The sequence below is a fragment of the Narcine bancroftii genome, chromosome 2 (assembly GCF_036971445.1).
Source record: "Narcine bancroftii isolate sNarBan1 chromosome 2, sNarBan1.hap1, whole genome shotgun sequence".
Lineage (NCBI taxonomy): Eukaryota > Metazoa > Chordata > Chondrichthyes > Torpediniformes > Narcinidae > Narcine > Narcine bancroftii.
In genome coordinates, this window is record NC_091470.1 from 312,427,780 (window position 1) to 312,716,137 (window position 288,358).

A 288,358-nucleotide genomic window follows, 5' to 3' on the forward strand; every position below is an offset into this window, starting at 1 on the left:
TTCAGCCACTCAGCCTCACTCCCCTGCTTTTTCCCCATGACCTATGATACCCTGACTATTCAGACACCTAGCAATCAAATACATCAATTAATTTTCCTCCACAGCCCCCTATGGTAGCAAGTTTCAGAGATTCACTACTCTCCAGCTAAAGAAATTCTTCCACACCTCTGTTTTAAATGAGTACCCTTCCATCCTGAAGATGTGCCCTCTTGTCCTAGGTTCCCCTACCATAGGAGACAAATTTGTCACATTGACTTTTTCCAGGCCTTTCAACATTCAAAATACTTCAAAAAGGTCTTCCCTCATTCTTCTGAACTCCAAGGAGTACAGCTCAATAGCATTAAAATGTTCCTCATATGCTAATCCCTTCATACCAGTAATCATTCTTTTGAATATTCTCTGAAACCCCTCCCATGCTAGCACATTCTTTCTTAAATAAAGAGCCCAAAACCATATTCCATACTTCAAGTTAGGCCTCGCTAGGGCCTTATAAAGCATCAACATCACATCCTTGCTCATATCCTATTCTTCTAGGTTGGAATACTGATGACTGAACTTTGAGGTTAACCTTTAGGGTATCCTGCACGAGATCTCCCAAGTCATAGAAACATAGAAACATAGAAGATAGGAGCAGGAGTAGGTCATTCGACCTTTAGAGCCTGCTCCGCCATTCAACGAGATCATGGCTGATCTTAAAGTTCAGTACCCCGTCCCCGCCTTCTCTCCGTAACCTTTAATACCCTTATACTGAAGAAATAGATCTAATTCCCTCTTAAATATATTTAATGAACCTGCCTCTACTGCCCTCTGTGGCAATGAATTCCACAGATTCACCACCCTCTGGGTCAAGAAATTCCTCCTCATCTCGGACCTAAATGGTTTGCCTATTATCCTCAAACCATGGCCCCGGGTTCTGGATTTTCCCATCATTGGAAACATCCCATCTGCATCCATTCTGTCCAGTCCTGCCAGAATTTTATAGGTCTCTATGAGATCCCCTCTCAATTTTCTAAACTCCAGCGAGTACAATCCCAATTTGCGCAATCTTTCCTCCTAAGTCATTCCTGCCATTCCAGGTATCAGCCTGGTGAATCGCCTCTGCACTCCCTCCATTGCAGGAACATCCTTCCTTAGATAAGGTGACCAAAACTGCACACAATACTCCAGGTGGGGTCTCACCAAGGCCCTGTACAGCTGCAGTAAGGTATCCTTGTTCCTATACTCAAACCCTCTTAATATGAAGGCCAACATACCATTTGCCTTTTTAACCGCCTGCTGTACCTGCATCCTCGCCTTCAGAGACTGGTGTACAAGTACCCCTAGGTCCCTCTGCACTTCCCTATCTCTTAATCTATTGCCATTCAAATAGTAATCTGCCCTCTGGTTTGTATTACCAAAGTGGATAACCTCACATTTATCCACATTGTAGTGCATTTGCCATGTATCTGCCCAGTCCCTCAATTTATCCAAATCACACTGGAGCTTCCTGACCCCCTCTTCCGTGCACACAACGCCTCCTAGCTTAGTGTCATCTGCAAATTTGGAGATATTACATCAAATCCCCTCATCCAGATCATTAATGTAAATTGTGAACAGCTGGGGTCCCAGTACAGATCCTTGTGGCACCACCACTGGTCACCGCCTGCCACTCAGAAAACGAGCCATTTATCCCAACTCTTTGTCTTCTACCTGCCAGCCAGTTCTCAATCCACATCAATACTTTGCCCCCAATCCCATGTGCCTTGATTTTGGAAGCCAGTCGTTTATGCGGGACCTTATCGAAGGCCTTTTGGAAGTCCAGGTACACCACATCCACTGGCTCTCCCCCATCTATTTTACCTGTCACCATCTCAAAGAATGCCAATAGATTTGTCAAGCACGATTTACCTTTTGTAAATCCATGTTGACTCCGTCCAATCCCTTCTCTGCTCCGCTATTACATCCTTAATAATGGATTCCTTCATTTTGCCCACTACTGATGTAAGGCTCTCTGGCCTATAATTCCCATTTTTTCTCTACTCCCCTTTTTAAATAGTGGGGTAACATTAGCTACCCTCCAATCCATGGGTACTGATCCTGAGTCTATCGAGTTCTGGAAAATAATTCTTAAAGCATCTGCTATCTGATTGGCCACTTCCTTAAGTACCCTAGTATGTAGATTATCAGGCCCTTGGGATTTTTCTGCCTTCAATCCCATCAATTTCCCCAAGACCATGTTCTTAGAGATACTGATTTCTTTCAGTTCCTCCCTTGCATTAGTCTCTATGTTTCCCAACATCCTTGGGAGGTTATTTGTATCCTCTCTTGTAAAAACAGAACTAAAGTAAGAATTTAATTGGTCTGCCATTTCCTTATTCCCCATTATATATTCCCCTGATTCCGACTGCAAGGGACCTACTCTGGATTTCACCAATCATTTCCTCTTGATATATTTATAAAAGCTTTTGCAGTCGGTTTTTATATTTGCCGCAAGCTTACTTTCGTAATTTATTTTTGCACCTCTGAATTTTGAATTTTCTGTCCATCCAAATAAGTTTGGCCCTTTATTGCTTCTACCAAAATGCAGGAACTTCCAGCATACACTGTCTCTCTGCAGCTTCTCCATTTCTTTCTCACTGCCTGCCCCTCCACCTATCTTGGTATCATCTGGAAACTTTGCCTCAAAATCATTTATTCCTCCATTCAAATCATTAATATACAATGTAAAAAGAAGTGGTCTGAACACTGACTCCCATGGAACACCACTGGTAACCCGTCACCAACCAGAACTGGATCCCTTTATTCCCACTCTCTGTTTCCTGCTGATCAGCCAATGTTCCACCAATGCTAGTATTCTTCCTGTTTTTACATGGGCTCCTATCTTGTTAAAGCAGCCTCATTTGTGGCACCTTTTTAAAAGCCTTTTGAAAATCCAAATATACAAGATCCACTTCATCTCCTTTGACTAGCCTGCTTATACTTTCCTCAAAAAATGATAGGAGGCCTTTCCATTAGAAAACCGTTGCCTTTGGCCTATCTGCCATGTTGCTCTAGGTAACCTTGTCCTTGAGAATCAAATCTAACAACTTCCCAAACATTCTAATAGATTTTGATTTATTTTCTGCTGCCTTCCTCCCTTTGTAAATAACAGAGTGATCTTTGCAATTTTCCAGCTTTCAGGAACCATGCCAGGATCTATTAAATATCATTATTAATGCCTCCAAAATCTCCATAGCTACTTCTTTTAGAGCCCAAGGATACATTCCATTTTGCCTGGGAGACTCATTTACCCTTCGACCATTTAGCTTTCCAAGCACCTTCCCTCCTGTGACCGTGACTGAACTCACCTCTCTTCCCTGATACTCTTGAAAGTCCAGTGTACTGTTAATGTTTTCCACAGTGAAGACTAATTAAAAATACTCATTCTGTTCCTCTGCCATATCCCATTACAATTTCTCCAGTATCATTTTTTATCAGACTTGCCTCTTTTACACAATATATTTTCAAAACTTTTAGTATCCTTTTTAATATTATTTGCTAGCTTTCTTTCAAAGTTCATCTTTTCCTTCCTAATGATCTTTTTAGTGGCCTTCTGTATGTTTGTAAAAGCTTCTCATTCCTCCATCTTCCCACTAATTTTTTCTTCCTTTTCTGCCCTCTCTTTTGCTTCTACTTTGGCTTTGAATTCTCTTGTCAGCCACAGTTGTCATTTTTCCATTCAAATATTACTTCTTTTTTGGATTATACCTATCCTGCACCTTCCTTATTTCCCACAGAAACTCCAGACATTGCTGCTCTGTCATCCTCCCTGCTAGTGTGCCTTTCCAATTAATTTTTGCCTCTCATACATCTGCAGTCCCCTTTACTCTACTGGTAGACTGACACTTCTGATTTTAGTTTCTCCCTCTCAAACTGCAGGGAAAATTCTATCATATTATGATTTACTGCCTCCTAAGAGTTCCCTTACCTTCAGCTCTCTTATCAACTCTGGTTCATTACACAATATCCAATCCAGAATTGCCATTTCCCTAGACAATTCAAAGAAGCAATCCTGAAGGCATTCAGTAAATTCCCACTCTTGGGATCCAGTACCAACCTGCTTTTTCTAATCAACCTACGTATCGAAATCCACCATGACTACTGTTACATTGCCCATTTTGCATGGCATCTCTATCTCCCTTTGTAGATTGATGTCACATCCTGGATACTGTTTAGATGCATATATACTACACCTATCAGGGTTTTTTTTTACCCTGAGTTTCTTAATACTACCCACAGGGATTCTACACCTTCGATCTCATGTCTTAGCAGAATCACTCCACCCACTCTGCCTTCTTTCCTGTCCTTCTAATACACTGTGTTTCCACAAATCTTTAATTCCCAGCTGTGGACTTCTTTCAGCCACGACTCAATGATGCCACAGTGTCATATCTGCCAAGTTCCAGCTACATTACAAGATTATCAGCCTTATTTCTTATACTCCAGGCATTTAAATATAAGACCTTTCGTACTGTATTCATCATCCTTTTCAATTTTGTTTCTGAAGTACCCCAACTTAAATCCTTGATCTTGCATTTGGAATTTTGCCCTATTGACTGCCTAACCTTCCTGATGCTCTTGATATAGTTTCTATCTAACAATGAAGCAGGCAAACATCCAGAGTGGATATCCTGATGTAGTCTCACAGCCTGAGAAATCTACATTAATGTGCTATGTAAACCAAAATCCAAAATTTCTGAAAGATGGCAGTTTACTTAGAAAATCAGAACCCACTACTGATGTAAACAACACTATTGCTGGAAACACTCAGCAGGTCAGGCAATATGTATGAAAAGAAAACAAAATAAATGCTTCAGGTCAGAGATCCTCAATAGTTACCTAGCACAATTAGATAAATATGTATTATGATATTAATATTCCTACAGATGGTCTTCATCATCCAGTGTAATGGTTATTGAAACCTCAGAAAAACTGCATCAACAAGATTCACCTCATTTATTTGGGATATCCCCTTATGAAAGAATCCACATGGATAGTTACTTCCAAATGGATGTGGATTTGGGCAAACCATTTTTGAGTACATATAATTATCCTGCAGCATTTGGGCAACATAGCAACAAATGACTTGTTCATTTACAACAAATTCATATTATTAACTTTAACCATATAACAGTTTATGGCATGGAAACAGGACATCTCAGCCCTTCAAGTCCATGCCGGTTCACTCAAACAACTCAGCTAGATCCTCCCACCTATTCTCCACCCATAACCCTCCAACCCTCTCCTATCCATGTATATGTCCAGCCTCCTCTTAAATTAAAGAATTGACTCTGCCTCAACTATTTCCTCCGGAAGATTATTCTCAGCCACCACTCTCTGAGTGAAGAAGCATCCTCTAATGTTTCTCCCAAAATTTTGCCCCCTTGCCCTCAACTTGTGTCCTCTTGTTTCAACCTCAGTATCAATATCAGTAAAACACCTATCTGTCAATATCTTGGATGAGAAGAATAACAAAAATGGAGATCTCACCAGTTCAGGTTGAACAAGTTGCACAGTACCCTGATGACCATGGTGGTAGTCATGACTTGGCAAAGAAAGGCAAAGGAGAAACGTGAATAACCATTGATGACGAAGAAGAAATGCACGTCGCAGTTAGTGGAGGGAAGGGGACCCTTGAAGTCCATACTCAGGCATTTGAAAATCCATGTGGCTTTTACCAGGTGTGCCCTATCTGGTTGGTAGAAGAGCAGTTTGCACTCCGTGCAGACCCAGCAGGCCCTAATCATGTCTCTGACATCTGCAATGGAGTACAGCAGATTACGAGATTTGATGAATTGGAAGAATCTCATGACACTGGGGTGGCAGAGGTCATTGTGAAGGGTTTTGAGTCAGGCTATCTGTGCACTGGCACATGTCCCTCAGGACAAGGCATCTGGGGGTTCGTTGAGCTTCACCAGCCAATGCAGAATATCATAGTTATAGTTGGAGAGTTTGATCCTCCACCTCAAAATTTTATCATTCTTTATCTTACCCTGCTGTTTATTGTTAAACATGAATGCCATGGCCCCTGGTCCATGAGCAGGGTAATGCATCTGCCAGCCAAGTAATGCTTCCAGTGATGCACTGCATCAACTATTGCCTGAGCCTCCTTCTCTGGCGGATGGGAAGCTGGTGGTAGGCGGATCTCAGGTTGATCATGGAGAACACATGATATTGGGCAATTTGTTTGACTATATCCACAATGTGAGGAAGGAGATACGCATCTAGATGTGTATATCAGTTAATGGTTTGGCTATAATCAATCACCATCCTGTGTTTACCCCCTCTCTTGACCACCACTACTTGAGCTCTCTTTGGGCTGGTACAAGGCTCGATGATCCCCTCATTGAAGAGTCGCCACACTTCCTTTATAATGAACACCCTGTCCCATTCACTGTATCGCCAGCTTTTTGAAATGACTGGTATACAGTTGGGGGTGAGGTTCACGAACAGCAGTGGGGGATCAATACAGAAAGTATAGAGACTGCGTGTCAGTTGGGCTGGCGGGAGGGTGGGGGTGGAGGGGGGAAGCTGTGCGGCTGACTGACAAACTGCAGGTTGCCGACCTTGGTGGGGGGTGGGGAAGAGAGGACCTTCATATTGCATCGTGACACTCTTGAAGTGGCACTAAAAGTCCAAGTCCAGCATCACTGGCATGCAAAACTGTGGCGTAATGAAGAGTTTAAAGTCCTTGTAGGTCGTGCCCCACAAGGTCAGCGTCACGGTGGTGTAGCTGCAGATCTCAGCCGAGTGGGACTTTGAGGCCAGGGTGACTTTATAGCTTTCTGGGTTTGCTTTAAGGGAGTAAAGCTGCACCATATTGGGATGGATTAAACTCTCAGTGGTCCCACTATCGAAAAGGGATCTTGTCATCTGATCGTTGATCGACATGCCCATCATAGACCAGGAGAGTTGATGCAGACTGTTTTGATCCAGTACCAAGGAGGCCAGTGTCAGTTCGTGGACTGATCCATGCTGACTCGTAGTCTGGGAGCATAATGGTGGTGCCCATGTGGCGGCATGGCTATCCCCGATGGAGGTCCCCATGCTGCACACATGGCGGTACTGGGACTGGAAGATGGCTGTGATCAACATACCTTTGCCTACTGTCCCTTCTTTCTCCACTTCCAGCATGTTGCATCTTTTATCGGGGGTGCTTTGGTTGGCCACAATAGTAGTAGTTCAGGTGCTCCTGGGAGATCATGGCTGTGGTGGGCTCATTCATCGTATGCAGTAGCGGACTGCTGTCTTATAATTCCGCGTCCCAAGATGGCGGGTCTTGTGTGAACCCCGCGCCATTCACTGAGTCAGCTTCCACGTTACGGAGGGCAATCTCCAGCGATTTCACAAGGTCAATTGCCCCTTTTTAAGTTCAACTTACTCTGCTGCATCTAGCGCATCTAGTCCGACTTGATGCCTGCGACATATCGTCCCAGATCATGTCCTCAATGTTTTGGGTGGTTGACATTGACTGGAAGTTGCATGCTTGTGCGATTCCTCACAGGGCCCAGAGGAGCTCATTGCTTGATTCACCCGGTCGCTGTCTCCCGGGTAGCCAGCATGTGCCTGGCATATACTTCATTGACTATCTCCCTGTACTCGTCCTTTAGTATGTTCTTTGCCTCCCTGTACATTGAGGCATCCCTAATATTCAGGAATACTTGATGTCTGACCCGGAAGAAGAGTAGATGCAGCTTGTTTGCTTCCATGGCCAAGATTCCAGAAGAATTTTGCAGAAAGACCTCAAAGCAGCGTAACCAGAGTTCAAAGCAGTCTGAGGCTTCTGGCGATTGTGGGTCGACCCCCAGCTTATCAGGTTTCAAGAGTTGTTCCATCATTGAAAAAAAAATTGTAAATAAAATTGATGCCTATCAATACTCAAAAGACTAGAGTTACAGAACTATAGGCTTTTATTTAGAATAAACTTGAAGGTCTTCCTGTGTTGTGACCCAGGCTTTCTGGGGAGGGATTATGATCTTAGAGGCTTTATAAAGGTGAAGAGGGAGGAGCCACAGACAGAGTCACAGAATGGGGCAGAGCCAGATTAATGAGGGTACAGCCGTTCATCACAGCATGATTGAATTTTTTTGAGATGACCCATTAGTCTTCCATGCTATTTTCTAAATGAATGCAAAAATTCTGTGAACCAGAAGTAGTCAATGTAAATGCAAAGTAATTGTAGGCAATCGCTTTTTGATTTCTTAATTGAATTATTAAACTGCCATTGATAGACATGAGAATGAACACCATAATAAAATTGGTTACCAGTCTGCTATAATATTAATTGTGAGGGAAGATATTTATTAATGGCTACATTAATTGTTTTTCCCTCAGTTAAGTAATTCACTTTTGTGAATTATTAAACACAAAATGGTGTTCCATCTTACAACCATTTGATTTTCTTCTGTCATTAAAGAATGCTTTACATAAGTGGCCCTGAAAATTTCTCTCATAGAATTTCTTAAGATAAATTAAACTTTAAAAAAAATGTGAAATTAAATACAAGGAGACAATAGATAAACTAAAACTAACATTACTTCCAAAATGAAACAATGGACAGCAGTTCACAATATCTGAATCTCACATTAGAAATTGAAAGGGTTTCATCCATGATTCGGAAACAAGTTTCAAATTTATCAAAATGTTTCACAACTTAGAGTCAAATGGAGTGGCAACCTTTATTTATGTGATTTTAAACAATGAATTTGAAAACAAGTGGAATGAAAATATGGAGAGCAAAAATAAATTGTCACTAAACCTGAAACATGACTAAAACTTTGATAACAAGAAGTAATAAAAAGGATTATTTTGAATGTAAATTCAGGTTGGGAGCCTCACTACCCAACAGCTTATGTTAGATAATTTGAGGCCTGGCTCATGATGCTCTGTCCATTAATTTTACTGGTTGACAAAGTGCAGGCAAAATGCCTTACTGACTGGCATTCTGTTTCTCTGAGAATTACATTTTTTTTAACATTTCTTTTAAGAAAGGTAGGAATGAAGTTAAAGTAATGATAAAGAGAATATAAAACATGCTGGAAATTGGATCTCATACCAGCACACTTTTGTGCACTGGGAATTTCAATTTCAATGGAAAATGCAATGTTAAGGAAAATAAAAGTGCAAAATTTCATGCAAAATGCATGAAATGCCTAATCCTAATATCGACAGCTCCATGCAATTTGAATGACCAATTAGATGAGCTGACTTTTTTTTAATTAAAATCCTACAACTGCAGAGTCTGTGCCCAAGATGGTGGCATCTGTGCTAGGCAGTGGCCACAAGGGGTTGCATGATCCCAGGGAGTGGCGAACCAGGACAGGGCAGCAGAAATGGAAAGAACACCTCACATTGAGAAGGAAGGAATAGGATTTGAAATAACACAAAAGGACGGTCACCTTGGCAGCAGTCAAAGGACCTACAAAGGCCGCGGGCTGCCGGAGACTGGCTCATGGGAACCAAGTATCGGAACTAGGATTCGAGAGTACGCTGAGGGCAAAAGGTCCCCTGAAGGGTTCCAGAGTTGAAGGCTTCCTGATTGTATCAGAGGTTTGGATCTGGAGCTCAGGTAGCCAATGGATTGTGTAGATGCAGTTGTGCTAGAGGTAAAACCATGAACACTCAGTTCACTTTAGTGTCTCTAAAGGGCCTTTTTTTGCTTTCCTTTCTCTTACTATAAGGGGATCTGAGCAATACTAATGACAAATCTTACGGCAGGCAAAAGAAGATTTTGTATATTTTCCATATTATTTTAAACATATTTTGAAATCTTGAAATTCCTGCTCCTGACACGCAATCACAGAATGGAGCTTCACATTTGCAGTGTCATCATTAATACTTTAAAGGTTGTTTTTCATTACTTCCAGGATTTACAGCCCACATGTGGGCTATGTGTCTTCATATAATGTAATAGAGGGATACCTCTGTGTTCAAACAGCAAGCATCTCATTGGGTCAGGGATAAAGGCCAAAGATCACCTATCTCTTGTCAATCAAAATCAGACCCACCCACACATTAAATCACCTTTTGATTGGTCGTCCTTCTCATTTGATGTCACATGCGCCTTCAGCTCAAGAAATATAAAATACAGAACATGATTCTGGAGTGAAACAAGAAAGTCTGCATATGTTGTGATTGTCGTAAATACACAAAAATGCTGGAGGAACTCAGCAGGACTTGCAGTGTCAACAGTCAGTAAAGGGATACTGTGTAACCAATGTTTTGGGCCTGAGGCCTTCTTCAAGGAATGAGCAAAAAGCAGATGGGCACCTGAATAAAAATGGTGTGGGAGGAATGGAGACCAGCAGCCAAAAGGCCATAAATAGATAGAGAGGAGAGGAAAGGTGAGAATTGATTGGGGGAGGGGTGGCCTTGTGAATGCAGAGCTGTTGGAAAGGAGACATGGAGATAGGGGAAGGGGTGAGATTGGGGGGCTAACAGAAAATGGAAAAGATGATGTTAATGACATCTAATTGGAAGGTGCATAGAAGGAATATGAGGTGTGGTTCTTCCAATATGCAAGTGGTCTCAATCTGGCAGTACTTGGATAGACATGTCTGCAAGGAAATGGGGTGGGGAATTGAAATAGGTTGCCACTGGAAGATCTGCATTATAGCAGTAGATGGGGTGAAGGTGCTTAATAAAGTGATCTCCCAGTCTGCATCCAGTCTCTCTGATGTAGAGGAAAGAATAATGGGAGCATTTGATGCAATAGATGACCCCTGAGGTTTTGCTTCATTTAGAAGGGCTGTTTGGGGCCACAAATGGTGATGAGGGAGGAGGAGTGGGTGCAGGCAAAGCATTTCTTGTACTCACAGGGCTACGTACCAAGGGAGCATTTGGTCAGAAGGGAGTCATGGATGAAGAAGTCATGGAGGGAGTGGTCCCTGTGGAAGGTGGAAAGTGGAGGGGCGAGGATGTGTCTGGTGGTGAGATCAGGTAGTATGGCAGAGGATGACATGTTGGATGCGAAGGCTGGTGGGGTGTTAGGTGAGAATGATCCTGTCCTTGTTATGCGTGAAGGTTGAGGGGTCCAGGGCTGATGTGCAGCAATGGAGGATGTGGGTGTGGGTCAAACATTCATGGTGGGTGACAGAAAGCAATGGTTTTTTTTTTAATAAATAGGAGGGTATCTCAGATGTTCTGGCATGGAAGACCTTGTCCTGGGACCAGATGCAAAAGAGACAGAGGAATCATGAGAAAGGAATGGAATCCTTATAGGGGACAGGGTGGGAAGAGGTGTAGTCGAAGTACCTGTGAGGGTTGGTAGAAAATGTCTGTCAATATGGGAACAGAGAGATCAATAAAGGGGAAAGTATTACTGGACCATGTGAATTTGAGTTCAGGGTGGAAGATGGGAGCAAAGTGGATAAAGTCATCAAGCTCACCATGGGTGGGGGAGTCACGTGATGGAGTAGTGGCCGGACGGTGAACTCCAGCCCTCTCCAGAAAAGTCGAAAAAAATAAAGGAAAACACAAAGGCACAAAAATAAAAATTAAAGTAAAGTGAGTATAAAGGTGGAAAGAAGATGGCGACGAAAAAAGAAAAATTGAAACCAACGGTAAGAAGAGAGGAAGAGAAGACAACGGAAGAAGAAGGAGAAGGCCTTACCTGTTCGAAGAGGCCCGCGGTGGAGAGAGAAACCCGCTCCCTCAGGTCAGTGGAAAGTGGACTACAAAAATGGCTCGCTGAGCCGAGTAAAAGTGCACAACTGCGCATGCAAAAAAACACACCGATGGGAGGGGTGACCAGCTGGGGAGTCAATCTCCACAGCCAGCAATGACAGCTGCAGAACAGCAGCAGCAAGAGGAGAACATAGAAGACAACGAAAACAAGAAAGAAGAGAAGAAAAGGACAACAAAGAAACAACAGATGGCCAACCCAGAGGAAGAAGAAGAGGAAGAGGAAGAGTACAGTGAAATGGAAGAAGAAGGGAAAGGCAAGACAAGGGATATACTTTCTCTTATTAAAGAATACATGGAGTCATTTAAAGAATGGCAAGCACAAGAATTTAGTGATTTAAGAAGAAGAATAAACAGTACAGAAGAGAAAGTTAATAAAATAGATATGACCTTATCAGAAATGGGAAAAAGAATGGACAAGGTGAAAGAACGAGAAGCAGCAGTAGAAATGGAGGTAGAGGACTTAAAAAAGAAATTAGAGGAATCTAATAAAAAAGTTAAAGAGACACAAGAGCTGTTAGCTCAGAAAATAGATATAATGGAAAACTATAACAGAAGAAACAACATAAAGATAGTGGGCATCAAGGAAGATGAAGAAGGCAAGAATATGAGAGAGTTTATAAAAGATTGGATCCCCAGGATCTTAGGATGTCCAGAACTACAGCAAGAAATGGAAATAGAAAGGGCACATAGAGCATTGGCCTTCAAACCACAACCACAACAAAAGCCAAGATCTATTTTAGTAAAATTCCTAAGATATACTACAAGAGAAAAGGTACTGGAGAAAACAATAGAGAAAGTAAGAGAGGACAACAAGCCACTGGAGTACAAAGGGTGAAAAATCTTTATTTATCCAGATATAAGTTTTGAACACCTGAAGAAGAGAAAGGAGTTCAATACAGTAAAGGCGATTTTATGGAAGAAAGGGTATCCTTCTTCTTCTTTGGCTTGGCTTCGCGGACGAAGATTTATGGAGGGGGTAAAAAGTCCACGTCAGCTGCAGACTCGTTTGTGGCTGACAAGTCCGATGCGGGACAGGCAGACACGATTGCAGCGGTTGCAGGGGAAAATTGGTTGGTTGGGGATGGGTGTTGGGTTTTTCCTCCTTTGCCTTTTGTCAGTGAGGTAGGCTCTGCGGTCTTCTTCAAAGGAGGTTGCTGCCCGCCAAACTGTGAGGCGCCAAGATGCACGGTTTGAGGCGATATCAGCCCACTGGCGGTGGTCAATGTGGCAGGCACCAAGAGATTTCTTTAGGCAGTCCTTGTACCTTTTCTTTGGTGCACCTCTGTCACGGTGGCCAGTGGAGAGCTCGCCATATAACACGATCTTGGGAAGGCGATGGTCCTCCATTCTGGAGACGTGACCCATCCAGCGCAGCTGGATCTTCAGCAGCGTGGACTCGATGCTGTCGACCTCTGCCATCTCGAGTACTTCGACGTTAGGGATGTAAGCGCTCCAATGGATGTTGAGGATGGAGCGGAGACAACGCTGGTGGAAGCGTTCTAGGAGCCGTAGGTGGTGCCGGTAGAGGACCCATGATTCGGAGCCGAACAGGAGTGTGGGTATGACAACGGCTCTGTATACGCTTATCTTTGTGAGGTTTTTCAGTTGGTTGTTTTTCCAGACTCTTTTGTGTAGTCTTCCAAAGGCGCTATTTGCCTTGGCGAGTCTGTTGTCTATCTCATTGTCGATCCTTGCATCTGATGAAATGGTGCAGCCGAGATAGGTAAACTGGTTGACCATTTTGAGTTTTGTGTGCCCGATGGAGATGTGGGGGGGCTGGTAATCATGGTGGGGAGCTGGCTGATGGAGGACCTCAGTTTTCTTCAGGCTGACTTCCAGGCCAAACATTTTGGCAGTTTCCGCAAAGCAGGACGTCAAGCGCTGAAGAGCTGGCTCTGAATGGGCAACTAAAGCGGCATCGTCTGCAAAGAGTAGTTCACGGACAAGTTTCTCTTGTGTCTTGGTGTGAGCTTGCAGGCGCCTCAGATTGAAGAGACTGCCATCCGTGCGGTACCGGATGTAAACAGCGTCTTCATTGTTGGGGTCTTTCATGGCTTGGTTCAGCATCATGCTGAAGAAGATTGAAAAGAGGGTTGGTGCCAGAACACAGCCTTGCTTCACGCCATTGTTAATGGAGAAGGGTTCAGAGAGCTCATTGCTGTATCTGACCCTACCTTGTTGGTTTTCGTGCAGTTGGATAATCATGTTGAGGAACTTTGGGGGACATCCGATGCGCTCTAGTATTTGCCAAAGCCCTTTCCTGCTCACGGTGTCGAAGGCTTTGGTGAGGTCAACAAAGGTGATGTAGAGTCCTTTGTTTTGTTCTCTGCATTTTTCTTGGAGCTGTCTGAGGGCAAGGACCATGTCAGTAGTTCCTCTGTTTGCGCGAAAGCCGCACTGTGATTCTGGGAGAATATTCTCGGCGACACTAGGTATTATTCTATTTAGTAGAATCCTAGCGAAGATTTTGCCTGCAATGGAGAGCAACGTGATTCCCCTGTAGTTTGAGCAGTCTGATTTCTCGCCTTTGTTTTTGTACAGGGTGATGATGGTGGCATCACGAAGATCCTGAGGCAGTTTACCTTGGTCCCAACAAAGCTTGAAAAACTCATGCAGTTTGGCATGCAGAGTTTTGCCGCCAGCCTTCCAGACTTCTGGGGGGGATTCCATCCATACCTGCTGCTTTGCCACTTTTCAGTTGTTCGATTGCCTTATATGTCTCATCCAGGGTGGGAACCTCATCCAGCTCTAGCCTTAGGGGCTGTTGAGGGAGCTGGAGCAGGGCGGAATCTTGGACTGAGCGGTTGGCACTGAAAAGAGATTGGAAGTGTTCTGACCATCGGTTGAGGATGGAGATCTTGTCGCTGAGGAGGACTTTGCCGTCTGAGCTGCGCAGCGGGCTTTGGACTTGGGGTGAGGGGCCGTACACAGCCTTTAGAGCCTCGTAGAAACCCCTGAAGTCACCAATGTCCGCGCTGAGCTGGGTTCGTTTGGCGAGGCTAGTCCACCACTCATTTTGGATCTCCCGGAGTTTGCGCTGAAGATGGCTGCATGCGCGACGGAAGGCTTGTTTCTTCTCTGGACAGGACGGCTTTGTAAGGTGAGCCTGGTGGGTAGCTCGCTTCTTTGCCAGCAGCTCCTGGATTTCCTGGCTGTTTCGTCAAACCAGTCCTTGTTTTTCCTGGAGGAGAAGCCCAGTACCTCTTCAGTGGATTGCAGTATGGTAGTCTTCAACTGATCCCAGAGGGTTTCAGGGGACGGGTCTGTGAGGCGTGTTGCCTCGTTGAGCTTTGCTTTGAGGTTTGCCTGGAAGTTTCCTCTCGCTTCGTCTGACTGCAGGTTTCCAACATTGAACCTCTTTCTGGGGGCTTTATTGTTCCTGGGCTTTGGTTTGAAGTGAAGGTTGAGCTTGCAGCGAACCAGCCGGTGGTCAGTGTGGCATTCCGCGCTAGGCATGACCCTGGTGTGGAGCACATCTCGTTTGTCACTTTCTCGCACCAGGATGTAGTCCAGGAGGTGCCAGTGCTTGGATCGGGGATGCATCCAGGTGGTCTTAAGGCTGTCCCTCTGCTGAAAAAGGGTGTTTGTAATGACAAGCCGCTGTTCTGCGCAGAGCTCCAACAGGAGGTGCCCATTGTCGTTGCACTTGCCGACGCCATGCTTGCCCAGGATTCTTGGCCAGGTTTCTGAGTCTTTGCCAACACGAGCGTTGAAGTCGCCCAGGATGACAACCTTGTCGGCTGTAGGGGTGCGTTGGATGAGGTTGCGCAGGTCGTTGTAGAACTTGTCCTTTTCTGCTGGTTCCGCCTGGAGGGTTGGAGCATAGACACTGATGAGGGTGATGTGACGCTTGTTCTGAAGGGGGAGTCGCATGGACATGATTCGGTCCGAGAGGCCTGTCGGAAGGTTTTCGAGTTTGGAGGCAATGAAGCTCTTGACCATGAAGCCTACACCAGATAGGCGTCGTTCATCCGAAGGCTTGCCAGACCAGTAGAGTGTGTAGCCCGCGCCGCGTTCTTGGAGGCTGCCTACATATGCCAGGCGGACTTCACTGAGAGCGGCTATGTCGATGTCAAGTCTGAGGAGTTCATGTGCAATGAGGGCAGACCGACGTTCAGGTCGGTGGCTGTCAGCCTTGTCTAGCATGGTTCTGATGTTCCAGCATGCTAGCTTGAGTTTGTGAGCATCTTTTGAGGGGGAAGGCGTGGAGGGAGAGGACGTGGAGGGGGAGGACGTGGAGGGGGAGGACGTGGAGGGGGAGGACGTGGACCTGTCCTCGGGCCTGCGCAAAGGAGCTTTTAGGTGGAGTGCAGTGCGCGCAGTACTGGCCCCACCCTTTACACCCATGGTTCGTGTGCCGTGGCCAAGCAAGCTGGGACGTGGCAGCGAGGTCCTTGGGTCGTAGGTTTTATATCGGAGTGGCCTTCTCCTATGCAGGTTTCTTACCCGGGCTGGAGGGGCCTGCCACCCCTCCTAGGTCGGTCCATACTGCCCGGACCGGGGCCGAGGCCGCCGCAGCTCACCCTGTGCCTGGACTGGGGCCGCCGCCTCCCACTCTCTGCCCAGATCGGGGCCTCCCCCTGCCCCACTCGACCGAGGCCGGGGCCGCCGTCTCCCCCTTGCTCCTGCCCGGATCGAGGCCGCCGCCGTCTACCCTTCGCCCGGACCGGGGCCGGGGCCGCTGCTGCTCTCCCTGTGCCTGGACTGGGACCGCCGCCTCCCACTCCCTGCCCCCGAAGAAAGGGTATAAATTTATACTAAAGCATCCAGCGGTATTGAAAATATTTATTCCAGGACAGCAAAACAGACTATTCTCGGATCCAGAGGAAGCACGAAAATTTGCAGAACAATTACAAAATAGACTGAGAGATGAAGACATGTAACGAGTGTACAAAAGACCGCGAACTAAAAAGACACATAAGTTTTGAACTCCTGAAGAAGAAGAAGGAGTTCAATACAGCGAAAGCGATCTTATGGAAAAAGACTATTCTCGGATCCAGAGGAAGCAAGGAAATTTGCAGAACAACTACAAAACAAGCAGAGAGATGAAGACATGTAATAAGAGTAAAAATGACCACGATCTATATGTATGTGGGTAAAAAGGTATATGTGTGTATAAATATATAGTGTGCATACATGAATGTATCCGTATTTAGAGGAAAATATATAGAGTATAGACAAGAATTAATAAGGAAAGGAAATGGAATAGAGAGAATAAGGAGGGAATTAAAAGAGTGACCTTTGTTACATATGAAAATTGAAATTTTTTCTAGGGGTGGGCAGGGTGGGGAGGAGTTACACTCACTGCAAAATCAGCTGACGCTTGCGAGTGGATTCGCAAATCCAAATGGAGAGGGGAGATGTGGTTGTCCGACAAGGGATAAAGGACAACTCAGGAGGGGAAGGGGAGATTGGGGCTAAAGAAGTTTTAAATAGGATAATAAGGAAAATGTTTGATGTTTTAGAAATGTTGTCTTATAAAGTGTTCAAAACAAGAAAGCAGAAATGGATAAGAAGGAAAGGTAAGGATGGAGAAACGGAAAGGCAAGATAAACAAAGCATAAAATGGCTACGCTGAACTATATGACTTTAAATATTAACGGAATACATAACCAAATTAAAAGGAAGAAACTGCTAAATTTATTGAAAAAAGAAAAAAATTGATATAGCATTTGTGCAAGAAACACATTTAACTGAATTGGAGCACAAGAAATTAAAGAGAAATTGGGTAGGACACGTAACAGCAGCATCGTATAATTCAAAAGCAAGAAGAGTAGCTATATTAATTAGTAAAAATGTGCCATTTAAAATAGAAGAGGAAATAATAGATCCAGCAGGGAGATATGTAATGGTAAAATGTCAGATATATTCGGAGTACTGGAATCTACTTAATATATATTCACCTAACGAAGAAGATCAAAGGTTTATGCAAGATATTTTTTTGAAGATAGCAGATACGCAAGGGAACATATTAATAGGAGGGGATTTCAACCTGAATTTGGATTCAAATATGGACAAAACTGGGATAAAAATTAACAGAAAGAACAAAGTAACCAAATTTATAATTAAATCGATGGAAGAAATGCAACTTTTGGATATATGGAGGAAACAACACCCAAAGGAAAAGGAATATTCATATTACTTGGCTAGACATAAAACATACTCAAGAATAGACCTATTTTTGTTTTCAGCTTGTATGCAAGATAGAGTAAGGAAAACAGAATATAAAGCTAGAATACTATCGGACCATTCACCCTTAATATTGACAGTAAAGTTAGAGGACATCCCTCCAAAAATGTATAGATGGAGATTAAACCCCATGTTACTTAAAAGACAGGATTTTAGAGAATTTATTGAAAGACAAATTAAAATGTATTTTGAAATAAATACGAAATCAGTGAAAGATAAGTTTATACTATGGGATGCAATGAAAGCATTCATTAGAGGACAAATAATAAGTTATGTAACCAAGATGAAAAAGGACTATAATCAGGAAACAGAGCAGTTGGAAAGGGAAATAGTAAAAATAGAAAAATAATTAGCAATTAAGGAAAATACAACTAAAAGAAGAGAATTGGCAGATAAAAAAATAAAATATGAAACACTACAAACATATAAGGTGGAGAAGAATATAATGAAGACAAAACAGAAATATTATGAACTAGGTGAAAAAACGCACAAAATTCTAGCATGGCATCTTAAGACAGTACAAGCTAAGAAAATGGTATTGGCATCAAAGAAAAAAGACAAACAAATTACATATAATCCAAAAGAGATCAAGGAAAACTTTAAAGAATTCTATGAACAATTATACCGAACTGAAAACGAAGGGAAAGAAGGGAAAATAGATGAATTTCTAACTAAAATTGAGCTACCAAAACTACAAATAGAGGAACAAAATAAATTAACAGAGCCATTTGGAATAGTAGAAATACAAGAGATAATAAAAAAATTGCCAAATAATAAGACACCAGGAGAGGATGGATTTCCAATAGAATTCTATAAAACATTTAAAGATTTATTAATTCTGCCACTCCTGGAAGTAATCAACCAGATTGATGAAACACAAAGCTTACCAGATTCATGTAAAACAGCAATAATTACAGTAATACTAAAGCAAGGGAAAGATCCACTCACACCAGCGTCATATAGACCAATATCTTTACTTAACACTGATTATAAGATAATAGCTAAACTATTAGCAAACAGACTAGCAGAGTATGTACCGAAAATGGTAAATCTAGACCAAACTGGATTTATCAAAAAAGGACGCACAACAGACAATATTTGTAAATTTATTAACTTAATTCATGCAGTAGAAGGGAATAAAGCGCCAACAGTAGCAGTTGCTTTAGACGCAGAGAAGGCCTTTGACAGAGTAGAATGGAATTATTTGTTCAAAGTATTGCAAAAATTCAGTTTACCGGAGAAGCATATTAATTGGATTAAAGCATTATATAAGGGACCATTGGCGAAAGTGACAGTAAATGGATATGTATCAAAGCAATTTAACTTAAGCAGGTCAACACGCCAGGGATGCCCACTATCACCTTTATTGTTTGCGTTAGCTATAGAACCACTAGCAGAATTGATAAGAACAGAAAATAATATAAAAGGGATAAAAATAAAAGACAAGGAATATAAAATCATTTTATTTGCGGATGATGTTATAGTATACTTAACAGAACCAGAACTATCAATAAAAGAATTATATAAGAAATTGAAGGAATATGGAGAAGTGTCGGGTTACAAGATCAACGTAAATAAAAGTGAAGCAATGCCTATGAATAATGCGGATTTCTCAAAATTTAAGAAGGAATCACCATTTAGATGGCAAATGCAAGCAATAAGATACCTAGGTGTACAAATAAATAAAAATCTCGGCCAACTATATAAACTCAATTATTATCCACTAATGAAAAAATTACAGGACGATTTAGAGCATTGGAAAGATTTACCACTAACACTAATAGGAAGGATAAATTGTATTAAAATGAACATTTTTCCAAGGATATTATACTTATTTCAGGCACTACCAATACAACTGACAGAGAAATTCTTCAAGGAGTTAAAGAAAATAATAAGGAAATTTTTATGGAAAGGGGGGAAACCGAGGATAGCACTAGATAAATTAACAGAATGGTATAAACAAGGAGGCTTAAAACTGCCAAACTTTAAAAATTATTATAGAGCCGCACAATTAAGATACCTATCAGATTTTTATCAAACAAGGGAAAAGCCAGATTGGACCAGATTAGAATTAGATAAAATAGGGGAAAAGATACCTGAACACATATTATATAAATGGGATGAAAAATTGGTACAACATAGAAGTTCTCCAGTAATACATCATCTACTCAATATTTGGAAGAAGATTCATGTAGAAAGAAATAAAACAAATTATCAATTACCAAAACTAATATTGACGCAAAACAAGTTACTCCCTTTTACAATAGATAACCTTTCCTTTAGAGAATGGGAGAAAAAAGGGATTAAAAGAATAGAAAATTGTTTTTCAGGAAATAGATTATTATCCTTTGAACAAATGAAAGATAAATACAATATAACTCAAGATACAGCGCTGGCATATCACCAATTGAGATCCTACTTGAAGGACAAATTAGGAAGCAGTCTGAGTTTGCCAGAGGGAAGTAACTTTGAATATGTGATTACAGATACAATGATAATCAAAAGATTTATAACAAATATGTATATTAAACTACAAGAAAAGGAGAATGAGGAAACAAATGGTAAAACTAAACAAAAATGGGAACAAGATTTAAATATAAAGATAAAAAAGGAAACATGGGAGAAGTTATGTTCTGGAACGATGAGAAATACAATAAATACGAGGTTACGTATGATACAATATAACTGGATACACAGGCTATACATTACACCTCAAAAGTTAAATAAATGGGACCGACAATATCTGATAGATGTTTTCGATGTAAAAAAGAAAGGGGAACAACAATTCATGCAATCTGGACATGTGAGAAAGTAGAAAAATTTTGGGAAGATCTAAATCAGATATTAAATAAAATTACAGAAAACAATATACCAAAGAATCCAGAGATCTTCCTCCTAAGTAACATAAAAAACAAAGAATTTGGAATTGATCTGGAGGATGCTCAAAAAAGATTTGTTAAGATAGCTCTAGCCATAGCAAAAAAATGTATTATGTCAACCTGGAAATTGGAAGATAATTTGAAAATACAACAATGGTATATAGAAATGAATAAATGTATTCCATTAGAAAAAATAACATATAGTTTAAGAAATAATATTGAAATATTTGAACAAATATGGGAGCCTTACATGAAACATAATAGCGAAAACCTACCAGGGACATGCACTACCTAAATTAACGAAAGGAGAAGGAAATGATAAGAATTGACTCAGTGGAATTTCTTGTTTATTTTTATTGAATGACAACATTGTTTGACTGGTTTGATGTATCTTAGATTTTGTACTTTGAATGGATGGGGGGGGGAGGTAGGGAGGGTGGGATGGGAGGGGGGGGGAAAAATGGCACTGTATATGTTTGGAAAGGAAAAAGTGTGTATCATGGTTAATGTGGTTTATGGTGTGAAAAAATTTTTTTTTTTAAAAAAAAGCTCACCATGGGTGCATGAGGCAGCACCAATGTAATCATCAGTGAAGCAAAGGAAGAGGTGAAGTGCCTTGCCTGTGCAGGCATTGATTATTCCACACAGTCAACAAAAAGGCAGGCATAGATGGGACCCATACAGGTACCCATGGCTGCCCTTTTGACTTGGAGAAAGTGGGATGTCAAAGAGGTTATCAGGGTGAGGACATGTTATGCTAGGTGGACGAGAGTGATTGTGGAGGGGAACTGGTTGTGTTTGTTGTTGAGGAAAACACAAAGGGATTGGAGGCTTTCAGTATGGGGAAGAAGGTGTACAGCAATTGGATGCCCATGGTGAAGATGACGTGTAAAGTTGAGAGAGGTTGTTGAAGTATCACTTCATGTGAAGTATCCCAGATGTAGGTGGGGATGGACTGGAGCAGCGGGGACAAAACAGAGCCAAGGTGAGCGGCTAGCAGTTCTGTGGGGCAGGGCCTTGTGGAGAAAAATGGCTCTACTGGGACAACTGGATCCGTGGATCTTAGGTAGGTAGTAGAACCGGGCAGAGCAGGTTGAGGAACAACTAGGTTGGAGGCAATGGAAAAGAGATGATTGGAGGTGATGAGGTCAGAGGTGGTTCATGAGATAGTGACTTAATATTTTTTGATGAGTCCTGATCAAGGATGATTCTTTCTATTTGATACCTCAAACCCAGTATTGGCTGTGATCCACAGGTAGTACTGAAGGAATAATTGTGAGATATGTGCTCTGGTGAATGGTGGTTCAATTGTGGTTTAACTTGTACATTTGAATCTGTCACATAGCTTCTTTAATCTGTGTGCCATTCCTATACATTGGATGGTGGCGACTACTGTTTGTTCTAAGCCTCAATAGTTCTAAATACCTTCCCTAGGTATTTGTAGTTCAGTGAATGAGATTGGTTTGTGTGCTGGTGTTCTGACTCTGGTTTTCTATCAATAAAATTTGTGTTTTCATACTAACATGCTCCCAGGTAACTCCTGGAACCCTTTGAATCTATTACCTCAACCCTCACTACCACACAGAAATGTTAGTGACACACCATCTTCTAAGGGTTATTGAGGATGGCCTTGCCACCAATTCCTTGATCCTATAAATGACAAATAAAAAAAAAATCATTCACATTTTAAAATTTTCTCTATGATCTGCTTCAACATTACTTAAAATGGCAAGGGAGTTACAGAAGAAGTTATCCCTCTTCTGCTGTGAAGTTTACACAGAAATGCTGGAGAAGCATGGCAAGCAACACAGCGCTCCTTATGCAGCAAAGATAAGGATATCTAACCAACATTTCAGGTCTGAACCCTTCATCAAGGAATGAGCAAAAAGCAGGCAGGCAAATGAAAATGATGGGGGAGGGGCAAGGGAAGGAGCACAGTCCTACAGGCAAGAGATCATGTGGATATAGTTGGGAGGATTAAATACATTTCAAATTGAGATTGGCCTTAGCTGTGGCTAGAAAATGTTTGGCAATTACTTGGAAGAATGAGACTAATTGTAGTCTTCAGCGATGGCATTTAGAAATGAGATCTTGTATTCTTTTGGAAAAGATAACATATAATTTATGTAATAATAATTATTTTTTGTTGAAACTTAGAGCCCATATTTGGAATATATGGGGTTGAATTATTAATTTTCTTCCCACGCATAGATGGTGTTGCTCCGAACCATGGCAAACAACTGATCAAGAGTTTTATGTTATGTGATCTCCTTTCTTTTCTTCTTTTCTTTTTGGGGTAGTTTAGAGGGGGGTGGGGAGGGGTAGGTCGATTAGGGTAGGGGTGGGGAGGGTTATAGAGGGTATATTTACAAAAACTTCATGTATGTATTATGCTTTTATTTATTTGTAATTTTTTTATTGTATGACTTATCATGATTAATAAATAAAATTTTTAAAAAAAGATATACTTGGCAGGGCACAAACAAAAAATAATCTGAGAAGTGATGGGGGAAGGGATATCTGATTGAGTGGAGAGGGAAGGGGATAGACAGATGGAGAACAGAGGAAGACAAAGCAGTGGCCTAGCAGAAACTGGAGAAATCAATGTTAATGCCATCCGGTTGGAGAACGCCCAGACGGAATATTAGGTGTGGCTCCTTCAATTTGTGGGTTGCCTCAGTTTGACAGTGCATGAGGCCATGGACAGACATGTCAGCGATGGAATGGAACATGTAATTAAAATGGTTGGCCATTGCTGCAGACAGAGCGAAGAGCCTCAACTAAATGATCTCCAAATCTGCGTCCAGTTTCTCCGATGTAGAGACGGCCACAAAGGGAGATGACTCCCGTAGATTCACAAGTGAAGTGTTGCCTCACTTGGAAGGACTGTTTGGGGCCCTAAATGGTGGTGAGAAAGGAAGTGTGGATGCAGCAATTCCTGTGGTGACATTGGTAAATACCAAGGGGGAAATTAGTGGGAAGGGATGAATGAATCACAGAGGGAGCGGTCCCTACAGGGAGCGAAGAGGGGAGGAGTGGGGAAGTCTGATGGTGGGATCATGTTATAGATGTCAGAGATATGTTGAATGCAGATGATTGTGGAATGGTTTGTGAGGATAAGAGGAATCGTGTCCATAAAAATATGAAATATAGGAGCAGAAGAGGGATAATCGGCCCGTCGAGTCTGCTTGGCCATTTCATCATAAGTTGATCCATTTTCCCACTCAGCCCCACTCCTCCCCTGCCTTCTCCCCATAATCTTTGATACCCTGACTATTCAGATACTATCAATTTCTCCCTTAAATGCACCAAATGGCATGACCCCCTATAGCGTGAATAAAAAGTGGAGGGAGAACATGCTTTTATTAGTTTATAACTGAAGGTAGGGTCTTACAGTGATCTTCAGAGGGGCTCAGGGTTTAGGAGAGAAATCAGGGTTATATATGGGTAGTTGGGGGTGGAGCTGGCCATAAATATTACAAATCACCAGTGAATCTCAGTTCACTGCATTCACCCCTTCGTGCAGAATTTAAGGTCCATGGATGAAAACAGAGAACATTGATTCAGAAAAAAAAATCAAAAAAGTATACATTTACAAATTTAAGCAATCCGGTGGTCTGGAGATCTGGTGGAGTGCCTAAGCATGGGAAGGCCTTGGTCTCCTTGGGTCTCCTGGTCCCCTTATGAGGGAGGAGAGGTGGGCTGGGTCTCCAGCTCAAAGGTGGAGGGGGGTGCACTTTCCTCCTGAACTGGATGGTTTCCCTGAGGCCCTGACTGGGTGCTGGCGAGAATGAGCTCCGTGGCTCACAGAGCACTTGAGGCAGGTCCCAGGTCCCTAATAGACATGGTGTCCTCCCTGCCATCCGGGTACTCCACGTAGGTGTACGAGGGATTGGCATGGAGCAGTTTCCCCCTTTCTACCAGTGATTGGCTTTGCTTCTTCTCATGTGCTTCCTGAGAAGGACTGGTCCAGGAGTGGTGAGCCAGGTTGGAAGTGTAGTTCCCGATGCTGACCTTCTTCTGAAATTGAATAGGAGCTTGTGAGGATTAGTTTTGGTCGTGGTACATAGTAGCAACCAGATGGAATGGAGTGCCATAGTGAGGACTTCCTACCAGCATGAGTCTGGATGGCCCGTTGACCAGGGCCAGTTTGATAGCCTTCCAGACTGTGGCATTTTCCTTTTCAACCTAACCTGCCCATTCCCACAGGGGTTGTAGCTAGAAGTCCTGCTGGATGCAATACCCCTTGCCAGCAGATGCTGGCATAGCTCGTCACTCATATTGGATAAGCTCCGGTCACTATGAACAAGGCAAATATGGTATCTAGGCCATTTATGACTGACAAAGTGGACGTATCTGGACATGGGATGGCGAACGTGAAGCGGGAGTACTCATCAATGATAGAGAGGAAGAAGGTGTTCCTGTTCGTAGAGGGGAGAGGCCCCTTGAAATCGACACTGATCCGTTCGAAGGGCCTGGATGACTTGATCAGATGCACCTTTGTGGGGTGGTAGAAGTGTGGCTTGCACTCCGTGCAGACCTGGCAAGACCTGGTCATTTCCCTGACATATTTCATGGAGTACCTTGAGAAAATGAGCCATGCAGGTGACCTCTGGATGGCAGAGCTCATTCTGCAGAGACCCCAGTTGGCCGCTGTGTGCAGAGGCACAGCTTCCTCTGGATAAGGCATCTAGAGGGTCATTAAGAGCTCCTGGCCAAAAGGCAATGTCATAATTGTAGATGTAGAGCTCGATCCTCCACCTACCAATTTTGTCATTTTTGATTTTTTTCCCTCTTGACATTATTGAACATGAATGCGACAGAGCACTGGTCAGTGAGGAGCATAAATTTCCTACCAGGTAGTGCCTCCAGTGCCTCACGGCTTCTACAATGGCTTGAGCCTTTTTTTCCACAGAGGAGCTTTGGAGCTCGTGGCCTTGTAATGTCCAAGAAAATAATGCAGTGGCCTGCCCGCCTGGTTGAGGGTAGTGGCCAGGGCTACATCCAAAGTGTTGCTTTCCACTTGGAAAGGTACATTCTCATCAACCACGTGCAAGGCAGCTTTCGCAATGTGGCTCAGGAGGTAGTTAAAAGCTGTTGGGCTTCAGCCGAGAAGGAGAAATTATTGGCTTTTAAGCGAGGGTGAACCTTATCAGCGTATTAAGGGATCCACTGGGCATAATATGAAAAAAAAAACAGGTATTTCCTCAAAGCCTTCATGGTCCTGGGAACGGGGAGCTCTAACAGGGGCACATCCTATCGAAATCTGGGCCAATTATGTCATTCTCCACCACATAGCCAAGGATAGCCAGATGTTTAGTCCTGAACACGCACTTGCTAGAGTTATAAATGATGCTCAGGGCTTTCGCCACATGGAGAAAGCTCTGGAGGTTGGCACCATGGTCTTCCAAGGTATGGCCATAGATGATGACATTTTCTAGGTAGGGGAAGGTAGCATTCAACCCATACTTATCCACCATTCTGAAAGATAGAAACCCCATTAATGATACCAAAATCCACTACCCTCTGGATTTGATAGAGATGACTGTTAGCCTCAAATGCCATATATGGACAGTTCTCAGAATGAATTGGCAGCTGGTGATAAGCAGCTTTCAGGTCAATGGTCAAATATACCCGATACTGCACAATATCATTTACCATGTCTGAAATTCGAGGGAGGGGGTATGCACCCAGGATTGTGTATCGATTAATAGTTTAGATACAGTCAGTTACTAGTCTGGACGTTTTCCCTTTTTACCACCACCACTTGTGCTCTCCACGGGCTGGTGCTTGGTTCGATGTTACCTTCATCGAGCAGACTTTGTGTCTCAAACTATATGAAATTTCGGACTTCTGTGCTGTACCTCCTGCTCTTGGTATCAACAACTCTGCAGTCCGAGGACAGATTCGAGAAGAGAGGTGGGGGGTTGATATTCAGTGTGGAGAGGCTGCATGTGGGTTCTGATTTTAGAGGCCTTCCATTCCGAACTGTTACAGAGGGGAGGGGACCAGAATATTCCAAGGACACGCTTTTAAGGTGACACAGGAAGTCCAGACCTAACAGCACCGGAGCACACAATTTATCAAGTACATACAGGTGTATCTTACAGAATTCCCCTCTTCAAATGACAAAATGTACTATACAATATTGTTGAATACGCATAGAGTGCGAACGAAATGCAAGGAATATTTGATCATTGGAAGGATGCATCTTTGGGTTGTATTTTTGCACAAATCATGAGTATTTGAAGCTTTCAGTAGAGACTGTGTCAATTAGGCATTTAGTGAAATGTTTGTTTACCTTCACAATCACTATGGAGTTGCTGAGCTGGTGAAGTCTGTCCTGATATAGAACCACCAAGGCTCGGACCCCGGAGAATCCATACTCCTCACTTGAGTGGACCCCACCATCCTGGGTTGCCCAGGATAAGATGGCGTCAACCATGTGGCGCAGCAAGATTCCTCCTTTGAAAATGATGGCGCTGAGTTTGAATTTGGGTCACGGCAAGATGGCCGTCGAGCTTTTTCATGCCGTTTCTTCACTGCCACTACCACCCTTCATCGGTATGTAGCACAGCAAGTGGGTTCGGGTGATTTTGGGGCAGATGGCTTGGTGCTGGAATCGGATCCAGGAGCGGTACAGGCTGCAGACTTCCACGGGTTCCCCTCACATGGCAAACCCTTGCCCAATGTCCTTTCTTGCCACAGTTGGAACACACTGAGTTTTATCCGTGCAATGTGATTGGGGGTGCTGGCTCTTGCTGCAGAAAAAGCACTCCCTAGCATGGGAAGCAGCAACCATTAGGGCTGAGGTAGTGGGAGCAGCTGGTCCTTGGAAGGTGAGTGAGCTCACTGGCCTCGAGGTCATCATTCTCAAACTTGGCCTGTTCCAGCGACTTGGCCAGTTCAACGTGGCTCGCCAGTTTCTTCTTACCCGACTTGAGCAATCGCTGCCTCATGTACCTTGAGCAGACCCCCACGACGAGAGTGTCCTGGATCTGTTCGTCCTCACAAACATGGCCCGTAGCCACTTCATACCTGAACTTCTTGGCAAGCATCCACAGATCCAGCAGGTAGTCATTGATGGTCTCTCCTGGCTGTTGGCAATGTAGAGTAAATCAGTGCCTTGCTAGGACCTTATTTTGCAACTTCAGGTACCAAGCTTTCATATGTAGTGCAATCCCTGATGACTTCATACCCTTCATTCCTACCCGCAAAACGAGTGCAGACCTCCTGAGTTCATCGGTGTGGAAGACATCTTTAGTCACGTTCAGGTAGGCCTGGAAGCAGACTAGCCAGTATATGAACTCTTCAGTTGCGTTAGGGAATATAAGGTCTATCAGTAGCATACATGGCTTGAGTAGTGCTTCCATCGTATAGGGAATAAGCTAATAAAATTATAGCATGATTAAAACCTCATAACTGGAGGGAGAACATATGCTTTAATAGCTTATAACTGAGGGTAGGGTCTTACAGTGGTCTTCAGAGGGGCTCAGGGTTTAGGCAGGAAACTAGCATTATATATGGGTGCATGGGTGCAAAGCCAGCCATCAATATAACACACCACCAGTGAACCTCAGTTCACTGCACCTCTACAGCCACCTGTGGCAGCAAATTCCAGAGATTCACCACTCTCTGGCTAAAGAAATTCCTCCTCTTCTCTGTTTTGAATGGGCGCCCTTCCAACCTGAAGTTGTACCCTCTTGCTCTGGACTCCCCTTCCACGGAAAACAACTTCTACCACACATCTACTCTTTTCAGGCCTTTCACCATTTTAATCTTGCATGCCTACTTTTCATCATGCCTTGATGAAGGCCTCAGGCCTGAATCATTGATTATATAACTGTATCTTTTGGTACATAAAAACGGAGTCTCTCCTACACTTTTGTGTAAATTAAAAAGACTCATCTTTTATTTATTCCCAATATCTATCATTTCAGAAAGAGCTCTCTGTATTGAAGGTTATTTTTTTCTCATTCTTCATGCTCTGTTTCACATTATCTTTCCTTTCCACTTCTGCCTGCTTTTGCTCTGCAGCTTTACACTTGATTGGTGGTGACAAAGCTATTCTCTTGTAATAGCCAGTTTGCGGAGCAAATCTAGATATCCATGCAGGTGAAGTCAGCAAGGAGAAGAGATGTGTGCTTTTATTAATGCGCTTCTCATGCTGAATTGTGTGAATTTGTTCAATGCTGCATATTAGTTCATATTTTCAGCAATAATTTGATAAATGTCATGAGGGTAGAGAGTCAAATGATTGTTCATAATGTGTGCAAAGTAAATGGAGAATGGTCTTTATCTACAAAGATAAAATGAGGATTGGGTCATTGTTTCCATAACAGGAGGACTTTGTCACCATGACCTGTGCTTAAGGAAATGAAACTGTAAGTGAGGAATCAAATTTGATATCCCTTATAATTTATGGGCAGACTGCAGCTCTGAAAGGAGAGGTGTATTTGATTAATCCTATCTACATTTCAGCATGAATGCCAAATTTGTGGTAAATTATAGCTTTTAGGGTACCGTAACTCTTATACAGTGCTGAGGGACTCTTGATCTAAGAGTTGGCCCAGGGAAGGAAAGCTTTACTTCACAGACAATGCCCCAAAGGTGTTTAGCTGTCTCAGTGCCTTTTCTCCTGAGAGTGAGGTTTTCCCTCCATGTACACAATATGTTATTCCACATGGATTCTGCGGCTTCTTTGTCTTTCATGCTAATTATTTCATAGCTACTCTATGCTGCAGATTGGCACAAATCATTTACAATTGCCTCTCTTCACCACAATGAACTGTGATTCATCTCCCTTCATTCCAGAAGTGTTGTGAATTCCTGGCCCAAATGAAGAGGAAAAAGGACACATCTGGAATAATGTGCACAATTCTCTTCAAGACTTCCATTGAGTATCTCTTGAGGAGACTGTTAGTGCACAGTAGAGAATGGCATACAGCAATTTCGTTTTTGTTCATCAAATATAGAAAATCATGAGACCAAGCAGTTCAGAGAGAAAGCTTGCATCGTATCTTGGCTACAAAGAATCCAGAAGAAGACTTAGCCCAGCCTTTAAAAGAATGATAGCAATGCACCAGCAAGATCACAATATAATGGTTTGCTGCCACATTTAATGCCATACTTGTCATCACACTTAGCTGCACATTCAATAGATGCAAGGTTCTTTCTGTCTAAGTAAGTGGTTCCAAACCAGTGGGTCATGGGCCACTGTTGATCACAGCATATTTCCAGGTGGACTACAGAGATTTCCCAACTCACTGAGCTCAGGGTGGGTCTGAATCATGCCTTGGTCCTCCCGGGTGACCTTGAGTGGAGTGGCAAGCAATCTGTCAATGAGGTCAGTGAGATCATCTGCCCATCTCTCTATATCAGCAGGTTGGTGCTCAGCACTCAGTCACAGTGGAAACTGGTGAAGAAACTTTAGGAACAGGGGTCACATTAAAGTAGTTTAAGTTTTGATTTTGATTGGGGGTTTTCATGTTCAGTGTATGCTTGTCATGCTTGTCATCTTGGCACCTCACAGTTCGGCGGGCAGCAACCTCCTTTGAAGAAGACCGCAGAGCCCACCTCACTGACAAAAGACAAAGGAGGAAAAACCCAACACCGAACCCCAACCAATTTTCCCTTGCAACCGCTGCAACCGTTCCTGCCTGTCCCGCATCGAACTTGTCAGTCACCAACGAGCCTGCAGCAGACGTGAACATACCCCTCCATAAATCTTCGTCCGCAAAGCCAAGCCAAAGAAAGAAAAGTATGCTTGTAGTGTTTTTTAAAAATGTTAAATAAAATACATTAAATAAAGATGTGTTGCTTACATAGCTGCCTTTGACTTGAAGATAATACTCAGTCATTACCGTTAGTGGGCCATGGCATGTTAGGCAGGAAGCCAGATGGGCCTTAGACTGAAAAAGGTTGAGAATTACTGGGATACGGGATCTTGTGCTAATGTTCTCAGTACCATGTCTATGTAGATATAATGATACTTACCATCTGATGGAAGTCTGCAAACCCATTGAGGTGTTAAGGCCTATCTTTTCTATATATGGCATGGGATCCTGGGTGAGCTGACCAGAGGGATACAAAAATTAGTTCATGGAAGAGTGTGGTAATGAAAGGTTGGAAGCCTGTGATCAGTGGAATGCTGTAGCAGTTAGTGCTTGGGTCCACCATTGTTCTTCATTTAAATTAATAATTTGGATGATAATATAGATGGTGTGGTTAGTAAGTTTGCAGATGACATGAAAATTGGTCATTCAAGAATAATATCTTAGATTACAACAGGATCTAGATCGTTTGGGAAACTGGACCATTGAATGGTGGATGAAATTTAATTTGGATGAGTGCAAAGCGCTGCATTTTGGGAAGACAAACTTGCACAGAACATACTCACTGAATAGTAGGGCCTGGAAAGTATTGTAGAACAGGTATATAGTCCCTGAAAGTGCAACACATGGTTGTGAAGAAGGATTTTGACATGTTTGCCTTCATCAACCAAGGCAGTGAGTACAAGAATTAGGACATCATATTACAAGTAAACAAGATGTCTATGAGACCAGACTTGGAGTATTGCATCCTCTTCTGGTTGCTTAGCTTTAGGAAGGATGACATGAAGATGAAAAGGGTACGAAAAAGTTGCGAGAATGTTTCCAGGACTTGAGGGTTTGAGTTATAAAGGATACACTTGAAAGGCTAGGACTGAGGGATGATCTTGTAGAGGAATATAAAATCTTGAGGGATATAACTGATGAGAATGGTCACAATCTTTTTCCAAGGGTAGGAGAATCCAAAACGAAAGGGTATAAATTTAAGGCAAGAGGGAAAAATACATTTAGACAGTCACATGGATAGGAAAGGTTTTAAAGAATGCGGACTCATTGCAGGAACATAGGGTTAGATTGGGCAAGCAGATTGGTTGGCATGGATGAGATGGTGAGTTGGGCTGAAGGGCCATTTCCATGCTGCTGCACAGGAGAGGGCAGAAAACAAACAGCTGGATGAGCTCAGCAGTTCAGGCAGCATTTGTGGAAGGATATCTGGCAGTGGTATCGAGTCTGAGTGAGAGCATGTTCTAAGACCAGAAGAGCAGTAGAAATCATGGGGGGGGGGGGGTAGTGAGAGAGGGCCTCACAGAACTCCCAAAGAGAAGAGGAAAACACCTTCAAAGTGGAGCAGTAAAATGGAGATACACAAGAGACAAGTTTTATCAAACTGGATAAAATCTTCTCCTCTGTATCCTGAATTCATTAATAAATATCTTGGAATCTCCACGAAAAGTTACCTCAAAGCTCCAATCTAAGATATGCAATGCATTTTTCCCAAGGTGCTAATTGTGTTCTACTTTATCTGCTGAGTAGTGTACTGAGTATCTTGCACAAAAATTTAATTGCTGTTCCTTTATTTACATGTGGTGAGAGGGTGAATTTGCTGATTCAGCAGCCTTCATTTGTTATCCTAGCCCTGCAACTTCGGTTCTTATCTGGGTCAACAGAGGATGTGATGCCAAAAAAAGGGGAGGGTGCTGATAAAGATGCAATGGAGCAGTGCAGAGAAGAGCCACAGATCAGACTAAGCTTGACTCCTTCTCTGATTTCTGGTCTCATCATAACTTGGAATATTTGCTACCTCCTGGGATAATAAGACAGGTCAAAGGCTGTGCTGTTCTTTGGAGAATGGAGCCAGGTCTGTACTCAAAATCACAATGGCCAGTGGGAGCCAAGGCAGTGACTGTCCTTCCATTATTATCTTATGCATGGTTCTGATAAAGCAAAATGGGTTCAGCAAAAACATTCTCTGCTTTATGCTGCACCAGAGATGTAACACACATTTTACATTAGAGCTCCTGGTATCCGACACCTCTGAGGATTGGTAGATGCCAGATATGTGTATTTTCCAGTTGCTTGAGACTACTCTTACAATGCCTTACCAATACACCTGCAAAAAGAATAAACAGTTAAAAAGACAAAAATATTACACTGTACTTGCACTGAACAAACTTAAACTTCACTTGCATAAATATATAAACCTTCATTGCATCTACAGGTTCCTCCCCTCCATGGAGCCACCCAAAAGACAAACAATACATTATACCCCATCTCTCCCAAAATTTACAGAAAATGTGCAAAGCACGACCAAGGCATTCTGTTGGCTGAATACTTGCTCTCATCTTCACAAAGGTTTATGTGTTACTTCACAGAATATTTACATTTACAATTTTAAAACAATATTTATTTACATATTATTTTATTATTTATTGTAAGTTTTTTAAAATTTATTTTCCTCAGTCTTTTTGCTAGTTGCTTAAGGCTTTTGGTTTCCTGAATTCCAGACACTAGGGGTTTTACTGTATTACACTTTGTGGCTGAACCTCTTGTAGAAACTTGTGAAGTTGAGAGAGCTTGTAAGGATACCTGTTTACCAAATCTTCAAAGCAATTTGGAGATTAGGCTGAATGGGGCACATTAAACAGAGAGGTACTGCATATTTTGCTAGTATATAGTTTGGATGGGGCATAGAGAGGAAATGAAGGAGATAGCAAGACAAACACCACCTCAGTCATTGTGTTTCATTTGGATACAAAATTCCTTAATCTCACAAACTCCAAAAAAATGTTTATTTTCTCTATTTGGCTCTGATTTCTCTCAGTTAGCATTCCAACTCATTTCCTTCAAGGTTATTGCTCCATTAGACTGGCAAGAATATATGCAAGAAAATGGTTTTCCTTGCTGGAATTGTTCATCAAATATTGGACTAATTTACATTATTTCTACAATCATTATATTTCTTCTTTATTTTCTCTTGACTTCATGTATTAAGTTTCTTCCTCTTCAGGGGTCCAATTTAGAATTTCTCCAGCAGTCAACAGGAGGGCAAAGTGAAGGGAGAGAATACGTATCCACATAATAACAGTCTGTGGCAGGTGCTCAGGTTAGATGCTGGAAATTACTCTGGGGACCAGGTTAATTGATATCGTCAACATTGCCTCCAACCAGGACAAATATGTTGGTGAAGAGCTTGTGGTGAAAGTCTGCCAAGCAGCCTGTCTCCCCTCTGGCGAGCCTTGCTGTACTAATATTGACTGTGCATTATCTCGACTGTTAGGACACTCCCCTTGGATATAACTGTATATGCAGCTCATTATTGTACCATGAGTTTCTGCTAATAAAAGCCATGATTATTGTTTGACCACATCGTCTTTGTCTACTTCATCAACTAGCACTTCAGAGCTATGCTGTTTTGATGAACTTTTACCTTTTGATGTTGCAGCAGGCTGAAAACTGAAAGGGTTTATCAAAATCTTTGGAACACAGAACTCTCTTCAGTCAGAGAGTTGTGAACTTGTACAATATCTTGCCACAACATGTTGTTGGGGCCAGTTCATTAGACATATTAAAAAGGGAGTTGAATGTGGTGCTTATGGTTGACAGGATCCAGGGGTATAGAGTGAAAGCAGGAATGGGATACGGAGATTGCATGATCAACCATGATCTCATTGAATGGTGGTGCAAACTTGTTGGGTTGAATAGTCTATCCCAAGCCTATTTTCTATTAATTTATTCTATGATCATAGAAAAGTATAGGACACCAACAGGTAATGTTTTTGTGCCTCAATGGAGAACTACAAGCTTATTGAGCCAGTAAATAGGTCCAAAAGACATAGATACATAACATAAAACTTTCTCTAAGCTTGTCAAGAAAAAAAATCATCACAACTATTATCACTAAGCTGAGTCGCCATGTTTCTATAAAAATGATGGTGAGATGATATTGTCAGTTGTTCAGTTCCCATCTGCTGCCTCATTGATTTTATCAGACTTTAACTAAGTGAGTTTCTGGTGAGCCCAGCAAATACCAACACCATGCAATGAATCACTTCAGGTTGTTTGTACTGAATAATTAACAAATTAAAGTTTATTAGCTGTAGTGCTTCCCCATCACTGATACGTGTAACAGAATATAGATATGTTTTTAGGAGATAAATTGTTAGTGTAGGTCACATATATTTTAAAACTGATCTTATTTAAAATACTGGAGCTCTGCTAATGCTAGACATGTCGGGCCCTCAGAGCCTTTGCAAAAGCTTTGGAGAGTGCCTACTGCTGGACTGTAGCTTACAAAAAGACAACTGATGAAAGAGCTTGTCGGAGCTGCATTTAGTCTGGAAGGGAATTTGCTGTTTTGCAAGCAGAGAGAGTAAAATAGGCTTTCTCTCTGAGAGAGAGATAGAGAGAGAGAGATCACTTCTACAGTGTTGCAGTCAGCAACAGTAGCTGGGTCTGGAACAGGACAAGCTGGCAAGCTTGTGAAAATGGGTTGTGAGTGCTTAGTTCAGCTTGGTCAAAGCTCCTGTAGTTCATGCAAGAGGAGAGGACTGGCTTTCCAATGTTTCACATGGAATAAGGGAAACAAAATGGAACTCTGTGGCAACCTGAAAGAAAGAGGTTGAAAGAAATAGGTTATCATCTAGAGAACCCTGAGGAGGCATGTTTCATCAGAAAGACACTGAAGTGGCTGATGGTAGTAAATCAGTTATGCATGTCATGGAACAACAAATCTCTCGCTGAAAACCAACAAGAACCTTCCTGCACAGTAACCATTTACCTTTCAAGCACCAAAGCCTGGTGAACTTTATAAACATTAAATTCTGTGCACAGTATAAGAATTGCCTCCAACCAGTGAACTTGGAGGAATGAGAAGTAAAATTGGACTGTGAATCAAAGAACATTTATGAACTTATACACATGTGCTTAGAATTAGGTTAGGTTAGTTAAGTCAATAGTGATAAGTTAAACTGTGATTCTGTTTTCATGTTTAAACATAATTAAAAGCAACTTTTGTTTAAGTAACTATTTGACTTGGTGAATATCTATTGCTGCTGGGTTTTGGGGTCCTCTGGGTTCATAGCATACATTTTAGCAGATTAATTCAATGCTCCCTGCAAACCCCAGACTCCCAAGAGTTAAGATTCACTACCTAAACATGTCTGTATTCCTTTAAGTTCTTTTGACCACGTGGATGAATAATCTTTCATCTTTAATGCACCATTTTAAATATTTTTTACATGCTGTGACCATGTTATGGAAACCTGAAGAATGTGCCACAGTTTTATTCCTCCTTGAATACTTGCATACCTTCCCATGTATACTTCCTCCCTTTATTTTCAAAGATCATCTTTTTAAATGTGAAAATCAAAACTAATCTATAGTTTTTGTAAATCTGAAGTAAAATATCCAAAACACTGGAAAAATTTAGTAGCATAGGCCACATCTTTGGAAGCCCAAGGCCTATTGCCAGGATCTTTGTCCTGATGAAAGATCTTGACCTGAAATATTTACCTCTATTTCTCTCTCCACAGGCACTACCTAACCTGCTTATTGTTCCATCATTTTCTGGGTTTTTTTTCTTTTCAAAACTGGGATACTCTTCATTGCAATTGTTCAAATGTCTTGTGTAATACTCAGTATACTGAGTTGAATAGAAATGAGGTATGAGAGATATTTAATTAATGGCTTGGTCATTGTTTCTCATTTTTCATCATTATCCAAAGTTAAAAATTCCCCCAAGGAGAGCAGAGAGCACTTTTAGATGTGAAAATTTGCTTGCAACTTTTATAGAAGTACAAAATTTACCTTTTCAAAGCTGTTACCTGATTTATTCTTTGAAAAGTTTGACATTCTGCATATTTATCGCTGAGCAGATAAATAGAAATAGGATCTCACTTCAAGAGAATCTTGTTGAAAATGGAAGAAGGGACACATAACATTCTAATTTACTGTGCTGAAACAAAATCTTCCTGGATTTAGCCGTGAGGGCCTTTTTAGTGTAAATACATTGTGCGACGTTTTGACTCCTGGAACAGTCTCAAACACGATGTGGACCTCGTAAAGACAACTGGTGATAGTCAGCAGCTTTAATACTTTGTTTCTGAAATTCAGTTTTTCAAAGTCCATGCCATCTATAATGGACAGCTGCTTCTATATTGCATGTTTTGCATTGGGAAATAGAGGCAAATTGCACATCACTCCTTCCCATCCCATCTTCTAAAATACATTTAAAGTTAAAACAGGAAACACTCAGAAGATCAAGCAGCATTCATGGAAAGAGAAACAGTTAATATTTTTGGTCAAGACCCTGCATTGGAATTGGAAAGGCACTACCAGTAACCATAGAAACTAGACTGAGGGAAAGATAGGCTTTAATATACAGAAGAACCTTGCTGGCCCGGATCCAGGTATAAGAATGGAGGGAGGGGAGAGATAGCTCGGCCTTTATGGCCCAGGACCACGGGGGAGGAGTCATAGGGTATGAGTCATCAGTGGGTGGTCCAGCTCCATACATACAGTAGTCAACAATAACTATATACAATGGAGGAATCATATTACCACAACCGGAAGACACATTGGATTAAAGTTATCAAGTGGGGTTAGAGAAGGTATGGATAGCACAAAGCCAATTTCTCTGGAAGGGTAAAGCCAGGGTGGACATGAAGAAAAGCTGCTGATAAAGTTATCGGGCATCAACCAGATAACTTCAATATCTTATCCCTCAACAAACCCTGTCCTTACCATATCAAAGGTATTCCCTTTGACCTGGTTTGTTGAAATATGGAATGATAGCTAAAAGTTTACAAGAACTTGAAATGAGAAGATCTGCTGACAGACCTGTGAAAAACTCTTTCACATCAATGTAGTAATAGGGAATTAGTGCAGAGCTCAAGCATCTGCTAAGACAATCGTACATTGAATAATTTATTACTATTTTAGATAGGTTCATTCTTTCTAATCTCTCTAGACATTTGTTTACATCAGTATAACACATTAGTACTTTATGATATCACAATAGGTACAAATATAAATGCAATTTTCTACTTAATAATGTATGTTCATTATATTGCAATAATTCAAGCTTTAAAAAAATTGTCACAGTATAGCTATTGCTGACAAGTAGAAAATAAATCATCCACAAAGAAAGAAAGAAAGCTTGACAAATTGATGTCTTATCAGAAAAGTTCTAATTTTATTCAAGGTGAGTGGGGGGGGGGGGGAAAGAAATTAGCAATGTCTGTAAATTTTGGACATTCAGTTTAGATTCCATCTGAACTTCTCTGCTTCTGCCAAAGTTGCAAGAGCAAAGTTTCCAAATGAGAGGTGCAAAGTAAATGACATTACATCAAGGTAAAATTCCCTTAGATTAGCACTAACAAGCCTCACTAACAAGGGAGAAAGCTCAAATCAGGCAAAAGGTACAAAAGTCTGAAGTATATTTTCTTTAGGTTCCCAGTTTTTCTTTTTCTGACAGTCATCAGGCTCTTGAACCTTCCTGCACGACCCTTCCCTTGACACTACTTCAAGACCAAGCTGCCTTCACTTCACTGCTGATACCTTACCAGCCAACTGAGAATATTTATCAATTATATTTTTTTCTCTTACTTTTATATTTATCTTTTATTTACTCTATTTTCATGTTAGTTAGACTCAAATTTTTCAGTAGCATGTCATGTATTGAGGAAGCTACAGCAAGTCAGATTTTTAATGCATCTCTATGTTATACTTGCATATATGACAATAAACCATTCATTCATCATACTTGAGATCCAGTAAAATGGCCACGAGTTGTCAATGCTCAAACATCAGAGGCCTAGAATAATGTTGAAGAACTCTCCAAGGCACCATCTTTGAAAAAGATAATCAAACCATACTCATGATCAGCTGTTGACTTGCTGTGAACATGCTTTGACCTACTGCCAAAGACCATTAATCTCTTTACTCAATCGGGGGTGTAGGCATCCAACAATTTTTTGATCTTGAGAAGATAGTAATAAGCCACAATCTTCAATTCCTATATTCTTCCTGGTGACGGTTCTTTCAGATGGGAGTTTCAGAATTTGGCTTTTGGCATTGGAAGATAGAGAACATCTTCCCAAATTAGGATGGTATATAATTTGAAGGAGAACAAGGAGAAAGTGGTTTTCCCATGCATCCACCTTTGTTTACTGGAGATTGTATAACTAGGAGGTGCCATGCAGGACAGTGGACACCACAGGAGGCACAGTTGTCTCCTAGTTCTACCAGTCCAACTTCAATTCTGACTTCCATGGTTGTCCATGCAGCATTAGGGCATTGTCCTTCTAATCACTTGGGTTTACCCCAGGTGCTCTGGTGCCCTCTCAAATCTCATAGGTGTGCTGGTAATTAGGTTAATTAGCTATTGTAAGTCCTACCAAAAGTGGGTGACATTGGGAGAATGAGGTGGGCATCAATAGGCTTGTGAGAGAAAATGTTATAGACAACAAATTGAGGAATTGGATTAATAGGATAGCTCTGACAGCTAGCATAAACAAAATAGGTTGCATGGCTTTCTCTTTAGTAAGGAAATATGAAAATATTCAGCAGAACTTCTTGTATACTTGGAGCCCTATCTACAGTCCAACCAAGCAGGGTTTGGTGAAATAAAGGATTGTTAAATTCTCCAATAGTTTTCAATTGAAAAAATATTTGCAGTTCTCCCGCAGTTCTCTAAAATGAATTGATAGTGCATCTGAAATTAAGTCATTTCACTTTCATTCCTTTATTGTGTGATCAGCAAATGCAATGAACCCAGTGTGTCAGTAACTAATAAAAAGCTAGACAAAACAAAATGAACGTCTTGGACTAATAGAGTTTTCTGCCATTTTGTAATCAGCACAACTCTTCACATTCAATTTACACCCATAAAAGTTCCTGCATCTGCAGAAATAGCTTCACCTTGGTGCTAATGTAAATGCTGGATGTGCAATCTAAAGGAAAGATTATTTTCTTTTGACCTAATACAAATTGTTGCTTTAGAGGATAGAAGAATTAAGGGGTATGGGGAGAAGGCAGGTAGGTGGAGTTAGGTCATAAATTAGATCAGCCATGATCATAGTGAATGGCGGAGCAGGCTCGATGGGCCATTTTCGACCTACTCCTGTTCCTACTTCCTATGTTCCTGTGCTCCTATGTAGAGATCATTTAAGATGGTATCCATTGGCCAGGTGTGTTCATTTGATTTTACGATCTCATCAACTTCTCGTATCTTTGCTACAATAAGCTGTGGTATTTTGTAAAATTTCAGTGTTAATAGTAGATTGTTTTATTAAGTTTAGGAAACTTTGTTCAAAGAAATCAATCTCTTAATTCTATCTGCAGTTAACTGGTGAAATGAGATTCTGTGTGAGAAATGAGATACTGATCCCTTTATAGGCATGATTTGCTTACATAATCAAATTGTGACCTTATTTTTTACTGGCTACTGTTGTAGAAATAATGCCATTTCATTCATTCATAATTTATTCAGTCCTTCTAATATTTTATTATCAGATGGGGAGAAAAAATGCTTAATTAAATCCATGGATTTTAGAGTTCATTTTACACATTACATCTTGTTTTAAGTGCACAAAATATTTAAATATTAAGACCATTCAACCTTAAGTATCATATTAATCCATATGCATTTAATAAAAAGTTCCAGACTTGGAGATGATGGTTACTATAGGTAAATCCTGTAAATCTGGATTTAGTTGTGTGAATTAAATTGTAATAATCCAGGACAGTTGAGTTAAATTTTAAACACTGTAGAACTGGAGACTAGTACTGAGTGTATCTATATTCAATTCATGCGTGGCTGCACTAAATAACAATTTTAATGTATCTGTATGTTGTACTTGCGTATATAACAATAAACTCTCAAAATCATATTTGCACTCATTTTGTCCAAGCTGAATCACCAAATCTGCTCATGCAGTTGGGTTAACTTTTGAAGAGAGCAATGATGTGTTCAATTAAAGTTTTGGTTAAATGATCATTCTAATCATTATTCTGGTCAGCTGCTGACATGGAGTTCAGTTGAATAATAAAGAGCTATTAATTGAAGAAATAACTCTTGCCCAAAAACATCCAATCCCTCACTCGCTGCATCTTCAAAGAGCACGAGAATTGAAAATTCGCAGTGGAGAACATTTTCAATGTAGCAGGTAGAGTCATAAAATACACTCGATCATTGTACTACATGAAGAAATTCCCAGTGCTAAGGTTGAGACATTGGCATATACAAGTTTGCACAAGTGTCCTGAATTTCTGCACCATTATAGAGTATTGCCCAGAATTGCCACCATAGTCTACTTTGGAAACTCGAGTACCCAAGAATGCTTAAGGCTGAAGAAATTAGCAAGCTCAGCCTGTTCACCACAAGCACTAACCATTCATCATTTGAAAGCCTGTATGTGACGAACAACCTCAAGAAGGCAGCCAACACTATAAAGAACCTCGACACCTTGGTCATAATCTTTTCTCACAGCTCTCTTCAGGCAGATGTACAGAAGCCTGAAGTCCATCACCTGCAGTTTTAAGAACAAAAGTTAACTTGAATTTCCCAGTATTACTCTAACCCAAAACTTCTATGAACCACCCAAGGACCACCAAAGGATTTGTCTGCACTGCTCAAATGTCACTTTTTTCTATCAGTAATTGCAATGGTATTTATTTATTTTTTTATGTGTTTGATATTTGCTACCTTTTTATCTGAATTTATGGTCAATTACATTTCAATTATAGTTGGTGTGTCCTGTTTGGCTGCAACAAGCAAGAATTTTGCTGCATCTATACATTGTAGTTAAATACTCTATAAGGCAATAAACTCATATTTAACATTGAAATTCATCAGGTAGTGTGGTGATACAACCACGACATTGGCCGCACTCCTACCAGCCTACTGCAGGGGGCAACCACTGTACCTGCAAGTAGGCAACTTGGGAGTCTAGCCCCACCCACCAGCTGTCAATCACCAGCCCATATAAAGACTTGAGCCAGCCCCTTCAGAGAGTCAGACATGTGGAGCCAGCAAAGATACTGAGACTAGTGCACAAGTTTAAACTAATTAAAGTGTGTTCTACAGTCTGTAGAGTTTGCATCAGAATTATTCTCACAACAGTGCTCACAGGTAGAGCGTGGCCACCACAAGTGGAAGAAACATGCTGAGTCAAGTAGAGTTTCAAACCAACTGATTTGCTGATTTACTGATTCACACTTGCACGCTTAAAAAGCCCACGTTGGTCCCTGTGCGGGGTGGAGTGACATCAACTTCATGCCTGTTGTTTTGCCTTGCACTGAGAGCTCCTGAATATGTCTCTGACTACGGACTCAACTGTGACTGCTGACGCTGGTTCACCTACCGCATGGGTGAGCCGCCACAACAGTACATTGAATGAAATTTGACAGAATGGCATATTATTTTGGCATTTTTGGCAAGAATACAGGAAACTCTGAACCACCTGTAAAATCATGGAAGTGGATCTGAAAAAAAGAGGTGCAATAACTGACAGGCTATTTCAGGAAGCTTTGCAGAAGATTTATGTCATTGTCTCCAATGTTGAAGTATCAACGTAGAATGTTGTGACTGGCAGGCTATTTGCTATATTCTGCCTCAGGTGTTTGATTCATTAGTGTTGCCAGTAAGTCTGTTTCCCACCAGTATTCAATTTGCAATTCCAGTATGAGAGCTCTTCAAAAACTGTTTTCTGTTCAGTACTTGCATAGTCAGGGATGAGAATAAACACAGGACCCTCAGAAGCCGATTCCAGAGGTAAAGTACTTTACAGTTCTGTGTCCTGGGAAGTGCTCTGCAATAATCAGCAATCTTTCACTCATTTGCACCTAAGTGAGAAGGTGGTTCCTTGAAAATAAAGGCTAAAGTTTGATTAAAAGTTGAAACTGAATAGGTGAATTTATTTATCTCATGATTTTAAAAAATACCAAAATTTTATTCACTTTGTTCAAGTCAAATTTCTTTAAAAGATAAATTAGCATTGGAACAGTGAATTTTGTTCTTCCAGTAAATGAGGCATGTAAATATAATTAGTGTACTTGAGTGAAATGCAAGAGTAGTTTCTGGATGATTGTACTGTTTTTCAAGGTGCAATCTGAAGATCTGTAGCATGCATCATTGCCTCAAATAGATACTTTTTGATACTGACGGATTCTGCTACATCCTCTTTGCCTCAGATCTATTCCACAGGCGCTTCAGTTTCTGTTTCTCTTCATCCTTAGAAGACTCTCTCGACAAGAGTACCAAATACTTTTTTTTCCTTTTTAAATATTTGTATTAATTTCAAATATAAGCATCCAGATGCAAAACATTTATAGAAATCATATTATTAATAACAAATGACAAATTTGATAACTCATCAAGCTGTAAAGCACATATAATCATAGTTCAAAATTATAACAAAAAGAGAAAAACAATGTTCACATACAGTGTGATTCTAAAATCTATTCCCTCACCCAAGGTATATGACTAAAGAAAATATGTCCTTCATTCATTGAATAAAGTGGTAAATAGAAAAAATACAATAATATTATGTCTATAGGTTTTGAAAGTCATTCAAAAATGGTCTCCACAACATCTGAAACTTTATATTTAAATTATTAATTGAATCATGTATCTTTTCTAAATTTAAACAGGACATGATGTCCCTCGGCCATTGAGCATGAGTAGGCGGGGAAGCATCCTTCCATCTAAACAATGTTGCACATCAAGGCAGGAGAGATGCCTTCCTGAAATTACAAATGACTTTGCCAATTATGGCAAAAAAAAATCAGAGGATTGGGCTGTAAATATAAATTTAAAATTAAGTATAGGGTTTGAAATACCTCCCTCCAGTATTTTTCAAAGTTAGGACATGTCCAAAACATATGAATTAAAGAAGCTTCTTCTTTCTTACATTTATCACAGTAAGGATTTTCATCTGAATAGATACGAGATAATTTAACTTTAGACAAATGAGCTCTATGTACAACTTTAAATTGTAATAAACATTGACAGGCACATAAGGATGCAATATTAACCATCTTAAAAATTAGATCCCAAACTTCATCTGATAATGTAAGGTTTAAATCCTGTTCTCAGGCATTTTTAATTTTAGCTAGAGGGGCACATCTCAAACCTACTAACTTACCATAAAGAATAGATAATGTTGTAGCCTAAACAATCTGAGATTTAAGAAAGTATCTAATTTTCAAGTATCTAAAAAAAATGAGTATTTAGTAAGTTGAACTTTTTAGAAAGCTGTTCAAATGACACAAAACTATTATCAATGAAAAGATCTTTGAAACATTCAATACCTAATCTAAACCAATCATGAAAAACAGAATCTTGTAAAGCAAGTTGAAAAAGATGATTGGATAAAACAAGGATTGAATGGGAAAAATCATAGAGTCCAACATGATTTCTAAACTCTAACAGCAAGCCTGACAATAGGATTACCAATTAATTTATTTAAAGAGAAGGGAAGTGAGGATCAAAGAAGTGGTGGAATGGAAATGTTTTTTGCAGAATTCAACTCCACTCAGTTATGAAAATGTAACCAAAACATAAAGTTATGTATGTTGACTGCCCAGTAATAAAATCTAAAATTAGGTAGAGCCATGCCTTTGATTCTTTTAGGTTTTTTAAGATGAATCTTGTTTCGATGAGGGCACTTACCCTTCCATATATAAGATGATATCATCAAATCAAATGAATCAACAAACAATTTAGGAATAAAAATTGGTATAGACTGAAAAAGGTATAAAATTTTAGGTAAGATATCCATTTTAATAGAATTAATATGACCGGCCAGGGATAGAGATAGGGGCGACCATTGTGTTAAAGACAGTTTCACTTGTTTTAATAATTTAAGAAAAAAAATCTATAAAAAGGTGTTTATGATTCTTTGTAACTGTAGTATCAAGAAATTTAAATTGGTTTTCCACAATCTTAAAGGGGAAATTGGTAGACACTAATGCAGGTGTGTTCTGAGGGAAAAGTTCATTTTTATGTAGATTTAATTTAGATCCTGAAAATTTATTAAATTTGGAAAATATTGACAATATGGATGATTAAAAAAAAGTGTCAGGGTTTGTTAAGTGGAGCAAAAGATCATCTACATAAAGGGAAACTTTGTGTTCAATTACTTTTCTACAAATTCCTGAAATGTCACCATACTCTCGAAATGCAATCGTTAATGGCTCTAAGACTAAATCAAATAATAATCACTTTGAGAATATCCTTGACAGGTTCCCCATTGAAGATTGAAAGGTTGTAGTTGTTGAAAAGTAGTAAGAATTGAAGCCATTGGAGATTAGTACAATAATTTAATCCATGAAATAAAGCCTCGTCTGAAATGGAATTTTTTTATAATCATGAATAAATATTTCCATTCAACTTGATTGAATGCTTTCTCTGCATCAAGGTAAAGAATACATTCAGGAACTGGACTCGAAGGTAAGTACAAAATATCTAGTAAGTGAGAATATATTAAAATGAGAATAACAGTTTTTAATAAAACTGGTCTGGTCTTCAGAGATGATAGATGGTAAAACATTCTCCAATCCTCAGGCCAAAATTTTACATTAACATTTAATAAATAAATTGGCCTGTAAGAGGAGCACTCTATTGGGGTTTTACATTTCTTTGCAATAAGCAATATACACGCTTCATTAAAGTTTGCACAAGATTACCCTGCCTAAATGAGTCTGATAACACCAAACTTAACTGAGGTGAAAGAAGATGAGAAAAAGATTTGAAAAACTCCACAGGAAATCCATCTAGTCCTGGAGCACTTCCCCAATGTAGTGAAGAAATAGCAGTAACTATTTCCTCATAGGATAATGGCTCATCTAATCTCATTTGTTCATCTAAAGAAAGCATAGGAATATTTAAACAATCCAAGAAATTTTCCATAGAATGACTATCATCTGTGAATTCAGAGATATAAAGTCATTTGTAAAATTTCAGGAATGTATAATTTATCTTAGAATGATCTGTTACCAACCTCCATTCAAATTTTTCTAATTTTCCGTTTGGCTGCAAAACCTCTCAGCTTTTTAGCTAAGAGCTTGCCTGATTTATCCCCATAAATATAAAACTGTCTCCTACTCATTAACAAATGGTTTTCAATCAGATATGTAGAAAGAAGATCAAATTTAGTTTGAAGTTCAATTCACTTTTTATATAACTCAGAATTTTTAGTTTGAGCACATTGTTGTTCAATTTGTTTAATTTGATTAACTAATTCCAATCATTCTTTATTGGTCTTCCTTTCTAAATTCACAGTGTAAGAAATAATTTTTCCCCCTCAGATAAGCTTTCATAGCATCCAAAACAATCAGAGTGGAATTTTATGATGAATTGTTTGTTTCAAAGAAAAAGGTTATCGTTTCTCCATAAATTTCACAAAGTCATTATCTGATAATAAACTCCAATTTGAGTGAAATGATAAAAGTCGTAGTTAACACAACAGGGCATGATCTGATATTATTATAATTTGATAACTACAAGATTGAGTCAGAGAGATCAATTGGTTATCAATAAGAAAGTAATCAATTTCACAAATAAATTTTATGAACATGTGAGAAGGAAATCTCTCTACTATTTGGAGACAAAAAAACTGCCAAACATCAGAAATCTGATGTAAAAGAAAAGAATGAATTAATGAGGCATACAACCCTGAGATTATTTTTCCTGTGAGCCAGGCTGAATTACCACTTACAGCTAGTGCAAATAAAACTGTATACAATGTACACATGTAAACAAATAAACAACTGTATATAATTGACTGGGCAATACAGAGAGGAGAAAAAAAACACGTAAGTGCAAAAGTAGGAGTCCCTAAATAAGTTGTTGATTGAGTTTGTTGTTGAGGAGTCTGATTGTGGAGGCAGCTGTTCATGAAGCTGATGGTGCAAGACTTGTGGCACTGATACCTCTTTCCCAATGGTAACAGCAAGAACAGAACGTGTGCTGAGTGGTGTGGATTCTTGACGACTGCTGCTGCTCTCCGACGGCAACATTCCCTGTAGATGTTCTCAATGATGGGAAGCAGTTTGCCTATGATGTCCTGAGCTGTGTCCGCTTGACGGCATTTGTGTGCCTACACCAGATCGTGATGCAGCCTGTCAGCACACTTTTCACCATATATCTGTAGAAATTTGCTAGGGTTTCTGATGTCATGCCAAACTTTCACAAATTCCTGAGGAAGTAGAGACGCTGATGTGCTTTCTTCATGATGCCATTGGTGTGCTGGCTTCAGGAAAGATCCTTTGAGATAGTGACTTCCAAGAACTTAAATTTCTACCCCCCCCACCCCTCACCTCTGATCCCCCAATGACCACTGGATTGCATATATTTGGTTTTCCTTTCCTGAAATCAACAATCAGCGTCTTGGTTTTGGGGACATTGAGTACGAGGTTATTGTCGGTGCACCATTCGGCCAAGTTTTCACTCTCCCTCCTGTACGCTGACTCATCACCCCTTTTTTATACAACCCACTACTGTGGCATCATCAGCACATTTGTAGATGGTGCTATTGTCTTACCGAGCCACACAGACATCAGTAGAAAGCAAATAGATGCAGCCCTGTGATGCTCAGGTACTGATGAAGATTGTAGAGGAGATATTCTTACCAATCCTCACTGATTCTGGTCTATTGGTGAGGAAAGTTAGGATCCAATTACACAGTGGGGTGTTGAGTCCCAGGTCTTGGAGTTTGCTGATCAATTTTGAAGGGATGATGGTGTTAAATTCTGACTGTAGTTGATAAAGAACATCCTGATGTATGCATCTTTGCTGCCGAGCTGTTCCAGGGCTATGTGTAGAGCCAGTGAGACATATGAGAGAAAAAGGCTGTAGGGAAATAAGAGAAGGGTGGATTTGGTCTGAGCAGTGATACAGACTCAATAGACTGAAAAGTGCTATGTTGTGGAAATAACAATAGCTGTTATAACATTTATTTTGGAAAAAAAATGTTAATATATCACAAGAACTTTCAACTTCAAAAGAGGCGTAATGGGCAATGTAGAACTCATTGGTACCTTCCACTTTGTCCTATTTCGCTTTCCATAATGCCCCTGCATGCTTTAAATAATGTAATTTCAATTGATCAAATCTGTTCGCAATATATATGCATCTCTTACATTTAGAGTTAAGGTTAGAGGAAAATTTAATTAGTGGGGACTAGATCTAAACTCTTTTATCTTTGACCATCAGTTTGTTGTCTCAGCTGAAATTTTTAATTTATTCTATTTCAACAAAGTTGATTGAATATTTTACTCAGCCAGTTCCAGTGGTTAGGATCATACTGATAAATTTACTTATCTGAATTGATAATTAGCCATTCAAACAAAAAATTACCATGTGTCATCTCAAGTAAGGTGTGTGATTGTGAAATCATTCTGTGATATTTGTAGTTCTAGGACTAAAATTGGATTTATTTTAAATTACTTAAATTACATATGTTGAGAAATCCAGACCAGAAACCCAAGAGAAAATCCATGCTGCATGTGATTATTGCAGGGCTTACACTTTTCATCAGAAAGGGGGTTCTTGTTCACATATCATAGTGTAGTCATTAACTCCACAGTATTAACTTTAATTGAGAGGTTAATGGGTAGTTCAAACTCCTATTCCCATGATGCAAGCTTAATTACTTTTTCTCACTCATAGAGTGGATAACATGTTCTCACAACAGTAGCAAGAAGATCTCTGTGCTTCTCCACCAGCTTAGAAAGAGAATGTTTGCTTAAGAACGCAGGTGCATGTTTATACATTGTCATTATCTTCTTGTAAATCCATATTAATGAGGAGGTTAAGAAAACTGATTGTTCTCCAAACTAAAAGTGTGCAGAAACTATAAATCATTATACTGTACAATTAAACTAGAAGCTGATTGAAACTCACCTTGGAAAATCCTTTTTATTTGCATTCCATAACTAGAGAATTAATGTGTTGGTATTTAATGCACTCTATTGCCATTTTGCACAATATGCATTACACAGAATTATGATTCCTGGGCCACTTATTTGTCAAAAAGTGGTAGACTCTGACAAATAATAAAACCACAGAAATACAAATTAATTGGATGAGAGGAGAAGCATTACTGGTGACCCTAAACCCGCAAAACATATATAGCATAAAATGAAACTGAATCCATAATATTAAGCTTGAGCAGAAGCAATTTTGCAATTTTTTTTGTCATTTTAACGATGGTTCATTATCTGAGCAATGTAATTAAAACAATAACACCAGATTCAGTATAATTATTTTGGAAAAAAAATGTTAATATATCAGTTCTGAAGCCATTTTTGATCAACATAACTGTTATTGTGCCTTTGTTTTCATTTTCAAGTTATTAATTAGCTAATTTTGAAATTTTCAGTGGATTGTACAAGAAAGAAGAGCAACAAAAGCAATGTCCTCACACAGTATATAAATCCAGTACATCAAAAAAATATCAGTGCAGAAATCAAGTCAAGTCATCTGATTGCACAAATGCATACCAATGAAGCTGATCTCCAGACCTTGGTGCAAAACATGCAGACGTACAACCAGATATAACACACATACACGCAAACAATATATATGCAGGACAAGTATTTCATTTATACAAATTAAATGATGGGAGCAGCTGAAAGATGCTGTGTGCAGGGTGGAAGGGGTCTACAATAATTTTGCTCGCCCTCTTCAAATAATGATCCCAATAGATCATGTTGATAGGGTGGGGGAGAGAGAGACTCCAGTGATCCTCTCTGCCACTCTCATGGTGCAGTAGATTGACCTCTGATGCATTTTGCTGCAGCAACCATGTCACACTGTGATACAGCCAGCCTGGATGCTCTTGCTGGAGCTGCTATAGAAGGTTGACATAATGGTGGCCATTAGCCTTGCCCATTTCAGTATTCTCAGGAAGTGCAGTCACTGTTGCACTTGGTTGTTGAGTGTCCACGATAAATCACTGTTTAAGTTAACTCTAAGGAACTTGGTGGTCTCCACTCTCTCTACTACAGAGTTGTTGATGTGTAGTGGAGGGTGGTCATTCCTGATCCTCCTGAAGCCCACGATTATCTCCTTCGTCTCATCCACATTGAGACTCAGGTTGTTACTCTCACTCCATTTCACAAGATTTTCCACCTCTTCACTGTAGTACAATTCATCGTTGTTGCAGATGAAGACCAACTACTGTTGTATCATCTGCAAACTTGATGACACTGTTGGAGCTGGATCTTACAATGCAGTCATGGGACAGTAGCATGAACAGGAACTGGTTGAACACACAGCCCTGAGGGGGCACCAGTGCTCAGCGTGGCAGTGCTTGACATTCTGCTACCAACCCAGACAAACTGTGTTCTTAAGTTAGGAAATCCAGGTTCCAATTACAGAGAGAGATGTTGAGTCCCAGCGAGGACAGATTCTCCACCAGCCTCTGGAGAATGATTGGATTAAATGCTGAGCTGAAGTCAATGAACAGCAGCCTAACATATGAGGTGTCATTCTCCAGGTGGACCAGGATGGAGTGAAGTGACAAGGTTTTATCATTGCCTATGTAACGGTTTTTTCTATAGGCAAATTAAAATGCATCCAGCATCTCTGGCAGGTGTGCTTTGATGCATTCCATCACCAGATGTTCAAAGCATTTTATAATAGTGGACATCAGTGCCCGTTATTGTTGTCCTCTGGTGGATGTCTTGAATCCTACAGGAACAATGGACTGCTGCAGTGAGGTATTGAAGATGTCTGTGAAGACCTCCGTCAATTGGTCTGCACAGTCCTTCAGTACCCAATCAATACCCAATTAGGCATGTTGCCTGGTCCTGCCACCTTCTGTGGGTTCACTTTGGATAGGGTTCTCCTCACCTCAGCCACACCTATACAGGAGGCTCATTCATCAGGGGGACACGGAACTTTCTTTGGCATAATCCTATACTTCTCATCAAACCATGCATAGAAGATGTTCAGTCTGTCCAGAAGGAAGGCATCATTCTCCTTAACTCACAAGATTTGCAAGGTTGGCTTGTGATCCATTGCAGTCTTGATCCTTTGTCACATGCATCTCGTGTTGTAGATGTCTGTGGACCTTCTATGCATATCCACACTTTGCCTTCCGGATTGCACAGGAGAGCTCAGCCCTGGTTGATCTGATTGCCATCCTACATCCTGTTTTGAAGGCAGCATCACGAGCTTTGAGAAGGGCCCAAAAATTTGCATCCAACCATGGTTTCTGGTTACCTCTGGTTGTGAATCATTTGATTTTGGTGACATCCTCAATGCACTTGCTGATGTAGCCAGTCATTGAGTTCATGTAGTTCTCTATGTTTACATGTTGTAGGTGGCTACCTCCCTGAAACAGCTCCAAATCGTGGTCTCAAAGCAGTCTTGCAGTACTGCTGTGCCCCCCCTCCCCGCCCCCTGGCCACATCCTGATCTCCCTGTTTGCTTTGCCAGCAGTCTGTACGCTGACATTAGCAGGATGGAGAAGTGATCCAATTAACCAAGGTGGGGGGCGAAGTCCAACCTTGTACACACTAAGGGCAGTAGTGTACACCTGATCCAGGATGTTCTCTTCTCTGGTGGCCAAGTTCTCATGCTGTTGAGACTGTGATAAGACCATTTTTAGGTTGGCATGATTGAAGTCGCCAGCAATCATGGCACCTTCAGAGTGGGAAGTCTGGGCTTTGCAGATGGCACTGTAAGGCTCCTTCATGACTTCACCCTCATTAGCCGAAGGTGGAATGTAAACTGCGGCAATCAGCCTGGCCGAGAATTCCTAAGAAGAAGAGAACACTACTGAGGTAGACTGTAAAATTGAGATTTTAAAGACCTGAAGATGTTGTAATCTCAGTGAAATTTGAACTGATTATGGCAACATATCCATCAATTTGTGAACATGAGAGAAGGGAATTACCTCTGGATGGAAGCTCTGGGATTGCTGTCTAACAAACAGGCATAAATAAGTGCAACACAGTTGAATTTCTAGATGATCCATAGTCTTATTTTGATTTTTGTCCTATCTCAAATTGTGACTTTCTGAAGAAATCTATTAAATTTACACGTGTGTGTGTGTGTGTTTGTGTGTGTGTGTGTGTGTGTGTGTGTGTGTGTGTGTGTGTGTGTGTGTGTTTGTTTTGGGGAGTTGTTGGGGGAGGGGGTCTTAATGCCAGGAATATTTGCCTGAGAGCATTGACAGATGAAGCATCAGGAAAAAGGGCACTGGAGACTATAAGGTCTGGGCATTGATGGATGGAGTATTCATGATCAGGCATCAGGGATCCATCAATCTGACTTGAGGAATGAATTGGACACAAAATTGAGTGGTGTGTGTGTCAGTCAAGTGAACAACTAGTGAATGAATTGAATCAGAGTCTGGAGTCTGCGGGCAAGGAGTTCAGGTGGGCTGAAAGTGGAATCCTAGGCTTATTTGTGCAAGCAAAGCCATGTGCACAGGTAACAAAGATAAAATATGCAAAAGTACACTAATCTGACATTTCATTTTGCAACCAGGTTTTGGATACAATTCAGTCAAGTAATGTTGGAAAAAAATTGCACTGCTCTAAAGAATATCTAGCCTGATGTCTACATTGCTGTTAAGAGAAAGAGAATCTTCCTGCGCCTTCACCATTAGAATTATCAATAGACACAAAGAGTAGCTTTGCAATCCATGTTCTATTGATAAAGGGACCTCTCTGTAGTCACATCATATTTAAAAGTGAATTGTACAGGAACTCTACTAAAACATGACACCAGATTAAATGCTCATGTTCCCCTGATCCTTGCCCTTTTTGAGTATTTTCTCTTTGACTTCAGTTTATCTTTCATTATTAATGCCATTTCTTGGAAACCAGTGCTTCTATAACATTTTAAATCTACACCTACATACTTCTGGCATCAAGTCAAAAGTAAAGAGGATCACTCATTTTGCAATATCATTTTTATATCAGCAGCACTTCTCGAAATACTGTAATCTATCATGGGATGACAGCGCCAGCCTTTCTGTCCATTCCAAGTTTTCCATTAATGTTAACATTTTTGAAAACACTTCTAAATTATTTTCTTAAAATTTGGATCATAATTTGATTTGATAAAACTACTTGCAGTGCTCTGGGCTCGATTAGTTTGGCTGCTTCATTAGTTTGACTCATTGAAAGCCTGTTTTGATTCATGCGAACATTAGTATTATTTCTCCTCATCATTCACTTTATCTGGCTCCCCATATTGTCTCTGGTACTTTCCTTGCTTGGTAGCCAAAAACTTCCTTTTCTGCCTTATGATGTTGCAGTGTCAGCTATTGTAGGTAACTTCTTAGCTCTTGGTCAAACAGTTGTTGGAATATGCCCAAAATTCTGGGCTGTCAATCCAATGAAGTAATGGTGCATTGTCAAATTCCTTCTTTCAAAAGAAGCATGAAATAACTAAGAGTTTCACTAAAGGTTCCTGACCTGAAACATAGCTCTCTGTGTGTCCTACCTCACCTGATGTGCTCTTCCAAATTCGTTTTGTCTGCTCAAAATTCCATCACCTGCAGTTCTTGTGTTTCTCTATGAAACTGGTGAAAACAATTCTCTCAAGTGGATGTAAAAGATTGCATAACAGTATTTAAAAAAAAGAACAGGGTTGGTGTCTCTGGCATCCTGGATGATATTTAACATTCAATTAACTTCAATAAAATAATTTGTTATATAATGATTGATCTGTTTGTATGAGAGTTTGATGTATGTAGGTTGTTGCCGAATTTCCTGCATTAAATTCTACGAGTATTTAACTGGATATAAATGCTTAGATATTAGATTATCGAGAGCTCGTATTTCACAACTGTGTGATTCAAAATCAATTCTTATCCCAACTGAATCACTTTAATGATCACTTCCAGGTGAAGTCATATGTTTCGTTGTTCTATATAAGGTACTTGCATGACTGATGCATCCATGGTATCAGAATTGCACACAAACATGTCCTATCATTGATACTGTGATGAAACCACTATTGTACATATTCGTTACAAACCTTTCCTGTTTGACCCTGCTCTCACTGGCTGGCTCGTGATTCCTCCCCTTTCTCCCCCATAAAGGCTGTCATGCCACAAGCCTTCCCCCAGTTCGAGTCCGGGTCAGTGTGAGTGAGCAACACAGGGATGTTGTCCACTTCTTGCAAATAAAAGCATTCCGTTTCCATGACTTCAGTCTTTGTGCAATTGATTGTGCATCAGACACTGCAACTTAAACCGGCCCAAATCCAACTGAAATGTCACCTTCCATGTCAAGAGAATGAGTGTCATTGGACAGTGTTTCAGAGGATATAGATATGTTTTTGGGAGATACATTGGGAAAGGTTTGTTAGTGTAGGTCACATACAAACACTTTAAAACATCTTATTTGAAACACTGGAGCTCTGCTCATGCTAGACAGGCTGGCTCCAAGGGCCTTTGCAAAAGCTTTGGAGGGTGCCCAAGACACTTCACTAATGGATTGTTGTTGACAAAAAGGCAACAGATGAACTCATCGGAGCCACAGACGGTCTGGAGTGGAACTTGCTGTTCTAAGAAGGTCATGTGGTTTTGCAAGCAGAGAGAGTCATACAGATTTTTTTCTCAGAGAGATAGAAAATTCAGCTCTGTAGTTTTACAGTCAGCAGCAGCAGCTGGGACTGGAAAAGGACACACTGGCAAGCTTGTAGAAAACTGTATTTGGAAGATGTGTTGTGAGTGGTTAGTTCAGCCTTGTCAAAGCCCTGTGGTTCATGCAAGAGGAGAGGTCTGGCTGCCTAATATTTCACTTGAAATAAGAGAAACTAAAAGGAACTCTGTGGTGACCTGAAAGAAAGAGATTATCATCTAGAGAACCCTAAGGGGGCAAGATTCTTCGGCAAGACACTGACGTGGCTGGTTACAAGAAATCATTTGTGGATGTCCAGCAAACAACAAATCTCTCTCTGAAAACCAATAAGAACCTTCCTGAGCATTAACCATTTACCTGTGAAGCACCAAAGCCTGGCGAACTTCATAAATGTTAAATTCTGTGCACAGTATAAGAATTACCTTCAACCAGTGAACTTGGAGGAATGAGAAGTGAGGTTGGATTGTGAACCAAATAACTTTTCTGAACGTATACGCACATTACATACACGCGCTTAGAATTAGAAGGGGGTTAAATTTGGTTAGTTAAGTTAATGTTTCATGTTTAAAGATAATTAAAAGCAACTTTTGTTTAAGTAACCATTTGTCTTGGTGAATATCTATTGCTGCTGGGTTTTGGGGTCATTTGGGCTCGTAACAGACAGTCACAGAGAAAAACAAAGAGTAGAAGGCATGCTCAGTTAGATGCCAATTAAAAGTACGTCATTTCAATGATCTGATCATGCCTGATAAACCTGTATTCCAATGCTCCAACTATCTTTTCTGCACCTCAGTATATTGTGCTGCAATATTTGCATCACTGATCATTTCACACCTCACAATGGTGTTTGGTCACAGCTGCCTTTCTGATGAGTGGGAAGATGGTCAGGCCTTGAACGTGACAGCCTTTTACCAGCTAAACTATAGTTGCCATGCAGAGGGGACATTAGGGCCTGGTGACCTTCCCTGTGATCAGCATGACAGTTATAAGCTTTGAATGCAGTTCCCATTAGGATATGCACAGCTTGAGACTTAACATTTTTTGAGACAGAAAATACAACCACTCTCTTTCAAAGATATTGCTGAAACTGAGATACAGGACACAGCAATAACTGGAAATCTGAACTAAAGGCAATGCTGGAAGCACTCAGCAGCTCAGGAGAGAGAGGAAAAACAGAGTTAATATTATAGGAGGATGACCATACATCAGAACTAGCCAGTTTTAGATCAAGAAAGCCAGAACTTTTAATAATAGTGAGTTTCTTCTGGTAACTCTCTCAGATTTCTACTCTTATATGTCTTCTGGGCTTCTCTTCCAGTTGCTTTCATTTATTTGAAACTATTCTAGACTTAACTGTCCTTGGAGTGCCCATCTCTGCTCTCTATTAGGGAAGAGTGATCCAGATTCACCTGCAGTGCATTCCTGAGCACAGATTCTGTGGGGCTCAAAGATGACATACCATAGAACCATAGAAGATTATATCACAGATACAGGCCTCTTCGGCCCATCTAGTCTGTGCTGAACCATTTTTTTTGCCTTGTCCCACTGACCTGCACCCAACCATAGCCCTCGAGAAGCATCTGGACAAATTTCCACAGGGATGAGAAATGACATGAATATGCTTCAATATGGATTACACTGATTTTCAATTATCTAATATCAGAGTAAAGCAAAGTAATGTGATTGATTTTCCATGGAAGTTTCCAGACTGATTCAAGTCTAATTTTGTTTTGACGGACTCAGATACCTTTAAATTTACCTCCATCTACTACAAGAATAGATGACCTTGAATATTTGAAATTAATTAACTAGCAAACAGTACATTTGATGTAGCAGTTAGCACAATGCCTTTTACAGCGTCAGTGACCAGGACCGGGGTTCAAATCCTGCCTGTAAGGAGTTTGTACATTCTCCCCATGTCTGCATGAGTTTTCCCCGGGGGCTCCGATTTCCTCCCACCATTTGAAATGTACCAGGGGTGTAGTTAATTGAGTGTAAATTTGGCGGCACAGAACTCGTGGGCCAAAATGGCCTGTTACTGTACTATATGTATGTCTAACTTAAAAACATACCATATAATTACCATATATACTCATTAAATCATTAAATTTTTGGACCATTTCCTCAGGCCAAAAAATGAAGGGGTCAACTTTTACATGGGTCAAACTTTTGACCTTGGTAAGTACCTGCGTCGCTCAAGGTATTGGGAGCTCAGATAGGCAGGACACAGTTGGGGCATCAGGAGCTCAGATGTGCAGGAGGCCAAGTCAAGGATCCATAATCAGGAGTTCAGATGGGTGGGCACCGGGTGAAAGGATCTGTAATCGGGAGTTCAGGTGAACAGGCAGCCAGGGGACAGGAACTCCAGTGGACAGTGGCCAAAGAAAGGGTCTTTTGTCAAGGTGTCGGGAGTTCCGGCGAGTGGGTGGCTAGGGTGAGTAGCCACTTTCAAGCCTTTGGGAGCTCAGATGGGTGGACAGTCAATTGGGGCGTCGGGAGCTCTGGTGGGCGGGTGACCTAGACAAGGGTCCACAGTCAGGAAATTGGGAATTCTGGAGAGTGGGTGGCCAGGTCAAGGGTTCATTGTCAGGGCATCGGGAGCTCAAATGGATGAGGCCAAAAATAGGGGTGGTCAACATTTACACAGGTCATACAAAAGCACCCAATTTTGGGGCCAAAGAGGAGGGGGGGGGGTGGGTGGGTGTTGACTATTACATGATATCGATGATTACACAGTATATATAAAAATAAGTATATTTATATAAAGATAAATATGCTCAAAACAATGCCTCAAGAACAACATCCTACAAAGAGCCTGAAGAGTTAAAGAAGGAAATATTGGCATAGGACGATAAAGAAAGAAAGCTAGTTTGTTCAAGTTTCAAAACATAATATAATTTCCTCACCAGCATTGCAGTGTTAAGCATTTTCCAGACTTCTATTTCAAGCACTGCATTAACATAATATAACAATAATAGCTTTGGTACACATATTAGATAAACCATTGATGTCTGAAAATGTAATTTGTATTGCTTCATTAAAGTATAGTCACATTCTACATTTCAATTCTATCAGGTATTAAAATAATTAATTAAACATATTCTTTACTTGAAACTCTCAATGTTAATAAAATCTAGTTAGAATTTCACCGGTGAATTTGCAGTATTACTTAGATCCACCGACAAGTTATTTTCTAAATTGATAGCTTTATGATGCTTTACACCTATTTTGAAATATGTGAAAGTGGCATTAATAATCCTCACACTCCAAAAATTAGCCCTGTGGTTTCTTTTTGTAGTTATTTCCCACAAATAAATGATCAACAGATTAAAACAAGCATAAAAAGAATTATAAAAATGAATTAAACCGACACAATTTTCAAAATGAAAAGCAAGCGCATTCTAAGATGCATTTACATTAACAAAACCCAGTCTATGATATGAATACACTTGCTTTACAGTTTTTTTTTTAAAGCCTTGTAAGGCTTAACATGTATTTATTACAAGCAGATTATGTTTATACTTTTCTAGAAGATTTTTTTCATGTTCTTTGAGTGTCTTTATAGTAACAGTCTTTGAGCCAAGGTTACAGCTAGGTTTTCAACCATTTTAGAGAGATCATTTAGTTTGGTATTTGCTTTTGTGCTGTTTTGAACTAGGGGACATGAAAACAGTCCAGGTAATTCTTTTGAGTGTTCTTTTGTATGTATTAATGTTTTATTGTCTGTTTTACGTATAGTTGAATATTTTATCAAAGTTCTTAATGCATAAAGTTCTAATAAACACTGAAAATGTCAATGACATTATAGAATGGAGATTTCATTGAATGAGTCAAATTAACAGCATCTTCAAGTTGTCCAAGTGATTATAAAAGAAAATAGTCACAATATTTACTCAAAAGAATTAATACGATTGCCTCATTAGTCAATAGAAGATGGAATTGAAGACATAGAAAGTTGGAATTTGGATTTGGAAGAGAAGACTGGATTGATTGGGCTCTGTTTAGAGCAGATCAATAAAGGAGGCACAAGCATCAACAACACCAAGAGCACTGAAGAAGTGGGAGGTGAAGAAAAAGGAAATTATAGATGAATTGCAAAGTCAGCAGTGAGAGAAAAATGGAAACAAAGTGACTCTTCAAGCAAGACTGTGGGAAGATATAGATAAGAAGAAGGTGACAGTTATTAGGGATACAAATCCCACAGAATTACTGCAAAAACCATTAATAGAAACTGAGATGAGCCACAAGGTAGTGGCTGAAGCGATACCAAAAGATAGTGGTGTGGAATATGAGCAATCCAAAATGGAGACAGGGTCAGATATTAAGGCAACATCTGACAACCAGGACCTAATAGGATCTAAGGATAGTGTGTTGAATGCTGGAAGCAAGAGAAGTAAGAGTTCTAGATTAAACACCAGTGTTTAAAGTACTGCATCTAAACGTGTAAAGATTTAGGCTGATGCGGCAACTTTTAAAGTGGAAGAAGCAATGCTTCCATGTAAATTGGACAGAAGATTAGGAGGAGTGGATAAGAATGACATGGGTGCAGCGACAACAGGAAGAGGAGCTAAAGGAGGTGCCGCTAAAAAAATGTGAAAGATTCAACTAGAAGTGGACAAAAAGAATAGCTGTTAATGAGGCCAAGTCACAGGCACTAGAGGGCTCAGTGGTATGTGGTGCTTGTAGTAGATGATCAAAAGCATCAAGTTTTGAGGAAGGACTTCAGAAAAAGAAAATATCAAATATTGTAGCATTCGCGCTACCGTAAAGTGTGGAAGTCCAAGAAGTCAAAGTCGAAGACTGATTTATTGCACTGGTAGCTCTGCTTATATTCTCTTCCCACAACAGGAGTGATGCCTCAGATTTGGTGGAATTCCAGCATTGCTTGCTCTTTCCCACCACGCAGGTAGTCACCTTGGACAAAAGTCATTGGCCCCCGTGGGGTCTGCGCAGTCGCCACATTCGTCGGCCATCTTGCAAACTGGGTTGCGTCCCAGTTGTCATGCTGTTATAATACCAAAGCTGAGTCCATGCTACAATCACAGGACATGCTTGGTCCTGAAATAATCAGGTCTAGGCATAGGGCTGAGCCATTGATGGAACCACAGGATGTGCTTGGTCATGAACCAGGCAAGTTAAGGCATAGGGCTGAGCCAGTGCTGCAGATGTGGGATGTGCAAGAGCCCGAATTATTCGGGTTGAAGCAAGAAGCCAGATTTCAAAGCTCAATGATGGCCGCATTGGACAAAGGGAGGAGCCAATACCATCTTATGGAGGGTTTTACCTGGGACTCTCGGCAAGTGTTAGAAATACAGGTGAACAAAGTAATGTACACTTAGGCATGACAAGGCAAGATGATTTGATAAATTAGTTATAGACATTTTAGGGATCAATCTTCCGTTTTTATTTTCAATTTGGAAAATGTCAAATGCTTCATTTCTGTCAAGTTGGTGTTTGGCTGCTCCAAAAGAATTTGATTACATAAATAGAAACATACACTTGGAGTGCTACAGTAATCAATTTCAGATAAGCGCACTCAACCCTCTCCCAGTCACAGCAGCCAAAAGCAGCAAATCATTCCCAAAAGTCTATGAAAGCTTATTTTTCCAGTTGTTATTTTTGCACTCAGATATAGTTTCCTTGTTTATGGAGAGACAAGAGTTTACAGTTGCAGCATTATGGAGCAAAAACAAAACACTGCTGGAGAAATTCAATAGGTTGAGCAGCATCTAAAGAGGAAAAAGAATTTTCAGCATTTTGGGTCATGACCCTGCATCAGATCTGAGAGAGAAGAGGGATGATAGCCAGTGTAATGAGGATTGGAGAGCCGAGGCCTTGAGGGTGACCAATGGAGGGAGTAGAGATGAGGAATGGTGGGCAAATGGAGACAACTGGAGGAGGGTATTTAAAGTATTAAAGAAGTGAATATTACCACTGGCCACCAGGATTCAGCAAATCCCGAGACTGGCACCACCAAAATGTTTAATGCTTTTCTAAAAGTCCACTTGTAAGTCACTTTGCTGTCTGTGACATGAGACAGACTGAGGCTGCTGGTTTGATCAAGGGTGCTACTAAGAAAGAAGAGCCACCTGGGCTGCCCACTAGAGTATTAATGAAGTGAATGTCAACAATAACCACCATGTTTCAGCAAACCTCAAGATTGACACTGCCAAAGGTGAAGTTGAAAGCAGGTGAGTGGAAGCAGGCAAGGGGAAAGATAAAGACAGTTCTTCTCTAGCAACTTGGCTTTTGTAACATTGCAGACACGGAGAGATAATACATTTCTGAGAACAGCCAAATCAGAGAAGGGTCCTCCATAATTCCTCATGGTTGGTATAGTAAAGGCATTTGCAGGGATGAAAATGGCCACATGCAGTGGTTGCTCCCTCCATTTACATTTGTCATAGATTTGTTGCATAATGAAGATCTGGACTCGCATACCGCTTGATGAATGTTTTTGGGAATGGCTTTTTGGCCATGAAGAGGACACAGTTAAGTAGGATCCTTGTAATGGTCTTTCCCATTGCAGATATAGTGGAAAGATATCTGTAATTACTGAAATCAGATTGGTCCCTTGAACAGACAACTGTACTGTGTCTTTGAAGTAATAAATTTAGGACCAAAGAACCTCTTCTAACACTACAGTTAGGAATCTGTCCACTCCAAAGGACTTACTTTTCAGTGGTAGGGTGGCTTTTTTCAACTAGTTGCTGGGATGAGGAAGACCTGAGATTAAAGCAAATACAAGTTGAACCTCTATATCCGGCGCTCTGTGCTCCAGCACTCCCATTAGTACAAACTCCTTACAGCGTTGGACTTGAACTCTGGTCCCGATCACTGGCGCTGTAAAGATTAAATCTGCCACAATCGGCACCGGGGTTTGAGTCCTGCGCTGTCTGTTAGGAGTTTATACTAACATCCTGATCACTGGTGCTGTAAAGACATTGTGCTAACTGCTACACTAACCATGATGCCCCACAATATTATTTCCTGTTTTAAGCTTTGTTCTACCTTTGATATGTTTACATAGGGGGTTCTCTTAGGGGTCAATTTCTGTTTTCCAGCATTTTCTGTGGGCTGCCAATGGCCAGCTTCAGACATCGTCAGATTAGAAAGGTTCAACCTGTACTTTTCAGGAATTTGGATAAGATAAAGATATTTATATTAAAAAACAGACAGTTAGTATCTTTAATATGATCCTTTGAGTTGGTGTCTCCCTGCCCTTGATAAGCAGTTCTCTGATCTTGGCTCTCAGCCTAATGCATGCTATCATGTCTGAGCTGTAAGTGATCTTGATAGTGCCAAAGGATCCACACATCATTATTATCGATTTGTTCTTGGAATGAAATTCTTTCCACGTATCCTCTGTTCTGTAGGGTACAAGGTTTTGTTTTGTTAGACTTTGGCCATCTTAGTGACAGGTGGAAGCATATGAGAGGGGACAATGGGGAATTGGATCCAAGAGGGGAGAATGGCAGAACGGAGGCTGGAAGATGATAGATGGATCCAGATGGGAGGAAGGGATTGATAGAGAAGAGAACAAGGAGAGAAGAAAACTAGGTAGACAAGTGAATGTATGTGGGAAGAGAGCACTGGGACATGGACTGCTTGAAATTGGCAAATTCATCATTCATTCCATTAGGCTCCAATTTATTCAAGCTGAATATAGGTCATTGTTCTAAAGATGTTTTCTCAACACCCCTTGTGTTCTCCTCCCACACACACACTCACCTATCCATCTAGTTTTTTTCTCCCATTCTCCATCTGCTTCCAACAAGTTCCATCTGTCTATCATACCCTTCCCATCTGGTTCCACCTAGCATCTACCAGCCTCTGTCCCATCCCCCTTCATACTGCTACGTAACAGCAAATTTTTGTCTTCCTTTTCGGTCCTGATTCCTGGTGTTGACCCAAATAATCAAGTTGTGCCATTTACCTCTGCAGTTGCTGCTTGGCCCATAAAGTGATTCTAGTGCTAGGTTTTTGTTTTACATGTTTTTAGCTGCAGTCGCTTTTGATTTTGTGATATTCTATATTAGGTGATGATGGCTCCAGCAGTATTGTCATGGAATGAGTGAAATGAATATCTTTGTTGTCCATTGTTCAGACTATGATTATCTCTTGCAGATGCCATTGCTAGAATTGGGTATATCATCCACAAGTCCTTGCTCTTCTGTGTTAGACAAACCAAATTGCTGGTTATGGCAAGACTGTGATACAAGCATTTAATCAAAGTTAGCTTTCCCTCCTTTTTGACAATCACAGATCTTAAAAGGTTTGTGTGCTATTCAACTCTAGTATCGATGTCACCAAGCAAGATCATTTTGTCTCCCATTAAGATTCAGGCCAGGGATTGCTCAAGGTCAGGCTGAACGCCAACTTGGCCTCATTCCCTAGTTTCCTTGGTTGAGACATATGCGCAGATGACTAACATGTTTGGTTCTACATTGAAGTAAGCTGGAAGTTTGTGAGACATTTGCTGATCCCATAGGGTGAAAACCTGGGATGTCAAACATCTTGTTCTTGACAAAACCATTTTCAAAAGGCACAAGCTTGAAAAATAATTCAAAATTATGCCATTCATAATTACCTCAAATGATTAATGCCACAATAAATATGTAAGTGACTGTTGGTATTGGCACAAGGCTCATACAGGTTCCAGCACAGCCTAGCATGCTAACTTAAAATTGCTCACTTTGTCCTGACACTGCACTTGTTGTGCTCTGAAAACTCTCATTGTTTAAACTGCTTTAAATCTTATAAGATTAAGATAAATAAAAATGAAAAATAAGGAAGAACTTAATATTATTCATAAGTATTATCCTCAAGGATGACCTTGCGCATATTTAGCCCTGCACACAGAGCTTGTCTCATTCCTCATTATTATCATTTTGGTATCTAGCCACCAGGGGTATAATATCACCAGTTGAAGCTGTGGTAGGTTAAAGCTATATTTGCACCTGCTGAACAAGAAGTGCTGATTTCCTACAAGTGTCAGTGGACATTATTCCAAAGGTTTCTGGAAGCCATAAGAGAACAGATAGATAGCCTCATTTTCAGACATGGCTCTGCAGAATTTAGGGAAAATGATTCTTGACCGGAAAGAGTTCAAGAAACCATCCAAATGTCAGAAAGGCCATGAGCAGGTTTTGTCCAGAAATTTTTGAAAATGATGATGTGGACATACCTAATCCACTTTTTAACATTTCATTTCCTCTGTCCAACTAATACATTTTTCTACCTGCTGCATGCATCCACTTTTTTTGTTACTTCTCCTTAGCATAATACTGTTGAGTGCCATCCTTCTTTCAAATTGTTGATCAGTAGGAGGGTGCAGAAGATTACCTCCCATTAATGAGTCTAAGAATCATGGATATCAATTCAGATACTCTATTTTATAAATTGTTGGAATTAATTCTAAGTGTGATCTGCAGCTGGCAACCCATAAGACATGAGTAGCTTGCATGAAATCACACATTTAGATAGGTACATGGATAAGAGAAGTTATTTTCTGACCACATCCACGGATGAAGCACACACTCATGGATTTCCCTTTCAGTTCTGGAATACTATTTGTTCTAGTATTGAGCCCCCAAAGTACAATCTGAGAACAGTCAATTATCCTTTGTCCTGTTGGGTGGTCAGTTATTTTATTTTGTCACATTAAAGTAGAAGATAGTCTAGGTAGAGTATTGTCATTGTTTTCTCAAACCTCCTGCCTTCCCCACCCTGGCTGTAGGATGTCTCCATCTCCTTCATGTCATTCCAAGATCCTGGAAGAACAGCTATTGATGCTCTAATTTCTCAATGAAACTGCTATAGGTAAGCGAAACCCTGCTTATGCATCCATCCTTTATTGTAAAACTCTGACAACCTCCTACAATGAAAACAAGTAACTCTGCAAAGTTCTTCAACCAATTTGCCAGGATTGAGGATTTTTTTAACTATCCAACATGGGAGGGGTAAGAGTATTTTCCTGTCCATGAATGATGCTTGGTATTATCCATAACCCTGTCATCAAAACAATGATGGGTAAAGACTGACATCAACTATTATTGTGAAATCATCTATAATTGTGACACTTGCCCAACCCACTATCCAAACTGCTGCTCATGCAACTTATCCTAAATGTGTACTTAATATCCCTGGTTAAAAATTGAGTAAAATTCTGAGATTAACATGTCTCGGTGTAGGACCAATTTCACAATCCAACAGTTTTAACCTGAGAAACAGATATATAGACCTGGACCCACTGCAATTCTCCTACTGCCACAATCGGTCCACAGCAGATGCAATCTTACTAGTTCTCCTCTCAGCCCTGGATCATCTAGTCAACAGCAAGACATGCGTCAGGCTGATTTACATCGAAAGACCACAGTCAGTGTGGATCGGCAACAATGTCTTCCCCTCACTGACAATCCACACAGGTGCACCTCGAGGATACGTGCTTAGTGTATTCTCTCTACACCCATGACTGTGTGGCAAGGCACAATTCAAATCCCATCAAAAAAATTGCTAAGGACACTGTGGTTGTCAACTGAATCACAGACAGCAATGAGGAAGCATACAGCAGTGAGATAGATCAGCTGGCTGAGTGTTGTCACAACAACATAACATCGTTAGAAAAACTAAAGAACTCATTGTGGACTACAGGAGGGGGAAATTAGGAGTATATAAACCAGTCTTCATCAAGGGGTCAGCCACAGAGAGGACAATAAACTTCAAATCCCTGCTTATTAGCATCTCTGAAGATCCATCCTGGAGGCTTTATGTCAATGCAATCTTGAAGAAGGTTCACTAACAGCTGTCTGGTATGGAGGTGCCAATGGACAGGACAGAAAAAGTCTACAGATAGTTGTGAACTTGGTCATTGCCATTGTGGGCATTAGTCTTCCCTCCATTAAAGACATCTTAAAGAGGTGATGTCTCAAGAAAGCAGCCTCTATCATCAAGGTCCCTCACCACTCAGGTCAAGTCCTCTTCTCACTGCTACCATCAGCACAGAGGAAAAGGAGCCTGAAGATGAATACCCAATGGTACAATATCGGTTTCTTCCCCTCTGCTGTCATATTTCTGAATGGGCAATGAATCACAGATATTACCTATTTTTTCTCTTCTTTTGAGCTAACTTATTTGGTTTTTTTTAAATAGTATATTTATGGAAATGAAATTTATAGCAATTTTGCACAATATGGGTAAAATACTATCGTGTGAAAACAAGTAAAAAATATTAAATGAATAAATAAAATAAATAAACCACCTATCTACACTTCTAGGTAATTTTTTGTCCAGCGTTTCTGACACAATCTAATGAATAAGGTCACTATTCTTAACCAAGTCAGAATGGATATTTCTGATTCTTCACTGTATCAAGTTATTATTCCAATGCTGTAATCAGTGGTGATGTGCTGGAATTTGGCCTCCTGTTCCTCTCAGGCTTTCACACTTGAATGTGTTTGCATGGAAAATTTGGTTGCAGGAGGGGAAGGACTGGCAGCTCAAAGTTCTGGGTTTCCATTGCTTTAGACACGATAGAACAGGGGGATGAAAGGGCGAGAAGTGGCATTGCTCATCAGGGAAAATATTACAGGCAGGACAGACCAGAGGGCTCGTCTACTGAGGCTATATGGGTGGCGCTAAGAAACACAAAAGGTATGACCACACTCATGGGTTGCATTATAGACCACCCAATAGTCAATGAGAATTCGAGGAGCAAATCTGTGGAGAGATAGCAGGCAGCTACAGGAAACACAAGGTTGTGATAGTAGGGAATTTTAATTATCCACATATTGACTGGGATTCCCATACTATAAAATGGCTGGATGGCTTGGAGTTTGTCAAATGTATTCAAGAAAGTTTTCTAAATCAATACATAGAGGTACCAACTAGAGAGAATGCAATACTGGATCTTTTAGGGAGTGAGAAGTATGTGTAGGGGAACATTTTGGGTCCAGAGCTCATAATGTCATTAGTTCCAAGTCATTTATGGAGAAGGATAGGGTCTGGGGCTCAGATTGAAATTCTAAATTGGAGAAAGGCCAATTTTGTGGAAATGAGAAAGGATCTAGAATGTGTGGATTAGGATAAGTTTTTTTTGGGGGCAAGGATGTGCAAGGTAAGTGGAGGACCTCACTTACCTTCATAGGTGAAATTTTAAGAGTGCAGAGTTTGTATGTTCCTTTCAGGATTAAAATCAAGGCATAGGGAACCTTGGTTTTCAAGGGATATTGGGGATCTAGTTTAGAAGAAGAGAGGTGTATAGCAGGTATAGGCAACATGGAACAAATAATGTACATGAGGAATATGAAAAATGCATGAAAAACCTCGAGGAAGGCTAAAAGAAGACATGAGGTTGCTTAGGCAGATAATGTGAAAGAAAATCCTAAGGATTTCTACAGGTATATTAAGTGCAAAAAGATAGTAATTGTCAAAATTGGTCCCCTTGAAGATCAGAGTCATCGGCTTTGTATGGAGCTAAAAGAGATGGAGAGGATCATAAATGAATTTTTTTCATCAGTATTCATCAGGAAAAGGGCACAGAGTCATGGGAAGTAGGGAAAACAAGCAGCAAGGTCATAGAACTCATTACAGATTAAAAAGAAGGAAGTCCTTGCTGTCTTAAAACAAACAAGGATCAATAAATCCTTAGGACCTGTCAAGATATTCCCTCAGACCTTGAGGGAGGCTAGTGTAGAAATTACAGGGGCGCTGGCAGAAATATTTAAAATGTCCTTAGCCACAGGTCCAAAGGTCAGACTCAGGGGTCGGAGGAGGCAGTGAGTCAGCGTCTGGTGTCGTGTGAGAGGAGGAGGAGCCAGGAGACAGCATCAGAGAGGTGAGTAGAATAAATAGCTGGACTTACCGGGGCTCGGACTTAGAAACGTCAGACTCGGGGTCGGAGGAGGCAGTGAGTCAGCGCCTGGTGTCGTGTGAGAGGAGGAGGAGCCAGGAGTTAATTTGGGTTAATTGGTAAGGGCTAATAAAAGGAGTAGAAAGAGAGGGAGTGGCCAGTGAGGAGTGGCACATTGAGTGATTGGCCCAGTGAAGGAGTGGGGACTTGAGAGTTTGGCTCGAGGGACTTCAGCGAGAAGGAGGAGGCATTAGGTATAAATAAGGAGGTAGTGAAATGGATTCAGCAATGGTTGGATGGGAAGTGTCAGAGATTAGTGGTAGAAGATTGTTTGTCCAATTAGAGGCCGGTGACTAGTGGAGTTCCTCAGGGATCGGTCCTGGGTCCACTATTGTTTGTTATATATATTAACGATCTGGAAGTAGGGGTGGAGAATTGGATAAGCAAGTTTGCGGATGATACAAAGATTGGTGGTGTTGTGGACAGTGAGGAAGATTACCGTAGATTAAAAAGTGATTTAGGAAGGCTGGAGGTGTGGGCTGAGAAATGGCTGATGGAATTTAATACAGATAAGTGTGAGGTGTTACATTTTGGAAAGGCAAATCTAAATAGGTCATAGGCATTAAATGGTAGTCTTTTGAGATGTGCAGAGCAAAAAAGGGATTTAGGAGTTATGGTAAATAGTACCCTCAAGGCTGATACTCAGGTAGATGGTGTGGTGAAGAAGGCATTTGGAATGTTGGCTTTCATAAATCGGAGTATTGAATTCAAGAGTAGGGAGGTTATGATGAAATTGTACAAGGCATTGGTGAGGCTAAATTTGGAATACTGTGTACAGTTTTGGTCACCAAATTATAGGAAAGATATAAACAAAATAGAGAGAGTTCAAAGAAGGTTCACGAGAATGTTGACAGGATTTCAAGGTTTGAGTTACAGGGAAACGTTGTGCAGACTAGGTATTTTTTTCTCTGGAGCGTAGAAGATTGAGGGGGGACTTGATACAGGTGTTTAAGATTTTAAAAGGGACAGACAGAGTAAATGTGGATAGGCTTTTTCAATTAAGAGTGGGGTAGATTCAAACTAGAGGACATGGTTTAAGATTGAAGGGGGAAAATTATAAGGGGAACATGAGGGGATATTTCTTTATGCAAAGGGTGGTAGGGATGTGGAATGAGCTTCCAGCAGACGTGGTCGAGGCGGGATCATTGGTTACATTTAAGGATAGACTGGATAGTTACATGGAGAGGAGAGAACTGAAGGGGTATGGACCAGGTGCTGGTCAGTGGGACTAGGAGGGTGGGAATTTGTTACGGCATGGGCTAGTAGGGCCGAACTGGCCTGTTCTGTGCTGTAAGTGGTTATATGGTTATATGGGTATAGGTGTGATACTGGAGGATTGGAGGGGATCTCATGATGTTCCATTGTTTAAAAAAAGACTCCAAAAGTAACCCAGGAAATTATAGACCGGTGAGCCAGATGTCAGTAATAGTTCCTTTTCAATATTTTTATTAACAATATTTCACATCCAAAAATTTAGAGTACATGTGGATATATGTTAAAATTCAAAAAGATACGTAACACTTAAATCATATCAATAAGGTCCTCTACATTCTAATCATACTGATTATATTTTATTGATATTACATATTATTTTAATATTAAAAAGGAAAACTAAACCCACTACCAAGAAAAAAGCTGTTTGGCCAAATAGAAAAGATTGAATTCTTATCAGTGATAAATTACCTCATTAGTCAACATTTCTACCTACATAACAACTCAGATTATAAAAGTAATTCATAAAGGGTCCTCACAGTGTATGAAAATTTACATTCAAATTGGAAATTGAGCATCTAATCTTCTCTAAGTTTAAACATAACATGACATCACGTAGTCATTGAGCATAATGAGGAGGGGTAACATCCCTCCATCTGAACAACACTGCCTGCTTGCCATAAAGGAAATAAAAGCTAATACATGTTGCTCAGATTTTCACTCTCTCCAAAAATACTAAATAAGGCACTTAAGGGATTTGGTTTAAATTAACTTTGAAAAGTGCAGAGTAAGATAGAAATATTTTGATTCAATATTTCTCAAGACTCTGGCTTGTCCAAAACATAGAAATTAATTAAGCATCTCCATTGTTGCATTTATCACAACGAGGAGATACATCCACATAAAAATGAAATAGTCCTATCTTAGTCCTATGGACTGTGCCCATAAAGAAGAGGTATTAACCAATTTGAAAATTGCATTCCTCGTTTCTTCAGGAATTTAAAGCTGTAGGTCTTGTTCCCAGGTTTTTTTTAAATTTTAATTGAAGGAGCTTCTCTTATTCCCAACAACACACACAATAAATGTTAGATATTGAACCATTATAGAAAGGTTGTAACTTAAAATTACATCAATTAAATTCTTGTCAGTCCTCTTTGGAAATGCTTGTAATTGAGATTGTAAAAAAAAATTCTAATCTGTGGATAATGAAAAAGATGAGTATTTGGTAGAGCATATCTAACAAAGTTGTTAAAAGGAAGCAAGACTCCCCTTGACAAATTATTCTTTAAAACATTTTATGCCCAATCTATGCCATTCTTTAAATAAATCAATCATGAAAGGTTTAAAGAAATAATTAGAAAAAATAGGACTAGAGAGAGAAAATCTCATTAAATCAAAATGTTTTCTAAATTGTATCCATATCCTCAAAGTATGTTTAACCACCGGATTATTAGTTAATTATTTAGAGATATGGGAAGAGAGGATCCAAGAAGAGAAATGAGAGAACATATTGTACCAGAATTAGATTCCAGAGATATCCATAATGGACAGTCTTCATGGTTATTATATAACCAGAACATAAGGTTTTGTATATTGACTGCCCAATAATAAAACCTAATGTTTGGTAAAGCTAAAAGTCCATTCTTTTTAAATTTTTGTAAATGGACTTTATTTAGGTGAGGATATTTATTCTTAATAAGATAAGATTAAGTCAAGGGAATCAAAAAAAGACAGGAATGGGGGTTGTGGCATGATGGCAGAGGGAGAAGATATGGAAAATGTCTCTCCTAGCAGAATTAATTAATACCTGACTTTTTAAATTTTTAAAAAAGTATTAAATAACTTTAACATTTTTCTAGAGGTCTCAAAAGATGGCTGCAAAAACATCCAGATCACACACTGTGATGGGGGGGGGGGGGGGGGGGGAACGGCTGTAACTCAAGTTATTTTGATGGAAGAAACTAGGCCTACCTTGAAGACTCAGTCTCCGATCCTAGTTCCTCTCCAGCCCCGATCCTCGAAGACTTCATGGTTAAGGATTCAGACTCTAGTGCCATCTTCTCAGAGACCTGGAGAAGATGGCACTGGAGCACGGAAGAAAACTACAGAGATAATTTTAGAAACAGCACGCATGTGCAGAACTTTGCACATGTGCACTATGGAAGCGATCGAGTCAGAGTGGGTGGACCCAACTCCTTCTGTGATTGCAGGTCAAACAAGGGCTAAGCAAAAAGCCTGCCTGCAATTTCAACCTTTGGCAACTTCAACAGAGAAGGAAGAAGAAGAGGCAAGAGTGGAAGAGGAAGCCTTCTGCCACAATCACAAGGAAAGGAATCAGAAGAGGAAGGAGACCAATATATTCAAGGTAAAATGAGCACATATTATATTACCCCAAAATCTCTTGGCCCACAGATTTTTTATAAGATTTTTGAAAAAATGGATTCAATTAGTCAAAAAAAAAATAGAGGTAAACTTTACTGACGTGAAAGCTAATTTTACTACTCAATTGGGAGCTATTAGAGAAGAAATGACTGTAATGACAAAGTGAAATAAAAATGTTGATAAAATCAAAATTAAAGTTCAAAAATTTGAGGAATATTTCTAGGAATGTCATACGGAGATAGACAAATGTAAAGCATCAGTTAATAAGATAGAAGATTCTTTTACGGCGTGGGATATTCAGAAGAAAGATTTATTGTAGAAAGTTGATATGTTGGAGAATCAGAGTTGAAGAAATAATATGAAAATTGTTGGTCTATCTGTGGACTTTGAAGGCAATAACCCAGTAAATTATTTTCAAAACTGGCTGCCTGAAATTTTGGGATCAGAGAATTTTCCAAATGGTTTGGAAATTGATAGAGCACATAGAGCTCTAAAGAAAAAAACATATCTGGGACAACCACCACGCTCTATTTTGATTAAATGTCTACGTTACCAAGATAGAGAAATTATTTAAAAAATGGAAGTTCAAAAAGCCAGGGAACAACGAAGCCCTTTAATGATCCAGAATAATAGAGTATTTTCTTATGCGGATCTGAGTAATGAAAGTGTCAAAAGAAGAAAAGAATTTAATCCTGCAAAGTCAGTTTTGTGGAAGAAGGGATATAAATTTGCTTTTGAATATCCAGCAGTTCTTAAACATTTTATGGGCAATATCGAGCTCAATTTTTTTGCTAATGAGTCTAAAACTTTCAAATTTTCCAATTCATTGCCTAATATTAAGCAGAATGGATGACAATCTTAAGCGTCTCAACAAATCGAAGGGATCAAGAAAAATTGAAAGGAGGGATTTCACCGGAAGACAGCTGACTGAGGCTCAAGTTGAAATTGATAATGATCAAGTTAATAGAGATCTTGAAGAAGCTTATCATACTTGACTGATTCAAATTAAATTTTGATTTTCTGTCTGGGAGAGGTGGGTTCTCTTTTTTTCTGCTTTCCTCTTCTGATAACTTGACCAACCCATTCCCTCTTTAACTTTTGATGTTCTTTCTCAGTTAAATGAGTTTCAATTGATTTTTTTTGAGATACATTGGAACTTGATTTAAATAGAAAGATAGATGAAAATGTTTGGAGAATACTTATGTAAGGATAATATGACTAAGGTTATAAATGTAAGATATAGATTAGTACAGTATAATTTTTTTTACATTAATTTTATTTAACCCCTCAAAAATTAAGAAATTTGAATTAATTTCATCTGATTTGTATTTTAAATGTGGACAAGAGATAGAACAAGTTCAAGTCAAATAACAAAAACTACCTAAGGTGTCACTAGAGGCGAGAGCCACTTCTCATTGTTAAGGAGTTAGCACTGACCTAATCGGCGCGTTTGGGTTTTTAAATTTTTTTAAATATTATTCCTTTACTTTTGGGGTTTCTTACTTTCTATTTTTGGAGATGGTATGTTTTGAAAGTTGGCTGTGGAGCTAGGATGATCCAGGGTGGAGGGGAGAGTTGAATATTTTTTAAGTTAATGTATGGTAACACAAGGTTTGTATCATGTAATGTTTAATGTGAATGGGCTCAATAATTCAATTAAAAGGAAGAGTGTTCTAGGTCATATTTAAGAAATTGAAAGTAGATATTGCTTTTTTTTACAGGAAACTCATTTAACTGAGAAAGAACATCAAAAGTTAAAGAGGGAATGGGTGGGTCAAGTTATAGCTTCATCTTTTAAATCTAAAGCGCGAGGGGTAGCCATTTTAATTAATAAAAATTTGCCATTTAAATTACAATCAACAGTCATGGGCTCTTTTGGTAGATTTCTGTTGGTAAATTGTCAAATTTATTCAGAGTCTTGGATTTTTATGAATGTGTTTGCTCCTAATAGATGATGAAAAAATTATTCAAGATGTTTTTCTTAATTTGGAACAAGTAAATGGAAATATCATAATTGGTGGAGACTTTAATTGCTGTTTGGATCCAATTTTAGATAAATCTACAAAATCTTTAATGAAAATGAAAATGGCTAAAAGAATATTGACATGAACGGAAGAGTTAAATATGGTAGATATTTGGAGGAAATTGAATCCTAAAAAGAGAGAGTTTTCATTTTATTCTTATCCATTTGATTCTTATTCTAGGATAGATTTTTTCTTAATTTCTGCTCATTTACAAGGAAGGATCGAGTATGTACAATATAAACCTAGAAATATATCACCATTATTGATGTCATGTTTAAATTCTGATAGAATTGAAACAGTTTAGTTGAAAATTCAATTCATTATTAAAAAATTTAGAATTTTGTGATTTTATGAAAAGTCAAATACAGATGTATTTAGATACAAATATTAATTCAATTGATTTTTTTTGAGATACATTGGAACTTGATTTAAATAGAAAGATAGATGAAAATGTTTGGAGAATACTTATGTAAGGATAATATGACTAAGGTTATAAATGTAAGATATAGATTAGTACAGTATAATTTTTTTTTACATTAATTGTATTTAACCCCTCAAAAATTAAGAAATTTGAATTAATTTCATCTGATTTGTATTTTAAATGTGGACAAGAGATAGAACAAGTTCAAGTCAAATAACAAAAACTACCTAAGGTTAAGAATTTTTGGATACAAGTTAAATCATTTTTAAGCAAGTATTAAAAGTGAGTTTACAGTTTGATCCAATGTTGTTTTTATTAGGAGACATTAAGTTGCTTGCTTTAGGATTGAGATTGACTATGCACCAAATTAAATTTTTAGGTCTGGCTTTGGCTGTTTCTAGAAATTGTTTGGCTATTACTTGGAAATCTGATTTAGTTTTAGGAATGTAAAGATGGCATATTGAAATTAAATCCTATATTTCTTTAGAAAAGATAACATTAATTTCATGGATAATTTTTTTTTGTAAAGGTATGGAGCCCATATTTAAAAATTCTTGTTATCAAGATTTAATCTCTGTCCGCTCTGGTGGATGTCTCAATTGCCACAGCTAAAAAGTTGATTATTGTTGTTTTTGATGATCTTCATTCTTTCTTTATTGGAGAAAGGGGGAGGAGGGAGGGTGTTAGTGAGGTGGATGAGGGAGGTGGGGGGGGTTATTCAATTATATAATGTTTGTATCAATATATTATAATTAATCTTGTATGATTTCAAATTATAAATAAAATATGTTTTTAAATAAAGAAAAAGACAGGAATTAAAAAGCCTGTAAAAGATATAAAAATTTAGATTATATATTCATTTTAATAGAGTTGATTTGGCCAACCACTGATAAAGGAAATTTTGTCCAATTTGATAGTGCCCCTTCTATATGTTTAATTACAGTGAGAAAAATTTCTCTGAATTAGTTTTTGTGGTTTTTATTCATTGTTACACCTAAATAGTTAAATTGATTTCTTACAATTTTTAAAGGAAGGCTAATATTTAACAGTGCCAAGTTATTCAAAGGAAAATTTTTATGAAGATTTAACTTATAAACTGAAAATAGACTGAAATGAGAAATTAAAGAAAGCATAGAAGGCAATGGTCTGAAGATTGGAAATATAAAACAATATATTATCAGCATATAACGATGTCAGTAGTACTTAAATTATTGGAAGTTGTTCTAAGAAATAGGATATACAATTATTTGGATAGCCATGGACTGATTAGGGATAGTCAACTTGGTTTCTGCATGGTATGTCATGTTTAACCAATCTTATAGAGTTTTTTGAGGAGGTCACCAGGAAAGTTGGTGAAGAGAAGGCTGTGGATGTTGTTTACATAGTCTTTAGTAAGGCCTTTGACAAAGTCCCACCTGGGAAGTTAGTCAGGAAGGTTCAGATGCGAGGTATTCATTGTGAAGTAGTGAACCGAATTTGACAAAGGCTGGATGGGAGATGCCACAGAGTAGCTTTAGCACAGACTAGAAAGGCCAAAGGGGTCTGTTTCTGTGCTGCAATGTTCTATGGATCTACTGCACCAACTACAAGGTTTGAATCCAGTCCTCAGTGAAAGGAGCTTGTCGGTTCTCCTGATGACCTGTGTGGATTTTTCCCAGGAGCTCTAGTTTCTTCTCACCCTTCAAAATATACAGGGTTGGTTAGGCAATTGCATGTAATTGACAGCATGGATTTCATGGGCCAGAAGGCTGCATCATTTTTAAAAAATCAAGGATCAAAATCCAGGTTTGAAGCCTATTTCACAGTACAAGCCTGCTCAGGACTGATGCAGAATCTCAACCTGGAGGATTGGAAATCCTTTCCTTCACAGATGCAACTCAACTCCATTTGTTTACTTTTTTTTCTCCAGAGCCTTTTACTGCCTGAAAGTAAGGATACACTCCTCCAGGTGATACGTCAAATCACTCAAAACTTATCACAAATGCTGCTTTGGCAAAATCCTACAAATCCATGGCAGGATTAGTAATTTGGTATCAGCAAATGCACCAAGGCTTCCAGTATAAGCATCTTTTAAGTGGTAAAGATCAAAATAATGCAAGATATAGATGGGAACAAGTCACAAATAACTTTTTTTTAATATTGAACATTTTCAGACAACTACATTCAAGTGGTATAAATCTCAAAAGTAGCAAGTACACAAATCATATAGAAAGAAATCATTTATTTTGGTCTAACAGTAGGTGAAAATAGAATGCAACTAGTCATGGAAAGGAAATCCAAAAATATTGCATAATTTTTGGTCATTCTGAACCATGTTCTAATACTATGCTAAATCTTTCCCAACTTTTACAACACTGATCCCATTATATCAGTTACTGAAAAAGGGGAAAAAAATGGATTTGGGATGAAGAACAATAAACAGCCATGATTTTTATAAGAAAAATTTGGGAAGTGAATGTTTGTTTGTTCACTGTGGTACAACATTAAACATTGAAATGTATTGCAGTGATTCAAATTATGGGTCTGGAGAAACAATCAGTCATGCAATGGGCAAAGACCAAAAACCTTTTGCATTCACAAAACATCCCACTGACAAAAAAAAAATTAGGGATTTTCTTTGCAGTGAAAAATGTTTATTCAATTCCTTAAGGGCAGACCTTTTATCTTGCTCACAAATCTTAAACTTTCATTTACAAAAGCTGTCCAAAGTTAGCAATACCAGAATAGTTGTGTCTAGAATTCAAGAATATGACATTCCTTCAAATTACACAATTGAATAAAGAAACTTGAAACCAAATCCTTTGAAGACAATGTCAAGATTACTACAAGAAGATATAGATTTGACAGTGAAAACATGATCTTCACTTAGAAAATAAAAATGTTGATTTTCTAGTTATTGTTTAGGACATATCTGAAAACAAACAAAAATACATCTCTAAATGAAGTATGTGAAAAGCTTTACAAGGACAATCAGTCAAATGCACAATGATATCTTGAGGAGCAACAAAGTTGTGTTGACAGGGATGATACGAGTTATTATACTAAGTTTATTGAAGACCTTGTCACTAGTCATTCTAGTATTGTGAAATTGAAAGCAAAAGTTTTGCTTATCGACTGGTATTAGACAAAAACCTCAAAGAGCTGACAAAGACAAGTTCTGTCTGTCAATATTAAAAGACCTATTATGTCATAGACCAACATCAATAGAAATTCAGCAAGACTGTATTCTTTTTAAAGCAATATTTTAATTAATAATTACTAATAATATATCTTACTTAAATCTAAACTTAACCCCAACTCTGTGTGTGTGTGTGTGTGTGTGTGTGTGTGTGTGTGTGTGTGTGTGTGTGTGTGTGTGTGTGTGTGTGTGTGTGTGTGTGTGTGTGTGTGTGTGTGTGTGTGTGTGTGCATGTGTGTGTGTTTTCTTACCCAAACCATTACAGTTTAGACACAATTCTGGAAAGTCAATTCCTGAAGTTCAGTCTTAGAAATCCTGTGTTGAAACTTAGAACTTTTAAACCAAAGTACAGAAATAATTATGAAGTAGATGAGACACAGTGATTAGACTGCTTAAAACTCATGAATCTTTGTCAAGTTGCTTCTAGAGAAATGTTCTTTAATGTGAATGGTTGTCACAACTCCCCTCTTCCTTGCATAGGGGAAGTGAAGTGTGTGACTTCCACAATACTTCCAAAACTGCAGGCAAGTTTCAGAGAAAATTAGCATCAGAATGCTCACAGTCCTATGAAGCAATTCTCCTGCTTCATTTATCCAGATATGGGTTAATCAAAATTACCATTACAATGGTCACAGTGGTTCACTGTTTACCCTAACAAAGAGAAACAGCAGAAATGTCTATTTCCCACAAAGACTTCACTTTAGTGTGTTTTTGACAAACTGATCAAAACTGCTTTCTGATTTTGTTTTAATATCCAAAAAAAATGTCTCATAATCATACGATTTCTCTCAACAGATGTCTTTTCCTTGGGTAAAAAATCCATTGTTCTGGTTCTTAATTGAGAGCATTAATTCTGTTTATGGTTTGGACTTGGGTGCTAAGCTGTCTGGAAATATTGCGCACTGTCATTGTTTCCACCCTGATTCAACCCACAAAGTAAGACTCACTAAAAAAAAAAGCTTGCAACAGAACATAGTAGCTAATGCACCTTTACATACTTAGCGGAGGTCAACAAGACCTTTGGAAACGGTACGTTCATCATTCTGAGGTAAGAATTGATACCTTCTTGGCAATTATAGATATTCACTCAAAATTGACCCAACTGAAACATGATGGGTTCAAAACTGCAAAAGAGAGGCCATTAAAAAAACTTAAATCCATTTTCTTATGTAATGGCTTTCCAGAAAATTAGATGAAGATAATGACCTTTAGTATTTTTTTTTCTCCGAGTCCTGCATGAAACAAAATTGCATTACCACAAAACAAAATTCTGGAGAAAACATACTCTGTTGTTGGTCATTTCGGTGTAATTGGGCGGCAAGGATCAGGGATCAAAAGGGCTTGTAACCGTGCTGTATGTCTAAAAAAGTCAGCCAGATCAAACAACATGAGTATTGTCATGATAATGAATATGTATGAGATGTACCGGAAGTCACGTGGTATGAGAGAGAGATAAGAACACAAGCAGGAGAACAAAGGAAACGGGAGAATAAAGACACTCAGAAGTTTACCTGATAAAACTTGTGTTTAATGTTTTATTAACTTCACATTTCGGGCCACAAATGTGACATTGGCGACGAGGATGAAAGAAGCTTGAAGAAAATTAAAGACTAAACAAGATTACAGAGGTTTACAGACAACTTCAAGGTGATAAGAATTTTCTCTGTGTCTCAGTACTTTTGGGGCTGGAATATTTCCTCATGGCTGGTGCAGATGGTGACTTTCTAACACATAGTGGAATTGCTCATTTTGACCCAACGGGTGATGCAAGTACTGTAAGTGTGAAGTGGAAGGCATGGCTGGAAGAATTTGAATCCTATGCCGACAGTCGTGGCCTATTTCTAGATACTGGTACAGTTGAACAAAAAGCGCAGAGAAGGGCGTTACTTCTTTTCACTGCTGGATCTGCAGTTCGGGCAACATTTAAAACACTTTTAAATACTGGAAGAAAGGATGAGTACCGGAAAGCGGTAGATGCATTAAATGCAGTGACACCGAATGCTACATTTCAACGCCATTTGTTTCGGAGAACGAGACAAAAAGATGGCCAGACAATTGCTCAGTACATGACGAGACTACGCCAGCTAGCTGTTGGATGCAATTACATGCCAGCTGATTTGGATAAGCAATTACTGGATCAAGTCGTACAGCACTGCAGATCAGATAAACTCAGAAGACGTCTACTGGAAAGAGGGAGTGAGTTGGAACTCACCGATGCTTTAGCCATTGCTGCTGCATTAGAGGCTGTTGAAGGGCAATTTCATACCATGACCCTGAAAGACAACTCAAGCCAGCAAATTAAGAGGCTCTCACATCGCCATAATCAGCCAAGATATATGTCGACACAGGATGTGGAGAGTTATCGATGTGGAAACCGAGGTCACTTTGGAAAAGACCCATATTGCCCAGCCAAAGGCAAAGTTTGCAGAAAGTGTGGAGGTAAGGACCACTTTGCAAAGAAGTGCAAAAGCAAGTCCAATGCAGACCAGAAGAGGAAGAGTACAACTTCCAAAGGCAAAGTCTGGGGGAAAGGAAAGTATCCTGGAAAGAAAGATACCATTCGCCAGATAGACGGTGACGATGATGATACCCAGGAGGAACAGAGTTGTTACCAATTTACGTTGAATGAAGTACGTCATGAGAAGGTCCCAGTGATCATTGGTGGAGTGCCAGTTCGGTGTGTCAGAAATGGACTTCATGGGACACAGACTTACACCGAAAGGACTAAACCCTGCAGAGGCCAAGGTGAAAGCTATTGCAGAGGCAAGTGCACCTCAGAACGCAACAGAGGTGAGGAGTTTCCTAGGATTGGTCAATTTTTGTGCAAAGTTCATTCCTAATTTTGCTACAGTGGCAGAACCACTAAGGAAACTAACCAGGAAAGGTGTACCATTTCATTTTGGATCTGAGCAGAAGAAAGCGTTCACAGCGCTGAAACAAAGCCTGACAGATGCAAAAACTCTTGGATATTACCATCCGGCGACATCAACCAAAGTCATAGCGGATGCCAGCCCAGTTGGTTTAGGAGCAGTGTTGGTCCAGATGCATGATGGAGGACCAAGAATCATTGCCTATGCCAGCAGATCGTTATCAGATGTGGAAAGAAGATACTCTCAGACAGAGAAAGAAGCACTCGGACTTGTATGGGCCTGTGAGAGGTTCCATGCATATTTATACGGCATTGAATTTGAACTCATCACAGATCATAAGCCATTAGAGGTGATCTATGCACCTAGATCCAAACAATGTGCCAGAATAGAGAGATGGGTACTCAGACTACAACCCTACAAATATAAAGTAATCCACATTGCAGGGAAAGCAAACATTGCTGATCCGCTGTCCAGATTGGTGAAGGATGGAGGTCCACAATCCAAGTCAGAATTGGGAACAGAAACAGAGAGCTTTGTACGCTTCGTAGCTATTCAGGCGACACCGAAAGCTGTGACTACGAAGGAGGTCGAGAGAGAATCTGAACGTGATCCAGAATGCTTCGTAGCTATTCAGGCGACACCGAAAGCTGTGACTACGAAGGACGTCGAGAGAGAATCTGAACGTGATCCAGAACTCATGGAAGTAAGAGAATGCATACAGAGTGGACAATGGGACAAGTGTACTCACAAGGCTTACATTCCCATTAGAGACGAACTTTGTTGCATCGGACAGTGTGTATTGAGAGGTTGCAGATTGGTGATACCGCAAAGATTGAGACCGAAGATCGTATCCTTAGCGCATGAAGGACACCTAGTTATTGTTGGTACCAAGCAAAACCTCAGGACCAAGGTATGGTGGCCAGGTTGTGATAAAGACGCCGAGAAATTTGTTAAAACTTGTCACGGATGTCAAATCACAAGTAGGAGTAATCCGCCAGAACCGATCTGGAGTACGCAACTTCCGACAGGACCATGGATCGACGTAGCTGTTGATTTTCTTGGACCTTTACCGACGGGTGAATCAATTATGGTAGTGATAGATTACTACAGCAGATACTATGAGTACGTGGTGTTGAAGTTCACAACCACTGAAAAAACAATACAAGCATTAGCAGAGATATTCGCAAGATATGGATTACCTGTTACATTATACTCTGACAATGGTCCACAATTCATTTCAGAGACATTTGCGGAATACATGAGGACCACAGGTATCCACTATCATAAAGTAACTCCGAAATGGCCACAAGCCAACAGAGAAGTAGAGAGACAAAATCAGTCCATTGAAAAATGATTGAGGATTGCACACGCAGAAGGACAAAATTGGCAAGAAGCATTGCTATCTTATGTGGCTGTCTATCGAGCAACGCCTCATGCAACCACTGGAAAAAGTCCTGCAGAAGCATTTTTTGGGAGAAAAATCCGCACAAAAATGCCCGCAATAAAGGAAATCCGAGACGATCAGGAGATGAGGGACCACGATGCTGAAAAGAAAGGTGCAGCAAAGCTGTACACAGATTCGAAACGTGGAGCCAAGTACTCAGACATCATGCCAGGAGATAATGTTCTAGTGAGGCATGAAACTGGTGGTAAGCTAGACACACCTTATTACCATCAACCCTATACTGTCGTATCCAGAAGTGGCAGTATGGTGACAGTCAAGTCTCCGACTGGAGTCCTGTGTAAGAGAAATGTATCAGGTGTAAAAAGGTACCAGTCCAGAGATACATTGAGCGAAGAGGTTGAAAGGCCAATACGAGATGCTGAAACTGAGAGACCTGATGATGTTCCAGAGGCAGTTACCAGCACTCCTGATGAAGTGACTAGAGCGCCAGAAACACTCGAAGCCGTGGCAAGCAGTATTGCCGACGCCGAGAGTGAACAACCGAGAAGCGACGACAATATCGCAGGCAGGCCGAAACGAAACCGGAAAGTGCCCAAACGATATGAAGACTTTGTGCCATAGTTTTAATAAGAACTTTGGGACAGTATTTAATCTTATATCATAAAGTGCATATATGAGTGCTGTAGGAAGTAAATTTTATGTAGTTGAGTTATAGTATTACCATTAGTTACGATGTTTGTATGTTTCCGAGGGATATTGGTAAGTGAAGGTAAAGTTTATTTCTGATTAAAGGAGGGATGTCATGATAATGAATATGTATGAGATGTACCGGAAGTCACGTGGTATGAGAGAGAGATAAGAACACAAGCAGGAGAACAAAGGAAACGGGAGAATAAAGACACTCAGAAGTTTACCTGATAAAACTTGTGTTTAATGTTTTATTAACTTCACATTTCAGGCCACAAATGTGACAAGTATGAGCTAAATTGACTGGTCACCATGCAAAACAATAGCTTTTCACAGTATTTCAGACCACGTGACAATAAATAATTCAATTCAAAGGGAGTACAGTAATTGAAAGGGAGTTTATAATTGATGATTATTTAGAATTGCAGTTAAAGTCTATCCTTTTGCTTGAAATACTATATTTTTTTGAAAATAAGAATTAGCCTTGCCATTGTAGAAAACTGATAGAGTACATACTGAGATTCCAACAAATTCTGAGCACTAAGTGACAACAGTCAGCTAGGTAATATTACTTCATCTCCACATCTCTTCAGCTGAGCCTCTTCAATGACTCTTTCTCCTCTAAGATTCTGCTTAACCTTTCCTTTACTCAAGTGCATTACATAAATCCAGTGACGTTATAGAAGTTCATTTAAACCCTGTGTCCCATTAATTTAAATTGTAAATTATATTACACCGTATGAATACATTCTGTTAGATGTAAAATAGTAATACTACACAAGGGATTGGAATGGATAAGCATTAAATATGGAACACATTTTCCAGGCATTCTTTGTGACAGGGTGATAAATAGAATGGATGAGCAGATTTAAATAGATGGCTCCCTAAAATATATCATCTCATTCCCTAAGACCAAGCATGGTGTGGGGTTGGCATTTGAGCACACAAAGGCATCCATCTAAAATATGCAAAGAAGAGATCTTTGTGACTGGTCATAATAATTTAAGACCATGACATTAGTTTCTTGAGGTTCCATTGCTCCTGCCAAAACATTACATTCTTTGCGAAAGTACAACTAAATGGAAATCGAGGCAGATATCCCTAATCTCATCACCAATACTTCACAAACATCTCAAGAACCAGCAAATCTTAAAGAGAGTGTCAAGTGTGTAGTGTAGGCTTTAATTGCATGAATGATATTTAGTGCTGATATATTTGTGAGTCTGTTAGTTCTTCTGGCTGACAAATAAGAAGATATGAGTAAGTGTTGGCCATTCGTCTTCTCAACAAGATATTGGCTGATTTTCTGCATCAAATCATACATTTCCCATAGCCTTTGATTCTCTTAACATCTGGAAGTCCATCAATCCCTGATTTTAAGGCAATAAATAACTGATTCTACACTTTCAGGGTGGATAATTCCAAAATTTAATCATCCTTTAAGGAAATAAACTTCTCACATCAGTTCCTAATGCTTTATCTCCAATTCTGAGAGGATAAAGTCTTGTTCCAGACTTCCCAGTCAGGGGAAGTTTCTTCTCTTTACATCTACATGTAAATGAGGTCATCTTTCATTCTTCTAAACTCTAAAGCAATATTTGTCAACTTGTGGCCTGCAGACCATGGTGGTCATTGTTATAGGTGGTCTAGCTTTATGTTCCTGTTAGGTTAAAAGGAGGGGCAAAAGGTTTGAGAGAGCCGTGGTTTTCAAGGAATATTGGAAACTTGGTTTGAAGTAAAAGGGAGGCGTACATTAAATATAAGAAGCATGGAGTTAAGGAGATGTTTGAAAGATACATTGAATGTAAGAGGAATCTTAAGAGAGGAATTAGGAAAGCTAAAAGAAGGTACGAGTAAACTATGGCAAGCAGGGTGAAAACTAATCCAAAAGAGTTCTACAAATATGTTAATGGTAAGAGGAAAGCTAGAGACAAAATTGGTCCCTTAGAAAATCAGAGCGGAAAACTGTGTGTGGAGCCTAGAGAAATGGGGGAGATATTGAACAGTTTCTTTTCTTCGGTATTCACTAAGGAGAAGGATATTGGGAGATGTGAGATAAAAAAAAGCAAATTGGGTAAATATGGGGAATATAGAGATTACAAAAGGTGTAGTTTTAAGGCTTTTGAAGAATATAAAGGTGGATAAGTCTCCGGGACCAGACGGGATCTTCCCCAGGACATTGAGAGAAGTAAAGGAGGAAATAGCAGAGGCTCTGGCGGTAATTTTCCAAATGTCATTAGATATGGGGATAGTGCCGGAGGATTGGCGCATTGCGCATGTGGTTCCGTTATTTAAAAAGGGTTCAAGGAGAAAGCCTGGCAACTATCGGCCTGTAAGTTTGACGTCTGTGGTAGGTAAATTAATGGAGAAAATTCTTAGAGATAGTACTTATAAACATCTGGATAGACAGGGTCTGATCAGGAGCACACAACATGGATTTGTGGGAGGAAAGTCATGTTTGACCAATCTGATTGAATTTTTTGAAGAGGTGACTAGGAATGTGGATGAGGGTAGCGCAGTGGATGTTGTCTATATGGACTTCAGTAAGGCCTTCGATAAGGTACCACATGGAAGGTTAGTTAGGAAGGTGCAGTCTTTAGGTATAAATTTTAAGATAGTCAAATGGATTGAACATTGGCTGAAAGGGAGAGGCCAAAGAGTGGTAGTGGATAATTGTCTGTCAGGTTGGAGGCCGGTGACCAGTGGTGTGCCTCAAGGATCTGTATTGGGCCCATTGTTGTTCGTTATATACATTAATGATCTAGATGATGGGCTAGTGAATTGGATTAGTAAATATGCAGACGATACTAAGATAGGTGGAATAGTGGATAATGAAGAAGGTTTTCAAGGATTGCAGAGGGATTTGGGCTGCTTAGAAAAGTGGGCTGAAAAATGGCAGATGGAATTTAATGCTGATAAGTGTGAGGTGCTTCATTTTGGTAAGAAGAATCAGAATAGGACATACGTGGTAAATGGGAGAGCATTGAGGAATACAGAAGAGCAGAAAGATTTAGGAGTGACGGTACATCGTTCCCTGAAGGTAGAAACTCACGTGAATAGGGTGGTGAAGAAGGCTTTTAGTATGCTGGCCTTTATCAATCATTGCATGGAATATAGGAGTTGGGAGGTGATGTTGAGATTGTATAAGACGTTGGTGCGGCCTAATTTGGAGTTCTGTGTGCAGTTCTGGTCGCCTAATTATAGGAAGGATATAAACAGAGTGGAGAGAGTGCAGAGAAGGTTTACCAGAATGTTACCTGGGTTTAAGCATCTAGAGTATAGGGAGAGATTGGACAGATTAGGTCTTTATTCTTTGGAGCGTAGAAGGTTGAGAGGGGATTTGATAGAAGTATTTAAGATTATGAAAGGGATAGACAGAGTGGATGTGGATAGACTATTTCCGTTAAGAGGAGGAAAGATTAAAACAAGAGGACATGAGTTAAGAATTAAGGGGCAGAGGTTTAGAGGTAACATGAGGGGGAACTTCTTTACTCAGAGAGTGGTAGCCGTGTGGAATGATCTTCCGGGAGAAATAGTGGCGGCGGAGTCAATTGTATTATTTAAGAAAAGGTTGGACAGGTATATGGATGAGAAGAAGATGGAGGGTTATGGGCATTGTGCAGGGAGGTGGGACTAGAAAGGGGTGTTTGGTTCGGTGCGGACTAGAAGGGCCTAATGGCCTGTTTCCGTGCTGTAATTGTTATGTTATGTTATGTTACAGTGCCACAATGAAGATAAGCATAACTCATATCATAAAAAATAGATACATGCAAAGTATATAAATTTTATAACATAAAATAGAGCAAATTCTCCAAATAATTTTCCACCAAAACAATATAATCGGTCGTTTGGGAAGGGGCTGAAACTCACCCAGCCCATCCCCTCCCTTCCCCTCAATGGTAGTTGGTGGGTTTGTTAGAAGATTGAAGGCAAACAAATGTGTAAGGTGCCTTGTGGGTGAAAGATAGAGGCCCAGACTACCCAATCTCTCCCCATTTGAAAAGCCTGCAATCTCAAGAACTAGTATAGTAAATGTTTACTGCTATTCTTCCACAGCTTTTATTTAAAATAAGGAGACCAAAATTCGACATCTTTGGAACATTATTTAGTTCCTGTTGAGTTAACTAGTTTTGGTGTGCATCCTAATGTGAATTGCAAGCTCAGTGGACTGTACAGCTTGAGCCAGTGCAGCATTCATCTAATTGGACAACCCCATTAAGCCATCTTTATATGAGGAAATCAGAATCCATTAATCATAACTATTATATAAAGATAAAATTAAGAAAGAAGTAAGGTCACTTTAAATAAAAATCCTTTTCATTTAAATTATTGGACACTGTCCTCAAGCAATGTCTGTTGAACTCACCCAGAACTGCCAGATATATACGTAGTTATAAGTTCTTTCTTTGAAATTCAGAACACATTGCTCTAAAAACCCAGATTTAAAAATAGCAAGCTATTACTTAAAATAGCCAAGGTATTGAAGGCAGTCACTGCTTCACCGCTGTGATGGATAGTGGTCTGTGTCACTTGATTTGCTGATCATGTCTGCCTACTACTAGAAATTCACTTGGGCAATGGGCTGGCTATCATTACACGTGGCTTTTGCTGTAAAAGCATCGGTTATGAAAAGCAATTAAATCTTTAATTACCAAAGTGAATACTAAACTTACAGTAAATGTGACTGTGAAAGAGAGATCATATCTCTGTAGAGTCAACCATTTGAAAATTATTAATTTTCACTATGCTCTGCAGTAAAATATCTGTAAAATTCTATTAGCATTCTATTGGCTTCTGTTGTTCCTCTAATGCCAGTAATCTATCGGTTTCGGGCTATTACAACTATAAAATTAATTTCATCCTGCTTTCTTGTGCCAAATTTTACATGGCTATTTCATAGATGCAGACAATCATTTGTGACAAATACAGATCACAACTTCAGCTTTGCAGCCTTTTGTTGGCTCACCTAACAGCGTGTCATAAAATTTGGCAAGCAGCAAACCGTATGTGAATTTGTACGCCCAATTTATAGTGCACCAAATGAGGAGAACTGCAATGTTCATAGTGCAAATCAGACTGCAGTTCAGGCAAGGAGAAAAATACTCTTGCATTGAATAATTATTCAATTAAGGTCAGACATTCAATTTCACAGCTTTCACTAAGACCTGCTCCTTCACAATCTAACTGATAAAAAAAATATCGGAACTGCTTTAATCCACTTACTCAAAGTTGCTGTCACAATCTAACTGATAAAAAAAAATCGGAACTACTTTAATCCACTTATTCAAAGTTGCTGTGATTTGAAGTGTGACAGGAGTTTTAGTTATGAATAGTATTTTCTCAATTGACAACAGTGAGTTTCTTCAGTGCCTTGGTGCATAACCATGATCAACCAGAAACAGATCAAAACCAAATTTTTGAAAAGCTGCTAATAACTGCTTACTTTCTGGCAATTTCTCAATCATTTGGGGACCAAGGGATTTGTCTGGGAGATGTGAAGATATTCCAGTTTAAAGATATTGATTATATTAACTGGCACAGTCCAAGTTTTGATGAACAGAACTAAGCAACAGCAAGCTCCCTGAAACAAGTCCCTCAACTAATTTCAATCTAATTACTTTTCAAATCACCAAATCCAGAAACAATAAATTTGTCTCAGTGCAGAGAACATTAATCAATATCTTGAAGAGAGTAAGTTGCGGAGTGTTTGAAAGGCACCCTACAGATAGCTCTGAAAATACTAATTACTCCATTGTATTCATCACTTGACAAATTCTTTATGCCTAATGTGAGAAATGCAGTGAACTACATTCTCCATCAGCAGCTACTTGCAGACAATGTTAAGTATAGATCACAGAAAAGTTGCTGTTTGACGCAGAACATTCCAGCCCACTGAATCTAACTCCACATTAGTAATTCAGCGAGTACGACTCCTTTGCTCCTGCATAGATCACAGAGCCTTTGGCCCAAATCAACCAAGATGCCATGTCTGACCTAGTCAAATTTGCCTGCGTTTGGCCCATATTCTTCTAAATCTTTCCTGTGCCTGTTCAAAAGTCTTTCAAGTATCCATAGTTTCCTTGGGCAGCCTGTTCAATATGTGCAGCAGGCCTTTTTTAAATCATTTCCCTCTCACTTTGAATCTAGGTCCTTAATTTGAGACCCCCATACCCTGCATAAAAGATTACATTTAAATTTAGACAAACAGCCCAGTAACAGGCCATTTCGGCCCATGAGCCCCTGCTGCCAAATTACACCCAATTAACCATTTTGAATGGTGGGAGTAAAATAGAGCCCCTGGTGCAAATTCACATAGACACAGGCAGAACATACAAACTCATTACAGACAGATCCAGTCCTGATCGTTGGTGCTCTAAGAGCATTGTGCTAACCGGTTCACTAACCATGCCTCCCCTCAATAATGTCATTCATCATCTTCCTATGCTTCAGGAAAAGATGTCTTATCTTATCTAATCTCTTCTTATAACTCAACACCTCCTGTCCAAATAAAATCTTTGTGAATCTTTATTGCAACTGTGACAGATTATAGATATGTTTTTGGGAGATGAATTGGGGCAGGTTTTTTTTAGTGTAGATCACATACAAACACTTTAAAACAGATCTTATTTAAAATATTGGAGCTGTGCTTATGCTAGACAGTCCAGCTCCAAGAGCCGTTGCAAAAGCTTTGGAAAGTTCCCAAGAGACTTCATTAATAGATAGTTGTTTACAAAAATGCAAGAGAGGAAAGAACTAGTCAGAGCCGCAGGCTGTCTGGAATGGAACTTGCTGTTCTAAGAGGGTCATGTGGTTTTGCAAGCAGAGAAAGTCAAAAAGGCTTTTTCTCACAGAAAGAGAATTCAGTTTTTCAGTTTTACAGTCAGCAGCAGCAGCTGGGACTGGAACAGGACAAGCTGGCAAGCTTGTAGAAAAGCCCCATTTGGAAGATGGGTTGTGAGTGCTTAGTTCAGCCTGGTCAAAGACCTTATGGCTCATACAAGAGGAGAGGCCTGGCTGCCTAATGTTTCACTTGAAATAAGAGAAACAAAAGGAACTCTGTGGTGACCTGAAAGAAAGAGGTTATCATCCGGAAAACACTGATGGGGCAAGTTTCTTCGGCAAGACACTGAAATGGCTGGTTACAAGGAATCAGTTGTGGGTGTCCAGTGAACAACAAACAACTCTCTAAATACCATAGAAGGCATAACTGAGGTACATGTATACATGGATGACATGATCCTGTGGGCATCCACACAAAAGCAACACAACGACAGGCTCATAAAAGTACTACAATATACCCAGAAATATGGATTAACGTTAAACAGAAAAAAATGTCCGTTTGGTGTGAAGGAAATCACTTTTCTAGCAGATAAACTGTCAGAAGCAGGTGTGGAGCTAGAAAAGAGCAAGGTGAAAGCAATTTTAGAGAAGCACAGACCCTCTGACAAAAAAAGGCCAAACTGGTCTTCCAAAACAATGTACCTAAGGAAGTTGTTACAGGACAAATGTGAATTCAAGTGGACAGACAATCACAAGGCTGAATGGGCATTAACTACAGTACTTTTGATGTTTTTTGATGCATCGAGAAAGTGAAAATATCTACAGATGCTCCAAAACATGGAATAGGTGCCATACTACTTCAGGCTATAGGAGATTGGAGGCCAGGAGCATGCACATCAAGAATGATGACAACATCTGAATGTCGATATGCACAGATTGAGAAAGTGTCCATATCTGGTCTATGGACTCGAGAAATTCCACAGTTAGGTGTATGGTCTACTAACATTTGTGGCAGAGACAGACTACAAGCCATCAATACCAATAATCAAGAAAAATCTCAGTGAAATGTTGCCAAGAATCCAAAGACTGATGATGAAGCTACAACATTATGACTTTGAAATGGTATACACACCAGGGAAACTTACTATGTTAGCTGATGCCTTATCCAGGGCAATGACACAGAATGAATCACACAATAAGAGTTCCAAAGAGACAGATGTGAATCTCCATGTAAATCTGATCACTGAATCTCTTCCCATATCTGACATGAAATGCAAGCAAATCACAGCTGAAACAGAACAGGTCACAGTTCTACAGAAGGTCATCAAGAATTTGAATGAAGAATGGACAGCCATACTACAACATCAGGGCTGAGCTGAGTGTTGCCAATGGGCTTCTATTCAGACAGAGCAGAAGTAATTCCTCAATCACTGAGACAATAGATGCTGAAAAGGAATGGAAAAGTGCAAGAGGAGGGCCAGAACTGCTGTTTATTGGCCCAGGATAAATGCTGACATTGACAAGGATGGTTTCAAGCTGAAAGATCCGTTTGAAACATCATGTAAAGCAGACAAAGGAACCCATGATAATAACTGACTTATCGGCAGAACCATGGCAGAAAGTTTGGACTGATCAGTTCTACGTGGATGGAAAGAATTACTTCCTGGTTATTGATTATCTATCGAACTATCCGGAGATTGCACTGCCTCATGGCATGTATGCTGTTTTATGTGATCCAATATATGAAATTGATCTTTGCAAGAACCAGAATTCCTGAAATTATCTACAGTGACAATGGACCATGCTACAGTTGTAGAGAATTCCAGAACTTTGCAGAAGAATATGATTTACGACATGACTTCAGGTCCTCTACATCCACAGTCAAATGACAAAGCAAAGAAAAGAGTTCACATAGTTATTCAGTGGCTAAAGAAACTGCTAGACACGGGCTCAGATCCATATCTAGCTCTATTCATTTACAGAGCTCCGCCACTTGAACATGGCATGTCACCCAATGAACTTTTGATGGGACATAGACTATGCACAACACTTCCCTACTCTTCAGACCCAAACAAGAACCGGGATGTCAAACAGAAACAAAAATATCTGCAAGGAAGACAAAAGGCAAACTATGACAAGTCACCGAGAAGCTAAGGGCCACTGCCACGACATGACACCATGAGATTCGGAGATTCCAACACTTGAGACAAAAAGGAAACTTTTTCTGTAAGAAGTAAATCCAAGATCCTACACTGTCAGAACAGAGGAAGGTCAAAAACTGTGGAGGAATTGAATGAGCTTGCTGAAAACACCAGAGATACTGCAGGAACAGATAAATGCAGAGGATTCAGCCTGCACAGAAACAGAGGAAACACCACCCATGCGAGACAGTAATGGGCCAGCAGAACTGACACATGCACCTGTGTTAAGAAAATCCATACAAGTGATCACCTGACAGGCTTAATCTCTGAAAGAAAAAAGAAATGAACACTTAAAATTTTGTGTTACTGATGTTCATGTTACATTTGTGTTGAACTTTAACTTGAAAGAATAATGTATTTATGTGTCACGTTTAATTAAACATCTCAAGGAAAGGGGATATAGTGATAGAGTGCAATGACCAGGAGGAGTCAGAGATGGAGTGTGTAGCATCTGGGGAATGCTATTGCATCTTGGGTAGATTCAAGATGGATGGCTCCACATGAGGTCTGGCATGTGTATGTTCTGTCCTTTGTACTGTTTGCTTCGATAATACATCTAGGTGTTTTAAGAAGAACCCACGTTTCTTTTTGTAACAGAAGAAACATCACAAAAGTCATCCACTTTCTGTAATCCATGGCTTCAGGTGACCCTGATTGAGAGGCTAAGCAGGTACTACACCTTGCCCAAGTGTGACCTGTTGGTTGTCGGATGGATGGAAAGTCTTACCCCTCCTTCTGCTGAGCAATTGCGCAGCACCAACATCTTATCTATGCCTTTCATAAGGCTATAGATTTCTACAAGTTTCCTTCTCATTCTTCTAAATTCTAGCAAGTACAGTCTCTGATGCCTCAATCTCTTCTCATAGGCTAATCCCCCATCTCTGGAATCAGATTCAGATTTAATTATTGTCAGAGTACATACATGACATCACATTCAACCCTAAGATTCTTTTTCCTACAGGCCAGGCAGAATTACCACTTATTGACAGTGTAAACAAAAACTGACTCAATATACAGATGTAGACAAATAATGAATTGTAAACAAACTGACTGTAATACAGAAAAATATCAATAAAGTGCAAAAGTAAGAGTTCTTAAATAAATCCCTGATTAAGTATTTTGTTGAGGTTTCTGATGGTGGTGGAGTAACAGCTGTTCTGAACCTGGTGATACAAGTCTTGTGGTAACTATACCTCCTTCCTGATGGTACCAGCGAAAACAAAGCCTGAGCTGGGTGGTGTGGATCCTTGATGATTATTGTTGCTCTCGAACAGCAGTGTCCCCTGTAGATGATCTCGATAGTAGAGAGGAACTGCCTTTGATTTTCTAGGCTGTGTTCACCACCTTTTGCAGGGCTTTTGCTCACGGGCATTGTGTCTCCATATGAGACCATGTTGCAGCTGGTCAGCACACTTTACACCTCATATCTGTAGGAATTTCCCCAAGAGAATATTTGTCCCCTCAAACTGAAGTGCAATTCTTCTCTTGTGCCAGTTCCTCCTGTCCTGTAATGGTCCATGTACCCAAAACCCTATCTCCTTAGACATTTGTTTAAATGTATGAATAAAGCAAGAAATCATCCTATTTCTTGCCTCAGTAACATGCAGTACAAATAGTAATCCTGAGATTATGACCTTGAAGATCCTGCTTTTTAACTTTCACCTTAACTTCCCAAATTCTCTCTTCCTGCCTGTTTGGTTGCTGCTAATATAGATCACGGTCTCTGGCTGCTTGCCCCTGCTCTCAGAATGTCATATGCTCACTCCAAGACATAATTGACCCTGCACCAGAGAGGCAACATGCCACCTTGAAGCCTTGCTCACAGCTGCAGAAATGCCAATCTATACCCCTGACTAGAGAGTCTCTCATCACTATTGCTCACTGTACAACAGGTCGAAAGAACCAAAGACTTGTTGATCCAAACCAAGGCTTTTATTAACTAAAAGACTGCAGTGTATCACAAGTAGGTCGACCAGTCCAGAATGACCTGGTCTGGCTAGGAGCAATCCTTTAAGACCTGCCAGTAGGTGTGGCTACACTCTCAGCCAATCACAGTCATCCTACACTACCATCTGTACATGTACACATTGGTGATAGAATCTGTACGATCACGCCCACCTAATCCTGATGTTCAACTAAGCCAGACATGGTGCCACTGATCTGCCCTGCTGCTGCCATTTTCTCATCCCAACAGCATTCAAACAGTATGGTTGTTTGAAAAGGGAACAGCCACACAAGTCTCCTACACTAACTAAATGAATCTCCTTTCAGTCACCCTGATTGAACCTATCATGTCATCACCTCCCTGAAATTCCTATCTATAACTTTCTCTGCCTCCTGAATGCTCCTTAGTGGTCCGACTGATCTATATAGCCTGAGAGGAGCTGTAGTTGAGCACACTTCCAGAATACATCATCATCGGGAACCCCAGACACCACCCCACCCACCCCCCTGCCCCCATCTTATGGTTGAAGTACAGCACTCCACTGACTGCAATCAAATGCTTTTTGAAGGTCCACATGCACCATATGAACAATATTTCCTTAATGACCGTCTATTACCTCAAAAAATCCCATCAATTTAGTTTATATGCATCGCCTTCAACAAATTCCTATAGACTTTCCCTAATCAATTCACACTTCTCCAAGTGACTAAGTCTGACCCTAATTATTGCTACTGAAATGTTCTCCTTCATTCTAAGTTGACTGATATGTAGTTTCTGAGTTTTCTTTTTGGACAAAGATGCAGTATTTTTAAATTCTTCAACCCTCAGGCACCATCTCATAAATACAAAGATTTGAATCGCAAGGGCCAAAGCCTCATCAATTTCCACCCACATTTTCATCAACGACCAAATACGAACCCATCTGCACAGTGAGTGAGCCATGTCATCAAATTTTAGCCCATCAAATACCTTTTCCTTTTCTGAGTCTCCAGCAATGTCTTCTTTGTTGATAAAGGTCCTTATAAAATAGTTATATCGTACCAGTGCCATGCGTGTCATCTCCATCTCTGGATGTGCTTTATTGTTGGCTTAATGACATCATTCAATCTGTTTAAAACTTATATCCCCATACAAGATGTCTGGATTTGCATTTATATACACAGCAGTCTTTTCTCATTTTTTACTTTATCTATTTTCTCTTTTGCTTCTCCCCTAAAAATTCTATAATCATTCCTCTAATCAATTTAAGATTTGCCCCATGCTCTTTTTTCTTTATTTTACTTTCCATAGATTGGCTGGCTTATCCAGAAATCTCAGATTCTAAATATCTGACCTTTCTCGTTTATGAGAAAATGCTAGATGATTCCCGAATCAATTCCTTTTGCACATCTCTGTCAATTCACGTCAAGTTTGCACCTCTATATATAATTTATAAAATACTTCCAGTACTACAATGGCACCTCAATTGTTTCATAATTCTAGCCAACATTAATTTCTGACTGAAGACAAACCCAATGGAGTTCCTGTCCTTCAACTACTCAGAAAGGGAATGCCAAAGGTCAGAACCTGCCCTAGCTGTTCTCCCTTTACCAAATTGGATCCACTTGAACCACCTCTGACTCTATCAATAACATCAATACAGGTGCTCTGTGGGATGACTGAAACTAACATTTTAAAGCATTTTCTGTACCATCTTGTTAGTATTAACTGGTGATGTGCCGAACTGCTACAATATTGATAACTTTTATTGAGGCATCTTCAGCATAATATTTCCAAAGAAATTGGATCTTAAGCCACTTTCTTTGTGTAATTCAGTGAGTGAGCCATTCCTTGCAGCAATAATGAATAAAGTAAATCATTCTAGAATAGGGCAATAATGAAATAAATACACTTTGATATTTGCACCACTTCTCAAGTTCACAAATGCCTCCCACATATTCACATTCAAATGGGAATTAATTATTGTTAGTTGTTTCAATATGGGTGGGCCCCACATGACCTGATCCTTTCTTTCTGTGTTTTGTCTTAACATAGAAGCAAATAATATTAATTAAAATACAAAAACAATAGCTTTGGGAAATCAAATGCCCTTATAGCAGCTTACATAGCGATTGTCATAACACTAGTCATCAAGGGAACAACTTCTAGTGGTTAGACCACACATGTCAAACTCAGGCCCGCGGGCCAAATTTGGCCCATGATATAATTATATTTGGCCCACAAGATCATATCAAATATGTATTAGAGCTGGCCCGCTGGCCGCAAGTACTACAAATCCCAGAATGCTTTGCAAATACGTTGGCGCCGCCTTGTCAGCCCACTAATCGCCCCCACCTCCTCTCTTTACTTTCATTAGAATCTGCGACCTGTCGCCCAACTCACATGTAATAAACCCCTGACGAAAAATGGCCAAACGAAAGACAGAAAACAGGACCTTTCAAGACAGGTGGGAGGCAAACTATATGTCTATATGTTCATCATTTTAAAAGACAAACCTGTTTGTCATTGAAGCAAGTTATTTTTTTGACTTGTTGGCTTGTGAAAAAAAATACATTTAAAAGGAGCTTAAAGGCTATAGAGAAATATTATTTATTGAATATTTTATTTCTCATTTGTTAATGCTTCTTCTGGAAAGAGTTTAACCAAAACTATTATTAAACATTTAGTTTAATAAGAAAAAGTTTAACATTACATATGTTGAAAGAAGAGAAAACATGCAGATGTTGTTGAAAATTTTCAATAAATATTTAGTTTGGCCCACGACTTAGTCCAAGTTTTTAATTTTGGCCCTCTGTGAATTTGAGTTTGACACCCCTAGTTAGACAAAGGATTTATTGTCATGAACAAGTCATGTAATTCGATGTTTCACAGCACCATCATGGTACAAACATTCATCTTACAACATTACTATAAAAAATAAAATAATATTATCAATAATATTGCATGAAAAGTAAGGCAGTGTCTTTGGTTCATTGATCATTCAGGGAAGAAGCTGTCCTTGTGCCAGTGAGCGCTCATTTTTAAGTTCCTGTACCTTTTCCCCCAATGGTAGCAGAGTGAAGAGGGCATGGCCTGGGTGGTGGGGGGGTCTTTGAGGATAGAGGCTGCTTTTGTAAGACACCACCTCATGTGAGTGAAGTCTGGTGCCTGTGATGTCGCAGGCCGCTACTCGGCCTTCTGGAGTTTATTCTTGTCCTGAGAGTTGGCGCCTCCTGTGGGGATATGCTGAATATAGTATTGTTGACTACTGCATATATGGAGCTGACCCACCCACTGATGACTCATACCATATTACTTCTCTCCCGTGATCTTGGGCCATAAAGGTCGTACTACCTCTCCCTTCCCTCCATTCATACCTGGATCCGGGCCAACAAGGATCTTCTGTAAAGTAAAGCCTATTGTTCCCTCAGTCTATACTCTGTGGTTACTGGTAGTGCCTATCAAGTTAATATACAGAAATCATCTCTCCGGTAATGGAGAAGCTGCTGCACCCCAATTGGTTAGAAGTGGACCCCCAATCTCCAGGAGTGTCTGAACAGTACGAGCAGTGGATCAGCTGCTTCAGCAACTTCATCAAGGCCTCTGCTGATCTGATGGACTCTGATGAAAAGAAACTCAAAGTTCTGCAAGAAAGAGTCGGTCAGAGAGCTTTCTAAGCAATGGAAGTGATGGCTGAGCTTTGGGCCATCTACAAACTGAAGGTCAATGACGCGTTACCTACTGGCTTCCTGAAAATAGCAGCCTGGTGAGTCAGAAGAAGATTTCATTCATGCCCTGCTTGTACTGGGGAGAGACTGTAGGGGTAGTTCCACAGCTCCCGTACCAGTGGCCCAGTGTATCAAAGATCTGGTCCGGGAATGCCTGTGTGTCGGGGTTGAGATCCAACTACATAAGGCAGCGCCTGCTCGAAGAAGACGAGTTGCCATTGAAGTGGGCCATACTGCTGGAAAGGACATTAGATTCAGCCCAGCACCATGCCGAATCGATCAGAGGCAAAAGTGGGCCCCGACATGTGTGCGCCAAAAGTGCCTCCATCTTGGGAGATGGCATTGGGAATAGCCGACCCGACCACGGCAGCTGTGGTGACCGAACATCCAAAGTGCTATTTCTGCGGGCAGATGAAGCAGCCCACTTCGCTGACGCCACTTCCGCCTTCTTCCTCAACCTTAGCAGCCATGAGCTCGTGTTCAAAATAGAGGCCGCCATCTTGTGGCTCGGGCCTCCCTGCTGATGATGAAGACAACGATCTGATCCTGGCATCGATTACATTGAACCAGGCCAGCCCTCAGCCAATTGACCACTTCTTGATTGCAGATTGAGATGAATGGTCAAAAGATAATCTGTCTCTTCGATAGTGGCAGTACGGAGAGCTTCATCCACCCTGACATGGTCTGCAAAATCTCTTTTCCAGTTTGGCCAATGAACATCTCCATGTCTTTGGCAGCTAAAGACCATCTGACTGATATTAGTGGGCACTGTGTGGCGTCTCTGATGGTGGGGGATGAACCTTATGATAACTTTTCCTTACTGGTCATGCCCCAGCTCTTTGCCCCAATCCTCCTGGTCTTCGATTTCCAGAGTCAGTTTAGGAGTGTGATGATGGCATTCAGAGGCCCTCAACCGCCCCTCACAGTGAGCAACCCACAACTTGTGGACCCCTCCCCTCACCCCCAGCACCAGCCTGCAGCCTCACTAATCTTTGGGTGTCCTGTCTGTCACTATTTGTGAACCTGGACCCGGAGTGCTGCCCCATAGCTACCAAGAGCAGACACGACAGTGCCGAGGATATTGCATTTATCCAGGCCGAGGTTTAGTGACTCCTTTTGGAGGGGATCATCGCTCCTAGCTCCAGTCCCTGGAGAGCCCAGGTCATGGTGGTCAGGGGTGGGAGCTAGCCCCGGATGGTAAATGACTATAGTCAAACCATCAACCGCTTCACCCAGCTGGATGCATACCCACTTCCCTGGATAGCCGACATGGTCAATAAGGTTGCTCAATACCGGGTATTTTTGACCATTGACATCAAGTCAGCCTATCACCAGCTTCCCCTCTGCCTGAGTGATCATATCTACACAGGCTTAGAGGCTGATGGCAAACTTTTTCACTTCCATCGGGTCCCCTTTGGCATCACCAATGGCGTCTCCGCATTCCAGAGGGTGATGGATCAGATGGTGGAGGGGCATAACCTGGCAGCGACATTTTGCTATTTAATTTCACCATCTGCGGCCACGATCAGCAGGACCACGACGCTAACCTTGCTAAATTTCTGCGGACGACAAAGTCCCTCAATCTCACATACAACAAAGACAAGTGTGTCTTTAATACCAATTGCCTGGCACTCCTAGGATGCATCATGGCACATGATGTCATTTCCTAGGACCCCAACCGCATGGGATCCCTTATGGAGATCCCAGTTCCAAACACCCTGAAAGAACTGAAGAGGTGCCTGGGGCTGTTCTCCTAATATGCACAATGGGTGTCCAACTATGCCGATAAGACCCATCCCCTCATTAGGTCCACAACTTTCCATTTATCAGCAGAAGCCCAGACTGCATTCCATCAAATCAAAGGAGACATCATAAAGGCCACGATGCATGCCCTTCTAGGTGGATAGTGATGCCTCCAACATTGCGCTGGCCACCACACTCAACCAGGCAGGCAGGCCAGTAGCATTTTTTTCCACGTACCCTCTGTCAAGGAGGCGGCGCAGGCAACTGTTGATGCGGTGTGCCATTGGTGCCAATACTTGGCCAGTAAAAGTTTTACCTTGCTGAAGGACCAGCATGTTGTCGCCCTCATGTTCAACATGAAGCACCGGGGTAAAATTCAAAATAATAAGATCCTCCACCTACAACTATAATATCTTGCACTGGCCAGGTAAACTCAATGATCTGCCTGATGCCTTATCCCGGGAACGTCCGCCGACGCGCGCCTTGACCATCTCCAGCCCTACACAACGCCCTTTGCCACCCCAGAGTTATGAGACTGTTCCACTTCATCAAGACTTGGAACTTCCCATAATCCATCAAGGATGTCAGGTCCATGACCAGACACTGTCAGGTGTGCTGTGAATGCAAGCCGCAGTTCTACAGACCCGACAAGGCACACTTCATAAAAGCCACTCGTCCGTTTGAGCGACTAAGTGTCAATTTCAAGGGCCCCCTTCCCTCATCCAACAGGAACATTTATTTCCTGAACATGATCGACAAGTACTCCCGGTTCCCCTTTGTCATTCCCTGACTGGTTAGGACCTCGGCCACTGTGATTAAGGCACTACGGAGTATCTTCACTCTGTTTGGGTATCCCAATTACAACTATAGCAGTCAGGGGTTCTCATTCATGAGTGAGGAGCTGCAGCAGTACTTTCTGGCCAGAGGCATAGCCATCAGTAGGACCACCAGCTATAACCTCCAGAGGTAATGACCAGGTGGAAAGGGAGAAAGCCACCATTTGGAAGGCTGTGTTCCTGGCCCTGAAGTCAGAGACCTGTCAGAGTCTCGCTGGCAGGACATCCTGCCAGAGGCATTACACACCATCCGATCACTCCTGTGCGCCGCTACAAACACCAACCTGCATGATCGTATGTTTGTCTTCCCCAGGAAGTTGGCAAATGGGTCCTCGATGCCCCCCCTGATAGGCGATGCCAGGCCTGGTCCTGCTCCGGAGACACGTGAGGGACCATAAGATTGACCTGTTGGTTGAAGAGGTGCACCTCATTCATGATAACCCTCAGAACGCCTTTGTGTAATTCAGTGATGCCCACCTCTAGACACCCAGGTGGCGGAACAGCAAAGCATCCCTCCTCCTGCTTCCCACAAGTCCCATAGACAGAGGAGGTCATCAGTGTGACTGAATCTATAGTCTTGGCAGCTTTTTTTTGTTCAAAGTCTGAGGGAGGTTCTGTTTTAAAAGGAGGGGTGAATTTGGTGATATGTTTCCTCCACTGTATATAGTTATTGTTGACCACTGTGTATATGGAGCTGGTCCGCCCATTGATGACTCATACCCTATGATTCCTTCCCCCGTGGTCCTGGGCCATAAAGGTCAAGCCACCTCTCCCATCTCTCCATTCTTATACCTGGATCCAGGCCAGGAAGGTTCTTCTGTATATTAAAGCCTATCATTCCCTTAGACCAGTCTCTGTGGTTACTGGTAGTTTCTATCAGCTCCATACCAGTCAGTGATGCAACCAGCCAGAATGCTTTCCATGGTACACCTGTAGAAGTTTATGAGAGTCTTTGGTGTTTAGTGTTTTTCCATTAAGAGCTGTGCCTTTTGCTTGCAAATGGCCAAAGGTCATCTCTTAGTTTTGCAAACAATGTCCAACAGTGAAACAGGACAGATGACAATTAACTCTTCTGTTAAATCCAGAGAGAATTTTTTTTTTAATTCACATTTATGCAGCACCTTCCACAAAGTAAATCATCCTAAATTACTTCATGAAAATATTTTCAGATGTAATTAAGTTGAATACAGTCAATGAATTTTGAAAGTATTTTTATACACGATCAATTTTAACATCTTGACAAAATATTTCTCGGACTAGTTGACTCTACATTGAATGTGCCCAGAAGTATTGAACTGCACGTTTCACAAACATTTCTACGACTGATTCCACCTGCACTGAATTCGCTCATCGTTATTGAATGAAGATCTACTGGGACCAATGCCTGAAGAGGGCGCACAAAATCAGTGAACCGGTGTGGACTCGAAAGGCCAACATGGCCTGTTTCCGCTCCGTAAATGGTTATATGCTTATGGTTATATGGAAACTTACTCTCTATCAGCTATATCCTGGATCTGTCAATTAACTGGGAATCAGACTTTTGGTCCTGAATTCCTTGCATTGCTCCACATCTTACAGCAGTACCACCAATGGGTCTGTCAAATGATTATTTCATTGCTTTCCTTACACAACAATATACAATGCACATCTCATACTACTGCTTAAGATTAAAAGCCATAGCCTGCTTACTCCCCTTTCACTGTGTTAAGAGAAAACATGAAGATACTTGGAGATTTTTCTTTGCTACAACAAGAATACAGAGCTAAAAAAAAAAGTAAAATAAATTTTCAGAGTTAAAGAGCATTTAGAAGTGAAAGGGAAAGTGTTTGGCTCACCATGTCTCTCATGCTATCATTCCTTCCTGCTACAAGCACCATCACAGGGAAGCTCAGGCTTAGTTTAATCGTTCTCATAAAATTGGGTGCATTAATATGGCTTTTTAAAACATCACACTTAATTCCAGTCACCTTCTATTCAAATCCATGGACAGTCAAAAGTAGATAATTTAATGTATTGGTAGATTAATTGGTATACACAGTAGATAGTGCTTTAAACAAAAGATCAAATTAAATGAAATCTGTATGACTGATCAGATAGATCTGAATTATAAAGAATTTTGATACAAACATACAAGCAGTATGAGGATAAATCTACAGTCCCTGAAAACATGCACAGAAATCACAACTTATGATAGACAGTCTGGGCAGCTTGCCAGATTTATACTTTCTGTTCAATGTAATGATGTCTGTGGGTCATCCACACTAACCACACTGAAAGAGGCCCAATATTGTTACTTGCTAGCTTTCCTTAGAGCTAGCTTGCACTTCTTATATTAAAAAAAGATGCATTTTATTCGCTGGGTATGCTAAAATAATTGGGAATAGTGCTGTACCACAATCAGTACTCATTGACATTTGTAGAGATCAAACATAGAGGCTTTCAAAAGATTGAAGTGGAAGTCTTGGAGGAGCAGATGGAAAGGCAGAGAATTATCCTGAAATACAGGATAATGACTCATTGACATACATCTCTATTTATTAGAAGAGAAGGTGGTGCCTATTCAAGTACAGCAAGAATATATAGGAAGCAGAGAGGAGAATCTGCAAGCTCTAAACACTGAAGTTAACCAATAACTATCATGGAAATGACCATTACTGAGCTTTTGCTATGGGAGGATATGAATCCATTGAATTGATGGTTTCCTAACACCTAACTCTTCTTCCAACAATGCATTTCCCTATCTTCTGCAGCTCCTTCAGTTTTCCAAATATATCATACACTTATTATTTTCTTCTCTTCCTGCACCACAGCCTTATCCTGGTCTTCTTTTCAGATATGATAGCCAAGGACTGAACAAACAACAGAGGAAATTGAATATGAAGACACATTGTCACTTGATTTCACACTTAACAGCTGAAATTGTATAATTCCTGGAGTCAAGCACAAAGATGGGATCTGCATTTGTCTGCATCATAAAATGTATTATAACCATGTAAAGGGGTTAAAGAAGAGTCGATGCCTACTTACAGTAACTGCTGTCACACATGTATTTGCTGCAGAGGCTCAGATGAGGATAGAAGATCCTCCACAGAAATAAACAAAATATGCCCCCAAAATAATGAAACCCAGCTTGTGCCTGTCTTACATGTTAAAATGTAACATGGTGTGCCTATCACAGCTTGTAGTAAGTGCAAGCTGTGAGAAGTGTGTGTGAAAGTTGGAGCAGCGATTGACATGTGAAATATAGAAAGTCTTGAAGCATAAAAATAATATTGGCAGGATATAGATGGTGGTATCCTGGATGGAGCAATGTACAAGGTTACTGTTGCAGGAGATTAGAATTAATAATATCTTCACTGACCCCAAAGCACATATTAGGACATTAAACTTTGGCAACACTGCAATAGCATCGATGGGACATCCTCTGTGTGGCCTACACAATTGCTGGCTCCATTTAGATACAAACTCCCCTTTCTTTCTGCCTTGTCCTCCAAAACTATGCTGTAAAATCAAAGTCCTCAGTCCCATCTGAGTTTGGTCACATCATCCAGTGTACTGCAAAAACTGTGGATTGGAATATTCACCAAATACCATGACAAAGGCCCTCTCCTTTAAAAGATGCTGCATTATTTTAGTAATCAATGTCTAACCATTTATAAAATTAAAGCATTTGGTTTTAAGTAAGGCAATAAACAGGATAGTTAGTATTTATTGGCTACTGGCATCATGTTAATGAAGTAATGGGAAGAATTTTGTGTGTTCTTTGACTAGGTTAATCAAGCAAGAATTAACACTTCTATTAATGCTTCTATTATCTCCAAACCAACCCCCACGATATCATCCCTGAGATCAAAGTTCCATTCATGAAAAATTAAAACTTTTTTTGTTGGAATAGGTCTTGTAATCAAATTGGTTATTTTTTTCAGCTGACAGATTGTTTAATTTCGGTCTTCATTGCTTTGGACTGAGTATTTCTAGTCCGCCAATGAATGTTCCAGATATTTAACAATCAACAGCCTTGATATTTACTGGCAGCTTGGAGTGGAGCATCATTCAGTAGACAGGAAACATGGAAATACAGGATAGGCATTACATTTGACAGGAGTAGGAATTAAATTTTTATTTACTATTCCCCATTTAGCCAGATTGACAAATTTTATCCTAATAATGGATTCCATTGCTTTATATGGAATGAAGCGAGAATAGTTCTTGGTGCCTATTTTGCTATTTGTTTCGAGTTTAGGCAATATATTTGTCTGTTTCTACTCTCCCATGTATCATTCACATTATGACTCTTCAGGTTTAACTACTACATATATATGCTTTAATTCTATTTTCCTCAACAATATTGGACAAATAGTTCAGAAATTAATTGCGTCTAACTGAAGGTTTTGCTTTATTATTCTTTTTAAATGACTTGATAAATTTGAGATTTTGTTTCCTCAAATGGATCAATATGGTGTGACAATGGGCTTTAAGGTGAGGAATATTTCAGGTTTAAGTTGCAGTTTATTGATTTTTATTTTACCCCAGCCAGAGCACCAGTAACCATTGCCTACAAATGTACTAGTTTCCTGCACCTGACTGCTGGTAATGAACCCTGGTGGGAAGTTCATATATGATTGTCAGGTGTAGAGCAAATCTGCTCTCGTACACTCTCTAACCTTACCTGCGAATTATGGCCATTAAGATATGGAAAAAAAAATCACCAGTATCTGTAAAAAAATATTCCCTTTCAGAAAAGGGAATATTAATATTGTAAATCAGTAAAAATTGCAACTAGCTAGAGGGTTATACAGCCTGGAAGCATGCTCTTCACCCCATCATGTCCACACCAACCCATTTACAACATCCTTCACAAATCTCATTCTACTCTCCCTACATTCCCATCAACATACTCATATTCTACCACTAACCCACATACTTTGGGGGCAACTTAATGGCTATCACCCTTCTAACCTGTATGTCTTTGGAATGTGGCTGGAAATCTGCAGGAAATCCACAAAGTCACAGGACAAAAATGAAAACTTCACATAGCACTGATGGATTGACCCCAAGTATATTATTGTTGCCGATGTCTCTTACATGCTGTCTGGCTGCACAAAGTTAGAATTTACTTGGTGTAGCCAATCAAGCTCCTTGTACTTATGTACATGACAATAAACTTCCATTATTCATTATATAACTGAAACTACCAGGTACTCCATCTTGCCAATCCTTATTCTTTTATAAAATCAATAATTCGTATTAACATGTGAACTCCCAAATATCTCTGTATTTGAAGACAGATTGTCACAGCTTGAAGCAACACTGTCATGGTTGATCTGGCACTGGACTTCTTCACAGATGGTAGTCCATTGGGAGAGGTGGCTGCCAAGATAGGAAAAGTGATCTGCATACTCTTCATTTATATGGTCATCATGCTGATTTCCCTTCTCAACTATAGCAAAACATAGGCTATCCACTAGAACTGTGTTAAGACTCTCAAGGTCTCGCATCAAATCCTGGGATGATATGAGAGGATTGCAGGAACTTGTGCCTGTCCTCCACAAAGCTCCCGTATATACAAAATCAGGCTCCTCTGTCACTGAGAAAACACCATGCTTAATGCCTTCAGTCTGAGGGACCATAAGTTCTGGTCCTTGGGTTCTTTATATGAATAAAATGACTCACAGGAAATACTTTTTTTTTAATTATAATTTAGTTCCAGCCATTGCTTCAGTTACAGTGGTCAAAAGTTTCAGATCCAATTTTACACAAAACCATAAAACAGCCATTTAATCCTGCATCACCCATTCAAGTCAGATTTAATGCAGACTTTAAGTATCTGTAAACAACACTAGAGAATTGTTCATATTGGTGACAATATCTTTGTCATTGTCATAGACCAGTTTTATGAACGTATATGCATTATGAAGTCCAATTGTTACACAACAGTGATTTAAAATAAGTGCATTGAGAAAAACAATTACACAAAATATCTTTACTAAGGGAGCATTAATCCAAAAATGATGTAAAAAGACTTCCTGGTTACCATAAAACCATCTGTTTTAAATAAATCAGCATTAAATCAATCAAAATATTCTAATATTATTTATTTTACTAATACTTAAGATAAAAAAAAATAATATTAGTTCAATATAGGCACCAAGCATAAAAATGTTTAGAAATGCACTCCCTAGGTCACAAGTACAGAGAAGTTAGACCACTTGTGCACTTTAATTATATTTTGTATGATTCATATTTATATTTCCTTCAGCTTTGGAGGCCGAGAGTTAATGGCAGCTCTCAAAGCTATTCTATTCCTTACTTATTTCCTTGTCTTGTTACGCCTAACCTGCAGCATTTGAGAGATGCAGAAACAGATGGGTTAAGTTTAACTCAAAATTAAAGAGAGGACAAAATGGCAGTGGTAGAAGAGTAGTGGGGTTGGAGAGCTCCCCATAAAGATCAGAAAGGATTTGTACAGAATCCCTCTGTACAAATTGATAGAAGAGGGTTAGGATAATTTAGAAAGCTGAGAAAAGGCAAGGAAATGGGAAAAAAAAGTCTAAATCAGTGAGAGGAGAGAAGAACAGGACTCACCTTGTGGCAGAGATCGAGGAGGAGCCTATCCAGGTGCTGAGAATAATGGTAACCACGGTGACAGCACCCAAACAAGTGTACCCCAGTCAGGAAGAGAACATGCTGGAGGTGGCAAGCAAGAGCAGCCGGGAGAGGCTAGCGCAGGACAATGCCTAGAGAGGACCATGATTGAGGCAGTGGGAGCGCTGTCAGGCGCATGAAGTTCGGGGACTCAAGATCGAGGGAGTCAGGCTGAGACTGAAAGGGCAGCAATATCAATAATGATGGGAAGCTCAGAGGCTCAAGGTAAAGGGAGCCAGGCCAAGAAGAGGAAGGCAGCGATATGGGTGGCAGCAGGAGGTGCAGAGGCTCAAGGTCGAGGGAACTGGGCCAAGGTGGTGACATCAGCAGTGGAGGGAAACCTGGAGACTCAAGGTCAAGGGAGTCGGGCCGAGACAGAGATGTTGGCGGTGGTGGAGGGATGGACCCCGAGGGCTAAGAGGAGAAATATTAAAGAGAACAAAGACTTACCCGGGCTTGAGGAGATCGGGTCCAAAGGTGTTCAAAGCATCAGGCCTAGTGGACTCCAGGGGCAATGCAGCCAGTGGGAAACCAGCAGGAAAGATGAGTGGTGGAACTTCCTGAAGTCAGAGACTGAGGTGGAAGTGGAGGAGGAAGAAGAGAAATATAAAGATTTATGCAACTTATACAAATTTAATTATCTCCCTTTGCTCTGGAAGATTGAGAAGGACCTCAGTAAATGGAGGACTCTTCCCATATTACTGGTGGGCAGAGTAATTGTGTCAGAATGAAGGTGATGCCAAGGCTCCAGTATCTTTTTCAATTGTTATCCATTTCATTGCCTGGGGTTTCTTTAAGGTGCACAGAAGGTTTCTGTGGAATAGTAAGGTGATTAGAATCTCCATGGAAAGGTTGACATGGGATTACAATTGGGGGGGGGGGGTAGGTTAAAATTAATATTATTGGGCAGCCCAGGCAAGGTTTTTTGCCTCACTCTTTGAGAGCCTCCCCCCTCTACTGGACTGCACATTGTAGGTGAAAAGATAGCAGGAGAATTTATATATAAATGGAACACTAAATTAATTTCAAAGAAAAGAGACAACCCCATTCTAAAGCATACACCAGATATAGCAAAGAATATATCAATGGATTTGATGGAAGATGGGGATATCTCCTAAAATGCCTTTGATCCAGAATAAGTTTATACCCTGGACTCTGGTTAATAAGATCCTGGACACCTAGTGCCAGAAAGGGATCAGGTGCATCGAGGACTGTTACAAATGAAGGCAGCTCATATAATTCGAACAGTTGAGGAATGAATAATTCTTCTGCTATCTGCAAATAAGATCTTTCCTAAGAGAAAAATTAGGGCCATCTATGACCCTACCTACATGTAGTAATGTGGAGATTCTAATTCAACAGGAATGTTGGTAAATTTATTTCTCAAATGTATTTCATATTCCAATGTAGGGCCCGAAGCGGGCTTACACAGGTCGAGGGAGAGATGGGAGTCGGAGTGGAGCATAACCATCAATGAAGAGCGGGGCCAAGACCAGTTTCTGGACAGTGAGACTGGGGCCATTACTGCCAGATACAGGTCAGTGCAATATAACTTCTTGAACCTGCTATACATCATTCCACAAAAATTACATAAATCAAAGCTTTAGGTGTAGTGTGGTGATTGAAACCTATGTCCACTCCGCCTGGCTACGTTCAAAGATGATATCCTTCCAGGAGAATCTGCTGGACGTTCTGAAAAAAATTACAAAAGTGGATTTTCCAGAAGATCCAGAGTTGTACCTTCTGGGAGATGCTGGAGTTGTGAGTTTTAGACTGTCCAAATATCAAATTCAGTTCGTGAAGGTCACCCTGTCAGTAGCCAAGAAGTATATAGTGGTTACGTGGAAGTCCAACTCCCAATTAAATACCACCCAGTGGAATATGGAAATACAGAATTGCATTCCCTTGGAGAAAATCACTTACAATCTAAGGAGAAAACATGACACATTCATTAGAATGTGGCAACCCTATTTGAAACACATAGGTGCAGATTGGCTACTTCCCCTCCCTGTGAAAATGGACACTATAAAAATCTGTCCCCCCCCAAGGTAAGGATTGGAGTTAAGGAATTGGGACCTGGTGCAGGCAATGTGCATTTTTTTTTCATTCTCTTTTTATTCCTTACCTGTGTTATTTAATGAGCTAAGTTGCTTTTTGTTAGGTTTTGGTGGGGGCTGTGAGCTCTGCTAGTATTTGTATAATTTGTATGATTATATGTTTGGGATCAAGGGAGGGGTGGGGGGGGGAATAAATACATTATCTGTACATTATAAAAAGGTTGGAAAAGATGTATTGGTTTTTTGAATTGATTTACGAGTCCATAAAAACCACAATAGAATATTTTTTTAAAGTTTAACTCAAAATTTATTAACAATTGTCAACAATAGAAATAACTCAATAAACTTAACAACAGAGCATAATCCTTCATGGTAACTATATACTAACAACAGATATTTATAACATGTTTGGAGACCAAAAAAAGCCAGACCATTACAGTCCAAGCCCAAAATGCCCTAAAATAAAACCTCAAGTCAGTCAAGTCAGTCAGACTACAGAATCTGTAGCATCTTTCATATGCTCATGAACTACAACAGACTCCAGGCATCGATTTCTTAGTTTAGTTGTGCCCAGATCTTTTAGTTGGATGTGGGGAGAGATCACTGTTATCACTGCAGACTTACAACCTTGGCAGAGGAGCACGAGAGACTTTGCCACATTTCTTATGTGATAATGACCACCTCTAATTTCTTCACAGGGGAATTTTCACACAGTCACCTCCTAGTCACTAATACAAGGTCCGGACCTCCAAAGCTCCTTTTTTTAAAAAAAAGTGTTTCCAAGTGACCTTCTGTCACACTTAACTTCTTCTCTGAAACCTGTTTTGGGTTGTCAAGTGACATGCCACACAAAGTCCTCCTCTTGAAAGAGGTCAGGAGAAGCACAGGCTGAACACACACACACACACTCTGGGAGTCAGAGTGTCACAAACTGGTATCAGGACAACAGTGCTGGCACCCATGGACAAAGCAATTCTGTCTCCCTTCTTCCAAATGAAGCTTCAGTGTGAGCACTCCTAGCAAACAGTTCCTCACAGGAGTGTTGGCTCCTGTAAACAAAGCAGCTCAGCCTCCTGCCTCCTAAGGCTACTGGGCACCCACACACAAACCAACCTTGTAACTTGCTGCTACCCAACTAAATGTAGTCTTTCTAAATGATGTCTGAACTGACTGTTTAAAACTCAGTGCACTGGGCTCTTCACCTGCCCCAGTGTGTGCCTTCATCTCTCCTGATTGGCAGAGAACAGTTGACAACAGTGGGTGTTCCCCACGAGCCCACCGGCTTCAGCGTGGGGCTCATGCACTCCTGACAGCTGTCAATTCTCCCAGTGCATGGTTTCAGCACTTCCCACAGCACACACTCCTCTTTCTCCTGCTGCATTTCAGTCCTGTCCCTGGTCCGAGAATAAATTATCCAGGGTCCATAACTGTCTTTAGTTTCTTTCATATGCTCATGAACTACAACTACTCACCAACCCTCAATTTTCCAATGGAGTCCCTACACAAGATCATTTACAGTAGGGTATTAACCTACTACCTAACTCATCTTTGTGATGTGAGAGGAACCATGTAAAAGCAGGGTGAACATAAAAATTCTACCTAGTCAGAACCAGATGTCAGAATTGAACCTAGATGCTGGAGCTATGAAGCAGCTGAACTACCTACAATATCTGCAGCTCAGGCTATCACACAAATCTGACCTCCATCGACTCCATCTATACCTCCTGTTACCTCAGAACAGCTGTCAACATTTTAAAGGATCCATCTCACCCCAGTTACACTCTTTTCTCACCTTCCATGAGGCAGAAGATATATGAATTTGAAAATACTAATCTCCAGGTTAAAAGATTAGAGAAGGAATAGACTCTGAATACTTTGTTTATTTTTTTTTAAAAACCACAAAAATAATTACATTACATTCAATTCTAGAAATTGTTCAAAATAGTTTTGAATAGACCAATGGTTCTCAACCTTTTTCTTTCCACTCACATACCACTTTAATTAATCCCTATGCCATGGGTGCTGTGTGATTAGTAAGGGATTGCTTAGGTGGCATGTGGGTGGAAAGAATAAGTTTGAAAACCACTGTTTTAATCATACCTAATTGACTCGTTATGTGCACGGTTTCATAACTCCAAAGGAAATGGGCCAATGACAATTTTTCTCAAGCAAAATATTTCAGTAACAATTGGGTGATTCTCAACCTTCCCTTCCCACCTACATATCACCTTAGCCAATCCCTTCCTAATCACAGAGCACTTATAGCAAAGGGATAACTTAAAGCAGTATGTGAGTGGGAAGAAAAAGGTTGAAAACGTCTGGAATAGACTTTCTTAAAAATCAACAAGGTAATCTACATGCGGAGCCATAGGAGGTGAGGTTCTAAATTAATATCTTTCATCTGTATTCACAATAGAGAAACATATGGAAGGTAGGCCTTGGAAAAGTAAATGGCAATGTCTTCAATGGACTCCATTACAGAGAGGAAGAGTTGGAGGCCTTTAAATGCATGAAGGTAGATATATCCCCATGCCTGATCAAGTGTATTCTAAGATGTTATGGAAAGCTAGGGAAGAAATTGCAGAAGCCCTTGAAGAGATATTTGCATCATCATTTTATTTTAAAAAAAGCTTTTAGGATAAGCTAGGGAACTATCATGTCATTGGTAAATTCAAGTTTGCTGTCTTCAAAAACCATCTATAATCCATTTATTCCTTGAGGATAGAGGGTAATGAGCATTTGTCCTCGAGTGCCGCATAATTGAAAGAATCAGAGCATTTTTCACAGAACACAACAAATTACAAGAATGTAGAGCAAACATGGAGAGGCTGAGAGACCATACAAGTCCAGAGAGTCCAGAGTAGCAATTTCATGGCAGACCTGACAGTAACCACTTGTCTGGATTCCCAACATCCCTCAATCTCCCCAAATCCTAACCTCTGGTTTAAAATGTTTAAAAAAATACATTTTCACCAATCTTTACTGAAAACAGTTCCAATCGCTTAGAGCCCTCTGGAGAAATATATTGCCTCATTTTTCTTTTAAATAGGCAATAACAAGGTTTTAAATAGAGACCCCTAAATTCAGATTCTTCCATTGAAGGAAATATCCTCTCCACGACCACCCCATCAAGATCTGATGAAATTCTCTTTATTTCTCATCACCACAGATTCAATATTTAAGTTTTGCAAAACTTATTAACGGAGCTAGTGGATGATAGTGGTATTTTCTGTCTTTATTGATGCTCCTGCATCTCACTTCCATATTTAGCCTGGTCAGATTAGAGCCTCCGAATGACTGCAATATAAATAGACGAGGGTAAAATTCCAATAGATACAAAATAAAATCAACGACAGGGAAGATTTAGTCTGCCATTCACAAAGCTTTCTAAAATCTTAGCTGTTCTGAATGATGTCCATATGTGATACAACTTTTCGTATAGCTTTGGGAAGAGGTCAAAATTCCCCATGAATAGACATAACATCTTGAAAGGAGAACCTGTGAAGAGAGAAACAGGGTTAGGTTTGCAGATCATGGCAGAGAAAGATGGAGAGAACAAAGAATGCCTGTAATGGGGTGGACTAAGGGAAAGTGGATGGCATGGATTGGTCACAGTTAAGAGAAGAGGATGAAGCCGTTAATCATGAATAGAGCAGAGAAAAGAAAAAAAGACAATTAAAAAACTGTTGGAAAAATTCAGGGACTTGAGCACTGCCAGTGGCAGAGAAAAAAAATAATTGACACTTTGGGCTGGAACACTTGGTCAAAATTCTTCCACTGAAGTTCCACCAACTAGATTACCTCTCCCTCCTCCTTTTGTTCCATCTGGTCCAACTTGTCCTTCACCTTTATCCGTAGTGAAACACGAGAGTCTACAAATGCTGTGATTGTTATAAAGACACAGAAATGCTGGGGGAACTTAGCATGTCTCAAAGCATCTATAGGAGCTAAAAATAAATATCCAATGATTCAGACATAAGCCCTTCAAGATATAAGTAAAAAGCAGGCTAGCACCAGAATTGAAAGGTTGGAGAGATAGAAAGTGCAGGAGAGATAGAAAGTGCAGGAGAGAAGCACAGACCAACAGAAGAAAAACAGTGATAATTGGACTTTGTTATGAGCCCAAAGGACCCCAAAACCCAGCAGCAATAGAAATTCACCAAGACAACGGTTACTTGGGAGGCATGGCAAGATGGCGTAGAGTCTCGACGTGCAATCTCGACCTCTCTGGCCAGACTTTTAAATACCTGTTTTTTAATCCTTTGTTTCCAAGTTTCAATTTTAGTTTAAAATATTAAGGAATTGTTATGGCCACTAATGGTAAAAAGACTACATCTCAAGTTCAAAAAAAATACATTTTCGAAGTGCTGAAGATTTGGGGCCTAGAACGACTTGAAGCAGCCCCTGGCTCAACTTCTTCATTGCCTAAATCCCAAGGATCGCCTGTGGAGGCTGAAAAGGAAATGCATCAGGCAGCATTACAATCTGAAGAAGTCGTTTTTCTTCACGAATGGATGAGAAGTCAACAAGATGCGGGAGGAGACCAGCGGCGACTCCCTGAAGAAATCGGGATGCCATCGCTGGGAGTCCAGACCCGCAGTAAATCTTTTAAAATGCCTTTTGTTGAATTGCAGCAGGAGCTGCAGTTACCTTGTTCTGTCACTATGTCAGAGAAAGCAGAGCTGAGCTTTACTGATTCACAATTGAAGGTAGCTATTCAAGCTGTTATAAAACCTGGAATGGATTTGTTGACATCTCAAATGAATGAAATGGTTCAAATGAATGCTGGTATGAAAGCACGTGTGGATGCATCTTATGAAGAATTTTAAAAATTTCAGACTGCTTTTTTGGACTGTAAACAACAAGTGTCTTCTAAAACAGAAAAAGTATTGAAGGTGGAAAAATCAGTCATAGAATTAGGAGAACGTGAGAAAGAGCTAGAAAGAAAAATAGATTATTTGGAAAATCAAAGCAGAAGGAATAATGTGAAAATTGTTGGTTTGCCAGAAGGTATAGAAGGACAAGATCCTCTTCGTTTTTTTAAAGACTGGATTCAGCAAATATTAGGGCAAGAATTTTTCTCTGGGGGATTGGCACTGGAAAGAGCCCATAGAGCTTTAAGAAGAACACCCTCAGCTGGTCAACCACCGAGACTGGTAATAATTCGATGTTTGAGTTATTTGGACAGAGAAGCAATACTTTGACAAAATGCGAGACAACGACAAACCCCATTATTGATTCAGAATAGCAGAGTGTTTTTTTATCCTGATCTGAGTCAAGAGGTCATTCAACGTCGACGTCAATTAAATCCAGTTAAAGAAGTTTTGTGGCGTAAAGATTATAAGTCTACTTTTCATTACCCTGCAGGGTTGAAGGTGTTTTATGGAGACGACCAATTTCAGTTTTTTGAAACTGATCATAAAGCAATGATTTTTGCTGATTCATTGCCAGATATAAGAGGACAAAGATGTAGTCCACCATTATCTCCTAAAGAAAAATTTAGTAGCTCTGGAAATGGAAGAAATGGCAGAAGTGGGAAAAACTGGAATGGAAAGAGTCTACCTCCTTCCGAAATGGGATCTTCGAGATTGGAATCTTCTGGATGAAAAGAAAAAATTTTTTATTCTATTTTTTCTTTTGTTATTATGATATTTTGATGTTACTGTTTGGCTGGAGAGGGAGAGATTTGCATTAAGTTCTTAACTAGTCATCAGCCACTGGTGGGTGACCCACACCCAATTTTTGTTTAGGGGATTACTACCTTTTGGTAGTTTTTTTTGGGGGGGGGGTGGGTTTCTTTTTTTCTTTTTTTTTTACTTTTTAATTTGTGATTTTTTTTATTGGAGGGCCTATATATGTTGATTTGAGTTTCTATATAAAGATATTATTGGTATTTAGTAATAATAGTCGATATGTCAAAGTTGAGGTTTGCTACTTTTAATGTTCGAGGATTAAATAGTCTGATTAAACTTAAGCGAGTCTTGGCATATATTAAGAAAATGAAAATTGATATTGCCTTTTTACAAGAAACACATTTCAATGTGAAGGAAAGCGTGAAATTAAAAAGGGACTGGGTTGGGCATGTATATTCTTCTTCATTTAATTCTAGAGCTAAAGGTGTAGCAATTTTGATACATAAAAATGTATCTTTTAAATTACAATCAATGGAGGAAAAGGCAGGATGTATTCTTAAATTGAATTGTAAGATTTTTAGTGAATTTTGGACTTTACTTAATATTTATGCCCCGAATGCAGATGATGAAGTATTAATTTCAGAATCAACTTATTAATTTTTCAATACATAATCAAAGTTTGTTGCATTAGACATTTAAAGGTGTGAAAAATTTGGGAGATTGTTTTAAAGAGGGTAAGTTTTTATCTTTTAATCAGATGAGGGAAGATTTTGGTATTAATAAGAATTCTTTATTTCTTTATTATCAAATTCGGTCTTTGGTAAAATGTATGTTTGGTAGCGATATGATTTTACCTAAAATGACTAAATTTGAGACTTTTTTTATGAAGGTACCAGAGAAGGGGTATATTTCATTTATGTATCAAATATTACAGTATGGTATGGATAAAAAGGGTTGGGATAGATCTAAAATTAAATTGGGAGTGGATGTTGGTTTTATTTTTTCTGAAGAGGATTGGTTAGATATCTGTTATGATAGTGTAACTACATTGAAAAATGCACGTTATGCAATGATTAATTACAACTTTTTACATCAATTATATTTGACACCTGAAAATTTTGAAAAGTATGGTTTTAATGAATCAGAAATGTGTTTTAGATGTGGCAATACGGTTGGAACTTTTCTTCATGCTGTGTGGTCATGTATATCTTTTTGGAAGAAAATTCAATCGTTTTTAGAATATCTATAAGATTAAAATAGTTTTAGATCCAACAGTATTTTTATTGGGTAGTTTGCAACCTTTGAAAGGTTTGGGATTAGATAAGTTCCAGCTTACTTTTGTACATTTAGCTTCATCTGTAGTGAAAAAAATATATTGCTAGTACATGGAAAGATACAAATATGATTGATATTAATAGATGGCATAATGAGATGAAATATTGTTTAATAAAGGAAAAAATATGTATGTTTCACGTAATAATTATATTTTTTATTAATAAGTGGCTGTTATACTCAGAATTTTTACATTTCAATTTATATTGATTAGATTTTAATATGTATATTTAATTTTTTTTAATATTCTTTCTTTTTTATTTTTTTATGGCTCTCCTTAGGAGAGTTGGCTGAAGGGGGGGTTCTTTTCTTTTTTTTTATATATATATATATATATATATATATATATATATATATTCATGTTTATATTTAATTGCTGTATACGTCATATATTATTTGTTTTTTGAATGAATAAATAAAGTTTTTTTTAAAAAGACAATGGTTACTTAAACAAAAGTTGTTTTTTAATTTTCTTTAAACATAAAAACAAGATCAAACTGTAACTTATTACCATTAACTTAGTCCCCTTTAATTCTAAGTACACATGTATGTAATGTGTACATGTTCAGGAAAGTTCCTTACTTTAATGGTCCAATCATCCACTTCTCATTTCTCCAAGTTCAACAGTATCAGGCAATTCTTATACTGGGCACAGAATTCAAATATATGATTTTTCTCCAGGCTCTGGTGTTTAGAGATAAATGGTTACTGCTCAGGAAGATTCTTGTTGGTTTCAGAGAGATGCTTGTTGGACACACATAAACTGATTTCCTCCGATCATAACACTTCAGTGTTTTGCTGAAGAAACTTGCCCCATCATGGGTTTTCCAAATGATAACTTCTTCCAGGTCACCACTGAGTTCTTCTTGATTCTCTTATTTCCGGAGAAACACTCTAGCCAGTCCTTTCCCCTTGTAAGGGATTTAAACAGGCTGAACTCAGAACTCACAACCCATCTTCAAAATGGGGTTTTTGACAAGCCTGCCAGCTTTCCATGTTGCAGCCTCAATAGCTACTGCTGAACTGACCTCTCTCTCTAAGAGAAAAATCCTGTTTGTTTTTTTCTCTCTCTCTGCTTGTAAAAACCAAATGACTATTTTCAGATCTCCAAACCCAATCTTTGAAAGATCTTATCAGCCTCTGAGTGTAGACATTATCCATTTGCCCCTCTTTTTGAAATTCTTTCCAAAGCAGTTCCATTGTCTCTGCAAAGTCATGGAGCCTGAATGTCTGGCTTCAGTAAAGGTCTTGCATTTTAAATGAGATGTGAAGTGTAAGTATCTGTTTGTGAAGTGACCTACACTGAACGCCCACAATCTATCTCTTTTAAAGACATATTTATATATTATATATAATATAAGCTGTAACAGACATAGATTGGAGGACAGGAGAGGAACGGTGGGAATTGATAGGTGGAGGAGATTTCTCTATTAATGCAGAACTAGGGGAAAGGAATCAAAGGGAAAAAGAGAGGGGAAATAGGGATGGAGGGGATGGTGCTAACAGAAACTGGAGGAGTTGATATTAATGTCATTTAGTTGGTGGGTGCCCAGATGGAATAGGAGGTGTTGTTCCTCCAGTTTGCAGTCTGGTGGTGCACGTGACCATGGACAGACATGTTGGCATGGGAGTGGGGTGGGGAATTGAAATAGGTTGTCACTGGGAAATCCCTCACTATTGCAGCAGTCAGAGCTAAAAGGTGCTAAAAGAAGCAATCTCAGTCTGGGTCCAGACTCTCTAATGTAGAGGAGACCATAATGGGAGCACCGGATGAAGTAGATGACCCCTGCAGATTCACAAGCAAAGTGTTGCTTCACTTAGAAGGACTGTTTTGAGGCCCTGAATGGAGGTGAGTGAGCCTTGTTTCCCACAATAGCAAAGATTACCCAGAATGGACACTTCAGGACCTGTTGAGTTCTTCCAGCATTTCTGTATTTTTATTTCACATCATTCCTAATATTTTGTGAATAATCACCATCTCCAACTTCACCCTGTAAGATCATCCTCCACCTGAACCCCTTTTTTCTCCTCTTCCTCTCTCTCACACCCACTGATCAACTGCCTTTAGCTCCCCTTCTGTGAATCTTCCAAAAAGACCAGTTTCACTATTTCCCTGCTGGCTCTTGTCTGATCCCTCTTACTTTCTCCTCTCTGCAATCTCAGTCTGGCTGAAATGTTCCGAACAAAAGATCGACTGTTCTTTTTCTTCCATTGTCACTGCTCAACGCAGCATTTTCAGTTTCCCATGTGTCTCAAGGGATAAAAAGAAATCTTGGAAATAAGTTATACAGAAAATAGCAGTCATTTGAAATCGGAAATAAAGGAGAATGTTGGAAAGCATCTGGGAATATAGATGATCTGAATTAATATTAGCAGTAGATGGCTTTGCATCAGTGTATGCCAGTTCCAACACATTACTTGTCATCAGACTCAACATTTCCTCTCAGTTTTCGGTACTTCATTGCATATAGACCCTTCCTAGAATTTTACGCAATGTTCTGGATGAAAACCAAAAAAATAATAGTAACATGAGCCAAAACATTTTTATGCAGTATACATTTGGAATCTAGAATGTATTGCCTGCAGATTTGATGGAGTGACATTCCATTCTGTTCATCAAGAGCAAATTGGATACATTTATAATGGTACAAAGAAAGGGGCAAGGAAGTGGTCTGGTGGAGTGCTAGGATAGATGGGCTTCCTTTTGTTCTGTAACCATTCTATGAGTTTTGCCAATGTAGCAATTATAAGCCTCTTTTGCTTTGGTGATAAGTCAGGCAAGTAACTGTATAGAATTATAAATATAAAGCCCTCAATTGAAAGCAGTCAATTTAAAACTGAAAGCAGTGATTCAGAAGTCATACTGTATGGTACTCAATTTATAAATGCACACTTCACACTAATATACCCTGCAATGTCATACCTGAATTCTTCTATCTGTTCATAAAAAATGGTTATGACTTTTGCCAAGATTACATAGAACATTACCTATAGGAAGAAGTTCTCGTGGTCATAATTATAGTCTGCTCTGATGGTATATTACATCGACCATTTATATTGTTGCCTGATGCAAATCAGTTCTAAAACATGCAAAAATGCCCTGTAGGCATTTTTGAGATTTAAAGGCATAAAATACTCTGACCAATTAAAAATTTTGTGAATGCTAAAAGAGAAAGGACTGCTAAGTGTCACATATAATAGACCAGGACATATCCATCATCTCTTGGACAACATGTCTACAAATAAAAGGCCTTTGATTTGGGATGTCCGAGGAAACTCACCCTCTTTCCCACTTTAGGAACACTTTCTCTCTCACTTCATGTCCAAATGGCCTGGACTCTAACTGGTCCAATTTCATTTGGTTTAGATTCATCTCCAAGAAAAAGTGCAACAAAAATGAATTAACTTTCAAATTCAAATGATTTCCAAAGGGCATTCGCAATATAAATTCATCTGAAATTTCACAAAGGATAAATAATCAAATATCCCAATTTAACACTTCCTGAATCAAACATTTAGATGATACATGGGTGTTAAAATTGCTAGAATGTAAATTAGCCAAATGATTTTCTATTATTTTAAATAGTCATGTGAACTACAGAAGGGAAGAGGAATGGATAACTCACTGCACATAAGAATCAAGAAATCAATGTCTTAGTGTAAGCCTATCTTGTACCTTTCTACATGATTTAGCAAGAGCCTGGGAATAAACCATCAGCTCCCACTTCTTGCCATTCGAGAATGGTGCATGGCCCAAGGAGACAATAATAGAAGAACCTTATGAATGTCAATCACACTGCTTTAAGTTGTTGGAACCTAAAAATTTAATTTGCTCAATTACATACTGGATTATATGCATATTTCAAGCAGTCCATTTATCATAAAGATTTGTAATGCATAATGAATAACATGAATTAAATTTGCAGCTATTAGTTTTTTCTGTATGAAATTTTCTAGGAATTTCTGCCACTGGTGCCCTCCACATATTGCAATAAAATTAAAATCATTATCTAATTCATCAAAGCTTCAGTTACTTTCATGCATTATTGCAGTCCCTTTGGCTTTTATTATGTTATCTTACATTTGAAAAAGATCTGGCAATTTTATTTTACACTCTTTCTAGTACTGGAATAACACTGGTAATTTTTCCAGTGAGGAAACTTGCAAGAAAGTCATTTTGACATTAGTTAATCTTTAGAAGGCTTCCCCTGTGTTTCTTTGGGTTTCTGGAACTGTTCATTAACCTACCTATTAATCACAACTTGTACGAGTTACACAAAAAACTGTCAATCAATGAGGAACACTTTAATGGGCATTTCTTCACATAGCAGCTGTTGGAATGAATTATTCGAGTTCCTCGAAGAGAAGAATTTAATTTTGTAGAGTTCAGAGCCTAGAAACAGTTTTTTAAAAATAAACACTGTTTACATACACCAAAATTTTTATGCAGCTTCACCCCACACCATCTCCAAGCATCACTACATGCCATGAATACACTGGAAAAAATATGATATTCCCTGCTGACATCTATTGTAGTGTTTTCTCTAGGTGCCACCAGAGGGGCAAAATTATAGGAAGCTGTTGGCTCCTTGTTCTACATAAATGAGCCAAGGAATGAAGTTGCATTGTGACAATCTCTTGATAAAGTGTCTGAAAGCCCTAGAAGTACTCTTGGAAACTGGTCCCATCTCTCACACATTTCCAATATGCCACAGGGAGTATACAACATAAAGGGAACAATGCTCTCTTGAAACTGAGTAAATGATTTTTGAGCATGCAGTGCTACACAGGGTTGGTGGGGCAACTATATGCCAACTCAATTCATGATTTGGGGTACAACAAACCTTTCCTAAATTACCTTCAATGACCAGTCTTTGATAGGCATTGCGTGACAATTTTTTTGTAATGGATTATTTAAGTGTAGGTCATATTAAGCATCATGAGTTTGGGGAAGAGCCACATGAAAATTGTGTCACTGGATCAGAGGAGTAAAAATTTTAAAGCAAAGATTTTAGATGTGAAAATCTGTTATGTTCTAAGAGGAGATTTAGTTAGCTATAGTTTAATACAGTAAGTTAGAATTGTCCTCAAACAGAAATTCAAGGGACAAATTGAATATATAATTATGATGTGATGCACACAGCAGGTTTGAGGACCGACCACCCTTCCTAATTTGATTCATCATAGAAACACATCTTTAGCTATATTCTAATGCAGAGTACAATGTGCTCATGCTGATCTCATGGACCACTTGAAGTCAACCTCCCTGCAGTGGTCGTAGGTTTCTTCCTTGGGGGCTTTCTTTTTCCTCCAGTGGTAAACATTGTAAACCAGGGTACCCTCTTTAATAGTCCTGAATATTTTATCTGTTTTTTTTTTCTTTCTTGATTCCAACCGTCAAAACCTCCAACTGTGAGCTTTGGATTGGCCGTTGGAGATTGGAAGTGTAATTATTTGGGTCCTCACTTCATGCACTGCCACACAATGCCAGAACTATCAATAAAGTGATTGAAATATCACAAACCGTTGTACTCTACTTTCTCATGGGCTTTCATGCATCATTTGAAACTAATAATTCCAAAGTATTTCAGAGTTAAAAACACTCTGACAAAGGAGCTCATCAGATCAAGTAACAGTGGGGGGAAAAAAGAAAGAATTGATGACATTTTGGATTGAAGGCTTTCGAGAGTTTGATGATATATTGCATCAGTTTAAGAAGGTGGACAAGGAAGACAGCAGAGAGGTCTTTGTAGTATGATGTCTTGCTTTGGTCTTTGAAGGAATATCTTGTGGGAATACTCTGCAATTTTGGGTCAGTAAAATTTCCACTCAACACTAATCCCATTTCCATCCAGTTGCTATGTGCAGTTGGGTGTTGGCAATCATATCACTAATTTTTTCATTCACTATCCAATTTCCCCAAGAGAAAACATTTTCATTTTTCACCTCTTGATAGTACCAAGCCTTTACTACTTTGACAGCAGATGGTGCTTGAATATTCATAACTCCATCCAAGTGTAATAGAAATATTAGTTGGACAGGAAATGAAGAGAGAAATTAAAGAGACAGCCATTATCCCTGTTTGATTGTGACTTAAGAGCTAGCACAAGAATTAAACAAAAAGGCTAATAGAATGTTGATATTTAGCTGAAAAAGATTGGAATACAACAGTAAGGAAATTATACAGCAATAGAATAGAGTTTTGGCCAGACACCATCTGGTACATTATGTTCTGATTTGTACTCCAAGGCTCAGAAAAATGCATTGGACTTGGAACAGATTTACCAGAATTATGCCAGGCTCAAAGGGTTAAATTATAAGGGCAAGCTGTACAAACATGGCATGCATATAATTTTGGATTTGGGCTCTCAATTGGTGGCTTTGACTCAAAAATCCACAAATTTTAAGGTGTCTGAATTATTGTTTTATTTAAATTTATGTATATATACTCTCATTGGTTCTTAGTCATGAATCAGCACATACAATTGGGTTGCATTTTAAATGTATTTTTGATTGTTTTATAAATATTATTTGATGTAACTGTATTTGGAAATGGTATCTTAGTTATGCTGTAATTCTAATTTCACTATTCACTGCTGGGTTGACTATCATCTTTTAATTGCTTGTTCATAGTTTTTCCAAAGCTATCAATTAATCTCGTTAGTCTCAAATTGAATATTTAAAATTTTGGATTCTCCTCAAGGCTGCAAATATGATTATTGTGAAGTCTCAATGTTTAATAACAAGGGGATCTTGCTAGTTTCATGGACATGGCCTTCAAAGATTCCAAAGGTTTCAAAGGTTCATGGATTGTCACATAATGACAACCTATGAAAGGCCATCTCCCAGGCAAAGTGGAGATTCCAGACAAGAATGGAAACAATAAAGAATATCCATCAGCTGTGGCAGGGCTTTAATTCCACAACCTGCTACAAAATCTATCAGTTCAGGAGACAAAAACTTCATTCCCAGATTAACTTAATGCCTTCTATGCCTGACTTGACCACCAGAACAAAGAATGACCCCCATGCCCCATGTTGATCCTCTACTGTTATTATCAGGGGATGATGTGCGGTCTGCCTTCAAAAGAGTGAATCCAAGGGAAACATCTGGTCCAGACTGAGTACTCAGACAAGTCATAAAAACCCGTGCTGACCAACTTGCCAATGTATTCATGGATATCTTCAAAATCTCATTCCAGCAGGGCATGGTACCCACCCGTTTCAAACAGACCCAAATTGTATTGGTTCTCAAGAAGAGTGTGATATCCTGCCTAAATGACTACCAACCAGTGGGACTCCCATCAACAGTGATGAAGTGTTTTGAAAGACTGGTGCTGCAGCATACCAGCTCTTGTCTGAGTGGTGACATGGATCTGTTCCTATTGGCTTATTGCAGCAACAGGTCTACAGTGGATGACATCTAACCAGCTCTGCACAAAGCCCTGAAACAAGCAATGATGCATACATCAGGATGCACTTTATCAGCTATAATTTGACATTCAACACCATCATATTCTTAAAACTGGCCAGCAAACTCCAAAACCTGGGCCTTAAGACACCACTATATAATTTGAACCTGGATTTCCAAAGCTATTAATCAATCTCATTAGTCCCAAATTGAATACTTAAAACTTTGGATTCTCCTCAAGACTGGAAATATAATTATTGTGAAGTCTCAATGTTTAATAACAAGGGGATCTTGCTAGTTTCATGGACGTGGCCTTCAAAGATTCCAAAGGTTTCAAAGGTTCGTGGATTGTCACATAATGACAACCTATGAAAGGCCATCTCCCGGGCAAAGTGGAGGGATTGGTAAGAACATCTCATTCACAATCTCCATCAGTATTGGAGCACCTCAGAGTTGGGTACTTAGCTTCTTGTTCTACTCTTCTACTGTGTGGCTCGGTACGATAATAGCACCATCTACAAATGTGCTGATGATACCACAGTAGTGGATTGTATAAAAAGGGGCAATGGGTCAGCATACAGGAGGGAGAGTGAAAACTTGGCTAAATAGTGCACTAACAACAACTTCACACTCAAAGTCACCAAAACCAAGGAGCTGATTGTAGACTTTAGGAAGGGAAAACCAGAGGTATACAGTCCAGTGATCACTGGGAGGGGGATCAGAGGTGACCCTATTGTGGTGATATGTAATTACACCACTAGGTCACCAGGGGTCATCCCAGTGACTTTGTATATAAAGCAGTCCAGAGTAAGGCAGTCTAGCCTTGCAGGTTTGTCTTGCAGAGAGACAAGACCTCTTTGTGTACATATTAGTTTATTAAAGCTGTCTTATACTCGCACTGCTGGTGAGGTTATTATCAGTATACCTATACACTAACATCATCATGAACAAAGCATGTCAGTGCTTCCACTTCCTCAGGAGTTTGCAGAGGTTTTTTGTGAAATCAGAATCCTTAGCAAACTTCTGCAGAAGTGTAGTGAAAAGTGTGCCAACTGGCTACATCACAGCCAGGTATGGGTGCACAGAAAGGCTTGCAAAAGATAATGGACAGAGCCCAGTACATCACAGCTGAAAACCCTCCCCACCAGAGAAAATCTACATGGTACACTATCGTCAGAGAGCAGCAGAAATCATCAAGGATCCACTTCACTCAGGACATGCTCTGTACTCACTGCTGCCATCTGCAAAGAGGTATAGATGCCACAAAACTCATTCCACCTGGTTCAGGAATAGTTGCTAGCCCTTCAGATTTCTAAACAACAAACTACATCGGAGATTAATTAAAGGACTTTTACTTTGCATGTTAATCATTAATGTTTTTTTTGTTATGCAGTTTACATTTCTTTGTTTACATTTCTCTCTTAAGTAAACACATCTTTTCTTGAATACAGTTTTTGCAAAACCAATAAGTAGAAATTCTGTCTGGTCCACAGGAAAAAGAATCTCAGGTTGTATGTACTCTTAACAATAAATCTGAACTTTAAACTTAATAACTCAATAAAAATGTAATATACATGATATACTTCAACTTGTACTAACAATAGGAGAAAAGGAAGCAAACAACAGTCTCTTCAGAGACAATGAGCGCCCGTGGATTTGTCTCACAGCTTCTACAGCTGCACAGACCCCATTTCAAACCATCAGCAACCAGAGCTGCAGATTCAATCCTCTGATAAGATCAGGAAGCTCTCATCACCCTCTCAAGCTCAAGTTAATTTGTCATCTGATTGTACCTGACAAAACAGCATTGTGCAGTCCTCCAAACACCCATGCACAATAACACATATACAGACAAATGATACCTATTCACAGAACATATTTACAAATATGAAAATAAATAAATAAATAGTTATTATTAAATTAAAAGTTGAGTCACGGAGGGTTTGTATGACCAGTTGCAGATCCCAGTTCTAATACCTAGTTCCAATGAGCCAGTCATCAACAGCCAGTGTGGGTCCTTTAACCTCAAGTCACCAACAGCCCACATGGGTCCTTCAGGCACTGAGCCTCTCACTGATTTGCTTTGCATGGTCATCATCCTGTAGGGTTGTCTACTATGCTTCTCCCTCTCAACAGGTGGTGTTCTCCCCATTACAGGTGTCCTGCTCCCCCAGTGTCTGCAATTTCTCATGGTGCACTGCCCAGTACAAACACCATGGTTTCAGGATTCAAAAAAAAAACATTTGTTGGCTTTTTTAACAAGCCATTTGAATCCTGTACAGAGTCGTCGGCATTTGGGCAGGGTGATAGGACCCTGCGGAGCAGCGTTGGGTCTTCACTCCCTGCTCTTCTGGGTCCAAACGTGTAGTAGTGTAACTGTACAGCTGCTCCAGCGTCACTGCTATATTTTTCTTCTGCTTTTAAAGTGAAAATTGTAAATGCACCACTTACAGTTCAAAGTCTCTTCCACTCGAGTGCATTTTGTACCTACATTTTTTTTAAATCTATTGTGCTGGGTATATAAATATTAAAGGAAACAAAAAAAAATCAAAAGGTCCAGGGCAGGTACGGTAAAATCATTTATTATTTTTATTTTATCTTGATAATTTTAAGTATCATTTGAATAAGATTCTATTATTATATTGTTCTGTATGCAAATCTATAAATAATTTTTTAATAAGTCCAGGGCAGGATATTTAAAATGCTAAAAATATAGATAACAGCATAGTAGTTACATATTGAATTAGAAATCCAGAGGCTTAGATTATTTATTTGGAGATGTAACACTCACTACAGCAGCTGGCATGTTTATATTTAGTTAATTAAATAAAATCCACAAATAAAAAATGAAAATGGTAAATTGTGGCTCGGAAACTACCAGATGGTTGCAAAAAATCCATCTGTTTCACCAATGTACTTGTTCCACAGGAAATCTGTCAAGAAAATCTTGTCTGGCCAATGCAGTTCCCAGCTATACAGTTGACATCCACCTGATGGTTTTCACCTTGCCATTCCGCTCTCATCCCCTTGCATTCACTAATCTCCCAACCCCATCAGCTTCCTGACTATCAATTGTAAATCTCATGCATAATCAAATCGACTGATTCATTACCAATTCCACTCCTTAACTCATAATACTTATCAATTAAATCTGTTAAACCCTCCCCCCCATTCATTTTTGTTACAACACATCCTAACCCCTAAGACTGCTCACAGATGACCATTCTTGTTCCTTCCATCTACTACAGCTGAGACCTCTGTACTAAAGCTGGAGACAAAATAGATTGCAGATATTGAGAAATGGAGCAGAGAACAAACTGCTGGAGGAACTCAGAATAACGCAGCATCTGGGGGAGGCAAAAGCATCATCAAGGGTATGAAGATGACTCTTCACAGCCAGCTTGACACCAGCCAACTAATGCAAGTCTCAACTAATGATCCCGACCTTCCATCTGCCAAGAGGACCTCTGTCAACTTCATCCCCCTTCTGACTTGCAAAGTGATGCCTGCACTCTTCCAATTGAAAATTCCACTTTTTTTTATTGATGATCTGGTTATCGATCCATCTCCGGATTAATCCTCAGGCAGCTGCTCCTTCATTCCATTCAAAACAATCAATGATTGGCATGTCCCATTATACCCATTCCCATCTCTCTCTACTCAGCATAGAATGTCAGAAAATGTAATTCGGCTCACTGTGTCAGTGCTGAGCAGTGTGTACCCAACCGCACTAGTCCCACCATTTAGCAGTTGGCCTATCCAAGTCTCTCTGTGAGCTTTCAACCTCTTCGACACTTCGTACTCTACCCACCACCTATCATCTTATTATGCAGCCTCTTATGCTGTACCTTATCGAAGGCCTTTTGAAAATCCAAATGCACAACATCCACAGCCTCTTCCTTGTCCAACCTACTTGAGATTTCCTCAAAAAAATTCCATTAGTTTGGTTAGGCAGGATCTTCCCTTCATGAACCCATGCTGGCTTGGACCCATCATGCCATGCTCCTCGAAGTATTCCATAACCTCATCCTTGAGGATCAATTCCAATATCTTTCCAAGTACCCAGGTCAGTCCAATAGGCCTATAATTCCCTTTTCTACCTCCCTCTTTTCTTAAAGAGCCAAACTACATTTGTGACCTTCCAATCCTTGGGAACTATGCCCAAGTCTATTGATTTCTGAAAAATCAATTCCAATGCCTCTACAATCTCTAAGGCAACCTCCTTTAGAACCCAAGCATGTACATCATCCGGTCCTGAAGACTTATCTACTTTTAGACCATTCAGCTTACTAAACACTATCTTTTTTTTGTAATCCAGACTGTACTTAATTCTATTCCCAGAGACCTTTGAATATCAGGTATATTGTCAATGTCCTCCAGTGAAGACTGATGCAAAATATCTATTTAGTTCTTCTGCCATCTCCTTGTCACCTATTATAATTTCTCCAGCTTCATTTTCAATCAGCCCTAGGTCTCTCACTTTTTATATATTTGAAGAAACCCTTAGTATCCTTTTGTATGTTATTTGACAATTTCCTTTCATGATTCATCTTTTCTTTCCTAATGACTTTTTGTCTCTCTAAGATTTTAAAAATTTCCCAGTACTCTACTTTTCCAGTAATTCTTGCTCCCCTGCATGCCTTCTCTTTTGCTTTTGTTTTAAGTTTAACCTCTCTTGTTAGCCACATCTGCCTCATTTTACCATTCATAATTTTCCTTTTCCTTGGAATACATCCATCCTGTGCTTTCTTTATTTCTCAGAAATATCAACCAATTCTGTCCTGCCGTTACACCATCTAGCTTGCATTTCCAGGAAACTTGGGCCAGTTTCCTCTCTCATACCACTGTAATTCCTTTTGTTCCACTGAAATTTTAACACACCTGATATCGTTTTTTTCCCTTTCAAACTGGAAGCTGAACTCTATCAGGTTGTGATCATTACTTCCTAAGGGCTCTACAACCTTTAAATCCCTAATCACCTCAGGTTCATTACATGTCACCTAATCCAAAACTGCCAATCCTCTGGTGGGCTGATCAACTAGCTGTTCCAAAAAGCCATCCTTTAGGCATTCGACAAACTCTTTCTCCAGAGATCGTGTACCTTTCTAACGTTCCCAATCCCCTTTCATATTAAAATCTCCCATAATTATCTTGATATTCTCCTCTGACATGCTTGTCCTATTTCTAGCTGCATCTCACAGTCCACTTCCCAGCTGGTGTTTGGGGGGAGGGGGCTGTATATTACAGCTAGTAAGATCTTTTTACCCTTGCCGTTTCTTATTTCAACCCACAAAGATTCCACAATTTCTATCCCTATGTCCCTTCTTTCAAGTGACTTAATGACTTGATACCATCAAGGCCATGCCACCCCCTCTACCTACCTTTCCTACACGAGGTTTAACACCCTGCATTCAGTTCCCAATCACATCCCTCATTCAGCCACTTCAAGAAAACCATCTTAGCAAATGAATCAAGGAGTCAAACACTTATTCATGCCGATGAACCAGTAAAGGGAGCAGGACCTCTGGATTTTCTCAGAGGATTGCTTGCTAGTTGAGTTGATGTTAAAGATTGGAGTGTGAAGAAGGTTATTTTGACTGGAATGAGGACTGTTGACTTCTGAGCTCTCTGTCATTTAAGGCCCGGTCAATGCCTTCCTTTCTTGCCCTGCTGTGAGAGGAGACTGGGGATGTTCTGTTGCCAATTCCCCTGGTAGGTCTTCTTCATCCTCATGCTCTTGTTGCTGCTGCTGTTCTTCAACCTATGCTTAATGTCCCTCAGCCTCTGGATTGGGATGCTGTTCTTTCTCTGCCATTGGCTACTGTCTTTGGAAAGCTAGGTGTGCACAATTCAGCATGCAATATTATGGTTCCCATTCCTGTGATGCATACACTTCCTGGAGCCCATGGACTTGTAGTTAAAAAAAAACATGGAGGAACTTGGTCAGTCTCGCAGCATCCATAGGAGGTAACCAATTTTTCCGGCCTGATCCCTTCTTTGAGGTGCAAGCAAAAATCAGGCAGGCCTCTGAATTAAAGACTGGAGAGAGAAAGGGGTAAGAATGGGGTGGGGAGGTGAAGGAGGGCAAAGCAACAGCCAAAAGGTGTTAATTAGATACAAGAAGAGATGTGAGAATTGATTTTTGGCTCTGAAAGGAGACACAGGGAAAAGGAAAGAGAAAGAGACAGATGGAACTAGAAGAAAAGAGGGCGAAGATGGGGCTGGTGGGTTTATTGGAAACTGGAGGTCAATGTTAATGCCATCTATTTAGAGGATGCCCAGACAGAAAATGAGGTGCTGCCCCTCCAATTTGCAGGTGGTCTCAATCTGGCAGTGCATGGGACAATGGACAAACATCTCAGCAGGGGAATGGGAGGGGGAATTAAAAAAGGTGGCCACTTGGAGATCCACGCTATTGCAGCAGACAGAGCAGAGGTGCTCAACAAAGTGATCTCCCAGTCTGACTGATGCAGAGGATTCATACAAGCACAAAAATCTCTTGGAGTGAATTAATGAGGTTTGTTGTCATACACGGGTATAACATACAAAGGCAATGAAATTTCACTTGCTGCAGCCTGCAAGAATACAAGATGCATCAGAAAGATTTAAGTATAATTAACAAATTAGAAGAGAGGAAAAAAATTAAAGGAAGAAAAACAAATAATTTGTCAAAAGACAAATGGAATTTTCTATAACAACCCTGGTACAGTTGTGGTTTTCATTGTTCTGGTGTTCAAAGGCTATAACAGGACTGTAAATTGGTGTCAAGAGCCTGGGTTGATGGATTAACAATTAATACTCTAATACATATTTCTTTTTAATTTTAGTCAACTTACTATTTGACCTGATGTTTTGATGTATCCAAAATAGTACAAATGTTATCTATTGAATTAAAATCAACTTTTTAAAAATAATTAAATTTGCTTTCTTGTCTATATAAACATAAATCACAAATCTACTCTTTTTAATAATACAATATTAAATCTCCATTATAGGGTATATTTTCTTCCCCTAAAGTTGAACAGATCAATAAAAGTCGAGAGTGATCAGAAAGTAGTCTTGCTTTATTCTCAACTTTAATAATCCTTCCTTGTAACTGTGCCGATAATTGTTTTTTAAATCTTTTCTCAATAAGTCATGTCTGTGCAAATAAAAAGAATAGTCTCTCTCGAGGATTCAACTTCCCGCCAAATATCAAGTAAATGTAATTGCTTCATAAAACTAAATACTTTAGCTCTTATTACCATTTAAGTTGATTTATACAATAATGGATCAAGACAACAATTGATATCTCCTCCTATTAAAACCTTTTACTTCCACCAAGAGTAAAGAAGTATTATTTATAAAATCTTCATCTACATTTGGTCAATAAATATTCATAAGTGTCCACATTTCAAAATAAGTCTGTCAATTAATCAAAACACAGCTCCCCACAGGATCTATTATAGTTTCAAAACATTTTACTGGTAATGTATTTTATAATTAATATAACCAATCCTCTTGCTTTAGAATTAAAAGATGAAACAATAATGTGGCCCACCCAATTCCTTTTTAGGTTGGAATATTCTTTGCTGTCAAATGAGGTTTTTGTAAAAATCTTTTTTTTAATATAAAAATATTCTTTTCCTTTTAATTTAACTATTTATTCCAGTAACAATAAAACAAATTTTTTTTTTATCATTATCCCAAATCAAAACCTCTTCCAATCCTGTTCTCCCAGGTCGGTCTATCAGCTCAAACAGTCTCCTGTGTACATCTGTCCATCTTTGTCCTTTAAAAAGAAAATAAAAAAGAATTAAAAAATAAAAATCCATGAATAACCAAACAAGAATATTAATAAGTAAAGAACTATTAAAAAAAACCCAAAAAGTGCTGAATAAAAATAACTGCACTATTTACCTCCACCATACAAGCTATGTCATCTGCAACTTAATGGAACATAATGGTTCAGGCAAGCAAGGAAGAACATCCAACCCCCACACCCTGCCCCCCCCCACCACCCAAGGGAAAGAATTAATTTCATATGAAGAAATAATAAGTCATCCGTTGCTTCAAGGACCACTCAAATGTTTCCATCTGAGATTCTGGCTCCATCTGAGACTCCTTTTGACAGTTTGCAATCTACTTTGGCACAACTTCTTTGGTGTTTTTTTGATCTGCAGGACCTCTCTTTGGAATTCTTGCTGAGAACTTAAACTCAACAATTCTTGCTGTTCTTCCTTAATAGTAGGAAGTGATTCTGCAAATCTTTGTGCTTCCTCATTCATAAAGAACTTGGGTCGTTCATTCACCAAAAACACCTTCAACGTAGCTGGATAATTTAACAGTAAACTTGTAGCCTTTCTTCCAAAGAATTCCCTCCACTGGATTGAATTGTTTTCTTCTATCCACCACTGCTTTATTTAACTCCACATAAAAGAATATGTTATTTCCATCAACAACCATAGGTCTCATGTTCTGCCATGCTTTCTGGACTGCCAATTTTAAAATGTTCTCTTTATTTTGATATCGCAGACATTTAATCAATATAGCTCCAGATGGTTGATTTGGCAGTGGTTTCTTCCATAAAGTTCTATGAGCCCTTTCCAGTTCAATACAATTTGGAAAATTTTCTTCTCTCAAGAATCTAGGAATCCATTTTTGAAAAAAATTCCACAGGATCACTACTTCCTTCAAAATATTCTTCAAGTCTAGTTATCTTAATATTCCATCTACTTTGATCTTCCAGCATGTCCATCTTATCCTTTTTCTTTCCTTTATTTCCCCCCCCACACCGAGTGTATCCAAACTTTCAACTCTCAATTCTATCATTATGAATATCCATATAGTTCTTAACTCCTTGCAAATCCAAATCAACTCTGAACTGTTTGCTTTAACTTCATTCACCTCTGAAGCATACCTCAACATTTCACTTTTAACTTCCTTCATATCAGATCTAACATCCTTAATATCAGCCCTTTTAACTTTATACTAACCCATTATTAGTAAATAAAGATATTTCATATTTGGTCCCTTTATTCCAAATCCAAAGCCCCCTGATCTTCTTGATCATCTTCATCCTGATCTGATTCTTCTTGATCTCCCTTCTCTTGATCACCAGCTGTCAAAATTGCAGGTACTCCTGACAGTTCAAGCATGTCTGCAGTGCCTTCACTCAACCAGCACTACTGGGAATGGCACTATGGAGCGACCATGCTAACGCATAATCTTCTTCTTCAGGCATGTGTGGAAATAAACCTTTGTGCATGTGCATAATGTTAGTGTATTCTTGAGGGGAGATCTGGATCTATCCGATACCATCTACTGTGGTGTCCTCGGGAGGTGGTACAGGTTTTGGTTGGAAGTAAGCCATCATCACAGGAGTATGTCACAGGGGCTTCAGATCTTGAGGCCCAGACACTAACTGTATGGTAGGCAGCTCTTCCTCTTTTTTTGTCTCAAGATTTTCTTCCCTCTTACTGACAAAGGAGGAAAAACCCAACACCCAACTCAAACCAACCAATTTTCCCTTGCAACCGCTGCAACTGTGCCTGCCTGTCCCGCATCAGACTTGTCAGTCACCAACAAGCCTGCAGCAGACGTGGACATACCCCTCCATAAATCTTCGTCCACGAAGCCAAGCCAAAGAAAATAAAGAAAGAAAGAAGAAAGAAACTGCTTTCTTTCCTCTAGCTGCCATGTCCAAGAGCTTCTAGGTAGACGCTAGAGGATTTTAATACATTTTAAATTTAAAATCATTTTTTAAATTTAAGCTTAATATTTTAATCCCCCAGGAGAGTTGTAATTAGATCCCTTTCCCCTACACCATTATGGTTTGTCCCTTGACAATTAACTCTCTACCAAGGGAAGGTTAAAACCAGAAATTGTAGGATCCCTGGGAGATGTATTGAAGAGGTCTTTATCCACGAATGAGTGCAGGAGGCTTGGATGGTTGCTCATGTTGTTCATTTGTTTAAAAATGACTCCAAAAGAAAAAAAAGGAATTTATTGGCCGTTGAACCTGACATCAGTAGTAGTAGTAAGTTAATGAAAGGTGTTCCAAGAGATTGACTATCCAAATAGTTATATAGTCAAGGAATGATTAGGGATAGTCCAATGTGGCTTTGTGCATGGTGGGTTATGTATAACCCATCTTAAGAGGTTTTTTTTAAGGAGATAACCAAGAAAGTTGAGGGAAAAGCCGTGGATGTTGACTACATGGATTTTAATAAGGCCTTTCACAAGGCCCCACATGGGAGGCTAGTCAGGAAGGTTCAGTCACTTGGTATTCATGCTAATGTAATTAACTGTATTCAGCTTGGCTTTGTGGGAGAAGCCAGAGAGTGGTAGTGGATGATTACCTCTCAGACTGCAGGCCTGTGACTAGTGGTGTGCCTTAGGGATGTATTGTTGTTTATTATCTTTATTAATATCACAAGGATAATGTGGTAAATTGGATCAGCAAGTTTGCAGATGAAGAAAAGATTGGAGGTGTAGAAAGCAAAGAAGAATTTCAAATCTTGCAGAGGGATCTGGACCAGCTGGAAAAATAAATTTCAAAATTGTAGATAGAATTTAATGCAGACAAGTGTGAGGCATTTCATTTTGGAAGGACAAACCAAGGTAGGACTTGCAGAGTAAATGGTAAGGCACTAAGGAGTGTGGTAGAACAGAGAGATCTAGGAATACAAATACACAAATCGCTGAAAATGGTACAATAAGTAGCTATGGTTATAAAAAGAGCTTTTTGGCACATTGGCCCCCATAAGTCAAAGAATTCAGTGTTGGGGATGGAATGTTATGGTAAAACTGTATAAGACTTTGGTGAGGCCAGATTTGGAGTATTATGTACAATTTTGGTCAAGTAAAGATACAGGAAAGATACTGGTATCAATAAGATTGAAAGAACACAAGATTTACCAGGATATTGGCAGGACTCAAGGAACTGAATTCACTTTAATTCAATTAGGACTTGATTCCCTGGAGTGTAGACGAAGGGAGATTTGATAGAGGTACACACAATTAAAATGGGCATGAATAAAGCAAATGCAAGTTGGCTTTTTTCACCAGAGGACATGGGTTAAAGATGAAAGGGAAGAGGTTGAGAGGGAACATTAAGGAGACACTTCTTCACACACAGACGAGGGATTAGGGATGCCTGCTGAAGAATGGAATACTGATTCAATTTTAACATTGAAAATAAATTGGACAGGTACGTGGATGGGAGGGATATGGAGAGATATAGTTCAGATGTAGGTTGGTGAGTCTATGCAGACTAATAGTTTGGCACAGATTAGAAGGGCTGATAGGCCTGTTTCTGAACTGTAATGTTCTATGGAAACTTGTTTTGATGTTAATGCCAGCTGGTTTGAGGGTGCTCTGATGGAATACGAGATGTTGTTCCTCTGATTTGTGAATGATCTCAGTTTGTCAGTGCATTAGTACATATACAGACATGTCAGCATGGGAATGAGGCAGGGAATCAAAATAAGTTGCCATTTGGAGTTCCAAGTTATTATGGCAGTCAGAGCTGAGGTGCTCGATGAATTAATCCCCCCAGTCTGTGTCCAGTTTCTCTGATGTAGAAGTGGCCACATTGGGAGCACCAGATGCAGTAGATAACCCCTGCAAATTCACATGAGGTTTTGCCTCCCTTGGAAGGGCTCCTTGGGGCCCTGAATGATGGTGAGGAAGAAGGTGGGGTCCCTGTCCTGTCCTTTCATCTGGAGCAAGATAGGGCCAGGGCAGATGTGCAGGAAATGGAGGATGTGCAGGTGAAGGCCAGATGATGGTAGTAGTGAAGTATTATGCATTTTGGGAGTAATAAAACTAGGACACAAAGTAGCAGGTCAAGATATCTGGTTGGGTGCTGAAGGTCTGTGTGGCCCAGCTGACAGATGTTGAAAGGACATCTGCATCTCATTGCAACTGTCCACTGTTCCTACAGGTTTCAGGCAGCTACCATCATTCCACTGCTCAAGAAAGCAATGGTAACCAAACAAAATGACTACCGCCAAGTGGCACTGATGTCTACAATCATGCAGTGCCTTGAGCGGCAGATGAACACAAAGCACACCTTCCAATGATAGGACCTGTTCCAGTTTGTCTACTGTCCAAACCAGTCCATAGATGTAATAACCCTGAACATAGAAAATTGGCTGCTTGGATTGGGTATTGGCCTGCCTGCAGAAGTCAGTGAATGGTAGTAGATGGAACATATTCTGCCTGGAGGTCAGTGACTTGTGGTGTCTGCTGGGATCTGTTCTGGGACCTCTGTTCTTTGATTTTTTTCAAGAACAACTTGGATGAAGAAGTGAAAGGGTGTGTCAGTAAGTTTGCAGGTGATACAAAGGTTGGAAGAGTTGTGGATAGTGTAGAAGGTTGTAATAGGTTATAATGGGATATTGACTGGATGCAGAGTTGGATGGAGAGATGGCAGATAGTGTTCAATCTAGACAAGTGTAAAGTTATGCATTTCGAAAGGTCAAACTTGAGATTGGAGTATGTGGTCAATGGCAGGCACAAAGTGATCTTAAATGTGATAGTCCATATATCCCTCAAGCTTTTAGCACAAGTTGATAGGGTGGTTAAGAAGACTATGGTATACTGGCTTTCATTAGTAAATGGATTGAGTTCAAGGGCCATGACGTAATGTTATGGCTATTTAAAAGTCTGGTTCAACCACACTTGGAGAATTAATTGTAGGTCACCTGATTACAGGAAGGACAAGGAAACTTTAGAAAGGGTGCAAAAAAAAAAATATATATATATACCAGGATTTTCCCTGGAATGGAGAACATGTTTTATGAAGGAAGGTTGATCAAGCTAGGGCTTTTCTCTTTGGAGTGACAAAGATTGAGAGGCCATTTAATAGAGATACAAAAGATTGAAAGAGGCATAGTTAGGATGGATAGGCAACATCTTTTCCCCAGGATGACAATAGCAAGTAACAGAGAATATCTATTTAAGATGAGTGGAGGAAATTTTAGGAGAAATGTCAGAGTTAAGTTTTTAACTGGAATGGATTGCTGCAGGTGGAGGTTGGTACAATGGGGACATTTAAAAGATGCTTAAATAAGCACATAGATGTAAGAAAAATAGAGGGTTTTAGATGTGAGATAAGGAAGAATTTAATTGTGGAATAGGTTTATATAGGTTGGTGCAAAACTGAAGGGTTCACAATGTGGCATAAAATTTTTGTGTTCCAGGTTCTAAAATTCCACTTTGATTTGTCTTCCTAATCTCAGGTGAATAATGAATAATGGAATTCACCCCAAGTCCAAACCCGCTGCGCAGCTCAGACTGCAAAGTCCTCCTCAGCGACAAGATCTCCAACCTCAACCGATGGTCAGAACACTTCCAATCTCTTTTCACTGCCAACCGCTCAGTCCAAGAATCCGCCCTGCTCCAGCTCCCTCAGCAGCCCCTAAGGCTAGAGCTGGATGAGGTCCTCACCCGGGAAGAGACATATAAGGCAATTGAACAACTGAAAAGTGGCAAAGCAGCAGGTATGGATGGAATCCCCCCAGAGGTCTGGAAGGCTGGCGGCTAAACTCTGCATGCCAAACTGCATGAGTTTTTCAAGCTCTGCTGGGACCAAGGAAAGCTGCCTCAGGACCTTCGTGATGCCATCATCATCACCCTGTACAAAAACAAAGGTGAGAAATCAAACTGCTCAAACTACAGGGGAATCACGCTGCTCTCCATTGCAGGCAAAATCTTCGCTAGGATTCTCCTAAATAGAATAATACCTAGTGTCGCCGAAAATGTTCTCCCAGAATCACAGTGCGGCTTTCGCACAAACAGAGGAACTACTGACATGGTCTTTGCCCTCAGACAGCTCCAAGACAAGTGCAGAGAACAAAACAAAGGACTCTACATCACCTTTGTTGACCTCACCAAAGCTTTCGACACCGTGAGTAGGAAAGGGCTTTGGCAAATACTAGAGCGCCCCGGATGCCCCCCCAAAGTTCCTCAACATGGTTATCCAACTGCACGAAAACCAACAAGGTCGGGTCAGATACAGCAATGAGCTCTCTGAACTCTTCTCCATTAACAATGGCATGAAGCAAGGCTGCGTACTCGCACCAACCCTCTTTTCAATCTTCTTCAGCATGATGCTGAAACTAGCAATGAAAGACCTCAACAATGAAGACGCTGTTTGCATCCGGTACCGCACGGATGGCAGTCTCTTCAATCTGAGGCACCTGCAAGCTCACACCAAAACACACGAGCAACTTGTCCGTGAACTACTCTTTGCAGACGATGCCGCTTTAGTTGCCCATTCAGAGCCAGCTCTTCAGCGCTTGATGTCCTGTTTTGCGGAAACTGCCAAAATGTTTGGCCTGGAAGTCAGCCTGAAGAAAACTGAGGTCCTCCATCAGCCAGCTCCCCACCATGACTACCAGCCCCCCAACATCTCCATCGAGCACACAAAACTCAAAATGGTCAACCAGTTTACCTATCTTGGCTGCACCAGTTCATCGGATGCAAGGATCGACAATGAGATAGACAACAGACGTGCCAAGGCAAATAGCGCCTTTGGAAGACTACACAAAAGAGTCTGGAAAAACAACCAACTGAAAAACCTCACAAAGATTAGCATATACAGAGCCGTTGTCATACCCACACTCCTGTTCGGCTCTGAATCATGGGTCCTCTACCGGCATCACCTACGGCTCCAAGAACGCTTCCACCAGCGTTGTCTCCGCTCCATCCTCAACATTCATTGGAGTGACTTCATCACCAACATCGAAGTACTCGAGATGGCAGAGACCGACAGCATCGAATCCACGCTGCTGAAGATCCAACTGCGCTGGGTAGGTCACGTCTCCAGAATGGAGGACGTTCGCCTTCCCAAGATCATGTTCTATGGCGAGCTCTCCACTGGCCACCGAGACAGAGGTGCACCAAAGAAGAGGTACAAGGACTGCCTAAAGAAATCTCTTGGTGCCTGCCACATTGACCACTGCCAGTGGGCTGCTATCGCCTCAAACCGCACATCTTGGCGCCTCACAGTTCGGCGGGCAGCAACCTCCTTTGAAGGAGACCGCAGAGCCCACCTCACTGACAAAAGACAAAGGAGGAAAAACCCAACACCCAACCCCAACCAACCAATTTTCCCTTGCAACCACTGCAACCGTGTCTGCCTGTCCCGCATCGGACTTGTCAGCCACAAACAAGCCTGCAACTGACGTGGACATTACCCCTCCATTAATCTTCATCTGCGAAGCCAAGCCAAAGAAAGAATGGAATGAATGAACTGTCCCAATCTCACAATAAGGCAATCAGCAAAGGGACAAGGATGTGCAGAAATTGAGATTTTGATATATCAGGAGAGGGTATCTATGTTTAATAAAGTAGTTTAGCTTTGTCCATGAATGAATGGCTATTTAAGAAAAACACATGACAAAGGTCATTTCCCTGTTAAATATTAGTTTTTTCAGTTTTTTTTTTAAACTGTAACTCCCTAAAAAGATCTCGACGACGTAAATAACACCTTTTTCAGAGACACAGATAAATCAGGAGGAACTGAAGCATGATTTCTCTCTTACTCCTCCTTCTCATTGCCACCTTGCTCAGGAACAAATGGAGAAAAGCAAGGAGTGCATTTAGCACTGGCACCTGCATGGTCATTTGTGGTGTGTCATTCAAACAGCCTGGATGAAAAAGATAGTGTTTTATTTCTTTCTTTCACTTCCCTGGGATAATTATCAGATTTCTGGCTTTTACCCTCCAGTTCAGTTTTGCTCTACTTTTCTGTGCTAATGCTAAAGATAAAGCCATGTTTAGGACTAGGGACAAAACATCATAGGGACAGGTGCCCCACATTCTGTTGGGAGAATGGAAGGAGAGGTTTATGGGAAAATAGGATCTACCAAATAGGATTTACCCAAAGTTATTAACAGTGCATACAGATATAATGAATATCTCAATAAATATCAAAAAACCTTTATTCACTCATTTTTGTAAATTAGTCCCTGCAATACAAAAAGCATGTTAAGGGGAGATGGGATTTCAGAATAGATTTAATTGAATAGACAAATATGTTTGGTGGACTAAAGGATCTATGTGTTCCTGTGTATTCAATCTGGTTCAAAACTCCTATTTTAGACATGTTTATTTTAGTACAGGTGTCAGTTAACTTATTGAAATATCCTTATAACATTTACAATTTCAATTTATTGGTCTTTCCAATTTATTAGGGAATTAACTACACAGTATCAACTTGCAGAAATACTATTTATGAATGAAAAGATAGAAACATAAAACACTACATCACAGAAACAGGCCCTTTGGCCCTTCTAGTCTGTGTTGAATATTATTCTGCCTAGTCCCACTGACCATATCTCTCCGTGACCCTCCCATTCATATACTTGTCCATTTTTTTCTTAACTGTCAATGGTACAACAATAACACCATCTACAAATTTGCCAACAATACCACGATAGTGGGTTGTATAAAGAAAGGTGATGAGTCAGCATACCGGGGTGGGGGAGATTGAAAACTTGGCCGAATGGTACACCACCGACAACCTTGTACTCAATGTCACCAAAACTAAGGAGCTGATTGTTGACTTCAGGAAGAGAAAGTCAGAAGTATACAATCCAGTGATTACTGAGGGAATCAGAGGGTGAGCAAATTTAAGTTCTTGGCAGTCACTCTCTGAGGATCTTTCCTGGATGCAACATACTAACGACATCATTAAGAAAGTACATCAGTACCTCTATTTCTTCAGGAGTTTGCAGAGGTTTGGTATGACACCAGAAACTCTGGCAAATTTCTACAGATGCGCTGACCGGCTGCATCATAGTCTGATATGGGAACACCAATACCTCTGAGCATTAAGCCCTCCAAAAGGTAGTGGCCACAGCCCATGACATCACAGGCAAAATTCTCCCCACTATCGAGATCATCTACAGGGAACACTGCCTTCAAAGAGCAGCAGCAATCATCAAGGATCCACACCATCCAACATGCTCTGTTTTCACTGCTGCCATCAGGAAAAAGATGGGTGCCACAAAACTCACATCACCAGGTTTAGGAACAGCAGCTACCCACCACCGTCAGACTCTTCAATGACAAACTCAATCAAGGACTCAAAGATTTCCTTGATTTTCTTTATTCTCTCTGTACTGCAGTTTATTTGCATTTGTTATCTGTTTGCAGTTCTTTATTTGTTTACATGTATAAGCTATGTACAGTTTTTTTTGTTCTACCTCACCTGCAGCAAAGGAATCTTAGAGGTTGTATATGATGTCATGAACTCTGATAATGAATCAGAAATCAGCCTACATTTACCAATTCATCTGGCAGTGCATTCCATACACCCAACACTCTTTGTATGAGGAATTTCCCTAAAGCTCCCTTTAAATTGTTCCCCTTTCGTCCTTCAAACATGTCCTCTGGTTTTCAACTCTCCTAGCCTCTTAATTAATATTGTACAATCTCTCTATAGCTTGGGCATTACCAATGCAGAGCCCATACAAGTTATTACAGGGCCCATAATCTTTAATGCATAATTTAGGAGACTATTTTACTCAGACAAACTAAATTAGTGACTTTTATGTTTCAGTATTACAAATCCATAAAACATAGACAAATGTGTGGAGGTCCTGGCAACAAAGGAGATGTACGAATGCATATTTATACGAATCTGAGACTAATTAGTTAATTAAAGCCTTTTATGCTTGATTAAAAAAATAAAAACATTATTAAATTGAAAATTGCATCATCTGAATTTCCTCTTAAATTCAAATTGTGACAGATTTTAATATTAATATGTAATTGTTCTGTCTCTTTCTGCCAGTTTTTCTTAAACTTGCTTCTTTTGAGCAATGACTAATGATATCACCATAAGACTATTGGTTTGAAGGAGGCATTGACTGTAATTTCAAGGAAGCTAAATTAACCTCAATACAAATTCAGCTCTAAACTCGGGATGATTCACCATCAACTGCGTACACACCAAATTAACAGCTAGATAATGTCAGTACATTTAACTGAAAATATTTTTTTTCCCCAACAATACAGAGGATAGAACAGCTCTAATTATTCACAAGTGATCTGCAAAATGACTTCTGGTAATAAGATTATTAGCAAGTTTTTCTTCATTCTTTAATTACTTTAAAAAATGCCATGCATCCATTTCCTTTCCTGTTATCTTTATAACATCGTAATTATGTTAGTAAAGAACACATTTTATAATTTAAACCACTCACCATTTAATTCACTTCTACACATATTATCCACAAATTATTCACTTGCTTGAAAGCATAGACCAAGTTTTTCAATCTATTGTTGAAGATATATATTTCTAAATGTTGCAGCAACTTTAGCAAAAAAGAAGCAGATGTGCATTTGAAAGTAAAAATCTGGGAATTGCTTGTTTTTGCAATTGCTGTGCTGCAGTTAGTTTCTTTAATGCCTGCCTTACTAATAACATGTATTAAATATCTGGGTTGCTATATTTGCTTGGCAGATACAAACAAAACCTGCCATAGACATTTACGGCTAGTAATTACAAGCACATACCCTTTTAACATTTTAGCAAGTGTTAATAACTGTCAATTATCCTCAGAAGTAAGGAAAATAAACTATTTTAATTATGAATTCTTATTGTTCAGCTTATTGAATTGGATATTCTGCATTCACATTTTCAAATTCTTAACAATTGACGCAATTACTTACATTCAGTACATGATAGGCTCATCTTTTTCGGTCATTCAGGATGGGGGAAGGGGTTTGCCCTTTTAACCTTTCTGTAACTGAAGAAATTAAGTTCTCTCCATTTTTTGATTAAATGGCATGAAATTCATTAAACAACATTACTTCCTCTCTAGTTCAAAAGGGCCTGAAACTTAATTGAATTATCCTAAAAGGCAGAACTGCATGCGCATGAAGTGAAAAAAAGTTTGTGAACTTGATCAATGATTTAAAGGCAGGGTGGTCAAAAATGATTCTGGTGAGAATTCTGTTGTGTCTCATTTAACAGCATTCTGATATGCTATCCTTCTTACAAAAGTGAATAACCTCACTTTTCCTCCTTTAGTATTCCAGCTGCCAGGGATCTTATGTTTGAAATTTAAGTTATTTGTCACAAAAAATGCAGTGAGGAGAGTTCTTCTGTGAACTGATTAAAGGGGTTATTGCTCACATTCATATAGTCATGTAAAGAGCACAATTTACAGACTATAGGATTACAAAAAACTTCTTCAGGAAAGTATATTGACTAGTTGCATCTGGTTTGCAAATTCGATGCTCAGGAATGCAGAAGGCTGCAAAATGTAACAAATATAGCCAGGTCTATCACAGGCTGCAGCCCATCGTCTATGCAATGGGCTGCAGCTGCAATGCCTCAAGAAGGCAGCCAACAACAAAGATGCGGACCACCTCATCTCAACCTGTTCTCACTCCTACTTTCAGGTGGAAGATACAGATAGAGAAATTCAGCACCTCTAGGTTTAAGAACAGTTGCTTTCCAACAGCTATCAGGTTCTTGAATCTCCCGTTACACTAATCAGGAACTGCTCCGACACCACAAAAGCAATGTCTGCACTATTCCTGTCACTTTTATTGCACAGGAGAGCTGTGAATATTGTCACATGAAACAAAGATGCAATGACAGTGGTTGCTTTGTTTGCAACCAGTAGACATCTCACATGTAGTACGACATGGGATAAGTGATGAGCTGGCCAATTGAATCTGAAACTGGCTTGATAATCAGAGAGAATGAGATGGGGAGGGTTCCTTTACAGAATTCTTTCTTTCTTCTTTGGCTTGGCTTCGCGGATGAAGATTTATGGAGGGGTAAATGTCCACATCAGCAGCAGGCTCGTTTGTGGCTGACAAGTCCGATGCGGGACAGGCAGACACGGTTGCAGCGGCTGAAGGGGAAAATTGGTTGGTTGGGGTTGGGTGTTGGGTTTTTCCTCCTTTGTCTTTTGTCAGTGAGGTGGGCTCTGCGGTCTTCTTCAAAGGAGGTTGCTGCCCGCCGAACTGTGAGGTGCCAAGATGCACGGTTTGAGGCGATATCAGCCCACTGGTGGTGGTCAATGTGGCAGGCACCAAGAGATTTCTTTAGGCAGTCCTTGTACCTCTTCTTTGGTGCACCTCTGACAAGATGGCCAGTGGAGAGCTCGCCATATAACACGATCTTGGGGAGGCGATGGTCCTCCATTCTGGAGACGTGACCTACCCAGTGCAGTTGGATCTTCAACAGCGTGGATTTGATGCTGTCGGCCTCCGCCATCTCGAGTACTTCGATGTTAGGGATGAAGTCGCTCCAATGAATGTTGAGGATGGAGCGGAGACAACGCTGGTGGAAGCGTTCTTGGAGCCGTAGGTGATGCCGGTAGAGGACCCACGATTCGGAGCCGAACAGGAGTGTGGGTATGACAACGGCTCTGTATACGCTTATCTTTGTGCGGTTTTTCAGTTAGTTGTTTTTCCAGACTCTTTTGTGTAGTCTTCCAAAGGCGCTATTTGCCTTGGTGAGTCTGTTGTCTATCTCATTGTCGATCCTTGCATCCGATGAACCGGTCCTTTACAGAATAGAAGCCTGTTAAAGTGGTGTTTTTCATTTATATTAAGAATTTGGATAGAATATAAATGTCATGATTAGCAAGTTTACAGATGATGCTAAATTTAATGGTATAATGGACAATGAGGAAGATTATCTGAGGTTACAAGGGGATTTTGATCAACTAAGTAATTGGCCAAGGAATGGCAGATGGAATATTAACAATGACAAGTGCAAGGTGCTGCATTTTGGTGAGTCAAACTAGAGTAGGACAGTGAATGGCAGGCACATGGGGAGTGTTTCAGAACAGAGAGACATGGAGCATGCATGCATATTTTCATGGAAGTGGTATTACAAGTAGGCAGGGTGGTGAAGAAGGTAGTTGGCATACTTACTTTCATCAGTCAGGGCACTGAGCACAAGAGTTGGGACATCATGTTGCAGCTATGAGAACATTTGCGAAGCTGCATTTGGAATGCTGTATTTAGTTTTGGTCATCATTCTAAAAATAAAATATCATTAAACTCGTAAGGATACAAAAAAAATTTCATGATGTTTCATGAGATTGAAGTTGATATATTCCACCACCACCACAGGACCTGATGAGATGTATCCCATCTTATTAAGAGATACTAAGAAGAGATTGTTAGGGCCTTGATGTGGATCCCAGATCCACAGGTGAGGGCCCCGAGAACAGGAGAATAGCCAATCCAATGTTAGTCCTTTTCTTCAGAAGGGCAATGGGGATAATGCAGCAAATTATATGCCAGTGTGGCCTTAGAGCAGTGGCAGGGAAATGACTGGGGTTTGTTGTTAGGGATTGTTTTTAGGGAGAGGGTCTACTCACATTTGAAGAACTATTAGCGGCAATCAGCACAGCTTTGTGAGAAGGAAATCATGTCTTTTATGAAGAGATGATGGAGATGATTATTGAGGGTAGTGAACGTTGTACACATGGACTTTAGTTAAGCATTCGGCAAGGTTCTTTAGTTGGCTGAGCCAAAATATTAAGGCAAATGGATCCACAGTGCCTTGGATTGGTTTCAAAATTAGCTTAAATAATGTAGTGGAGGGGTGATGTTCTCACATTAGGTCCTGTGACCAGTGGTATTCTGCAGGGATGGGTGTTGGGACTCCTGTTATTTAAAACAAAAAATGTAGGCTAATTGATTAGTACATTCGCAGATGACATGAAAATTGACAGAATTGTAGATTGTGAGGAAGATTTTCAAAGGTTACAGAAGGATATAGATCAGTTTGAAATACAAGCAGGGAAATGGTCATGCGAGTTCAATCCAGTCAAGTATAAAGTGTAGCAATTTGAATAGTTAGGCCCACTGGGATCCCCATAGGGATTTTTCTTTGCTCTTTTCTATTCCAAAATTGAGAATGCATCCTCTTTCTCTGAAGTTATTGGTTTATAGGGCTCAGAGAAGATACAGTTTCAAGGGCATACATTAGTCTTTAGTTTCATTAGTTTATCTAATACTTTTCTTCAGTGATTATTACTTATGCACTGCCCTCACTTTTCTTGGCATGCTTTTTGGGTCTTCTAATAAGGGGACTGATAAAATATTTTCATTCTAAACTTCTGCAACTCCTTATTTGCCTTGATCAATTCCCTTAAGGAATAACTATTAACTTTAGCTACCATCTCCAGTAATATACAAATGTAGAAAATTCATATTTCAGATTTATTGTCAGAGTACATAAATGCAATACTGAGATTCCTTTTTCCTGTGGGCACAGCAGAATTACCCCTAATTGGTAATGTACACACCGAAAACATGGAAACAAAAAATGTTACAAGTCCAGAGGACCCATAAACCCAGCAGCAATAGATATGCACCATAACAAAGGGTTACTTAAACAAAAGTTGGCTTTTAATCATCTTTGAACATGAAAAATAGAATAAAACTTTATCTTATCTCTATTACTCACTTAACCCCCTTCTAATGCTAAGCGCACGTGTGTCCAAGTTCAGCAAAGTTCTTTGGTTCACAGTCTAATCTCATTGGTTGCAGGCAATTCTTGTACTTCATCAACATTAATGAAGTTCACCAGGCTTTGGTGCTTAACAGGTAAATGGTTACCACTCAGAAGGGTTCTCATTGGTTTTCAGAGTGTTTTTCATGTTTCAGGTCACCAGAGTTACTTTCTGTTTCTCCTATTCCAAGGGAAACATCAACAGCCAGTCCTCTCCTTTCACTAGGCCATCTTCCAAAGCTTGCCAGCTTGTCCCACTGGAACTAATGTCCCCCCCTCCCCCTATTCCCCCTCCTCCCCCCTCCCCCCCTCTCCCCCCCTCTCCCCCCCTTCCCCTTCCCCTCCCCTCCCTCCCCCCTCCCCCATCCCCCTCCTCCCCCCCCCTCCCCCCTCCCCCATCCCCCTCCTCCCCCCCCTACCCCCTCCCCCCCTCTCCCTCTCCCTCTCCCTCTCCCCCTGGCCAGGGAAAAAATATGGTTCTTGTCTTAAAGTTTGTACATTCTCCCCATGTCTGCATGAGTTTTCCCCAGGGGCTTCAGTTTCCTCCCACTGTTGGAAACGTACTGGGCTGTAGGTTAATTGGGTGAAAAATTGGGTGGCATGGACTTGTGGGCTGAAATGGCCTGTTACTTTGCACTATGCCTAAATTAAAAATTTAGTTTAAAATTTAAATTTAAGATCATGATTTTGTCCGGTGCCTATTTCCATCTTCTTTAATTTTGTTCCCAAGCATGTTTTACTATCAATCATTTTTTTGTCCAATAATAATTGCACCCACTTCTCCAAAGGACCAGGAGTCAAAAAGAATGTAAAAGATTAGAACTTTTAGCAAGTCAACAGGTGAACATTTAAAAAAAAAGCCATCAGAATCAGATCATGAAATGTGAAATCAGCATGTTGCAGGGCCATTATTTCCTTCATCTTATGGAGCTACTCCCCCGATTGCAGTAGGAACTGCTGTGACTAATAGTTTAGTGACAGGTAGTGATTAGATCACTACTGAATCAATAGAAATACTTTGATTGGTTATCACATTGCAAATCTCCTGACAAATTCATTTAAATATACAGAAATACCTGAAAGTCAAAATTAATGCGCTGTTTTTAAGCTCTAATTTGATTACATTTTAAGAAGTTATTTTTATGTTTCTGTAAAAAAAAAAGCAGTATTATTTTGGAACCTTCATAAGGTCTTGACATTTTAAGACATGCATCTGAGAGCTGTAATGTAAGAGGTCATTTTACATTTTTTAGATAAGATTTGAAAGTAGATGAAGTAAGATTGATAAAATAATTCAATTTGAACTTTACAGATATGAAGGCTCACTATCAATATTTATTAAATTATCTATTAATCTTCTAATTAACAATTAAGAAAGGCATTTAATTACAATGTTCAATTAAATAATGAGGATGCCACATGCTGTCTGAGACCCTGGGAGCAATTTTGGTTTAAATAAGCACATGGGTGAGGAATTATAATTTGTAAAAATGTGACTCCATCCATTGGGAAGCCAGACCTTTGAGAGATAAGTTGCTACAAGGGTATACCAATTACACAAATGGAGAGATATTGCAAATACATTTTATATTTAGTGCATGGATTCTTGTGTTTCCTGAAACTCATCAATGAACACATGGTGAGAAAAGTACTATAAATATATATTAAATGTCCAATACTCAAAGGCTATTTCCAGCATGATGATGTTGGTTACAATTTTTAAGTTTATTTTTTCAGCGTTTAGACTTTCTAAAGCATAAGTGTTGTTTAGCAACCCTGGACTGGATTCTAAACAAGTGCATTTAATTTGACCCCAGTGACAGTTTAGTGTTGACTGAGTTGTAGTTGGACAGCAAAGGATTTGGGGAGAACCACAGAAGAAGGGAAGTATAAAGAGGTGCAGATCACAGAAAACAATGCCCACAATCTAAAGTTTATGGACCAATTATTACTTTCCTCAACTTGTCTGAATAGCAATGTTTCAACTTAAATTATCAATAGTTCCCTAGTAGAACATGGAGTAAATTCCTCTGTTTTCGTGGCTTTCAACTTTTTAAGGGTCCAGTTATTTCCTTGGGAAGCCCATCAAAGATCACCATTCGGTTCTGCTTAAATGATTTTGATTACCAGAACCAATAATGATGTCAACTACATTTAGGATGAAAGCAGTGAGAATGACTGGTCACTATGGAATGGCTGGCATCCTACCATCAGCACCTGTACAACAGCTGGAAATATTTACAAACCAAAATATTATCACATTGGACCTATATTCACTGGGATGTAGTAAAATGAAATGTGTAAGTTCTTATTAGTCATTCAGAGTTGAAAAGAAAAAATATCTTCACCCAGAGGATGAGCAATATTTGGAATTCTCTACAAAGGTGCTGTGGAGGCTCAGTTGCCAAATGCAGTATATTCAAGACAGAGAATAATAGATCATAGAAATTAAGGAAATCAAACAAAAAATAATGAATGGAAGAACTGATCAGACATGGACTTACAAAGTGAAGGAGCACATAAAGAGGGCTGAATACCCTGCTTTTGTTTCTAATGTGGACAGCCACAAAATAAAGTCATAGTTCAACATACTTGTGCACAATTCTCAGATTTTTAAATCGCATAGTAGCCCAAACTTTCCTACCTCTTTAGATCTACAAGCGAACTTAAGTTATAGTTGCCAGGAAGCATTTAGGATGCAAGTTCTTCAAATTACAACTCTACCCTCCTGACCTAATCCAATTAAGACATTGATGGTCTGCCTACAGAGAATTTAAACATGCTAATAAGCTTCCAATACCACGCACCTGGTTTACCTCCAGCTATGTCACCCCAGTGTCAGAAGCATATTTCTTCTTTAGTGAATTTCTCTCTTGATTTTTTTTTAAACCACTCCAGTAAGCCATCAAGGGTGGTGCTATTTTAATGCAATCCAATGTTATTTGTCTGCAATCCATTCTTACTTCTTTTTGTTCCAACACCAACACCCGGAAACTTCATTTGGCTTTATCCCTTTCTGATTGTGCCAAGAAGGTTCTCATCACGATCTCCACAATGCACTGGATGGCACAAAATAAAACCCTTTTTTGTAGGAAGAATGAGGAAAGGTAATATAAATAAGATGACACATCTTTCATGGCAGTATAGGAATGGAATCATCTGGGGATGTGCATGCGTGCGTAAAGTCAATTTCTAATGTTGGAATCTTAGGTTTCTATCTGGGAGAATAGAGTATAAAACTAGAAAGCAATTTCATTTTTTTGGGTAAAACACTGACTGGCTCAGTCTCAAATTTGCTTGCTTCAGGACAACAGTGAGATGTCATGGCCATCAAAGTGGTGTAGGAGCATGTTGCTGGGAAAGGATCTTCTTGATACAGAAAAAGGCAGAGTGAGTCAGAAAGAGGCAGAGTGTGTTGGATGGGTTGATAGAGAGTAGAGAAGGAATAAATGCTTGTAGATTTTTTGTATATTTTTAATATTTCATGCATGCAGTAACTATAATTATTATAGTTAAAAAAATGAACAAATTGATTACATGCATGATGGTTTTTCACCCCACCCAAAAATTTTCCCTCCCACCCAACCACCCCCTCAAAGAAACAATATACAAATTTTAAAAATATCAAACTTTATAGGTATATAAAAATAGAAGAAAAAAGAAAAGAAATAAATCTTTGGATTGCAGAGAGAGATATCGTCCAGTAAAACTCATCTATCCTAACCTAAACATACAGAGGAGAATTTTGAAGGGCTAGAGATATCACTACAAATTCAATTCCATTACTTGAGTATATGGGCACAAAATTTATAAAAATAGAGTATTTATTTTCTAAATTTTTTTTTCAAAACTAATACAACTTTGTATTTCAACCAGCCACCTTGGCATAGTTAAAGATAAATCCAATTTCCACTGTAATAAATAATTATTTATTTTAGTTTAATCTCCTAAAGATTCTGAAGTATATAATTTCATATAGAAATTTCTAAATGATTAATTTATTTCTTGAGGCTTATATGTAATAACATTAGTATCTTTTTAATTGCCTTAATTATTCTCAAAGCCGGTTCTGCTTTTAATTGCCAAGCTTATACTTTATCCAATCTCTAATTCATAGTTTATTTGCCTCATTCTAATAATAGCTTTCTCAGCCCAGTAAGTTTGTAATGTATTTTAATGAAACTTTTTATTAATCAATTGTCTACACTTATCTTTAGAAACACACTTTAAGGTCCTTTTCCAAATCTGTAATGTGTTTTTCTAATTGATCTACTTCTCTCATATATTTTATTTTAGATGTGAAGTTTATAATTTGACCTCATTGATATGCCTTAAAAGCATCCCATAGAATAAATTTATCATTTACCGAATTCAAAATTGTTCCACAAAATGTCCTAATGTGGGTTTGAACAAGTCACAAAAATCTTTCCTTTTCAACAATAAAGAATTTAGTCTCCATTTATATATCGACTTCTCCTTATCAGGCACTTCCAGAGTTATTAATAAAGGTGAATGGTCAGATAAAATCCTCAGTTTATAGCCAGCTTCAAAAGTCCTAGTTTGTATTTGAGCTGAAACCAAAAATAAATCTATTCTAGAATAAGAATCAAACCTATTAGAATAAATATAATCTTTCTCTCTAGGATGGATTCTTCTCTATACAGCAAGTAAATTCAAACCCATTGTAACTTTATTAGCTTTTGTTCCCATTGTTATTCGAGTGGACCTATCCACAATGGGTCAAAGCAAAAATTAAAATACCCTCCTATTAAAATATTATCATGTGCCTCTGCTAAATTTAAAAAAGGTATCTGAATAAATTTCTTATCATCAATATTTGGAGCATACAAAATCAGAAATGCCTACATTTCTGAAAAGATTTGACAACGTACTACCTTCAAAGTCTGTAACAATATTTTGAACTTTAATTAGAAGATTCTTTTTAATCAAAATTGCCACCCCTCTTGCTTTAGAATTAAACTAAGATGACGTTACGTGTCCTACCCAAACCCTTTTTAACTTCAAATGTTCTTTTTCAGTTAAATGTATTTTTTGAAGAAAAGCTACATCAACTCCCAATTTCTTAATATATGTTGCCACTTTTTTCTTTTATTTTTCTGTTTAGCCCATTAACATTTAAAATTACAATCTTAATCACCTTACTCAAATATTTATCAATCCCTCTCCCTCACCTTATCCTCTGTCTCCTCCAAATCCAACAAAACTCTATGTATCCAGGCACACCTCCTCGAGCATCCAAAGGAAGACAAAAGAAAAAGACAAAAGTACAAAAAAATGTTTGCAAAGTTCATACCTATGACAATATAGAAAAAAATTCCTCCCAACAAGTATCATCTAATGTAACATTAATTCCCTCCATTTTACAGTTTGTGACCAAGGTCACAAATACACACATAATCCCACAGAAATAAACACCTCCCATCTCCCTTGGTGCATTCAATATATAAAGCTTTAATCACTTAGTTAATATAAATTAATTAGTTAACCATAATTAAAATAGCAACTAGGAAATCAAAAGAAAAGGGCATAAAAGAAAGAATATATCATCAAATTCTTCCAACCCAATTATGAAGTTAAAGGGAGAAAGGATAGTTCATTGTAACAAGTCCATCATAGTTGCTAGAGGCTGAGTTTCAGGAAGACTCAGAGCGTAATCTTCCACTTGAGCAAACTGTGTAATAAAAAAAAATCTGTTCTGTTGTCCCGAAACTAAAATCTTCAATGTCACAGAGTATCAAAGGACTAATTTGTAACCTTTATCATATAGAATTTTTTTAGCTGAATTAAATTATTTCCTTCCTCTCAACAAATTTACCCTCAAATCAGGGTAGAATAAGATCCTATCCCCTTCCCATAACAAGGGACATTGTCATTTCTTCACTCCTTTCACAGCAAGACTTAAAACGTTCTTTCTGTCTTCATAACACAGAAACTTTATTAATAGGTTTTTGATGAGGGAGAGGCTTGGGTCTCAGAGCCCTATGGGCTCTTTCAATTTCAATCATATTCTCAAAATGATCTTCTCCCAATACTTTAGGAATCCAACCTTGAAAGAAGTGAATCGCAGCCGGACCTTCTTTTCCTTCTGCAAGGTCTACTATTTTAATGTTATTTCTTCTACTAAAATTCTCCAAAATATCCACTTTATCAGAAAGCTTGTCATTTACTGTAGTTAAACCAATAGTTGTATTTTCCATATTAGATACCCTGTCTTCAGCCTGCTGTACATCATCCTGCAGTCTAGTAATTGTTTCTTCCATTTTCTCTAATTTCTTCTTCATTTTATTTACAACATCCAACACCTCATTAGTTTCTTCTTTCGTTTCTTTAATTTCAGCCTTGAAACCCTTTAATCCTTCTCTCATTTCCCCTTTCATTGCTTTAATCTGCTGCATTATCTTTATAGATAAATCTTCTGTTTTGGTCTGAGGATTAAATTTAATTTCTTCCATTACCACCTCTTCTTGTATTCCCTTCTTCTTCCTCATCTTCAGCTGACAAACCTCCTCTTGAACCCGATTCTTCCTCCTCTGGTTCCGAGGTCAAGATGTCTGCCTTTTCTATAGTTTCTGCAATCCCAGTAACACCTGAGGCTTTGTTCAGCCATGCATGTGTGAGAAATCAATTCACTTCCAGGTTACTCACTGACACCACCTCTCTGCAGAAGCGGCTGAGAAGTGCTGATAGAGATCCTCTCCAAGGATTCACCAGGTCGAAAGACAGAATGGACTCTATCTCCATGTTTGATGATCAAAGTAGGCCTCAAATCTTTTTTCCTCTTGTCTTCCTGTCGGGTTCCAGAGGTTGTTGCAGCTACTTTTTTTTTGAGGCATCGTGGAAGTAAAGTAACAAGGATTAAATACACTTTTAAAATGTTTTTAAGATTGAACCAGTGCTTATTCAAAACTTTTTCAACTAATTTCCTAAAGGAGTCAAGAGCCTACGTGTCCATCCTACAGCACCACATGATGTGTCCCCCACCCCCAAATGGTTGCAGATTTATGATTATTGGCCAAAGAAGCAGGGGTAACTTGAAGAGAGATATTTTTACATAGCAAGTTGTTTTAATCCAGAAAATACTGATCTTTTTTGCAGCTGAAGTGGTGAATGCAGGCTCAGTTTTAACATTTAAGAAAAATTTGACAGGAATATGGATGGGAGGGGTTTGGAGGGCCATGGACTGGCTGCAGAATAATAGTTCAGCACTGACTAGAATGGCCGAAGAGCTTGTTTTTTGTGCTGTAAAGTTCTATGGTTCAATTTCAACATCACAAAGAGAGTTGATCAATACCAGATATAAAAATATTTGTGGGGATATGGGGAAGAGAAGACTGCAGGATTTCTCTGTCAAAGAGAAAATATTATGAACTTCTGTGCTGCATCTTCCATTGACTACGAAACACTAAAATAAATTGCTAATGGCCATTGGTGGACAAGCTGAAGTCTAGCTTTCCCCTGTTTAGTCAGATTCCTCCTGTACCCAGAAACTATGCCAATATCATGTCCCCTGTTTCTCAAATAAAGATGAGGAAAAAGTGAAAAAAAATAGTAAATCTCTTCTGTTGATTTACCCCCTAACCAACTATTATTATTTTTAAATAAGTTTAACTTGGATTACTGGCACTCTTGCCAGAGACGATGCAGAGCTTTGATAATCAATATAAATTGGAAATGTTGTTATACATCAGACCTTGAGATAATGTACTACTTCAATACATGACTCACCCAATTATGTATAATTGGGAGGAGCCTAATCAGTGGCTTTACTGTAATTTTGAGGTCTGGAAGAGGCCCACTGCATAGTTTCAGGAAAAAAAGCTGACTAGAAGCTCCTCCTATCCCTTCCACCTATGGCCTCCCTTATTGGCATGTGCCCTTCCCCCTCATCTCTTCTCTTCCCCCCTCCTCCAACCTTTTGCCTTCCTTCTCATCAAACAAAGAGCTCAGGCCCAAAATGTTGGTTACCTTTTATTTCCTATTGTTGCTGTGTGACCTGCTGAGTTTCTCCAGCACTTTTGTTTATCATCCTTAAGTTCAGCAAGTACTGCATTAATAAAGCAAAAGTACAAATTATATTGTTGCAGTGAGTCAAAAAGTGCAGGTTATAGTGTTCCTAGGACAAATTACAGAGTATAGGGAAAAGTACAGTTAGAAGTTCAAATGCAGGGGCACATGTAGGCAAATGGAACTAGTTCTGAAAGGCATTTTGGCTGGCGTGGAACATTTGAGCTCAATGTTGTGGTTTCCATGCTTATAACTCTTGAGTATATGTTCTCTTTAAACATAATGGAAATAAGTGTGTGACTACTGTGATAGTACAGATCTATCACCAATGTATATAGTGTATATAGTTACAGTATCTAGACTGTGCTTACAGCGATTGGCTGAGAGCTTAGCCACGCCTACTATCTGGGCCTTAAAGGGTTGTGTCCCTAGCCAGGTCGGATCATTCCGGACTGGTCGGCCACCTGTGAAGAGCTCCTGTCTTTTGCTAATAAAAGCCTTGGTTTGGATCAACAAGTCTTTGATTCTTTCGACGAGCTCTACAACTACTAATCCTTTGTGACTTTTTTCAGATTGCTGGCTCTTTGTGAACTGCAACTGCATGGAGAAGTTCTGGGACTTGCTGCCTGATGATCAGTGAGCATCCTGTCGGCACTTGAAACATATTGAAGGCTTCCTTCTCAGCTCAATCATGTAAATTCAAGTGAACTCAAATGACCAAGCCCAGTGTAGCATTGTGGAGCCCAAAGCATAGCAGCAAATAGCTCTGGGAATCTACGTTCCCTCTAATTTTTTAGTAGTCAGCATGCACAAAAATCTTATGTTGTGCAATTTTTTTTTCCTGTGACAAAAGTTTGTGCACACTGAATGCTTGTGCAAATGTAAACTTGAATTTGTTTCAAGATAATTTTGGCACAGCCTATAAAACTGTATTAGCATGTTTTAATATAATACAAGTATGATTGTATTCTGCAAAGTTACACAAGTTGTTAAGATTTTATTCTATAACTTGAACTACATTATTTTAGGTAACTAACCTTTTGTGCACACATTAATTTCCCTTGTGCACTGGTTGCAAAACATAGTTTAGAGGGAACAATGCTGGGATGGGTTTTTTTTCATAAGTTTGTAGTGATTGTGGGGGGATGCTGTAGTTAATTGGGAGTGTTTACATGCTCTCCTTGAATATAAATGTCTTTATACCCATTATATTGAGAAAGTTATCTGCATATTCAATCTGTCAATATGCAATTAAATTTTATTTAGAATTCACACACACAAATCTACAAATGTTATAATCACACGTAATTTTTATTAGCACATGGGAAACAAACAGAATAGAATGTTAAACAGTACACAATTACTAATTCACATAAGCGACAATACAGACATTCACCTCTGACACCAGTTAGACTCCGACAACAGTAAACCTATATTCGGCCCAGCTCACACACTACACACACTATTTCACTTAAGTAATGATATAGACGATGACCTCAGACATCAGTTGAACTCTCACAATAGTACCTATATTTGACCCCGCTCACTCACACTATACACATGCTCTCAGTTCCATGATCAATGGGATTGTGAATCTACTGCACTTATTAATCTATCACAATACTACAGCACATCTTACCTGTGACCCTTCCAGCAACATCCACAGTAGTGACCTGGCATGAGTGTTGTCTGGAGCTTGGACCATGAGGCAGAGAGAAAGAATGAGCTGTGCATTAGTATTATATATAGTGCTAATCTGTGCTTCTAGCCAATAATGACTCATGGTGATTTAAAGTAGCCAATGGCAAGGTGTGCATGAATGGATGGCTGGACTCCAACCTTCAGTGATAGGTGATGTGATTTCCAAACAAGTTCAAGACAAGGAGGACATGTGACCACCCACAATACCCACATTCCAGACAGGCAGGGAGGCCATGTTTTCTCCACATACAACATTCCTCCCCTCGGAAGCCACGTCACTCTGCATTCACTAAGATGACATTCAATAATTCTATGTATATGTTATAATTATAACAAAAGGGAAAGAGAAAAACAACAAGAAGATGTGTTTTTTATTAAAAAAAATACCAATCAAGCAGATCAATATATACACAAGTGCCTTCTGTATGCTGGACAAGGCACATAATCAAATTCAATGACAATGCCTGACCAGCTCCCCATCTCCACCCCCTCATCTCACTGACCAACCTCTGCAAGCAGGTAGTGCAAGATCATCCATCAGGTGCCAGGGCCCTCTCTCGGCTTGCTCATCCCGCACCTTAGCAGTACCTAAGCACAACACCCAGATGCCGTTGCACTGCTGTCCCATGGTTGAGGTAGGAGGCAGGCCACCAGACATACATACCTGGGGTGCTCAAATTTCCTGGCTGTTGTTGGACACTGGAATGCTGTACCTGCTCACATTCTTTTTAAACGGGTGACACAAGGGCCTATGTTGGATCCCTATAACGATAGCCAGGAGGAGTCAGGACTGAAAGCCAATTTGTGATTTTAAATTAAACTTCCTGAAGCACCCACCCCATGAAGTATAGTCATGTGTCACTTAATGTCCACAATACGTTCTGTGAAATTAGACAATGTGCAAACACCATATTATCCAGTCGGAGAACAGGACGTAATGATCGTAAATGGATAATTACTTTGCTGTGATTAAATCATTAACTCATGCTGATTTCAATTTGCAACCTAAAAATATGAACACCATAAATACAGAAATAGGCAATAGATAATTTATTATAACCTTGTGGGCCAACAGACTTGTATGCAGTTGGATGTTCCCCCAGCAGACATTATGCGGTGCATGACTATTTGCTTCTGTTCATGTGAGGGCTGGTGGGGACACTGTCATTGCCGAGTGGTAACAAAATATATACAATATTTCCTCCTCATGTATGATCTGTAACATTGTAATTAAAAGCTGAAACTACAATTTCCTGAGTGTGCTGAGCGACATTATGCAGAGCAGAGTCCACAGCTCAGGTGCAATAAAAAGAAAAAAAAGAAAAAAAAAGGTCCATTACAAAGGCTGTTCTTGGAAGGTGCATAACAATGGCTGTGCACCTGTTAAACTGGAAAGTCCAGTGATAACATTTCTATGGCAGCAACTGATGCCTGCCTTGATGAAGATTCTTTACATAAAAAGTGACAACAGTTTCTTGTTGGATGCTGTAACGGTGCTGAGTGAAATCAATGATGAGACCACAGCAATCTGTTTTGATGAGCATTTGTACACCCTCACATCGAGGAGTGGACAAGCTTGAAGGGTAGTCTTCTCCTGTGGGGGGGGGGGTGGTGGGAAAGGGTGTTGGAAGAGCTCAAACGACATATTAGTCGGGGACACCTCCGATTGGGGAGCACCAGAGGGGAAGCTGTTCCAGGTCAGACTGAGCAGCGCAGGGGAAGCTCCACATCTACAGGGCTTCGCACCACAATGCTCTCTCCAGAGAGCACACGTCTCCCCTCAGCCCTGAAAACTCGAGTTCTCTGCTCCATGTACTCCAGGAGGGAAATGGCTTCCTGAATCGCCTTCCAGGTTGCCAGACCCATGAGAGGCAAGACCACACCTCTATGGTTGGGGTGTGCAACAGTGATTAAATAGCCCAGCAAGGCATCAGTCACCTTCATACTCCTTAGGAGGTGGTGCTCATGGGCACCCCCATACATACCCAAAATCAGGTCCACTCCTTAACAATCCATGTCCCCACATCAAAGGTGTGTCCCTGCGGCTGGCCATGTTGGCCTCATTCTGGGAGGGCAAGGGACTTGGCCTGGACTGCAGTTGCCAACCATTCCTACAGTATGGTGCCATCATCGACCCCTTCTGGCAGCGACCGCAAGGTGTTGGCAATCATCTGCTAGTCAGACAGACATCCCAGGATGCTTGCTTCCTGATGAGAGAGAAAGGAATTGAGAGCCCTCTCATCTCCCAATTGTAGCTGTTTCATCTTGTATTCGTATGTGTGAGTTCTTAGGCAACACATGGATGAAGGAAAAGGTTTTTTAATTAAAGTTGATGTAAACAGCACATGAGGCATGCAATGAGGCTGCAAGCCTCCATTACAGGTAACATACTGTGTCTTGCTCTGTGCGTCTTGCTCTGGGTGAGACCCTGGTGACTGTCAAATACAATCAAACCGTAAGCCATTGCTAGTTGCATTGCACCATGATCACTATTATTTCAGTGGCAAGGCAAAGTGTTCAGCTGGCTGCTGGTGGAATTGGTCACCTCTCTCGCTTAGCCCCTTTGCAAAGTAGTCCTGTGACTCTATTATCTCACAATGATTACCTACATGCGCAACTGAGGACCCTCCGTTTTCAGTTACCTCCCATTTTGGACAGTCAATGGGGTGCCCTTATTGTAGACCTGGGATGGTATGGCTACTGGTTGGGCAGGTAAAGGCTCGGACACACAGGGAGAAGGAAGTGTATCATGGAATTCAGTTTGCTCAGGGTTATCATCATCCATCCACACATAACCACCCCCCAACGACATGTCAATCCCTTCCCCCTGCTTGACAATGGCTCAACTTTTCCTGAGTCAAGCTGCAAGCCAGACTTGCAGCTATTGTGTTACAATCAACTTGGAAGCTGCCTTCATGATTTTAAATTTTAAGTTGGTCACTTGCCCTTGGGCAATCTGCAGTGCCTCTTGCAGTTCCCAACACTCTTGTTGCAGGGATTCTATTTCCGTCTTTCTGGGCACCCTGACTTTTAACTCAGATGTGATATCCCACTGGTACTTAAGTAGGGATATAGGGCTGCCCCACGAATCCCCCCCCCCCCCACTTCCCGGCCTCAGCAAGTCACAGTAACTCCATGTAGGAGATCATATGGTGCCCTATTTTCTCTCTGCGGGAGACCAATGGATTCAATGGACTGGCATGGTGTGGCTTGCCAGCCATGCCACAAAACAGCCAAACCCTGATGGTCATCGATCCACCCAAGGATTTTATAATCTGACCCAGAATCCCTAAGGGTCACCTCCTGCTGCCCCCATTTCTGAAATCAGTGATGGGGACCCTGTCAGTAAACAAGTACACAATCACACAAGCACCCAGCAGAAGGTCTATATGCATAGTTATTAATACAATCTCCCACATGGTTAAGGCTCTATATGATTCCAGCTGTAACTCTTTGAACCCTGCTTGAGGCATCAATTGTTGTGTTGGGAAGAGTATCAGGTTTGGTGAGTTCATAGAGAAACAAGCCTGAACACAAGTGTTACAATCATACATAACTTTTATTAACACATGGGAATGAAACAGGGGGGATCATTAAATGGTAAACAATTACTAATACACATAAGCAATGAAACAGACATTCATCTTGGACATAAGTTACACTCTGACAACGATAAACCTATTTGACTCCGCTCACACACTACATACACTGTTTCACTTAAGCAACAATATAGATGTTGATCTTGGACATCATTTGGGCTCTGACAACGGTACCTATATTCGACCCTGCTCACACACTATAAACAAGGGCTCTTACACATGCTTCTGGTTCCTTGATCAACTCTACTGAAAGTATTGATCTATCTGCAGTGCAGAACACACCTTACCCGCAACCTTGGCATGAAGCAGTATCCGGGGCTTGGACTATGAGGCAGAGAGAAAGAAGGAGCTGTGCATTGGAACTATATACAGGGCTAATCTGTGCTTCTAGCCAATAATGACCCTAGGTGATTTAAAGTAGCCAACGACAAGGTGTGCACTAATGGATGGCTGAATTCCAACCTTGATTGACAGGAGATGTGACTTCCGAATAAGTTCTAGATGGGGAGGACACATGACTACCCACAATGCACACATTCCAGACAGGCAGGGAAGCCATGTTTCTTTCACATACAACATATGTGTATTGAGTTTGTTAAATGTTTCCGCTTGTAATTTTGGTTCAAATGAATAATATATACAATACACTTTACAAAATCTGGCAAAATCAGAGAAATCCTATAAAAAGTAATGATAGAAATGATATAAAGTTACGAATTCTTAGAATAATGAATATTGTTCAATATATCTATTTTGAAATGTTGTTCCTTGATGTGGATTGAATAGCTTGGTACTACTAATCATCAAATTCCTGTATCTCTAAGGAGAACTATTTTTTAAATTGCATGGATCTTATTATTTTCAATATTCGCAGTGTTCTCAATCATGGTCACAAAATGTGTGAAAACATAAGGTGGAATGGTTGTGTACTGGCCTTGATTAACTAACACTTTGTGAATGTCAGTGAAGAGCAGTGAAGACAGACAGACCATATGCATGACTGAATATTGCACTAGTAGGTGAAGACCAGAAGAGTACAGACCATATGTTTCAGAAAGTAAAATGACAGTTTTTTTAAAATCATACCCAATGGTCTGGTGCAGTCTTTATTGCTGATATTCCTATGACATCTTAAAGATTCAAAATACCATTCTGTAATTAGTTGACTTGAAAATCAAATGGGTATTCCAGGTAAGTGAAGAAATTAGTCATCTGGGTCTCCATTGTGAACTTCAGGATTAATCTGCTGCAGACTATTTCCTCTCCTACTTTCCCACAAGACCACCACAAAACCCCTTCCTTATCCACAGCTAGCTAACTGATATTTAACAGTCATGAACTGCTCCAAAACTTCTTTAGAGGTTAGAGGAAAACTCAACATAATTTAAACGAGGCTCAGTAGTCAAAATGCTCCAAGACTGGGTGAACATTCAACTTTAATTTTCTCGGTAGCTCCCACCTTGTGGCATTCTACTGGGGTTTAACTTGTCCCTGTGAACCAGCCTACCTGTGGTCAGCCAATCAAAAGCTCTACTGCAAAACAATGAGAGAAATTCTGAGACTCGAAATAGACTGTGATTTTTGAAGGGGCTAATTAGTTTACACACACACATGTCCATGTAGTGCTTTCTCAAAAAGTAAAGCTCTCTCGAAAACTGAGGGATTCTTTAGAATATACTCTTCTAGTCATTCCCTCACCCATTCATCAGCCTCAATGCCACTAACCTACAACTTTACTAATATTGAAGAGTGGACTAAGAAATTAGCCTTTGCAGCTTGATTCCTCTTGCTTGAGTGAACTTGTTAATACAGTAAGGTTTGAAATCAAATCAACAGCTAATTAGAATGAAAATTTCTTCTGTTACATTAACTGTAAAAATCCTACAATAAAGTACTGGCCAGACTTCATAGAGTGTCAAGGGACAATGCCCTCAATTTGACACTAATTTGGAAACATCATTCAGTCCAGTGGGTGTGGAAAAAGGAATGAAAAGATCTATCAATGATTTTCTTCTGAGGGTGGAAGAGAGGTACAAATATGTCTTGAACTTAATTTGGAAACAATTAAACTAAGCATTAGAAAACCTCAAGGTTAAAAATAAGGGGTTGGAAAGCTAATTTAGGTTATGATTTAAATAGTCCCTTTAGAGCCCTACAGTAATTATTAATTTACTGTAAACCCAATTTCACAAGAGTATGGTCCATTAACTTCAATGAAAGTTTAATCAATTTACTTCCTGATGATACCTTTTATTTGATATACATGCTTTCCCAAGAATCCAGTAAAGACATACCAATTTTTTTTTTAATGTTGGCATTATTCCCAAAATCATCTCATTAAAGAAAACTTTAGAATCTTGTACAGTATTCCTTTGTACACGTGAGAGGGATGAATCTCAATTAAATCAAACTCGAAAGAGAAAATTTATTTATTGAGGACATAGATTGTTCAGCATTTCCATGAAGTTCCAAGGAGTCTGTCTCCAAAGAAAATGCAACGGTTTTGTTTTCAAATCAAGATGAGCTGGAACAATATTTAAAGAAATTTCCAGAGAAATAAAAAAAACACAACTTGTTTTTAGCTCCTTCCATTTTTTGTGTATTTGCTTCCACGTTGCAAATGAGCATCATTGGATGAAAGCATCCCGAGAGGGTACATATCTGAGACTGATATCAAGGATGGAATAGTAATGAAATCATGGTCATTGAAAGTGATGAAGTCACCTGCGTCAGTGGGAAGAATTCAGGAAATTAACAATAGGTCATGCCAAGGCAAAGTGCTGAGCCCAGCATGAGGAAAAAAAGTCGACGCAAAATTATTTTTAGACATACAGCACAATAACAGGCCCTTCCGGTCCATGAGCCCGATTAAGCTATGACCCTCATGTGCTTTGAAGGGTGAGAGGAATCCGGAGCCAATTCAGACATGGGAAGAGCATACAAACTCCTTAAAGACTGCACCGGATTCAAACCCTGGTCACTGGCGCTACAATAGCGTTGCACTGACTGAAATGCTAACCATGCCACCCCCGTACAGAGGTACAGAACTAAACACTGGAATGCAAGACAATTGGACAATAAAAAATTACCAGCCAGTAACAGGTTCACTTTATTGGAATTTTTGAAGGCTATGATATTTCAAGTCGTCTGAGTTCATTATCATCTGATTGTACATACACAACCCAATGAAACAGCATATTTCCAGTCCATGGTACGCACACAAAGACACACAATACCCAGTGCACAAAAAAATCCCTTAAGCAATCAAAGCAAACATAATGCGAGATGGATGGCTGAATCCAGAGTGGATTCATGGAGCTAGGATTCCAGAATTACCATTTATACCAGAGTGCAGCTGCCCTTCATTTCTCTCTGGTTCAGAGGCAGCTGTGGGTAATCCAGTTTATTTTCCAGAGATTGCACATTTGCCACATAGGGGCTGGATGGATTTGCTTTGAGTCCTACATGAAGGCTGTAATGCTAAGCGCACTTCAGCTTCCTTGCACACACTTCAGCTTCCTTCCCCAATTTTCAGCAGTATGCTTCAGCTTGGTGTTAGTGTTCATTAAGTCATATTCACACAGTACCTTCATGATCTGATCCTCTAGCTTGGTAGACCTACAGGTTTTAGTGTTCCTTACATGAGCCATGGTTTTCCGATCATAGACAAGATGAACAGAACAAGAGATTGCACCTTTGTTTGGAGCTGGAATCGCCACCCTTTTCTTCAGTATAGAAACTGCAGAAATATTTTTCAGACAAGCGACTACATTGAACTAGAGGGCCAGAGTGAAGATGCTCATTATAAGGTTGGGCATGATGGCAAGAAGGCAATCTTATCAATCAAAGCAGAGTCAGATTCTTATGTAGCCCTGGAAAACCTATTTACAATCAACTTCCCATTGAACAAAGTCACAGGTTGCAAAACCACTTCAGTGCAGCACTAACAAAAATCAGGATGAATTACAAGACTGGAATCCATAATCCGACATCGGGGAGATGACTAGCAACTGACTACACAATTGTTCCGATAAACCTGCCATGGTTTTGGAATTTGGAATTTGGGATTTAAGGTGTTTCTGTTTCTTGAACTGTATTAATTGTTCAATGTCATGCACACACCAATGTACAATGAAATATTTTTCCATGTATTTGGGGCGTTAAGGTGTTTCTGTTTATTGAACTGAATTGAGTTGTTTATTGTCATGAACATCGAGATGCAGTGAAATGCTTTTTTTTTCATGCATTCAGGCAAGTCAACGTCTACATATTACAGCAGATTTAAAAAATCATTAAGATTAAAAAACATAGTGTTATAATAAAATAAAAGTGCAGATAAGAGTGTTGAATGAAAAAAATGCAGTTAAACAGTGCTAGGGATCACCTTTATTAATGGGAGGTTCATTCCAGAGTCTGAAAACAGAAGAAAAGAAACTGACCTTGCATGTTTCCAGGCATCTTCTGCCTGGAAGGGAGGGAGGAGAAGGGATTGTGACTGGGGTGTGAAGTCACTTTTATTATGTGCACTCCTTCCCTTTTTTTTAATTTTAGTTTTGAATTTTTCATGCAGGCAGTTACATTTGTCATATTCAAGTATATTAATTCTAACCACAAGAAGTTGATTTCATACCCCTTATCAATCCCACCCTAACCCCAACCCCCTAAAACAATAAAAAACATTGCTTACATATTCTCAAATTATATAGAAAATAAAAAGAAAAAGTTTATGAATTGTCCTTGGAGAGATTGCATGGTGCCAAGTATTCATTTGATATTTAATATCTTTATTCATTTATGGAGGGTTATCGCAGGTTTCAGCGAACAGAAAAAATAGTATTAAATGTTTACACCCATCTTTTGCAAGTACAGGCACAAAATTTGCAGAAATGTACTGTATTTATTTCTCAAATTATATGTAACATGCGGTAAATAACTCAAAAGGCTGAGACTGAGTCACTGATTTACAGACTTTTATTTATAATGGACAAAGACCTCATTCTGTGTCATGACTCGGGCTTTCTGGGGAAGGGTCAAGGTGTTAGAGGCTTTATTCAAGGTCAAAGAGGGAGGGTCCACAGGTACAGTGACAGAATGGGGCGGAACCAGGTAATCAGGAATGCAGCAGTTCAGCAGTACACTGCAATATGCAATTTTTTTTCTAATGGAATGCACTGTTTTTCTGAGGCAGTAGGAGGTGAAGATAGAATTGATGGCAGGGAGGCTAGTTTGCATGATGGCTTGAGCTACAATTTCTTGTGGTCTTGAGCAGAGCATTTCCCATATCAAACTGTGGTGTATCTGGACAGAAAACCTTCCTCACTGCATCTATAAAAATTGATAAGGGGCACTAGATGCCAAATTTCCTCATGCTTCTGAGGAAGTTGAACTATTGGAGCACCTTCTTGGCCATTGGGTCAATGAGAATAGACAAGGACAAATTATTGGTGATATTTACCCCGAAAGTCACAAAGCTCTATCTTCATTTCAATGCTGTTGATAGCGATGTGCTCAACTCCACTTCTCAAAGTCATTGATCAGTTCCTTCATTTTGCTGAGGGAGAGGTTGTTGTCCTGACACCATACCAGCAGATTCTTTCTCTCTTATCATTATTTGAGATCTGTCCTACAACAGCGGTGTCTTCTGAAAACTTATAGATGGAGCTGGAATGACATTTCTCCACGTAATATTGCATGTATCAGGAGTATAGGAAGTGTAGAGGTGGAAACAATTATGGCACTTAAATGACATTTAGACAGGTGCATGGATTGGAAATATTTAGAGTGTAATTGACCACCATTGGCAAATAGGAGTAGCTTAAATGGCAACTTGATTGGCCTGAACGAGTTGAGCGAGGGCCTGTTTCTCTATTGAATGCTGCACAGTAATAAGAACTTGCAGTCAACTGTTTAAGTGCAAACACACAAACCTAATCTTATTATTCAAAAAAAATATAGGTGCAATTAATATGAAATAAAATTAGTAAATTGCAGATGTTCCTGGAAGGTATTAATAATGAGATTTTATTCACAATTTCATAAGGTAGTTTTTGTTGAAGGTGACCTTAACTCTTCTTTTCAGAGATTCTATCTTCCTCGACTGAAAGATCCAATTGCTCTATAGTGAACCCAACATTTATACCTTTATTACTTTCCCTAATGTGTCTCTTCAAATATCAAACCTAGATGTAAGTTACACTAGCCTTCAATAGGCTACTGGATTCTATTTTTGTAGGGCAATGTGAGTTTTGACTATTTTTAATATAGAACTATAACACATCCTTTCCAGAGTGATGAGTCCAGAGGGTTATTTTAGTGAAAGGTTTTATGCAGGAATTATTGATGCTGAACAAAGTTGACATGTCTGTTTGAAAATCTGGGTTGTACCATCAATGTGGTGCTATTTGCTGATAGATATAATTTGAGGTGAACTGGGAATACAGAGCGCTGAATCCCTCTTTCATGTCCAACACTCTGTGTGTGACATTTACAGACAACAACTGGTTTCAAGGTGGATTTGGAGCGAATGAATTCTTCTCAGATATTGAGGTTCTCAGGTGTGACTTGAATGACTGATTCAAGATGAAGAAAATAGAGGGTGGACATCATTTACTTGCAGAGTAAAACCTTGTTCTTCTTTCACCTTTTCTTAAAGAGTAAATGGTGTCTCTTCTCCTTTATTCAGCAGCTGTGTTTTTGGGTAGAGGAGAACATGACGTAGTTGCTGAGGCATATTTCACTGCCATACTGTTTGAAGAGAGCATGGAATGTGTTCTCATTGGGGAGTGTTGTGCTGTTGCTTTGATGCCTCACCTTACCTTGTATTCTGAGATAGGCGCATATGTCTGCAATGCTTTCCCGGGACTTGAGCTTAGTGTGGTACCATGGCTGAGTTTCTTTCATGGCCTTGTGAAGATCATATTTTGATTTCTTAAGTAGATCTCCTGACTTGAATATCTCTCATCCCAGTCGTGAGTTTACTTCACAGTTCATCCATGGTTTCCATTTGGGAAATGCCCATAATTGTCCTTTTAGTTACATAGTCTTTAATTTTTTTAAATATTTAGAGATAAAGTACGATAGCAGGCCATTCCGATCCATGAGCCCATGCCACAAAAATGCACACGTGACCAATTAATCTACCAACCTCGTACGTCAACCTGAAGGAAACCCATGTGGAAATGAGAAGAACATAAAAACTCCTTACAGACAGCACCAGATTCAAACCTGTGTAGCTGACACAATAATAGCATTGCACTAACTGCTATGCTAACCTTGCCACACAATTAACCTAGGAGGCAGGAGGACAGTAGTTGGATGACAGTCGGGAGGCAAATGGGATAGGCAGGCAGTGCAGGGCAACCCTGTTGCCATTCCCCTCAGCAAAAAGAATACTCCTTTGGAAATTACTGAGGGGGGTGACTATCTGGGCCAGGGGACAGCCAAGCCAAGAGCACCATAGTCAGCTCTAACCCTCAGAAGAGAAGTATGAAGTCAGATAGAGCAATGGTCATAGGAGACCTGATAGTCATGGGAAACAGATAGGAGATCCTCTGGCCGCAAAAAAATGTCTCTAGGTTAGTAGTGTACTGCCTCCCAGTTGCTTGGGTCCAGGATGTCTCTGAATGGGTCCAACATATTCTTAAGGGGGAGGGTGAGCAGCCAGAGGTCATGGTATATATTGGTGCCAATGACAGACAGGAGTAGGGTAGAGGTTCTTCAAAAGGAAGTTTAGAGAGTTAGGAGGCTAAAGAGCAGAACCTTCAATGTGGTAATCTCTGTATTACTCCCGGTGCCACGAGTTAGGAAAGGTCAGAACAAGAAGATAGTGCAGACAAATATGTAGCTGAAGAGATGGTGCAGCAGGCAGGGTTTTAAGTTCTTGAATCACTGGAACATTTTCTTGGAAAAGGGTTACCTGTACAAGTCAGACAGGTTTCACCTAAATAGAAGGGTAACCAATATTCTGGGAGGGAGGTTTGCTAAAACTGTTTAAACTTTGGAAACCAAAGTGAAAAGGTAGAGGAAGAAGCAATTGGCACACAAGTAGGGACAACTGGTAGGATATTTCTGTGAAAGGATAGGCAGATAGGGCAACATTTCAGCCAATGGAATGAGTTGCAATGCATTAGGAACAGTCAAAAGTAACAAATACAGGGCTAATGGCTTTGTATTTAAATACACACAGCAAATGAAATAAAGTAGATGACATTGTAGTACAGCTGCACATTGGCAGGTGTGATGTTATGGCCATCATGGAGTTGTGGTTAATGGATGAATGTGTATCATTGGAGTTTAATCCCCAAGAATATAGTCTATTGGAAGAATAAGCAGGTAAGCAGAGAGGGTGGTGTGGCTCTGTTGGTAAGGAAAAACCTTAATTTATTAGAAAGAGATGACATTGCATCAGAAGATATAAAACCATTGTGGGTTGAGTTAAGAAATGGCAAGAGTAAAAAAACACTTGACAGTAATATAGAGATCTCCAAAGAGTAGCTGGAATGTGGACAATAAATTGCAACAGCAAATAGAAAAGGTGTGGAAAAGGGCAATGTTATTGGTAGATTGGGGGATTTTAGCATGCATGTAGATTGGAGAAAAACTAGGTTGGGACTGGATCTCAAGAGAGATCATTTGTGGAAATCCTACAAGATAACTTTTTAGAGCAGCTTGCTGGCCATACTATATTGGGTGTTGTGTAATACACCAGAGGTGATTGGAGAGCTTAAAGTAAAGGAACCATTAGGGGGCAGAGATCACAATATGATTGAGTTCAATTTGAGATTTAGCAAGGAGAAACTAAAGTCAGATGAGTCGGTATTTCAATAGAATAAAGGGAGGTACATAGACATGAGAGAGGAACTGGCCAAAGTAGATTGGAAGGGGCCTTTGGAAGGGATGATTGCAGAGCAGCAATGAATAGAGTTTCTACAAGAAATGAGGAAGGTGCCGGATAAATAGATAACAAAAAAGAGGAAATAATCCAATGGAAAAATGTCATAGCTGTGACTGACAAGGGAAGTCAAAGCCAATGCAAAAGCAAAAGAGAGGCCATTCAAGGAAGCAAAAATGAGTGAGAAGATAGAGGATTGGCAAGTTTTTAAAAGCTTGCAGAAGGAAACTAAAAACTCATAAGGGAAAAGATTAAGTATTAAAGTAGGCAAGCAAATAATATTAAAGAGGATGCAAAAAGCTTCTTCAAGTAGATAAAAAGTAAAAGAGAGGTGAGAGTAGATATGGGACCATTAGAAAATTATGCTGGAGAAATAATAATCAGAGACAAGGAGATGGCAGAGGAACTAGATGAGTATTTACCAACAGCCTTCCCTTTGGAAGACATTAGCAGTGTACCAGATGTTGAAGGGCATCACAGAAGGGGGTGAATGCAGTTACTATTTCAAGGGAGAGGGTGCTCAGAAAGCTGAATAGTCCAAGGGTGGATACGTCTCCCAGACTAGAGGGATTGTACCCTCTGGTTCTGAAAGTAGTAGCCATAGAGAATATGGAGGCATTGGTAATGAACTTTCAGGTATCAATACATTCTGGTGTGGTCCTGGAGGACTGGAAAATCACAAATGTCACCCCACTAATGAAGAAGAGATGGAGGAAGAAGAAAGAAAATTATTGATGTCAATGGTTGGGAAGATCCTGGAGTTGATTGTCAAGGATGAGGTTACAGAGTACTTGGAGCCACATGGCAAGATGGGTCAAAGCCAGCATGGTTTCCTTAAAGGAAAATCTTGCCTGACAAAACCTATTGGAATTCTTTGAGGAAGTTACAAGCAGGGTAGATAAATGAGATGCATTGGATGCTATGTATTTGGATTTTCAGAAGTCCTTTGACAAGGTGCCACACATGTGGCTACTTAACAAGATAAGAGTCATGTTGTCACAGGAAACATACTGGCATGAATAGAGCATTGGCTGATTGGCAGGTGGCAGAGTTGTAATACAGGAATTGTATTCTGGTTAGTTGCCAGTTGCTAGTGGTGTTCCACAGTGGTCGGTGTTGGGGCCACTTCTTTTTATGTTGTATATTAATAATTTGGATTATGAATTGAATGGCTTTATGGCCAAGTTTGTAGTTGATACGAAAGAAGGTGGACGATCATCTAGTGTTGAGGAAACAGAGAGGCTGCAGTGGGACAAATTAGGGGAATGGGAAGAGAAGTGGCAAATGAAATACAATGTTGGAAACTGTATAATCATGTATTTTGGTAGAAAAAATTAATGACCAGACCATTTTTTTTAATGAGGAGAAAATTGGAAATCCCCAGAAGTAAAGGGACCTGAGAGTCCTCTTGCAGGATAATCTGAATGTAAGCTTGCATATTGAGACACTGTTGAAAAAGGCAAATGCAATGCTGGCATTAATTTCGAGGAATAGTATATAAGAGCAGGGATGGATGTTGAGGCTCCATGAGACCCCTCCTGAACTATTGTGAGCAGTTTTGGGCTCCTCATTGAAGAAATGGTGTGCTGATGTTGTATATGGTTCAGAGGAATTCACAAGGACGATTCCAGGAATGAAAGGGTTATCTTATGAGGACTGTTTGACAGCTCTTGGCCTGTACTCATTGGAAATTAGGGGAATGAAGGGGAATCTCATTGAAATATGCCAAAAGTTGAAAGGCATGGGCAGAGTAGATATAGAAAGGCTGTTTCCCATGGTGCAAGAATCTAGGACAAGTGAGCACAACTTTAGGAATGAAGGCAAATGTAATATTGGCATTCATTTCTAGAGGAATTGGATATAAGAGCACGGATGTGATATTGAGGCATCACTGGGAATATGGGGTACAGTTTTGGGCTCCTTATTTCAGAAAGGATGTGCTGGCATTGGAGAGGGTTCAGAGAATGATTCCTGGAATGAAGAGATTAGCATATGAGGAATGCTTAACAGCTCCTTGGAGTTCAGAACAATGAGGGGGACTTCTTGGAAGCCTGGAGAGAGTAGATGTGGTAATGTTGTTTCCCATGGTAGGGGAGTCAAGGACAAGAGGGCAAAACTTCAAGATTGAAGGGTTCCCATTAAAAACAGAGATGCAAAGGAATTTCTTTAGCCACAGAGTGGTGAACCTCTGGAATTTGCTGCCAAGGATGGCTGCGGAAGCCAAGTCATTGGGTCTATTTAAGGCAGAGATTGATAGGTATCTGAATATTCAGTGTATCAAAGGTTATGGGGAGAAAACAGGTGAGTGAGGCTGAATTGGAGTGTTACGAGCCCAAAGGACCCCAAAACCCAGCAGCAATAGATATTCACCATGACAAGTAATTACTTAAACAAAAGTTGTTTTTAATTATCTTTAAACATGAAAGCAGCATCAAACTTTAACATCTCTATTAACTAACCTAACTTAACCCCCTTCTAATTCTAAGCACACATGTATGTAATGTGTGTGTAAATTTAAGAAAAGTTCTTTGGTTCAAAGTTCAATCCCACTTCTCATTCTTTCAAGTTCTCTGGTTGCAGGCAATTCTTATACTGTGCACAGAATTTAACATGTATAAAGTTCCCCAGGCTATGGTGGTTGAAAGGTAAATGTTTACAGCTCAGGAAGGTTCTCGTAGTTTTGCAGAGAGAGATATGTGTTGTTCCAGGATTTCCACAACTGAAGTACCACCATCAAGGTCTTGCTGATGAAACTTGCCCATCAGGGTTCTCCAAATGATAACTTTCTTTCAGGCTATCCCAGAGGTCCTTTCTGTTCCACTTATTCCAAGAGAAACATCAGACAGATAGCACTTCCAGCCATCTGCCACTCTGGAGCTTCTGTTTCAGTTCCAACAAGCTTCTCCTGCTGACACTGTTCAGTTTATGTGTCTCTCTCTCCATCTCAGAAATTCCAACTGCCAGCCACATGTCCTTCTCTCTCTCTCACTTGCAAAACCCTCTCCTTCTCCAGCAAACAAGAGGAGTCAGTCTTCTTGGACAATCTGTTGTTTTTAGGTAAACAAGAACCCAGAAGTGACCTTTCTGTGCACTTTGTCAAAACTCTTGCAAAGACATTTCAAAGCTAGTGTGTCTCCTGCTTGTTGCTTTAAAGATCTCACTCCATTCATTCATGATGTCATTTCAATTAGCACCTACTTGTGGAATGTGCATAGCATTCTCCATAGTTTCTGTAAAGTCCTGAATATGAATTCTTCAGTAAGGTCTGTTTTAAAGTGTGTGTATGTATGTAACCTACTCTAATTTTACCAATTTATCTCCCAAATATTCTATCACAGGGAAAATAAATCATCTTATGATGGAATAGTGGAGTGGGCTTGATGGCCAAATGGCCTTCTTCTGCTCCATTATCTTATGGTCATTTGGTCTAAATAATGTGTTAATATCTGTCTTTTCTCTTTACAAATGGTACATTTGGCCAATTTTCTCCAGATTAAATAACAAATTTGGCATTTGCAAATTTCCCATAAAACTGAGGGTCCTTTGCATGTCAAGGAGAACCATAAGCTGTATACAATGCTAAATTTGTACCACAAACCTGAGGAAAATATTAAAAGATAAGACTGCAGATCTGATAATAACAGGAAAGGATTGACCCTTTTCCAATGAGTTTCTGAATCAATGTCATTTATGTGAATTTAGTTTTAGCTGATGATATTGGTGGGCATGTGTGAGGGAAAATATGCAAAAGGGCAATAAGAGAGGGAATAGAATTGTTCTGTTTGGACCTGGCTTAGACTTGATGGGCCAAATAGCCCCTTTCTACATCATAATAAGTAGGTTTAAGTATGTTTGCTCGTCCAAGGGTTTAAATTCGATCACCACAGACAAAGTATCATTGACTATAGCCACTGATCTTATTATGGAGGGAAGGATATTCAATGTGGAAACCTCTGTATTGGTGTTTGTGGCTGTTGAAGTTGTTGATACAGGGGTTTTTAAATATTCAATTTAAATATTCAATTAAGCCTAAATATAAATTTAAAAATCAAAGTTATGATCTTGGAGTTCAAAATCACCACCTTCCATTCAACATATTGCAGGGTATGCTAATGGTTATATTTACTGGAAGCATGTAATAATTTTATATGCTCACACTTGAAATTTGTACGATAAAACTACTTCAGTCCTATTTCAGGAGTAACGTTCAACAGCAATGTTAAAATGTTTAAGGGTGCTCAGACTATAAGCATTCTAGCTGATCCCACTGCAGTAATAAGAGAAGTAAATATTGTGTTCTGCAAAAATAGACATGCTTCAGATACATTAGTATAAACCTTAAAGTTAAGGAAAACTTTCTCAATGTGTTAACTTTCTTGCTTCTTTTATTACTGAGGTAGGATCTGCTCAATAAAGCACATAAAAGCTTTCACTGCTCAAGCTTGTTGCCATTCAAACCTCTCTTGAACTATTAAACTGCTTGAATGATGTTTTATCAGGCATTCAAGTGAGTGGGAGGAAGTCTCACGATAATACTCAGCACACAGATAAACATCGATGAGTACCTTTTATTAACTTCTAATAGAAAACATGAAAAAATATATTTAACACAGAAAAAAGGAAACAGTTCTTCAAATCTTTTCTCAGTGGTGAATGGTGAATACAGTTGAAATATCTGACGCAAGGCTTCAGTTAAATGAATTAAACCCAGGGAAATTTTCCATGTATTTAAAGTTATTTATAATTGTAATATATGCACTTTGTGAGATGATATCTACTAGGATAATTTCTATTCCGTTCATGAAGTTGAGGTGCATTGTGTTGTAGACAAAAGTGCTGGAGAAACTCAGCAGGTTGTTCAGCGTTCAGAAAACGTAAAAGTAGTGCTAAAAATTAGGCAAAAAGCTAAATAAAAATGCATAGGAGGGAGATGGGAAGGGGAAAGGGGAGGAGCACAGGTTAACAGGTAAGTGGTAATACATGGATATGGGTGGGAGATTGTAAGAACAAGAAACTGAGAAGTGATAGGGGAGAGGGCAGAGGGGTGAAAAAAAGCAGCTCTCTGATAGGAGAGAAAAAAGAAAGGGGTGGGGAGCTGGAAGAAGGGAGGCAGAGAGATTATGGAAATGGAGATCTGGAGGAGGGATTAAACAGAAATTGGAGAAAATGATATTGATGCCATCAGTTTGCAGCCTGCCAAGATGGAATTTCAGGTGTAGTTTACTCCAGTTTGCAGGTATCCTTAATTGGGAAGTGCACGAGGCCATGACAAAAATGTCAGTGTGACACTGAGGTGTTAAATGAAGTAGTTGGCCGCTGGAAAGTCCTTGTTGTTGCAGTTAACAGAGCAGAGGTGCTCAACAAAACAATCTCTCATTCTGAGTCCAGACTCCTTGATGCAGAGAAGGCCTCCACTGAAGCATTGGATGCAGTAAATGACCCCTGTAGATTCACAGGTGAAGTGTTGCTTCACTTGGAAGGACGGTTTGGGGCCCAGAATAGTTGGGAGGGAGGAGTGTAAATACAGGTGTAGCAATTCTTGTGGTCACAGGGGTAGGTACCAGAGGGATGATTAGTGGGAAGGGATAAGTGGAGGGGTGAGGGAGTCATGGAGGGAACCATCTCTCCAGAAAGCAGGGAGAGGAGGGTAAGGTGTTTCTGGTGGTGGAAAAAATTGTGGAAAATGACATGTTGGATGCAGAGGCTTGTGGGGTGTAGGTAAGGTTGAGGGGGACCTGATGGATTGTGTTTCAACTTCCCTGGCAATGCATGTACAAAAATAATCACCTAGAAGACTGTTTGCGAACTGATTAACATTAGTTTTTTCAAAGTGATAATACATTGAATGATTTCCATGAAATACTGTAAATTATTATTAATAATGCTCCTTCAATCTTACTGTGTAGACCGGATCTTCCAAACCTGAGCCATAATTAGATCCATAACCATTCACATTATTAATGATTCTAGTCAGCAGCGAGGCATCAATCTTAAGTGGACGCCTATTCACTAGATGCCAGTGTTATTTAGCTGTGATTTTGAGACATAAACAAACGTCGCACTTTTGTCCTCTCCTTACTTCCTGCAAACACTAATTCTGTCTGCATTGGCCTGTGTGGCAAAGCCCAGAGAGCAAAGAGAATGCCTAGGGTTTTTTTTAATTTATACATATATATTGTATATATATAGAAAGGAGAAGGTTTTCCCTACCAGTTTCTTTTGAAAATTTATTTTATTAAAAGGAAAGTAAAGGAAATTCATACTAAGTGCCTTTGACATTGAGCAAGATTCTTGAGACATACCAGGTTTTTCACAGTTTTTCACCCACTACGTCATCGAGTTTTACAAGATGGGAACAGGGCCTTTGGACATATTGTGCATACTGACAAAACTCGTCCCATTTGTTACATTTGGCCTATATCCATCTAAATGTTTCCTATTCATGTATCTGTCCAAATGTCCTTTAAACATTATAATTGTCCCTGCCTCGACTGCTTCCTTTGACAGCTCATTCCATATACTCACCAAGGTGTGAAAAAGGTGCCTTGAGGCCCCTTTTAAATTATTAATCTCTTAAATCTATGGTCTCTAGTTTTAGGTTCTCAAAAAACAATGACTATATACCTTATGGATGCCACTCATAGTTTTATAAATTTCCATTAGGTTCCCCCTCAGTCTCATATGCTCCAGCAATAAAGTCAAGTCACACTTATTTGTTGTTCATACCGTAACCATTGCAGTGAACAATGAAAATGAGATAGCGCTTCTCTGTTCTGTGGAGCTGAAAAACCAAATAGAACACTCACAGGTCCGGAGTGGCCGCTGCAGCTGTGCTGCACTGCCAACATCCAGCCCAACTAGCCTCTCTTTAAAATTCAAGCCAACCAGTCTCAGTAATGTTTTCTTGAATCTTTTCTGCACACTTTCCAACTTCATGATATCTTTCCTGCAGCAGGGTGACCGGAACTATACATAATACTCCAAGGGCCAGTTTCATAGACAGGGGCCAGGAGTAGGTCTTAATATGTACTAGTTAAACTAGGATATTAAAGTAGCTTTAACGAATGTGGCTTAAATTTGACTTAGTTGGTCAGAGACTATGGAGTCCTGGAGAAAGGTAAGTAAGCCTAAATGAGAACACCCGGGTTAAGCCAGATCAGGTTAAGTACGAGCACATGCTGTTGGTTTAATGATGCTCATAAAAACCTGGAATGGAATGGAAAGCACCATTACTTGAAACAAAACAATGGCAGAGGCAACAAATACATTCAAAAAAAACCTCAGTGAGTATGAAAAAAATGAACATAAACCAAATTGTGTCAAACCATCCAGTTATTGAAAGCAAAAACTGTACTACTGCTACTGAGCAGAAGAAAAAGAGTGGTTGGGCCACAATTTGCAGCAAATTCAATGCAAATGAAAATATAACCACAAGACCAGTACAACAATTTCAGGTGAGATATCTTCTTTATTATCAGTACTTCACATTTCTCATATTCATATTTTTGTGACATCACTTTCATTGAATGATATCTGCCTTTAGAGACTCTGTGGAGGAACCTAACACTGGCCTCAAAAAAGAGAGAATGCAGAGATCAGAAGAGAGTGATTTGGTGGTGGACCACCATAAAAAGACAAGACTGATGAACTAACTGACTTGCTGTCTGGAATAATAGAGCACCAGCAACCTTTGGAAGATATATCAGACGATGACCATTTGGAGAGTTCAAATGAAGAACTGAGCACAAATGGTCAATAGACCAAAGAAAGTAAATTAGTTACTTCCTTTGCTAAATATATTCCACTGTCTGTGTTATTCTTTACTCTCCTTTCATTCTAAGGACCATATGAGTTTGCCAGCCTTGGTTTAGACACACACTTAATTTTGCTGCACACTATTTTAATTTTGTACAGAAAAATATGATCAAAGCAAAAGTAAAGCCATAATGAATATTTAAATACATCTCATCTAGTTGAGGTGCTACAACTCTGTGTGCAAGTCCTCGTTGGTCATTGCCTGCCTCAACCATGAGCACATCTGCTTGATCCTGATATTCCAATGCTGCTTCAAGTAGTTCTACAGCACAGCTGTAACAACGATCACCTTGCTGTATCTTAATGGCTTGAAACAAAGTGTATTGCGTAAACACTGGAATCGAGTTTTCCATACTCCAAACATGCACTCGTCTATCCCTCTCATACGGGATATCTTTGTATCTTTGCCTCTCAGCTGTTGTGGGATTTATATATGGAGGGAATAAAAATGTACTCTGACCATATCCACTGTCACCAAATAGTAGTCCACTATGTTGTTCTCTCTGAAAATGAACACACAATGAAGAGTTGAGAAAAATCCTTGAATCGTGAGTTGCACCTTTCCAACGGGCAACAATGTTTGAGAACTCTAGCAGTGCCTACAGGCTGAACATTGATGGAAAACCAGTTCTTACCAGTACTCTTCAGCATCAAGAGTTGATGGACATTTGATGGGAACATGACATCCATCTATACAGCTAATCACTCCTGAGAAGTACCCATATTCATAGAATTGCACTTTGCTTGGCCAAAGCATCAGGAAACTTGATGTAAAGACTCCTCAATTCAGAAATGGCACTGCAGACTCTGTGAACTATTCTACACACAGTTGCTTCACTGGCACCACACAAATCACCAGTTTCATGATGAAAGATTCCAAATGCCAAAAAACTCAAAGTGATCAGAACATGGAGAGAATTGAGTAAAGGCCTTCCTCTTTGAGTCAGAGAGGAAAGTCTACGCTCAATCAAAGGTATCATCTCCATTGTATTTTATTTGTACATATGAAAACAGTCTCGAAAAGTTATTTCATCAAAGTAATTTAATGGATCACTCCTATCCACAAGCACTCATATTGGTGGCAACTGTAGTGCATGCTGGTCTTCATTTAGATAGTCCAAATACTCTATGCTCCCTCACAAACAGTACTAAGCAGAATTAAACCTGCCTCTTTGAAGGATTAATTTAAGCTAAAATTTAGTCCTAGATTTGTTCTAGGCCTCCGTCTTGTAATTGTTCAATCCAGAACAGGCTAAATCTACGACTATTTTAAGATAAATCTGCGCAAGTCACTTTGAGTTAAGACAGGTCAAACAGACATTTTAGTCTGGGACTAGGTTTAAGCCCTGTCTGTGAACCCAGGCCCAAGTGTAGTCTCTCCATCATTTTGTACGGTTGTAACATGACATTTCTGCTCTTGCATTCAATTTCCTGACTGATGAATCTTCACCACCCTGTCTCAATGAGTGCCCACTTTCATGGAACTATGTACCTGTACCCCCAATCTCTCTGTGGTACAACACTCCCAAGATTCCTACCATTCACTATGCAAATTCAGCCATAGTTCAAACTGCCAGTGCAACACCTCCCATTTGTCAGATTAACTTCCCCGATTCATCTCAGACTTGTTGTAATCTTTGAAAACCTTTTTCACATTCCAAAACAATTTTGGCATCATCCATAAACTTACTAACTATGCTAATTCCTTTCAAGTCATTAATATTGGTGACAAACACCAGCAGACCCAGCATCAATCTCTGCAGCATATCACTGGTTAAAGGCCTCCAATGTGAGTAACATCCCTCCAATACCACTCTCTAACTCCTACCATCAAGCCAATTCTGTAACTAATTTGTCAGCTCACCCGAGATCCTATTCACTCTGACCTTCTGGAGCAGACTATCAGGCAGGACCTTGTTGAACACATTGTTATATTTTACTAGACAACATTTGTTGCCCTACCCTCATCAATCTCTTGGTCATCTCATTAAAAAAATCAATTAAATTTATGTAACATTATTTCTCATGTAGAAAGCCACAGTGGCTATCCTTAATTTGCCTTTCCAAATGCTAATAGGTTATGTCTCTCAGAATCCCATGTAGTAACAGATTGTAAACTTACTGGCCTGTAGTTCTCTGGCTTGTCTTAACAGCCATTTTAAAAGAAAGGCATAACATTAACTGCCCTCCATTCTTGTGGCATTTTCCCCTATCTAATGATGATACAAATATCTTACCAGGGCTCCTGAAATGTCTTCCCTAGCTTCCCACAATGTCTCAGAATGCATTTGATGAGCGCCTGGGGATTTATCTACCTTTAAGCATTTTATGACCTCCAGCAGCTCCTCTTCTGTAAAATGGGATCTCTTTAAGCTGTTGTTTTACTCACCTGAGTTCCTTAGAAAACATATCTTTGACACAATAAATACAGATTAGAAATACTCATTTCTGATCTCACCCACCTCCTGTGGTTCCACACATAGATAGCATTGGTATGCTTTACCTTCGATATAGAATTTCTTGAGATTCTCCTTGATCTTTTCTGCCAGAACAATTTCATACTCCCTCCTTGCTCACCTGATTTCCATCTTAAGTGCATTCCTAAATCCTTTATGCATCTTGTTGAATTAACTTGTCTATCTATAACTGACATATCTTCTTTTTCTTGACCAGAGCCTCAATATCTCTAGTCATCCAGTGTTCCATAATCTGGCCATCCCTACCCTACACTCTGACAGGAATATAAATTCCTTGAACTTTCCCTCTCTCTCTTTTACCTTCCATTTGCCAAATATTCCTTTACCTGAAAACAGCCTCTCCCAATCAATCTTTCAAAGTTCTTACCTAATACCTTAAAAAGTTGCTTTTTACCTAAGAGTGTGTCTAAAATTTTAGCTTGTGGACCAGTCCTATCATCTTTCATAATAATATGAAAACTAGTAGAACTATTGTCACTAATCCCAAAGTACTCTCTTACACTTCCCTGCTGTGTTTCCCAAGAGCAAGTCCAATATAGCCTACCAAAGTTTTTGGTTTCTTCTAGGGACTATTAGAGATAGTATTTTCCAACACTACAAATCTGGCTCACTATCAACGCGACAACTGACGATGATCTTAATTAAAGTAACTGGTTCAATGGTTCCAATAAAACCTGTAGCTTGAGGAAACTCTCTGATTCAACTACTGAATCTTGCTGATCAATGACAGTGAAGCAAAATATCAAAACTCCACTTCTCCAGTGTTGAAGTTTAAATGGCTACTCAGGGAATTTGCTAACCAGCACTGTGAACTGAAAAATTAAGCATACAGAAGATAACCTTGAGTGCAACAGGTGAAACTCAGATAAGCTATTTAATCATTCTGGGCATGCAGGATAGAGCACGTGAGTCCTTCATATAATTTTTAGAAAGGATGGAAATGTTCCTTTCAATTAACAATACAGTGTTATTAAAGTGAAGGATCAGGTTCAAAATGTGCTCTGTAAGAAAGCAGAAGAAAGTAATTTCATTAATGTACTTGGGTTCAATGCCCTATTAAATGCTTACTAATCTGTTGGCCCTTCCAAAAGCCAGAGATGTTCCATTCACAGAGGTAGAGCAGAATTGGAAGATTATTTCAATCTGTAGAGATTTAAAATAGCATCGAGCATGGTTTAAAGAATCATAGAATAGGATAAATAATCAGGAAAAAATGTTCTTGTATTAGAATTTTTACCAGACAGTGTAACTTTGGTAAATACTTACATGATTCACTGTGGATCATATTTGTGTGTGGCTTAAATGATAAATGGATTCAGTCCAAATTGTTTGGCATATTATCTTATGCTTGGTCTGACTTGCAAAATTGCAATCTTGAGGGAAATGGCAGTAAAAAATGCAAGGAATCATTTGAAGGCAGCAACTTTGCCAACTCATCAGCAACTTGCCAGATCACTAGCTATTGAAAATATAATTACAACGACTTAGGTTGAAAAGTAAAGGTGTGGCTGAATTAAATTAAGTTGCTGAGTTTGAAGAGACATATTGTAAAATTAAACAGACGTTTTTGAGAAATACTTTGTTGTCATTGTGTATAAAGTTTACTGGATGTTGTGTGAATGATGTTGGACACTGAGAGGTAGATATATCTATCGATGAATGTGAAAGCAGACTGTAAACTTGGTTAGACCCAGTTTCAAGAGCAGCCAAAAGTGGGTCAAATCTGGGTAACACTGGTGAATCTCAATATTGTTCGATCTCCTTGGACAGCTTATAGTTTTTGCAATGGATCCAGGTTGTGAGAGGCTGAGGGACTTACAAAAAGAATGCAGCAGGATATGCATTGGACTGAGTTGCTCACAGTCATGCAATAGAGTTAAAAGATCATTTCATGTTCTTAGATTAAAGTTAAAGAGAGAGAAAAACTAGCTTCCTGTTAACAGCCTCCATTGACTCAAGTATTACTGGTTAGGCTGCTGAGGGACTTGACATATTTCCCACTTAATTTCTGACCTGTTTTGGAAAACAGTCATCGCGCAGCCACTAGATCTCTTGTGGAACACAGGATCCCAATGCCAGGTTAAAGCGACTGCCAGATATGTCTGAATGTTGGCTAAGTCCTTACGACCGTACGAGGCAGAGCAAAGAATATGCAGAAATAGAATGGCAAAGTGAAAGAAGAACATAAAGGAAGGAAAAAAGAGATAGACAAAAGGCATATGTGGACTTGGTAAGTGGGAGATAATGGATTTTTTAAAAATGAAAATGTAGTTCTATGAAAGACATTTTTTTAATGGGTCATGCCAGTGTTCAAAAGGTTCAATTCCAAAATGGTGTTAAGTGCCCATGTTTGTTTGTGGTGAGGGAGACTGGGAGAGGGGGGGAGTTGTAAGGGGTGTTACCCTCTGCACTAGAAGTATGCAGGGATGACTGTGTGAGTTATAAATCACCATATAAGGAAGATGTGCTTTTGGTATTGGTGTAATGAAGAACAGTGGTCTGATTATTAGTGTCTTTTAACCTTAGAATGAAACAAGAATTTTTCAACAGTGAAGGTCCTTATTTGTGCCATTAAATAAACTGTCAGTTATCTTCTGCTAGATTGGTGCTGAATTCTTTTGGTCTTTTCCGTAATTAATTTATTTGGAAATTCAAGATTTTTTTATATGGGAGGGAGTACAGTGATAACTGCATTGCCTTTAGGAGGTGGATAGAGCCATAAACTTTTACATATGGTGTTCCTTCCAGGATTGAGATGTGGATGCTTGCAACATTTCGCAGCCTGTATTCCAGTGCTGCAGAAGGAAGGCCAATAATGACATTTTATTCTTTATCTCTGTAAATCAGCAAGAATTAGAACACTCAGTCTTTTCAGGACTGAGGGCTTCCCCTGTGCTATGAGTTTTCACTGCTTTTGTGGGTGCTTTTTTGTCAAATCTGAGATGTAGTGCACATGAAGGAATTTCCAGTCTCCCATGAATGTGATTTAAAGACAGAAAATCCTGTGGGTAAATACCAATATCTTGACAGGAGACATGCTGGTTGAACAGCATCTCCTTCCTGTGCTCCTCCATTTATTTTATTATTCATTTACAGAGCTATTCTCATCAAGTCCCTATGGTCCCACTGGTCACAGTACATTTAAGTAAAAACCATTTTTTTTTTCTTTTCACATCATTAACATAAATATTATTGGTTTTTTTATGCAGTCAGTGGGAGAGAAGTACACAAGAAACAAAAACTGAGCTGCTTTACAGGAAAGGGGATCAATAAACTTTGAGCAGAGTCCTAAGGTGGCCATAGCCAAAATAAGGTTGAGAATGGCTGATTCACAGGACATGGGGATCACTGGAAGATTTGCTAGCCCAATCCTAATAATCCTTGAGGAAATGATCGTGAGTCACTAGCTTGAAACAGGACACCTGTTGAAGGTACATCTACTGTGATATTTGCAAAATTAGGTTCTGCAACAACAAAAGAAGCGGATTTCCATTGTCTTCAGTTTTACCATGGTTTCTTCACAGATGCCTTGCTGTTGAGGACAGCCACATTTCGCTCACTTCTGCAAGTGGACTCTTGGCTCCACGTTTGAAAAAAAAGCTGATGAGGTCTGGAGGTGAATGATTCTGGTAGAACCCAAACTCGAATTGCTGACTAGATTATTAGTGAGTAAATATCCTTGACACGCACTGTCAAAGCCACTTTCCAACACTTTACTGTTGATTGAAAGTTGACTGATTGGGTAGAAACTACCTCGATTGAATTGTTCAATTCTTCCAACCCACTGGGTAGATTCCTGTTTTGTAGACTGGTACCTCCCTTAGCATTCAGGATTCATATCCAAGAGAGAAAATGTTCATTGAGTCAGCACAATAATAAGTCATTATAAGATTATACACAGATGTTCAGAGGCTTTTTTTTAAAGTGTCATTGAGTCATACTCATACAGCATGGAACAGGCCCTTCGGCCCAACTTGTCCATGCTGACTAAATTGGCATTCTGGGCTAGTCCCATTTGCTTGCATTCGATCAATTATCGACAAGCCACTCAGATCCTTTCTCATTGTTGTTGGTCACTACCAAGGCTCCACACCTACTGCGCTGGTCAATGCTGCTTGCCGACACTAGTTTCGCACAGGTAGCTTCCTCGCTAAGCTGTGACTGCTTCCTTTCTGTGGGAGTGTCAACAGAGGATAAGAATTCACAGCTACTTCCTGGCACAGAAGTGTGCATTGCACACATGCATATAGTTTAACTTGACAGGTTGTTATCTTTGGTTATTTTTCTTATTAATTAATTAACAGTCGATATTGTACTGGGTTTGTAAAATGGTGATCATTTCTTTTTCAGCCTTGTCATTTCTAGACAGTTAATCTTGTTGTTTGAAGGATTGCCACACAGAATTCAGTTTATTTTGTCTACAACGAGTGGGAATGAACATAACTTTGTAATTCCTGTTTGGAGCACCCCCAGCTAGAGAAAGGGGTTAAGGAATGAAGTGCTTTAGTTTGCTGCCCTCTTGTTGGGTAGTTTTCAGATTTAGGGGGTGAGGGTGGGGTTAGTAGGTTAGGTGGGTCTTTTTATACAATACTTTTGATTTTTTTTTTCATTTTCACGCATTGCGGTGGAGGGGGATCGAGTTTATGCTGTTTTAAGTTTTATATTAATATATGTACAAACATGATACTGTATTTTCAGTTTTGTTCCCTTTTCTTCATTGTATTGTATTTCCTATAAAAACCAATAAAAAGGATTGAAAAAGAAAAAAGAACAGGATGACATCCCCTAATGAACAAGCCCCCTACATAGCCCGGCCAAGGTGAGGAGAACCCTTTTCAAGGTGAACCCACACAAGGTGGTGGGGCCAAACAACATACCACGTCGGGAACTGAAGGAACATACAGACCAACTAACAGAGGTCTTCATGGACATATTCATCACCTCACTGCAGCAGTCCATCATTCTCACAAGGTTCAAGACAGCCATGATCTTCCTGGTACCCAAGAGGATGATAGTAACAGGCCTCGATGATTACTTCCCTGTGGTACTGGCCTCAATCATTATCAAATGCTTTGAGTGTCTTGTGATGGAATGCATCAAAGAACACCTCGCAGAGACACTGGACCAATTTCAATTTACCTGTAGAAGAAAATGTTCCACAGATGCTTTAGCCTTGTTGCTTCACTCTGCTCTGACACACCTGGAGAACGATGCCTCCTATGCAAGCTGATGTGCATTGACTTCAGCTCAGCGTTTAAGATGATCATTCCATAGAGGCTGGTAGAGAAGCTGTCCTCGCTGGGATTCAACACGCTTCTCTGTATTTGGATCCTGGGGTTCCTAAAGGAAGACCACAGTCTGTCCAGGTCGGTAGCAGAAAGTCAAGCACCACCACTCTGAGCACTAGCACACCTCAAGGCTGTGTGCTCAGCCCACTCCTGTTCATATTAATGACTCATGACTGCATCACCAGTCCAGCGCCAACAGTGTCATCAAGTTTGCAGAGGATACAACAGTAGTTGGCCTCAACAGCATCAACTATGAGTCGCACTAAAGAGAAAAGGTAGAAAATCTCGCAAAATGGTGCAAGAATAAAGAGATTATCTTGGACTTCAGGAGGACCAGGAACAGCCATCTTCCATTATGCACCCACAACTCTTTAAGCTGCACCTGTCGGGGAAGAGATACAGGAGTTTCCGAGCCAGCACCACCAGGCTGAGGAACAGCTCTTCCCATGGGCAATGTGAATGCTGAACATTGAAAGGAACTGCTCACACTACCATATGAGACTGTCATATGCCCAAATACACCCATCTGACCAATTAACCTACTAACCCTGTATGTCTTTGGAATCTGGGAAAAATCCAGAGCATCCGGAGGAAACCCATGCAGAAACAAGGAAAACATAAACACCCACATACAGCGCCAGATTCGAAACAAGGTTGCTGATACTGTGATGGTGTTAACCATGTAATGGTCATTGGAAAAAATGCTGAGAAATAGGAATAAAGATCACTTGAAATAGTAAGGTATAGTCAGAGTCAGGCTTTGTCAATGGAAGATGCTGTCTGCCAATCTCATTCAATTTTCTTTGAAGATTGAAGTGTCAAGATTCCTTTATTGTCATGTGATAAAATGTGTAATATTACACAAAATTTGCTTTAGTCTGCCATAAGGCAGTCAGATGCACCATCAACAGAAACGCCAGGCGCCTCTTACAGTTAGAAAAAGCAAAGCAAAAGAGAGTCCTCCCAGAATCACTGAGTGTTAATGAGGAAGGAAGGAACAGTAGATGTGGTTTGCACATGGACTTCGCTAAGGCCTTATAACAAGGTTCCACATCCGACAATGGTTAGGGACAGTGGAATCCAGCACAATGTGAATGGAATTGTTTACTATCATGTGTGCTTAGATGGAAGGAAAAACTTTATTTTGCATGCTATCCAGGCAAGTCAACCTCTACATACTACAGCGGCTAATGCAAAAATAAACACATAGCTAACAATAAAATATTGTCACATATGATAAAAGATAAAAATGTAGTGTTAAGGAGAAATGTTCAGTTAAACAGTGTTAGATATCATCTGGTCAAGTATCTGATAACAAAAAGAAAGAAACTGTCCTTAAATCTGGAGCTCTTTTTTTTAAAAAAAACATCGATGTTCTATGAAAAGGAAGAGATCAAAGGACCTGGATGGGATAGTTCCTTTAATATGTTGGTTGTTTTCTCAAGGCAGCAGGAAGTGAAGGTAATGCTGATAGAGGGGAGGTTAGTTTGCATGTTGGCTTGAGCTGCATTCTCATCTCTGCAGTTTCTTGTGGTCTTGACAAGGTTCTCCATGGTAGCTCATCTGGAAAACCATGGCATGAGACACATGGAAAGTTGGCTGCATTTGTTTGGAACTGGCTTGCCCAACAAGATGGAGAGTGGCAGTGGATGGAACATACTCTGCCTTGAGGTTGGTGACTAGTGGTGTTCTACAGGGGTCTGTCTGGCTCCTCTGACCTTTGTGATTACTAAAAGTGACTAGGATGAGAAAATGGAAGGGGGGTCAGTAAGTATGAGATAACACAAAATGAGAAGGTGTGGCGGATGGTGTAGAAAGGAGGTGTAGGTTAAAATGGTATATAAACAGGATGCAGAGAAGTGGCAAATGGAATTCATTATTTAAAAGTGCAAAGTTATACATTTTGGATGACTGAAGGTTAATGGTTAAAGTTACATGATTAATGGGTATGTGAAGGAACAGAAGGATCTTGGGATCCATGTACATAGATCCATCAGAGTTGCCATACAAGGTGATAGGCTGGTAAATCTCTGCTCCATCTTCTCCATAGCTTCTACATCCTTCTTATAATGAGGTGACCAGAACTGAACACAATACTCTAAGTGTGGTCTCACCATTTATGGTTCCTCCTCTGCCTTTCTTTCCTCACAAACCCACAACACATTGCATCATCTTTTACACCTTCTGCTCTATTTTCTGCTCTCACATTCTGGTTCCCATCCCCCTGCCAACCTGCTTCACAAACTTGTATAAATTTTCTTATGTATTTATACTTTATGTAGAGATTTAGAGATTTTCTGCTGTAGTGGGCCCTCAGATGTCCTGCTTTTGAAATGCTGTGACTTCACTGGAAGCTCAATATCAATAAATGGATTTCCAAATGATAACCTCTTCTTCCAGGTCACCATAGAGTTCCTCTTATTTCCCTTATTTCAGGAGAAACACTCTAGCCAGCCATTTCCTCTTGTAAAGACTACAAGAGTTTTGAACAGGCTGAACTCTGAACTCACAACCCATCTTCAAAATGGGGTTTTCAACAAGCCTGCCCACTCGTCATTTTGCAGCCTCAACTGCTACTTCTCCCTCTCCCTCTCCCTCTCTCCTTCCCTCTCTCTCTCTCTCTCTCTCTCTCTGTGAGTAGAATGCTGTTTGTTTTTTTTTTCCTCTTTCTGCTTGTAAAAACCAACTTCTCCCAAGGTTCCAAACCCAATCTTTGAAAGATCTTATTAGTCTTTGAGCCCAGACTTTTCCATTTGCACCTGCTTTGGAAATTCTTTCCAAAGCAGTTCCATTGTCTTTTGCAAAGCCAACCGAGCCTGAATATCCAGCTTCAGCAAAGCTCTTGCATTTTAAATGAGATGTCTTTTGTGAAGCGATGCTCTGTGAAGTGAAACCTATACTAAAACCCACAATCTATCTTTTTTAAAGACACATTTATCCATAAGCATAATAATATAACCCGTAACACCATTTCTGATCATACAGAGAAGGAAGATTTGTAATGTGCAAGCTATTTCTGTATCTCTGTTTCCTGCACATTGCACTAAGCCCATACATTACATTATGGCCCATTTCTTCAGCAGGATCAATGGTGCAATCTGGCAAAACCAACTGAGGCTGAATTTGACTTTGCCATGTGACTGAAAATGCCACACCAGTCAGACCAGAATAAAAATCCAATATTCCTGTCCCCTTGAAATGACGCAATCTTCTTCTGGCTATCCATCCCATAGGATGATGATGGTCAATTTGTGGGGTTTATACCCCTATCCTCAGAAAGGATTTTAGGTGAGTTGGGGGTGGCACAGGTTCGGACCCACCCCCTCGACATCCTTTCCCAGATCCAGCAGCATAGCGAAACCCAAGACAGCTGGGGTAAGTTCTGTTGCAGTGAATGGCCAGACCAAGCTGTGATGCAAGGGGTGCCCTTTCAGTACTTCACAGCACATGTTTGCTAGATGACTATTTACCCACAAGAGGGTTCATCACCCTTTGACAGGTGTTGCTGAACATCCTACAGTGTGTTCTAGTTACCAGAACTCAGATGAGTGACCTGACACTGATGCAGTCTTATTATATTATAGTCAAAATAATTCTACTCAGAAAACTCTGTAATCTGATTTTGAACAAATAAACTTTCCAGTCTGGTTATATTTTTTGATATTTGTGTTATTGATATTCATAAAAAAGAAATAGGGTTGTTAGTAATAGATTTGCTCACTTATCCAGTTATAATAAAATTGACAACTTTTCTGTGGAAAAGGATAAGGTCTTCCATGTGAGATCATCTGAGAAGTCCTCCTTCTTCAAAAAATATGGCTTCCTGTCTACTACCTATTATGCTTGTTCTTTCAAGATGTGTGTTTAACAATTAACCAACGTTATTTTCATTGATAAGCTTTAAATGAATTCCAACCCACTTCAACCGACTTCCAACGACAACCCCCGTCATATGTCACTTCTGGTTTCTGCCCAACCACGCGCATTGCTGCGTGGGAAATGTAGTTCTTATTTACACCCATAATAACGCATCTTTTCCTTTTAAAAAACTACAAAAACAATACTATGCCTTCATTACAAAAGTATATACATTCCGTAGCCTGTCTCTTTCTGCCAGTTGCATCTGATGATTTCTGGCTTCACTAAGTCATTCAAGTTCATTCATGGCATCTGCAAGTTTCACCAGAAGTTCAGAAATCTATGGTTCCTGATTATCAGCAAGTTTATGAACATTTACCAGTAGCTGTTGATGTTGCTGTTGCAATTCCTCAACATTACGATAGGTCACCAGATGCTGAGAAATCACTTCAGAGGAATTACTTACGTCAGCAGAACTAACTCTATTTCACATAAAAGATGGTTTCCTCACACATCATCCAGTTCCATCAAAAACACCTATTCTGGTGTGAAAGGTCTGACACTTGCAATTTTATCTCTGATTCTCCCTGTTGAGTAATGAAACATATCAGTGCATTTTTGTAAATGATGAGTTTCCTTCAATGCATCTTCTAATTTCGTTGAGAACTTTGCCACAGATTTTTGCACTTGTTCATATTCTTCACGCTGGCACTTCAGAAATGAACCTTTCATCTCCACTTCTTTCACAATTTCATCCAAATATTTATTCACTCACTTATTTTCCTGTTTTGCCAATACCAATTGATCCTGGGCTTCAACATATCCATTATATAACTCTGTGAGCTTCATTCCAAGTTTCACAATCTTGGCCACAGCTGCTGTAGTGGGCGACATCGCTACCAGTTCCTCTTCTGATAGTGTGGCGGCTCCTTTAAGCTTAGTTGGAAGAAGATGGTTCGCTTTTTCCATTTCCTTATTATGAAGGGGCTCTTCCTTTCCTTCAGAGTTCAGAGTCTTGTACCGCTATATACTTATCCTCTAATGCAGCCATTCTTTCTTTTAGATGCAGCTGAAGTCATTCATTAGAATCAAGCTGAGTCTCTAAATGTCACAAACGTCCGTCAATGCTGACGTGCCCCTGTTCAGCCTTTGTCAGGGCTGCAGTTCACTTGGAAAGTTCAGCTTCTACTTCTGGTAACGTTTCTGCTTGCTTCACAGTTTGCTGCAGTTTCTGTTCAGCAAGTTCCAGATGTTCCTGTAACTGTCTATTTTTGTCTTCTACCTGGTGTAAGAAGGCATCCTTTTCTTAACAACTCATTTTCCAGTTTGTCATTCAGGTCATTTAATGTGATTGATTCTCTCTGTACATTAACGCATTGCTTCTTCAATGTAGTTATCCTTTCTTCCATGAGTGTTGTCTGCTTATCTTCAGTCTGTGAAGCCACAATGAAAACTTTTTTCACCAGGTCTAGCTCTTCACAAGCACGCAGACCTAATGATGGCTGTACTCACCTTTCTACAATCAGAAGCTGTTACATTAGATGCCCTCCTTTGTGTTTGAAGGACACCATAAACCCCTTTTTACTGGAACATTCCCTCCAGTGCAGCCTCTCACTTTTAATTTTACAGGGTCTTGTAATCATCCATAGATAACAGATTCACTTGGACTCTGGAGTAGAGTTGAAATGGAATTACTGTTTCACTCACAGTCACTGGAACGATCCATTCCATTTTCCGTCAGTAGCAGCAGTCTGTAGTGAATCCATGAAGAATTCTTCCATTTCTTTGTCCACTGTGCATACTTTTCTCTTGGTATCCCCTGCTTTAAAGCATTTTGCAGAATGATTCTTCTTCCCATATATATAGCAGTATGTTCCATACTGCTATATATATGGGAAGAAGTACTCGAGATGGCAGAGGTCGACAGCATCGAGTCCACGCTGCTGAAGATCCAGCTGCGCTGGATGGGTCACGTCTCCAGAATGGAGGACCATCGCCTTCCCAAGATCGTGTTATATGGCGAGCTCTCCACTGGCCACCGTGACAGAGGTGCACCAAAGAAAAGGGACAAGGACTGCCTAAAGAAATCTCTTGGTGCCTGCCACATTGACCACCGCCAGTGGGCTGATAACGCCTCAAACCGTGCATCTTGGCGCCTCACAGTTTGGCGGGCAGCAACCTCCTTTGAAGAAGACCGCAGAGCCCACCTCACTGACAAAAGGCAAAGGAGGAAAAACCCAACACCCAACCCCAACCAACCAATTTTCCCCTGCAACCGCTGCAACCGTGTCTGCCTGTCCCGCATCGGACTTGTCAGCCACAAACGAGCCTGCAGCTGACGTGGACTTTTTACCCCCTCCATAAATCTTCGTCCGCGAAGCCAAGCCAAAGATGTTCCATTGGCAGGACACATATTTGGAATATGTCTACTTCCAAACCTGCTGCATTTGCTGTTTGAGCTTACCACTTTGCTTTGTTGTTGCTTTAGGAAACTACTGGTGCTCTGCTTCTCTGTTTTCACCGCATGCACTGTTGTGTCTATCCTGTGCAACTCCTTAGCTTGTCCTCATGTGATCTCTGCTGCCCTATACATATTCACCACCTTTTCCAGAGTGAAATATTTTTCATGCAACAGCTTTTCTTCTAAGTCCATTATCTGGGATTCTGCAAACTATTCTGTCTTTAATGAGGGAATTTTTCAAATCTCCAAATTCACAGACTTACCCAGTGTGTGAAACATGGCTAAGTATTGGTCAAAGCTCATACCTTGCTTCTCGTCACAGGAGAAAAACTTGAATCTCTCAAACCTGATGTTTTTACTTGGAACAAAATACTCCTCAAATCTTGTCATCAGAATGTACAAAGTGAAAGCTGCCTCATCAGTTCGAAAACTGTTATAGATGTCCATCAAATGCAGAAACATAGATGTTTTCTGTTTTCCATCAGTCTCTCCCATTCCACCAGCTTCTAAATAAATATTGAATTGCTGTTTGAAGCATTTCCAATGATCAACTGCATCAGTGTGGGAGGACTTAACTTATCCATGCTTACGAACGATTGTCCACTCTTACTCTCTTCGACACTTCTGACACCATGTTATGCTTGTTCTTTCAAGAAGAATGACTTTACATGGGTTTAACACGTAACTGACTTTATTATCCTTCAGCTGCTTCAACTGACTTCCAATCCACTTCAACCAACTTCAATGACAACCCCCATCATATGTCATTTCCAGTTTCTGAGCAACCACACACATTGAATGCTGGGAAATGTAGTTCTTAGTTACATGTATAATAACACACTACCATCAACTTGATCCCCAGCTGCATATCCTCCATTTTCCCTCTCTTCCTTCAACAGGGACCACTCCCTCCATGACTCTTTCATCCATTCCTCCCTTCCTACCAATCATCCCCTTCTCACCTACCACTGTGACCACAGGAAAGGCTACACTTGTGCCCACACTTCCTCCTTTATCCCCATTCTGGGCTGCAAACAATCACTTTGTTCATCTCCCTAGCTTTGTCCACCACAATATCAGGGATGTGCCAGTGGAAGCCCATATCAATTCCCACGCTGATATTTCTGTCCATGGTCTTATGCACTGTCAGATTGTGACTACCTGCAAATTGGAGGAAGAGCACCTCATGTTCCATCTAGGCACCCTTTGGAATTATCATCAACTTCTCCACTTTCTATTAGCCCCTATCTCCCCTGTCTCTCCCCTTCCCCTCTCCCTATTTCTCCTTTCTTCTAGCTCTGTTTCCCTTTCCCTTCCTTTCCATCTTCTTTTCTCCAGTTCTGCATTTAAAGAGCTACCCTTCCCCAAATCAATTCTTACCTCTACTCTCCTGTCTTCCTATCCATGTCCAATTATCTTCCTTTGCCTGTGGTCCATGCCCTTTCTTCCTTTCTCCCCAGCCTTTTTATTTCAGGTGCCTACCTTCTTCTTGCTCATACCCTGAAGAAGGGCTCAGGCTCAAAATGTTGGTTATACATCTTTAGCTCCAATGGACATTGTGAGACCTGCTGAGTTCCTCCAGCATTTTTGTGGTTTTTTTTTTTACAATCACAGTGTCTGCAGACATTCATGGTTCACACATTTCAGAGGATTGTAAGATTGATCAAAGAAAATTTGTGAATGCCACTTTGCACACAATATTTGTCAAAAATTTACCTTTTATTGCATGCAAAATATTTGCCATTTATAACATCTCTTTATACTTAAATTCAGCAATTAAATATTCTCTGTACATTTTCATTCAAATTTTGAATATATATTATATATTGATAAAACTCTATGGATGGCTGTTTTTGTACAAAATATTACCACTGAAATTAGTTCCTGTGGTGCAAATTTACAGGATTTTCCTTAACCATGTACATTTGTTATAAAAGCAACAATTGATATTTTGAAACGTGCCATATTTTAATGAAAAATTAGAAAAGTGCATTATTTTACAACACTGCAATAATTGTAAAGACAATGTAAAATATATACATATTAGTGCATTCATTACAAAAAAGAAGCAACCTCAATAATTACATTTTATACACAAGTCTGAGTTCTAGCTTGAGTTGTAAACATTTTGTTACAGCTTCCTATCATTAAAACTATTTCATAGTACAGCAAAACTTAAATCAGCTTTGGGAATAACAGTTAAATCATTTTAAGCTGTTAGACCTTTTGGAGGGGAATTTTTTTGTTGTTCTTTTTCTATTCTTACTACTGTCTTAATCCAGGCATTCAAACACTAATTCCAGGTCATGCAGGTCTTAACTGAACTAAAATACTAAATGCATTCTGGTTTTTCTATTCCCACCAAATAAGGCAAGAAATAGCAAGTGGCCAGAATTGCTGTCAAAGCATAATTACTCATTATTAAATCAATAAATATTAATTGCATCATTAATTTCATTGCGAGTTAAGTTGTCTTTTCAGGTAAGTTACAATACATACCAGTTTTACAAAGCACATGCATTTTAACTGGCATGCTAAAATGATCTCTCTGCATTTTACAATCCTGTATTAAAGAGCCAGCAGCTGAAATTACAATGGCACATCCGGTATACTGACTGCTTCATATCTTAATGCGCATGCTATTTCAGCCATACAATTTGGGTTCTTCTGATCTGTTGGTTAAGTTTGAAATGCAGTATTTAAACTGTTTTACAAAATTAATACCTGATGCATTGTTTTCTCACATTTCCCACTTCCATCCAGAACACTCTCTCATTCTAACAGTGTAATGTTCCTCTCAAGCAGATTAATATCAATTAAACACGTCCATTTGCAAGTAGTTTCGATGGATGCCCAGTGTGTTGCTTGTTCCTAAATCTCCAGCTGCCACAGGTAAGGCATGTTGTCGCTGCTGTGGAGCTGTCACTAACCATGCTTCATGCTTGGTTTCCAAGACTCAAAAAAATTATTCTTTTTGCTGCTGCTTCTTCAGCACACTCAGTACAAATCATAATAAAAAGGGTTTCAGATCGACTTCCTCCTCCTCATGAGCCTGTGGTTTTCATTGAAGCTGTGTAAACCTGGTGACACAGAGCTCACAGGGGAGGGAAACAAACTGTTTTTCAATGTACTCGGTGAGATCTCTTCTATCTTGTAAGATACTGAGTGAAAGTACTGAGGGTTTAATTGCGAACTGAAGGAATTCTGGTGTGACACCACCTGATTGGTATACTCATGAGACCTGTAGCACATGCAGGAGCAAACAGACTGTAGGTCTGTCACTTCAGTTTTGTACCTCTGTCGGCCCTGTTGAGCATCCTCCTGGATGTGGATGATCATGCTGTTCCTGTTCCCTGCCAAAGATGCTCGCTCCTCAGCATCCCGCCGCTCATCTTCACTGTTCATGGTTAAAAACCTGAGAACCACCAAGTTGAGGAAAGCTCCAATAACCGTTAAACCAACTAAAATATACATAAAGCTAAAGGCCACGTAGAGGGGCCTTTTTTGCAGGGCCTTATCTTTCTGGAGGGCCACAAAGTCCCCAAACCCTATTGTAGTCAATGTAATGAAGCAATAATAGTACGCATGGAAGAAGTTCCAGTCTTCATAATGTGCAAAAGCAGCTGCTCCGATGCACAGGGTCCCCATGCATGAGAAGAAACCCACAGTAACCATGTTCTCCATAGACACATCAGTGCTTTTCATGCCAAGGCATTTCTTTATCCGTTTCAAAAGGTACTTCACAAATGTGTTCATCCGTTCTCCCAGGCTCTGGAACATGACTAGGGTCAGTGGAATGCCCAGCACAGCGTAAAACATGCAAAAGGCTTTACCTGCATCGGTGTCTGGAGCTGCATGGCCATATCCTGTCAATCAAAAAATAAAACATCATTAATCAAATTGCACTCAGGCATTTGTGTACTTAATCCTAGAAGCAGAAATGACCCTGGATCATAAGTGGATATTTTCCTTTTTGGAAAATCTTCAGTTTTAGAACTGGTGTTACTAATATGTACTCAAATAGCCTTTGACATCCAACATAACAGCTGTGCTCTTCTCACAATGCAAAGTGTTCATCATTGAAATGTTTAGAATGCACACAGCCATCGCCTAGAAAGCTTGGCTTGCAAAATTATCAGAAGCATTTTTCATTAAAGCACGAACTAATGACAAAAAAATTTGTTAGGAATAATTTGAAGATGAAATAAGTCAATGACGATAATGAATAGAAAGGAATCAGTATAAATTCAAGCATGTGTGGCACTTAAGTCACTGCAAAATGATTCAAAGGTCTCACTGTACTCAAAAAGGGAAAAATTGAGGTTCAAGATGAGATGAAGAATTGGCTGGAGCTTGATCAGATCAGGTAAATTCATTTAACATGTAGGTGGCACTGGTAAAAATGATACCCATTATTGGAATGCACTTGAACCTATTTCACAATATAATTCAGCTTCACTTATGCACACATTGATCCCAATTATACATGCCTGGAATGACAAAATTTGAACCAGTACTTAAAAACACCAAACAAAACTAATCTTGACTACTCAGTCAGCCTTTGATTTAGTCAGCTGTTCATGACATTAACCGATAAACAGCTTGGTTTCTAAAGTGTTCCAAGTTAAATATAGCATCTCTAACTTATTAGTGAATAATTTATATCCCTACTTTGTCTGATTTAGAATTATAAACAAATGAGATGAAAGTGAATTTTTTTAGTGCAATTAAAAATTACAATTGGATCCTGCAGTGTGCAGAAATTGATGTACAAAATTATCAGGCACTACACAGTACAACAGATCAGTCTGTTCCATTGTCTAACCAAAGTCAAATGGGTTTTTAAGGCAAAGGGAGAAAAGTGCAGAAAAATCACAGTATTAACAATTCATTGATTGAAGGCAAATGCGCAGTTAAATATTGGATTTTTAAAACTTCATTACCTCTACACTTATTGTTGCAATGAGACCACAGACATTGAAGGAGGCTAGTGTAGAAACTTCAAGGGCTCTGGCAGAAATGTTTAAAATGTTCTTAGCCAGGGATGTGGTGCCGGCGGATTGGAGGGAAGGGCACATTGTCCATGATTTTAAAATGGCTCCAAAAGTAATCCTGAAAATTATAGGCCAGTGAGCCTGGCATCAGTAGTCGAAAAATTATTGGAAGGTGTTCCAAGAGACTGGATAGACAAGTATTTGGATGGTCACTGACTAGGAACAGTCATTTTTGGCTTTGTGCATGGTCAATCATGTTTAACCAATCCTATAGAGTTTTTCAAGAGGTTATCAGTAAAGTTAATGAAGAAAAGGCTGTGGATGTTGTCTATATGGACTTTAGTAAGGCCTTTGAGAAGGTTCCACATAGGAGGTTAGTCAGGATGGTTCAGATGTTCAGTACTCATGGGGAGGTCATCAACTGGATTGCTTCTCGGACTTGAGCCCTGTGACAAGTGGTGTACTTCAGGGATTGGTGCTGGGACCATTGTTATTTGTCATCTATATCAATGATCTGGATGATAATGTAGTAAACTGGATAAACAATTTTGCAGCTGACACAAATATTCGAGGTGTGAACAGCAAGGAAGGCTTTCAAAGCTTCCAGAGGGATTTGGACAAGCTGTAAAAATGGGATTCAAAATTGCAGATGGAATTTGATGCAGACAAATGTGATGTGTTGCATTTTGGAAGGATAAACCAAGAAAGGATATACACAGTAAAAGGTGGGGCATTGAGGAGTGCTGTAGAATAGAGAGATCTGGGATTACAAATACAAAATTCCATGAAAGTGGCATCACGGGTAGATAGGGTTGTAAAGAGAGCTTTTGGCATATTGGCCTTCATAAATCAAAGTATTCAGTATAGGAGTTGGGATGTTATGGTAAAGTTGTACAGGACATTGGTGAGACCAAATTTGGAGTATTCTGTGCATTTTTGATTATCTAACTTCAGGAAAGATATCAATAAGATATAAAGAGTGCAGAGAAGATTTAAAGGGAAAGGTTAAGCAGGTTAGGACTTTATTCCCTGGAGTGTAGAAGAATGAGGGGAGGTACAGTCATGTGCCACATAATGTCCATTTTGGCAACATCTGACCTCATATACGTCCATTCAGAAATCCCGATCAGAAAATAGGACGTAGCAGATGTAGCTCTCGTAATTGAATTTGCTCAGTTCACTCATTGATCCTCTCAGTCATAGCCACTGTTTGTCATTACTGCAAAATCTTTTTGTCATATACTCTGTGAGAACTGCTGCCACGAGACTGAAGAACTCCAGGCATCCAACAGAGGTGTTGCAGAAAAGAGCCCAAGTCCACTTTTCCAGCCACCATGTTCCAGTACAAAATGAATGATGTTTGAAGCTATGGCCTGGCAGATGAAAATGTGTTGCAACAATTATTCTAATGCAGGAATACCATGTTGCTGTCATGGAATAGTTTAATTACCCTAACATCTATGCCATTTTTAACCACCTGTCAATAGTATATAATATGGGGTTCACACAACATCCAAATCACATAATATCCTACTTCCCAGAATGTATCGTGGATGTTAAGTGCTACATGATTGTATTTAAAAGTTAAGAGGGTATAGATGGAGCAAATGTAAGTAAGATTTTTTTTCCACTAAGGGTTGGTGAGATACAAACCAGAGGACATGGGTTAAGGGTGAAATGGAAAATGTTTAGAGGAAACTTCTTCACACAGAGAGTGGTGGGAGTGTGGAATGAACTCCCAGCTGAAGTGGTGAATGTGGGCTCAATTTTAATAGTTAAGAAAAATTTGGACAGGTACATGGATGGGAGCGGTGTGGACTGGGTGCAGGTCAGTGGTACTATGCAGAATAGTAGTTTGGCACAGTCTAGAAGGGTAGAAGGGCCTATTTCTGTGCTGTAATGTGTTATGGTTCTGTGGTTCTATGACTGTCAACCACTGCTAAGAAAACATTTTGGCTTAGAATTTCCTGGAAGGTTTTGTGCAACAAGTATGAGATGAAGTTGGATGGGGTCAATTTACAAATTTGCACAAGGCTTATTTGTCCAATTTTGCAAGGCTATGTACAAATTTTCTTGCTCTGTTTGTCCATTTCTGACTTCAATCTGCCAAACTCTTACTTTGTCCACCAGAAAACTCAAGTTTCCTGTATCTTCATCCATTCAGAATGTACATTCAACTTTGCAGGATTAAAAGTGATGATTTCTGGTGTAAACCTAGAATTTTATCTTTCACTACACTGAAGATGCACAACTTTTCTACATCTTTAAATATTTACATATTTTGTGACAGCATATTAGGGCAGAGAGTGGTGGTAATCCAAAAGGAGCAGGGAGAGAGAGAGAGAGAGAGAAATGGAAAAATGGCAGCCAAGCAGGGGAATGTTTCTCTTGCACGATTTGGGTTGTCAGGGAAGTATTGCTGATAACTTCATCTGTGAGAAGTGCATCTAGGAGATAAACCAATTGGAAAAGTCAGGTTCAGAGGAAAAATATTGGACATAAGTTCATAAAAAAAACTTAAGCATAATACCTTGCAAAACATGAAATGGGAAGATCAATAATGAGAACAAAACAAAGATATTATGAGATAAGGGGAAAAAAAAGCCCTCTCCAGGCAGTTGAAAAGAGAACAGGTCTCGTGGACAATAAATGCAGTTAAAATGAATACTGACAGTATTTCTTATAAACCACAAGACATAAATGAGGCTTTTAAGCAATTTTACAAAATCAGAATTCAAAGGAGACCTTAATAAATAGATTTCCTGTTAAGATTAGAGCTTCCATATTTAGATCTTGAAGAATGGAGGGGATTAAATTCTCCCTTTACTGATGGAAAGAACTAGGTTCATTACAAGTTAACAAGTCTCCTCAAGAAGATGGCTTCCCACCTGAGTTTTATGAAGAATTTAAAGTCTCTTTGATACCACTCTTTATGAGGGTATTAGACCAAATGGCTGAAACGCAAACTTTTCCATAATCTTTTTCAACAGCAATAATTATGGTGATTCCTAAAAAAGAACTCTTTGAAACCGTCATCTTATAGGCCCATATAATTATTAAATACAGACTATAAGATCATTGCCAAAGCCTTGGCAAATAGAAAGTTTCTGTCAAAATTAACAAATAAAGATAAAACAGGCTTTGTGCAGATCAGATACTCTGCTGATAATATAAGCAAACACTTAAGTATTATACATCTGGATCAAGTGAGGGGAGAATTAATTGTAGCTGTGGCCTTGGAAGCGGAAAAAGCCTTTGATAAGCTGGAATGGGATTTTTATTTAAAGTATTAGAAAGATTTGGACTTGGGCACAATTTTATAAATTGGATAAAAAGCTCTACATCATGAATCTAGGGCTAAAGTTGTGACCAATGGCCAAATTTCTTCAGCATTCCCATTAACCAGATCTACAAGGCAAGGATGTCCATTATTTCACTCTAAGCTCATCCACCTTACTGACAATACTCCTTGCATTGAAGTAAATCATGTGAGACCATTTCTTTTCTGAACAACCCTGAATTTCTGCCTTACTATCTGTTCTAACACTCTGGTTGCCCTCCTCCTGCAAATCTAGTTTAAACCCCCCCCCCCACCCCACCTCCCCACCAAAGCAACACTAGCAAAAATACTCCCCCTCCAATTCAGGTGCAAACCATCCCACAAGAACAGGCCCCACCTTCCCTTGAAGAGAGCCCAATTATCCTGAAACCTGAAGCCCTCCTTCCTGCACCATCTCATTAGCCACAAGTTAAGATGGATTACCTTTGTATTTCTCACCTCACTAGCACATCACATGTAGCAATCCTGAGATTAAAACCGTGAAGGTCTAATCCTTCAGCTTTGCTTCTAACTCCCTGAACTCACCTATCAGGACCCCCTCACCCTTCCTGCCCACATCATTAGTCCCTACATGGACTATGACATGTGGTTGCTCACCCTCCCTTCTGACCACACAATCTGAGATATCACAGACCATGGCACCAGGGAGGCAACAAACCATCCAGGATAATCGATCTCTCCCACAGAACCTCTTGTTTGTCCCCTTTACTATCGAATCCCCTATCATCACTGCATTCTTCTCTTTCCTCCTTCCCTTCTGAGCTGAGGGACCAGTCCCAGTGCCAGAGACCCAACCACTACAACTTGTCCCTGGTAGGTCATCCCTGCCAACAGTATCCAAAATGGTATACTTATTGTTAACAGGGCTACCCTGCTCTCCCTGCCTTTTCCCCTTGCATCTCCTGACAGTCACCCAGCTGCCTTCCTCCCTACACTTAAGGGGGACTCCCTGAAGCTCCTATCTATCATAACCTCTGCTTTCTGAATGATCCTGAGTTCATCCAGCTCCATTTCCCTAACTTGGTCTCCCAGGAGCTACAGCTGAATCTACCTCTTGCAGGTGTAGTCATCAGGGACACTTGTCCAAAAGGAAAATACAAAAAAAAAATGTGTATCAGCTATGTATCTTCTGCTTCAAAGGGAAGCCCCTAAACAGCGGCTACACAGGTCAAGATAAAAATGGGAGAGAGACTTAATATAATAATTGGAGAACAACGCTGGTTTGATTTGTGTTGAGACAGCATTAATGTAAGATACAGAGTGGTGCAATATAATTTCTTGCATCAGCTGTAACTCATACCACAAACCAGAAATTTCAGATCAAAAATGCAGCAGTGAGGTAGGAACCCTTTTACAATCAACCTGGTCATATCCCAAAGTGAGAACTTTCTGAGTAGATCTGGGTTATCTTCTGAAACAAATTACTGAGAAACAATTTCCACACATCCCAGAATTATTTTTGTTAGGAAATGTTAAAGACATAAGACTTGTCAAAACATAAATTACAATTTGTTAATATCGCATTGGCAGTGGCCAGGAAATATATAGCGGTTACCTGGAAGTCTGCTAATTATTTAGGATTGGCAAGTTGGAATGCAGAAATGCAAAACTGTGTCCCCCTGGAGAAAATCACTTCTAATCTGAGGAATAAATATGATGTATTTATGGACACTTGGCAGCCATACCTACAACAATGCAGGGATTAATCTTTAACTGTTTCCACACACCCCCCCCCCCCCTCTCCTTAGCACTCCCTTACCTTTACCCCCCTCCCCCAAGTCAGATAAATTTTAAGCCTGAGAGATTGGTGAAGGTGCCTGGCCGATCATCTTCTTCTTATTTCTGATGTTTTTCTATCTTGTCTTTATACATTCTTTCTTTTGTTTTTTTTCTCTTTTTCCAAGGGATGGAGGTAGGAGAGTTATTTACAATTATAGTCAACGAGAATAATCATTGTTAAATACATTGCTTAATTAAAATATTCAAAAAAAAAAAGAGGACTTGAAGGAAGAGGAGATACATAGTGGATTTTCACTGCACACCAATTATCTACCATGCTTGCTTATTTCACAAAATTTTTTTTAAAACTTAATCTACGTTGCTAACATTGTTCACTGTAATTTTGACATGAGTCAGAACAATGAGATTTTGGTCCATTAGTTATTTTGTTATCTGTATTTGTGGGATATTCTTCTGTGTAAAATGGCTGCCGAATATGCTTGCATAACAATCAAGATACTGAATTCTATATTATTAGCTCTTTTTAATGCTGGATATTTTTGACGTCAAACAAAATTATTCTGTGTGAAACATATAAATGTTTCATGCATTAGAAAATAAATAAATAAAGAGGGGTTTTTTAAATTCTCTAAATCATGTTCACGATGTTTTCCCCACCTTACATCTATTACCATCAATTGAGGATTTTAGCATTTGTTAATCTGTTGCATTTTAACAAAAATATTTTATTTACAATTCAAAACAGGTAGTTGATTCCTCTGGACTTATTATTTTCTCAATTATTCATGAAATGTTCCCTTTATGTCTCAGGTTTAAAGCTGATTGATGGTATTTCCAGTGGAGGGATTGCACTGTACATTTGGTATTATACAGAAGACATATATTTAAGATATGGGCACATAAAAACTGTTATATCTTTGAACAAATATTAAACTGTCAAACTGTGAGAGCAGTAATAAGACTGGGGAAAGGTTTGGTAATAATAATGATGAAAAAGTGTGTAAAGAAATATGTTCTGGTTTAGTATGATTATTCTTCAACATGATAGGTACAAATGTTCATCAAACTCCAGGAAATGAATCAGAACTATAAATAAAAAAGCTAAATTTACAGAACAGAAAGGCCATTTTCAACAGAATAAAATGATGAACTGTTCAGATATATTAACCAACTCTTACTTCTAATAAGTCAATTTAAAAAGTACAAGAAGCTCTCTGAAAGCAAAAGTAGAAAACCAAAACAGTGATTCCCAAATAACAGACAACTTGAAATGGTAAGCCAGCTAAATTCTGAAAATTATTTAGAAGAATTAAGAAAGATGAGAGGTGGTAGATGAAAAAAAAATGTAAATGGTTCCATTATTTAAGATATTCACTATAGGAGCCAAAAGACATTAATCATTGCATATTTATATTAATGTAAATTTGAAGAATCTTTAGTTAGAATGTTTCAAATTTTGCACTGTTATAACATATTATTTGCAGTATATACTAACTTATTAACTAATTCATAAGTGTATAAAAGCGAGGGAAACCCATCCTACTAATATATTTCAAACATTTTTAACTAATGTTCTCAAACATCTTCACTTAACTCTAACCTTCATTATAGGATCTGAAGGATGGTCTTGAACTTCATAAAACTTTGTTGAAATTATTTTAAGAGAATCATAGGGATTTACATCATGGAAAAAGGCCCTTGCACCCAACTTGCCCACATTGACCAAAATATCCCACACTAGTCCTACCTGGTCGTATTTGACCTTTATCTCTCTAAATCCATCTGATCCATGCATCCATCCAATTATTTCTAAAACACTACAATAGTACCTGCTTCATCAGCTCTTCTGGCAGCCCATTCCATACATCTATCTTTGGCTTGGCTTCGCAGACGAAGATTTATGGAGGGGTAAGATCCAATTGCGCTGGGTAGGTCACGTCTCCAGAATGGAGGACCATCGCCTTCCCAAGATCGTGTTATATGGCGAGCTCTCCACTGGCCACCGTGACAGAGGTGCACCAAAGAAGAGGTACAAGGACTGCCTAAAGAAATCTCCTGGTGCCTGCCACATTGACCACCACCAGTGGGCTGATATCGCCTCAAACTGTGCATCTTGGCGCCTCACAGTTCGGCGGGCAGCAACCTTCTTTGAAGAAGACCGCAGAGCCCACCTCACTGACAAAAGACAAAGGAGGAAAAACCCAACACCCAACCCCAACCAACCAACCAATTTTCCCCTGCAACCGTGCCTGCCTGTCCCGCATCAGACTTGTCAGCCACAAACGAGCCTGCAGCTGACGTGGACATACATCTATCACTCTGAGTAAAAAAGGTTACCGCTCAAGTTCTTTTAAATCTCTTTCCTGTCACTTTAAACCTATCTCCTCTGGTTTCTAGTTCATCTTCTCTGGACATTCAATTGATCTACTGTATTCAAAAGTTTTAAAGTTCAGATTTATTGTCAGAGTACAAGCATGACATCACACACAACTCTGAGAATCTTTTTTTCCTGTGGGCCAGGCAAATTTCTACTTTACTCAAGAATGGATACATATACAAAAGAAAGAAATGTAAACAGAGAAAGAAATGTAAACAAGTTGACTGCACTACAGAAAATAAATATTCAATTATAAATAATGTGCAAAGAATGAGTCCTTAAATGAGTCTCTGATAGAGTTTGTTGTTTAGGAATCTGATGGTGGAGGGGTAGCAACTGTTCCTGAAGCAGGTGATACGAGTCTTGTGGGACCTATACCTCTTTTCCGATGGCAGCAGTGAGAGCAGAGCATGTCCCGGGTGGTGTGCATCCTCGATGACTGCTGGTTTTCTCCAGCAGCAGTGTTCCATGTAGATTTTATTGATGGTCAGGAGAGTTTTGCCTGTGATGTATTAAACTGTGTCCATTACCTTTTGTAGAGCTTTCTACTCAGAAGTATTGGCCCCTGTAGTGCTATCAATTAGACCCAACAGACTAGAAGTCAAGATTAATAGGCTATAAACTCACAGTTATTTCTTACATTCTGTTAGCCCGATTCCAAGGCAGTACTGAGGGAGGGGATTGGGCATTACCACCTCTATTAGGGATCCTGAGAAGGAAGAGTTAAAGTATCAACGGCAGGCCAACTAGTACAATGCATATATTACAGTGTTCCACCATCTTGTCCCCATACCAGACTATGATGCAGCCGGTCAGCACAATTTCCATGACACATCTGTAGGAGTTTGCCAAGGTTTTCAATGTCATACCAAAATTCTGATAATTAGTGGTACTGTTGCGCTTTCTTCACATATGTTGGTCCAGGATAGGATATCTGAGATTGTGACTCCCAAGAATTTAAATTTGCTCACCCTCTCCACCTCTGATTCCCTCAATGATCACCTAAAGTCAGCTCTTTGGTTTCGGTGAGGTTGTTGTTAGCACTGTACACCATTCAGCCAAGATTTCAATCTCCCTACTGTATGCTAATTCATTACCCTTTATTATGCAACCCACTACCGTGGTATTGTTAGTAAATTTGTAGTTGGTGTTATTGTCATACGGAGCCACACAGTCGTAGGTGTAAAGCAAGTAGAGCTGGGGGCTCTCAGATGATGCAGGAAATGCTGAGGTGCAAATAAAAGTGGGATTGCATAAATCTGAGGATGACAGAAGAATTTAGCAAAGAATTGTCAAAAGCTCTGCAAGACATTATTGGGAATGGAAATCATAGTTGAGGATTTCAAATCATCTTTGCTATTCGAGAAGAAGGCACAGTAAATCCATGCACAAACATGGGGATCTCTTCAATATGTGTCAATGTATATAAAAAAATTAATACTTTTTAAAAAAAAGTGAATTACTGACAGCCTGTATCGATAAAGAATTTAAATTTTCCAAATTATTTCTTTGCAATGTATTATTAAAGACAACTTGGTTAACAGTTTAAAACTATTTACTAATTCATATAATTGAATAAATGTATCAAATAAAATTTAGTGCTGCAATAAAATCGGAATAAATAATCCATTAAATGGAGGAACTTGCAAAAAATCAGCAAAATAGAATTTAGACTTTAAACATATACATATGCACTTTAAAAAAAAAACACAAAATTTCTTTATAATCAATGCCACATTTTTAATTAGCTGAGGTGATGCTAAACCACATCCCTGGATGTAGTATTAAAATGTTGGAATTCTGCTTCCAATTAAAATGTTCAGCCAAGGCAGTAGAAAGGATAGAGAAGAGATTCATTAAAATTGTACTAGGAATGAGAGGCTTTAGTACTGATGCAACTAAAGTACTTTCCATAAAACAAAAATGGTTAAATGGAAATTAAATGACAGTTTTCAAGGTTCTGAAAAAGATTTGTTAATGTTCAAATAAGAGGAAAAGAGCATAACTGAGAAAAGATGGAAAATATTATGACCATCATTTGGGTATATTAATTTATTTCTATAGTAAAATTATGTTAAGTGATTCATAAAACATAGATGTTCCCCAAAAATTTAGGGGAACTTGGACTTAATATATCAAAATATTCCAAAAAGTTTCAAAAATTAAAATTATTTTGGAAGCTTTTGAACAGTAAATGAGAGAGTTAAGTGAAGGAATGGTTTTGAAGCAGATTTCCAGAGTGAAAAGAGTGTATAACGTGACAAAAATCTTTTGATAAGGTTTTGCCAGAATATTGAATGCAAAATGCCAAAATTGTCAGTTTTATTAGCATATAATTTCTCACATGTGGCCATGTCCCCCTACTGAACTAATTCAGAACAAGAAGAAAATTCAGAGTGTAGCGGCCTGTGGCCCGTGCCTCAGGCCAACACAAGAGATTGCATCAAACATGACGACCGGCAAAGCATCGTGAGGGCGGAAATACCCGTTTCCATAGGCCGCTGGCAGAGCGGTGAAACAGGCTGATCACCACCAGTGGATCACGAGGGCCCAATCAGGGCCTGAGCATCCGAGGTAACCAATCGGCAGCTGGCCTACTCAAGCCATGGCCCGGTGGTGACGCAGCCGAGCTGACTACCACTGAATAAATCCAGTGTCGAATACACGCTACTGGTGGGAGTGTCTTTCTTCTCCTGCAGATTAGAGCTACAGCCTTATGCTATAACCAAGAGCTGTAATCTAGCTGTAGCTGTAGTGACCCGAAGATGGAAGAGCAACCTGCGATCAACACTATAGCGTTGAAGCTGCCTGGCTTCTGGACATCGCAACCACAGATGTGGTTCCAACAAGATGAGGCGTAGTTCGCCATTCAACAGATCTCCGCCATCCAGTTGACCATCATGAGAAGGTAACGTGTGCCTCTGGATATGGGTAGGGGCCCCACAATGATGGCCAGAGGTGGTGGTGCCACTATCAGAGGCTTCCACAGATGCATGTGCACGGATTTACTCAACACTTGAATAGCGTGTTTCAGGGTCCCCGAACACCTTACATCAGATGGGGGACCCAATTTTGGACTGCCCTACCCCATGCCCTTGGGACCCAACTCCAACACACCACAGTGTATCACCCACAGGCCAATAAGTTGGTGGAGAGGTTCCACAGACACCTTAAGGCAGCCTTAATGGCATGGCTTACTGGACCTGACTGGGCCGACAAACTCCCTTTGGTCATGTAGGCATCCGCACCACACCCAACAAGGACCTTGAGGCATCATCTGCCGAGTTAGTCTATGGCACACCACTAGAATTTGTGATGGCCCCTGAGGACTTAGGGGAGCCCCCAGTGACCATATCATCCTGACTATGCAAGCACCTAGGCACGCTGGCCCCCACTAAACCTAGACCCCATGGACAACCCTGCACTTGTGTTCCAAAGAACTTTACTGACTGAATATATGTGTATTTTCAGCTTGGGGCTCACCGGCCACCTTTACAAGCTTTACATGGGGCCATACCGTGTCCTCAGACACAACGGCTCCACCTGTGTTTTGGGCATTGGCAGCAGGGAAGAGACTTTCACACTTGACCAGTTCAAACCAGCCTACTTGAACTTCAATCAGGCCATTACTCACCCGACCCCACAGCTCAGGTGGTTGACACAGGAAATGGCCGTTGAACACGGCGACCGGCAAAGCATCATGATGGCTGAAATGCCTGTTTCCATAGGCCACTGCCAGAGTGGTGAAACTGGCCAATCACCACCGGTGGATCACAGGGGGCCCAATCGGGCCCCGGACATCCGAGGTAACCAATTGGCAGCCGGCCCACTCAAGCCACACCCTGGTGGTGACGCAGCCAAGCTGACTATAAAAGGCAGAGCTGTCATTGAATAAACTCAGTGTCAAATACTCTAGTGGTGAGTATGTCCTTCTTCTCCTGCGGATTCGAGCTACAGGCTTAGGGCTATAACCGAGAGCTGTAACCTAGCTGTAGTTCTTTAAATGTCTAGACAGGGACATGAGATGTTTAATTCCCAAAACTAAAATCCTCTACACTGATTGTTCAAACAAAAATCAAAAGATTGATTTTCCCAACAGTTTTTTCACTGTGAGAATACAAAATGATATTTCAATTTGCTAATATGATTTCAACATCTACCTGAGGAGAACATGATTATATTAATTCTGCCTGTGATTATTGAAAAGCAATGAAAAATATAAAACAAGCTAATATTTGTCATTATTAAGAAAAACTAGTGTTTTATCTGTCCCAAAAGTCTCAGTTTATAAATTAAAATGTGAGAAATCTAGTTTCAAAATGGTGTATAATTTTTCTGTCATGTAGTAAAAACAATAATCCTATTCTTTTTTTTAATTGCAACCATGTCCCAATCTTAAATGTAAAATAAAAAATGCTTTAACTGAGAAATGTGACGCACATATTTCTCTATTCGGTATTTAATCTGCTACCTAATCAGTATTTAAACAACATAAATAATGGCAAGTATTTTTTGACTTTAACAAACTTTTTTTACCCCTAAACATAGCTTTCTGAATGCAGGTTCACAAGAAAGCAATCACTAAACTCTGAAAATATCTGAAACATATGGCTTCCAGATATTCTATTGACTGTCTCAGAGTATGGGAAGTAGAATTCCTCTTCTTCTCAGGCAGAGTTCAGAAGTAGGCCAAATTTGCTTCCAGGGTAATGTAGTGGACATGAAAAGCTTGCAGCAGGATATGGACCAACAGAAAAAGTAGGCCGTAAAATGGCATTATGTTTTGGACAAATCAGGGTAAGATTTATATGGTAAACATGTCTGTTCATGTTCTCAAACTGAGACTGCCTACAAACCAGAGGAACAACATCTCATATTCTAATTTGGGAACCTTCAACTAAATAATATTAACATCAACTTCTCTGGTTTCTGTTAGTCCCCCGCCTCCTGCACCCCACCCCCTACCCCACCTAGTCCCTCTCTCTTTCCCTATCCCTTTGTCTCCTTTCCATCAGCCTCGCATCTGTAGTCTCAATCTTTTTCTCTAGTCCCCTGCCTCCTTGCCTCTAGCTCTACTCCCCAACCATAATCAATTCCCAGCTTTTCTCTCCTGCCCTCTTATCTATGTCCACTTTTGCCTTAATGGCTGATGGCCTGTGCTCAACACCCTGCCGTTTTTTTCTCTTCTCCCCCCCCCCCCACTTTTATTTCAAGTGCCTGCTGGCTTTTTGCTCATAACATGACAAAGAATTCAATCCTGAAACATTGGTTATACAGAACATGTTTGCCTCAAGGCATTGGTGAGACCAAGTTTGGAATATTGTGTGCAGTTCTGGTCTCCAAATTATAGGAAGGATATCAATAAAGTAGAGAGGGTGCAAAGAAGATTTACTAAAATGTTGCCTGAATTGCAGTATCTAGAATACAGAGAAAGATTGATTCGACTGGGTCTTTATTCCTTGGAGTGTAAAAGGTTGAAGGGGGATTTGGTAGAGGTATATAAAATTATGAAGGAATATAGTAGATGTGAGTAGGCTCTTCCACTTAAGGGTAGTGGAGATTGGAATGAGGGGTCATAAGTTAAGGGTTAGAGGGCAAAACTTTAGAAGTAACATAAGAGGAAGCTTCTTCACTCAGAGAGTGGTGGCTGAGTGGAATGAACTTCTGGAAGAGGTGGTTGCAGCAGGGTCAATTTTGTCATTTAAGAGGAGGTTGGATGAGTACATGGATGTGAGGGGGTTGGAGGGTTATGGCAAGGAGGAGGTAGGTGGAACTAATGGAGTTTCACAAATTGATGCAGACTAGAAGGGCCAATATGGCCTGTTTCCATACTGTAATTGTTATATGATTATATAAGGATGTTGCGGGACCTGCTGGGTTTCTCCACCACTTTTGCATGTTGCGCAGCATCTGCAGACTTATTTGTTTCATCACCTCACATTTGATTGGATTAAACTCTGGACTGGAATTGTGACCATAATAGAGGACCTAACATTACAGTCTAGTATTTATTATGGATTGTCATCTGTCATGTCTTAACTCTAAGTCAGCAATATTCTTCGAATCTTTCCACTTCCCATGATCATCAGATTAGGAATTTCAAGGCCTTTATATATCCAATAAAGCTAAAAATAAGATATAAATAAGACTGAAAGAGAGCAGAGATTTTCTAAGATGTAGCCAGGACTTTAGAAACTGAGTTGCAGGGTAAGGTTAAACAGGTTTATTCCCTAGAGCATTGAAGAATGAGGGGAGATTTAATAGAGGTATACAAAATTATGAGGGAAATAGATGGAGTATGCAAGTAGGCTTTTTCCACTAAGAGTAGGTGAGATACAAATGGGAGTACATAGGTCAAGGGCGAAAGAGCAAAAAATTTTCACACAGAGAGTAGTGGGAGTGTGGGACAAACTGCCAGCTAAATGTGTGCTCAATTTTCATATTTAAGAAAAAATTTGGACAGGTACATAGATGGGAGGAGCATGGAGGGCAAGGGACTGGGTGCGTCAGTGGGACTAGAAGGGTCAAAGGCCCTGTTTTCAGTACTATAATGTTCTATGGTTCTAAGAGATAAGTGAAATGAAATAGCAAGTCTGGCTTCATTAACTATGTACAGTATATTGTTCTATATAAGTAGCAATAACAAAGGAAACTGCCTTAAAAATCTGGTTAAAGTGGGTAAGGAGGAGGATGAGGAAAATGTTCAAGATTATTTAAGTCATCCCTAAGGATCTCGCTTATTGGATCCAAAACTATTTGTCAAATTAGATCCAAATTTAGCTTGTTCTCAGGAGACAAAGGATATGGTCAGTAAGTTGACGATGGCATAAAATTTCTGGTGTAAATACGAGTGAGGAGGATCATTGTAAGATGATAGTTGATATTGATCAGTTGGCAAGATTGACAGAGAAATGGCAAATGGAATTTAATCCTGATAAATCCAACACTATACTTGCACTAAACAAACTTCACTTCCATGAATATATAAACATGAAAGCATTTTACTTGATTTTCCAGTCACATTCTATTTTTTAAACTTTATTTATTCATTCAAAAAACAAATAATATATGACATATACAGCAATTAAACAGGAACATGAACGTTTATATATATATATATATTTAAAAAGTAAAGAACGCCCCCCCCTTCAGCCAACTCTCTTAAGGAGAGCCATAAAAAATGAAACAAGAAAGAATATTAAAAAATGAGTTAAATATACATAATAAAATCTAATCAATATAAATTGAAATGTAAATATTCTGAGTATAACAGCCACTTATTAATAAAAAATTATAATTATCATGCAAAACATACATAATTTTTTCCATTATTAAACAATATTTAATCTCATTATGCCATCTATTAATATCAATCATATTTGTATCTTTCCACGTACTAGCAATACGTTTTTTCACTATGGATAAAACTAAATATACAAAAGCAAGCTGGAACTTATCTAATCCCAAACCTTTCAAAGGTTGCAAACTACCCAATAAAAATACTGTTGGATCTAAAACTATTTTAATCTTATACAGATATTCTAAAAACGCTTGAATTTTCTTCCAAAAAGATTGTATATGTATACATAACCAAACAGCATGAAAAAAAGTTCCAACCGTATCACCGTATCTAAAACACAAATCTGATTCATTAAAACCATATTTTTTTTAATTTTTCAGATGTCAAATATAATTGATGTAAAAAATTGTAATTAATCATTGCATAACGTGCATTCCAGTCACATTCTATGAAACATTTAACCATCGCTGCATCTGCAGGTTCCTTCCCTTCCACGGAACCATCCGAAAGATGAACCATAACATTATAGATAATTAAAATCCCTTCCCCAAGTTTACAGATAAAGCCGTACATAATAATATACAAATAAAGCTACAGTATCTTACTAAGCAGAGATAAGAAAGCACTTCAAGAGAGTCACTCCAACGACAAGTGGCATCAACCACCTCTTTATTCTGGATGACGCCATTTTATTCAAACACAAATTTAGTCAAACTTTATTTAAACAGCTGCTATGAGTAAATAATGACAAAAACACTCCGCTGGCTGAATACTTGCACCCATCTTCATCAAAGATTTGTGTGTTACTTCAGAGATCATTTATTTTAACAATTTTAAATTTAAATTTTTATTTATTCTGATTGAATTTTAAAAATCTATCCACTTATTTATTTATTTTCCTTGCCCCTTTTTTGTCAGTTGTTTGAATTTTCAATAACAGGGATTTTGCTCTACATCGTGAATAATAGAGCCTTGGAGAATATTGAGGAATAGAGGAACATCTGTGTACAAAACCAAAAGGTGATAGCACATACAGATAGGATGGTAAAGAAAGCACACAAGTTATTTGCCTTCATAAAGTAAGGCATTTAATAGAAGAGCAGGGAGGTTAATGCCCAACTTTGTTGGTTAGGCCACATCTAGAGATGGATGCAATTATGATTGCTACATTATAGGGAGAATGTGATTATATTGGAAAGGGTCCAGAGATTCCCTAGAATCGTGTCTGGAATGGCGGCTTTGAGCTATAAAGTGAAACTGAATATCTTGGGTTTGTTTTCCTTGGAGCAGAGCAGGCTAAGAGGAATCTGATTGAGGCATACTAAATTTTAAAATGTTGAAGGGTAGGTAACTTTTTCCCATAAAAAAGTAATGTCTAAAAAAAAACGAGGTCTGAGGATTAGAGGAAGGGGGTAAAAGCTTTTCCTGAGGTTTGATTAAGAACTTTTTGCATCCAGATGGTCATTGGAGTGGCAGTGGAAGTAGGTACTCTCACATCATCTACAAAGTACTTAGTATATGTCTTAAAACATCCATGCATTGAAGACTGGAGACCAGTTGCTGGTAATGGATTAGTAGAAATGGGTATTTGACGGCCAATGAGGACATGATAGGCCAAATGGCTTGGTGTATGTTTCTCTGCTTCTATGGATGCATGAATAAAGTGTACATCTTCACTGCCAAATAAAAAAAAAATCTCATTACATTAAAAATCTCATCACATTTGCTTAGGATTTGGCAACCATAGAATTTCCAACTAATGCAAAAAAATTTCCCTTACAAATGCAGTCTGTAAATTGGAAAGAATTCAAGCATTTGATGTTCTCTTCTAATTTAGATTTGTGTACGCCACGAGCCAAAACAAAAGACAAAAATCACCTTTCAGCAGAATTGACAAAGTATCAAAGACTAAAAGTGTAGCTAAATCTGAACAGCATACAAGATATATATTTAATAAAAAGCTGTCTGAATGGATTTTTACCAATATATTTAAGAGAAAGTAAAAATCTTTAAAGCAAACCAAATTTTAGCTGAAATTTATATTTTACATGCATTCTTTTCAAAAACTGAAATATCTGTAGAACTTTGAAAACTCAGTTCAAGAGCTTAAAGATATTTGTAGTTCATTTTGTGCAAGATTCAGGCTAAATAAATATTTCATAAATCTTGACCTCATGTATAATTATTACACTTTATAACGCCTGTGGACTTTTTTTTTCCAGAAGATCGTAGCACAAAAATAGGTTACCCAACCCAATTGATCTATGCTGGAGTTTATGCTCCATACAAGTGTCCTCCCACCTCATCTTATTCAATAAGTATAACCTTCTATTCCCCTCTTCCTCTTGAATATGTAATGCACTCTATAGGCTCCACATTACAGTGCATACAATGTTCTCACTGCTTTGAGTGTCATTTATTTTTATTAAAGCTTATATTACATTTATAAAACTGGTGTAATATTAATTTATTCTAAATGATAATCATCCTATTATTGACATTTGCATTTTCATAAGAAAATAATGACACTGTGAGGTTATTAATTCTCACTATTTGATCTTTTTTTATTGTCAATGTACATAAATGACATCATGTACAACCCTGAGATTTCTTTATTTCCCTGTAGGCATGGCAGAATTACCATTAATTGGTAATGCAAAAAATAAACTGTACACATTGCAAACATGTAAACAAATAAAAGAAATGCAAACAGATAACGAATGTGAACAAACTGACTATGCAAATATTCAAACAAACATCTATGATTTCCTTGATCCCAACAAAATATATTCCATGAATATTTCCATTCCATATTATCCTACAAGCTGGGTATTATCCTTCCTCTCAAGGCTTAGATGCAGAGATCATTTTGTTCAATGCAGTACAAGATTGCTCATTACATGCAGCTTTTAATGAAGCCACATCCCTTATTGCCTATTCAGCATCATGTTCATTTTATAGGTACAAACTGGTGGTTGCGAATGAATTTAAGATACCAATCAATTTGAATGGCTTTGATGACATGTAAACTACAGAGATTTTTCATTATAATGGTTCAATTGGATCGTTTGTTCAGAGAGGTGATTAGTATATCCTCTATCCTTTTTTTAACATAAGGAGTGTTCTACATTGCTCAAGCTGGCTGGTTGAGAGACCATACTACAATTGACCTTTCAAATACAACAGATGATTGTTACTTAATGTTAATTGTGGATTATGTGTTACGCATATAACTGCACATTCCTATAGATGACACCAACAACCATTGAAATAAATCACTTTTTCAACATATATAACAGCAAATCCCCCACTAAAGTAGCCATATCTTTAATCGATTAAAAAGCAACAGATTAAATAAATGAATAATCCATTACTATTTATAATGATGACAAGAGAAGTCCAAACAGCAAACTATAGATTTAAAAGTATTCGTGGCTTTTTACTCTCAGACACGAACAGGTCCTTAATTTAGGAATGATAGCATGAAGGATTATATTGGCTCCAATTAAGCAAACTTTCATTTTAAACATCTTATCTTTACTTTTAAGTGTTTCCATTGCCCTGCATTTCTCTATTGATGTAATTTCAAGCCCTTCAACCCTCTAAGATACCTGGTCAGTCAAACATCACCAAATTCAAATACTCCACCATAGCTGGCTCTGAAATTCCTTTTCCAGCGTATTCTGGAACCTCACTCAAACAGCTTTATTATTCTGTTCTGCTATCTTTTTATGTGGTACGGTGTTAATTTCTGTTCAATATATTCATTTGAAAAGCTTTGGCATGTTTTGTTTCATTAAAAAACTGTCGACTAATTGCCATTGATGGTTGTGATTGAAGTAAATGTAAATTAATTCATTCTCAAATGAATGCTTTCTTCAAGCACGTTGATCATGCACCAGGGCAAAAGAAATCACAGCTTTTTTCATAAAGATACTTGCAACATTTTTATTTTTACAAAAATTTTCCGTTTGTTGAATATTCTAATCCCTATTACGTGGATACTTTGTTGATGGCCAGGTCATATTCACACACTGCAATGCTTAGCCACCTAAAGCCAGCAGGAATTATAAGCTGATTGATAGATTGTCATATAACCATATAACCATTTACGGAGCGGAAACAGACCATATCAGCCTTTCGAGTCCGCACCGGTTCACTAGAACAACTCCACTAGCTCAAACCTCCCGCTCACTGCCAATAACCCTCCAAACCCCTCACCTCCATGTACACATCCAACTTTCTCTTAAATGACAGAAGGGACCCTGCCGGAACTATCTCATTCGGAAGATCGTTCCATTCTGCCACCACTCGCTGAGTGAAAAAGCCACCTCTAATATTTCTCCTAAAGTGTTGCTCCCTTACCCTTAACTCATGGCCATGAAGTGTTAAGTGCTGGAAATCAAAGGTTCATGGTTATAGGGGAGCATTCATGGAGGGGATCTAAAGGTGAGGGGACAGAGGAGGAGAAAGACAATCATTTAAAATTAAATAATATTTGGCACTTCCTGCTTTTCTAAAAAAAACTTTATGGATCTCAATGCTGCAATCTCATCCCTAGTGGTTTTATTTTTATTCATTCCCAAGATATGGTTCCCACCATTAATAGTGAAGCTACTGTGTAGTTTTCTGGTACATTTACAAGTGTATTTAAAAGTCAGCCACATTGTTCTGGGTCTGGAGAGCACATCAGGGAAGGAGAACAGATCTCCTTCCTTAAAGGAACTAGCTGTTTATGTCTATCCAATAATTTCAATGTTACTGGCGTACTTAATCACCTGAAGTTAAATCCTCTCACTGCCACTAGTAGGTGCTGAATTTTTTTTTTGGATCATTAGACTAGGTCCTTGCATTACAAAAATCTTGTAAAATAACCAATAATATCATTGTATGCCACGATAAGCAGACAAGCTACAAGGCTTCCAACTGGAGGCCTGAGGTTAAATATGAGTCAGTTTAACCCAATTTCCATTTTTGAACAATTTCAGTAGAGCAGCCCCAAGTGTTTAAAGTTTAAACTGCACTTTGGCAGGATCTGTTCGCTGAAGCTGATACTTCCATTTTACTCCAGATGTACAGAAACTAAGTAAGGATGGGATAGTTAAAATTTCCTCTCCATAACTCTTATTATTGTACATTTAAATTGTACTAATATGCACCTAAAATTACACAAATATTACCATGCACTTAAAGTGAAATTACCCTTATTATTCTGCACTTAAAATGACATAACCCATATTGCTATAAACATAAAGTACTTATATTATCACACACTTATAACAAGCAAGTTACTTAAAAATAGAACAGTGCACCATGTTTGGCTTTAAAACAAGTGCAACCATACAATTAGATGGAGTAGATTGTAAATGCGGCACTCTGTGCTGAAGTATACTGTACAATTAGTAGCTATTGTTCCCATCAGTCCCTTACATGTTAATGTGACTGGGGGGTTGTCAAAAGATAATAAACTCAGTGGCCAATTTGAACTCATTTTAAATAGTGTGCTAATAATAAACTGGAAAGCTATTTTCAAAAAAGCCTGGCTTATTTACATTTTGAAACCTTTTAGAGAAGAATAAACAAACCTGATAGCATCCAAAAAGCTTCAGGCAAATCGTCAATAGTTCACATCATTTTACTCATTGCAGTTGAAATTTGCACCAAGGGTCCACCTGATATTTGATACATTCATGATCTGACCCCAGTGGCCCATTTATCTGGCTTCAACTATGTTTCTAAATAAACACTGATCCTATCTTTCTTTGTTCACCATGACAATGGATTAAGGGAAATGACACTACTGACAAGAAAACATTGCGTATTTATTTCAGTCTGTTTCTGAAAGTATTTTGTGGTCTACAATGTATTCAATTACTTACATTGGCTTTCTATCACATTACATCTGATGGTTGAGAAACCTACTTTAAGTCAAGCTATAGCAGCTTCAAAGATTTTGTTGCTAGGTAACAATGGATTAGAATCTACATGTTATCAGTGTTTTTTTAAAGCATAAACAACAAATACTGATTTAAGTAAAATGAAAGACTTGATACAAGAGAGGAGCACCAAGAATGAGAAGCAGTGAAGATCAGTTTGTAAAGGAGCCCATACACCCAAGATGAAACTTAACACAATTTATGTATATATACAATTTGAGAGAATTTAATGGCAAATTTGCACCAAAATATACTGTTTAGATAACCATTGACAGAAGAGATGGCAGTTGCTGGAATCCGGAAAAAAAATCTGGAAGAACTCAGCATGTCATGCAGCATATGTGGAGATGGAAGAGACTATGGATGCTGGAACTGGGAGCACCTGTGGAGGGCAGAAAGAACAGCAGTAGAGTTTCTCTGTATTCACCTAGAGAGAGAATTGACACTACTCTCTGTTGTGAGGATTGACAGTCCCAAAAGCTGTGTTTCTTGCCCAGTGCCTAATTTCAGGACATCTCATCTGACCTACAGAAGAATTTGGAGTGGGAGGGGAAAGATCCAGTTCCCATGGTCCATGTGAATATCAATGACATACATAGAACTAGGTAAGAAGTTCTGCTGAAGTAATTTGAGCAGCTACGGTCTAAATTAAAACCAAAAATGAAACATTCTCTGGATTGTGACCTAACCCCTGTGTAAATTGGCAAAGGATTAAGGAGTTCAAGGAATACCTCAAAAATCCTGCTCTTGGTCTTCCAAGTTCCATTGCAAGAAGTGCATTCAACTGCAGCTCCTTACAAACTGTGTTAGGGAATTGGAGCTGGAGTTGGAAGAACTCTGGATCATCATGAGGCTGAGGGGGTGATAGATGAGTTACAGGGACACAATCACACTGAGGAGGCAGGAGGAAGGTATTTGGACTTGCATGTTGAGTTGGTAGTAAGAAAGATGAATGCAATGTTCACATTCATTTATAGAGGATTATAATATAAAAGCAAATGTATAATGCCTAGGCTTTATAAAGTATTGGACATACCACATTTGGAGTTTTACAAAGAGTTTTGGGCTCAATATCCAAGGAAGGATATGTTGGCATTAGAGAAGGTCCAGAGAAGGTTTAGGAGAATGATCCCGGCGATGAGAGAGTGACACCAAATATTGAAAAGGCTGGAGAAGATGTTTCCAGCAATGGGAAAATCTGGAACTAGAAGACACCACATCAGAATAAAAGGACATCTCTTTCGAACAGAGATGAGGAGAATTTTATTCATCCAGGAAGGCAAGTCATTGGTTAGATTTAGGGTGGAGGGTAATAGGTTCTTCATTAGTAAGGATGTCAAAGGTTATAGTAAGTAGGAAGGATAATGAGGTTTCATGGAATAATACATCCGCCATGATATGAATGGCAGAACAGACAATGGGCCAATTGACCAACTCTGCTCTTTTTAGCTTTCACTCCATGAGCCGCATCACCCTCCATCATTACCAAGAGCTCCAATTTGACCCAACACCTATCACAATTTCCCTTCTCTTAACCTTCTGCTTTGGAGAGGGACCAATCTCTTCATGAGTCAATAGTCCACTCATTAATCCCTACCACCACCACCACCACCACCCCCTCCCCCACTACCCATACCCTGGCATTTACCCTTGCAATTGCAAAATTCCCTCCCCCCCCCCACAACAATCCAAGGAGCTAAGCATCTCTTATCAGTGTGGCAGATTTCAGCTACACCTCTATCAACCCAACCCTATTGCATTCAATGCTTGTGAAGCAGCCTCCTCTACTTTAGTGAAACCACGCATAAACTAGCCAATAATTTTGTGAGCATCTGTGCACTGTCTGCAACATCCACCTTGAGTTTCCTGTTGCTTTAACCCTGAGTTTCCTGTTGCTTTAACCCTCCTTCCCATTCCCACATTAACCATTCTATCATCCTCTTTCTACGCTGCTTTAGAGGAACCAATGCACACTGGTACAACAGCATCTCATCTTCCGCATGGGCCACTTACAACCCAATGATATGGACATTGAATTTTCCCAAATTCAAGTAACCCCTACCTCCCTGGTGTTCTCCTCCCACACAGACTCAAAGTATCCACCTAGATTTCTTCTCCCTTTAGTCATCTACTCCCATCCCCACCCCCAACACTCCACCTCCTGGCTGCCCCGTTCCATCTGTTTATTATCCATTCCCCAGCTGGTTCCACCTACTATCAAGCAGACTCTGTCCTATCTCACAACTACCACCTCACCCCACACCACCCCAACATCCATACTGTTATATATTGGCAAGCTTTTGTCTTCCCTCTCAGTCATTGTGCAAGATTCTGCTTGACCCACTGAATTCTTCAAGTATTCTGTTTGGACAGTCATCAGGTGGGATGTAGATTCAATGACTGGCTTGCTAATCTCAGCTAGAAATTGGCAGAGGCTGCAAAATCCAATGACATCTCAGGATAGGCGCAAAGAAAAACTATCTTGGACTTCCCCTCTTCATCAATTGCCAGTGGTCGGTGGTGGAATTTAAATTATTTTCAAGTTCTAATAAATGGACCTGGATAAAGTCATTATTCAGTTCATAAATGAAGTTCAAGTTCATTGATAGCTAAACCCCTATTATTCACATTCAATGATCTAATATGTCTGAGAGGTCATTTGAGGCCATCATCCATGAGCCATATAATAACAGGGAGAACTCAGATAAGCCCAGACACTGAAGACATTTCAGTTCATTTGATCTTTTTCTTACAGCCTCTATTTGTTCTTTATATTAAAATCATTGCTATGGCCTCAATTTACTGTGCCTTTGTGGATGGGAGCCTTCATCAGGACTGGAAGAAAACACAAGTGCGCTTTAAATTACAGAGAATGAAGGGGTAAAGAGAACAAATTAATCTCTGTGATAAAGTGGATATTTATGTTGCCAAGGTAACAATTGCTTTTAAAACAAGCAGATGGAGAATGAAGAGAAAAAAAAATCAAAACAGAAATGTACCATGACAGAAAAAAAGCCCGAGTACCTGAAAGTGAGGAATTCCATATTAAATTCCAAAGGCTGCACTGTGCCCAGATGGAAGATGAAGTGTTGTTGCTTGAACTTATGTTGGACATCTTGGGAGCTACGTGGGAGGCCAAAAGCTGAGAGTGAGAGTTGGAGAGAGGCAGAGAATTAAAGTGACAGATAACTAAAAGTTCAGACTCAGAAGAGGTGTTCTGCAAAGACGTCACCATTCTGATCAGGTCATCATTTTGCAAGTACCTCTATTTCATCCTTGAGTTTCTGATTGCAGGTCACTTTGATTCTCCATCCCACTCCCATTTGTACTTTTCTCACTTCCTATGTTGCTCCAAAGTCCAATGGAAGTCTGAAGAACCATACCTTATCTTCAGCCTGGGCACCATGAACCAACTGAGACTCAGGACTGAATCCAACAATTTCATGCAACCAGCCTTTTTCAGATTAATAGTTTATAGTAATGGTATTTATAGTCATGGTTATCTGGACTATATTGCTCTGCAACCAATTACCATTTTCTCAAATTTCACCTTCCTGCAACCTACAGCTACTTTGTTTTCACACTTTCTATTTCTGATGACCTGAAGCATTAGTACCGTTCCTTCCCCTCACTATTGTTGCCTTGACCTTCTAAGTGTTTTCAGCAACTTCTTTACTTCAGATTTCCAGTATCCCGAGTATTTTCTTCCATTTCTGCTATTAGATACTACCAGTACAGAGAATGAGACAGGGCACCTTCAAGCTCTGATGCATGGGTCAGAAAAATTATAGTCTCTTTCTCCTCATGTAGCCATGGGATTTCTGCAGCTTTCTTCATAATTCAATTATTAACATAATTGTGGTAGGTATCAGATAGTTGGCCAAATACTAACAAGATACGAAGGTCCTTCCCAGCCTCTAACTTAGTCAGATATTCACAAATTGATCAGTGATCCCTAAACTGCTGCTGAATCTATATGTGGAACAAGGTATATGAAGATCTTCAGTAAGACAACACCAGCTATAGATAAAATCTAAGTAAAACACCATGCTGGAGAAATTCAAATGATTTAACAGTGTACCTTATGTAGCAAAGTTACCCTTCATCAAGGTTTAAAAAACTGTCAGGAGGTACCTGAACAAAATGGTAATGGGGAGGGGCAGGAGGCAATAGATGGATAAGGGAGGGAGGGCACACCAGCAAGCAAGGGATGGCTCTGTGAATTGAGAAGGAAAGGAGTGGACGGCTGGAAGAGAGATGCAAAATGGAGGGAGAGAGAATGGAGAGTAGGCCAGCAGAAACTGGAGAAATTGATGCTAATGCCATCTAGTTGTAGAGGGCCCAGATGGAAAATGCTGAGTAGCTCCAGCATTGTGTTTTTATTTCAACCACGGTGTCTGCAGACTTTCATGTTTTACACCTTTTAAAGTCTAACTCTGATCTATAGCAAATAGTGTAGATAAATAAGAGAGGTGATATCATATTCTTGAAGACAAACCTGCCCTTTCTGTAAATACTTGACCAAGTATTACCACATGAATTTGTTTTGTGTATTCACTGCAATTTTAATGACATTTCTATTATAGGGACAGAAGGCTCTGAGCACTTTAAATATGGGACACCCATTGCCTTGCTCAATTTTACAACTGTCTCCTGTTTTCTATGTCCCATTTAATAAAATTATGGGTTTATCTGCCTTAACTTAGATTCAGCAATGACACGTTTGCTCTCCTCCTGAATACTTCAGCACCTTTCCAACGAGTTTGTATTCTCATTGCTTGTCATTGTTCCTAGAATAAATTACTCCTCTGGGCAAAATTGTGTTTTGCATCTTTCTATTTGTTCTACCAACTTTGTTATGGCTTCCTAAAATCTCTCCACAATTTAAAAAAAACCCTTAAGTTTGAGTTGTTCACATATTTCAAAATTGTGCTTCCCATTTTGAACTCTATATTTTCTCAGTGTTTTGAGACCCAAAATAACCCAGGATTGATCCTTAAAATGTACAATTGCTGATGCATTTCTAATCCATGGAATTGAGATTCAGATCATTCACCAAAGCACTTGATTGAAATTGAAGTCTGTCAAAAAGCTTTATTAGGAGTTCAAAAGAAATGTGAGAACATTAAAGCAATTATAACATCGTTTAGTAATTGATGTGGAAATACTTATTCTCATAATCCAACTGCACCCTCCTCCTTATCCCCACCCCCATTAGATGTCATGACTCGCACTAACAAAAGAATTGCAATGTGTGTTTATTTTGACCATTTTAGGAGCTAATTTCATTTTTATTGCGATTTGGATTGAATTTAATGCTAGATTCATACACAGACATTTACTGACTCGTGACTCAATTTTTTTTTGAAATCAAGTTAAGCAGAAGTCCTTCTCAAAGCTGCAGGCTTTTGTTTTAATTTTTAATTTTTTACTCAGAGCTCACACTGCCCAGATACACTCAAGCGACCAACTAACCTACAAACTCCATACGTCTTTGGAATGCTGGAAGGAACTGAGCACCCGGAGGAAATCAACGTGGGTCACAATGAACGTACAAACTCCTTACTGACAGCTCCAGATTCAAACTTGTGTCACAGGTACTGTAATAACATTGAGCTAACTATGAATCTTTCTTTAATCTTACTCACCACAAGCAGATGGATTGTATTATTTGGAAGAGGGAAAATGTTGGGAGATGTGACCAGAATCTACCTCTCTCAATATATGGATTCCTAATATTATTCATACCACATGATATTCATTATCTCAATGGTGCAGAAAATGATTAGTACTGATAGTCATGCAAATGATTTAAAGATAAACAATAAACTTGGGAATAAATCATTAATTAAATTTATATTGCACTTACTTTCAAATCCTGATCTTCTTTTCACATTGTGTATTGATCAGTTAGTTCAGTGGCTTTCAAACTTTCCCCCCAAGTCACATGCCACTTTAAATAATCCCTAAACCATTGGTGCTCTGTGATTAGTAAGTGATTGCTTAAGGTGGTATATGAGTGGGAAGGGAAGGTTGAGAATCTCTGTTCTATACTCAATTGTTACTGAAATATTTTGCTTGAGACAAATTTTCATTGACCCATTTCCTTTGGAGTTATGAAACCGTGCACATGAGTCAATAAGGGATGATTAAAACAGTGGTTTACAAACTTTTTCTTTCCACCCACTTCCCACCTTAAGCAATCCCCTACTAATCAGAGAGCACTTATGATATAGGGTTGTTTAAGGTGGAATGTGAGTTTAGGGGGGCAGTTTGAAAAACACTGAGTTAGTAGAATAAATAGTAATAAATAATAATAAATAAACATATAAATAAAGATTCAAGATGCTGCAAGTTTGGAATTTGGAGCAAAAAAAGACAATCTGCAGGAGGAACCCAGTGAGTTTGGCAGCTTCCATAGAGGGACATGGACACTCAATGTTTCAGGTCAAAACCCTCCTTTGAGGAGGGTTCAGTCCTGAAGCACAAAATTGACTACAACTCACCCTTCAACGCCTCAAGAAGCTCCAAATCCTGGGTCTCGGCACCCTCCCTCTACAACTGGATCCTTCACTTTCTCATCAGAAAACTACAGTTAGTACAAATTGGAAACAAAGTCTCCTCCTCACTGGCGATCAACACAGATGAAGTGCAAGGACGTGTGCTTAGCCCACTGCTCTACTCACTATACATCCTTAACTGTGTGGCCAGGCACAATTCCAATGCTATCTACAAATTTGCCAAAGACACCATAGGTGTCAGCAGAATCACAAACAAAAATGAGGAAGCATAAAGGATGGAGATAGATTAGGTTGTTGAGTTGTGTGACAGATTATGTTATTTTTTTATTGTATATAGATACGTTTTAAAGGAGATAAGTTGTGGCAGTATTTTTTTAATGTTGGTCACAAACGAACACTTCACAAAACAGATTCTGCTCAAGCCAGACAGTCCAGGCTCCGAGTGCCTTTGCAAAAACTTTGAAGAATTCTTATGGAGACTTCAGAAGTAGGTGTTAATTGGTCATGTTGTGGAGTAATGGATTATTGGTTTGGAAAATAACGGATGAATGGACTTGGAAGATGGGTCCAGTGCCACAGTTTATCTGAATACAATTTAGGTTTTTTAAGAGGGTTATGTGGTTTTCTCTGAGAGAGAGAGAGAGAATTCAGTTCTACAGTTAAGCAGCAGCAGTTGGGACTGGAACAGGACAAGCTGGCATGCTTGTGGAAAAACCCCATTTTGAAGACGGGTTGTGAGTTCTTAGTTCAGCCTGTTCAAAACTGTGTGATCCATACAGGAAGGGATGACTGGCTGTATAATGTTTCACCTGAGATAAAGGAAACAGAAAAGGAACTCTGTGGTGACCTGAAAGAAAGAGGTTATCTTTGGGAAAACCCTGATGGGGCAAGTTTCTTCAGCAAGACACTGAAGTGGCTGATCGGAAGGAATCAGTTTGTGTCCAATGAGCAACAAATTTCTCTCTGAAAATCAACAAGAACCTTCCTGAGTGGTAACCATTTACCTTCTAAGCAGCAAATCTTTAAAGAGATAGCAGACTGCTTCAGGAAACATAAGGTTATGATAGTAGGAGATTTTAACTTTCCACCTATTGACTGGGTTGGAGAGCTTGTCAAATGAGTTCAGGAAAGTTTTTTAATTCAATGTAGAAGTACCAAATAGATCTCCTATTAGGAATGAGACAGGACAGCTGACAGAAGTATGCTTAGTGGGGGAACATTTTGGGTCCAGTGATCATAATGCCGTTAGTCTCAATTTAATTATGGAGAAGGATATGTCTGGGCCTCAGGTTGAGATTCTAAATTGGAGAAAGGCCAATTTTGAGGAAATGGGAAGGACCTAGAATGCATGGATTGGGATGTTGTTTTCAGACGAGGATGTGTGAGGCAAGTGGAAAATCTTCAAAGGTGAAATTTTGAGAGTGAAGAGTTTGTACGTTCCTGTCAGGATTGGAGGCAAAGTTTGCAGGCATAGGGAACCTTAGTTTTCGAGAAATATTGGAGATCTGGTGCAGAAGAAGAGAAAGGTGTATAGCAGGTATAGGCAACATGGAGCAAATGAGGAACTTGAGGAGTATAAAAACATCCATGAAAAACCTCAAGAAAGAGATCAGGAAGGCTAAAAGAAGACCTGAGGTTGCTTTGGCAGACAATGTGAAGGAAAATCCTAAGGGTTTCTACAGATATATTAAGTGCAAAAGGATAGTAAGGGACAAAATTGTCCCCTTGAATATCAGAGTGGTCAGCTACATATAAGCCAAAAGAGATGGGGGAGATCTTAAATGTTTTTTTTTCATCGGTATTCACTCAGGAAACTGGCACAGTCGTGGGAAGAAAAATGAGCAGTGAGGTCACGGAACCTACACAGATTAAAAAGGAGGAGGTGCTTGCTGTCTTAAAACAAACAAAGGTGGATAAATCTCTGAGGGCCAGATAAGATATTCCCTGAGACCTTGATGGAGGCTAGTGTAGAAATTGCAGGGGCTCTGGAAAAAATATTTAAAATGTCTTTAGCCACGTGTGTGGTACTGGAGGAGTGGAGGGTAGCTCACATTTTCCCATTGTTTAAGGGCTCCAAAAGTAATCCTGGAAATATTAGGCCAGTGAGCCTGACATCAGTAGTAGGTAAAGTATTGAAAGGTGTTCTAAGAGATCAGATATATTATTATTTTGATAGCTGGGGATTGATAAAGGATAGACAACATGGCTTTGTGTGTGGTAGGTTGTCTTTAACTAATCTTATAGTTTTTCGAGGAGGTTACCGGGTAAGTTGATGAAGGAAAGGCTGTGGATGTTGCCTACATAGACTTCAGTAAGGCCTTTGACAAGATTCCACTTGGGATGTTAGTCAGGAAGGTCCAGTATTCATGGTGAAGTAGTTATCTCCATTCAACAATTGGTGAACGGGAAAAGCCAGAGAGTAGAGATGGATGACTGCTTCTCAGACTGGAGGCCTGTGACTAATGGTGTGCCTCAGGGATTGGTGCTGGGATCATTGTTGTTTGTCAACTATATCAATTACCTGTTTAATAATGTGGTAAATTGGATCAGAAAGTTTGCAGATGATACTAAGATTGAAGGCATTGTGGACAGCAAAGAAGGGTTTCAAAGCTTGCAGAGCGATCTGGTGCAGTTGGAAAAATGGGCTGAAAAATGGCAGATGGAACTTAATGCAGACATGTGTGAGGTTTTCCATTTTGGAAGGACAAACCAAGAAAGGACAAACACAGTAAATAGTATAGCACTGGGGAGTGTGGTAGAATAGAGGGATCTGGAAATACTGAGATATAATTCCCTAACAGTGGCATGACAAGTAGATAGGGTTGCAAAGAGATATTTTGGCATATTGGCCTTTTAAATCAAAGTATTCAGTAAAGGTTATGGGATGTAATGAAGTTGTATAACATTTTGGTGAGGCCAAACTTGGAGTTGTTTTTGCAGTTTTGGTCACCTAACTGCTGGAAAGATATCAATAAGATAGAAAGAGTGCAGAGAAGATTTACTGGAAAGTGCCTGGACCTCAAGAACTGAGTTACTGGGAAAGGTTAAACTGGTTAGGACTTCATTCCTTGGAGCATAGAAGAATGAGGGGGGAGGGGGGAATTTGATAGAAGTATTTAAAATTATAAGGGGGATAGATAGAAAATATAGGTAGGCTTTTTTCCACTGAGGGTAGGTGAGATACAAATGTGGTGTTCTCAAAGGTGTTAAGTGAATTCATCTATTATTCCTTACATGCAAACTGTATGCATTGCCTCGATAAAGAAGAGGAAGGATGGAGGAAATCTGAGAATGTCCATTTGCTGTACGAAGTAAATTAATATAATTGACTGCCCAGCTTCCCTGCTGAGTGATAAGAAGGAAGTTTGTTCCTTTAAACCAAAGAAACCCAAGACATTGAAAATAGATTCAATAAAGGGATTTGATTCAAAATGTCGGCCATCCTTTTTCTTTCTTTGATGCTACTTGACCTAACAGGTTCCTCCAGCAAACTGTGTTCAGCTTGAAAATAGTCATACTTGTGCCACTGAAATACTTTCAGTGATCACAACTTGGGAAACAATAGATTCATAGGTCAAGAGCAATGTTTATTCCTGCAGCTATTTCAAGTATTTGATAAATGAATCTTATTCTAGTGAGTGATTTTCTTCCAGTTTCATGAAGTGGGCATGATTGGTATTCAGTAACTATGACATCCTTATTCATCACAGTTAATCAGCAGCTTTCAATGTGATTCACCTCCTGCAATTGTACATCTTCTGTTTTAAGGTCCACAGGATTGTTCTCTTTGGGCTTAATTCAAGATTATGTAATGTTAGTTATCTCTTATAATTGTCTCACAGGTCTTTTGCACTTCTCTTCCTCCATTAGGGGAATTGGAATGTTGATTACCATAAAGTTACTACATAATTGTCAGGTTTCATTAATTGATAAGGGTCTAACTCATCCCTTGTGCCAAATTCAAAGTTTATTTATTGGAAGTGCAAATTAAGAAATCTGCAGATGCTGAAAGTACTCCACAGATTGGGGCACATGTGTGGGAGAAGGAACAGAGTTAACATTTCAGGTGGAAGGCCCCTGGTTCTGTTCCTACAGTTGTAGCCTGATGTCTGAGTTTCCAATGTTATCTGTCTTTGATTTATTGGAAGTGCCTGTCACTAGAAGGATGTGTTCTTGCGCATATTGCTCTAGAAATTCATTTGCTTCCAAACCAGAATGTTAAAGCTGCAATTGTGCTTTAACCTGGTGCTATTTTTAGAAGTTGACATAGAATCACTCTTCATTTGTGATTCTAACACAACAGGGGACATTCGTCTCAACTACTGCCTTGTTTGAAAAGTGGCATTCTCTACCAGAAGAATCTATTCTAAATTCACATAGCCATTAAACTTCGCCACATAGCTTTGGCATCAGGAGTCCAGTCCTTTAAAAAAAAACCTGCATATGGACTACTACTGCAGCTAGGAACAACTCACATAAAGGCAGGTGTGGGAATTGAATTGAATTCTTTATTGTCGCATGTACCAAGATATAGTGAGAAATGTTGTTTTGCAGCCAATCCAGGCAAGTCAACTCATATTTACCTACAGCTGGGTGATTAATAAAACAAAAGTGCTGTGTGTAGTGTTACAGTAAATCAGTGTGCAAGGTATAGTGTTACAAGTCAAAGAGCAGAGTAGAGTACAGTTAGAACAGTGCAACGGCATCATCTTTTACCAACAGAAGGTGCATTTAAGAGTCTGATAACAGCAAACTATCCTTTAATCTGGAGGTTCATGTAGTGAAGGTCATGGATCAATGAGTGAACAAGCCCCATATTCATTGACAGAGTTAGATAAGAAGATCAGCATCAGGAGAGAGGTCCTTAAAAAAATGAGAGCACAGAGAAAATTCAGCAAAACACTTGCTGAGGGCTGGTGCTGGAAGTAATCCACCAAGGGAGATATCCCGTCTAACCTGGATCTCTGTTTGAAAAAGTAACTGCATTTCAGGAGATTATAACCATGAGACAAATCACTGAAACACCATAATTACACATGCACCAGTTCTTACCCCCTCACACTCACTGATTGCCAAGCCAGACAATTACTCTGCCCTTCCATCACCCACACTCACTAATATACAGTTCAATACTGCAAAATCTCATACTGAAGAGGCCAAAGGTATTCACTGATAAGCTTCTTCTTCTATGAAGACTTTTGCTATGATGGAGCTCAAATTTATTTCATAAAAGTCAAAAACTTGAGAAGGAAATTTACTAGAAACATACAAACATAGAAGATAGGAACAGGAGTAGGTCATTCGACCCTTCGAGCCTGCTCCGCCATTCAACGAGATCATGGCTGATCTTAAAGTTCAGTACCCTGTCCGCGCCTTCTCTCCGTAACCTTTAATACCCTTATACTGAAGAAATAGATCTAATTCCCTCTTAAATATATTTAATGAACCTGCCTCTACTGCCCTCTGTGGCAATGAATTCCACAGATTCAACACCATCTGGGTCAAGAAATTCCTCCTCATCTCGGTCCTAAATGGTTTGCCTATTATCCTCAAACCATGGCCCTGGGTTCTGGATTTTCCCATCATTGGAAACATCCCATCTGCAACCATTCTGTCCAGTCCTGCCAGAATTTTATAGGTCTCTATGAGATACCCTCTCAATCTTCTAAACTCCAGCGAGTACAATCCCAATTTGCGCAATCTTTCCTCATAAGTCATTCCTGCCATTCCAGGATTCAGCCTGGTGAATCGCCTCTGCACTCCCTCCATTGCAAGAACATCCTTCCTTAGATAAGGTGACCAAAACTGCACACAATACTCCAGGTGGGGTCTCACCAAGGCCCTGTACAGCTGCAGTAAGGTATCCTTGTTCCTATACTCAAATCCTCTTGATATGAAGGCCAACATACCATTTGCCTTTTTAACTGCCTGCATGCTCGCCTTCAGAGACTGGTGTACAAGTACCCCTAGGTCTCTCTGCACTTCCCCATCTCTTAATCTATTGCCATTCAAATAGTAATCTGCCCTCCGGTTTGTATTACCAAAGTGGATAACCTCACATTTATCCACATTGTAGTGCATTTGCCATGTATCTGTCCAGTCCCTCAATTTATCCAAATCACACTGGAGCTTCCTGACCCCCTCTTCCGTGCACACAACGCCTCCTAGCTTAGTGTCATCTGCAAATTTGGAGATATTACATCAAATCCCCTCATCCAGATCATTAATGTAAATTGTGAACAGCTGGAGTCCCAGTACAGATCCCTGTGGCACCCCACTGGTCACCGCCTGCCACTCAGAAAATGAGCCATTTATCCCAACTCTCTGTCTTCTACCTGCCAGACAGTTCTCAATCCACATCAATACTTTGCCCCCAATCCCATGAGCCTTGATTTTGGAAGCCAGTCGTTTATGCGAGACCTTATCGAAGGCCTTTTGGAAGTCCAGGTACACCACATCCACTGGCTCTCCCCCATCTATTTTACCTGTCACCATCTCAAAGAATTCCAATAGATTTGTCAAGCACGATTTACCTTTTGTAAATCCATGTTGACTCCGTCTGATCCCTTCTCTGCTTGTCATATGCTCCGCTATTACATCCTTAATAATGGATTCCATCATTTTGCCCATTACTGATGTAAGGCTCACCGGCCTATAATTCCCTGCTTTTTCTCTACCCCTCTTTTTAAATAGTGGGGTAACATTAGCTACCCTCCAATCCATGGGTACTGATCCTGAGTCTATTGAGTTCTGGAAAATAATTCTTAAAGCATCTGCTATCTGAATGGCCACTTCCTTAAGTACCCTAGGATGTAGATTATCAGGCCCTTGGGATTTATCTGCCTTCAATCCCATCAATTTCCCCAAGACCATGTCCTTAGAGATACTGATTTCTTTCAGTTCCTCCCTTGCATTAGTCTCTATGTTTCCCAACATCCTTGGGAGGTTATTTGTATCCTCTCTTGTAAAAACAGAACTAAAGTAAGAATTTAATTGGTCTGCCATTTCCTTATTCCCCATTATATATTCCCCTGATTCTGACTGCAAGGGACCTACTCTGGATTTCACCAATCTTTTCCTCTTGACATATTTATAAAAGCTTTTGCAGTCGGTTTTTATATTTGCCGCAAGCTTACTTTGGTAATTTATTTTTGCTCTCTTGATTAATCCCTTTGTCCTCCTTTGGTGCATCTTGAACTGCTCTCAGTCTTCGGTTGTGGTACTTTTTTTGGCCAATTGATATGCTCTCTCTTTGGACCTAATGCTGTCTCTAATTTCCCTTGTTATCCACGGATGAGTCACCTTTTTTGGTTTATTTTTATGCCAAACCGGTATAAACGATTTTTGCAATTTCTTCATTAGATCTGTGAATGCTTTCCATTGTATATCCACAGTCAACTCCCCCATAAACACCACCCAATTAATCTTACTCAACTCCCATCTCATACCATCATAATTCCCTTTATTTAAATTCAGGACCTTTGTCTCAGTTTTAATTTCATCACTCTCCATGTAGAGTGAGAATTCGATCATATTGTGATCGCTCTACCCAAAGGGCCTCGTACAACAAGATTGTTGATCAGCCCCTTATCATTGCATAATACCCAATCTAAAATGGCCTGCTCCCGAGTTGGTTCCTCGACATATTGGTCTAGATAACCGTCCCGTAAACATTCAAGGAATTCCTCCTCCTCAGTATTTTTACTAATTTGGCTAGTCCAATCTATATGCAAATTAAAGTCTCCCATGATGACAGCTGTTCCCTTATTGCACGCTTTTCTAATTTGTCTTTTAATGCCTTCCCTCACCTCTACACTACTATTTGGAGGCCTATATACCACCCCCACTAACGTTTTCCGCCCCTTGCTATTCCTCAGTTCTACCCATATAGATTCCGCATCTTCTGAGTTGATATCCTTTCTGTCAATCGTGTCGGTCCCTTCTTTCACCATCAATACTACCCCACCCCCTTTTCTTTCTTGCCGATCCCTCCTAAATATTGTATACCCCGGGATGTTAAGTTCCCAGGCTTGCCCACCCTGCAACCATGTTTCTGTAATCCCAATCATATTTGTTTATCTCAATTTCCACAGCTAATTCATCTACCTTGTTCCGAATGCTTCTTGCATTAAGATATAAAGCCTTCACATTTGCTTTTTTCACCCTCCTTGCTCTTTCTGTTTTATGTTAGGTTATGGTGAGGTTGTATCAGACATTGGTGAGGCCAGTTTTGGAGTATAGTGTGCAGTTCTGATCGCCAAACTACAGGAAGGATATCAGTAAGATCGAAAGATCTTACTAGGATTAACTAGGATGTTAGCAGGTCTTCAGGAGTTGAGTTTCAGGTAAAGATTAAACAGGTTAGGGCTCTATTCTTTGAAATGTGTAAGAATAAGGGGAGATTTGATAGAGGTTCACAAAATTATGAGAGGTATAGATAGAGTAAATGTGAGTAGGCTCTTTCCACTTAGATTAAGAGAGATAAATATGAGAGGACATGGCTTTAGGGTGAAAGGGGAACATTAGGGGGAAATTTTTCACTCAGAGAATCGTGGGAGTGTGGAATGAGCTGCCATCTGACATGGTAAATGATGGCTCACCCTTATGTTCTAAGAATAAATTGGATTGATACATGGATGGGAGAGGTTTGGAGGGTTATGGAATGGGTGCAGGTCAGTGGGACTAGTGGATTATGTTTCAGCACAGACTAGATGGGCTGAATGGCCTGAATAGCCATTAGTGTTTCCCAGTGCCCCTTGCAGTCAGAAAGAAAGAGAAGCAAAGGAGAGTCCTTTCAGAGTCATTGAGTGTCAGTGGATTTGCCTCCAAAGCTCCTGCTGCCTGTGAAGTTGCACAAACTCTTGTTTGATACATTGGAAACCCGAGCTACAACAAGATCAGGAAGCCCTCAGGACCCTCTCGAATCCCAGCTCTAATACCTGGTTCCCATGCATCAGTAGCCTGTGGGGTTCCCTCAGCCACTGAGCTCCTCACTAGTTCACTGCCTTGGAAACCATCCAAGAGAGTTGTCTCCTCTGCTTCTCCTTCCTGTTGTGAAGGATACTCCAACAGGGAGTATTCTCTCTGTTTCTGATCTGCTGTTCACCCAAAGTCTGCAACCCCTCCTGGCTGCTACCAGGCACAAGCACCGCCATCTTGGGCACAGACCACCGTGGTCTCAGGATTCCACGTAAAAACACCATCAACTCCTTTAACAGACTGGTTGAAGCCTGTACAGAGCCATCGGCATTAGGACAAGACAGTTGAACCCTTCTTTGCACCAATATGCTTCTGCCCTCCACTCTACTGGGTCTGCACCAGTGGCAGTGCTGTTGTTCCTTGTGCTATAACCAATATTTTATATAGCTGTAACGTTTATAGTCAATCCTCTACCCAATGAAACCAAGCATACCATATGCCTTCTTTACCATTCTATCTACTTATGTGACCACTTTCAAGGATCTATGAACCAGGATCCTCAGATCCCTCTGCACATCAAACCTTTTAAGTGTCCTACCATTAAATGTATGCATTTCAATTACATTTGACCTCTCAAAGTGCAACATGTCACATTTGTCTAGATTAAACTCCATACGCCATTTCTCTGCCCATATCTGTAACTGATCTTTTGTATTCTTAGATACCGTTCCCCCTCCCCAACCCACACTCTCCCCAGAACTACCAACATTCATATCATCTGTAAACTTGCTCACCTCACCATCTATTTTCATCCAAATCATTCATATACATCACAAATAACAGAGGTCCCAACTACACTGGTCATAGACCTCCAACCAGTATGACAGCCTTTCACCGCTAGCCTTTAAATTTAGACACACAGCACAGTAATAGGACATTTTGGTCCATGAGCCCATTACACCCAATTAACCTACACCCCCGATACATTATGAATGGTGGAAGTGACCCTGGAGAAAACCCACACAGACACAGACAGAACGTACCAACTCCTTATAGACAGCATGGGGATTTGAACCCCAGTCCCAATCGCTGGCAATGTTGTTTTCTATGGGCCAGCCAATTCTGAATCCAAACTATTAATTCACCATGGAACTTCTGAATCAGCCTCCCACAAGGAAATTCATACAGACCACGTCCACTGGCCTATCCTCAATTTTCATTCAGGCTTGTCATCCCTCTGCACCAGAACTTGGAAACTAGTTACAATTGCTATTACAATTACAATCGCTAAAAGACAGAAAACCAAAAATATCAGATCTTCCACCAAAACCAGTAGGTGAACCACATGAGTGGCCATTGTAATTACCATACATATTGTGTAATCATCACATTTTTTTAACCACTTTCTCAGGCCAAAAAGTGAGGTGGGGAGACTTTTAAAAGGGAAAAACCTTTGACCTCTGTAAGTACCTACGCTGTTCAAGGCATTGGGAGCTTGGATGGTCAGGACCAGGTGGTACGTCCGCTGTAGAGGCATCGGGACCTCGGATGGGCAGGCCGCTGGGGCAAGGATCAGCAGTTGGGAGTTCGGATGGGTGAGTGGCTGGGGCATTGGGAGCTCGGATGTGATAGCAGCAGGGTCGAGGATCCATGGTTGGGACCTCGAATGAGCAGGTGGCCAGGGCAAGGATCCGCGGTCAGGAATTCGGATGGGCAGGTGGCTGGGGTGATGGGAGCTCTGTTGGGTGGGCAGCCAGGGTAAGGATCCGTGCTGTTGGGGTATCAGGCGCTCGGATTTTTGGCTGGTCGGGGCCAAAAATGGGGGTTGACTTTTAGATGGGTCATACGAAAACACCCAATTTTGGGGTCAAAAGAGTGGGGGGGGGGGGGGAATGGGTAGACTTTTACATGATATCAATGCTTATATCCAGTAGTTTCCTAGTTTCCCAGTTCTGAATTAACAGTGGCGATCTATTGATGATCAGGAATAGTTAATAAACAGATTGCCTCTGGAGTGCAAACTACAGATGCTTTTGATGATACAATGAGTCTCCCTTTGAATCGCACAGATTCAGATCAAACAGCATCATGAAAACCTTGTTGGTTTGGAAGTGCCCAATGACCACAAACTTTGAAAAATATCACCAAATTTCACCTACCAAAACTAAACGATAGCTTCAAGTGAGAGCTGAAGCTTTGGGTGCATATCCAGGATTAGAAACGTCATGCACATGTATTATTCACCTCAGTAAGTGCCTGCTTAAATTTTCAGTGACGTTAAATTGTCTAGAAATGGTCATTACCACATTTCATTCTGAGGAAAGTTAATTTTCAATGGCACGACAGTGGGAAAAAAATGGCATTCTGATCGTTGAATGTCTAGGCCACTGTGTGCTTCTTGCACTGATTTACTATAGCTTCAAGAATGGGTTGTTGTGTATTTGCTTGTAGAATTATGTATGATTTTTGTTTAGGGATGAATATATTTATGAATGAATTGTCCCTCGAATCAGAAGCAAGTTGGAATATTCAATAAAGGTTTTCAATGCAAGCTAGATATTGATTCATTTAAATATATCATGAGAACTCTGGGAACATAACAGAGGAGAGGTTTACAAACATTGAGAATATGTTCAATTCAGAAAAGGAAAGAATAAAGCTGTTGACATTTACAGGAAGGAAAACCATCCTAATGGGTAACTTGTAAAGGAAAGGATAAAAATTCTGTCTATACAATGCATTTCTCTCAGAACATATTATTTCATATATTTCTAGTCCTCATATATTGAGATGACTTGATATCTCTCATTTATGTCAAAAAAATCATGAAATGTGTTTGAGAAGTGGGATGGATTATTAAGTAAAATAATTAGCCATAAGAGATTATGGTAAAATCATTAAGAGTTGCTAAAAAATAATGCTTTTTCAATGTACAATCTTCCAACATAATTGATTGAAATAATACTGAATTATAAATGTAGCACAGAACATTTTTATGGACAACACAATCAAATATTCAGTATTAAATTAGATTTTATCAAATAATAACAATATTGAATTTTAATATAATAAATATTTGAAATAAATGTAATATATAAAATCCATACTGATTCATGCAAAAAAAATCAGTATAATTTTTTCAAAAAGCTTTAAATCATCGAACTTTGGGTAGGACAATTTAAAACAAGAGGCATAAATTTAAGTTTATTGTTTAATGATCAAGGTGCAATGAGAAAGATTGGGGGAAAGATTTAAAATGGATTTGAAGGAACTTTTTTCACACAGAGGATGATTGATATATGGAATGGGCTGCCAGCAGAAGTGGTAGATGTGGATACGAATGTGACATTCAAAATTCATTTGGACATGTACATGGATGGAAGGGAAAAACAGAGATGCACGATCTACTGATCATTGGAAGACCAGAAGTGAAGGCGAGGAGCAAATTTAAATTCCTGGGAGTCACTATCTCGGAGGACCTTTCCTGGACTCAACACACTAAAGTCATTCTGAAGAAAGCACGTCAATGCCTCTCCATCCTCATGAATTTGCTGAGGTTCAGTATGACATTGGAAACCTTGGCAAACCTCTATAGATGTGTAGTGGAAAGTGAACTGACCAGCTGCACAACGACCTTACAGCACCCGTGATTGGGTTTGAATCCCGCGCTGTCTGTAAAGCATTTATACGCTTTCTCAGTGTCTGCGAGCATTTTGCGGGGGTCTCCGGTTTCCTCTCACTGTTCAAAACATGCTAGGGTTGTAGATTAATTGGGTGTAATTGGGCGGCATGGGCTCGTGTGCTGAAATGGCCTGTTACTGTGCTGTATGTCTAAATTTAAATTTAATATCTGTGAGCATGAAACCCTGTAAAAGGTAGTGGTCACAGCCCAGCATATCACAGGCAACATTCTCCCCACCATTGAGAAAATCTACCTGAAACGCTGCTGTTGGGATGCAGCAGTGATCATCAAGGATTCACGCCACCCAGGAGGTGCTCTGTTCTTGCTGCTGCCATCAGAAAAGAGGTAGAGGTGCCACAAGATTTGTACCACCAAGTTCAGGAACAGTTGCCACCACTCCATCATCTGACTCTTAAGCCAAAAATTCAATCAGAGACTCATTTAAGGACTCTTGCAATGCACTGAATATTTATTTCTGTGCTGCAGTCAGTTTGTTCACATTACTTTCTTTGTTCACATTTCTCTCTTTAGTATTTGTATCTTTTTCTTGAGTACAGTTTGCACTACTGTTAAATAGAAATTCTCCCTGCCCCACAGGAAAGAGAATCTCGGGGTTGTTGGTGATGTCATGTTTATACTTTGACAATAAACGAACTATAAACTTTGAGAAAAGGTTCAGAGGGATATGTACTGAATGCAGGCAAATGAGATTATCTTGGGGAGACAACTTGGTCAACATGAACCCTGGGCCTAAGTGCCTGGTCCCTGATATAAAACTCTATGACTCTAAATACAGATGAAGCAAACTGTGACTTGAAATGAAAGGGGACTGGATTAGAAAAGAGGATAGAAATTTGAATCTGTGTAATTTACAGGTATGCTTAATATGATCATTATTTTCATTTCTGCATCATTTCTATACAGATGTTAAAATGTTATTTAAGGAAATGTTGTAATCTGCTTAATTTCTTTCCTCACACTACTCAGTCTGACAAATTAGAGCTTTATCATAATGTGCTCCTCTGTAATTAAACAGTCCTAGAATGTAGTTAATTTGCTTTTTTGTTTACATGTGAGAATTGTTTTAAATTCCACCAAAACTCAAGCCAGATGTACAAACACAAACTAACCAATTACAGCTTACAGCAGAAAATAACTCTGTTTGTCTTTGCACAGATACACCTTGACCTGCTGTCTATTTTCTGATTTGACTTTAAATTTTCAGCATTTTCACATTTATTTTAACTTTTTCACTCATTATGTTCCCGATTTTGTAAATAAAGGTAAGGGATAAGATATATGATGTCAACAGCAAGGCTCTTCAATCAGTGAAACTAAAGAATTCTCAAGAAGGCTTGCAAAGTCTAATGCCTGAATTATAAACAACAAAGCATAAGTTAGAATCAATTAATGTACAGAAAGCAAAATAAAGAGAGGAAAAGAGAAAGGATATCAAAAAGGAGAGAGACCGACAAGAAAAGTGAGAACAAAGCAAAGTCTGCAACGCTAATTTAATTGTGAAATAGGCTACGTACTAGTAAAAGTAAATGTTCAGCGCCAGAGTGGTTGACAGTAATTAAGAGCTGATATGCATCAACCTGTCCTTCTAGGGCACAGCATCCAAATGCAAAAGTCATAGAGCCATAGAGCGATACAGCATCCAACCTGCCCATGTCGACCAAAATATCCTGTTCACACTAGTCACAACTGCCTGTATTTGGCCCACTTCCCTCTAAACCCATCCTATTTATGTTTTTCTCCAAATTTTTCTCAAACGTTGCAGTAGTACTTGCCTCATCTACCTTCTCTGGCAGCTTGTGTGATACACCCACCATATTCTTTGTAAATCGGTTACCCCTCAGATTCATATTTAATCTCTCTCACACCCCCCTCCCCCAACTTAAACCTCTGGTTCTCAATTCCCCAACTCTCTCCTATCTTTTTAATATCCTCTCTCCTTTCCTCTCTTTATTTTGCTTTCTGTACATGAATTGATTCTAATTTATGCTTTGTTGCTTATAATTAAGGCATTAGACTTTGCAAGTCTCCATGAGGATTCTTTAATTTCATTGATTGAAGAGCCTTGCTGTTGACATCATATATCTTATCCCTTCGCTTTCTTTATTTACAAAATCTGGACCATAACAAGTGAAAAAGTTAAAATAAATGTGAAAATGCTGAAAATTTAAAGTCAAATCAGAAAATAGACAGCAGGTCAAGGTGTATCTGTGCAAAGACAAACAGAGTTATTTTCTGCTGTAAGCTATAATTGGTTAGTTTGTGTTTGTACATCTGGCTTGAGTTTTGGTGGAATTTAAAGACTCTCTACATTCCCTCAATTATTAGTGATAAATAACCATTAATTTATGACATCACCTTGCATCTTCCTGAACTACAAGGATAAAACTGTAGCCTGAAACATATTTGTTTACATGTTTACGCGCGCACCATTTATTTTTTGCACTTCCCATTAGTAGTAATCCTGCCGTGCCCGCAGGAAAAAGGAATCTCAGGGTTGTATGTGATGCCATGTATGTACTTTGACAATAAATCTGAATCTGAAATCTGTAATTTAGACCCCTGTCCTGGCAAGATGCTCATAAATCTTATTTTCAACCTGTTCAGCTTGACAACATATTTCCTGTAGCATGGTGACAAAAACTGACCACAGTACTTCAAATAGGCCTTCATTAATGTTTTTACAACTGTGACATGACCACTAAACTTCCTTCTTTTTCAATCTTTTATTAATCATATTATAGGTAAACAATACATGAGGAGAATAGGAGTACATGATCAAGAAAGAAAAAAGACTATATGCCACCATATGATAAAACATATCATATTGCATTACACCACTATTAATGAACAGGTCCTCGTCTCTTCAAACTGAAATCTTCAAAAAAAGTAAAAATGTTTATTGTATAAAATCTCACCTAATCTAAGTCGAAAAAAAAAACAAAAAAAATCTGGGCAACCTCTCCTGAGAATGTATTAATAAAAATTAATCATCTGGTCTTTGCCAACAAAGAGAAAAGAAATAAAATTAAATATAGTCCAGAAGGGAAAATAATTATACTAACTAAGTCTGGTCTCTTCAAATTTAACAGATATCAAATGTATGACTCTTAACTTTCTCTAAACTTAAACATGACATAAATTGAGAGAACCATTCAGTCAAAGTAGGTGGATTAGAATCTTTCCATTTAAATAAAATAGATCTTCTAGCCAGCAATGTAAAAAAGGCTACAACCCGATGTCTTGAAGGGGGAAACTCGTCCCACTTTTGGAACTATAATTCCAAAAAGAGCAGTCAATTGGTTAGGTTGCAAACTAAGATCCAGTACAGCTGACAAAGTTTTAAAAATATCCAATACTCCTCCCACATAGGACATGACCAAAACATATGAGTTAGAGAAGCCACTTCTGATTGACCACTCAACTTCTACACTCAAAGATTGAGGAAGGCCAATGTGCTGAAAGCCTTTTTGACCACACTATCTACCTTTGATTTAAGATTTATTGTCAGAGTACATACATGACATCGCATACAACTCTGAGAGTCCTTTTTCCTGCATGCCAGGCAGAATTACCACGAATTATTAGAGCAAAAATTATCTGCACACAGTGTGAACATGTAAACAATCAAAAAACCTGTAAATAGAAAATGAATGCAAACAAATTGAACAAGCAATACAGGGAGAGCAAAGAAAGTCAATAGAATGCACAAGTAAGAGTCCTTAAATTAGTCCCTGATTGAGTTTGTTGTTGAGGATTCTGATGTTAGAGGGGTAGCAGCTGTTCCTGAACTTGGTGGTGTGAGTCTTGTGACACCTGTACCTCTTTCCTGATAGCAGCAGTGAGAACAGAGCGTGTGCTGGATGGTGTAGGTCTGTGGTGCGACCATTCCATAGCTATGTATGAGCTGGCCTGCCCCCTGAACCTGTGATCCCAATAAAGGCTGCAACACCCAAACCCCTCCCTCAGTACCTGCCTTGGAACCAGGCCAGCAACATGTGAGATGTGTTTATGTCTTAAAGTGATTAAAGCCTTTTAATCACAACTCTCTGTCTAATGTGGTTGATCGATAGTGCTACAGGGTCCTTGATGATTGCTGCTGCTCTCCACTGGCAGCATTCCCTGTAGATGTACTCAATAGTGGGGAGGGTTTTGCCTGTAATATCTTGGGTTGTGTCCGCTACCTTTTGGAGGGCTCTATGCTTAGGGCTATTGGTTTTCCCATACCAGAATGTGATGCAGCCAGTCACCACACTTTCCACCACACATCTGTGGAAATTTGCCAAGGTTTCGGATACCATACCAAACCTCGGCAAATTTCTGAGGAAGTAGGGGTGCTTTTGTGCTTTCTTCATGATGCCATTGGTGTGTTGGGTCCAAGAAAGATCTTCCAAGATAGTGACTCCCAAGAACCCAAATGTGTTCACCCCCTCCACCTCTGATCCCCCAATAGTCACTGGGTTGTATATCTCTGGTTTTCTTTTCCTGAAGTCAGCAATCAGCTCCTTAGTTTTGACATCACTCTCAAGGTACCTATACCACTAGATTCCTGTGCTTTACAACACACCCGAGATCCAAACAGCTCAGTGTTTAGGTACTACACATATTAGAATTCCCAAAATGCACCACCTTACATTTCACTATATTAAATTCCATCATCCTTTCTTTTGCCCACCTGCCCAACCAATCAAGATCCTGCTGCAATTTTTGGCAAGTGGCTTCACTATCTACAACTGCAGACATTGGCATCTGCAAACTTGTTAATTGTGCCATATACATTTTGATCTAAATCATTGATATAGGTGTCAAACAACAATGGGCCCAGCACCAAACTCTATGCCACACCACTAATTACAGTCCTCCCGTCTGAAAAAAATAACCTCCCACCATCACCCTCTGATTTCTTTCTTGAAACCAATTTTTTTATCCATTTGGTTGACTCGTCTTGGATCCCATATGAACTATTCAAAGTGCTCACAAGACAAGATTTCCACAGTGATTTTTGTATACTGCAAGATGTTTAATTTGTCTTTTTTAAATTTAGACATTCAGCATGGCAACATGCCCTTCTGGCTCATGAGCCTTTCCCCTCTATTACTACTAATTATCCTACAACCCCTGCCTGTTTTGGAGAGTGACTGAATTTCTAAGAATAAGCTAATGGGTTTGACTGCATGTGCAAGATAGTTTTGCTTAGGTTTCGTTAATTTCAAATGCATGCATGTCAGTGTAAAAATAAATGAACCCTGAAATGGCTGGAGGAACTCAACAGGGGGAGAGGCCTCCATGGAGGCAAAGAGATAGTCCATATTTCAGGTTACTTATCGGGTCCCAATACAGCATCTCAACCTGAAATATCCACTATCCCTTTGCCTGCTCACATGTTGTTCATTCTGCTGAATTCCTTCGGCTCCTTGGTTTGTCCCGGCAGTTTACAGCATCTGCAACCACATCTCAAATAAATGAACCTACATCTTTTAATTGTGAAAGTGTTTCTCTGCTTGTGACTGTACCTATATTTTTTTGATAATATGTTTGTTAATGACTATGAATTGCATGTTGCATGACCGTGAACTCGTTACAATTACATATCTGTGCGTGTGTGCTCAAAGTTGAAATTTCAGATTTATTGTCAGAGTATATACATGACATCACATAAAACCGTTGAGATTTTTTTTCCCTGCAGGCCAGGCAGAATTTCTACTTATCGATAGCTCAAAAAACTCTACTCAAGAAAAGACATATATACAAAATAGAGAAATGTAAACAAATTGCAATAAGAAAAAAAAACTAATATTCAGTAATAAATAGTGTGCAAAGTAAGAGCTCTTAAATGAGTTTCCGATTGAGTTTGGTGTTTATGAGTCTTATGGTGGAGGGGAAGCAACTGTTCCTGAACTTGGTGGTACGAGTCTTGTGGCACCTATACCCCTTTCCAGATGGCAGCAGTGAGAACAGAGCATGTTCTGGCTGGTGTGGATGTTTGATGATTGCTGCTGCTCTCTGAGAGTAGCATTCCATGTAGATTTTTTCAATAGTGGGGAAAGTTTTGCCTGTGATCTACTGGGCTTTTGCAGGATTTTCTGCTCAGAGTTATTGGTGCCCCTTGACTAGGCTGTGTTGCAGCCGGTCTACACACTTTCCACTGCACATTATAGAAGTTTGCCAAGTTTTCAGATGTTACACCAAACCTCCGCAAGCTCCTGAGGAAGTAAAGGCACTTATGAGCTTTCTTCACAGCGACGAGATGGTTCCAAGAAAGGTCCTCTAAGATAGTGACTCCCAGGAATTTTAACTTACTCACCCTCTCCACCTCAAGATTCCCCAATGATTACTGGATCTGTTTGTGTGTATCAGTAACAATGAATAGGTTGATCTATCTGTGACTGGGTATGTCAGTGAATATAAATTTATTTTTAACAATTGTGTGTCCATGCATATTAATAATTCTGAATGTGTTTGCGTGTTTTGGAGTATGTTTATATCTGGGGAAGAAAAATAAACATGTTTGCTTATGTGCATGTATTACTGAATATATTTTTACTTCTATACATGTATCTGAGTTACTAAATATTTGTGGGTCAATGACTGTGTGTCTATACATGCATCAGTGAACATGAATGTGTCCTTGTATATCAACAGCTAATATGTGTTTATCTTTGTGAGTGTGCATACAAATTAATCACTGTAAAATGTTGATTCAGAATCGTTGAATGATTTTGTGCATGTGTATGTCAGAATCATAGAACATAAAACAGAACAGCTCAGTCTGGTCCTTTCAGTCCACAATATTGTGCTGACCTATATAAACATACTCCATATTCAATATAATCCTTCCCCCCCCCCCCCCCCTCACAGACCATATCTCTCCATTTTTCTTAAATTCATGTGCTAATGTAAATGTCCCTGTTGTCCCAGTCCCCACCCACCACCCAGGCAATGTATTCCAGGCACCTGGCACCATTTGTGTAAAAAAACTTACCTCTGAGTTTCCCCTAAATTTCCACTAACCTTAATCTGATGTCCTGTGGTATTGGCCATTGCCACCCTGGGAAAAAGATGCTGGCAGTCCACGCTATCTTTCAGAATTTTATTTTTTATCGATTAAGTTACCTCATCCTCTATTACTCCAAAGAGAAAAGCTCTCGATCAACCTCTTCATAAGACATGTTCTCTAATTCAGGCAGTATAAGACTATAATACCATAGGTCCATAAAATATTGGAGTAGATGGAGGCCATTTGGCCCATCGAGTCTGCTGCCACTCCATGATGAGTTCATCCATTTTCTCTCCCAGCCCCATTCCCCTGCCTTCTCCCCATAAACTTTGATTCCCTGACTATTCAGATACCTATCAATGTCTGCCTTAAATACACCCAAAGACCTGGCCTGCACAGTGCCCATGACAGCAAATTCCAGAGGTTCACCACTCTCCAGCGAAAGAATTTCCTCCCCATTGCTATTTTAAGTGGGTGTCCTTTTGTCCTTTACTCCTCCACCATGAGAAATATTTTTTCCATATCTACTCAGTCCAAGCCTTTCAACATTCAAATGTTTCTATGAGGTCTCCCCTTATTCTTCTGAACTCCAAGGAGTGCAGACCAACAGCCGTCAAATGTTCCACATTTGCTAATCCCTTAATTCCAGGTATCATTCTTGTAAATCTTCTCTAAACCTTCTCCAATGCCAGTGCATTATTTCGTAAATAAGGAGCCAAAAACTACACCTCATACTCCAATGAGGCCTGACCAACCCCTTAAAAAGTATTTTCCTTTAGATATGAATGCCAAAATTGCATTCTCCTTCTTCACCATGAACTCAACCTTTAGGGTATCCTGCACGAGGACTCCAAATGCCTTTGCACTTTCAAATTTTGAATATTTTCCCCATACAGATAATAGTCTGACCTTTTATTCTTTCCACCAAAGTGTAATTTCCAACATTGTAATTCATTTCTCTCTTCTTTGCCCATTCCTCTAATCCATCTGTATTTTTAGAGCCTCTCCATTTCTTTATCACTATCAGCCCATCCATTTACCTTCATATCATCTGCAAACTTAGCAACAAATCCATTATTTACGCAATCCAAATCAATAAAACACAACATAAAAAGAAATGGCCCCAACACTGACCCCTGCTGTACATCAGTGGTAACCAGTAGGCAACCAGAATAGGATCCCTTCATTTCTTGCTGATCACCCAATGCTCTACCTATGCTAGTATCTTTCCTGTAATTCCATGGGGTCCTGGTAAATCTCTTTTGCACCCTCTCTAAAACTTCCACGTCCTTCCTATTAATGAGGTGACTAGAACTAGTTGGGTGGCATAGTTAACAAAGTGGTTAGTCCAGTGCTATTTTAGTGTCAGTGAACTAGGTTTGAATCTAGAGCTGTCTGTGAGGAGTTTATACATTCTCCCCCTCCTGACCTGTTTGGGTTTTCCCTAGGTGCTCCGGTTTCCTTCCGCCCTCCAAAACATACAGGGTTGTAAGTTAATTGGCTGTAATTGGGTGGCATAGGGCTCAATGACCAGAATCGGCTTCTAACGTGTTGTAAATAACATTTTTAAAATTAAATTTAAAAACTGAACTTGACACTCAAAGTGTTATCTAACCATAGTTGTATAGAACAGCAAATTTGCCTCAGAACTCTTGAACTCAATCCTCTGTCAAGTGAAGGCCAGCACACCATACTCCTTTTCTTAACCACCCTATCAACCTGTGCTGAAACCTTGAGGGATTTAAGAACTTGAACCCTAAGATCCATTTGTTCCTCTACACTATTAAGAATCCTACCATTGGTCATGTACTCTGCTGCCAAGTTCTATCTTCCAAACTATATCACTTCACACTTTTTCAGAATAGACTCCATTTGCCACGTTTCCGCCCAACTATGCATCCTTTCTACCTCCCATTGTAACCTATGACAACCTTCAACACTGTCATCTTTGTGTCATCTGAACCAATCATTGAATGCATTTGCCAGCTAGTATGTGCAATCAGGAAATAATATGTTATGGCTATGAATACATATATATATATCAGTAATTATGATCTTGCTTGCATGTCTGTGGGTGTGCATACATGTTCATGAATTAATTTATGCATATGACTTATTTTTTTCCATTTTTGAGAAAAAAACAAAGTGAGTATGGGTCCATTCTGAACTGAGTAAATATAACTTTTGCTTTCTATAAGCATCTTGTTATTTTGAGGTGAAGAATACAGTAGACATTTTGGGTCAGTTTATAAGATTGTAACTTGTTAATTTGATATGGAAAATATTCTGCTTCTTTTATTGAGATGAGAGTTTCACAAAACCCTGGGGAAAATTATGGCCATGTTCATAGAGCACAAAGCTACATTGCCTCCAAACTTGATACAAATATATCTGACATATTATTGCTGCACTTTTGGTACTTGTGTTATATTTTAACATTTTTTTAATTAAGAAAACTGTACAATTCAGAAATACATCCAAAATTAGCACATGCTAAACATGAAAACTAATTATAACACTATATTGGTTCTTAGAGGTTGACATTTTAATATTATTATTCCAATTGAATTGTTTTATGATGGACAAATTGCTGGAGTTCATTTTCACCCAGCATGGGTTTTTTTTTAAATTAGAAAATATATCCTTTAGTTTAAATAGCTATTTAATTTGGACACAATTACAGTTTCTTTATTTAAACTTACTGAAATTACCTGCCAGAGCAGAACAGACCTGAACTTTTTACTTCAGAGAATATTTTTAGCTTGTTTATTGCATTGAGAGGGAAGCAGTCAAAATGAATGATCTACAAAACGATATAGACTCTAAGCCCTGTTTTGTCTGGTATATAAATATATATATCCCTACAGAGAACACTTTTCATCTATCTTCTGAACCAGTAAATACATTACGGAGGTAAATAATAAGTTATACAATCATAGAGCATGGACACAACACAGAGAATCTGTGCCTACCATCTACCTTGAGGGATCAATGCACTTGAACCCAAAGATCCTCCTGTTTCTCTACTTGATAAAATTTTGCCATTAACTGTGTACTCTGCTGTCATGTCTGATCTTCCCAAGTGCACCATTTCACATTTTCCTGGATTGAACTCCATCTGCCACTTCTCTGCCCAACTATATATTCTATCTATTTCCCATTGCAACCTACCATTTACATTAAACCTAATTCTATTTTATTCTCCGTACATTTTGGTCAATTACTCACAGATCTACTGCTTATTTATAAAGGGCAATTTACAGTGGAAAATTAAGCTTCCAACCCAAACATTGGTGCTGGGAGGGTCATACAGAGAACATGCAAACTCTATACAGACAGTATTAGGTATGAGTCCACTGGGGAATTACAGAACTGTATGGACTGCGGCAAAAGGAAGTGATAGTTTGAAGAAATTCTAAAGCTTAAGCATTAGTGCACAATACATGCTCCCATTTTTCAGTCCATTTTTATTTGTGTGGGACTGTCACTTTAAGAGAACAGATTTAACAAACCCTGCAGGCTTTGGAATGTCTGTGAAACTGACAGCAGGCTGAACACAACATGTTTCTAAATTGGAAACATTTGAAGAGAAGCAAGGCAGTGTCCCTAAAACTCAGGTGCAGAGACTATGTGACCAACAGATTAAGATTGAGTACACAGTTTTGATCAGGGGCCATTTTAAAGAGACAGCAGAGGGATAAACAGCTCTTAGAGGAAATACTGACCAGGATTGGCCTCGTGTGTGATTATAGACAATCTGTCTGATTTCCTCCTGTCTGTGACAAAAAGAATGAAGGTCACTTTTGTTCAGCTAACCCAAAGAAAGCGTTCTGAAGGGAGAAGAAATACTGTTACTGTGCTTGGATAGTGACCAGAGTGAGAGACATTCGAGTCCAACTTACTACAGAAAAGGTTCTGTAAGTTTTGTGAGCACCACTTGATTCATGTCCCTTATGTCAGAAGAGGTGAGTTTTGATTGGGACTCATCTAAAAAGGACATTTCACTGCAAACACCTCAACAAGGATTTCTGTCACCCCACCCCCTCCCCCCACCCCCCCAAGTCTCTTGCACCCACTTCATGAACTGCTCATTTCATCTAAAGCCCGCGTGTCACATCAATTTGAGCCAAAGTGTCATCATGGAATTTCTGAAACTGAACTTTGAACTACCTTTCAAGAATTGTGCCTTGAGCTGTAGTGGCTTGGGGTATCTCTCTCCTCTCTCTCTCTCTCTCTCACACACACACACACACACACACACACACACACACACACACACACACACACACACACACACACACACACACACACACGCACACACACGCGTGCACACACGCACACCAGAACATTCATGCATAATTGGGGGTTAAGTTAGATAAGTGCAGATAAGTTGGTTAAATTAGACAAAGTGTTATATTATTGTTTTTAATAATTAATTTTTTTTTAATATAACATCATCTGGACTAATTTCTATTGCTGCTGTCTGGTACATAACATGTTGTAAATATTTTTTGATGGAGTGACATCAACCCAAAATGTTAATCATTTTACATTTTCCACAGATATTGTCTAATAAGCACTTTGGATTTTTATTTGTTTTTGCTTAAGGTGTCTAGAATCCATAGGATTTAGCTGTGGTTTAAGCAAACCTGTTGTTCCACCTGGAGAAAATGCTTCAGCGTAGGAAAGAGCCCTGGCTGTTCATGGAAATAAATGAATATATTGTATGGAAATATACACCATAAGATAAATACATTCTACATAGTGCAAGGTATGAGCATACAATGAAAGCATACAGTGCAGAATCACATGGCATATTATGCCAAATAATTCTTTGAAAGAATTATTCAATAGTGCCAGTGTGATTTTCCCCTATTCAAGTACAGGGTATTATGCAATTACTTCTTGAAAGTTTTTAAAGCTAAATTACAATGTAATCTACCTCAAGTTGTATCAGTTTTGTAGCAGAATCAATGAAAAATCTGTAGTCAGAATGCACTAAAAATGAATTCCTAGATAATTTTGGAAAGAATGTATCAATTTGCAGCTTGTCTCATATATTCTTCTACATGAAAACCACAGAGAGACAATTTATAACAAGGTACTCCAGTTTTATTGGACTCCAAGCAGCCATTTCATACCAAACTACTTTGCTGCTCACTAATGTCTTCCAAAGGACTGGAATAATCAGATTGATTGTACAACCATTCCCCAACATATGTCCGAGTTCTGTTCTGAATGACCAGACAGATCTCAAAATGGATATAGGTCAGATCCATCACCTACCACCACACCAGTCTCCTCAATAAACAAATCAGCCTCTGTAATTTCCACCACCTGCAACGTGATCCCACCAAGAGACAAATCTTCCCCTCTCCTCGCCTCTCCACTTTCCATAGGGACTGCTTCCTCCATGACTTCCTCAACCACTCTCATCAATTATTCCCTTGTACCAACTCCTGTTGACTGTAGGAATTGCTACACTTGCACCCACACCTCTTCTCTCACAGCCCTTCGAAGCCCCAAACAGCCCTTCAAAGTGAAGCAACACTTCACTTGTAAATCTATAAAAGTCATCTACTGCATCCAGTCCTCCTGTTATGGTCTCCTTTACATCAGAGTGACTGGACACAGACTGGGATATTGCTTCATTAAGCACCTTGACTCTGTTCAGTTTAATAGTGAGGATTTCCCAGTGGCAATCCATTTCAATTCCTCACACCATTCCCTTGTAGACATGTCTGTCCATGGCCTCATGCATGGCCAAACTGTGGCACCCTCAAATTGGAGCAACCACACCTCATATTCGAGCTGGGAACCCTTCAACCATGTGGCATTAACATCAATGTGTCCGATTTTTGTTAGCCACCCCCTCCCTCCATCAACTCTCTCTTTGGAAACAATGTCTCCTCCTCACTGGCTAGCAACTCAGGTGCACCTCAAGAATATTTCCCTTGCCCACTGTTCTACTCACTATACACCCATGACTGTGTGACCAGGCACAATTCCAATGCTATGTACAAATGTGCCAATGGCACCGCAATTATCAGTAAAATCACAAATAGCAATGAGGAAGTGTTCAGGAGGGAGATAGATCAGCTCATTAGGAAAATCAAGGAAGTGATTGTGGACTTTAGGAGGAAGTCAGGGAGACACACAAACCTGTCCTCATTGAGGTCTCAGTAGCAGAGAGGGTTAAGAATTTCAAATTCCTGGTTGTCAACATCTCCGAGGATCTGTACTGAAGCCTTATGTTGATGCATTCATGAAGAAGGCTCATCAGCAGTTCTATTTTTTTCAGGTGAATGAGGAGATTTGGTATGTCACCGAAGACTCTCGAAAACATCTAAAGATATACCGTGGAGCGCATTCTGGCTGGTTGTATCACTGTCTGGTATGGAGGTGCCAAAACTCAGAACAAGATAAAACTCCAGAGGGCTGTTAACTCAAACTGCAACATCACACTCCATCAAGGACATCTACAAGAGGCAGATGTCTTAAGAAAGCAGAATCTATCCTCAAAGACCCCCACCACCCAGTCCCTCTTCACTCTGCTATCATCGGGAAAAAAGGTACATGGGGCCTAAAGGCGAGCACTCAGCGGCACAAGAACAGCTCCTTTCCCCACTACCATCAGATTCCTGCACTGTCTTAATTTGACATTTCCTGCACTGTATTTATTGTGGTCAGATGGTTATAATATGAACGGTTGCTCTATGATGTTGCTGTATACCAGTGAATGTCATGGCTTCTTCGTGACAAGGGATCCTGATCCTGATCCTTCTTTCCTCATCCCGTGTCTCTCCCTTTCCCTATCTCTCTGTCTCTTTTCCTCCAGCTGTACATTCACAGAGGATCTCCCCCCACCCCCATCTATTCTCAGCTTTTCTCTCCTGCCGTCCTATTCATGTCCATAAGGGACTCGGCTTATGGCCTGTGCTTTATTCAGGCACCTGCCTGCATTTCGCTCACTCCTTGATGAAGGGTTCAGGCTCGAAATGTTGGTCATCTATTTTTCCCACCTATGAACTCTGAGTTTCTCTAACATTTTCGTGTATTTACTACAAATTATTAATAATATTTAATAATTCAATATTCCTCATAAATATCAGTTGCATCCTTTATTGTTTATCATGAAGTCATTTGCATATGTCTCCAATCAGGTTTATATTTCAATTAACCAAAAACTAAAATATTACAACTTTTACCATTGATTCCATATCCAATCAAGCAGACAGAGTTAAAGATGCATATTTCTGAGACAGCTCAAGTCTCTACTCAACTTTCATGTTTTTTGAATGATTTGTGGATGAGGGCCCACACTCATTAGATTAAACATTAATGCTCATTTCTGGTGATTATTTAGAACACTACAATGTCAAAAGGATTTAAGGTTGGAGAGTTACATTTCATGAACATGAATTAATGAATTGAGGTATATATTCTTGGATTTGTAATTATTACAATTTACAATTTAATTAGACAGTTAACATATTGTTCTATGTGATAATATTGAGAGTCTATCATCGAAGGATTGGTTAAGAGTAATAACTCTTCAAATAAAAGTTAAAGTCTTTTTGCAGAACATCCCTTTCAGTTTAAAGTGTTTTATTTTTACTGTGAAAGTGAACATTGAATGAAGAATCCAAATCTTAGTAGGGATTGTGAGAGTTAGGGCCAAAGATCCATGTTACATACATGTTAGTGTATATAATATTATTGGATTTTGGAACAAGTATGAAATGCAGAAGTAATACTTTATGTCATATAGAACAATGTGAAATTGATAGCAGGTGGAAAATAGTGTATGGCTCCTGTAAGTTTTCATTTTATTAACCTATTTTATAATGCACAAGGTTTGTGAAAGGGTCTGGCAACTGCATTGATTTTGCACAAAATGTAAAACGTTACATGTCCCCACCTTGCTGAATTATATTAATATTTCCATCCCTCTGCACACATGCAGAAAGCTGGTGCATATTTGCGACAGATCTCAATTACATCAAATAAAACTTGACCCATCAGAGCCTATAGTAATACCAAATACATTACTGAAGGCTTAATGGCTCAGATACATTAAAAACACCTCTAATAAATGACCCAGCTTTGGCCAGGCTATGGCCACAGCCAATCTTATTACTTACAAGTAATGATAAAGCAGTGCAAATCTTCAACAACTGTAGATAATTTTAAATTCTTAGGATGCATCTAGCTTATCATGAGCTGATAAATGATTTGCACATTAATAATATTGGCAGACATTCAGACATTGTTACTTTATTTCAATGAATTCTGGGCCAATGTTTAAACAGGTTAGAAAACAGGGGAGGATGCTTGCATGAATGACTTCAGGAAAGCCAGCAGCGACAGAATTATATCCTTAGACATAGAGTAATAGAGCACTTAAACAGACCTTTCAGCCTAACTCATCCTATTGCCCAAGTTACCTATCTGACCTAGTTCTATTTGACTGTAAGCCCATATTGTTCATGTACCTGTCTAAATGTTTTCCATATGTTGTAATCGAACCCACCTCTACCACTTCCTCTGCAGATCATTCCACATTATCTTAACTTACAATGTAAAAATGTTGCCTCTCTGGTCCTCTTTAAATCTTTCCCTTCTCATCTTAAAATTATGACCTCTAATTTTAGACTCCTCTACCATGTGAAAAAAAACTGTGATCATTCATTTTATCAATGCCCCTCATAAATTCATACACCTCTATTAGACCTCAGACTCCTGTGCTCCAGAGAAAGAAAATGTCCAAGCAATCCAGTCACTGCTTACAACTCAAGCCCTCCAATCCTAGTAACCTCCTTGTGAATCTTTTTTGGCATTCTTTCCAGCTTAATATATCCTTTCCATAGGTAGTAACTAGAACGGAGGATAACACTCCAAGTGAAGTCTCACCAACATCTTGTACATGACATCCAAACTCTTATACTCAAAGCACTGATCAATGAAGCCAGATATGACAAACACCTTCTTCACCACACTGTCTACCAAGGATATCCATTATTAAGGAATTGAATATCTGTATCCATAGGTGTCTGCACTCTACAATGGGGCCTTGCATGGTTTGGAAAATGTTGGGCAATTTTATAAAACAATAAGTAATTAACTCTACTTAACATGGTACCTGCTGGGAAATATCAGTAATTCTGATATATACCAAAATACCACCATTTTTCCACATAAATTCCACCAGATATCCTAGACTTGCTACACATCTTCCCAATATCTATTATTTAGGAAATCTTGTAAAATTCAGAAACAGGCCTAAAAATTGTAGTTCTGCATAAGTACATTGAAGAAAACAGCAATGAAACATGCCATTTGGCTGAATTAGTCATTATCATTTTTTATGCTACATTCAAACCTCCTACTTTCTATCCTCACTTAAATCTTTTGGCATATGACACAATATTCCCTTTTTCTTTTGAGTTTGTCAGCTCCTCATTGAAGTGTTTCTTCCACACTCCTTGTGATATAAGTGATCCTCTTTTTCACCATTCTTTAAGTCAAAAAAAGGTCATTTTCTGAAGTTCCTAATGCATTTCAGTCAGATTCCCTATTGATGTCCCCTAATTATTCTCTTTCCCACATGTTGAAATATCTTGTTGCCACTCACACTTTGTCCACTCATTATATTGTACAGATGTTAATTAGACCACTTCTCAGTCTTCTTTATTCAAGAAGAGCCCAGGTTATTACCTTATGTCCTGATACGTATAAATTGGTATAAAACTTGTAAATCTTCCCTCCATTCACCCTATTGCCTGTAAACTCTTTTTACAATAGGAAAAGAGAATTGTATGCTCTGTTTTAAGACTTGTCCAACAAAGAATCAGTGCAGTGTTAGTAAATAGGTTTTACTTTTCAATTCTATCCCTTCCCTTGGTTTCCTTTCTCTTTTTTTTTGCAAACCTAGTTATTGGTGAATTTCAACTCTGAATTTCCTCCAACCCACCTAGACTCACTCCATCCACATAGGAGTGACCTGCCTATGACACTAACCAAAGTGGACTCATCCACTATTAAATTAATTATTGTTGAACCTTGTTTGACAATTATGTTCTCATTGTACGTTGAAAATCTTCCTGTAACTTACTGCATCCTCCTTGAATTAATAATCCACAAATCCCACCACCAACCCCTCACCCAACAAACTTACAAACTCTATCTTTGATTCTGAAATCTAAATCATCAATGAAAATTGTGAATATTGGTTTCTAGCACTGATCAGTGTTCCTCGTGCATTCCACCACTTCTATTTTAAATGGCAACCTTTAACTATTGCTCTGTCCTGAAACCAGTGGCATTTGATTCTGTTATCTGTCCTGACTCTGCATTATCTAAGTGTATTTATTAATTTACTTGTCACATTTTAAAGGATCTTATGAAAATTAGGATTAATTCTGCCTACATCAATATATTTTCCTAGTCTCTCCATTACTTTGTTAAAAAAGTGCAATGAGGTTAGTCACAAGGATTTTCCTGTTAGACTTCCATGTTGACTACTCATTATTAAACTTTTCATCACTGAATGGAGTTAAACAAGAACATTTGCAGATGGAGGGGGCAGGTGCAATACATAAATATGAGCTGGAGAAACTCAGCAGGCCACGCAGCATTTATTTCTTTGGCTTGGCTTTGCGGACGAAGATTTATGGAGGGGTAAATGTTCACGTCAGCTGCAGGCTCGTTTGTGGCTGACAAGTCCGATGCGGGACAGGCAAACACAGTTGCAGCGGTTTCAGGGGAAATTTGGTGGGTTGGGGTTGGGTGTTGGGTTTTTCCTCCTTTGTCTTTTGTCAGTGAGGTGGGCTCTGTGGTCTTCTTCAAAGGAGGTTGCTGCCCGCCGAACTGAGGCGCCAAGATGCACGGTTTGAGGCGAGATCAACCCACTGGCGGTGGTCAATGTGGCAGGCACCAAGAGATTTCTTTAGGCAGTCCTTGTACCTCTTCTTTGGTGCACCTCTGTCATGGTGGCCAGTGGAGAGCTCGCCATATAACACGATCTTGGGAAGGCGATGGTCCTCCATTCTGGAGATGTGACCTACCCAGCGCAGTTGCATCTTCAGCAGCATGGATGCTGTCGGCCTCTGCCATCTCAAGTACTTCGATGTTAAGGATGAAGTCGCTCCAATGAATGTTGAGGATGGAGCGGAGACAACGCTGGTGGAAGCGTTCTATGAGCCGTAGGTGATGCCGGTAGAGGACCCATGATTCGGAGCCGAACAGGAGTGTAGGTATGACAACGGCTCTGTATACACTAATCTTTGTGAGGTTTTTCAGTTGGTTGTTTTTCCAGACTCTTTTGTGCAGTCTTCCAAAGGCGCTATTTGCCTTGGCGAGTCTGTTGTCTATCTCGTTGTCGATCCTTGCATCCGATGAAATGGTGCAGCCGAGATAGGTAAACTGGTTGACCGTTTTGAGTTTTGTGTGCCCAATGGAGATGTGGGGGGGCTGGTAGTCATGGTGGGGAGCTGGCTGATAGAGGACCTCAGTTTTCTTCAGGCTGACTTCCAGGCCAAACATTTTGGCAGTTTCCGCAAAACAGGACGTCAAGCGCTGAAGAGCTGGCTCTGAATGGGCAACTAAAGCGGCATCGTCTGCAAAGAGTAGTTCACAGACAAGTTGCTCTTGTGTCTTGGTGTGAGCTTGCAGGCGCCTCAGATTGAAGAGGCTGCAAGGATAACCAACATTTTGGGCCTGAGCCCTTTGTCAAAGTATAAGCTAAATACAAGCCTGAATAAAGAGGTGGGATGGGAGAAGAAGAGGAGAGGCAGGGGGAGGAGCACAGCCAAACAGGTAAGTAGTCACAGGTGACTACTTAGGTGATAGGGTAGAGGTGAAAAAGAAGCTAATAGGGGAGGGTAGCTCTCTGATAAGATAGGGAATGGGAGTGGGGAGATGGATATATTCCATTCTCTCTGTCTCTCTCTCCCCCCCCCCCCAGCCCCTTCCCCTCCCCCAACAGAATCAAGCTTGTGATTTTTCAATATATTGATATGTACTAAACTTAACATTTTTAAAGTTAACTTAGTTTACTTAAATATTTGTTGTTGAATTGTAAGGGTTTATTCTTTTTTTTGTTTTTAATTTGTTAAGAATTGTTATATGCTTTAAATAATGCATTGAAATTTTTGAATTATAAGTTCTTGACTGATTTGGCTGCCAACAAAGTCTAAATATGTGGCTTCACTGGCTGTTGGTTTTTCTCAATCATTTCATTTTTTTATATTTATATTTCCTCACATGTAAAATGGGCAATTTGCATTACCAATTAAGCTAATAATTTTAAGTGTGTGGGGAAAAAAAAGCAGCTAGAGGAGTTCCACAGAACTCCAGAGAAAAGAAGCAAACACATGATGGGACTTCAGGTTGTATAGAAAAGCCCTGCAGAGGCTTTGCCATTTTGGGAATCTGCAGAAAGCAAATTTCCACCTGCTGATGCAGGAAAAGGCAAGTTTGTAGAGACACAAGAGATGGCATATTTTGGAATCCAGAGCAAAAAAATAAACCACCGGAGGAACTCAGAAGATCGAGGAGCATCTATAGGGGGAAAAGAATTGTCCATCTGTAGGGAGGAAAAGAATTGTGCACTGTTCAGGTCAAGACCCAAAATCAGGAATTAAGATAAATTTGTGTACTATACCATCTAGGTATATGTGTATTTCATTATAACATTAAAATTTCCTCAAATTCTAAAGGGGTGAACTGAAACTATAACAATTTGTTGGCTTTACAGCAATTTTTATCTGTCATTTATATGCTGTTTCTGACCAAGTTAACAGTAAAATTTAAATTAAAACAAAACAGATTTGCACATGCATTATCTTTTTATGCATACGTAAGTTAATGCACACTTGCAATCATCCATTATGAAGAGTTCAATTCTCTAAATTATTTCTGTCAAAAAGAAATTAAAATTAAAAGGCACATTTAACATGTGTTATATTTTCAGATAAAATGCAAAGAACTATGTGTAAAATGTTAAAAGTCACTATTGATAATCAATTTTCTTCATTGTTATTTGATAAAGTAATTTATAGTCTTGGCTTTACAAAAAGGTTTATTTTTGGAATGAACATTTAGCTCGAAAGAGCTGGCTGTGAAGAATATGGGAATCATTTTCACCAGTGAAACTAACAGCTTTCCGAAGCAGATTTTTCCCATTATTATTTTCTGCTCATGCCTAAGATATCCTTCATTCCAAAACAAAATTGCAACTTGCAACATTTAATTAACCCTAATTTAATTTTAAATTGCTCTTTCATACTTAAGAATCATGATATGTTCCTTTTTCCAGTAACCTATTCTTATGTACATATGAGAGAATGAGCCACAGATAGTAGGAGAAAACTTGGCACTGAAGGCTCCTGCGGCATCTTCATGTTGGTTTTACTGCAATGCCAAAGGTAACCCCATATTTCCCATTTAATGAAAAATACTATGTTGCATCAGAACACTATGTGGTTTATTTTTTGATTATTTTATTTATGATTTTCCAAACTTAAACGCAGATTTCAAAATTGTCAATGTTAGTGTTAACAATATCAATATTGTTTGCAATTTACAGTTGTCAATTATATATTAAATTATCTGTAGAGTTTAAGCTTTTTCTGTCCCCTTCCTTCCCCCCCCCCACCCCCATACCCTTCACATTTAACACTCACCCAACGACAATTACACACAACACTCAGGACAGTCATGTCATTTCTTCTATTATGAGTATTCACGGACAAAGCTAGCACTTCATGTCTATCTCTAAATGACAAAGAGAATGTAGTATTGAGTTTCATTCCTCAGGCTTTGCAGTTCTTCTGCTACAGGCAATCCAAGAATGCTATTCTGCAGAGACTTCTAGGATTCAGATACAGTAATGATAAAGCAATCACAATGTAATCACAAGGCTGGATACTGGGTGACTTGAAGGGACCTGAAGGGAACGTGCAGATGATTGCAGTCAATGTATTTCTAGGAGAAGAGATTGCAGGTTTGTGATACTGCAATATTTTTTTTAGTAAGTCCCACTAAAGTTGTCGTGCACTGATAAAAATAAGCGTAAATGAGTTATATAGAAATTGCTGAATATTGAGCTCTGAGCATGAGCACAGCTGGAAACTTGCTGGACTGGCATTGAACAAGCTAACTAGGTTTTTCATCTGTAAATCACCACCGGTTTTATTTTTAAATTGCAATATATAATATTGAAACACAATGTGAATATTCTTTTAAAAATAATCTAGGGTTCATATACTGATTGTCATTAGTTCAAAATATATGATGTCCAAGCTCTATCATTACTGACTATAAAGTCCAATAAATATGAAATGATGAAGTGGTATTAGAAAAAATATCACTATGCCTTTCTTTATTGGAAGAGGTCTTCAGATATTCTTTGAAAATGAGTTGCCAATTCATATTTTACATGAGTGAAATGACAAATTAATCTGTGTGAACATATTCTAAGAGTTACCCAAGTGTTTTCTTCAAAACAATTGCTTTATGAATTTAAACAATTTTACAGTTATTTAACTTGAAAACAAATAACCTCTCATTCATCCCATATGCCAAACATAAACTGAATGTACTTAAACTGAGTCTTAATAAGAAAATAATCTATCACTCCAAGACTTTACTGTCTCACCCTAACATTGAAAGTAATTTATGATAAATATAGGTCTTGTTGCAGATCTGACCCAAAACATCAATTTCCCTACCCCCCACACAGAACTCCTCCAGAAGTTTGTTTCATGCTCCAAGTGTCAACATCTGCAGCCTCTTGTGTTTCTAAATAGGTTTTAATATTTCAAGCAAAAAGAAAAAAGAGCCTGTAAAAATAAATATTTTTGTGACCCACTGTTGTGCAAGTATGAGTGTACCATTACACTGGTGTCATTACATTGTAACAATAATCTTTTAAACCTCTATCAAGTCTCCTCTCATTCTTCTTCGTTCCAAGGAGTATAGTCCTAACCTGTTTAATCTTTTCCAGTAACTCAAATCCTGAAGACCCGGTAATATCTTAGTAAATCTTATCTGCACTCTTTCAATATTTATTGAAGGCATTCCTGTAGATAGGTGAACAGAACTGCACACAACATTCCAAATTTTTGCCTCACCAATGTCTTAAACAATTTCAACATAACATCAAACTTCTATACTCGATACTTTGATTTATAAAGCCTAAAATGCCAAAAGCTTCAGGGAACAATGTATATATATTCCTAGATTCTGCACTCCTCAATGGCCTATCATTTACTGTGTATGTCCTACCCTGATTCGCTCTTCCAAAGTGCAACACTTCACACTTAACTGCATTAAATTCCATCAACCATTTACTGGCCCAATTTCCCAGTTGGTCCAGATCCTTCTGCAAGCTTTGAAAATCTTCCTCACAATCCACTATGCCTCCTATTTTTGTGTCATCACCAAACATGCTGATCCAATCGACCCTGTTATCATCTAGGGTCATTTATATATTTAACAAATAATAATGGTCCCAACACAGATCCCTGAGGCACACCATACGACACAGACCTCCAGTCTGAAAAGCAACCATCCATCACCACTCTCTGTTTTCTTCCACCAAGTCAATTTTGAATCCAGTTTGCAACCTCTCTATGTATACATAGTGTCCCAACTTTCTGAACCAACCTCCCATATCGAAGCTTGTCAAAGGCCTTACTAAAGCCCATATAAACATCCATAGCCTTTCCCTCATCAACCTTCTTGGTGACTTCCTCAAAAAACGCTACTTGTTAAACACGACCTACCACACACAAATCTATACTGACTGTCCTTAATCAGCTGATGACAGTCCAAATTTCTATATATCCTATCTCTCAGAAATGCTTCAAATAATTTACATACTACTGACATCAGGCTCACTAGCCTATAATTGCCTGGTTTACTTTTGGAATCCTCCTTAAACAGCTGGACAATGTGAGCAACTCTCCAATCCTCTGGCACCTCCCCCATGACTAAGGACATTTTGAATATATCCGACCGAGGCCCTACAATTTCAGCACTTGTCTCCCTCAAGGTGCAGGGGAATATCATATCCAGTGCAGCTGAGATCATAAATTAAGCAGTTTTCATGAACTGCACTGTACAGAAACATGCTTCTACTCTGGGACAAATATATTACCATCTACCTCCCTCAAGAAAGAAACTAAGGTAATACGTCCTCTTCTCTGACTTCTGCAATACCCAGAGCATTGCGATAAACTGAGGATAGACCTATGCTTGATCACCAAACTAAATATGTTCTCACCCTTCTCAGTGCAGCCAAACAAACTAAAGATTAATTTTGATACTTTCTGCAGGGATCAAGTTCGAATGTTTAACAAAGAGATGAACTGATTCGGATGTTCCTGTACAACTTTTATCAAGGACTTTGTAACAGTAGTACTTTGGCAACATGGGCTATCAGTAAATTGTTTTATTAATATGCCCAGAAAAATTATCAGGATTTTCCAGGATGTAAAGAGCCAGCAATTCTCACATTCAAATAATCAATGACATATCTAAAGTCACCTAATTGGAAGTGAAGGTACTAGAAAATGTTGTCAGAGAAGTTTTAAAATAAATATTTAGGGATCTGCAACATTAACATTGTAGACTTTTTAAGAAAGGGCATCATTCAGAATTCCTGATAATCCCTTGGCTTCTGACCATGACAGAGACAGATCAATGGTACTCATGTAAATAGCTGGAAAAACTGAATCTTTGAAAGAACCCTCTCATTACTACTTCTCAGTAGTAATTTAATGTAAATCATGACTAGTATAGATAACATACTTAAATAATCATTGAAATAAATATTCTGAATGAATTTATATTACTTGCTCCAATTTTTCAGCCCATTTTCAGTTGTGTGGGACTGTCACTTTAAGAGAACAAATTTAATAAAGCCCTGCAGGCTTTGGAGAATGACTGTGAACTGACAGCAGGTTGAGGGTAGTGTGTTTCTAAATTGGATATGTTTGAAGAAAGAGGAAGGGCCCCTGGGAAAACCCAGATGCAGAGACTGTGTGACCCACAGATTCAAGGAACAGTACATAGTTTGCTCAGGGGCCATTTTAAGGAAGCAGCATCTTTTGAAGGGATGCTGTGCTGAAGTGGCCTCGTGATAATGGACAATTTGTCAGATTTCTTTGTGTTATAGGGGTATAAGTGGACCATTTTGAGGAGGCAGTTTTGTGGAGCAATACTCTTGGAAATAATACAGTACTGGTAGCCTCGTGTGTGGCTATAGACAATCTGTCTGATTTCCCCATGTTATAGTGGAATGAGTATGGCCATCTTGAGGAGTCAGTACTTGGAGAAGCATCCTTTGAAGGGATACTGAGCTGACTGTGGCCTCATGTGATGATAGACAGTGTCTGATTTATCCAGGTTATAGGGGAATGAGAATACCACTATGTGACCAAAAAGTGAAGGCCACTTTGATCTGCTGATCCACGGAAACGTTTCTCAAAGTAGGAGAAATACTGAATTTGAATTGTGACCATTATGAGGGTTACTTGAATTCAGACAACCCACAGAAAGGGATTTGGAAGATTTGTCGCCATCACATGCTTCGTGCCCCCTACGCCAAAGAAACTAAGGTCTACGTGTCACATCCATCTAAGGACTTCATGTCGCATCCATCTAAAGCCTGCGTGTCACATCCATCGAAGGCCTGCGTGTCGCATCCATCTAAGGCCTGTATGTCACACTTGTGTGTCACATCCATCTAAGGTCTGCGTGTCGCATCCATCTAAGGTCTGCGTGTCACATCCATCTAAGGCCTGCATGTCGCATCCATCTAAGGCCTGCATGTCGCATCCACCTAAAGCCTGAGTGTAACATCCATCAAAGGCCTGGGTGTCGCATCCATCTAAGGTCTGCATGTCACATCCATCTAAAGCCTGCGTGTCACATCCATCTAAGGCCTACGTGTCGCATCCATCTAAGGTCTGCGTGTCGTATCCATCTAAGGCCTGCATATTGCAACCATCTAAGGCCTACGTGTCGCATCCATCTAAGGCCTGCGTGTCGCATCGATCTAAACCCTGCATGTCGCATCCACCTAAGGCCTGCATGTCACATCCATCTAAGGTCTGCGTATCACATCCATCTAAGGCCTGCATGTCACATCCATCTAAGGCCTGCATGTCGCATCCATCTAAAGCCTGCATGTCACATCCATCTAAAGCCTGCGTGTCAACACTGAATTTCTGAAACTGAACTTTGAATTGCCTTTTGAGAATTGTGCCTTGAGCTGTTGTGGCTTGGGGTATCCGACATACATAAGTATATTCTCACATAGTTGGGGGATAAGTTGAGATAAATTTAGATAAGTTAGATAAATTAGATAAAGTGTTATAGTTTATTAATAATTAAAAATATTATTTTAAATATACCACAGTTTGGGCTAATTTCTATTTCTGCTGTCTGGATACATAGAAATTATTGCAAATAAAAGTTGCAATAATTATATTCTAGTTATATATTCTCACCTGTTAGTTATATTACAGAATTAATGTGAAAAGGCCTATACCATATTACTTACCTGAAGATATGAGTTTGAATATCCAATGAAAATTTAAATCCAACTTCAGAATGAAAAGCCAGTTTCAGTAATGCTAACCTTTAAACAGCCAGTTTGCTGTTAAAAAATACTGATCAGCTCCAGGGAAGGAAATCTCCCATTCTTACTCTGTCAGACCCATCAAAATATTTGACTCTTGACCATTCTCTGAAATGACAATGTAATTTAGAACAGTCGGTGACTAACAATAATTCTTCCCAGTTACGTCCAACTTATTTGATTGAAATAAAGCTTTTTTATATAGAGATTTCAAAAGATGTTTGTGAACAATGTTATCAGCAAAATTTGGCAACCAGTCACATAATTAAGTTGTGTGGCCTGAGTGTGGCAGAGGAGAATCTGCTTACATCTATGTGTCTGAAGGTCATGGCGGAGCAGAGGGGTGTCAGGCGTGGAGGGTACTGTGTGTATCCTTATGGATGAAATCTAGCAGAGGTGTGTTCATGAGCTATGAACCAGCTGCGTGCCACCATGTGTAAAATGTGACACAGCTGTGTGTGTTTATGCATGCATTTAGTGTTCCCAACTTATAAATGTCAATAAATTAAGATTGAATTTTCCAATTGAACATTTGGCCGTATCCTACCTTGAACTGTGGAGTAAGGTAAGCAGAACAGTGCTTTCCTTTGTTAATATTTAAATTTCACTCCCAGGAGTGGCAGGAGGCTTTCAGATCACAAGTAGTAGAAGCGTTCTGAGCTACAGTGAAAAACTGTGCTATTTGGTGCTTTGCTTTTTCCTGAGCTTGGAAGAGGGATTTCCATTGCTATGATTAAACTACCCTATGATCTGCATGGCAATGAAACAGGTTCAGTGAAAGCAAATGGAACAATGGGTGAAGGTGGATGTCAGGAATTGCAGAGGAAAAGCGGTTTGAAAATAAACAAACTTTTAATCTGCATTGAAGCAAATGAGTGATAAATAGTGTGGCACATAAAATTACATTTTGGATTCTGTTGGCGGGGATGACCTACCAGGGACAAGTTGTAGTGCTCATGTCTCTGGCACCGAGACTGCACCCTCAAGTCAGAAAGGAAAAAGGGAAAAGAGGAGCACAGTAGTGAAGAGGATTAGGGGACAGATAAGAGGTTCTGTGAGAGAGATCGAGAATCCCGGATGGTCCATTGCCTCCCTGGTGCCAGGGTCCGCAATATCTCGGATCAAGTTCTCCCTATTCTCAGGAGGGATGGTGAGCAGCCAGATGTTCTGGTCCACGTAGAGACTAATGACATGGGAAGGAAGGATGAGGATCTGCAAGGATAGTTTAGGGAGTTAGGTGCAAAGTTGAAAGACAGGACCTCCAGGGTTGTGAGCTTGGGACTGTTACCCATGCCACATGCTAGTGAGGCTGGAAATAGGAAGATAATTCAGCTAAAAGGCATGGCTAGAGAGATGGAGGCCTTCATGTTTCTGGATAATTGGGCTCTGTTCCAGGGAAGGTGGGACCTTTACTAATGGGACAGTTTCACCTGAACTGAAGGGGGACTAACATCCTTGGAGGTAGCTTTGCTACTGCTGCACCAGGGAGTTTAAACGAGTTTTGCAGGGGTAGGGGAACCAGAGTGTTAGAGCAGAGACTCTTCCCCCTGAGAGCAGAGGAGGTTGAAACAAGAGTTGAGGGTAAGGGGGCAAAATTTTAGAGGATGAGGGTGGTGGCTGAATGGAATAATCTTCTGGAGGAAATAGTTGAGGCAGAGTCAATTCTTTCATTTAAGAGGAGGCTGGACATATACATGGATAAGAGGGAGGTTGGAGGGTTATGGGCGGAGAATAGGTGGGGGGGGAATCTAGTGGAGTTGTTTGAGTGAACCAGCGTGGACTTGAAGGGCCGAGATGGCCTGTTTCCATGCCATAATCTGTAATATGTAATAGTGAGGTGGAAGAGGATAAGCATCATGCGAGGACTGCATGTTTAGACAGAAATCAAAGGTTTGTACATGATAGAAACATTCTCAGATAGAGGTAGATAAATTTTCCCAGGCCAGATATGATATTCCTCGGACCTTGAGGGAGACTAGTGTAGAAATTGCAGGGGCCCTGGCAGAAATATTCAAAATATCCTTAGCCATGGGTGAGGTGCTGGAGGATTGGAGGGGATCTCATGTTGTCCCATTGTTTAAAAAAGGCTCCAAAAGTAAACTATGTAATTATAGGCCAATGAGCCTGATGACAGTAGTTGGTAAATTATTGGAAGGAGTTCTTAGAGATAAGATATATAGGTATTTGAACAGACATGAGCTGATTCAGGACAGTCATCATGGCTTTGTGGATAGTAGGTCATGTTTAACAAATTTGTAGAGTTTTTCAAGGAAGTTACCATGAAGGTAGATAAAGGAAAGGCTCTGAATGTTGTCTATATTGACCTTAGTAAAGCCTTTGACAAGATCCCACATGGGAGGTTAGTTCAGAAGGTTAAGGCACTAGGTAATCACGGAGATGTTGTAAATTGGATTCAAAATTGGCTGTGTGGGAGAAAACAGATGATTGCTTCTCAGACTGGAGCCCTGTGAATAGTGGTTTTCCTCAGAGATCTACGTTGGGATCATTGTTGTTTGTTGTCTATATCATCATCTGGTTAATTAATCGACAAGTTTGCTGATGAAGCTTGCTCCCTTCGGGGTTCTCAAAGAGGAAGATTTTCAAACATTGCAGAGGGATCTCAACCAACTGGGAGAATACGCCAAAAAATGGCAGATGGAGTTTAATGCAAACAAGTGTGAGGTGTTGCATTTTGAAAGAACAAATCAAGGTAGGACATACACAGTAAATGGTCAGGCACTGAGGAGTGTGGAGGAGAAAAGAGATCTGGGAATACAGATGCATTGTTCCCTGAATGTGGTGTCACAGGTGGACAGGGTTGTAAAGAAAGCTTTTGGTATCTTAGCCTTTATAAATCAAGGTATTGAATAAAGAAGTTAGGATGTTATGTTGAAGTTGTTTAAGACATTAGTGAGGCCAAATTTGGAATATTGTTGTCAGTCTGATCACCTAACTACAGGAACATTATCAATAAGATTGAAAGGGTGCAGAGAAGATTTACTAACATGTTTCCAGGTCTTCAGGAATTGAGTTATAGGGAAAGATTAAACAGGTTAGGACTTTATTCCTTGGAATGAAGAAGAATGAAGGGAGATTATGAGAGGTATAGACAGAGTAGTCTTTTTCCACTTTGATTGGGGGAGATAAGTATGAGAAGATATGGCTTTAGGGTGAAAGGGGAAATATTTAAGGGGAACATGAGAGGGGATTTCTTCATTCAGAGAGTAGTGGGAGTGAGGAAAGAGCTGCCATCTGACATGGTGAATGCAGACTCGATCTTATATTTTAAGAATAAATTTGATAGATACATGGATGGGAGAGGTCTGGATAGTTATGGAATGGGAGCAGGTCATTGGGACTAGTTGAATAATGGTCAACACAGACTAGAAGAGCCGAATGGCCAGTTTTTTTTCTGTGTTTTAGCATTCTATGGTTCTATGGTTCTACTGGAGAAACTCAACCGGCTATGCAGCATCCAGAGAAAGCAAAGTGCAATGAACATTTTAGGTTTGGGCCCTTACTTCAGGACTGCCAAAAATCAGGCATATGCCTGAATAAGGAAGGAGGAGAGGAATGGAAGGAGATGTGGTGTGGCAGAGTATTTAGAGGTGGCTTAGGAGAAATTGCTAGAGCAGGTTGCATACAAACATTTTAAAACACAAAATATTTGCAGGACTTTTACAGGGTGCTTTTTGCTGAAAGAGGAATAAGGTTGCAGAATACAGCTGGCCTGGGAGAGCATGTGATTTTAGCAGGCAGGGGCAGAAGAGTTGGGCTCTCAGAGAGGGAGGGAGTGAAACAGAGAGAGAGAGAAGACAGAAATCAGTTTCAGAGGGACAAACTGGAAAACTTTGGAAGGCTGTCTGGTCAAAAGAGAATACTGGCAGTCTGAAAAGTGACCTGAAAGAAAGAAGGTCATCTGGAGAACCCTGAAGGGAGCAAGTTTCGTCAGCAAGACTGATTGAGAAGGAATCAGTTGTGGATATCCTGGAAAAGGAATCTCTCTCTCTGAAAACCAGCAAGAACCCTCCTGAGTAGTAACCATTTGCCTGTTAAGCACCAAAGACTGGTGAACTTTGTTAATGTTAACTTCTGTTCACAGTACAAGAATTGCCTACAACCAGTGAGATTGGACTGTGATCCAAAGAAATTTTCTAATCTTAAATATACATTATACACACCTGCGTGTAGTATTAGAGGGGGTATTAAGTGGGTTAGGTAGGTTAAGTAATGTTAAAGTTTAATTCTGTTTTCTTGTTCAAATATAATTAAAAACTACTTTTGTTTAAGTAACCCTGTGTTGTGGTGCATATCTATTGCTGCTGGTTTTGGGGGTCCTCTGGACTCTGTAACAGTGGATAGAGATAGAGAAGGGAAAAGAAATGAGGTAATGAGGGAGAGGGCAGAGGGCTATAAAGGATAACTGAGAAAAAGAAAGGAAGAGGTGGTGAGCTGGAGGGAGACAGACAGGGATGAAAGAAAGAGAGAGATGGAGAGGTGGTTCACAGAAATTGGAGAAATCGATATTGATGGTGTCTTGTTGGAGATTGACTACAAGGTGTTGTTCCTCCAATTTGCAGGTAGCCTCAACTTGACAATTCATGAGGCCATGGACAGGCCTGCCAGCATGTCAGTGGGGTGTGGAATTGAAGTGGTCGGCCACTGGGAAGTCCTTGATGTTGCAGTGGACAGAGCAAAGCTGCTTAATGAGATGATCTCCCAGTCTGCATCCAGTCTCCTCGATCATGTGGAGGCTGCATTGGGAGTACCAGATCCAGTAAATGACCTCTACAGATTCACAAGTGAAGTGTTGCTGTACCTGGAAGGGCAGTTTGAGGCCCCAAATAGTGGTGAGGGAGGAGATGCAAGTGCATGTGTCACACTTCTTGCGGTCTCAGGGGTAAGTACCAGAGGACTATTTGTGGAAAATGGACTAGGGAGTTGCAGAGTGAGTGATCCCTATGGAGAGTGAAGAGGGAGGGGAGGAAAAGATGTGTCAGGTGATGAGATCGCATTGCAGGTGGGAGAATGATAGGTTGGATGCAGGTTGGTGGGTTGGAAGGTGAGGATGTGGAAACCCTGTCCTTGTTGCATGTCAAGAGGAAGGGGTCAGAGCAGATAGGCAGTTAATAGAGGAGATGTAGGTAAGGGCTGAGTTAATGGAAGTATGGAAGAGGAGATGCAGCTGAGACGGACGAATTGAGAGCAAGGAGTAGAATCCTATGGGAAACTGTGGGAGTCAGTTGATTACCTCCTAAATTTCACACTGTTCTTTTACTCTGGGAAATGCAGTTGCATGCTTGAGTACAATTCCAAAGATGTTTAATGTCTTCTCGCTTCAGAATCTGTTGAAGGAAAAATGGATGAGCAGGAAATCAAGACTTGCGGGGTGGGCTTCAGTGTAGATATAATATGTTAGTGCCGAGTGAAACGGAGGAAGGCAGGGAGGTGAAGCAGCCAGGCTGTTAGGAAGAGGAAGTGAGGTGAGTGGGACTTGAGAAGTATATCAGTTTGAGAAGAGATTGTAAGTGAAATAAAATGAAAGGCGAAAGACAAAAGATGTGTGGGTAGACCGGGAAAAAAAAAGCAAATTTGTTGCAAAATGTTGTGGCAAGGCGAAAAATTGCAGATGCGAGAAATCAACAGTAAAAGCAACATGCTGGAAACGCTCAGCAAGTCGGACAGCGTCTGTGGAGAGAGACGAACCAATGTTTCCGGCGGATCAAGGACGTTGACCCACTTTGGGACCACAGATTCTGCTCGATCGACTGTGTGTTTCCAGCATTTCAGGTGGTCTCACGGCGTTCCCCGGTCGTGCTGAAGGGAAACATTTCCCGGCCCCTGCTTGGAGAGCAGTCAGAGAAGGGGCCGGTTGAACCCTAAGGAAGAAATGAGTTGCAAATCACCCCTTCGCTGTCCACCTCGAGAAGTTATAGGAAAATCAGGTCCAACGTGTAATGGGGAAACCGGGTCGTCGGAATACATTGCATTGTCGAGAGTCTCGACGGAAAACTATATCTGAGCGTTTCAGTCAAACCATGTAGGAGTCCAGTTTATTTTAAAAGCATTAACTTATTTTACTTTAATCGGATACATCACAATAAAATTTGGCTCATCTGTACCAAAGAGACAGGACCTTCGTGAGTTTGAAAATAACCCCAACCGAGAAGCCTGTTCAATCTTTAACTCTATCGGTTTGGCGCCGTTGATGTAAAGATACTGAGGTCTGGGCTTTTATTTTCGGAAACCGCGGAATTCAGCATTAAGGCCATTAAAAAGCTAAGTTCTGAGAGACCCGATTGCTATAGTTGAAACGGGTTGAAAATCAGCCTTTCAAGTGTCGAGGCAAAAGAAATTGCAAGTGCAATAATCTTTCGGCAAACACAGAGAAACAGGAGGGATTCAAAAGGCCGGGCAGCATCCATGGAGAGAAATGTTTCGGGTCGGGCTCCTTTCTCAAGACCGGGATGGGAAGGGGATAAAGGAGAAGGGTGACTTGGAAGAACCAAGAGGTAATAGAACACTGGACAGGTGAGGGTGGAGTGGGGGATTGAGGGAGAGAGTAAGTGTGGGGAATGAGAACTCGAGTGGACTAGGAGAATTGGAACAGAAAAAAAACAGATGGAAACAGTAGGAACCTGATTTTACCTGAAATTGGAAAATTCAATGTTCATACGTTAAGTTGTGGGCTACCCGGGTGGGATTGGGCATTCTGTTCTTCAGGGTTTTTTTTTAAACCCTAAACCTAAACCTTAGCATTGAGAAAATGACTTAGAAAGGGTCCAATCTAAGTCTAACACCCTTGCAGGTGTTTAGGGATAAAATGTCCCCAAGCGCATTTTCCTTTGTGAATTATGATCTTTTAAAAACCATGGCGAATTTTAATAACTGATTATTTACTGCCACCACTCGCATCTCAAACCATGAAGGAATGTTTATGAGGGGAGGAAGACCAAAAAAGACAGAATGACGCCATTAGTGGTGGCCTTGGCTGGGAAAGGGTGGTGAAGGCTTGCTAACCCCAGCTGTCTGGACAAGATGTGACTGGAAGAAGCCGAATGAAAACCGAGAAAGGAAGAAAATGTTGGTGCTGGTACAGACGCCGGAAATCTGAAATTACTTAGTGGGCCCTATGTTAGGGGGGGGGGGGGGGGAGTATAATGTTGCAGATGGATGATCTTTCATCAGGAATGGCCAATTCTGATATAAACTGGAAGAGGTCCCGAGAGAGTTGTAATAGTCAAGAGATGATTTTCTGTTCCTTGAGTTGGTGTTGGGTTTCGTTAGGACGTTGTAACATTTGAAGGCCACCGAGGACCTAGTAAGAGTGGGCAGATGACGAAAGTAATAGATTCGGCCTGATGATGCGGACCGAACGGTCACGACAGACCACTCACCCAATTTGTTATTGGTAATTCCAACGCGGAGGAGCCTGCAGGTTCAGCAGGGAATGCGGTGCATTAAATTGGAAGTGCATAAAGCAGACGCAATGCTGAATTAGCTACCGATCTGAGTTTATAGATCCATTACAAATCCCCTTCGGTGGTAAGATTCCAAAAACAGAACGACCGATGCAATTAAAGTTTCTTTAAGTTCAGTTAAATTCTACTTTAAATAACCTTTCAATGAAAAAAGCGCAGATATGGAGTCTGAGCGCGATCATCTGAATGTCCCCCAAGGGGGGCGCTACAGTTCTCTTCTATTACTTCGACACCAAAAGACTTCTGTAATCCATCACTGGCCCTTCTGCATTTACAGCCCAACAGTCTGGCTGATGACCATTCATTTTGTTTCAATGCCTTTATGGTTAGATGGAGCTGTTAAAGTACAGTGGTTTCTAACTTGTAAAACCGACTTGTTTCTACATGTTGAATATGAGAGAGTAGTGGAGGTATCATGCACATTTAATAGATTCAAGAAACTTCGCATGTATTCTTTATACAAACCAGGAAAATAATGTTCACATTATTCCCTGGCTCCTTCGACTTGCAACTCAGACTGGAAACTACAATAATCTCCTCTTGAACATCCGTGGGTGTCCCACGGAGAGTTTTGACAGTCCTGATTGTAATTTAAAGGAATTTCTGATTCTGCAATTGTTGTCGGTTATTAAATAAGCAGCGTTGGTGGAAACATTTAAAGCGATTAATCAGTGAAGAGCGAAGGTAAGGCGGGTGGAAATGTCAACCCGGACGGTCTGTCAGAGCACAGAGACTCCAGCGGGTGTACTTTTGAGACAAATTACAACAGCAACTTTGTCACCTGAATATCACATTGTAGAAAGTGCGAGTTCACCTATAAATCCTTCCCAAGAAAACAATAGAAGTTATAAATACTTTTTTAAAACCCGTTTCGCTGAATAGCGCGTTTGATACTTAAAACATCTCACGACGCTTTTAGTGCTGTTGTCTGAAAGATGTGGAGAACAAAATGTCGATGTATTCGAGATTGCCAAGGAGGAGTGCAAGGTAAGGCGGCCAGAAGTGAGTGTACTGTTAGGTTTGTTGTCAAGTTAACTCTTGTCTCAGGCCAGAAGAGGGATATACGTGTGTAAATTGCAATCAGCTGACTCGAAGTTCGGAACCCCTTCGTGTCTCACATTAGAGGATGGATGATACACCTCTACACACCACCACCCCCGCGCATATTAGTAGTATCACGGCATTATTATAGATCCTCTTAATTTGAAAGGGAAATGAGGGGGGGGGGGGGCTGGTGAGCTTGGTGAATGGCCGCTTCTGGGTGTCACTCACTGCGGTGCTTACTTCCAAAACACTGATCTGCAGCTTCTGGTGCAGGAGCGATGGGTTTACCCATCATAGAGCTGCTCACTGCCAAACGTCGCCAATAACAGCTGGATTATTTTACCATCCTCAAACATCTTTTAAATGTAAAAACAAACCCCTTTAGTGCTAAGTATCTTTCTCTTGCAAGGTTTTAAACAACTGATCCAAGTTGAAATCTCAGAGGTTTGTTCTAAACAGCCACATCTGTATGGGCTAAAACTACATTGCGCACCTCATTGAATCTCCTCCCGTTTGTATGTTTACTTTCCCCCACCCCCCTCCTCCCCTTTTACCCAGTACGTCATCTTTCGCGTTTTCTGCACTGCACTCACGCGGGAAGCTGTGTTTTTTATTGCATTGGTTTTGCTCTCATTGCGGTTTTTTTGAAAGCGCTTCTCAATGCCATTTCACTTGTCATTTCAGACATTTTGAGATATATGCCAAAGTGAGGGGCACGATGGGCGGCACAGACGGACTCTTTCTTCTACAGGACCCTCATTCCCGGTCGTCTCTCCTCCTCCTCTCCTTCTCTTTGGGGATCTTGTATTGTTATTTACGGCCGTCAAAGACTCCTGTTGCTTTCAATCCTGCAAAGTGGTTTGGTACTGTACATGCAACAGGGCGTAAGTTCAGCGATAGGCAGGGGTCTCTCTTTCAATGTCACAAGAATATCTGTGATTGAAATGCGCCTAAAATCCCAATGATTGAAAATGATCTCAGGTCAGCAAGCCACGTACAGTCTTCAAGAAACGGAAAGTCGGAGTGCCTGGCTGTATAAATGGAGGAGCGAGTCTGGACAGCAACGAGCTAGCGTTTTAATTTGAGACTGTATTCACGGCAGCAAGTTACTGATAGAGGGGGGGGTGAACAATGCCGTTTATAATTGCATTTGGAGCACTGTCAGCCAGAGAAGGTTAATGAACTAGGTTTGGATGAAGACTGACTTTATGAACTTCTGCCAGCCAGGCAGACACTTAATTTACTACAGTGTCTTCTACCAAACACGAATTAAACAAACATCCCGCCTTCTGTTTGTAGTCGCCTCTGTTAATCTGCTTCACCCATTGATTTTGAAGACTCCCCGCTATTCTTTCAGCACTAAGTCGCCATAAAATAGTCCATCACAATGTGAGCGTGTGTGGAGGGGGGGAGGGGGGCGTGCATGTTTAAAGTGGAGCCAGCAGGCACTTTCTTACCTATAGTTGTAATCACTGTAATGGCAAAATAAAAAGACCCGGCGAATTTCCACTGAACCCCAGCTCTGTGGGGCTCCGCTTGCATAATGATCACTTCCAATTGCTTGTAATCTTCGTCGCTGATGTTGTACTTGCCCTTGAGCCCGATCTGCTGCTCCTTCAGCTTCCCACCCTGCTCCATTTCGAACTCGGACTCGAGGGCATCGAAGACAGCGGCTCCCACCAGCAGGTAAGTGAACGTGCAGATGATCAAGGATAGAGTTCGCACGTTCTGCCGCTTCATGGCCTCCAAAAAACGGCGTGTGAGCGGCTCATGTCCGCTCTCCCTTCTATTCTCCAAACGCCTGAGGTCCACCGAGAAAGCCCGGGTGCAGCAGCCAGGATCCCGACAGCGGCTGTTCAAGTTATCCGAGACGTAGTGGTCCTCTTCGATGGCTTTCTCGGAGGCGGACAAGCAGAGCAAGCTGCTCGATCGCCGGGACCAGGATCCCTGCAACCTAACTCTGCGCAAGACCTGACCAAACCAAGTCGTCCCAGTGCGCAGGGCCATCAAAACAGCACGTTCTGGGTGGGGGGAAAATGTTTTTTCGCTGAGCGATGTTCACAAAGGATACGGTCGGGGCTCCAAAGCTGTATATTCTGCGTCAAAGCCCGCGAGTGACAGCGAAGAGACGTTTACCGGAGCGAGTGGGTTTGATGGATTCTTGATGAATCTGGCTGGGGTGCCCACCACGTTGGACTGGATCCGATTGCTGGAGAGTGTTACCTCCCTCCCCCCTCCCCACCCCGAGTCCCCTTCCTCTCTAACCACACCCAGTGGGATCTCATCCATCATCACTTTAGGGAGTTCTTATGTAGTTATTGAAATAAGGTGGACCTAGACGCCTATCTGATGTCATCTTCATATGTGTCCCCTCATGCTCGAAAGGCGGGAATGAAATGCTTGCTTGCGGGGTGATTAAGGGGATGGGGGTCGGAAGAAAGAGGCGGAGATAAGGCGAGTGGAACACCACCTGCGGTGATTCTTTTAAAGACATGTCCTATCGTGTTGTGACAAACTTCATTCACCTCTCCAACCCACAGACATTCTGTTCCCCCTCGCCTTCTCACCACCACCCTCCTATTCTCACACAGACTCCTGCAGAACGAGCGCGGTTTCGTTTATTTAAGGTGGGGTTAGCAAACTAATCACGGCAAAATCTACATTTAAATAAATGCTTTCACTTCGTTTTCGGTGGATTTAATCTGTGATTACTATCCCGTCACTCTTTGGGCTTTTGCCCATCATGCGAAGAGACCTTCAACAGCCAACAATTACAGGCAGGGAGCATCCTGCTAACTGAGTGCAACCTGGTGACGCTTCTTCCACAGGATCGGCGCTATTGGACACAGTTTGAATCCAACTCCATGGGAACTCGTGATTCTCCGCGGCTTCATTCAACTACCGTCTAATTGTTCTGTTCAAGGTGATTTCCACTTTTAATTCGGACATTTCAGCTAAAGGAAAGGTAAAAAACGGATCCCTTAGATGTCGCAATGCAAGCGGTTATCCATTTAAATAAATAATCGGAAATTAATGCAACCTAGCACCGAATCCCAAGTAAGCACCCTCCAAATCACCAAGTGAAACCAGTACTCCGCCAGCATCTATAATCTAGCGAGGGCTACGACACAAGTACCCGATGTGGTATGAATAGCCCCCAAGATATTAGGCATAATTATACATAACCAAACTTCCGATGCCAGTAATACACTTGGCCCCTTATGCATACGTATGAAAACAGAGAAAAATGAGTTGTGGTCAACATAAACCAACCAACAAAATCTGAGGGATAAAAATGCAAATTCCTTTCACAGAAGACAAATAAAGGTGTGCAATTTACTCCTTTATTTACCACTCAGAGAAATGCAAATCAGTTGGTAGGAGCTAGAGATTGCTTTGGAACTTAATTTTCCGTTATTGAGATTAAAAGATGATACACTCGAGAGATTGAGGAAATACATCAGATGTGAATAAGAGTCTTTATTGTACATTAAAGCAGTCGTAAATCATACAAGGTGGTACAAAATGGCGTGGGCTATGTTATAGCACAGTTAGGAAAGATGGCTTTGGTCCGATAATTAGCTTTGTTGGGATAATATTCAACAGCACTCCCATATGAATATCATATTGTTGTTTCTGAGCTGTCCATGGTCCTTAACATCAGCGCAAGCACGAGCTCCGGGGCGGGCCTCTCTTTCTACACGTCACCATTGGCAGAAGAAATTGAGTCTGTGGATAAGTTACGTGGAAATCAACAGATACAAGAGGAAGAGCGTATGCGTGTAGTAGCCTCCTCTCTGCCGAGTCAGCAATTGCCCAATCTCGTTTGCCCCTGAAATCTCAACCTGAATTGGCCAAGCCTGTTCGCCACTTGCGCTGTAAGTGGCGTCTCCCACCGAGAAAAACACACCATTAAAGGATGTCGTCAAGCTGATGACAAGCGTCAAGACTCCGATGCCCCCCCACCCCCGAGTTTGTTGAGAGCAGCATCTCACTGTTTGGGATGGTGTGTTTCGCAAGCTGGCCGGCACCCCTCCGCAGCACCAACGTTATTTTCAGCGAACGCCAGTGAAAAATACATACAGACCCAGATTAACAGGTGTGATTGTAAGCATTCCAGTAACACTCCATCCCGACCGATACGTGACTGTTGCAATCCGGTTCCATGTTGATTTGCCAAGCCCATTAGTAACTCGGATTGCCAACTCAGATCGAGCTGCGAGAACACGAGAGGTCGCAAAACAGACCACTTTGGAAACCTCCATAACTTTCAAATCAAATGTCTGAGGATCCCAGTAACTGACAGCCTGTGAAACGCTTCGTGGCGCCATCAACATTTGATTTAGTCGAGGGTGATGCGGTTGCAGCGCTGCTTTGCTACATTTTAATCACCCCGAGAATTCGAAAGTGGAGCGGGCAGAAATGCTGTTTGTTCCCTTATCCACTGCACTCGAGAAGATTGAATAGCTTGGTGTTAGTTTATTAGTATTATATCTTCCGTCAGGGGCTTGATCGAGGTATTACAATTCAAAATAAGATTGATGGAAAGTTCACGCGTCCTTGGATAGTTGTGCAAACAACCGGCTCTGTATCTCGGAGCCAGTCTGCAGCAGCTCAAAGTAGCAAAGATGCAAGTGGAGGAAATGATCGCAGAACTGTGACCGGCCAAAGTCTAGGATGAGGTATGTGTTAGATGCTGGGGAGAACGTGAAAGGTGCTGAGGAACAACTGGTCCTGAGACACTTCACTTAGTTTTGTTCCCATTGAAAGTATGTGGCCCCCTTTTTTTAAAAAAAAAGTGACTTCAGTTCTAGAAGATGTGATGAAATTGAATGGGGGGGGGGGGGGCAGGTTGTCGGAAAAGGCGCCGCCACCATTTCTGGAAAACCCTCTCCCGAGTGAAATCATTCCGAACTGAAGCGGAACACACCGCACCGGGACATGAGTAAATCAATAAACCTGTCAAAAAGACGCGATGTGTTCGCGGTGATAGGATTGATAGAATTTACTGTTCCTGACCCGAAACATGACCTGCGAATTCTTTCCAAATACAGACAACTTGCGTGGTAACGAATAGGCGACATTTCAGCTTGCGTACCACTGTGGATAATTTCCAACCACCAAGTCTGATTATATCCTTTATTAGATTTCCATGGTGCAGAGCTCAGCTAATGTTGTTATGATCACCAGGAATCAGTCGTGAGTTGTGCAATTATCAGTGGCTCATTTGACGTGATGGTTCTAGAATTACGTATGTCCTGAGCACCTATCACTCAATTTCCCTGCATAAATATCTTCATCTTGTTTGGGGAGAAGGTAGGTTGAGGGGTGGCTGCCCTGAGCACATCCGTCCCTTTCATTTTTACTGATAAAGATTCAGTTCGCTGCCTCAGGATGAAATCTCCTATTTGAATAGATTTGGGGTTATTTTTATTGTTATATAGACAGGGATAGTCTTAGTCTAGGTAAGGAAAAAATAAAACGATTATTCATATTTTGTGGTGTGCACGGGTTAGGTTTCCAATTCTCTGAAGTTTGCTTCTTTAAATCAGTTTATTTTGTATTGTGTCATGTAATAAATGACTGGGGAATTTTTAAGATATTTAAGCAAGGTGAATACATTCTGGACATATTCAAGATCCCTTCTCTCGGTTCTTTCAGCAGTTTGCTGTGACACCGTTTTGGATCAGTAAACACTAATAAGCCTGTTAATTTAGATCAAATATGAAGAAGTGGATGAGAAATAATGCGTCTACAGCACAACTTTATTAGCTATCCAAAGCGGGTGCTCTGTTGCACGAGAAGACCTGTTGCAACCTACAACAGGGTCTTTCTCCAAGAAAGCCCAGACGCAGATGGGCACAAGCCTTTGTATATGGTTGAGCTGCCCATTCTACAACCTGTTGGCGACTATTCACATGACCTGTAACCTGCAGACTTCAGCAAAACATCTAGCACGAGTTTCGAGAACAGCACGGCCTTGGTTCTCACGAGTTGCAGCTGCGCGATTAAAAGAAAACAATTGAACAGACTCTAGTATTTTCTCATTTAAAAAATATTGTTTTTGAGCCTTTTCTTGCTGCTGAATTTTATAGAAAGAAGCAAATAAAACAAATCGATACAATTCATTCTATAACTTAATACTCACCTCTCAAGCCCAATCTAAGTTTTCTCATTCTCCTCTTCTCGTCTTTCTCCATTTTCGCCAGCTTCTCCTCCCCCACCCTGCCTCTCTATCCCAGGGTGATCACCTCAGCGCTGTCCGTTACTTTCTCGACTCTTCATTTGTTTAAACCTCTTTTGTTTTGCATTTTCTTTGTTTTTCCATCACCATCTCGCGCTTTTTCTCTTTCCGTGACTTCGGCGCGTAATTTACGCACAGAATACCTCTCTATACCAATAACCTGCGAAATCCCCTTTAGCGACGGAATTACCTGTTAAACGAAGGTTAACTTAAAGTTTTGACAATGATCCTCAAAATAACATTCAGGCATACAACAATCTATATTAGGATTGATCAATGTGGAGTCTCAAAAGCTGGGCACAAATTTAAAATTAAGGAACTTCCTTCAAACCCACACAAAGAACCACTAAAACTTCAGATCTTGAGAGAACAAAGTGATGCGAGAGAAACTCAACGCAACGCGCCAGGCAGCGTCCGTGGAGAGAAATGGTCGTTTATCAACTAACGCTCGCTGCTGGATAACCCCGCCCAGCCAAGCTTTTTTCAGCTCATCCACAAAGAACCATCGGATGGCCAGTTCAACTTGTTTACAAGTTGCGTGAAAACTGTGTGGCCGTTGTGTTCATTTCTACAAGAAGAGCAATTGCTTTCCCCACTAACTTTTTTTCATTCTGAATGGAAGAGCTGAAGAATCCAGCGGCGATCTCAGTTCTGTCCCCACCAGCTGTTCTTACATTTCAAGCAGGGGTCATCGGGAGCAGGAACCCGACAAATTGCTTCCTTTATATATATATATATATAAAGATTAAGGTCCAGTGTCCTAGTAAATGCAAACAGAAGCAAGTCCAAACCTGGTCTTTAAAGCTCAACAGTTCACTGAAGGCTCTCAAGAACAGCTGAACTCATCTTATGCATGCACATTTCCCTTCGAGGCTCCGTATTCATCGAATATGACTCTTAGTTGATGCCTTAAAATCACAAGCACTCCATCTGATGGATGTCTCTGTTTTACTTGCTGGTGATCATCGGATTAAAGATAAAGACAGGTGACACAGACAGAGGGGATCTATCTGCCGCGTTCCGGGTGACATTATGGAAACAAACCTATTTTCTTAAATTGACTGTAGTTTGGAGTTACATTTATTTATGTCATAAAAAGGAAAACGCCGTTTTTTGGGCTTCCATTGACTGATCTATTTGGCGTTATATTGAGCAAGTTGCAGGTAAATCGATAACATGTTCCTTAAAGAAAAGCAGCAATGAATTGGTAAAGAGGTTTAGATCAATTGAAGTTATTTAATAGATTTCCATGAGACAAAACATTTAATGGCTATGGTTTAGAGATATTAACCTCAAACGATGTCAGATTTAGATGTCATACTGAAAATTCTGCTGAGAAGTGTTTGCCATACTATCAATAAGGCATTGGTATTTATGGAGAAAGGGTGATGTGCTAAAATTGCTTAGTCCAGATGAATTAGCGCTCACATCTGGAATTCCTACTGCTGAATAAACTACAGGAACTTGAGCAAAGAAAGTTTTACAAATTTTTTATAACCATTAATTTTCACTTTTGAATGTAACTTTATACCTACACTCTTAATTTAAAGACATGAATGATCACATCACTTTTTGGCACACATAATGTTATATTTCCAAGTTACTTCTTGCTTTGTAACTCTGAATAATATTTTGTATTACCTTTATTCTTATTTTCCCCTTCAGAAGAACCTTATGCAAAGGGTGATGAGTGAAAAAGTAACTATTCCCCACTGAATAGGAAAAGAGGAAGATAAAATGCCTTAACCTGGAAAATAAGACTCAGAAAATACAGATAGCAAAGATAATAGCCTCGCTTTCATTGGCTTTTCCTTAAAGGGAGCATGTGAAGATGCTACTTGTTTTCTGGTCTTTACCATGTGAAGGTGCTACCAGAAGATGCTACCAGAAAGATAAGATAAACCATATTCTCAGTTTAATAAATGATTGGTCCAAGGGTGGAATTTGCATGAAATTTGCTGCTTAAGGAGATAAGATTCAATATCTCTAAGTGTTCATGACATCACAACAACAGTCCTCTTCAGTCCTTCTAGTCTGTGCCAAACCATTTTTGCCTGGTCCCACTGACGTGTACCCAGTCCAGAATTGTCCATACTTCTTCCATCCATGTACCTGTCCAAATTCTTCTTAAATGTTAAAATTGAGCCCGGATCACCACTTCAGCTGGCAGCTCATTCTACTCTTCCATCACTCTCTGTGTGAAGAAATTCCCCCTCATGATCCCCCTAAACTTTTCCCCTTTTACCTTTAACCCATCTCCTCTAGTTTATATCTCACCTACCCTCAGTGGAAAAAGACTATCTACATTTACTCCGTCAATCCCCCTGATAATCTTAAATACCTCTATCAAATTTCCACTCATTCTTCTATGATTCAGGGAATAAAGTCCAAATCTGTTTAACCTTTTCCTATAACTCAGTTCCTGAAGTCTTGGCAACATCCTAGTAAATCTTATTTGCACTCTTTCTATCTTATTGATATCTTTCCTGTAGTTAGATGACCAATATTGCGCACAATACTCCAAATTTGGCCTCACCATTGTCTTATACAACTTTAACATAACATCACAACTCCTAAATTCAATACTTTGATTTATGAAGGCCAATATGCCAAAAACTCTCTTTACAACCCTATCTACCTGTGATGCCACATTCAGGGATTCATGTGTCTGTATTCCCAGATCCCTCTGTTCTACCATAATCCTCAGTGCCCCATTATTTATCATATATGCCCTTTCTTGGTTTGTCCTTCCAAACTCCAATACCTCATACTTGTCTGCATTAAATTCCATCTGCCATTTTTCAGCCCATTTTTCCAGATGATCTGGATCCCTCTATAAGCTTTGAAAATCTTCCTTGCTGACCACAACACCTCTAATTTTAATGTCGTCTGCAAACTTTCTGATCCAATTTACCACATTATCATCCAGCTGACAAACAACAATGGTCCCAGCACCCATACCTGAGGCACCTCACCAGACACAGGCGTTGAGACTGAGAAGCAATCATTTACCACTAATCTCTGGTTTCTTCCATCCAACCATTGTTGAATCCAGTTCACTACTTCACCATGAATACCTAGTGTCTGAATCTTCCTGACTAACCTCCCATGTGGGACCTTGTCAAAGGCTTTACTAATGTTCATGTAGACAACATCCACAGCCTTTCCTTCATCAGCTCTCCTTGAAAAACTCTAAGATTGGATAAACACAACATACCATGCATAAAGCCATGTTGACGATCCCTAATTAGTTTCCAGCTATCCAAATAATTATATATCCAATCTCTTAGAACACCTTCCAATAATTTTCTTGCTACTGATGTCTTGCTCACAGCTCTATAATTCCCGTCAGTTTGTTATTTGCTCTAGATTTCAGAATCAGGAGTCTTGAGTCTCTATAAAATTGCCATTTCAGTGCAATTGATCACAGGAAATGCAAATAATACTTTAACCTAGTTAGAACAGATTGCTCATAATTTCATTTAAATTACTCATACCATTTGGGGAAGAACTATAAAATACTGAAAGTGAAAATAAAACTTTAATATCACTGCTTTTTATTCTGCACTTTACCACAGCAGAGGTAGAAAAACATATAGGGAACTGTTCCACAAATCTCGGGTGAGACCACACTTAAGAGCATTATGTTCAGTTCTGATTGCCTCATTAGAGGAGAGTGCGGAAGTTACGGAGAGGGTGCAGAGGAGATTTACCAGAATGTTGCTTGGATTGGAAAATAAGTTTTATGAGGCAAAGTTAGCGGAGCCAGAACTTTTCTCGTTCGAATGAAGAAGGATGAGAGGAGACTTAATGGAGGTCTACAAGATGTTGAGAGGCTGTTATCTGTGGAATATGGAGAACGCATGGCCTCCCTCCCTATCTGGAATATTGTGGATTGCGGGGGGACAGTCTGAAATTTATTTGGAAATCACATCACCAGTCAATCAAGGTTGGACTCTGGCCAACCATTAGTGCACACCTTGCTGTTGTCTCGATTAAACTATCAGAACTGTATATAACATCGATGCCTAGCACATTGTCTGTCTCTGCCTCATAGTCCAAGCCCTGGACACTGCTTCATGCCAGGTTGTTACTGTGGACATCACTGGAAGTGTCACGAGTAAGATGTGCATCACATTTAAGATGAGCTGTAGAATTGTGAAAGATCAGTACTTGCAGAGAGTCACACCCCTGTTGGTACAGGGAATGAGGAGTGTGTATGAAAGTCACACATGTGCGAGTGTGTAGAGTGTAGGTGGCCACTAGTATCGGAGTCCAATCTGGGTCCATTGAGAATGTCTATATAGTTGTTTAGTAATATTGTAACTAAGTATCATTTGATGTTCTCCCGTTTGTCTCCTGTGTTTTCATTAAAGTTACCTGTTACTCTCTGTGAACCCACTGAACCTGATATGCTTCCTAACACAACAATTGGCTCTGCAAGCAGGGTTCAAAAAGTTTTGGGTGGACGCACAAAGTGTAATAACCATGTGGGAGATCCTACTAATGAGTGTGTGTTTGGGTGTCCTGCTGGGTGTATGTTTTATTATGTACCTGCTCACCAATGGGGGCCGCAGAAGGTGACCCACAGCTAGTAAAGGAACCCCGGGTCAGAATATAACAATCAGGTGGACCGAGGATTACAGGGGTTTAGCCATTTGGTGGTATAGCTGGCAAAGCACACCATGCCAGTTGACTAGGTCAACAGGTTGGACCCCCACGGAAAGAAAATAGGGAATCATGTGGTCTCCCACCTGGAGGAATTAGGGTCTCCCAGAGCAGGGGCAGTCGTGGAGGAGCCCTATGATCTCTGATATGCCTACTGAGACACCAGTGAGGTATCACATCTGATTTAAGTAGTCAAGGTGCCCAAGAAGATGAACAAGTAGAATCATTAAAGCTCCAGGGTGGGTCCCTGCAGGAGGAACTGGACTCTGCCAGGGTGTGTATCAGCAGGCTAGATGCACTGAAACTGCCTGCTGGCTAGTCAAAGTCCGGCAGCTTCAGGCAGCTCACTGAGCTGGCTGTCAGATCAACCCTATTAGAATAATCATCATGTGCGTGGAGGAGGGTGATGTGTGGTCAGGAGAAGGGGATCTGTTGTGTAGGCCAAATCTGATTATGCCCCCCCATCCCTGAGACCTTGCAAGCCCGGCCCATAACTATATGGCTCCAGACCTAGAATGAGGACACATCACCCCCCACCCCCACCCCAACAGTCTTCCACAATGGGGAAATTGCTAAGCATGGTGAAGGTCTGAGTGGACAGGTGAAGGACTGGTACAAAGTCGTAGAGACCTGGGAATACTCCTCCAAGGACAAATGCTGCCAGCAGTCAGGTGAGCATTTAGCTGCCTGGGATGAGGGCACCTACCATATTCACCTTTCCTATCTAGAGGCCAGCCCTCTGGGAAGTCTGTCTATGCAACATTTGGTTAACAACTTCCTGTGAGTGCCACCTGAAGGGATCAAGGAGGGGAGTACGCTGTGGAATTAGGTAGTGATCCCATGCTTTTACAATTGGACCTGACCTGCCAACCACAGTGGACCACAGTTAGTGAGGATATGAAGGTCATTAGAGAATGGACCCTTATCACTAGCCTCTACAGTGGGGATCCTGGGCACAACCTCACTGAGGACATCAAGGTAACCCCCGCCTTGGTGGGGCACTGTCACCACTGGCTGCCCCCAGCCTCAGAGGGGTGGCTTTGCCCTTGATTGGATCAGCAGGCAGCAAAACTGTCCATGAAGCCATTTACTTTCTGGAGGGGCTAGAGTATTTGGAACAGAAAGCACCACAAAGGGGGTATTCACATAGATTTGCTGTGTGGAGTCAAAGCATAGTGAAGGCAGGAATTACGATGACGCATTCCCTTCATCTTGCAGTGGCATGTATTATGCCCTAACACAAGCTGGTGTAGACCAGGCCTGCATACATAGCATCTCTACCCCTGCCATGTTCATCATTTAGTAGGAGTACTGCAGGAAAAAGCTGCATAAACCCGCACCACCCACTAAGCCTCCCACCGTGCTCCCCAATGCACCCCCTACTTTGCAATCTTCTGCTCTTCCCTCACTTGAGATGTCCCCTGCTGTCCTCAGGGCAGAGATGATCTCCCTGGTCAACAAGGCACCCTATCGCAGCAGTCATCTTTGCTGTGTGGAACAGTGCAGTTCCTGCCCCATAGGATGGGGGACAGGGATCCCAGCAGTTCTGTTCAGTGGTCTTGTCCGACCTGGATGATCTGAGGCCATTCATCCCAGAGGTAGATACCAAGGGGGCAATTGGTGGAAAGGGAGTGGATGAAGGAATTATGGAAGGGGTGGCACCTGGGGAAGGTGGAGAAGGGACGATGTCTGGTGGTGAGATCACGTAGGTGACAGAAATGGTGGTCGATGAAGGCTGATGGGGTGGTAAACGAGGACAAGGAGAATCCTATCCTTACTGTGTGTGGGGGGAGAGGGGACCAGGGCAGATATGAGGGTAATGGAGGATATACAGGTGATGGTCAGGTTAATGATAGTAGAGGGGAAGCCCCGGCAGATCCGTTCAGTGGTCCTGTCCCACCTGGGTGATCTGAGGCCATTTATCCCAGAGGCCATCCAGTGGTAAAAGGGAAATACCAAGTCCTGGATGGTGCTCATTAACATCATGGCAGAACACACAATTATCTCCGGGAATCTTGAGGGGTGGAAGGGGTTCAAGATTAATATAGAGGTGCTAGGAGGCTCCATCCTCTCTTCCAGAGTTTTTGGAATGAATGTACTCAAGGGGCAGTCAATGCAAACCAGAAATGCCAGAGGACAATGAGGAGATTGCAGAAGCAATCAATGCCCTCCTCAATGAGGGGGTGATAAGACCCACTGTGTTCCCCTACAACAGTCCAGTCTGGCCCATCCTCAAGAAAAATGCCACATGGAACCTCCGGCAAAAAAATAATTGGCCCCAGAGTTCCACTCGGCTTCTTGGTGAAAACCTAACCCAAGCCTGCCTCCTGCTACACCATCTTCGAACACCAGCTCTTAATGTGTTACGTGGCTCTCCTCACCAATGAGCCAATGAGACTGTTATCCTCCGGCCTCACTTGCCCATTATGCAGTGGAACATATCCTACAATGACACTCACAAGGAGGGACGTGTGCAGTCATACTTCATTTTTAAGACGTGTTAGTATATTGCTGACTGGCCAGAGGCAGGGCCAGTAGTCAGAAGGCTGCATGAAAAAGTCATGTCCCTCCCAGAGAGTCAAGATCCCTTTTCCAAATCCCTTTCCCATATCCTGGGATCAGTCCTCCCTCATCAAAAGAAGAACAGTATCAAGCATGGTTCACGGACTGCTCCAGTCGTTGGAAAAAACAGGAAGCAACTATGACAAGTGATGGCACTACACCCATGGAGCAGTAAGATCCTAACTCAAGAGGGGGTGCGGGGATCCAGCCAGCTCGTGGAATTAGCAAAGGTAGCACTCACAATCAAATCAACAATGGGTCCAGTGGAAATCTATGGGCAGTGGCAAACATGTTGGCAGCGTGGATGCCTTGTTGCCATTACACAGGGTGGGAGATCCACAATTGTCGACTATGGGGTCATCAGCACTGGAGGTATATCTGGGAGTAGGCTGGACAGAGGGTGCCACAGTCCATCATGTGGATGCCCACACCATCAGGGTTACAGTGGAGGCCATCCATAATGCTGCTATGGACTGTGCAGCTCAAATCTGCACAGCCTTCATCCGCTCTAGCAGTGTAGACTCCAGTGCCCTGGCAACGTGGGCCCACAGGAAAAGAGGTCAACTGAGTCTGACAGGACAAAATGGTGGGCAGAGGGCTTAGGGGTGGCACTAACCTAGGACCAATTGAGGACATTGGTAGATAATTGCCTCATATACCAACAGATTAAACCATAGGGCTGGCTGATGGAGACATGGGCACATTTGACTTGAGCAGGTCAAGTCTGACTAAGAGATTATGTCAACACTCTCCCACACCAAAAGAAAAAAATCCTATATATTGACAATGGTGATACCTACTCTGGTATCCTGATGGCAGTGCTCTGCAAGTAGGCCGTCCAGGACAATGCCATTTGGGGGCTGAAATACCTCTCCTCCATTTATGGAACACTATGGGAGGTACAGTCTGATCAGGGCTCACACTTTACGGGAGCTAAGGTACAAAACTGGGTGACAGAGGCTGGTATCTCGTGGCTGTTGCACATCTCCAACCACCCACAAGCACTAGGATTAGAAAAGCAAATTAATGGTCTCCTCAAACAAAAGAAATGGATCCTGACAACCTGGCAATATGCTCCACAGTGTGCTGCAAGAAGCAGTGGATCATCCTAATTTATTCCCCACCACACAGGGTGGGGGTTCCCTGCTTTCTAGATATTTGGCCACATTGGCACAGCAAAAGTTAGACGAGGTTGACCTTCAGGTCCCTGAGGAGTCCAGTAGGGTATGGGTGCAGCAGCCATAGGGTTATCCAGAAAGGGATGACCCTGTTGCTCAGGGACTGGGAAGCACTCGGTGAGTTGCGTTCCCAGGAAAAACTGCATTAACATGTTACCACACTAACAAACTCTCCAAGAGAGAGTGAAGGGCAAAGACCACTCAACATTATGGAAGACCACCCTGCAAGACAAAGTCTACTTCAGCATAACTGACAGCTGTAATTCCTCATGCTGGTTTTCACAGCCTTCCTACCATCACATCATTCTGTTTAACCAGCAAGGAGCTGTTGTCACTTACTATGTACAGAAATTTGAAGCAGACATATGACAGATGTTGCTATAATGTGAAACCAAGGCACGGGATGCCCAAGCCAAGAGAGGGTTTTGGCACCTCATGGATAATCTTGCACTGCCTGCTTGCACACATCTGCCAGTTATACAGACAAATCTGCTGAGTCAGTGACCATTGTTTTTTTCTTCTTCCCTCCCCTCTAACACTGGAGAGCAGCTCTCACAGCACCTTCTCCATCAGGAACACAACAATCTTGTTTGGTCAGGGGAGATGGGGAGGAAGCTGGTGATGCATTACCATTGTGTTTGATTATGTGCATGGTCCAGGGTACGGAATGCTCTTGTCAATAGACTTGATTTGCAGAATTTTTAAATACAATTTTTTTTCTCTTTTGTTTTTTTATATAGTTATAACATGTAGATAGAATTTAATGAATAGAAACCAGTTTATGATGTCTTTGTAGTGATTACAGAGTGATGTGACTTCTGAGGGGGTGAAATGTTATATGTAGATTGTGGAGAAACATGTGACCTCCCTGCCTGTCTGGAGATTTGTGGATTGCAGGTAGTCAGTCTGAAACTTATTCAGAAGTCACATCTCCTGTCAATCAAGGTTGGACTCGGACCACCCATTGCCATTGGCTCATTAAAATTACCTTGGGTCATTATTACCTAGGTGCCCAGATCAGAAATGTACATAACATCAGCGCGTAGCATATTCTCTCTCTCTGCCTCATGGTCCAAGCGCCAGACATCGCTCCATGCTAGTTGCTATTGTGGACATCACTAGAAATGCTGTGGGTAAGGTGTGCATTACCCTTAAGTTGAGCCATAGAACTTCAATAGATTAGTGCTTGCAGAGAGTCGCACCTACTTTGGTACAGGGAGCCAGGAGTGTGTGTGAAAGTCCCTGTCTGTAGAGTGTGTACACGTGTATGAGCATGTAGAGTATAGGTAACCACTGGTATCAGAGTCCAAATTGGGTACAAAGTGAAAGTTTATATAGTTATTTAGCAATATAGTAATTAAGTATCGTTTGACATTCCCCTCTGTTTCTATACTGTGTATTCATTAAAGTTACCTGTGATATTAAAATTTGTGTCCGGACTTGTCTCTTTGTGAACCCACTGAACCTGATACTCTTCCAAACATAACAGAGGTCTAGGCAAGGCAAACAGCCAACATCTTTTTCCCAGGGAATAGCAAACACCAGGGGACATCTGTACAAAGTGAAGGGAGGAAAGTTTAAGGAGATAAGTTTTTTTTTACAGAGAGTTGTGGGAGCCTGGAATGCCTCACCAGAGGTGGTGATGGAGGCTGAAACATTAGGGGCATTAGACGGGTGGAGGGATGAAAGAAAAATAGAGAGTTATGGGGTAGGAAGGATTTAGCATTTGTCAGTAGGTATAAGTCGGCACAACTTCAAGGGCTGAAGGGCCTTTACTATACTTTAATGTTTTATGTTAAACTTGGCTGAAAAATGCAGTATAAGTGGCATAGCTATGAGAACTGCTCCTTCAGAGCTCCAGTGACCCAGATCTCATCCTGATTCCCAGTGTTGTCTGTGTGAAGTTTATAACATGTAGGCTGTTGTAAGTTGACGCTACCATGTAGTTGAGTGATATAATTTGAGATTAATTGATGTGAATGTGATGAGAATAAAGTGGTAATTATATAAATGGGTGTCTCCTGTTTCTGTGCTACATGAGTTTTATTTTATCCGTTACACTTGTGTACATTCCCTAACCTGGGGGCATTATTTTCAACAATATAATGATTTGGAAGATCAACCATAGATAGAGAAATACATAAAAATAGGTAAAAGGACAATTTGCCCAATCAATTCACAATGACACTTACCCTTCACGATGACAAATCTGTTTGTGTGTTATGTCTGCTTGTTTTGCACCGAGAGCCAGAGAACGCTGTTGTACAATCAGAAAACAATAAACTTGACTTGACCAATTATGTTTAAAGACCCTGCTAAAGCTTCTGCTTCATCCACCCATCTTGAATGTTGACAATATTTTAAAATATAATCCCAATATATAGGTGGTTTTGGTCAACAAATTACTTACTGTAAATATAACTAGCATAGAAAAGACCATTTTTGATTACAGCAGAACATGCAAGGCAAATTTATTTTCTTTTTGCAGGTACATAAAACAGAAGTTTGATTGTGTACAGTGATGCTTGTTACAGTAGTTCCTGAATTTTGTTTGAAACAAAAAGTCACACAATAGCCTTGTTCACACTGCAGCTGAAAGAGTGGCATAATCCAGGAATACTTGTCATTTTTTTTTTACTTTGTAATCATTGCAGATGTTCACACAGGTGAATTGTTCATGTGGATCAGGTAACCTCAACTGTAGGAAATTATAGTTGTAAAAAAACCCTGAGTTTGTAACTGGTTTTCCAGTTTATTTTCTTTAATTTGTTTATTGGTAACACCTTGGGGTCAGAGTAATAACTTCTTCAAAGGATTGCAGCCACATCAATGCAATGTGAAAAAGGCATACTGCCTACTCTCACAAACCATAACAGATACCTAACAGCTTATATATATATATAGAGCAAGAATACACTGTGTCCCATATATCTGAAAATGATGCGAAAGATTTTAAAAGGGGAACATCAGGTATTAACTGAACATTAAGACTGAGCTTTACAGCATTGTCATATCCGACTTGTAATGGATACATGTCTTCATCATCACAACACTGGAATTTTTTGTCAACCCGCCCCCCAGTTTTTTTAGTCTAATTTTCTGAAAGAATGTTAACATCCAACCTTCATTGCGCATTTGAGTTTACATCGCCATATGGAGAAATGTACATTCACTGTTTCGATTTAAACAAAGGTTCAATTAAAGATCAAAGAGTACATCAAGCTACTGATCAATGCCTTTCATTCATCCAAAGGTACATTCCATCTCCTCTGCAATCCAGGTTTAGCTCTAACTTCGAATAATTTTAATGAATGAAGCCATCAGCTCCTTCGATATTTAAGAATTTGGCCAGACAAGATTTACAGAAAAATTCAGCAACATTTTATTTTTGGGACAGTGCCCTTGTCGTCCTAAACCAGATTGTTCAAGGAGATCCTGTTGGCAAGTATGTCAGTCGCTATTTACAAAGATCGAACGCACTACATCTTATAACTCTAGTGTTCCAAATACATTTAAAACATTGTGTGCTGAGCTGGATCCATAGCACACACATGAACACTTGGCAAACAGAACCAAGAAAGGGGCAACTCCCTGTTAAAGTTGTCATTGTGAAACTTTATATTCAAGTAATAATCACCAGCATAAAGGAATAGCAGAGCTCCACTGCAAACAAAATCCTCGCTGGATTTCACCTATAAAATGAAAAAAAAAATGAGCAGGAAACACCACATATCATGATACAAGCAGACAACTATACCAATGACAGATAGCACTGGGGGCTAAAAATCACCGTCTTACAAATCCAAATAACACACAATGGAATAAGGCATGTAGTTTACCACAAGGGCACAAATTCACTGATCAACACTGATTTCATTGAAGTAAGACATGAAAATATGTGGACACTGTAGTTGAAGTAAAAATATACAATGCTGGAGAAACTCAGCAGGGCAATTTTATAGAGCAAAGGTCAAAATACATTACCAATGTTTTTCATTGAGGTATGTAAAAATGTTGGCAGTCATCCAAGCAAAAGAGTAAGGGGGGGAGGTGTGGTCACAAAGGCAGGTGGTGATAGGCGGAGAAGGGAGGGAGGGGACAGCAGCGATCAAGGGGAAGAGAGATGGCCAGGTGAAAGGAAGGGGAAGGAAGAGAGGAGAACTGGAAAGGGGAGGAGAAGGAGGGAGGGGGAATTAGGTTAGCAGAATCTGGAAAAGTCGATGTTAATGCCATCTGGTTGGAGAGCACACAGGCAGAAAATCAGGTATTGGTGGGATAGTACATGTGAGTATAGGAGTGTTTCTCTTGAAACATCTTGTTCAGAAAATGAATGTGCTTTGTCACTTCATGTTAAATGTTAAAAGATGATTCAAGGCTGAAGATTTTATTTAAAATCTACCAGGGAATATTTGATCATATGGTGTACAAATGTCAAGGGTAATGGTTATAAAAATTCAATTTTCCTGAAATGGAGTTTATCTGGATCAAATAAAGATAAACACACCTTTTTCCACAGAAAATGCCATAACGAGATGTTAATTGGGTGAAGAGAGCATAAAATAAAACAGTAAAACATTTTTGATTAATTTTTCAGCAGGTGGTATGCCTTTCCTCATCTCTAATTGCTCTTGTGAAGGAAGGTTACAGGTTTCCAGCATCTGCAGGTTTTTTTTGGTCTTCTTTTTGACTATTGCTTAAGTTGCACTCATCCTGGTAATTGGATAGTATTCCAACTCATTGTTTGATTTTGCTTTCTAGATGGCAGAAGGGTTTTGACATGTCAAGGGACAGATCTTTTGCCACAGAATACCTAGATTCTGATCTGCTTTTGTAGTTATGGTATTTACAGTGTCCTCCATAATATTTGGGACAAAGACATTATTTTCCCTTTATTGCTCCACAGTTTTAAATTTGTAATCAAACAATTCATATGTAATTAAAGTACACATACCACATTTTATCCAAGGTTATTTGTGCACATTTTTATATCTAGTCCCCTCATTTCAGAGCACCACAATGTTTGAGACATTTGACTTCACAGGTGTTTCATTGCTTCATTTATGCAGGTATAAGAGAGCTAGGCTTGCTTCTAAGCTTTTGATCTTCTTTGGAGTCTGTAGTTGCCATTTTTCAACACGAGGACCAGAGATGTGTCTATGAAAATCAAAGAAGCTATTATGAGGCTGAACAACAAGAATAAAACAGTAAGAGACATTGCCAAAATAGATTACCAAAATCTACAGTTTGGAACATCATTATGAAGAAAGAGCATACTGGTGAGCTTGGTAAATTTTTCTTCATTATGATGAGAATTCTTCTGTCATCAGCAGTGGAGATCTTCCTTGGAAGACCAGTCCCTTTGCGATTACTGAGCTCACCAGTACACTCTTTCTTCTTAATGATGTTCCAAACTGATGATTTTGGTAATCCTAAGGTTTGGGTGATGTCTCTTACTGTTTTATTCTTGTTTTTCTGCCTCATAATGGCTTCTTTGACTTCCATTGGTTCAACTCTGGTCCTCATGTCGAAAATTGGCAACCGTAGACTCCAAAGGTTATCAAAAGTTTAGAAGCAGGCCTAGCTCTCTTATACCTGCACCAATAAAGGAATTAAACATACTCACAAACATTATGGTGCCCTGAAAGGTGTGCTGTAATTTCTACATGGTCAAACCAAAATGTATACAAATAACCTTACATAAAATTTGGAATGTGCACTTTAATTATGTGTGAATTGTTTGTTAACAAATTTAAAACTGTGGAACACATGGGCAAATAAAGGAATAAAAAGTCTCTTTGTCCCAAATATTATGGCGAGCACTGTATATAGCTTATCCAGTTGAGATTCTGATCAACAAGTACTCTTAGATGAATGCTGTTCAGTGATGTAATACCATTGAACCACAAGTCCAGGTGGTGAAATTCACTCTTGTTGGAGATGGTCATTACCTGGCATAGATAGCACTGCTAATTTATCAGCTCATGCTTGGGTATTGTCTTGGACTTGCCACATTACATTTTTGACCTCACAATTTTTGTAGAATTGTGAAATGAATTAAAATTTGTGTCATCAGTTAATATCCCCTTAATGCTTATTGTGCAGTTTTTAAAAAAAAATCTGGTCTTTAATGCAGCAAATGGTTAAGGTCAGCAACGCATTATCATGGCTATCTACAAAATTGTTATGAAACAGTTGTTATCCCAAGGAACAGTTAATTGTCCTAATGGATATAATAAAAGAAAAAAAGAGAAGTAAATGAATTAATAGAATAAATTAAAAGAATGAAAATAGTGGAAACAAATTTAATTATGATGTTCAAAAGGATGTTGGATAAGTATCTTCAAAGAAATAATTAGTGGAACTTTGAGAAGAGGGCAGAGGATTGGGACCAAATCCACTGTACTTGTAATGAGTCAGTTTGGACTTTGAGGTATCTGGTCTCCTTTCTTGTTTTAATTGTTGATATTCTGAAGCAAAGTTGCTTCATTATTTATTTGTACATCAGACAAATAAAACACC

The 288,358-nt window shown here is 39.9% G+C and overlaps 2 protein-coding genes and 2 long non-coding RNA genes across 12 annotated transcripts in view; 1 reads left to right on the forward strand and 3 right to left on the reverse strand.

Moving 5' to 3' along the window:
• Positions 1-32,170: 32,170 nt before the first annotated feature.
• Positions 32,171-105,392, reverse strand: LOC138755530 (uncharacterized). Its single transcript, XR_011352374.1, has 3 exons — positions 105,098-105,392; positions 98,797-98,917; positions 32,171-32,711 (listed from the first exon to the last, which is right to left on the reverse strand). It is a non-coding gene; the product is annotated as an uncharacterized lncRNA (long non-coding RNA).
• LOC138755528 (uncharacterized) lies at positions 105,193-155,059 on the forward strand. 3 transcript variants are annotated; one of them, XR_011352371.1, is made up of 4 exons: positions 105,193-105,382; positions 106,568-106,694; positions 109,631-109,729; positions 152,673-155,059. It is a non-coding gene; the product is annotated as an uncharacterized lncRNA (long non-coding RNA). The 3 variants fall into 3 exon arrangements; XR_011352370.1 differs by lacking the exon at positions 152,673-155,059 and adding an exon at positions 124,838-128,452; XR_011352372.1 differs by lacking the exons at positions 109,631-109,729; positions 152,673-155,059 and adding an exon at positions 124,838-128,452.
• A 36,154-nt stretch (positions 155,060-191,213) lies between these two features.
• Positions 191,214-269,194, reverse strand: kcnk9 (potassium channel, subfamily K, member 9). The gene is made up of 2 exons (XM_069915441.1): positions 268,645-269,194; positions 191,214-192,055 (listed from the first exon to the last, which is right to left on the reverse strand). The coding sequence occupies exons 1-2, from the start codon at positions 269,192-269,194 to the stop codon at positions 191,214-191,216; spliced, it is 1,392 nt and encodes a 463-aa protein (XP_069771542.1).
• A 15,099-nt stretch (positions 269,195-284,293) lies between these two features.
• Positions 284,294-288,358, reverse strand: part of trappc9 (trafficking protein particle complex subunit 9) — a 650,990-nt gene continuing 646,925 nt past the window's right edge. For all 7 annotated transcript variants that reach the window (XM_069921673.1, XM_069921672.1, XM_069921676.1 and 4 more), the window contains one exon: positions 284,294-285,531. In XM_069921673.1, coding sequence (XP_069777774.1) covers positions 285,352-285,531 — 180 coding nt within the window. In that variant the 3' untranslated portion in view covers positions 284,294-285,351. The remainder of the gene's footprint in view (positions 285,532-288,358) is intronic.

Excerpts from the sequence above, each read along its gene's own strand:
- kcnk9 (XM_069915441.1), bottom strand. The coding sequence starts at position 269,194 with ATGGCCCTGCGCACTGGGACGACTTGGTTTGGTCAGGTCTTGCGCAGA. Across the intron at positions 192,056-268,644 it reads TACAGTGATTACAACTATAG|GATATGGCCATGCAGCTCCA; the intron begins GTAAGAAAGTGC and ends TTTGATTGACAG.